The 288,358-nt window shown below is 35.6% G+C and overlaps 2 protein-coding genes across 2 annotated transcripts; both read left to right on the top strand.

Moving 5' to 3' along the window:
* Positions 1–13,846: 13,846 nt before the first annotated feature.
* LOC138711634 (A disintegrin and metalloproteinase with thrombospondin motifs 6-like) lies at positions 13,847–83,783 on the top strand. The gene is made up of 19 exons (XM_069842765.1): positions 13,847–14,034; positions 24,483–24,856; positions 27,311–27,458; positions 27,803–28,032; positions 31,549–31,638; positions 35,671–35,792; positions 37,860–38,006; positions 40,870–41,025; positions 43,389–43,530; positions 47,401–47,499; positions 48,039–48,248; positions 49,040–49,136; positions 60,846–60,970; positions 65,099–65,216; positions 68,235–68,361; positions 71,863–71,983; positions 76,133–76,273; positions 78,367–78,485; positions 81,985–83,783. Exons 1-19 carry the CDS (start codon positions 13,944–13,946, stop codon positions 83,384–83,386), a joined length of 4,059 nt encoding a protein of 1,352 aa, XP_069698866.1. The 5' UTR covers positions 13,847–13,943; the 3' UTR covers positions 83,387–83,783.
* A 4,554-nt stretch (positions 83,784–88,337) lies between these two features.
* LOC138712031 (A disintegrin and metalloproteinase with thrombospondin motifs 12-like) lies at positions 88,338–216,242 on the top strand. The gene is made up of 19 exons (XM_069843421.1): positions 88,338–88,593; positions 90,267–90,667; positions 91,919–92,057; positions 93,790–93,998; positions 100,353–100,442; positions 101,279–101,403; positions 110,336–110,482; positions 115,247–115,393; positions 118,645–118,789; positions 168,378–168,470; positions 170,448–170,657; positions 176,367–176,481; positions 181,924–182,048; positions 184,301–184,424; positions 197,032–197,152; positions 206,370–206,484; positions 207,272–207,403; positions 211,627–211,748; positions 215,329–216,242. The coding sequence occupies exons 1-19, from the start codon at positions 88,524–88,526 to the stop codon at positions 216,131–216,133; spliced, it is 3,435 nt and encodes a 1,144-aa protein (XP_069699522.1). The 5' UTR covers positions 88,338–88,523; the 3' UTR covers positions 216,134–216,242.
* Positions 216,243–288,358: the final 72,116 nt, after the last annotated feature.

The raw sequence follows: 288,358 nt of genomic DNA, 5'->3' as shown, positions 1-288,358 counted from the left end.
CTTATGTGGATGTCTGCCTACACTGGAGCATTACGTTAGCCCACAAACTAGGCGCATTCTCACACCGACCGACCGCGGTAAAGCACAAATATGTATCTCTGGTCCGTCCCAGGTATGTGGAGTAACTTCGCGCATATGGGGGCAGAGTCTATCTGTGTCGGAGTGTATTACGGGCAGCATCAGCTCGAGTCCACTAAGGGGTAAGATGCTCGTGGTAGAAGATAGAGTAGAGTTCACATAGAAATTATCCCCTCCTACAAGCGATTGCTCGCTTCTTTCAAGCAATACCTCCCCCAGAGCAGTCACTGGCCCTAGCCCTCTCACAAACCACTTGCGCAGATGATTTATTTCGTCTTTCTACTCCTCAGATTCCTGGAATGGGCCATAGGTAGTATGCAAACAACTCCAAACGCTCCTTGTGACAGCCTCCTTCGCGTATCTTCGGCCGGTTATCTAAGAAATTCTGACAAGTTATTGATGGAATGTCGACGAAATGATTAAACAATGCCTGTGCAGGGGAATTAGAAAACTTTGATAAACCCCCCCCCTCAATTGTGAACTTATCAGTTACAATAATTGTCATTTTGAAATTTTTAATAAAAATCTCAGGCTGACCGAATTTGATTCCGAGCCGCCTATGTGATCTGGACCCACCCCATAGTCCAACACATGTTATGGCACAAAACCACGCTGTGAGACAACATGCGAGTGCAAGAAAATCGTTCTTTAATACAAGAAAGATATGGCGCAGTTGTCTATAAGGGTTCCCAGACGTCCCGTAAAATACGGGATTGTCCAGTTTTTCGCTAATGCGTCCCGTTGTCTCGAGAAAAGTCTTCGGGACAGCTTTCCGTCCCGTATTTTAGAGTTCTAAACTGAGAAAAAAATGGAATAGTTACAATGGCTATTCTACATTACAAATTACAAACATCGCACTTCTTCACTGCATTGGAGATGGGCTATTATGAAACAATTATTGTGAGTTACTAATTTCTCAAGGCGAGTGATGGCAACACCAAACGTTTAGATGAAGTCTGGGTGGATCTTTTAAAAGTACTGAAGGAGAACTCTCAAATTTGAGGAGGATATGAGAATTCATTATGTGTATCCCTGGAACAAATGCATGTGTGGAAAGATTATTTTCTCGCATGAACGCTCTACTGACTGATGAGAAAAATAAATTGTCCGTAAAAACAGTAAAATCACTGCTTGCTGTAAAATCATTCTTCAATGAGGATTGTGTTGCTTTTCATACATGATTCTTCAAAATAAACAATTGCTAACAAATTAATTCTTCAGAGAAATATTGCAAGGCCAAGGCGGATTGATTTTTAAGAATACTGTCATGTGAGTAGAGTTTTTTGTAGCTATTTATGTAATAACTTAGTAAAAACAATTTAAAGGTAACTTAAAGAAATAAGCTTAAACTTAATGCAAATATGCTCCCTAATAATTTTATTTACTATTTGTTTACTTACCCTTAGTTAGTTAGTTAGTTAGTTAGTAAAGTGTTTGTGCAGTAAACTTTACCACACACACTCACTCTGAAAGATTGACATTTTGATGGGCGTGCATACTAAACTTACTCAGTGAAAACTGATGTGTCCCGTATTTTTTTCCAATATGTCTGGAAACTCTATCTACTCGTATAATACCGTACAACGTAGGACATGCAACAAACCCATCATCATCATCATCATCATCATCATCATCATCCATGAATTTGGACCATGACATTGATTGATCCATTCCGGTCTCAATTATCTAATAACCGTTTTAGATGTCCACCCGTAAGAGAACATAGATCATGAAACAAAGTCATCCCTTAATACAACACAACACATGGCGCAAAACCACCCATAAGACAACATAAGTCATGAAACAAAGTCATCCCTTAATACAGTGGTTCCCAACCTTTTTTGACTGACGATACACTTTACTGAACGCCCGCGATATCGCGACACACTTATTTGATTTTATTGTTATTAATTAATTAATAATAATGATAATAATAATAATAATAATAATAATAATAATAATGTGTAATTTTAAGTCAATTTTTGTACTATTCCTTTACTGTTTACATTTGTTTTAAAATCTTTTGTATTGCCCCTACTATTATATATTGCTCTTCAAGAATTTCGTTAGTTATAAGTCATTACTTGTGCTATCATTTCAATTATTATACTTGTTCCTGAATCACGTATGTAACTTGTAATCCGTAAATCATTGCTTGTAATATCCTTTTATTACTCTTAACTGTTTCATTATTCATGGATTAAGTATTAATTTGAAAGTAAAAGTCAAACTTCGTTATATTAATGTATTATTGATTATCTTTTTAGGTCGTGTATTTACTCTGAAACGGTTAGACATTCTTGTATATCTTTGAATTGATTATTCCTCAAACATCTCAATAATCTTAAACAGGATCCATTCTTTCATTAAGGTCCATTCTTCTACACAATTCATGTGAATTGTGATCTAGACCACAATTTTATTTATTGGTTATAAAATATTTATTTTGATGCCAACTATAACCTTAATATACCCCAGGGTGAAATAGGGTTTATTAAATTTGATAATAAATAATAATAATAATAATAATAATAATAATAATAATAATAATAATAATATTTTTTTCTGGAGAAAATGGGGGTAGAACTTTGCGTAGAATATTTTATAGCGGACGGGGAGATGATTACTGTTCACTGCATGGGAATTTTGTCGTTTTTAACCTTTTTTTTTTCGTCCAACTAAGACTTTCAAGAACTAAGCGGAATTAAAAAAATATATATTAAAAACATAGTTATACACACATATTTCGGTTCCATGATGAAAAATGCCGTTCCAGCGCGTTCCGCCAGAAAAGAGCACTGTTAAGTTCTATGTAGTTTCGGATATCCAGTGTTGTAGATAGGTTGATGCTAAAACGCAATCGAAAATTGTAAAAGAACAAGCAGGAACTTGAGTGACATTAGAAAAAAAAACAAAAATCCTAACCTATGTGGATGTTCGATAAAAAAATTTTATTATCGTTTTTGAAAACTCGCCTATTTAAATTAATGTGAAGTCTACGCTTGGTGAGTTTCAAAGACTTTCTCTATACGTGGCCTTATGGTTGAAAAACTGAACTGAGCATTGTTGCAGGTGTCCACTTTTCATTGGTAAAGAGCGTATTCCGAATCTCACCGGTGAGCAATCCGATGGCATCACAGTGTTCCGAATTCCACCGATGACGTCATTGATGCTCCACCGGTGTCGCATCGGTGCCATCAACTTGCAGAGGTGGTGGCAGTCTCCATTAGCCGCCATCAGTGAATCTGATTGGTTCTTGTATAGGGCAGGAATTAGCAGACGAATAACATCGTGCACTGTTGTGTCATGGCGGTGTGTTCTGCTTTAGTTCTGCTGTATTGTTTGTAATGAGAATAACGTAAAAACAATATGTTAATGGCTTATGAGCGAACATGTCAACGGACCCGTTATTACTACCGGTTCAAGAAATAAATTGTTTATGCTATCTTTTCTTTGAACGAGATGGGAGTACGAAAATTTCGCAAAATTTTGCTAGCGTAACACAGACAACAACTTGTACAGTCGCCATGACAGCCATCGATCCTTCCAGCAGTTTTGTTCCTTATTTCGCTGCAACGTGACGTCATTGATGTCACCGGACCGGTGAGATTCGGAATACGCTGAAAGTCTGTCTCAAAATAAAATTTATCATATCAAAGACTTCATTGCAAATAAAAATGCATTGTAAAGGGACTTTCTGGATAGCATAAAATTTACTCTTGAATTACAAAATTTCGCGACACATTCCATGGAGCTGCGCGACACACCGATTGGGAACCCGTGCCTTAATACAACACAACACATGGTGCAAAGCCACTGCTAAGGCCGGGTGCACACAGAATCAGACGCTGCGCGGCGCGACACAACTTTCTGTCTAATGATACTTGAGTCCCATTGATTTCCTATAATGTGTTGCACACAGATTCAAACGCGAAAAAACGGTCTCGAGCAGACACGAGGGATGACTATTTGAACTTGGTCGCGAACAGAAGGTCTGATGGATGGAGCGTATTGTGCATGCATGAATAGCTATGTCCATGAAATCGAAGTACAATTTTTTCAAGAGAATACCTAATCATTAGGAATAGTAGATATTTGCAATCACAATAAATGCGATATGTGCCCAAATGCTGTCAAAATAAGTAATTTTATATTTAAAAGCATGTTAAACGTATTAGTGTAGTTTTTTAATCCGCCATAAAATGACAGATGTTATACAAAATTCTCAACATTTTATCTGTTTATTTTGCTTCTTCTTCCAAAATAGTGAAAATGCACCTTGACGCCATTTTCTAGGCTAGGCATTTTTCCAAACTCACACAACCAGCAGATCAATTGTCGCGAGCAGACAGTGTTAGCTGTCGCGAGGCGTTATGAGACACTATAATGTAAAACGTCGCATCGCGAAGAGCCGCGTCGCGTCTGATACTGTGTGCACCCAGCCTTTAAACAACATAAGACATGAAACAAAGCCTTCCCTTAGTACAACACAAGTCTTGGCGGAAAGCCACCCATAATACAACATAGGACATGAAACAAAGTCATCCCTAAGTACAACATAAGTCTTGACGCAAATGCACTCCTAAGACAACATAGGACAGTCATGTCAACTGATGCCCATAGGAGCAAGCGCGCGCTTTAGAGCTCAAGAGAGCCTGAGCGCTTTACAGCGGAAAGGAAAGAGACAGACGAAAGAGGTAGTATAATATGCCGCTTGGTCGAGCTATATACAGGGATGGCCAGCACTGATTCAATAGATAAAGGGAAGAGAACTTATTAAAACTGTATCCATGTTAATTTTTAGATTTATGTGAGAAGTATAAGTGCATTATAAGAATGTAAGTTTTAATTTTAATGCTCATTTTTACAAGTTTGATTTTTTCCTTAAAAAAATATTTTCTCAACTTTTTTTTATAGAAAAGTGAAATTTTCAGATTAGGCCTATCTATTTAGTAGCCTTACATGTTGTTTTCGTAAATCTAATATACCGTAAATACGTATTAATGGAGATAGTGTATTGAAAATTTTGAAAATATTCGCATGGAAATTGTTCGTAAGGAAATGAATTAACAAAGCAACTACTGTTACATAATAAACAAAAGATACGTGCCCATGTGTTGTAAAAATGTCAGCTCTATGGCTTTAGCATATTTCGAGAAAATGATTTAATATTCTGATGATAGGAAGTTGCTCAGCAATATCACCTTAAAAGCATAATGCGATAGGAGGTTTGTTATGGAATATTAGTTACAGTTAAAACATATACAACACCTAGTAACTTTGCTTTGTACTGTAATATTGTTTTGATTAGTTTATTGATTACTTTTATAAGGCAAAAATACCACCAATATCAATTCCAACTTATCATGTCATACTCAAGCTCATTTTTTTTTTTGGGGGGGGGGATATCACTTTCTTTATGAAAGATGTGCTTTATCCATTTAGTACAGTATACTTGCATTGCTATGGAATTTATGTGAATATTCCTTCTTAACTCTTTATTATGTTATTAAAATTTAAAACACAACTGCAATATTAAGAAATTGGTGTTAGTACTTTTGTTTTACATACAGTATAAATAATATCAAACAGATAGAAGCCATATAAAAATAACGACATAAAATTTCACAGTCCGTCTGAAGTTTGTGCACCACTATATTCTTAATCCAACAGGCTGCTTATTCATATACACAACTCATCCTCTTTCCATACTTAGCACTTGATGCCCGCGCACGACGTCAAGGTTAGAAAAATGCGCTTGTTTTGACATCAATGACATAGGACATGAAACAAAGTCATCCCTTAATACAACACAAGTTTTGGCGCAAAGCCACCCCTCATTATGATATAGGATATACGTCAAGGCCATTCTTAAGGCAATACGGGACATAGAGTAAGACCATTCCTTAAGAAAACACAAATCCTAGAGCAGTATGTAATACACAACCAATCCATGTAGAAAATACCAAATATTTTTATCGTAAAATGAATCTGGATAACCTGGGTTTACAGCCGTAAGTTCTAGAAATTCAAGTAAATGGAATGAAATTTATTTTAATTAATCAATTCATTTTCCTCTCTGAATATAAAGTGACATTGTAAAGAGTGGGTGAAGAAAGAATGATGCTGAAAATGACCAGGAACAGGAAAAGGAATTGGCTGCATGACTGGCTGAGAAGAAACTGTTTTCTTGAGGATGCTGGAAGGAATGGTTAACGGGAGAAGAGTTCGCGATGAAGAAGATATCAGATGATAGACGACATTAAGATATATGGATTATACGGGGAAACAAAGAGGAAAGCATAAAATAGGAAAGAATGGAGAAAGCTGGGTTTGCAGTGAAAGATCTGCCCTTGGGCAGAACACTAAATGAAATAAGAATATTTAGAAGGGGTGCGTCGCGTTCCTAGTGATCCGGATTGGAGCCTACACGTGCAGGTGTGTACCTGTCACAAGTGTCATCGGGAGATATTGTCTGGGCGGCGCCCGGCACGAAGTCTGGCCCGGATGTGCGAATTGCTTTCTTGTCAGATTCCTTATCAGCAGCAGCACGAATTAGATTCCTGTATCTCCAATCTGCAGTGTGAAATTGCCTAGAGCGATCCGACGACAGGGACGTCAAAATTGACAGAACCTGTAAGACGAAATGTCAAACCTCCTTCCGGCACAACTCACTTTTATAATCATATCATCTTCATCATTATCCCAATGCCTCATATTTACAGGACTTATAGAGAGGCCTATAGTCAAAATTTCTCGGCGATTTCGAGTCCAGATTGACCACTACAACTACTGTATTCATAATCATCATCACTATCACTATCATAAGCGTATCGTGAATTAACATTTTCATAATTAGCCTCAATTTGATGATAACGATGATTATTATTATTATTATTTTCTTGGAGGAAGTTCATATAATACGTAAAGTTATCCCTCTTACGCACTATAGAGACCTACAGACTGGCTGCAAGTGAAGGATTCCACCTTTGGAGACAGTCGAAATTAGTAGCAGTAAGGATGTCAAGTCCTACTTGCTTGCTATCTTTATCCCCAAGAAATTCCCTTGGCAATAATTTCTGCTAGAGACTGAGTGTAACCAAAGACCGGAAGATTAGATCAATGGAGAAAATCCATGAATTCATGAGGATAGAACCCGTGACTTTCCGGTTTGCGCTGTAGTGCGCCCCCGGGTCTTCAGATGTATATACCTAATTCCAGGCTAGATGATATTATTAGCATACTATGAACGTTTCTGCACGTTTTCAGTATAACTCATTTGTGCGTTTCGGGTAATAATCACTTTGGGTCTAAATAAAACAAACATAAGAAGCGTAGCTGTGCTGGAAAGAGTGGGTGAAGAAAGAATATTGCTCAAGCTGATCAGGAAGAGGAAAAGAAACAAACTAAGAAGAAACTGCTTACTGAAAGATGCACTGGAAGGAATGGTGAACGGAAGAAAAGTTCGGGGCAGAAGAAGATATCAGATGAGTGACTAGAAGAAAATATACAATCTGCTGATTGAGAAGAAAAGCTTTATTAGCACGTTATGCTCTGGAGTACATTTTATTATTCTGAAGAAGAATAGTAGGAAGAGAAGAATGTGATCATGACAGTAGTGATGATATTATGATGGTGGTGATGGTGAAGATGTTGATAATTGTGTGATGGTGTTGGAGATAATGATAATGATGGTGATATTGGTAGTGATGGTGATGGTGTAATGACAATGATAAGTGTGGTGATGCGATAATAGTCGTGATGGTGGTGATGGTGATGATAATAATAGGTGGTTATGGTGATGATGGTGGTGATAATAGTAGTTATGATGGTGATGATGGTCATAATGGTGACGCTGACCGTGATGATGTAATGGTGATGATGATGTGATGGCGGTGACAATGCTGATGATGGTGGTAATGTAGTGATGGTAGTGATGATGTTGGTGATGTTGTGGGATTAAGCATCTGCGGATCTCTGGAGAAAGAACTAAGGAAGAGACTAGTGAAGTGCTTTGTGTGGAGTGTAGCACTTTATGGGGCAGAAACATGGACATTACGACGAAGTGAAGAGAAACGAATAGAAACATTTGAAATGTGGATATGGAGAAGGATATGAAATGGACAGACAGAGTAAGAAACGAAGCTGTGTTGGAAAGAGTTGATGAAGAAAAAATGATGCTGAAACTGATCAGGAAGAGGAAAAGGAATTGACTGGGTCACTGGTTGAGAAGAAACTGCCTACTAAGGATGCACTGGAAGGAGTGGTGAACGGGAGAAGAGTTCGAGGCGGAAGAATAATATATCAGATGACAACATTAAGATATATGGATCATATGAAGAGACAAAGAGGGAGGCAGAAAATAGGAAAGATTGAACAATGCTGGGTTTGCAGTGAAAGACCTGACCTTGGGCATAACCCTATGAATGAATGTTGGTGGTGATAGAGGTGGTGATGGTAATGGTGATGGTGGTGGCAATGATGGTAATGATTATGGTGATGATGATGATAGTGGCTATAATGGTGATAAAGGTGGTAACTAATGATAGTGATGCTGGTGACGACAATGACAATGGAAAATAAGAAGATGACATCAGTTTCATCTAGTTTCTCGATTTTGTTTCGTCATTTCCTGTGTTGTCTTTTAGTTACGAATATGGAGACCCCTAAGAAGGCGACACATTTGTTTCGCGTACTTCTGCTTCTCATTAGCCCAATAGACATGTAGACAAGTTGGTGCAGATAAGATATACATACACGCGAAATGAGATGTGTCTCGTTGTTCCACCGGCCTTCGAGTGCGAAGACAGTAGGAGGTCGACAGACAGGCGACTGGGACATTTCTGCTGCCACAGAAAAGTAAAAAAGAACTTCCCTTAATTTGTTTGCTTCAAACAAAGTATCCACTGTTGTCTGCAAACATATTACCATGTCTTATTTAACTTAATCGGAGCCAGTTTCCTTAAGTGGTTTATTTCCTGCTGATCATGGGTCTGTATCATTTCTTCAAGTAATTTCAATAATTTTATTATAATTCTACATTACAGAATTAACAGAGATATTTACACAAATCTTAATATTTTTAGTAAGTTTGTGGAATGAATGTGAAGTGATATGATATACAGGATTCCCACAAAACATCTTTCCGGTTTCGAACACGTGTAACTTAACGTGGAACTCAGATACTTAAAATTCATACTGATGATAGAAAACTAAACTCGTAAAGTTTCGTTTTAGTACATCACATGTGGTAAGACTGCTGCGTAACGTAATAACATTTGTTCATTGTTGAGAAGAAATGGCTCCTATGAAGGACAAAAAAAAACATATTCTCACAGAAAGAAAGTCGTAGCACTTTGTCCTCTGGTTTTAGGGCCTTCACCAACTGTAACCTATAATCTTCCGTACAATCGAATTCTGTATATTTGCACGTGCGGCTCGCGACAGGATCAACTTGGCTATCTGCGCATGCGCGGAATGCACGGACTTTGTTAATAAAAACCTAAACTAATGAAACCTAACCTGCGTATATGAAAGATGTGTAACCGGAGCACGAAGGGAACTTCTTGATTTGATCTGGAATGTACACGCGAAAAGAAATCCAGGTAAGGATCACGCTGGCATTGCACGAGAGGTCCGCGCATGAGCCACAGGCAAAATGTTCCTGTCGCGAGCACCTTCTGTATTTTTGCAGCGCCCAATTGGCTCTAATGGTAAATTTTAGCGGATTACGTGAGAAACTTTCACGGACACACTCAACTGTTTTCTCGCTTACTGGCAGTCATCAGTTTCATTTCCTCCTACAAATGCAGCTACTTGCCTTAAAATCTTAAAATTGGAGTAGCTAACACTTGCGAATTGTATGCCCACTGGGTGGTTCTGGACCAAACCTTGTTCGGAAATGTCGTTGGACACTAATAGCTGACTGGTAATATGAAAATCAAGTTTAGAGAGAAAGAGTTGATAAAATCATCAGCCCTCCAATGAGAGTGACCATAAGTATCCTGAAAATAGAACAGTTATGTTTTCTTTTTTTTAAATCGTTATTTAATTTAAAAAAAAAAAACTAAAATTTTAATACGGGATTCGCTTGATATCAAAATGTCATATTGACAAAATTATCTTTCTTTAAAATATAAAAGCTTTTCGTCCTCCATAGTAGCCATTTCGCTTTCTTTTTCTATCGGAATGAATTTTGAAGGTAGGCGCCCACTTACCGGAACGGGTTCGTACGGCGCGTTCGGATTTTTATTCTTTGCATTATTTTAAATGGAGCATCGCCCACTTGGCCGTATCGCCTCTGTCCGCATGACCGGAACCCGATCAGAATTCTTGCCAGAGAATTCTAAATGGATTTTCGTAAGGTCCAAGATCGAAATAAAGAATGTCATGGCAAATGTATCGATTGCAAGGCCTCCAATCGCGGTAATATTGAAGGTATAATGAAATGGACGACGCTAATCTTATTTTATTAAGTCCAACAGTATGAGGAGCTTTATAATTTATGAAATTAGAATTGTAGCAATGTAATATGAAGAAAGAACATGTGGGATGCGATTCGGATGGAAAATACTAAATTAACTAGGTACCGCTATTTCCTATAACTATGGTCCTGGAACACAACTACTGTCCACGATATAACCATTAAAATTTGTACTCTATAACGTAGTACCTCATATATCTAAATTTTTTCTCCACTGTAGTTTGAAGTCACGTCAATGCAGCTATCTATGAACGGTCTGTGTTACTTCTACAATGTTCTTTGAATAGTATCGTGAACCATAATTGTGTTCCAGGACCATAGTTATGGGAAATGACGGTATGTCCTTCATAGTTTATTTAAGTAACAAAACTATTCATTTTTTTCCAGGTTCAGTTCAGAACACAACGAAATAATGCACTCTAGCGTTAAATTACAATACTGTTTGATGATTCATTTGGAAAACTGGTTTCAAAACTGGCGCCTGACCTTAAATGCTGATAAAACACAAGCTATTTGTTTCACGAAGTGCACGATTAAAAGAATCCCTAAACTTACCATATGCGATAAAGAGCTGGAGTATCAACCGACTGTCAAATATCTTGGCGTAACTCTGGACCAGAGGTTGTCCAGGCATCAGCATCTCCATCTGATTAAAGGAAAAGCCATTGGACGCATAGTGCATATATTTCCGCTATTAAAATCAGGTGCCATAAGCATTAAACGGAAATTGCATCCCTATAAGGCTTTGGTACTGCCAATTATAACATATGCTGCACCTTCCTGGGGCTATATGAACAGCAATGCTTACAAACCACTACAGGTTGCACAAAACAAGGCTCTTAGACTGATTCATGGGTCTGACTGGTTTACTTGAACATCTCAAATACATGAAGATCTCAATATGCCATATATACAGGAAGTTCTTATCAAAATTATAAGGAAGTTTTACAGTCGACTTCAAAGAAGCCCGAATTATTTCATTAAAAGAATTGGAGACTATGATGTAGACCAGGTATGCTCAAAACTTTAAAAGCGCCGATTACACGGATGATGCTACACTGCATAACATACACAGTGTACGGACTGGGCTCCGCAACTACTTTGCAGCACCGCCCTTGTCATGGCTCTCATACTCTAACAAATACGAATAATAAACTGAATTTGAAAAAGGAAGGAGTATATACTGTAATATTCAGTTATTACCTAATTATTTTATTATGTTTAATATAGTTGTGATATTATTATATCATAGGTAGTATTATTTTCATATCCCACCATACATTGCGGTCTGTTCAACATGTGCATTCTTTTCTGCAAGTAATCGGAAATCTATTTCTAACGAATTTACTGCAATGCGCAGCTGGCTCAAAAGATGTTCATCTGTTGATAGGAATCTATGTTTCTTTTTAGCAACATCCATTCTCGAAGATAATTGTTCGCACACATATGTCGAGGCGAAGGTAGCTAACATAGTGGCAGCGAATAAGCTGATCTGGGGATATTTCCTTTTGTTCATTTTTTTAACACTTCTATTCTTGTCAAGTCATATTCTCTGCATTTCTGAATTCTACGTCACTTTGCAAATCAATTAACGCATCCTGGAACTGCACTCTCACGTACTGTACATATACTAAGGGATTGACAAAAAGGTTAATATCACTCTCCATACATCTAAAACCACGCATGTTCTGTGAATTCACATTTGAGCTGTTCCAGTACGGAGATATAATTAACTATGTTTTATTCAGGCACTAATTGTTTGACTTTCTTCAATGTTTGATCTTTCATGAAGTGCTTTCAATTCTTGAAACTGTAGTACACGTTGCACCCTTAAATAAATTATTTTATCATAACATATATTTCTTTAGGAATAAAATGAAACAATAATAGTAGTAGTAGTAATAATAATAATAATAATAATAATAATAATAATAATAATAATAATAATAACGTTGGTATATGAATACTTATTACAGAAAACAGCTTCCCTGTTACTTTGACATGTTCTGGGTGACAGAGCGTATAATGTCGTTTTATGTTGCTCAGTAGTATCCTGACAGTACCTTACAACATAGTAAACAGTTCACGTTTTCACCGAACGCACAACAAAATTAGTCTTTCTCCCACACTATACGGAATGATCGTTTTCTTACGGAAGCTTTTGACTGTGTCATTGTCCTGCAATGTTCGTACGTTTACTAAGTACTTGAACTGCCTTCCGTAGTCATCCGTCGAGCTTCTAACGAAGAACAGCACGCTCTACATTCGAAGGTTGTGATTACAGAACGTAATCGCGAGTCAGAGAATGAGCATACCTGATGTAGACGACTTCAGACTGTATAGAACGCCGAAAATGGCTATTTTCGATATTGGGTAATAATCTAACTGGTGGTCTTGTGATACAGTGTAAGAAAGCACAAACAAATTTCCAAACTTTTTCAAGGACATCAACGTCTTCGAATTTGTTCGAAGAAGAGATTCTATGAAGTAATAACACAAGGAACAAGAACATAATAGTGCAGTCAGGGACCCAAGTCCGATACTGCATCAGAATCAAAGAAGAATAAAAAAAAAAATTGCGGACAAGTAAGCGATGCTATGAAAAAAATCCGAACTCAACGAACGAATTTTTTCCGGTGATCGTCAAACGTAGGTTATATGTGTTCGAAACCGGAAAGGTCTTTGTGGGAACTGTGTATCTGGTGAATGAAACCTGCAAATAAAATACCGGGTTTGTTTCTTCAATGCTAGACTTTTTCTTCTGGTATTAACACAGTCTAGTATATACAGTCACGAAGCTCAATACGTAGGGAATATGCATCCATAGATAGTTGCTAACCACTAGTATCGCTACTATCGCCTCATCACAGACAATACGAAATAGTACCGGTACAGTCTATTGTTCCTAGTACCCTCAACAACTCAAGCGTCGTGACTATATATACTAGACTGTGGTATTAACTTATAGAACGTTATCAGACCTTTAGAATCGAAGATTGTTTTCATTGCATTATTACAGAAATGTAATAGTTGTAAAAAATAATATCAGAAAAACGTATTTAGTTTCGTTTCTGTCTATTTTTGATGTGTATTATGATAGTATTAATTATATTTGCTAAACAATTGACGTGCGCCTTTATTTGTAATAAAATGCTACAGATAGAGTCGAAAAGACGTATGTAATCGTTATCTTTGACGTTTGAAGCATTGTAATTATGCGACTTCTAGAAAGCAACCAATTCGTCACAGTTGTCATGCCAACTAATATTGTAGAATAACAAAACTTGAGTTTGCTGAAGTTGATGTTTCGTTTTAGCGTTTCGTGAATTATGTTTTAGTGAAATACTTATTTTAACGTTCATAATAATGCCTTTGAAGAAAAATGATGCAGAGTTCTGTCTTCTTTGCTTACTTAATTACCCTCTCATTTAGCTCACGACTGCAAGAACCAGAATGGAAAGGACCCATGCACGGTAAATTCATGATGCAATAATTTAGTACTAATTCAATACAATATAACATTTCAGTTTCAAATGATTTTTGTTAAGGTCTAATTGTACTTTGAGAAGAAATTTAGTATTTGTGTAAAGTGTATTTAGCTAATTTTTAAAATCTAGCTTGCGAAAATAACAATTTAGGTTTCGTTATAAAAATTTCTTACAAAACTAATAACTGTCTGCAACTTTAATTGCAAATAATTATGATGATTAAAAATTCAAATTTGTAATATATCATAAATTTATTGCGTTTATTAATATTGAAATTACAAATTTAAAATAAAAAGTATGCACCCTAATGAGCAAATCGTCATGCTTGGGGCACTTCCAGTTACCTAATATAGTATTAGAAGCTAACAGCCATTCTTTTGTAACGGATGTGACATGTACATGGTTTTGGAGGTTAATTTGAAAAATGTAAATAGATTTTTGGATGTTCTATACTCACTTCGTCATCTTGCTGTTTTTTTTTAGACTCATTTAAATTTTAATCGTTATTGCTCTGGAGATTTTCATTGTATCATAATTTTTTTTCACTGTAACGGATGTGACATAATTGTTACCCACCTCAACACATTTTATATTAGCTTAAAAATCTATTAATCATTTTCAATAATTGATTGATTGATTGAATGAATGAATGAATGAATGAATGAATGAATGAATGAATGAATGAATGAATGAATGAATGAATGAATGAATGAATGATTGTTAGCCATGATGTCCCATGTTGGGCACAGGCCTCCTGTGATGGGGTTAGAACCCCCTCGAAAGGGATGGCTCAAGTGTACTCACTTGGTGAGCCAATCCAAGCGAGCTTGTCGTGTATACTACTTTTGTGACATGGTTAATAACCCTGTTCAACTTTAACTAGTTTCAGCACTGTTCTTTGTTCATTTTTTTTCTTGCACTATACACATTATACTGACACTGGCACTTTGACAAACACTGATTGCTATTTACACTATTTACCTGACACTTTCTCAACACTGACTTTACTATTTACAAAACTTATCTTACATTTTCACTAATACTGACTTCGCTATTTACAATATCTTAACACTGATTACGTTATCTATTTACAATGACCTTCCCTAGTTCTTTCCACAAAACTCTGTTCTTTGCTGTCCTCGACCATTGTTTCCCCGCCTCTCTGGTAAACATGTCAGACCATCTGAGCCGTGGTCTTCCCTGTCCTCTCTAATAATTACATTTTTAAAATTCTGTACGGGTACTTAAGTATCTGTGTTGATAACTCTTAATGATTATTGATTTCAATTACAAATAACAGTTTTTCTATAACGGACGTGACATATATTTATAACGGATGTGACAATTAACACGTAAAACATGTTTTTACTTTATTTTACATAGAAAATTAATGCTTCACAAAAATTTGGTGACCAAATTAGGCTATGAGACATTTAGACATTTCATTACACATTATTATCTTATTTTCACACGAAGGCCAATAATTTTATTTTTTTTAGTATGAAGACGTGTCTATTATACAAAGAATGGCTGTTATATGATATAATTAAATTTGTTAAGTATAAATTCACCTCTGATTGAGATTCTGGCTGATATGTAGGCCTACATCTATGATCAGGCAGGACACATCATTTGACGATATGTGTCAGAGGAAGAACAATAATTGTTTTGTATACAGCTGAAGTATGATTAGTGTAATATGCAGCTAGTCGGCGATGTATGCAATAGAGGGGGAAATGAACTAGCCACCCTACCCCTTTTGTCCTGGCTTAGTTGCCTCGTAAGTGGTGCCCTATTGGTATTACTCGACCAAGGCCAGTGGAGCCCTGCAGTCCGGAGCCGTGGCGCTACTGCTCCTCCGTTCGTAATACCGCATCGTGATAGTTCACATTACGCCCGCGGCTCCACTCGCCTTGGTCGAGTAATATCACTTGTGAGGTTCAGACCTGTCTTCGGATAACTGACAAAACAACAAATACAAATCGAAAGAGAAAACACTAGTCGAAAAAAATAAAATAAAGTATCTGTACGAAAAGAGTTAAATAATAATGATGGACAGTTTCAATTTAAACAAATATAAGGCTTAACTATCTTACAGAAAAATATGTTTTTATTAAGGTTACTTAACTCCGGGTTTATTTTAATAATCTGGTTGTAAAATGTTGTTCTATAATATGAAGAATGAACTTGTGTAGATTTTGTATTGTATTTTGGTTCAAATGAAATAGATAACATGTTTTTCCTAGTATTATTTATACGTACAACGATTTTTTTATGAAAAAAAGAGTTAAATTGTCCTAGGTAAATTTTTTCATTATTATGAACACAAAATTCGGAGAAAATTAAATATGTTGGATGATCAGCCGTTTTTAGAAACACATTTTATTTTATTTATTTGTTCATTAATCTATTTATTTGTTTTTTGAGCAAATATAATGGAATAACATGTGATTTAGCAACTCCTCCTGAAACAATTTTTATGGAATATACTTGATTTGTGTACGTTTTGTGTTTACTGTGAGTTTTATTTGAAATAGAGTGTAATGGTTTTAATTGTGTCAGATGTTAGTGACAATGTATTATTCCGATGAATACATTGTGGACAGATCCGTGCAGAAATGGACATCGTGGAGGATAACTTACATATGCGCTATGTCCGAGTGACGGAATCACATTGTTTGTCTTGTAGAAACTGATAGCTATCGCCTACGAACGTCAAGCCCACGCGACACAATCCGTTACACTCTGCTTAGGAAGCGGAATAATCACAGATAATTATGCAGAAATTGTACTCGGCGATTAGAGTCTGATCACTCCCTTCCACAACTCGTGTTAAAGGCACGTTTACACTGTAGTTACGTGCACTACGTTAGACAGAGTTCAGTTTTCAAAGAACCAAACTTACATACAGTGTCGGATTTAGGCCTAGGCAACCTAGGCAGTTGCCTAGGGCGCCAATTTCCAGGGGGGGCATTCTCTCTCTTCCTTTTTTCTTTTCATTTCCATGTTACAGTGAAATATGTTTTTAAAACACTTGTTGGTAAATCTTTTATGAAGTTTGTTTTTGAACACCTCGTGGAAGTCGGATATTATTTTGTTATCGCATTGTCGCGGTTGCGGTGAGAGTAAAAGGGAAGTGTTCAGCTGCATAATTATATTGTAATGCCGGTATCACGTTATTATACTATGGAACTACTTCTATAAACAGGAATGCATTGTTGAAAATGAAATTAGATGTGAGTTTACTATTGATCTCTATGAATAAGTAACCACAACTTCCTCTCAGTTACATTTGCAGTATAATAATCGTCAACATTACTATGTAATCAATCACTTTCCAGCATGTGCACTACATAATTTGATATGAAAGGTTTATTCCGCAAAGAGATGAAGTTTATTTTTCAATTTACTTTACAGTATACTTCCTATCAAACTGAGAAATACTCGTAATAATTATACCACGAACAAAACCAATGCTTAAAAATAAACCACAGTCTTCCATTCACAAATCAATTTTGTTTCAACAATGAATACGTTTGAATGTTTCTTTGCATCGAGTCTGATGTGCTTCATCAGATCGAGTTCATCACATCATCAATGCTTTCTCTGTGAAGAAAGTGCGAAGAAATCTTTGTAATTCACAACTAAGATGCATGTATTTTAATTCCAGTAATTTGTTCTCTGAATTGCAACATTTAATTTAAAACTAATTTAAACTAAACATAAGCTGCATAATAGCTGTTTGTGGGAGTTGGTGGGGGGAGCAAGTTTTAGCACTGCCTAGGGGTGGCACTATACCTAAATCTGGCCTGCTTACATAAGAAATTTTAGATTTTGGATATTGACAAATTTCCAGCATTCATAATATCAAAATTGTTGCGTTTGACATAGGCACTACCTGTCTGGCCGTCTGTATATCGGTACTACATTTTATTCTGAACTGTTGGACTATTTTGTTCATATTCATCATCTAGAAGTGAGTTGCAAGTCGAAAAGAACACAATTTAATGTAACAACTTTTATTCCATAAACAACATTAGATACTTTTTAGTTATTATACAAAAATGCTTTATTCTTTATTGTTGGTTAGTATTCACGAATTAATATAGACAGAGCCTTAAATCTTATTCCCAATATAACTCTGAATCCTTCCATTACAATAGTTAGAAATAGTAAAATATTTAGTCCATATTTAGTGATTAATATTGATTAAGTTGTGAGACAGAATCATTGTCTTGGACATGGTTATTAGGAGTGTCATTGAACTCGTTAAAAAAATCTGTTCCCATATTGTTAATAAACTTGTTGAACACATTAAACTCTGCAATCAACTTATGACTTTAACTTAAAACAATAATTAATATTTACAATTAATATTTGAGGAGGAAAATTCGCTCCGGCGGCGGGGTTCGAAACCGGGTCCTTGGTTCTACGTACCAAGCGCTCTGACCACTGAGCTACGCCGCATTAAATCCACAGGACCGGACCGAACCTTCCTCCTTCAATGTTTCCCTTTGTGGCCTGACTCCAAGTTAGGCATATATATATATATATATATATATATATATATATATTAAAACAATAAAGTGATTTTTTATGTGTTTTCTATCATAATAATTAATTAGATTATTACTTATTTTCTTAATTTTGATTTTCAGTCGCAGATTTGTTGCCTATTCCATTTGCATAATTCATGAGAGAAAAGCTTGCTCTTGCATTTTGAGGCCCCCAGAATCATGAGGCCCTGAGCAGAGGCACCATAGGCTCCTACCTAAATCAAGCCCTGATTATGCTTCGTGTACGAGGAATCTGCAACATTTTATGTAGAGTATCTATAGTGTAAACGAGCCTTTGCTCAAGTGTAGGCGAGCTGAGATACGACGCGACAAGCTAGAATTTTAATATTCTGCTCGGCCAAAGCCAAGATTTTACAATATAAGTCACAGTGTACAAGTTATATTTCTTTTTATGAAGCAACATCGCATATGTTGACTTATTAGGCTATGTGATAGAGATTAGGGAAGGGAGCGTCCTCTGAAGATAGGTCCACTTTCATAATTAAATTCTGCGGTCCTGCCAGATTACTGTACCTACATAAATACCTCCAACTGTGAGATAAGGAAGCTGAAAGTGAACTTGGATAACAAACCTGAGACTTGTGTGTGGAATACAAAATAGCAGGAGACAAGCGTCATTTCTGCACAGGGTTTGCCATATATTTCCTACGAAATACTGCCAGAATGACAACAATGAATTATGACACTCATTGTGTTCTTATTTAATTTACAATATGCATTATTTATATGTTACGTATTTGTCACAGTGCTACGATATCAAGTTGTCAAAGTTGTATATCAAAATGATGTGTGTATGTCATGTTTCATTCGTCCTACAGATTTCTTGGCGTGGATCTGTCTGATATAATACGATAAATTTTGTTAACTTCTATTCATTATATTGTCGGAATATATCAGATGATAGACGACATTAAGATATTATATGGATCATATGCGGATACTAAAGGTAAGTGTTCACTACATCGTATCGCACTTCTCGCACGAATCGCACGCAACGGATATTTGGATATTTTAAGTGCAGTGCGTTCACTGTAACGGCTTCACCTCATCGCCTCATCGGATTCCCCTATCAGCTGTTTAAAACATGACGTCGTACGATATTGACATTACTGAAAGCAAAGGAGTTGAGGTTAGGTCTATTAATTACGTCTGTTAGGGAATAAGAATTTATAATATTGCTTCATGCGTCTTAATTGAAGAGGAAGAAACGAAAGAAATATTGGTTGCACAATATATTTGCAAGAAATGACTTGATTACTGTAATGGGAACGCCTCAAATTATATAATTCTTCGCAATTTTCTACACGCGAAATATGTTTTCAGTCTGCCATTTTGGCGCGACACTGAACATGGCAAAACATAATAGAAACAGTTGACCAATTAAAATTGATTTATTAAAGAAGGCCATGATCGCACGCATCGGAAAAGTTGCCCATCCGAGAAACGTGGACGGATTTGCCGAGAGGCGATGCGTCCGGTACGATGTAGTGAACGCGGTTACGTAACAATTACAGCAAAGATAGTCTTTTCCCGATTCGTCCGATGCGTGCGATACGATGTAGTGAACGCTTACCTTAAGAGGAAGGCAGAAAATAGGAAAGACTGGGGAATGCTGGATTTGCACTAAAAGACTGCCCTTGGGCAGAACACTATGAATGAATGAGACTAGCTTCTAAGAAGCGACTTTGAACAATATGTGACCAGGGGTCTACGTATTCAAGAATGTGGAAACTGATTATTGTTCACCATTCCATGTAAAGTGTAACCTTAGGACCCGCTCATACGTTACAGAAATTTCTCAAAACGGGCATTTATTTGAATCGATTTCTTGGGGACAGCAGCGTGTACACGGCTCGATTTTTTCTCATGCATAATGAAATTTAAATTATATACGGGAAAAAATGGAACTGTGTATATACTGCTATCCTTATCCCAAATGCCTGTTACGAGAAATGCCCGTACCATATGAACGGGCCGTTGACAGTAATGTACACACATAAATAAATTATAACATACCTATTATACAGTAAACATAAATATTTAAGTTGCAAAACATTGTTTACTTTCCTCGAAAAGGAAATAATTATTCAGAAGTCAATGAAAAGTACAGCAATTGCATTAATTGAAGACGATTCTCAGTTGGATTTAAGTAAAAATGAAATCTGCGAGTCGGTAATTTCATCTGTGTTATTTTAATTTACAGTATCTGGCCTCGTTAATATAATTACCAACAATTTTAAATGCTTAATTTTATATTTCATGCAATTTTATAAAGATACAACTATTATTATCTCCACTACATTTTCTGAACAAATTTTGAATAGTATTTACATTTTCAGATTACAAAATGACAGTTATACATGATGGGGAACCTTGTCACGTTGTTAAAAGAGTGAAAATCTTTATTTCAGAAAAACTTCCCTCTTTTGCCGTGACCCGCAAGTTCTCCGGATTTTAACCCAATCGAGAATTAGCGTCAATTGGTGAAAAAAGAAATGCCTAAATAGGTTTCTCCAATCAAAGTGACACACTGGTTCGGAATCCATGCTTTAGCGTACGATCTTAACGTACGTAGTTAAAACTCTATTCATAGGTAGGATTCAACTTTTCATTTATTTCATTCATTAACCACCACATATTTTCTTTGGGCAGACAAAATCTTGAATTTCTTATCCCCGTATATTTCAAAAGGATCCTCTCTTTTCACAATAACGCCAATTTGAAATTGGTTTCTGTTTAATAATGCAAGTACAACATTTCGTCTACTATTCCATCGAATCGCGCCGCCATTTTTGAACTTGATCCTAATAAATTCCATTTAATCACTCCATCGCGAGCGGTTAAGTTTTAACTTGGTAAACCAGCAAATAGGAAGTATAAAGAATGGACACCGAACAAATTTTCCTGGTCTGTTTTTCTGCGCGCATGCTCTCCGTTAGCGTATAATTCCACTTTCAAACGCTAGAGATCAGTGTAATCGAGCACTCGCGAAAGGTGGAACAGCAATATTCTGATTCGCTGGCAAGTCTGCTGAAAAGTGTTTCTGCTGTCGACTGCAGGTGCGATATCAGCTCCAACTCTAGGGAGAAAGGCAGAATATTACGGTGATACAGATAAAGCTGGTTTGAAGGTCACTGAAATAAGCACTACTATATCAAAGATACCGACGCGCAGTGCCCATACTTATGATACGCTGGATAAACTTCCAGTGTTGCCAGGTTGAAGTATCGCCAAATCCGGAGATTTACGATGTCTATAAATTTAATTGATAATGTTACTATTATTGGGCGTATTGTTCTTAAAATTATTATCAAATTATTATTATTATTATTATTATTATTATTATTATTATTATTATTATTATTATTATTATATTTCATTTTGTACTGCCAGTTAAAGCATCGGTTAAAAATTCAAGAACGTCGAATTTGATTTCAAGGATAAATTAATATTTGAAATCGTGAAATAAAAAAATTACGTTTCCAACAAGTTCCTCAATTTTAATGCCAGATTTGTAGAGATTAGGAATTTATGCGATGATAGAATTTTTAGGCATGGGACAGAAAAATATGCTCTCTTAAATGCATTTAGTTAATTTTTTCAGAGCCACACATAAAAAAGGTATTTGACGCATCTGAACCAAGTCAGAATGGGGTCGCCCTGAGTGGTGCAGTTGGTAAAGCGCTAGCCTTCTGTGCCCGAGGTTGCGGGTTCGATCCCGGCCCAGGTCGATGGCATTTAAGTGTGCTTAAATGCGACAGGCTCATGTTACTAGATTTAGTGGCATGTAAAAGAACTCCTGCGGAACAAAATTCCGGCACACCAGCGACGCTGATATAACCTCGGCAGTTGCGAGCGTCGTTAAATAAACCATACTTTATTTTTTTGAGAATTGGGTATCTTTTATGTCGTTCAGAAGCCCTTCCTTTGAAAATGGTAAAAGAACGTTTGTAACTAAGGCTTCACTTTTAGTTCGCGCACAACTTATTTTTTTCGCTACTGAAGAATCATTGAAAACTCAAGAATGAATCTACAATCTTGTGAATTGTAAGAGTGGTGATGTTTTACACCATGAAACGTTAAAGATAATTCAATTTCTTTAACTTTATCATGCTCAACGGAATATCTCGGGGGCATAAATTTCAGAACAGAATTATTCCTACTTTGTACTCAGTAATGTTCTCTGTGCCTATCTGATTCTAAATGCTTATTAACAACTTTAACGCCATCATACTTTACTGTAAATTAAACATTGCACACTTAACACCTGCAAGAAAGTTCATCCTCTCCTTATTCTAACTAGTCCTTGTACTCATCATTTGTCAACCATTCATCACGAAAAGGACTAAAGTATCTTTTTGCCGAATTCATATTGAACACAACACAATACTAAAAGAAAAAAACCCGTACAAATTCCTGCACTTCGCATAATAGACTGTACTGCACTATAAAGCTGTAAGAACTGACTTGTGAAGGATCAAGGAAGTGAATATTGAGTTCTAAATTTGAAATTATTCCATTGATCCACATTCAGGTTTCGTTAAAATACTGCTACAAAACTTTATTAACGGCAAAAATTAATTGAAAATAGTTGATTGAAGTCATATTTCTGAAATATATTGTCATCATATCAAAATTATCTGTTTTAATTTTCAATTTACGTGATCTTTCATTGTTGGTGGTTGTTGGCGTAGTTTGAGGTACTAGTGTCTGATTGGCGAAAAGAGAAGCGAGGTGAACCTTCAACACTACCACAGACGCTCACTTTTAAAGTTATATGCTTGGGTCATTGTTCGCCTGACACTGATGCTCACTTTAAAGTTATTTGATGGACAGTGAATTTTCACTAGAACATTGCTAATTGTTAACATTTCCCCGGGCAAAGGTTTCTTGTCGGTCGGAGATGGATTCATAAAATCGGGCACTCCGGGCGACGGCCCGGAGATCTGGTAACCTTATAAACTACCCGTTTAACTTTTGTCATGATTGATGCACATGATACTGAGGTTTACTAGGATGAAATGCGAACTTTACTGCGGTAAAATGTTAATCAAGAATGTTGTACTCGGCCATGAACTTATGGATAGAGTGAGCACACCGAACTGTAATATTCTTTTCCCTTGAAGAAGCATGTCTTACAACTGACATGGCAGTGCGTCATCTGGGACGCTGCAATAAGGTTTGTCATTTCGAGCGATAACCGGTAGTAAGAAGACTTCTGTAATAAAGAAAATCTTTCTTGTGAGAAACTTCAGAGTTTCATACTCTTCTCAATTTCAGATTGACTTGGGGCTGTTACTTCGCAATTTTCACTTCATTTATGCTATTTTTTTTATTATGGGATGTTTCAACGTCATGTAAAGCCTTGGTTTTTCTCAACCGATTCATGCGACGTGCGAGGCCCGCCTCGCACAAATCCGGACTACACGAGAGATAGTGAGCAGTTTCTGTAACTGCGAGATGCGAGGCCTGCGCACCTCGCAGTCATAGAAACCACTCACTATCTCTCGTATAGTCCGGATTTGTACGAGGCGGGCCTCGCACTTCGCACGTCGCATAGGTCAATTCAGAAAAACCAAGGCTTGAGAGAATCATGTCAGAATATGAAGTTGATGATGACGATGATGTGTTTAAGTGCAGGGAGGTAGACCCGCGATATCAATTTGATGATGACGATGATGTGTTTATGTGCAGGGAGGTACACCCGCGATATCAATTTGATGATGACGATGATGTGTTTATGTGCAGGGAGGTACAGCCGCGATATCAATTTGATGATGACGATGATGTGTTTATGTGCAGGGAGGTACACCCGCGATATCAATTTGATGATGACGATGATGTGTTTATGTGCAGGGAGGTACACCCGCGATATCAATGACTACGAGATTGTCGTCCCGAGAAGACTGGATCATTTGGGCGAGTTCGTGTCATACGCGCTGCCGCAGTTCTTCACGAAAGAATCTTCACGGGGCAAGAGGGATGTCCGCCGTGACACGGAGAGGGTGCACTATGGAGTGAATCTGGACGGCGAGGAACACGTCTTGGAGCTATGGCCCAACCACCAATTGCTATCACCAGGGCTCGTGATGGAGACACGTGGTGATGGGGCAGCTCGTGACCTCAACAAAGTGCAGATCCGTTCCGTACCCGACTCCCGCTGTCATTACGTGGGTTGGGTCCAGGGTTTGCCTGGTTCCAGAGTGGCCCTATCCCTTTGCGATGGCATGGTGAGTATCATTTGGCGTCTATTGTTCGGGGAAAAATTATATGGAGTAACAAAATTTAAAACAAATTTTCAACAAAGGAATTTTATATTTATTGTAGTATTTTTAGACCCCCAAATAGTATAGATAAGTATGATAAATGCCAAATTTTATAAAAACGTCACTTTGAATTAAAATTATAACAAATAGACAAAATTTTACAAATGATAAACGTAAAACTTATAAATTATAACTTACCGTATTTAGAGAATCCGAACCGAAACGATGTTTATTATTAATTATTGTCAGAAATAAGAGCATTTAACAAGTAAATGAGATTAGATAAAGTTTTTTGGTTACAATCTTTTACATTGAATGATTCATGGAGCCATTCTGGCACTGAATAGAGTTTATTTCGGAAATACTTTGAATTAAAAAAAAAGCTTGGAAGTTCATATTATTATTGCATGCAACGTCAATATATTATACTCGCCAAACTTAGACGACCCCAGCTCAGAGAAAAGGAATAAAAAGAGTCACGTTAACATTCTCTCGATGTTTATGTTATACAGTTTGCCACGTCCGATAACAGAAAACTACTAACTTCTCTGTTAAAAAAAATCATACTTATCTCAGCCCAGCGGCTCAGATAATTCAGAGTCATAATGTGACAACGCTGCATAACTAATAGGCATGCACCGTATAATTTTGTTATGTTTTGGGTAAGCCACGAGTCAGCAGAGTGGTGTGAGTGAGGTCGTCTAAGCTTGGCGACACCAGTACAGTATGTATTAGGGTGATGAAATTAGGGTACATAAACATAATTTGCTGTAAGATTCAGATATACCTGATGAACGGAATGAAATAAGCTATTAATAACAATCTTCCAATCATAATAATAATAATAATAATAATAATAATAATAATAATAATGGAAATATAAAAATTGGAAATTTATCTTTTGAAGAGGTGGAGAAGTTCAAATATCTTTGAGAACAGTAACAAATAAATATAAATGAAACTCGGGAGGAAATTAAACAAAGAATAAATATGGGAAATGCCTGTTATTATTCAGTTGAGAAGCTTTTATCATCCAGTCTGCTGTCAAAAAATGTGAAAGTTAGAATTTATAAAACAGTTATATTACCGGTTGTTCTTTATGGTTGTGAAACTTGGACTCTCACTTTGAGAGAGGAACATAGGTTAAGGGTGTTTGAGAATAAGGTGCTTAGGAAAATATTTGGGGCTAAGAGGGATGAAGTTACAGGAGAATGGAGAAAGTTACACAACACAGAGCTGCACGCATTATATTCTTCACCTGACATAATTAGGAACATTAAATCCAGACGTTTGAGATGGGCAGGGCATGTAGCACGTATGGGCGAATCCAGAAATGCATATAGAGTGTTAATTGGGAGGCCGGAGGGAAAAAGACCTTTAGGGAGGCCGAGACGTAGATGGGAAGATAATATTAAAATGGATTTGAGGGAGGTGGGATATGATGATAGAGAATGGATTAATCTTGCTCAGGATAGGGACCAATGGCGGGCTTATGTGAGGGCGGCAATGAACCTAAGGGTTCCTTAAAAGCCAGTAAGTAAGTAATAATAATAATAATAATAATAATAATAATAATAATAATAATAATAATAAAGAAGTGTAAGTAGTATTTGTAAACCTAGAAAAGGCTTTTGACAGAGTGTAGTTGGAATAATAAACTTATGTGGATCCTGAAGAAATATGGTGTGGAATGGAAAGAGAAGAGGCTATTTTGTTTCCCCAGCAATTCTTTGGCCTTGCTCTTCTCATTCAACGAGGTTTCCAAATGGGCTATGATTGAATGGTGGTCCATTCTTGCCTTTCGTTTGGCCGTGCTGAATGTGCTATGCTTTTGGAAATGGAATGCATCCATATGATCTAGTGTCATTGACTCCACTTGTTGAAGGCTGGTGACTTGGATTTTCAGCTGAAACCTATGGCACATTTAATTGTTGCAGTTATTGTTATTGGATGTTCCAGCGTTGTTGACCCAACTTGTTGAAGCCTAATCATTTGGAGTTTCTGCTGACACATCTGTCATGGCATTTCAAACTGTAGCTTCCTTCGCATATGCTTTGGTAAAAATAGAATTCACATGGTAAGCTGTAATTCGGCAACCTGGTGATCTACTTATCACACTCATATGAATAAAATTAATTTAGAGGTCCAAAAAAGATCTGTCGTGGGGTTGAGTCTTGTGGCTATTGTGTGGCGATAGATGTGATTTCTCCTGCGTGTGTGATACGTGAGTGTCGAGCAACAACAAAAGCACAACAGTGTACATTTCCTTGAAAACGTTATTAAATATCACTTTAGGCAACAAATGATTATTTTTAAGTTAAGAATACTTTCCTTTGTCGACAGAATCCTAACTGATATTCATTATATTGTCGTAAACAGCACAAAATAATCTTAAGACTGGTAATGAAATGTCTTTAGGCGGGGCACATTCGAACCAAACGAGATCACTACTACATAGAACCACTAGAAGACGAGAATCCCAAGGAAGATGGCCAACACCTGCACATCGTTTACCAAAGGTCCTTCAAGGACATGTCAGGGCACAAGTGCGGAACTGGAATAAAAAGTGAGTACTTCTTCAAGGAATATGATTGTAATCTACCATTAGCTTTCGCGTTTGGAATAATATTAATGCATCCTGTTAAATTGATAAATTGATACGTATACTTTTCTATGTTAGGAAATAATGTTGATGATAATGATAATAGTAATAAATTATTTACTATACACAAAGATATTTCACAATGCATTTAAACTTGAAACCTCTACAGTCTGCTGTAACAGACAACTTCAACTTTCATCATAAACAGACCGTCACAAAACCCAAAACCCAACGAACGTGAAGTTTTTATTCAGCGTTAAACTGTGGCTAGTCGAATTTTAATAAAAGGTATGTTCTTATGTCGACAGATGGCTGGAAGAAAGCGTGGAATGAACGCGTTCGATCAGAATATCGAATAAGCCGAGGCGTCGACAATGGCCTGCCAACAGGCGCTACTGTCCCAAACAAGTACTCATCCGCTGAGGGGAAGAACAACTTGAACAACTTCCTGGAGATCCTTCTGGTGGCGGACAAGAAGTTCCTGCAGGCCCGTAATGGCACTGACTTTGAGCAGTACCTCTTCACCGTTATGAACATGGTGATTATCATCTCTCTAGACGCCCGTACACTTCAGGGCCTTCCGGTCATCTGACATGAGGGAGGGATGTTAGAAAGAGAGAACGGGAAATAAAAGAACAAAGCCTATTACGAGACACTTTTCGAATCTCTCATAATTATTAACAAGTAATTAAATCGAGATACATTTCTTTCTCTTTTTTCATTTTTTGCTTCATATTTCAGCATTTCAGTATTTTCTTTATGACACAAAATCTGAGATTCTTGGTACACGAATGGAGTTTATATCGTTGTAATAATTTGCGTTTTTAAACATATAAGTTAATTTAAATTTTCTTGAAAGAGTCATAATATTTTAGCTTTGACTGAAATTTGCGAATGCTTTTGACAAAAAAAGAAAGTCGAACTGCGATTTGCTTCAATGGCCATCTTAGTAGCGAAATTTCTACTTACTTTTAACAATAAATGATTCGATTTTAAGGACGAGATCGTCTCAAAAATATAAATCACGTACGTAGAATAGAATTAAATCTCACTTGATTAAAAATATGACAAACAATAATTTTAACAGGGCTGCCCATGGTGGGGAGACAAACATTACTTGAGTGGTGGGAGGGGATAGCGTGACCGATTTTTAGATAATTTTTAGGGAGAACAAGACATACTTTTTTCCGCATGAAAGAATAATTCTGTTAAATCACATATTATTGAAATAGTCATTATGTTTTCAACAAGATTTAAGAAGTACCGCAGACTATTATTGAAGTGTTATTTCCTTTTTGTAGGGATATTGTGTTACAATTTCTTTCGCTTATTGTCTAAGGGCCAATTTCACCAAACTTATTTAACTTGTTGTTACTTGAAGTCTTTTTAATTGACAATTAAGGGACAATACATTTCAGCGATAAAAATTTGGCTTTAAGCTCTCATTAAGCCACATTTAATTTAATTGGTCAATATTTGGCCATTTAAATAAATTAATCCTACATTAACGACGATAATTTTCATCATGGCGAGGACAACGATGACTTGATATTTGAAAACGATTTCTTATCAAGATGGAAAAGGATACTTTCCGAAAGAGAAGATTATTTTAATACAATGGACGAAATAGATTTCCAAACGCTGTTTAGGCTAAGCACTGTATATTTCGAATAGTATAAAAAGTGATTTAGAATTTCTAACTGATAGTTAAGTATTTCATAATGTTATTTAAATGATACATTTACTAAGAAACCTTTAATCAATCTTCGATTGTCTAAAATACGGAAACTACAGTAATATTAATAATATAACCTCATGTATTACATTTGAAGGCATTGGAATTGCATAAATTCATGAAATCTTTCCATTTCTCTTGTTGCATATATTTCCTTACATCATCATCATCATCATCATCATCATCATCATCATCCGTCACGTATTAGGCCTATGTAGACCTATTTCGGCCCCATCTAGCAGTCTTCTAAAGGGTCTTCCTAACCGTCGATGTCCTCTGGGTTGATATTGCATAATCATTTTGGGGATTCTTGAATTGTCCATTCGTTTTACATGGTGTAGCCAATTTAGTTTGTATTTTTTCTTCTACTGACTCTACTTCTAATTGTTCCAATATTTCTTCATTCCTTTTTCGATCTAAAGAGTATATCCTGCTGTCCGTCTGAGAAATTTCATTTCCGTTGCTTTGATTCTGCTCATATCTCTTTTCCTTAATGCCCAAATCTCACTTCCGTATAAAAGTGAAGGTAATGCTAGAGTATTTCCTTACATATACTCTCATATTATCCCATTTTCTCTTCAGTATTGCTGAAGACATCGGGATGAGATTTTCTTACATTGAAATCTCTTTCTACTTATTTCCAACCTTCCTTCTTTTCTTCTGAAATCTACCCATCCGTATTTATGTTTTAATATGTTTTGGGGTTACCTCTGTTTATGATGACATTTTATTTTCGTAATGTAACAAATGAATTCACTATATAGATCACTACTTACATTAACAAGGCACATAGCCTTCGAAATGTTACTATGATTCCGAAGGCCTTGATGACTTAATTGAGAATTAAATTAATTGACTTTATTTTAAATGCGTATTAGTTTGGTGAAATGCAAACAAATTAAATACGATTTAACATTCGAAAGTATTTAAGTTAAGTACAATTAGTTAATTGTGGATTAGTAACATGTTGGTAAAATCGGCCCATAGTACTATATTTAAATTAAAGAATTTGGACATTAATTGAAATATTGGCCAGGGAGAAGGGCCCTGACAAATGTTACTGGGAGTACGAGTTTCATTTTATCTGCTGACTTTTAAAATATGACATCTGTTTTAGCAAAATAAATGCCACTGTATAAATAATTTTATGCTCGACCATGCCGAAATGTAGTAATTATACACCTGGTAGCAATACTTTAATGCATGTCATTAAAGTACACCTATTCATTAAAGTTCAGGTTTTCGATTATTCTCGGATATGCAATCGAAAGATAACGAGGGAAACGTCACGGAGGCTGGAAATCCAATACTGTCGCAGAAGGTTATGTTCTGTTACTATAATAATTAGCGTTAATTGTAAATAATATTCAAATAAATTCAATTTGTCATCTTGTTTTTCAATTCTAAATCAATTTCCAGGTTGTACCAAAATTAGTTCATGTTATTCTCTACATCAAGGTCAATGACATTATTGTTCCTCGGAAAAAATCAATACTTTCGCGTCTGCGCACATCTCACACGAGCTATACACAAGGTCACTTCCGATCTTGAGTCAGATACAAATAAAATGATACTTCTGAATAATTTAAAGTTAGAAATATGGTCGAGCATAAAAAGTCGTATGAAACTTGCCTATAATGGTAATTAAGACGCTCGTATGAAAATTATGAAACTCGCTTGCGTTCGTTTCATAAACAAACATACTTGCGTCTTAATTACTATCATTATAGGCTCGTTGCATAATGTACTATTTCGACTTGTCTATTAAATAGTAGTACTGTAATTAAATTGAAATCATCTAGTTTAAAATTTACACTTACTTGCGATTCGAATTTTTGAACAGCTGCATCTACGAGTAAGGCAGTGGAATTAATGTTGATTGAAAGGACATTCCTCTCTATCTTACCGAATTATAAATTAATTGACTGGACTTTCCTTTGTTATTTATCAATGTTATATAGGTAATTCGTTTTCTCGTGAAAACAAATGCTTGTGTGCGCCGTAGTATATAGCATTGTAAGAATTTTACGGTGGGGGAAAGCAAGCTCGCTGGCTATAAGTAAAAGCGTAAGGAGGGAAAGGAACTTCTCAGTCCACTTTCTTCTTCCCCTGACGCACAGAAAGGTTTCACGAGGTAACGAAAGGCCTATAATAACAGTTTCTGCTTATAGGTAAGAAGTCCAGGTATTTGTTAAACATCTTAACACGACTGGAGATGTGCCAAAGAGCCTGATCATTGAAAGCATAAAATGGTAATAATAGTTGTAATAACAGTGATAAAGACATTTATAAATCAGTAAAAGAAAATTATTTTTTCAGGCTTACGACATATTCCATGATGAAAGCGTAGGTCAGCCAATCGATTTAGTGCTGGTTCGTGTCATATACCTGGAGAAAGAAGAGCAAGAGGTAAAGTCATACTTAATTCAGATTTAAGACTGGTCTTGTGAAGCAGCTAGGTGTTATTAATTTAAAATTAGAGATGCAATAACTTTTACAACGTTTGGGGTTACGTACTCTGGGACAGACAAAAGTCCTTTTTTATGTAGGTCCCCTTATACATACAACTTGAGGCAGCAGTGATGAGATGAATGGGGAAGGCTACTGGTGGCTTTTCAGCCTCCGAGATATCGAAAAGATAAATCAAGCAGGTCCATAGCGATCACCAAGTATAGTTAATTACAGAATTCCAACGAAAGGACACAAGACGACTTACGACCGGCACCATGTCGATCCCACGGATGGTAGTGAGTCTCGCGGCAATGGGTCCATAGTCTAGCTAATGGGTATTTGTTTTATGTCAGCAGGTATCGCCCCATGAGCATTTGCGGTAGTATCGCTGCGCGATCGAGAGCTTTTACAGAGAAGCAGTCACATTCACAGTCACATTCACCGGGAATCATCGAAGTTCGTACACCTTATTCTCAAACTGTTTTTTCTGATTACATAATATATGATATATAATTTGATATGATGCTATAATATGGAATAAGGATATAAATAGGTTGGAATAAAAAGTGTCAGAGGACTGAAGTTTGTAGAAAACGTAGGAAACAATCCTCTGATGTTCACAACAAGTAGGCTTATCACTCCACTCAGAGCCAAGAATGAAACCCGAGTTAGCGGAATGTCAGGCCAGAAACCTAGTAATAAGCCGGAATGGCTGTGATAACGTTTATTCATGACATTATAAGAGAATACAGTAATCACGAAAATATTCTTGTTATTTAAGAGGAAATAAATCCGTGGTTAACAAAATATCACTTCCTAGAAACATTTAGTGTAATGTGACGAAATGCTATGAAAATGAAAACATCAGTAGTCGTTAATAGAAATTGTTGGAATTCGATATTCAAGGTTTAACTTGAACAGCTTACATGTAAAATTATACTACAGGTATTAATATCTAGAATTCTTCTAATACAGTTTTAACTAGTACATCTTTCAATAAATTTACTATCAGGATATAAATAGAGTAAGCTAATGTTATTTTTAACTAGCAATTTTCGTCATTTCGGCAATAAAGAGCTTTCGTAGCGTGGAAAGCTAATATATTGATTTCATATTGCCGGCATTTTCCACTATATAGTGGTTTACCGTCGTACCCACCGGGTACAGTTTTGCCGGGTGCGTTACTCCGTTGAACAGATGGCAGGTCTGTCGTGGAGAGATGATAAGATGATAGGAAGTGATCATGGTGAGTAATGAGGATTGGGATGGTGTCGGGGCGTGATCCTTGAAATTGGTAATATCCCAGAATTCTCTTCGCGCCTTGAAGGACTAAGGAAATCACGAAAAACCCAAGTAAGGATAAGGATCGAAACCCGAAACTTCCGTATGAGAGATGGGAATATAACCATCATCTTTCTCGGTTAATAATAATAATAATAATAATAATAATAATAATAATAATAATAATAATAATAATAATAATAATTCTCTTCAGAAGTAGGCCCTAGTTGATAATTTACTACGTATAAGTTAGTTTAAGACGTCATTACTTGTTTTCAATCTACTGATAATTTTATTCACTTACGGATTCGACAAAGAAATTTTTCAGTCGCAATTGGAAGAAATACTTCGCCAATGAACGGATATTTATTTCACTTTTTCTATGTTTATATAAGACTAAGATCACGAAATTCCGTATTCAACAATGTCTAGTGTTGGTTCAACATCCTCAATAGAGTGAGGACGATTGTGACAAAAAGTTCAATCGGTGAAAAGAAAACGGCCAAAACTGAACTTCCCAAACCAGATACGAATCACGCAAAAATTTAGCCAAACTATACCAGAACTTAAAATATTTTCTGCATTATCTGAACGTTATTAGTAGGGATCATATTTTAAGATGAATAAATATCTTAAGTTTGGTATAAAACATGGTTAATTTTGGTCTTATTTCGCATAAATAAACATAAGTTCGATGTTATTTGGCATTTAAAAATATGACTTTTTGTCTTTCATCGTGCAAACTGCATTACCGGTAACGAATATTCTTACAAAGACTAGAGATTTGCATCAAGGGAATCTTAAGGATCTTTGTATATTTTAACAATATTTGCCTACCGGAGCGTATATGTTGTGTAAAGAAATCACTGAAAAAGGCTCATATGTGTGAATAATACAGAGCGTTCGAAAAGTCACTGTGCAATTGACCTAGCCAGAGAAACTTTTTTTACCTATTTTTCAATAATAATTGCCGCAGTTTTGTCAAAAAGACGCCTTGGTTCTTTCACAAGAACATATTTCTCTTGTCCAATTTGTGTTTCGGGAAGGCGATAGATATACGGAATTAGTGCAGTAGAATTTTATTGTTTTTACAAATTTCCAGAAACATCAGTTCTGTACAATTTCACTGGCCAACTTAAAATGAAATCAAGTATGGTTCCAATGCATCTGCACACACAGCTGACAGATCTCTATAGTCTTTGCCTGATATTTCTGGAGAACGCAACATCTCTAAAATCTATGGCCTCGACGCTCCCCAGACCTGACACCACCAGCAATATGCGCAGTATATAGATATCGGCCACGTACACTTAACGAATTGCAAGCTGCATTAACAGCGATAGGTTGCATTTAATAATAAAAACTGGTCAAAGCGTTTGAAAATAAAATAAAATGAGTCCAGGCCTGTATTTATGCCCGTGGACTCACTTTCAACATCTATTTTCAGTTCATAGTGCAAGTGCACAACACTGACTTTAAAGATCCCGAATCAGTAAACACACCACAAAACACTCATGTTATTTCTACTTTATACTTAAAAATAAAGTCACTCGAAATAACTTACGGTTTGGACATTAGATTCAAAATTCTGTATTGAAATGACAATGAGTATTAAATTCAAAATTCTGTACATAAATATGAATGCAAAACACTTTATATTTTAATCTTTAATCACTTACAATTTTTAAGAAAATTTAGCTTCACCAAAGATTATTGTAATAATTCACACAGGTAAAACAAAATCGTAAATATAGCTAACTTCAGTCATGTCCATGCATGCCAACAGTACAGTGGGCAGGGAACTTAGTTCATCGAAGCTTACTGTATTAATTCAAGCATATATTTTTATTGTTTCCAAGAAATATATCTCTTGGACATTTTAATTTAAAGTACTGTAATTAAATAATTAGAAAAGTCCCTTGAAAGGCACTAATTTTGGATAACTTCGTGCTAAAAAGAATTCGCGTTATTCCCCTAGCTTAAACTTACGAAACCGTGAAGGGCTTGAAACATAATTTTTTTATCATCTCAAAAAAATTTTTCCAAAGTCCAAAAGACTTCAAATTTGTGGAAGTTGTAATTTTAACAATGCCAATGAAACTCAATTCTTCAGATTTATTATGCAATAAAAGTGTGTACTATACTCATGGTGACAATTTGGTATATGTTAAGCATACTCCAAGTATGAGTTTATCCGCTTCAAATGTTTAAGTTCGTCGCTGGACTTATAATCCTGTAGACCCGGGCTCGATCCCCAGTGTAACTCGATTTATAACTTGTGTTGGGCAAGCCCGTGGTCCAGCAAACACAGGGGTTTTCTCCGGGAGCTCCGGTTCCCCTATGAAATCCCAACAAATCTCCATCATCATCTCATTTCATCGCGGGTGTAGTGTAGACTAGCCTCCAATGGTGCATCCTGGACAACGACTCTGTAGGCAAATTGGTCTAAAGAACTAGGTTCATATGAGTGAATGACGGAAAGTCAAGTACCCGCCATTAGACAAAAAAAATAAATAAAAAAAATAAGTTAGTGTTCATCATACTAGGAAATATTGTTATAAACTCTTAAGTAGCAATAAGTTATCATTTTATGATTAGATATTTAAGACTAGTTAAAAGTATTTCACTATATACATAGGCCTAATTATGTATACATTCTTTGCTATAAACTACTGACGTTCTTACTAATTAATAATGACTCGATTTCAGATTGACCTTATAATTAACAAAGATGCTGACGCAACTTTAACGAACTTCTGTAAGTGGAGCACCAGGAAGAATCTTGCGCTAACACATCCTAACCATCACGACATTGCAGTTCTCGTTACAAAGTAAGTGTTTCCTTGGTAGTTAGTGAAAACTTTATTCTGGAATCTAAAGTTTGTAGTACAACCATAAGTTCATTTGTAAATAATTTTGATTACTTAGCGGAAACGTGGAAGTTGACAATAAAGCAGAAATCAATGCGATTAGTTTACATATTATTATTATTATTATTATTATTATTATTATTATTATTATTATTTACAGACGTCCAAATTCTTCAAAAGGCAGATATGGCTTTCTTATCTATCAGTTCATATAGTACACAGTTAAATAAAAATTTGCAACAAATATATTCTTAAATAAAATTTAAAAAATGGTCTTACAAATATCTTCTCTAAACGAATGCAGATTACTTTACAAGATTGTAGTAACATCTGTATTGAAATAATCCTCTGAAACATGAACTGCAAGCAAATGGGATGAGTGATTCGGGGAACATAAATGAGAGGTTTACGAATGTAGAATATTATAAGAGTTTGGTACAGTCTAGTATATACAGTAAAGAAGCTTGAGTTGCTGAGGTTGATAGGAACAATAGACTGTGCAGGTACTATTTCGCGTTGTCTGTAATGAGGCGATAGTAGCGATCCTAGTGGTTAGCAACTAACTGTGGATGCATATTTATTACATATTGAGCTTCGTGACTGTATATACTAGACTGTGGGTTTAGTGTTCAGATTTAAAATAAAAGAAATATTATCAGAACTATTGAATATATTGTATGCATGTTATAAGAATATATCTCCCCCTCCCCAGATTATGTTGTGAGCCTCTATCGATATAATGTTTCAATTTATTTCGCTTTTGTACTGTATATTATGTCCAGCGCCGTGGCGTCGTGGTCAAAGGCATCCTGCCTAGACTCGCGTTGCGGAATGCGCGTTGGTTTGAGTCCTCATGGGAGGAGGATATTTCTCATAAACGTTCGGCCAGTGCATGGGACCGGTGCCCACTCAGCATCGTGATGCACTTGGGGAGCTACGATAATCTTACTTTTTTATATTTAAAATTTGAGTTAAATATTTTTATTATATTCCTCATTGCTATTAGGAAAGAATCATAGGAGATTATGTGACGATTCTTTCCCAGTTTCTTTACTCGCAGTTTCTCTTAGGAAAGTGATTTGATAAGGCAATAGTATGAATGCATTTGAAAGTCGGCACGTTTTTCTTTCTCTACTGAACTTTCTTATGGCGAATATGTATTGGTTGAGTTGAGTTCAGTATTACTCACAATCAGACATTCAAGCGAAGCGGTCTGAGATTATGGTGAAGTGATTTTGTGATTTGTGACTTACACAATTAATATACTTAAAATTAAGTACGAAAAACCTAGATTTGTGTGCATGAGTAGGCCTGGTGGGAATCTGCTGACAATGAAATTAATCTTCTTCTTAAAAATAAAGCAAATAACTTTCATATAAAAATTTTTTTTGTATGAGAAGATATTAATGTTTCACCATTTCAACAATTTTTAGTAAATATATCAATCCCCTAATTGCCTATTGTGCAACTCAGACCAAGAAATGGATTAGGAACACCTCAAAGTCTGTACTTCAGTGGCTTACCATGACAATATCTTTGAAAAATATTGAAGTGCAAGAGGTCAAATGACTTTATTGTCAAACGCCTGGCATTAGAAAATAACAAGAACAACAATTTTTAGTGAGGGAAGGGAGATTAGGAATATTCATGATATAAAAACTTGCAGGTTCCCCTTGGTTGCTAGTACTTTATGAACGCTAATAAGTGCAAAAATAGTCTATTAAGTGCTTATATTTACCGCTTAATTGTGTTCTACTTATTAAAAGTTTTGCTAATAAAGATTACTATTCTTCTTAAGCTGAAATTATATTTTGAAATTAGACATTTTTATTGGAATCTAGTGAAAACAATATGAGGTATTTTAAGGGTATTTAGTCTAAACAGGTTGGCAATACTGGAAATGTGTACTTCAGTACAAAAAAAGTTGGTATCGTAGTATACGAGAAGTTTCTGTACAGTGAGTTGGAATGAAGCTTCAATATCTGCTTTGTTGAGACGATTTAGGTGGCATGCATATCCTGTACACAGGTATGATATCTGTCTGGACGGGAATGACTGCGGGACCGCTGGGTTGGCTAATCTGGCAGGAGGATGCATGGCCAATTTGTCGTGTGCCATCTGCGAAGATACAGGCTTGGAGGTTGGCACTGTCATCGCTCACGAAATTGGACACTTGTAAGTTCAGTAACTTTATAACTGTTATTATAACAAAAGAACGAGTCAGTTATGGTTATGATAGTTGTCGCTCAGGATGAGCGGTGAGCAGGTACAATGACAACCCCACGTCAACCAATCAGATCCGACATTGCCCATAAAGTAGATCTTGATTACAAATTGCTGTGAAGTAGTCCATTATTAACAGAGAGAGTAAATTAAAATGCATGTGATGTTTTTTTATGACTTTACCTTTCTTAAATTTTTGTATTTGATTCATGAAGTCCCAATTATTATTTTTGATCTTACCTTATAACCAGGCTTAGAATCCGGAACACTTTAGCAACCAATGTACACACAACTTGACTATAGAGTTCCTTGAACATAGTAGACAGACATACTGTGAATGTAAACAATGACGTCAATGTGCTTTGTTATATTCTACTATTAATAGTGCAATCTAGTGACGGTGGAAAATGAAGTAAGACACATGCCTCAAAAGTTTTCATGTACCTCGGCGATGTTGAAGGCGTTAGCGTTACAATGAAGAACCATGTAGTACTTGCAACTAGTTCGAAAAAACTGTTCACTATGAATTGAAAATTCACTGTGATGGCCTGAGTTCGTTTCATAGGGAGAGACGGAAGAATACTGTACCTCTGATTACGAACCGGATTGTACACTTATGCACAGATAAACAAAACTCAACGCGCCACCTCACTCCATCTATACTCCATTGCACTGTAACTTCACTTCATTCTTAAGTTGTGTCGGATACTAAGCCTCTTATAACATATATTATTACAAAATTGAACCCTCTCTATTCCTAGTTTATATCCGAGTGGTATTTTAAAACTTGTGCAGTATTATTTTCATGTTTAAAATTATTATATAACATTGCGTGGTTGTGATAGTTAAATAATGCAATACAAACAAATGTTGTGAGATAGCAGGAAAGAATTCCGAAAAACGGGAATTTTAGGTACGGGGCGGGATGGTGGGAGTTTTTTTTAAATAAAGGGTAAATTTAGAATGTTTAGTATTATAGCCTATGTGTTACTATTTATTAAAATTTTGATAGTTATGATGTCACTATATCCTAGTATCAATTTTCACTTCTAGATTTTTAAACTTATGTATAGGCCTACTTACTGATCATATTAATAATTTTTCTTCTTTGCCCGTTTATATAGAGCAATTGAGGAGCTAATTTCCAAAACGACACTTGTCCATTCCCATAACTTTGTCGGAAATAAAAAAAAAAACGTTTTAGGTCTAAAATTTCTTCCCAGCTAGACAAGAGACATTATGAAATAGAAGAGGTTGGGTGCATTAAGAATCAAATAGGAGCATCAGAGTCTTTGATTCCAAAGCTGGAACAAATAATTTGCCACAATTTTGCTATTGAAATGAGTCAGTTTGATTCCAATAGTCACTTTTAACACAATAGTTTAGTGCTTTAGAGTACATTCTGAAGCCAAATCATCACAGTTGTATTAGAGTTATATTTGAAAAATATGTGAACACAGGAAGCTCATTTCTGTTATTAGGTGGACAAGAGACGTTTTGAAAATGAGCTCCTCAATTCTGCATTACAATATTTAATCATCTATCAAGACTTTCTGTACCGGTACGTGTACAAGAATGGATATTATATTTACACTTATGTGCAAGTAGCCCTACATCTTACTGCCTTACTCATGTCTTCGTTGAAAGGTCATATTACATTTGAATTTTCATTGCAATTTAAACTAAGGAACTGTCTCTCTCTATGCCATTTCATAACTGAAAACATTAAAAAAACGAGGGATAGAGAAACAAATATTTTTCTGAATAATTTATAATTTATTGAACATTTAGTTATGTTCACTGTGAAAGACGGATATCAAAATTCAGTAGATTCTCGTTAAACCGAACTAATTGAGACCAAGATCTATTCGGATTACAAAATTTTCGGATTAACCGAAACTGCATTTCCTGTAATGCAATGCATGCTATTCACGAGCGCTGAGAGACAGTGGTGGGAGTACCCTGTTGCTATTTTTAGAACCACAACCAACAGTTCACTTCATTACAACATAAAATGACTGATTTTATGAGAATGAGAGATGTGTAAATTATGTACAGAAAACACTAATTGTTGTAAGTACCCTTGAATGTGGTATTTTCATAATTTTTGAAGTAAAAGAAATTGAGTGAATTTATGCAGTTTTTCTTTTCGATACTTTGTACTATTACAATAAATTTGTTTTTTTCTTTCTTAAAATAATTATGTTCGGATTAGCGTAGTTCGGATTAACGAGGCTCTACTGTACTACTTAAAGTGTTTTTAAAATATTTGTGCAGACTTCACACATTCATAACGAAAAGTGAGGAAATGGAAAAAGACGAATACTTTCTGTTAATGCCTATTTTTTTTTCACTGTAACATAAGAGAAAAATTAAATATGAATGTTTGTTATTTATTGCATTGTTTTACAAAGACTCACTGATTTGACAATTAAAAATAATCTAAGATCCTTATTCGATAGATATTTAAATATGGTGGAAGGGCGGAATTTTTTATGCCAGGACGAGACTTATTACACACTTCGGAGGGAATCTACGTTGAAAAAGTCTGACAACATTGATGATACGTAACTGTAAGTTAAATAAATCCACATTATAGGTATATCACGAATTAGTTGTAAGGGGAAAGAAACGGTTGGAAATTGGTAGAATAAGCCCCATCGTATAAATCGATAAATAAATAGTACGAACAAGACAAAGCCTATTAATTTCAGAAAAACAACTTTATAGTGCTTACATACCAATTATTTATCTTCATTTTGGCCTAAGACAAGTTGTTTAATGCTTTGTTCTTTAGAAGTGTATCTTTTTACAGATTGGGAGCTGACCACGATTCCGACGAAGAGCATCCACCCCCAGGAGAATGTTCTGGCGTAATTGGTCACAGTATTCACGTCATGGCGTCATGGTCACAGCTTTCTCCAGCCAATTGGTCCGTTTGCAGCAGAGCTTTTATCACCGAGTTTATAGAGTACGGTGTTATCTGGGTTGGCTTTGTAAACTGTATTTAATTTATAATTCCTTTGCGAATGCAGAATTTTATTTCCTAAGTGAGAGTTATTATTACTCGACCAAGGGGAGTGGAGCCGCTGGCGTAATGTGAACTAACGCAATGCGGTATTACGAACGCAGGAGCAGTAGCGCCACGGCTCCGGGCTGTAGGACTCCACTGACCTTGGTCGAGTAATAACACTGAGAATGGTACCTAGTAATAAGATGAAGTACCGGTTGTCTTTTCTGACCACACATGTTAGAAAGAAAAAAAAAAGTTAAGTACCATTTCACTTAATTTTATTTATAATGAAAAGAAAGAGAAGGGACACTTACAGTTTCTACCAAAAGTTTAAGGACATCCCTTCAAAAGTGATATTTCAGTCCTGACTTTATACTTATGTGAAACCCCCTGATCTTTATACAAAGAACAAATACCAGTGAAAAATGAAGTTTTTACTTTAAACGCAATCTCTCTATCTTTCAAACTGTGGATTATATAACAATTTTTCTGTTATGAAAGCTTATTGAAAAATTACATTTCTTATAGGAAAAAAATTAATTACTCCAAAATGAGTGTACTTAAATCAATTAATTTTGGATACAGTTAGACATATCTTAAATGTTTCTTGTTCAAGTATTACTTTTTATTTTAAAATTTGTGACAGCTCGTTCACGAACTGTAATCCAGATTTTTTATTTGTTTTATTTAGGAAAAGTTGTCAGTTTCTAAAATTCTCATGAGTTTGAAATTCACGGCAAATTGATCAGGAACTGCCACTGCCATTTACATCATAACGTTGGGAGTTGGTAAAAACTTGTCAATCAGCTTATTTCCTCCATTTTTAGTAAACAGTTGTGGAGTTATGTACAAGTGTGGAGGGGTTAGATTTATACCTTAAAAAACTGAAAATGGGTCGAAATTCAGTGAATATATACATGAAGTGACAGATTATTGTAATGTGGAAGAATAACTTGAGATAATATCCAACTCTATTCTAAAATTCATTGCTGTAAGTAAATTAATTATGGAGTAATTAATTTTTTCTACAAAATGTAATTCTTCAAATTAGTTTTCATAACAGATTGTTATATAATCCACAGTTTTAAAGATATAAAGATTGGATTTGCAGTAAACAAACCTCATTTTTCACAGGAATTTGTTTCTATATAAACATTTGGGGTTTTGAAATAAGTATAAGGACAAAAATAAAACATCTATTTTGAAAGAGTGTCCTTAAACTTTAGGTAGAAACTGTACCTTCCTATTTTTAATTTGTGCCTAGTGTCCAATCAGTTTACTCATGAAAAATAGTAAATTATATTAAATAACAGTAAATAATTGTATATATTTATGAATACTTAACCTATTCAGACATTGTGAAGTCGAAATAGTTGATCGATAATTATCGATTGCTGCAATAAAGAAATTGGATGTTATTCACTAATGGAAATTGAGAAAAGCAAAATACAGGTTTAACAATGGTAATTATATGTACTGTGTTTTCCTCTTATTATAACAGAAATACATTTTTCGTTATCTGCTGAAATCGTAATTTAATTTAATTGGACATGGAATTAGAACATGAAGATGTAGATGTTGAAGTAGGATTTCACATTTTATTTAGTACAATGAATTCATGTTCATCGATTTACGGGGAAACAGTTGGCGACACTGACTAAACAAAAGAACGATTATGCGATAAATTGATAGTGATAAATCTAACTGCAAAAATAATCGCGATGTATGACTGTGATTGGATTTAATTACACTTCATTGGTCGAAAATGGAATTGACGTCATATAAACGAAATAGTCAACATAATTTCATTATTTTTAAAATTCTCATTCTTCAAACCTCTATTCATGAAAAAAAACCGCACTTTTTGACAATTTTTTTTCTCTTCCAAAATCGCGACTTAGCCTACACGTCCTTCACAATCCCCTGAATTTGTATTCTCATTTATTATTCTGAATTATTCGAAAGAACGTTATTATTAATAATCTTAAGCGCTTTTAATCTTCATAACTGAATACCTAATGCTTACTGAATTTAATAATGATATTTTACTTAATTTAGTGTTATGAATTATTATATAGTCTATTTTATAAATAATTTCATGAGTTGAATTCTTATATATCTTATAAATAATTTCATGAGTTGAATTCTTATACATTTTACAAATAATTTCATATGTTGAAACATTTATATTTAATTTAAGAATTAAAATTATGCGATAGTTTTCTCAAAAGAAAGCAGATAACCTAAAAAATATAACTTAAACCAAAATTGAAAGTTCAATAAATACAGTCATTGAAAAAAAAAATCTTGTTCTATTTCAGAGACGGTTTAGGATCCTGCTTCTTAGATGAACCTCAAGAACATGATTTCAAAATGCCTCAAATGCCTCCTGGGGTGGTTTATGATAGAGAGTGGCAGTGTAATGATGTTTTCGGACCTACGAAGCCTTGCAATTTGGGACAGGTATGTATTGTTGTTTTTATCTTGCCATGAAATTTATGTTGGAGATGACGATTATGTGCTGATAAAAATGGTGATGATGACGATATAATATAACGATGGCGACGGTAAAATGGTGACGATGACGACATAATGTTGACCATGACGACGATAGATTGTGGTGATGGCAACGATAGAATGTAACGAAGACGGCGATAAAATGTTGACGAATACAACGATACAATGTTGGCGATGACGACGATAGATTGTGGTAATGACAAGGATACAATGTAACGAAGACGGCGATAAAATGTTGGCGAATACAACGATACAACGTTGACGATGATACGATATGGGCCAATGTTGACAATGACGAAGATACAATGATGATAATGGCGACGATAATACAATGGCGGTAATGATGATGACAACGATATGACATAACGATGGCCACGGTACAAAGTTGATGATGTTGACGATAATACGATGACGGTAATGATGATAGAATAATGTAGATCGCAACGAAACGATGTAACGAAGACGGCGATATAATGGTGACGATTAGAACGATATAATGGTAACAGTGGTGACGATAGAATGTGTGACGATGACGACGATATAATGTTGACAATTACGAAGATATAATGATGATAATGGCGACGATAATATGATGACGGTAATGATGACGCAATAATCATGATGAAACGATACGATGTAACGATGGCGACGGTACAATGTTGATGATGACGATGATATAATGTTGACAATGATGAAGATACAATGGTGATGATGGCGACGATAATACGACGACGGTAATGATGACGCAATAATGATGATGAAACGATACGATATAACGATGGCGACTGTACAACGTTGATGATGACGATGATATTATGTTGACAATGATGAAGATACAATGGTGATGATGGCGACGATAATACGATGACGGTAATGATGACAACAATACGATGCAACGAAGACGGCGATACAATGGTGACGAATAGAACGATACAGAGGTGACGAATAGAACGATACAATGGTAACAATGTTGACAATGACAACGATATAATGTTGACAATAACGAAGATGCAATGATGATAATGGCGACGATAATACGATGATGGTAAAGATGATGCAAAAATGATAACAAAAATGTGATGTAACGATGGCGACGGTACAATATTGGTGATGACGACGATACTATGTTGACGATGATGAATATGCCATGATAATGATGGCGACAATAATATGATGAAGGTAATGATGATACAATACTGATGATGGCAACAATACAATGTAACGATGGTGACGGTACAATACTGACGATGATGATGATGATGACAACGATACAATGTTAACGATGAAACGATACAGTGGTGACGATAATGACTATAAAATAATTGACGATGACAACGATGCGATGTAATGATGACGATGAGATAGGATGACAGACAATTATGACGATGAGATAATTACGATGATGATGATATAATTAGGATGACGATAATATAATTACGGCGGCGATAAGCTAGGACGATAGTGAGATAATTACGACGATATTGAGATAGTTACGTCTGCGATGAGATAATAACCACTGGTGAATTCGGGAGTGATGCGGGGGGAATCTTTTCTCCCCTCCCCGATTCCAGGATGTCTCTCAGGAGATTTTAGACTTTTGTAACTAAACATATAATTTACCGTACACAATATTATATTTCAATTTGATATTTAGGTGGTTTATGTAAAAAGGCACTTAACGACTTTAAGGGAAAACTTCACACAGGATTGTTCACGATCACCATGTTTTACATAATTTAACATTTATAATTTAATGCCTATATTATTAACATTTAGTAGTATTTAAAACAAATATAAGCTAATGAAAGCTCTATTTTTCTATGTTTCCAGTTATATAGACTGCCTCTGTTCTTGATATAGGTAAAATCTGAATTATTTTTTCTCTTGCTGCTGGTTCCACCTCCCTCCCCTGGCACAAAATCCACCTCGGAGGAGAAGGTCTACCTTCAACACTATAATTACGTGGGCAATGGGATAGTTACGGCCACGATGAGTTAGGATGGCAGTGAAATAATTACGACGACGATAAGAGATAATTATGACGGCGATGAGATTGGGCAGCGAGATTATTAGGACAATTATATAATTATGGCGACGTTGTGATAATGACGATAACAAGTTAGGCCAGTGATGTAATTATGACGATGTTATTTATAACTACGACGAAGCTGAGATACGACGATGATAAGATAGTTCTAAAGACTATGACGTGATAATGACGATAATTATGAGATTGTGCGAGAACGATTAGATAGGTGCTACAATGACGGTGTAGTTGCTACGATGATAAGAAAGTTACGATGATGGTGCAACGCTAATGATGATGGTGATGTGATAGCGATGACGAAGTTATGGTGATGACGACGTTGTATTGGTGATGATGACAACGATACGACTGTGATGATGTGATAGTGATGATATTGTAATGGTGATGATGACAATGATGCAATGTGAAAATGACGACGTAATGACGGTGCCTGCGATGGTGTGATGATAAAATGTGATTGTTATAAAGGCAACAATGAGTAGCGATTTAATGACAACAATTATTCGATGATGATGGTGATATTGATTATGCCAACAGTAGTAGTAGTAGTAGTAGTAGTAGTAGTAGTAGTAGTAGTAGTAATAGTAGTAGTAGGCGTAGTAGTAGTAGTATAGTAATAGGCCTAGTAGTAGTACTAGATCTAGTAGTAGTAGGCCTAGTAGTGGAAGTAGTAGTAGTAGTAGTAGTAGTAGTAGTAGTAGAAGTAGTAGTAGAGTAATAGGCCTAGTAGTAGTAGTACTAGGTCTAGTATTAGTAGGCCTAGTAGTGGAAGTAGTAGTAGTAGAGTAATAGGCCTAGAAGTAGCAGTACTACGTCTAGTAGTAGTAGGCCTAGTAGTGGTAGTAGTAGTAGAAGTAGTAGTAGAGTAATAGACCTAGTAGTATTAGTAGGCCTGGTAGTAGACCTATTAGTAGTAGGCCTAGTAGTAGTAGTAGTAGGCCTGGTAGTAGTAGACCTATTGGTAGTAGGCCTGGTAGTAGCAGTAGTAGTAGTAGAGTAATAGGCCTAGTAGTAGTAGTAGAGTAATAGGCCTAGGAGTAGTAGTAGTAGGCCTGGTAGTAGTAGACCTATTAGTAGTAGAAGTAATAGTGGTAGCAGTAGACTTAGTAGTAGTAGTAGACCTAATAGTAGTAGTAATAGTAGTAGGGCTAGTAGTAGTAATAGTAGAGTAGTAGTAGCAGCAGTAGACTTAGTAATAGTAGTAGTAGTAGCAGTAGTAGGTCTAGTAGTATTAATAGTAGTAGTAGTAGCAGCAGCAGTAGACCTAGTAGTAGTAGTAGTAGTAGACTAATAGTAGACCTAGTAGTAGAATAGCAGTAGACGTAATAGTAGTAGTAAGCCTAGTAGTAGTAGTAGTAGTAGTAGTAGTAGAGAAGTAGTAATGGTGATAGTAAATAATAATCACACAACACTTAGTAAATAATAAATAATAGCAATAATGGGGGACCCAAAACTACCGTAGCCTAGTGGCCCAAAATTTGTAAATCCCACCCTGATGCCATCAATGTGATAGTGATGATATTTGATGTGACTATGACAACATAATGGTGACAACTATTTGAAGGGGATGATGATAATGCAATAATCATAACAATGTATTAATGGTGACAATGACAATAATGATGATTTTAATGTCGTAAACTACTACTTACTTTAAAAAGGAGGTAAAGTCTATCCACAGAACTCAAAGAACTCGCTTGCGTGATCAACATCTGAAAGTTTAGCAACTAATTTCAATTTGTAATTTGATAACTTCTTTTCGCTTACAGAGCAAGGACTGCCTTCATCTGACCTGTGCAGCCATCGGCACGAAGGTTTGTAAGTCAGCGGGTCCTCCAGCGGATGGGACAAGTTGTGGGACTAACAAGGTACGGTATATGAGCCATTCAGAGCAGAAGTGGTGTAAGTCAAACATGAGTAATGAGGGTTAAAGTAAACATTCTGTAAAATACAGCGCAAAGTAGCAATTAATATTCAATTTATTTAAACTATTAGTAGTCAGTGGATAGCAAGAAAGACATATTAATTGCTAATTTGCGCTGTATTTTACAGAACTTTTACTTTAAACCTCATTACCCAATTTTGACTTATACCACTTCTGCTCTGAACGGCTCATATGTAGGTCTTCGACGAGAAATAGGAGGCTTAAAATATGTCGCCATTATAATACAATTTTCAGAGAGTCCTGTTCCACATCTCTCCTCCAGTATTTTAAAGAAGCTGGCGCATATGGCTTTAAATATGACAGATCTCTGACGCTCCCCCCTCACCAAAAGACTACAGAAAATAAAATTTCCAAGTATCATGTTCCACATGAAAAAATATTTATTACAGTCCATTTTTATAAGCCATAATTCATTCCTCTTCAATTTGAAATAAAATTATACCGACATGTTCCTTCTGGTAGTGGTGCTTCGAAGGGAAGTGTGTGGACGTGGGTGTGCGACCTGATGCCGTTAACGGGCAGTGGGGAGAATGGGGCTCATGGTCTGCGTGCTCTCGTACTTGTGGAGGTGGTGCTCAATACATGGAACGCAAATGCGACAAGCCCAGACCTGCCAACAAAGGAAGATATTGCGTCGGAAAGCGGCGAAAGTACAGACTGTGCAAAAAGGATGTAAGAATTTTACTTTTTATAGCCTTGCTACTCTCGAAATTAAACAGAATAGTACATTTAGAAATGTATGGGTAGACATTTCTTTGTCACAGGCATTCTTCAACAGTTATCTCTCAACAATTTCTTAGTTCAATAACTTTGAAGTTAATTAATTCTCTCTTTCCTCTAATATGCCTCAAACAGTAGCGCTTTATTTCTGGAAATCCAGCAGGCCAGGTTCGATATATAGCAGTAATTTATTGTGTATAGTTTGCATTTTGTGTGTCCTGTGCTTTGATAAGAAATAACCCTGTGCTATACACGCCAAGTAAACTGTACATTTATCTACATTTGAAATTCTGGTACTGGTCCGTAACTCGCAAGATTTTTTGCTGAGGTTCATCAAATACTCAGGAAAATCTTCTGCTGTGTTTCGACGTATGTGATTGTGCTTCCTTAGGGGAAAGTCAGTAATGTGGCTTTGTAAACAATCCATTTTTCGTTGCATGTGAACACACGGCTGACAAAACCTTAAAGTCGATAAATTATAAGTAATAGAAAACAAACTACTAGTCGCTGTCCTATTTGAACCAATTTGGAGCCAGTTTTCCAAAATTGCTTACATTTCACATTTTTCACAAATATGTGTCAATTACTTCATTACTGACGTCGAATCTTTTGGCAAGTTTGTGGCATGTTTGCTTTGCTTTAGTCCATCGTAATAGAATAGAACATTAAACTTATGGTTTTATGCACCATATGAAGTCATAAATTCATTGATTAATGTTTTAATATTGTTGTTTCTATTTCAGCCTTGTGACGAAGGCGCTTTGACTTTCCGGGAAATGCAGTGCAAAGAACACGACACTGAAGAACTGAAATGGGTTCCGTTCAATGACCATTTACCAGGTCGGTGACAAATTTAACATTTTCCGAGTTACACCTCTGTAAAGTTGCACACAATTAAGCCATAATTTAGATTGACAGTAACCTACTTAGTACACATGTAATAAAAATCAAGTCATCAATATAATTACCCACATCATCATCATTTGCACTATCACAACCACCACAATCATCAGCAACATATTTGAGACAATTGTTTCATAGATGGAGTTTTGAAAACTAGACTGTTTCAGATTTTTTAACATTGTTCAAGAGGGCGAAACAGTATTGTATATTTAATGGGTTGTCTTTCGGTAATACATATCCTTTCCTTTGAGGAGTCATTCAGTCTTTTTTTAATTTCCTGTACTAACTTTATAACATTTTTCTGTGTTTTAAATCTATCCACAGTTTGGGTATTATACAAACCATTTTCTGTATTCAATTAATTTCTCGTACCGGTACTGTTTTAGTGTTTGTTATTTTAATTCCTTAATTATATTACTAGTATTCGTAAGAAACTGCATAGCAACGATTGGAGCTGCTTTTACTGTAGCAGAAATAGTTAATCTTAGAGCCCGATTTTGAAATAAATAGAGTTATTCCAGAAGTATTTGTTGAAGTTATAAACACTTCTCCATAATATTGGATAATTGGCTTGACATAAATTGTATATACCGGTATTGTATTGAGAGTTTTTCCTGTGTATCCCCACTTTTTTTCTGCCAGTCTTTTTAGAAGTGAAAGTCTTCTTGTCCTCTTCTCTGTAATCTTCTATTGAACAAACTGACTTCTAATAGAAGTAGCCCCATAGGACTTAATATACACAAATAACATTTTTTGTTTTCAAATATACAGACCTAAAAATCCTAATAATGGGACATCAGGAGCAGGGTATTATATTCCAAAATATCAAGAAAGTTATTTCATACCATGTTCATCCTCCTCAGTCTTGACACTGAATTACTAGCTATTGATGATGCTCTTCAGTGTGTTACTCAAATTTCTCAAAAATCTATTTGCATACTTACCGACTCCAAGGGGGCTATATTTAATATAATTAAATATGTACCAAAACTATATGCACGGAATTATTCCAATTCAGAAACAACTAAGTAAACTAAAATAACTCCAAAAGCAAATAACATTTCAATGGATACCTAGTCATTGTGGTATACCTGAAAACGAGGAAGTCGATAATATTGCAAAACAGGCAACATATTTGCAACCAAGACCTCTTCAAGTGATATCTCTATCCAATGCTTTTGCTTCAGTAAAGTCTCATTTTACAAACCTATGGATCAACAATTGGCTCTCTTCTGACAAAGGAACAATTTTACAGTCTGTACAAAAGAAGCCAAATGACCTGGAAATGTAGAAAAACTTGCCCAGACATGTTCAAACATTTTTAACAAGAGCCAGAACAGGTCACATTGTCACTCAATTGTACCTACACCGATTTCACATTTCTGATAATCCTACTTATCTGTGTTGTAATAATCATGATGAAGATCTGGAACACATTCTTCTATACTGTCCATCCATAAACCACAAAAGAAGTAAATTAAAATCATCAGTACCAGATGCAGAAGACACAGCCCTGCAGTATATATTGACTACATCCCACCTCTGGCTACTAGCAACAGGTATCTATAATGAACACCGATCAAAATACCCCTCATTTCTCGTGAAAAACAACAACTGAATAGACTGCAGTGGACTATAGTGGACTTTATGTTGTCAGCAAACAGCTTGATACATTAAGATTGACTTGAAATATACAGACCTAACAAATATGTGGCTCTTCCATGTAGTTTATCACAAAAAATAGCTCCAAGATATTTTGCTGCATTAGTTCTAGATTCTAAATATATATATATATATATATATATATATATATATATATATATATATATATATATCCATCCTTCATAGTATTCTGTCCAACGGCATGTATTTCACGGCATATCCATCATTTTTCAATCTTTCCTCTTTTCTGCCCTTTTCTCAGTCTGCGCATGATCCATAGATCTTAATGTCGCCCATCATCTGAAATAGACTTCTGTCCCGAACCTTTCTTCAGTTCATCATTCCTTCCAGTGCAGCCTTAAGTACGCAGTTTCGTTTTAGCTAGTGACTCAGAAAATTTATTTTTCTCATCCTGATTAGTTTGAGCATTAGGCATATTCTTTCTTCGCCCACTCTCTCCAACACAGCCTCATCTCATATTCTTTCTGTCCATTTCGCACACTCCATTTTTCTCCATATCCAGATTTCAAGTGTTTCTAGTCGTTTCTATTCAGTTAGTCCTAATGTCCGTGTTTCTGCCCTATACAATGCCATACTCCACACAAAGCACTTCACTAGTTTCTTCCTTATTTCTCTTTCTAAAGGTCTGCAAAAGATGCTCCTTTTCTATAGGCTTCCATTGTCCTCCTTTTGACTTTCTGCCAGCAACTCATGTTACTACTTATAATATACCCAAAGCATTTGAAACTTTCTACTTGTTCCACTGCTTTATTTGGAATTCGCAAGTTTACCTCTTTATTTTTCTTCCGATAACCATGGTATTAGTATTGTTTGAGTTTATCATCATCCCGTACTGCTCACAGCTTCATCTAGTTCTAGTAGCATGTTCCTTAGTATCATCTCTTCTTCCGCTAACATCACCATATCTTCAGGAAATGTTAAGTTATGCACTTTATTGTTCTTCATCCTACCACCAACCCTCCCATGTCCTTCAAGTAGATGTTGAGCAGGGTAAGTGATAAAGGGTATCCTTGTCTTACTACTCTTCCTGTTTCACTTCCCTTTGACATTTGTTCTCCTATCCTGACTTTGACTCGCTATTTCATATAAAGGTTACATAATAGTCTACTCTCTTTCCAATCCACAGATATTTTCTGCAGAATCCCCATAAGTTTATATAATATAGGGCGCGGCAGTGGGATATGACGGTTTTTATAGCCCTGTTGTGTGACACTCAGGACGAATTAAAATAAAACATATACTGGAAGTAATCTAGTACAATGCAATTTATTAATGCCTAATATAAGCACATTTGTAGGTGTACGAAGTGCCTGTGACCGCAAGATATTAGGTTTGTTGCAGCGCGGTTCAGAATCAATTCCGAACTGCCTGCTCATGCGCAGTAGTAGATAGATAGATGGATTTATTGACTAATAATATACATACAAATTTTATATTATCATAATTTTGTCTAAAATCCAATGCACGGGTCTTCTGACCGTACGTGCTTTGTACCCGAAACAAGTCCTCCTTTGTAGGTTCCCCCCCAGCTATGATTACATCCAACTACTCTCTAAAAGAACTCACATATTAAAATGGAAATGGCAAACTAAAACACATTATATAATATATCCTCACCTAAAAGACCTAAAAGTGTACAGTTGGGTGGATACTATTATCCCTTCCTCGGTTCGCGTCGCAAACTTCGACAGCTGCAGCTCTAATCTTTCTCGCCTTCAAGAGGAACAATCCAGTCTTTTGTTCCCATTCTCTATTCCCCATGAGGTCAAGACATGCAAGCGAACTCCTACTCTGACTTAGCATTGAGGGTGGTAAATATTTTCTCCGTACATGTCCCAATTCGACACAAAGTAATAAAATATGCTTATAGGAATCCTTTTCTTTGCAAAGCGGACAAAGACGCTCCCCTTCTCCGTTGACAATTTTATTACCTTCCATGCCCCCAATCTTAGCCACGCTAAACCTGCTCTGCTGTCTTTGTTACAAGAATTTATGTAGTCACCCCCCCCAGTTAAGCATGAGATCTGATTGTAAGTGTAGTGAGGACTTTCCGGAACATTGGAGCTCAATCTCTTGCCTCTCGATATCAATTAAACGCATCTTAACATTACGCAATACATTCCTCCTGTTATTCTCTCCTTTCTCCCACACCCATCCCATCCCTATATGATGCAGCCCTCTCTGCAGTTTATAAACCCACCCCTTTTCCCAGCCCTCTCTTTGTTGAACTTTGTAGCAAATCGACCGTAGAAGCGACCGATCCCCAAATATAATTTTTAACCAGTATTTTATCACCCTGACTTTCATATGAATTACTTCGTTTTGAAGCCCAAACTCCTTTAGCACCCCGCAGTTAGCTGTGCTTCTGCCAATTCCAATTATTCGTTTCAGGAAGTCCTTTTGTACCTTATTAGCTCAATGTGCGTTCCAACATGACTAGAACTGATTCCGAGCCGATACTGAACTCCCAGTTCCCTGTTCCAAAGTGCTTTAAACTTATTCGGAACGAGTGAAATTGGTTGTTGATTAAGGCACGAACTGGGAACTCTAAAATGTTAACGCATGCGCAGTTGGTTTAATCTGAAGTTAACGGTTAAAATGCTTCTATACTACTTACTTACTTACAAATGGCTTTTAAGGAACCCGAAGGTTCATTGCCGCCCTCACATAAGCCCGCCATCGGTCCCTATCCTGTGCAAGATTAATCCAGTCTCTATCATCATATCCCACCTCCCTCAAATCCATTTTAATATTATCCTCCCATCTACGTCTCGGCCTCCCTGAGAAGAAACTCCGAAGGTCGTGAAAGAAGATTTTAAGTAACGTTCTAACAACGTAAAATACCGAACTAGGTCTGACACCGTACACAACTGGTGCATGTGTCAAAAGAAATTTGGTATTAGTTCGGAACGCGTTCTGAATTGCTTGCTGGAATAAACCTATTGTACAAAAGAAAAAAATATGGGGTTGTGTACAGTTTAAATTCACATAGTAGACTATGTGATTACTTATAGATGGACATAATTTTATTTTTACTTCAATTTTTATTGTACCTGAGTTTTTGAATGTACTTCACTCCCACCTTCTCTACTATTAAAACTTCTAATCGTTCTCCACACAGAACCAAGGCCGCGTATGAAGTCAAAGTCGCCTTACAGTAAACAGTACTGAGTTAGTGAGTATAGTACGTTCCAGATATATGTTCGTGTTTTTCAGTGACGAAAGAGCTTTCAATATTGAATCATATTTTCGCACAGGTACTGTCGTCCCTTTGCCTACGTCACATTCCGGTTCCCCCCACCCGCTTCTGCTCGGCACTTTGTAAAGGTCAGTGGCTGGGCTTTCTTAGCTCTTTTCTGAAAACATTAATTTCTGTTGGGAATTGGACGTCTACGTAATATTACACAACTTTTTAAAATAACGTAAATAAAAGAGCATTATTAAGTAATTAACTGTCACGTGATTTCCCCCCTTTCTACGACCCTGCGACAAAACCACTTTGGACGGACAGTAGATAGCATGTCTGAGTAATTTTATCTTTTCGGATCGGGCAGAAGTGAAGATTGAATTTACAGTACGTAAGGTACTCTTTTATAAAGTATGTAGAGAATTATTATAAACATAAGTTACTAGTACGAAGGACGAAACTCGTAATTGGAATTAAGTACAATAGTCTATAGTGCGATAATATGCATAAAAGAACTGAAGCCTGTATCGAAATGACGGCCATCATTTTCAAAAATGTGTTTAAATATCCATATTATGATTATTTGGAATTTAACTTCATTCTCTAAATTGTACGCTAATGTGCTGTAGACAGTATAATATACACTGCATAATGAATACCTCCGAATGGATAGCTCAGTTCGTGAATAAAGTCACTTATTGTTAGTACAGTACCAGGGGCGGACGCAGGATTTTTTTTTCGGGGTGGGATTTGAGAATAGTAAAAATGGAGTAATGAGAAATAAGTTTATATACTCACAATTTGTTTCCGAGTCACAAACATTTACAAGTTGGCCTGAGTAGCTTAGTCAGTATAGCCTTCTGTACTCGAAGTTGCGGATTCTACCCCAACCCAGCTCGATAGCATTTAAGTGTGTCTAAATGCGTCAGGCCCCATATCAGTCGATTTACTGGCATGTAAAAGAAGTCCTGAGGGAAAAAATTCTGGCACACCGGCGACGCTGATATAACCTCGGCAATTGCGAGCGTTGTTAAATAAACCATAATTTTTTAATTATAACATTTACAATGACTGCAATACAAAAACAATGACAGAATGACATTTACAGAAGAAGGCGACGAGGCTTCTTAGACATTTCATCCAGTACTTCATGAGTTTCTACTTCTACATTTTTATGTATATACATCAAGGCCAGTCCATTAATCTGTCTGCTCCCATCGTGCTCCTCAAGCAAGTCTTCAAATACCGCAATGTTGAGAACGACCGTTCTGGTATTGCTGTAGTTACAGGCAATGTGCAGAAAAGTTTCAGCGCCTTGCGAGTGCAGGGAAAAATAATTTCATTGCACCTGTTCAAAGATGATATAAAATCAGTAGGTATTAGGTGAAGAATTTTCTGATCAAGGAAATTTCTTCTCAGCATCCTCAATTCATTGAAGAAAGACTCTGGTGATGCATCAACAAATTTGGGCCACTGATTTACTATAGCCTCAACAGCAGTTTGTAAATCTTCATCTCATGCTCGCACTATGTTTTTAGGCAGCAAAGTTTGTATGGACTTTAAGATTCCCTTATGATTTAAAAACCTGTCCTTGAGCTGACTAATGAAATAGTCTAAGAAGAGAAGGAAAATTAAAAGCCTAAAATACTCTTCATGACTCTCTGTCTTGAAGTAAGAACGCTGTGTTTATATTCCTGCAGTTCTTGGAATTTAACATTTTAGCAAAGAGAATTTACGTGGAAAACTCTCTAATTCCTATGTACATTCACGAATTAAAATTAATATTATTTTTGTTTCTTGTTTCGTTTTTTCTCAAAATTTCGGGAGGGGATATATCCCCTTAATCCCCCCCTTGCATCCGCCCCTGAACAGTACTGTATTTTAAAATATTGGAGTGCAAGAGGTCAAATGACTTTATTGTCAAATACCTGGCATTAGAAAACAACAACAGTACTGTATTTTGATTAAACAAAAACCTAATGAAGTTATGAAACTCAAAATCGCGATATTTCCTAGTTTACGTAAATGGATGAACTACTTTTCTTCCTTCCTATACCTAGTAAAGTGATTTGTTTGTATTTTACGCCAACATCATCGAACTCCAGTCGTGGAAGAGGGTAGCAAACGGTGTTTCCGGTTCTCAACCGTTAGTCCAAAGGTATAGGCAGGTTAATATTAGAAATGTTAGTAAAAATAAAACGATGCCCCTGTATTTGTTTTAGTGTGTACATGTATAGTTACTGGCGGATAGATACGATATGTTTTGTTCACATTGGGACCCATAAGTATGAACGGAGTAGGCTATAGATCAGACGCTTGAAGAACACTATTTCAATAAATGACACGTGTGTTGGAAACTTTTCTTGAAGTTACACAACTCACTTTTGCGCATGTCCAGTTGAAGAAAACAAACCTTCGCCTCTATTTTATTGCACGGAAGGCAGATGAGTCAGTGCCAGAGTTTGTTGCTGTCTCTGTGTGAAACGATGTTTATATGAGATAAAAAATAACTTCCCATTCAAAGCAACTGGTCACATTTGTGTGAACTGCGCATCTGCATGACCTTCAAAGGTATGCGGGCCAATAAATTTATTGACTCCCTTACTGTGCGTTACATGTGTCTGGTGAAGCTGCATTTCATAGGACTGATAAATTCATAGCGATGTAAACATTTTTTCAAAATGGAAAACAACTGCGTAATTGTCGGAATGGTATTCGTGTTACGTATTGATATCAGTCCGATTTTACTTTGTGATTCTCCCTGTAAGTTATGTAAAATGAATCTTATAAAATTTAATCATTTTGTGCATAATTTCTTATACCGCAAATTAATTTATCTTCTTTACAATTATTTCCAAAGCTACTGTTATTTATATTTGTTGTTTAGTCAACTGTCCGAAGACAAGTCTGAACCCCAGATGTGACACCAACAAGGCACCACTTATAAGGCACCTAGGTCAGGAGGTAATGAGGTAGGGTGGCCAGTTCCTTTTTCCCCTCCATTCCATACATCGCCGATTAGCTACATATTACACTATTCAGACTTGAGATGCACACAATCAATTGTTCTTCTCCTGACATATATCGTCAAGTACTGGCAAGATTATTCTTAAGGTTTTTTTAGCGAACTGTGTGAAGTTGAGACTTTATATTTCGTTTTAATGACCTCGTTGGTACCTATATCAGAATTTTCTTGCTTGTTTTTCGAATATTCGGAAAATACCATGTGCGTCCAACAACTAGAGAAGACGTGAAACAAAGAATTAGAGAAGCCTGTGGGTCTCTCAGCTGTACCATTTTTTGTTGCTTTGTGAGTAAACAACAAAAGTTAGAAAAAAAAGTTTGAGTAAAAGTTGTTTCTTTTTAAAAGTAGTTTCCAATGGTACCTTCAATGACCCATGTTCTCACTTGAAATTTCGAAGTTGACCACAGGGACCCCTACTTCTGGTTTGTTACGGGAATGATACTACCATCAATAGATTCTTTACATAGGTATTGGTTATCAAAATTTTTATGAACAACCAGTATCACATAGTTTTCGAGAAAGAAGATTGATACTGGTGGTCTGAAAGAGAGAATGAATATGTCTTGATAAAACCCTAGTTCATGCTGTTGTTGTTGCTTTCTAACGCCAGGCATTTGATAATGAAGTCATTTGACCTCTTGCACTCCAATATTTTTCAAAGATATTATCATGACCAGCCACTGAAGCACAGATTTTGAGATGTTCCGAATCCATTTCTTGGTTTGAGTTGCACAATGGACAGTTAGGGGACTGATATATTCCAATTGTATGCAGGTGTTTGGCCAAACAATCATGGCCAAAACCCTAGTTCATATATGTAACAGATAACTCATTGCTATTTAATTCATTCATTTACTCTTTGTACTTTTTAATACATGTTTTTTACTATTAGATAGTACTTACTTCTTATGATGTTAATTTCTTTTAAAATACCAGTTTTATCTATTTTTAACCTTTTATATCTTTATTCTTTTATATTTTTGAATAGAACACACACTGGTCATTAAGCTCTTAACCTTTTCTAGTCTTATAAGAATTAAATATTAATATTCAGACATCGTACATTTTTTGTACTTTATTTTTAAACATAACTATCCACGAACCTTATATATATATATTTATTTATTTTCCTTTTGCAGTCGTGGTAATGTCACTGAAGATGGAGGGGCACTCTCCGAAACATGTCTGAATTTTACCAATCTTAATTATTATCATTTGTAAATGTTCATACAACTGTGTTTTATATATATATATATATATATATATATATATACATGAAGATCTCGCGGGAAAAACGATGAATGTCACAGTTTTCTTAAGGTTGATGTCATTATCTAATTCAATGGATCACTGCGAAATTTAATGTTGTTCTGAAGAAAAATGATAAAAGGGAGAATTATCATCACGAATACATTAATACTTTCCTTTATTTTCTATAGAAACAGCACTACATCTTGCAGTTATAGACTCAATTAGATCATTATGTAATCCTTAACAGAAATGTGACATTCATCGTTTTTCCCGCGAACTTTTCATATATATATATATATATATATATATATATATATATATATATATATATATTGTATGTTTATTATTTATTAACTCATCGCTATGTTAAAATCGGCAGCACTTTGAAGACAACAACCGCCAGGATCGCCACCCGTCTGCCGTAAACGAACACGAGATTGCAGTGCAGTCGCCAATGCAATTCAAATGAGAATTAGACGTCTACTTCCTCTTCTTCAGACACCATCAAGAACTCATCACCAGCAGTTCGGTTTTAAGAAACATCACTCCACAGCTCATTAGTTAAAAAGAATCACTATTCACATCAACGATCATTTTCACACAGATCAGTATACAATGGCAGTTTTCCTCGGCATCGCTCAAGCTTCTGATGCAGTCTGGCTCTCTGGTCTTCTCCATAAACTACAAGTATTCACCATAGACGACGGACTTATACATATAATTCACAGTTTTCTCTCAGATCGAACCTTTCAAGTTAAAATGGAAAATAAACTTTCAGCAGTTCAAAATATTCACTCAGGAGTTCCACAAGGTTCCATAATTGCACCACATCTCTATTCTGTCTGTGTTCACAACATGCCACGCTCTGCTAATTGTAAATTAGGATTATATGCAGACGATACTGTGTATTACACAAGTGACTTCAACATCAAAAATGCCCACATCAAGTTACAAACACAACTCAATGCTCCGTCTCTTCTCAGAAAACATTGACTACAAGAATGAAGTTAAATATCTAGGAGTGATTCTCGACAAACGTCTGCGCTACAGTGAACATATAGAATATGCAAGAAACAAAGCTCTGGCCAGATTTATTCACTTATACCCACTGATTAGATCTCCATATCTTAAATTTCCCCCTCAAAGTAAGGCTTTATACATCGCTCATAAGACCAGTGATGACATATGTTTGTGAAGTTTGGAATTCCGCTCATCAAAGAACCACCAGAAGACTACATGCAATTCAACGATCAGTCTCCTTAAAAGCCACTGGTGCTAGCTATACCACATCAAATGCACAACTCCAAGATATGTTACAGATTGACTCATTTTATGATTTCATCAAAAGAATTTCAAATAACTTTTCTCAGAAGTTGCTGTAACATCCTAACCCTCTCATTCGAGCTCTGGCTACCTCAAGCGAAATTTAATTAATTAAATGTCTTCAAGAAAAGGATAACTAAGTTGGAACCGAAAATCATTTTAATATCTCCTTATATTACTTTAAAGTAAAAGCCTTATTTATATACTAGCTGTACCCGTGCGCTCCGCTGCACTTGTTAGAAATAAATATAAAGTGATTACATAATTAAAATAGGACATCTGGTCCAGGGAACATTCGTGTTTGATAGAAGGATAAATCGTTTAATATGTTACTTAATTTAAATTGTATTTAAATAATTAAAATGTGATGATTTTGGTCCAGAGACCACTCATTTAGTATAATGATAATTCCTTCACCATGTTTCTTAATTGTTATTACATGCAAATAATTAAAATATCATTTGATTCAGAGAACATCCGTTTTTGGTGCAATTTGGTCCCATCAAAATTTTGCTTGGAATGAAACGTATTGGAAATAACTTTTAAAGAAACTTTTGTTATGTAACATTTTTCACAAAAATCAATAATAAGCGAGATATTTCGGTTTATTTAATTCAGGCCCCCTTATAACCCCCTTTTTAAATAAAGAATTTTGAATGCCATATAGCCTAAAATCTAAGTTACAACGAACTTAATTTATATTCCAATTTTCATCGAAATCCGTTCAGCCATTATCGCGTGAAAAGGTAACAAACATCCAGACAGACAGACAGACAGACATACAAACAAAAATTTCAAAAAAGCGATTTTCGGTTTCAGGGTGGTTAATTATATATGTTAGGACCAATTATTTTTGGAAAATCGAAAATTATCAGACAAATTTCGGCTACAGATTTATTATTAGTATAGATAAGGCTGAAATGTATGTAAAAATCAACATCATGACAATAAAAAGAAATGGGAATTATGACGTGATTCCTTATGTAACAACTAGATGGCAGCGTAGTAAATCTGGCAAAAGTTGTTAACGTCAAAGCCTTTAAGGCCAACCTATTTGTTACATATATGATCTAGGACAAAACATACCATTGAAATTATATTTTTGTTTATAACATGAGTGAAAGTTTTTACTTTATTTTGTTTTATTGAATCTGTTTAATTTTGTTGTTCTTTTTAGAACATGTGTGTGCTTTGGTATGCTCCAACAACGAGGGTGGATTCAGCATTCTGGAACCCAGAGTGAAAGATGGAACGTACTGCAGAAGAGGGTCCAGAGACAAGTGCATAGCTGGCAAGTGCAGGGTACGAGCATTCAGAAAATTATGCAGATATAAAATTATTCCTTACATGATTTGATCGCGATAGAACATTAACACGATTGTAATTAATTCAAATATCTGTGTGTAACGGTTAGATGTTCGATCTGAAACGAGCGGGCCCAGGTTCAAATCCTGGTTGGAGCAAGTTATCTGGTTGGGGATTTCCGAGTTTTTCTTCCCTCTATCTATTGAATTGGAATTGCTGCGTAACTTTCGGGGTTTGACTTCAGACTCATTTCGAGTTCATTAAGTTCACTTCATCTATCATATTTCGATAGTTTCAAGTAGACTTAATTTTTTGTTTGTTTCCCTAATTGGAATTTTCCAAACTTCAGCTCATATGCTAGGATGCTTTGGACTATAGTTTGATATATTTGTAACTTTCTATTTTTTAAGGTCTTAGTAGAATATTTTCCAATGCAATATTGGTCTTTATGTCTCTTTCACATGTTCCTCGACTTGTGATAATTGACACTAGAGATTGAGATTCGCATATTCCAATTTCTTACTGTTTCAATAAAGAAGTCATAACATAAAATAATAATAATAATAATAATAATAATAATAATAATAATAATAATTATATATATATTCAGGATTCTACAGCTACTTCAGTCTTCCTGTGCCAATCCTCCAAAGCCTTCTAGCTTGTGCGTCTTCAGTCCTCAATCCCCTCTTGTGCATGACTTCCATTACTTCGTTGTCCCAAGTTCTTTTTGGTCTACCTCCTCTTCTTCCTGGAGGTTTTCACTGGTAAATTTGTTTAGGCCATCTATCTTCACCCATTCTCATCAGATGACCAAACCACTTCAAACTCTTATTTTCTATTCTATTTAACACTGTCTCTTCAGCATCCATTCTATGCCTAATTTCTTAATTTTTAATGTTGTCCAAGTGGGAGACTCTAGCACTTCGTCTCAAATAATCCATTTCTACGGCCAAATTCTTTTTCTATAATATGCATTCGTTACCCATATTTTACTTCCGTAGTTTAATACAGATTCAACTAACATTTTGCCAATATATTTTTTGGTATCCTTCCAAAGATTTTTATCCCACCATATATTTAAACAGGTTATAATTTTTTTACTTTGTTCAATTCGGTTTTTATTTCCTCTTCGCCAATACCTTCTGCTTTAGTTATAACTGTAACCTAGGTATTTTGCCTGGTTAACTTGTTTAATTTCAATTTCATCATCTATAACAATATTATCACTACCTTTAGTATTAATGGACAAATATTCTGTCTTCTTATAATTTATAGAGAGACTCCAGAATTCATAACATTTAATAATAATAATAATAATAATAATAATAATAATAATAATAGGAACATTAATAATAATAATAGTAATAATAATAATAATAATCAGGGAAAGGATTTATATGTAAATACATATTTACTTATAAAGCTAATATAATTTATATTTTGCATTATCTTTATGTTTCACAATGTGTAGGGTTGAAAAATCCTACTTTTATTTTCCATATTTTTCCATATTTTAGAGTTTAGTACATATTTTCGTTAATTTCCATATATTTTCCATATTTCATATAAAACAGTCCATATTATATTAGGTTTAACAATAAAACAAAACAAAATTCCATTAACTTTTAAAAATACATTTCAACAATAGAGATTTAAACACATGTTCAGTAATCCCTTTAACATCAGAGTTATTTGAAAATTAGCAGTCCTATCAACAATGGGAAAGTAAGTTACAAAACTGTATTAATTTAATTTAAAATTTTTAACAGACTTCAGTTGTGCAGCTCAACAGTTAAATGCCAGTCAGAGTACACATAGGTTCAGTTTTGTAAATCATACTATAAAGACGGTAAATATGCCAAAAGTACGTCATTCAGTCAATTTAAAATCAAAACTAACAAGTTACATTTCAGAATTTAAAGAAGATGGTTTATCAACTGACAATAAAATATTATTTTGTAATTTGTGTCAGTGTGCAGTATCATCTACACAAAAGTTCCTGGTGCAACAACACATTACAACTAGTAAACATCAGGCCAACAAACAACTAAATTCCAAGCAGAGACAATTGTTTTTAACACAACCAACAACATCGAATGTAAGATCTGAGTTTAACATCGACCTGTGCCGTTCTCTCATCTCTGCTGATATTCCTCTCTACAAACTAAAGAATAAGGTCTTCAGGGAATTCCTTGAAAAATATACTCAACATACAATCCCGGATGAGTCAACACTTAGGAAGACGTATGCTCCATCCATCTACGATGAGACAATACAGAAGATAAGAGATGAAATTAAAGATAGTTCAATTTGGGTTTCCATTGATGAGACTCCCGACAAAGAAGGTAGACTTGTTGGTAATGTAGTTATCGGTTTGTTAAGTGAACAATATTCTGAACGAATTCTTTTACATTGTGATGTTCTAGAAAAGTGCAATAACAAAACTATAGTTAAACTGTTCAACGAAGCTATGGGTATCCTGTGGCCAAAGGGTATTATGTACGATAATGTGTTATTCTTTATTAGCGATGCTGCCCCTTATATGGTCAAAGCTGGACAAGCATTATCTGTTGTATATCCTAAATTGACTCATTTTACTTGTGTGGCGCATGCATTTCATCGTGTGGCAGAAGTGGTCAGAGACAATTTCCCTAAAGTAGATTTGTTGATTTCATCAGTGAAAAAAGTATTTCTCAAAGCTCCCAGTAGAGTTAACGTGTTGAAAGAAATGTACCCTGAAATTCCATTGCCACCAAAGCCAATTTTAACTAGATGGGGTACATGGCTAGAAGCAGTTGAATATTATGCCGAACATATAGACTCTATTAACAATGTTCTCCTTGCATTGGACTCTGAAGATGCAGTCTCAATTGATACTGCGAAAACAGTTACCTGTGACATAAGTGTGAAGAATGACTTAGCTCACATTCAGCATACATTTTCATGCATCATAAAAACGCTCAAAAGTCTCCAAAATAGGCACCTTTCACTATCTGAAAGTTTTGAAATTATAAATAGTACTGTGGAACAACTGAATCGTGGTAGAGGTAAAGTTGCAGATGCAGTAAGAGCTAAGGTGGACACTGTACTTTCAAAAACCCTGGATATGAAGAACTACAAAAGGTTGTTGCTGTGATGAGTGGTGAATCAACAGTGAAGATTAACTTGGACTTATCCCCAGCAGACATTGTGAAATTGAATTATGTACCAGTTACTTCTTGTGACGTCGAACGCTCTTTTAGTCAGTATAAATCTATCCTCAGAGACAATAGAAGAAGATTCACTTTTCAGCACTTGAAAGAAATGTTTGTAACCTATTGTTATGGTAACAGACAATAAAAATTGTGTTTTGTTGAAACTACATTGGAAGATAAGGTACGTCCATTATATTTTTTGTTTAGTTTGATTAAAATGTACCAATATTTAACGTACATAGTCATTTTTTTATAATTTTAAGTCCATATTTAATTCCATATTTTGGTAAAAATCCATATTTAATTCCATATTTTGGTAAAAATAACTACATATATATTTACATATTTCATATATTTTTAGTCCATATAAATCCGTTCCCTGATAATAATATACCTGGCTAATATTTCTCTAGTATTCTCCTACAATTTTCGGGCCCCATTTCACACAAAATGGGTCGTAGAAACAACTGTAATTGCAAAGATACAACAATACCGATAAAATGTTTATTTAATATACAGAAGAATAACTTACCCTATAAACATTAAGGGTACTATTCATAGACATTTCGCTAGCCCGCACTACGAGCGTGCTAAACTAGCCCCGGCTATCGACTGGTTACTTGTACGGGATTCATATCATATCATATCATATCGCTAACACTGGTTTATGAATACGAAAAACGTTAGTTCGCTGATCATCCACCGGAAGCCCGCGCTAAGAATGTCTATGAATACGGCCCTAAGATTTTTACTGTAGCTGGGTTATGAACAAGAACTCAGTAGAATAGGTGATAAAGGAACCTGTAAGTACTTTCAAAGCTTCGAAGAAATTAAATCTTGACACATATTATTACAAATAAAAATATCTCGCCCCCACTTATGCCGTTGAGTTTTCATTGTTTTCTCATGAAAATGATCTGTTTTCCAGAAAGTCGGATGTGACTACGTCTTAGATTCCGATGCAGTGGAGGATATCTGCGGAGTATGTAACGGTGATGCCTCTACGTGTGATGTTATCGATAAAACATACACAGAAAGCGGAGAAGGCACGTATTAAGACTATATTATTCGTTTAATAATTTTGTAACACGAATCTTTAGCCAGAAAATTTCAATGATTTAGCTTGTTATAAATTTGAAAGTATCTACATAGATTTCGCGTAACGGAAGTCGGCTTTAGACGTCAATATTTAACAATCTCCACCATTAAATATCCTTTAGCATAAGGTAGGCTTACAGTTTTTCGAACTTTTAACTTCATAATAGTATGAAAATGTTCAAATTATTTAATGATTGCAACTTGGGATTCTTGTCATATTTCGTGTAAAGACCTAACTGAGAAAGGTAGTTTCTTATCGCCTTGTGGTGACTTAAGATTCGATTTTATTGGAATGGAGTCAATAATATGTTGTTGTTTTCTAATGCCAGGCGTTTGACAATAAAGTCATTTGACCTCTTGCATTCCAATATTTTTCAAAGATACACTCAGGGACAAAAAAACCCGGACACTTTAATATTTGCTGGTATTTTGCAAAACATTATCTTCTCATACAATATTATGGTAGCCATCTGTTGTTATGGAGACGTGTATACATTGTTGAATGTTTTTTGTTTTATAAACAAGCCATTACAACCAAATATTCCAATTTTGCTTTCGGAGTCTCAGCTATAAAATTTTTTTCTCAACCATTTTGTGCTTCATTATCGTTATCATTCGTTATTTCTTTATTTTTACATTTTCTGAGTTTAAGTGAGGTTGTAACATTTGTCTTAAAACAAGATGCGACCTGAAGATGTGGCTTGAGGTGTAGCCCTTTACGATGATGGACGCAGTGTACGTTACATTGCAAATGTTATGAATATGGCTAGAAGCACAACCCATGATGCCATAAAACGGTATAGAGAGACCCTAGAATATACCAGAAGACCAGGTTCGGGTCGTCCAAGAGCTACAAATCCAAATGAAGACAGGTATATGGTGTTGAGAGTTCTTAGGGAACGCAACCTGCCAGCTACTAGTGTAGCCCAGCAATTTGTTGACATGCATGGACGCCCAATTTCGGCCAAAACAGTTAGAAGGAGGTTGAAAGCAAGTGGACTAATATCAAGTAGACCTGCAACTGGTCCCAGACTTCTCAGGATGCATCGAGTTGAACGACTGCGTTTTGCAAATGATAACAGGGATTGGAGAAATAGACAGTGGAGCTGTGTTCTGTTCACCGATGAGTCCCGTTTCAATATGTGCTCACCTGATGGACATGAAAGAGTTTGGAGAAGGAGGGGAGAACGATTTTCACAGTATTGCATTTCCGAAAATGTGCCATATGGAGGTGGTGGAGTGATGGTTTTGGGCAGGAGTGTGTATGGATGCTCGTACAGAGTTGGTTTTTGTTGAAAATGGAAGACTAACAGCTGATAGATATATAAATGAATGTTTGGCTGATCATGTTGTGCCATTTGGCCAATTTGTAGGCGATAATTTTGTTTTAATGCATGATAATGCCCATGCGGTCGGAGATTATCTCCAAGAAGTGGGAATCCATGATCTTCCATAGCCAGCAAGGAGTCCAGACATGAACCCAATTGAACACGTGTGGGACATGTTGGGACGGCGTGTTAAGAATAGACGACCGAGACCAGAATCGTTACAAGAGTTGAGGCGAGCACTTGGCGAAGAATGGGAACTTATTCCTCAAGAAGACATTGCTAACCAAATTGAGAGCATGCCAAGACGTATGGGTGCAGTTATTCAAGCCAGAAGGAGTAATACCCGTTACTAAAAAGAGTTTTAATGTTTAAGGCACCAGAAAATGAAAAAAACAGTTAGACCAAACGATGCCATAGTTATACGCCCGTTGTAATTTTTTGTAAATTTTCTCATCAGAGATTTTTTTTTCAAATGTTGTCGTATAAGGTGCTAAATGAAACATTATTTTATTCAAATGGGTTTTGTTTCATTTTGAAATAATTGGCAACAAAATACAAGCAAATATAGAAGTGTCCGGTTTTTTCGTCCCTGAGTGTATTATCATGACTAGCCACTGAAGCACTGATTTTGAGGTGTTCCGAATCCATTTCTGGAGTCAATAATATAAAATATTATAAACGTATTCATATAGGAAGACGTTTAACCGTGAATTTGTTTTTTCATTTAATTCCCACTTTTGTTGCAACTCTACCATGAGTATTTTCATTCAACTGCCACTCTTGTCGCAACCTTACCCCAAACTACACACCAGTGCAAATTGTTAACAATGTCTGTCTATTTCTGATACAGGTCTCTGTTTACATGGGTGTTTTTTATCATTTATATTTTATGAAAATATGGAAGGTACCTTGTGACACAAATGTCAGTTCCATATGATATGATATATATTTACGTCACAGCACTTCTTTACATGTAATAATGTACCTCACATTTCTCGTATCCGCTGCTACCATTATCACATTATTACATTAACACATTCTTTGCAGTATACGTCTCCTCAAATAACTCTAATTTACATTATATACCTTTTTATTACTCGGTCTAATCTCCTTTGCTATTCTCAATTGTTAACTGATCCTGATATCTCTAATATTATATACTAATTTTTTATAATATTGCATAAAATCAATAATACAGTTGTATGACCACGTTATATATAATCAGCTACACGAACACAAGCCATCTACAACACAAAATAAAAACAGGAACTCAATAATAGTAAAAACGGTCTACTGATATACCCAAAAATCCCACACACGCGATATGTCCACAGATATTAAAGTGCGTATAAAGAAACTTAACAAGAAAAATGACCACCAGGCAGGGCAGCGGCCTCAAATTAAATGCTACAAACTCGTGTTGCAAGAAGTTGATATGTTATAAACGATTGGTAAAATAATAGCCTACAAATCAGTGAATGTCATGAAAATGATAATACTTTTCATTATACGTTTTAAGCGTATTGCAAGTATTCAGTTTCTTTATTATGCTGAGAATTATGTTACTGCCTTGAAGAAATATACAGATGATGTAGGCATAACCTACCTCAGAATTATATTCGTGTGTTTTGATTTCAGACTATGTCAAGATTGTGACCATTCCTAAGGGCTGTAGACACATTACGGTGGAAGAAATGAAACCCAGCAGGAATGTACTTGCCCTAGCCGCAGCGGACGAGAAGACCTTCTATCTCAACGGCGATTAGTGAGCATAGACATAGATCTAAACATAGGAGCTGACTTTGGGACTTTGGAGGAGGCAAAGTTCTCAACTTATAAAGCCTGAGACGTGGAACCGTCAACAATACAATTAATAGATGATCCTTGTAATTCCAAATAATTTTAAAACAGATTCCTCATGTTAAAAAGTTAATTAGGCCAAAAAGGTTTACTTCAAATCCGTACAGAGGGTAAGCTGTCGAATTGAACATGTTAGTGACGCAACTCACAATGCCTCCTCGCTTTCTTTCCTGCATTTGAGATCGGTGAATCCCCACATCTGACGCAATGGTGACTCCACTTCTTTGTCTATGATCCACATTTTTTCAGTTCAGTTCAAATCTATCAACTATTACGATCGAACAGTAACGTAGTTACGAATTAGCCCTGATCACATATATAACAGATTGCTCATCCCTATGTTAAAATTGGTAGCACTTTGAAGAGAACAACCGCCAGGATCGCCACTCGTCCGCAGTAAACGAACACGAGATGGCAGTACAGTAGCTAATGCAATTCAAATGGGAGTTATGACTCATTATGTAACAACTAGATGGCAGTATAGTAAACCTGACAAAAGTTGTTACCGTCAAAACCTATAAGCTCAGAAATCTGTTATATATGTGATCTGGGGTATTAGCAAGCGAAAATAATATTATAGAATTAACAGTTCAATTAACAGTTTAGTAGTTGTAGCTGTAATTGTTCCTGTAACTCCTCTGGGAAGCATAGGGCCTTAATGAAAGCGCGCCATCAAATTCTATTCTCTGCCAATGCTTTGATTTCAGCCCAGCTTTAGCCTAGTTTAGCTTCATTTCTTACAGTATTTCCCGAAGTTATTTTTGCTCTCCCTCTATTTCTTGTTTCTTCTAGAAGTCTTGGGCCTCCTTTCAATTAGCAGTGTACTCACAGCATTTATGTCTAATATCTGTTAAGAAATTATTAATATCCAACATTTTTCATAAACAATTAAATTGTTACGAAATTTAAACGTAACACTATCAACATTCGTCGTAGCGAGTATGCACTTGTCAAGTGATCAGTAATTGTGATGTAACTATTGATAAGAGATCAAATCTTAATAAAGAAACTGCCTAAAATAAAACTGCATTGAAAAATGATACCTTGGCTTGCAGTAGTGGCAGTTAAACTAATAGCCCATCGTTGAAGAGTGAAAAAAACAGTGAAATAAGAAATGTCGTGCTTTCAACCATTTTGAATTAAGCAACTTCCATGGGTATTATATGAAAATCCAAACGATGTTTTTTATATTTGTTATTTAACGACGCTGAATCAACAACTACATTACATATTTAGCGTCGACAGATGATGTTATTTTCTGTAAAATATGTAAGGAAATATTTCAGAAGCAACAACTGAATTTTTCTAGGAACTCGTGTAGAGTCCTGTCCTTCCTCCCCACCATCCTTTAAAGCAGACATACCTATACCCAAATCAATCACATTGACTTTATAGCCTCTATATATATATATATATATATATATATAATTTATATATATAAGAATATTGTATTCATCTTCAAGATAACACAGATGAGGGGGACGACGATAGCGAGAATAATAATAATAATAATAATAATAATAATAATAATAATAATAATAATAATAATAATAATAATTCCGAAATCCATTACTGATATTTTTCGATAATTTATTCTTTTTAATTGTGTTTATCACAAGGAAATATATTTTACCAATTTACGTTTTTTCTTCGTCTTGATAACTGTTCCGATATCTGATAAACCTTCTTTGATACCAAGTGTGGAGTCAGGTCCATCTCTGTAACTTTCCGATTTTGTTCATTTGTTGTTTCGGTATACGGTATTCTTCCATTCTTAACATGTATTCGTATTATTTGATTTTTGTTCAACCTCTGCATAATATTATTAAATAGTCTTAAACTGTCTTTATTTTTGAAATTTTATATTGATCTCTGAGCGAATAACCAGCAAACTGACACATGAACCTAGTCTCTGCAGTAGGTAGGCCTAATCATTTTTGCGTTTTTCTCCTATAGTCAACATCTAGTGTATTCTATCTTCTAAACTATAACTTGCCATTATCTTACCATAAAATTACATTTGCATCACAGATCTTATTAATTGCTGTCAAAAATTTGTTTTACTATCCCACATCTTCACTGAAATGTAATTTCACATCAGTATCTGTGCGAAATCATTGAAATTGAAATAATTAGCTATTTAGCTATATGGTATTTACTTCTAAGTAATCTCGACTAAATCCAAATCTAAATCAATAATATTGTAGTCATAATCTCCATTTTAAATATCCTAAAAGTTGCGGTCTAAAGATGCCAATTGCATCCAACATTCGATTCTTTGTTTGCGGCTACATCTGTCAGAAGGTTCTAAGGTCTCAAAAAACACTAACTTAAACTACAGATATTTCTGCAGTTTCAATATATGAAGAGAAAATTGAGAATGTGGAGAGCACAATTTGTATCATTTCCGGGGTGACTTTAGCACAGGCTTCAATGATACGATTATTTAAATGTTCCACATTCTCAATTTTCTCTTCATATACCAAGCTCTCTATATAAGCCCAAAAGAAAAAAAAATCAAGGGGTGTTAAATCTGGAGACCTGGCCGGCCATTCTACTGGTCCACGTCGACCAATCTAATGTGGCTGAAACATTTCTGTGGCTTAACCCACCAGAATGAACAATGATATCAATTCTTTCCTCTTTCGATAATTTCATCACGAAAATCAAGAAATTTGTTATAGGAAAGCTTTAAATAATCACAACAATGCATTGAAACTGTCACAGGTTAACCAAACAGTAAAGCAGCAAAAGTTAATTACCAGAATTGTATAAAAATACCTTTTCCAAAGCGTGATACTGTACCACGTTAGAAAATATCTATAGATGCAGTAACTAATGCTTGTGTCATTATGACAGTTATCTTTAAATAACTTGAAAACGATTAGAGATATCTCAAAACTGATTGCACCATTGCTTTTTTTTTTCTTCAGAAAATTGCACATGATTTTGAGTACCTACATGGCCCCCTTTCCATTTAAAATTTCAAAGTTGCATCCAAAATGGCAGCTTTTGAGATAGCTGAGGGCTAGAATCGAGTGTGTCACTGGTAGAGCATTTGGTCTTACAAATACTGGTAAGACCTATAGTAATCGAAAATCAAGCATGTGGAAAACAATTATGTGGTTCCAGACTTTTGATTCACCCTGTAATAGCTTTCAAAATGTTTTTATATTTATGAAAACTGCAAGAAGTTAAAAAAAATTCTTCATACTGGTAATGCTGAGATCACTCGATTACTCTGGTCCTTTTCACATTCATATAACCATTTCCTTTTCAAGCGTTTTAAGCTCAAATAATTCTTCGTTCGTTGTTTCCGAATTTCCATTAAGTCGAAGTTCTTTAAATCAAGGATTATCATAGTTTAGTTCTTACTAATATCATCACTGAATCTTTTTCTTCTCAGCACTATCCAAGCAGACGGAGAGCAGAAGATTGCTGGTACTATCAGCATCTACACCAACGTGGAACCAGAGCAAGAATCCTTGGTTATAGTTGGACCTATTAAGGAACCACTCGTTCTTTTCGTAAGTTCATATGACTAATTATTATACTGCAGATACTACAGCTCCGTACAAGTGTGCAAACGGAGTGAAACAAATGCAAAATATGCATCACTTTATAACTTTCCGAATATGGATTAAAGTTTATACCTATAAAGAAAAAAAAACTTGACCTCTGAAAGTATTTTTGAATTCTCTGACAAGTTCTGGCATTGTATTTATAAAGTTTTGAGACATTTCAAAAATGTATTACTATCCTAAATCGCCAAATTTTCTAACAGTCGTTCCATGGGTATCTTGATTTTATTCTTATTGAGATTGGATAGGTACTTTTCGATAATTTTGTGTAGAGTTCATGGTCTTGTTCGAAGATATCTCCGTATGAAAATTGAGTGTCCAATATAAAACTCATGTATGTTAACTAGCTACTTGAACAATTTCCACAAAGTGATTTAGTTATACAGTAGGATGCAATAATTCCATTGCATACTGTAAAATTGTGAGCGTGTATTTATTGAATGAATCTTGTAAAAACCTGAAATATGTTGTTGTTGTTGTTTTCTAATGCCAGATGTTTGACAATAAAGTCATTTGACCTCTTGCACTCCAATATTTTTCAAAGATATTATCATGACCAGCCAATGAAGCACAGATTTTGAGGTGTTCCGAATTCATTTCTTGGTTTGAGTTCCACAATGGGCAGTTAGGGGACTGATATATTCCAATTCTATGCAGGTGTTTAGCCAAACAATCATGGCCTATCTAAATGCAGCTACAGACGATTTTCGTGATAAATCGGAAATTAACTGTGGATTTTGATGCAGAGAGTTCCATTTTTCCCTTGGGATTGTGTTATCAAATTTTGTTTGTTGAAGTCTAAGTATGTAGATTTAATAAATGTCTTCACAGAGTAATACGTAAATTTAGTAAGAGGTCTGTAAGTAGCAATGCTGCCCTTCTTTGCTAAAGCATCCCCATTCTCGTTTCCCAGGATTCCACAATGGGATGGTATCCATTGGAATACAATTCTTTTATTGAGTGATATTAATTGAGAGAGTATTTTAGTTATTTCTGCTGTTTGAGATGAAGGTGTGTGTTTAGAGACTATTGATAGAATAGCTGCTTTGGAGTCTGACAATATAACTGCATTCCTAGATTTATTGATGTGGCATAGAAGATTCCTGAAACATTCACTTATTGCAATGATTTCACCATGAAAACTTGTTGTTCCATATCCAAGAGATCTATAAAGTGAGAAGAGACAGCCCGTAACACCTGCACCGGCACCTTGTTCTCTGGAGATCAAGGATCCTTCGGTGTATAAATGAAGCTAGTTTTGTGGAGGGTAGCTAATATTAATTGTCTCTAAAGACAATTGTTTCAGTATTTCAGTGTTTACTTCTGATTTCAGTATTTGTTCTTTAAATTTAGATTATATTCTATATTTAATAGAGTGAAAACTGAACCCGCCTTTCAGTAAAAAGAATAGCAGTCTGCTAACAATAAATCTTGAAAGGCTCTTCGTAAAGAATTATATTTCCCGAGTGCTTTCAATTGGGTGGTAATAAAAATAAAACATATTTTAATATGATGTAAGGTCGGGAGTAATTGAATGTCTAATTATTTACATACTTACTATATACACCTACAATACGATAAGATGGGTTGAAAGTAATAAAAGTCCAAGAAATAAATTGCAAAAATATTTTGTTTTTGCAAGCATTTATTAATTTTATCTTTCTATACAATGATTTGGAATCTTCTAGAAAAGTTTCGCAATTTGCACCAATATAGTTTTTCATTTGTGCATTTTTCCTATGATTATTTATTTTCTAGCTTAAACCTTCTTCAAGAGGTAGCATTTCAAAGTACAAATTAAAAAAAAAAACAAATTCTGTTGACACAAAATTTGAATATTCACACCTTTCTACAATAAAACTGAATTTTGTTCTCATTATTTTTTTCTCTTTTGGTTCCTGTAATATACTCAAAACTTCTGTCACTTATGAATGTCTGGTTTCTTGTTCGTGTAGCTCAACATCTACGAGGGAGAAGTGATAAATCAAAGGTGCACACGAACATACGTACTTGCAAGGAATCTTAAGGCTTTAAGTCTTTTAATTACTTGACTTTGAGTCAATGATTCACTGAAAGAGCTAACAAGCAAACATTGTGATGGGGGCAGATAAAAAAGTTATTTTTTTCTTCCACTATGTTAATAATGTCGAAATAAGTTGTAATAAAAATTTTGGCCAATCTAGCGCAATTGCGAGGACCGTAAAAATAAGTTTTCTTGGGGCCCTTTACAGAAAAAAAAACACAATTTAATGGAAATATTTATTGGAACAGATACAGCAATTGTGAAGCTATTTTTCAACATTTTCCCCCACCCTAATTGAGACACTTGTCTTACCATGGGATCAACTTTTATATCCCTGAGTAGTAGAAGCCTGCTGACTGGGATCGGACAGCCGTCTGCACCTCTCTGTCGATCTCATAGTATGATAAACGTCTCAATTCCAGTAGGAATACGTTGAAAAATGGCCCAACAGTTGTTGTATGTGTTCCAATAAATGTTTCAAATAAAATTGTGTTTTCTTTCTATAAAAGGCCCCAGGGAAACTTATTTTTACGGCCCTCGCAATTGCGCTCGAGTGGCCAAAATTTGTACAAGCACTTGTTTTGACATTATTAACATAGTGGAAGAAAAAATTAACTTTTTTATCTGCCCCCATGAGAATGTTTGCTTGTAAGATAATGTCATCTATTAGGCTAACATCTTAGGAGCAGAGCACCACTATTAGGATACGTTTAACAGCAGCAGTATTATCAGTGGGAGTGAGTGATAAGCGTGTCATTAGTAACTAGTCTGGGCAATCGAACCCGGAGGTCAGTGAGTATGCCTTGTTAGAAGGACCTGAAGGCAAGTAATGGCCAAGATTCCATGCCCGTGAATTTAAGGTTTAAAATTTGGATAAGGTGTCGAAAAAAAAAAATTAATGAGAGTTGTACACATCTGTTAAGACTCCTGTGACATTCGTCTTAGCACCTTAGGAAAGTCACGGAAATTCACAGAGGGAAGAACTTCTATGAACGTCTCAGTTTCGAAGATAAACCAATTGACTGTAAGGGAACTCTACATAAAATTTGACACCATTGACTTTGTGGGCATTATTGGGAAGGGGAGACAAGCAAAGTAGTGTTCACCAGGGTTGAGAAGATGACACGTTCTAACTTAGAGGGAAGCTGTGGTGTCCTACTTAAAGAGATATGAGAGTGGACATGTGCTATCCTAGGTCTGAATATATGTGATTACGTTCCTTATAGCAACACCCGTCGTGTTGGATGCAGAAAAGTTATTAACCGAGTCCAGTAGGGTTGTCAACTTTTTTTTGAAGAAAATACGCCTACGGGAGACTAAGGAATCGACAAAATTTTACATATAAAATAAACAAATTATTGGGTTCAGCTAGTGAAAAGCAACTTTTTTCTATACTTCGGCAGCTAGGTCATAAGGTTCTTACTATAAGCTACGGCGCACGCATGCATTTGGTTTCACGAGATAACGAATGGCCTATAACGTTGTAAACCATGCTTTCTCAAACGTAACATACACAACGCATATCCAAATAGGCTATAGGTCTAGTTGTCATTTTATCATACTGTATCAGACGTGTATTAGGGCTAGGTTAAATACAGTATATACGAAGTAGCAATGGTAAGCTACTTTCTGAAAAACAGTCACATTTACCACATTAATTATTATTTACTTTATAACTACTGATTTTTTTCACTTTTTATGTTGAACATTGTATGTATATGTGCTTCTAAATACAAAATAAATGTATGTTAATAAGGCGTTTTTTTTTTAATTTATCATCTCGTGATCTCCTCAGCTCTTTACACGACCCCCACTTTGGGTACCACTATCTTAGCATATGGAAAAGGAATAATTATGTATTTTAGTACATATATTTCCGACCCCTAATCATAACTAACTACTTGCATTTTAAATTTTAATTTCTATGATCGCACGGGTCCTTTGTGGAAAGGTAATAAATTGTTTAAATAGTAAAATTAACAATATAAAATAATGATGATTATGACAATGGTGATGGTTTCAATCAAATACATAATCGTTAACCGTATTTTTATCTTTGTTTTCCTCTTTAGCTCCTGAACAACATGGACCCAAATCCTGGAATTCACTACAAGTATTCCTGTCCCAGCGCTACTTCTACGTACAAACCGAAGTTCAATTGGGAGCTCATAGACTGGAGTCGGTGCAGCGTTTTCTGTGGAGGAGGTACACAGGTAAGTGACACGTTACAAGTAAATATACAGAGCGTTCGCCAGGAAACCGGTTTTCGTTCAGAAAAAAAAAATACTGTCAGCTTTTCACTGTTATTGCAGAGGAAGCAGTGACTACATTTTCAGTGTATCTTTTGTGGAAGGGTATAATGCTAACTGAAGGGATGCCAATGTTATAGTATTACCATACAGCTGACTTCCATTCAGTGTAATTCAGTTTACTTCGTGGTAGGCCTAATGTCATACGTATTAGAACAGCGAATCTACTTTTATGATGCGTACCATTAGGAAGAAATAGTACAAAATATTCTACGGAAAAATCCCAGCGGCATTTAATAATCCCCTGATTCAACAATAAAAATTTTGTGAAATAAATTAGAGACCATCTCATTTTTAAATAAAAAGAGGATGCAAAAATCGCGTTCTAACCAAAAAAACTGAATATTGTTTAGCTATAAGCTAGAAAGTCTAATATGAAAACTTTAAGAAAATTATCTCAACAGGCAGGTGTATCTAAGACAACAACTTTGAAGGCGATGAAATTATTAAAGTAGGATAACAGTTGTTCTGAAATTGAATGAAAAGGACTATGTGCTAGGATTCAATTCCATATCTATAAACGAAACCCAGCCTGTATCTAGAAATAGGTATCAAATAATGTGCATAGATAAACGTTTGTAGATAGACTAGGAAGATCTTACTTTGACTGCAATTTTCTTCCTTAACTCGTTAGTCCACCCAAATCCTGAAATATTATTTATGTTTCCACTAATAATTACTTTGCAATAGATCTCTGTATAACGATATAAGAGTCTGACAGAATTGCACCTACATAAAAATACATTAATATCTGTAATTTCGTTTGTATTAAGTTTTTTGTGTCTTCTGTAAAATTTATGTTTTTACATAGCTAATTCTAAAGGCGCAATAATGAATCTTTATTTACCTACCCACCTAAATATAGACCAAATTATTAGCCTTCCTTGGTCGAAGGATTCTAGATTTTAACTTAATTTAACAGTCTTCCCTACGGCATATACTGCTTATTTTCCATCTACCATAAAGTCAAAGCAAGACGAATACTTGTCTCATCAGTGGAAGATTTTTTACAGGATGTGCTGATGTTGTAAAGGAGATCCAAGTGATTTTAGTAAGCAGTGCAGAAAGAACCAATAGGAAGGTTTCTAAAAAAAGTTAAAAAAAAAAACGTCAACGACATACCAATCATCCCAGCAAGCCATTACTTCCGGACTTCTTCTGTGTACCAAAGAAGTATTGTAACTGGGGGAACTATATCATCAGAGCTCCATTTACACCAACTTTGGCAAGAGGGGAACAACGGTGAATTCCGAAAGTGATACTGATTTTGAAGAAATTCAGACAGGATCCAAAGTGGCTTATAGTGATGTAAAGGAGGAAAATACCCGCTTATGGAACATGTATGTCAGAGTAAAAAACAGACAAAACATAAATATGTGGTATTCAGTCAAGGAGATATGGAGCATGACAACATCATTGAAATTTACTACATGATTTCAAAGACATTATTTTCAAAACAGAAACAAGAAATAAATTTGTGGTGAAGTCTTCAGAAGTGTTAGGGTTACTACAAGAACCTGAAGTTATTACCGTTAAGCCTTTTGTCCCATCTATAATGTCCCGTCCGTAACATATCAATTAAATATTAAATATTTCTTTTTGCTGTCTAAGAAAAAAATATGAATGTTAAAACTTCTTTAAGCATGAAAGAGAAACTGAAATTTAATAGGACTGAAAGGATAAAGAAAAATTCCTTCAGAGTTCACAGAAAAACCTCAAAACTAAATGCACCAATACTGCAACGTCAAAAAGAGATCACATCTGTAAAATTTTTTTAAGTGATATAGTAGACTTAATAACCATCAAATAGAATAACTTAATTTAATTTCACTTAGATACCATTGTATTATACACTTTTAAAGATTAAAATTTTATCTCTGAATGTCTCATCCGTAACAATGGAGTGGCTGTAAAGTAAAGACACTCCAAGACTTTACACTCTGTGTAATTTAAATTATGCACTCATAAACGCGACTAACCACATTAAAATGTTCTAGCTGTCCGATCCAAGTTGCATTGAAGAAAGGGGAGGATTGGTTGCCAAGAAGTTCTGCGAGAAGATCCCAAAGCCAGAAGTGAATACCAGAGTTTGCAACGTGCAACCCTGTAGGATTAGGTAAGTCTTATCTAATGTATACCAATTTATTTTTACTAAAAGGCGGGTACTGGACTATTCGTCTAGTAACTAATAATCTGCTGGTTAATATCTGGCGATCTTGCAGGCCAATCATAGGAAAGTACTACTGATAACATACCACCAGAACAACCAGAAACAAGCTCATTGCCCTGATTATGCAGGAAGTCCCACTTCTTTTGTAATAAACCAGTGTCAGAATTTTTAAGACTGTGTAGAATTGAAGGAAATGTGAGCAACTAAATTGACTCTTAGTTTTGAAAAATCATATTTATTTTTATTTACTTTGGTGGAGTTAAGCCCATCAGGTTTTCTCTTCCATACTACCAGAAATGCAATACAACTACAAGGAAAAAAAGAGGCGAAATAAATTAAAGAAGAATCAATTAAAATAGAATTATTTTAAATACCGTACAACGCTACAGTTCTGTGCAGAAATATACAGAACTATACCTTATCACATTCACAATATTTTATACAATGGTATACAGAACCGTGCAGTATATAAGGGAGAAAAAGCGGCAACATTGGTTTTCAAGCAGCACACACAAGATCTCTTGAATGCGCGAAACAATGCATTAAGATCGTCATAAGCAAAGTGATTATAAAATATCTATATGAACGAGACATTAATAATAAGCGAGACTTGTAATTGTACAAGAAATAACTGCTGATAAGAAATAAGTAGTAGTTATGTATTCTTTTCACTAATGGCGGATATTTGACTTCATCATTCACCAATAAGAAATCAGTTGTATAGACCAATTTATGAGTCCACACCTGTGGAGTAACGGTCAGCGCGTCTGGCTGCGAAACCAGGTGGCCCGGGTTTGAATCCCGGTCGGGGCAAGTTACCTGGTTGAGGTTTTTTCCGGGGTTTTCCCTCAACCCAATACGAGCAAATGCTGGGTAACTTTCGGTGCTGGACCCCGGACTCATTTCACCGGCATTATCACCTTCATATCATTCAGACTCTAAATAACCTAGATGTTGATACAGCGTCGTAAAATAACCTACTAAAATAAAAAATAAACCAATTAACGAAGAAAGTCGTTGCTCAGGATGCGTCATAGAAGGCTGTTCTACGCTACATCTGCGATGAAATGATGATGATGATGATGATGATGATGATGATGATTATGATGATAACGATGGAGATTTGTTGGGATGTCACAGGAGAACTTATGTATAGGACAGCGGTTCCCAACCTGTAATGCGCAGACTCCTTGTGATTCGAAAGTGATTGAAAAGAGGTCCGAGGAACTAAGGTGAATTTTCAAACGGTATTTCAACTGTGCTTAACTTGATCACGTTACCCGATTTTTCTCACAGTACTCGAATATATTTTGTTTATCTTAAAATTTCCTAAATTTTAACAGTAATGAGATCGCCTGGGATTTCTGTTGGCTTGCAAGTTTTTTCCTACTTAATGCGAGAGTTTTAGTTTTATAAATTCTCTAAATTCCAGTCCTCGTGATCCAAAACAGTGTTTATTATTCAGGATAAAACTGAGACAACGAAAAAGAAATTACTTGTGTTCCCAGTAAGTTATCAATCAAGTATTACATTCGTTTCCCACTCTCGTGACTTCACAACGACAAATGATCTCTTACCGGATATTGTTGAAAATATAAAATAAACTTGATCCATTAACATTAAAATTAAGGGAATATTTTCCTTCCTGCAATGGAAAAAGTAATTGAATGAAACCCCTTCCCGGCGAAAAAAAAAATTGTCTTTCAAAGAAGAAGCGAAGCTGTTAAAATTATCTAATTCTTTCTCAAAAGTCGTGTTTCCTACAACGACCCTGTTGCAATCTTGGTTGCTTGCACGACGCATGAATCCCGAGGTTTCCCGAATTGCAATAAAACACTTAATCCCATTTCCATCAACATATTTGTGTGAATGTAACCTTCCTGCTTTGATCTTCTTGAAGAATAAAATATAGACGCAAACTTAACATGGAATTATACTTGCGATTTACAAAATATGCCACTGAGTCAGATTTCGCAAAAGTGACAGCTGCAAAGCAATATCAACCATACCATTGAACTTAGGATGTTAAATCTAAAAAGCTGCTTTCATTTTTCGCAGAAAAGGCATGCTACAACGTAAAGTAACTTTGTATTTATGTATTTTCTGATTATGTTAAAAATTTTAACAAAGTTTTATATCGCTATCATAATTTTATTTATTCAGGATACTCAATTCACTACATTATACAAATGTTTAATGGGCATAACATACCATGGTACTGAATTGTACAAAACATATACGGACATCCGCTAAAATGAAGATAAGCTTGAAGGGGTCCATGACATTCAAAAGAGTTAGTTAGTGGGGTTTAAAAAGGGCGCGTCAGCTACTATGGCTATTTGCGCCTTTATCTAAAAGTCTTCATAAAACAACATTTAAAAGATATAGCGTATTTTTATAAAGAAGGAATCGCCCCGGCAAGATTTTAAACCGGTTCGATTAGCGGGCCAATGATATTTAGGGTTGCTTGTATACTTCTCCCTACTACCTGCAACCCCTAAATGTCATTGGCCTGCTAATACGGCCGGTTTAAAACTGTTCCCGGGACGATTTCTTTTTTATAAAAACATACTGTGGGAACCGCTGGTATAGAGCATTGATCAATCTTCTTAATGTATCCAGCTGTTTGCTGACAACATAACGTCCACTATAGTACACTGTAGTCTATTCAGTTGTTGGTTTTCACGAGAAATGAGGGGTATTTTGATCGGTGTTCATTATAGATGCCTGTTGCTAGTAGCCAGAGGTGGGGTGTAGTCAATATATACTGCAGGGCTGTGTCTTCTGCAACTGGTACTGATGATTTTAATTTACTTCTTTTGTGGTTTATGGATGGACAGTATAGAAAAATGTGTTTCAGATCTTCATCATGATTATTACACCACAGACAAGTAGGATTATCAGAAATGTGAACTCGGTGTAGGTACAATTGAGTGAAAATGTGACCTGTTCTGGCTCTTGTTAAAAATGTTTGAACATGTCTGGGCAAGTTTTTGTACATTTCCAGATCATTTGGTTTCTTTTGTACACACTGTAAAATTTTTCCTTTGTCAGAAGAGAGCCAATTGTTGATCCATAGGTTTGTAAAATGAGACTTTACTGGGTGCTCACTTTGTCGTGGTGAGGGGGCATAAACTTGTTGTTTAAGCTAACAAGTAAGAAAGAGGTACTCACATAAGCTGCATTATCACCAACGCAGTCCCACTATATTTTTAACTGTTTGTATTCATGGAGTCCCTCAGTGTAAAATTCTGCGGAGGTAAAATAGTTCCTCAATCGGATCTCCGGGTAGGGACTGCACTGAGAGATGCCAAGAATCGTACTAAAGTACTTATTTGGAACACCAAAAGTCACACCATCCAGTCAATCATAGAGCATTGATAAATTGCGATAAAAATAAATCAAGGAAGAGCAAAATAACTTTGAGATATGGTAAATGTTGCAGATGGCGAATCGGAGAATGGGGGAAATGTGACGGCTGTGTGGACAAGCCTGGGCAGAGGCACAGGGTGGTGGACTGTGTCAAACAATCACCCTTTGAAGACAGTGAGATTATAACCGAAGACAAAGAGTGTAAGAATCAGCGACCCGCCAACACGGAGGCCTGCACAAGCAACGAGCCTTGCGAAAAGTCTACCAAGCGCCACATTACCAGAGAAGCAAGTTCTTCGGCGTACTATAGCGAAGAAGACGAAGAATGTGAGGATGAAGACAGCAATAAGCTGAAAGAGGAGAATAACGCGACGGGGCAGCAGGAAGGAGCGGAAGAAGAGGAGGAGCAGGAGGGAGCGACAAAGGAGAAGGAAGGATTAGAAAAAGAGGAGGAGGAAGCGGGTGAGGATGAAGAGGATGGGGAGGAGGGAGCGATGCAGGAGAAAGAAGTAGTGAAAAAAGAGAAAAAGGGAGCGAGAGAAGAGGATGAGAAGAATGGAGCGATACAGCAGAAAAAAGGAGAGGGAGCGACAGAGGATAAGGAAGGATTAGAAAAAGAGGAGGAGGGAGCGAGTGAGGATGAAGATGATGAGGAGGAGGGAGCGGCACAGGAGAAAGAAGGGGAAGGAGCGACAGAGGAGAAGGAAGGATTAGAAAAAGAAGAGGAGGGAGCGAGAGAGGATGAAGAGTATGAGGAGGAGGGAGCGACACAGGAGAAAGAAAGGGTGAAAAAAGAGAAAACGCGAGCTAGAGAGGAGGAAGAAGAAGAGGATGAGAAAGAAGGAGTGGAAGAAGAGGAGAAGGAAGCGGGAGGCGAAAAGGAGGAGTTTAAGGAAGCGAAACACGGAAAGGAGAAGTTGAGAGAAGAGAAAGAGGAAGCCATAGAGGACATCGGGTGTGATGACAAAAAGGACGGTAAAGGGAAAACAAATAAAGATATTACAGTCATCAATAAATTCGATAAGTTGAGAGAAGAGAAAGAGGAAGCCATAGAGGACATCGAGTGTGATGACAAAAAGGACGGTAAAGGGAAAACAAATAAAGATATTAAAGTCATCAATAAATTCGATAAAACTAAAGGACTAACGACATTAAATTTAAATGAAAAAGACAAGAAGGATGTACAAACAGAATGCTACGAGGTGAAAACGAGGAAGGAAGGTTTAATAGTCGATAGGTTTAATCCCGACAAAATAAAAATTCTCGAATTTCCTATGATAGAAGATTCTGGAAATTTCAATATCTCGGACGAGGCTGCAGAAGCCGTTGGTGATAAAATTCCCAGTTCTGTAGACACTTCAAAAGTTAAGGTAATCACAGGGGAACAAGTTACAAAGCAATTGAAGAAAGACAAAAAGCTAAACGAAGCGAAAGATAAAAATGAAGATGAAAGTGGAAAAGTGGTTCATTGCTGAACATATGTCTTAAATAAGATTAGGTTTATTAATTTCATATCAGATGACAGTGAAAATCGTACGCATTCATACATGTTTTATGGAATAAATTTTATGTAAAATATGTGAAATGTATACCGTACTTAAATAGTTTTAAGATAATATGTTAAAGACCGGTTTGTCAAAATGAGTTAAAACTTAGTTTCATTTTATATTGGTTAATTTCAAGATAATATAAGGGCATTCAAGCTGTAACAGTGTGAATGGAACACATTTAATTTGTACAATACTAATGTAGAAACAATAATGATCTTTTATGATTATCTGATTCAAATGCAGATAACTTAAAATTATTCAGGTCAACTTTACAGGGAGCTATATCGCACCTGAAAAGTCGGATTTGTAGAATCTCCAAGTTATTACATAAATCCATATCGTTTTCCGCAACTAGTATTAAGTTTTTTATTTTAAAATAATACAAGATTAAGGTTTCCAAATACGGAACTATATTTTCCTGCGTCGTGTGAGTGTTTCGACTGGGAGCCAATCACGGGTATGACCACAACGTTTTTTTTGTTTACATTAGGATTTTTCTTATAGCGAAAACAGTATAGCTAGCTCGCTTACACCTACCATAAGGTTCCTACTATAAGCTACGGCGCACGCATACATTTGATTTCACGAGATAACGAATTGCTATGTTTTTGTCATTATTCGTGCTCAATGTTCGTTATTTCAGGTAGTATCCATGGATCTGAAGAACGTTATAACTGTTTTTTATAAGTTAAATGATTTCTATTTAGCGTAATATACAAACAAATTGCGCTCAGGTACATACCGTGAGCCTTTTATTGTTAAAGGTCCAAAGCTACTGTCGAGGAAGTGTGGATGGAGTATTGGAAGGTTTCGTATTGCGTAGTATGGGCAGATAACACATGCAGAAGGGACATCAAGATTAGAACATCAGTACGAGTATAATACATATGACTTTAATTCAGTGCAGTTCAGTTTAGTTAGTGACAATGCAGTACAGACTAGAGTACCGAACTTTATGTTACGTAATTACGAATAAATAGTACAAAAAATAATCTTTTTAAAAACCATAATTTAGTTAAAAAAAATGAGAGAAACTTACTAATTTTTCAATAAAAACAAGGCACATAAATCGCATTTTGACTCAAGAAAAACTCGATGACATAGGCTAAAGACTAGAACAGTTTCCCACGAACTCGTAAACAAAGTTTAACAATCAGGTATTTCCGCATTATTCTGGAAATTGTTTTTAAAACTAAAACATTATAAGGCTACAATTATTCATAAATTGAATGAAATGGACCATGCGCCTTGGGCTCAATTCTATCAATAGAGACTTCATTCAGCGTGTCTAGAAATTTTTTTCAAAAGTTGTGAAATGTGCATAAGCGAGGATGGTCGACAGTTCCAGCATTTATTATAAAGCCTGATCACATACAGTTGACGTGTTCAGAGCTAAAGTGGATCAAGTCCGTGAGACGTAGTTTTGAGATAGATAGATAATTTGTAGAAACAAAAGCCGCCCTAAGTAAGGGTTCGAAAGATCGGCCTACTAATTAATTCATAAAGAATAATAAGTAAACAAAACAATTTTGTGACATTTGGAAAGAAAAAGAAAAAAACGTTAAGATAAGAAAACGTAGGAAATCATTTACAATAAAAATTTTGTTGGGTACAAATGATTACTAATTATAGCTAAGGATGATTTTAACACGTGAGATCCTATGGCATCAATCGTTGCATCATCAATTTTATATTCTTTAAGTTGATTTAAAGTTTCACGTGGGATCGTGCCACGGGCACCGAACATGAGCCCAAAAACTGTCCAATGTGTAATGTGGTATTGTGCTCCAAGATGCTGACAACAAGGCTCATATATGACTTGTTTTTCACGACACACCTCTTGTGGCTGTTGCTCATGCATCTCAAAACGGATTGTGGGATCAAGAATGACACCCTTATCCCTCTGCCGATCAATTATGATGATATCAACCCGTCTACTAGAGCCATCAGAAGAGATGCAAGCAACCTCCTCATAAACCTCATAGGAAGCATTCTGACGGATTGAAGCTGCGATGAGAGAACGAATCGAATTATGTCTGTTGATTCGGAGCAATTCTCCATGATGGCAGAAACCCAAGACGTGAGGAAGCGTTTCTTGCTCGTCGCATCTTCTGCAACGGGTTGAGTCAAGAGTTCTACCAGGGAGAGTACGTACAGGTATTGTATTACAGTTCATCTTAATGGCTTGCGTCCACTGACTGCTCGAAAATCCCTTTTTGGTTGAGATCCACGAATTATCTTTCTTCCAGTGAGAATAGAAAACAACTCCCAAACCTTTACTTTTCAATTTGCTCCATTGATGAAAAGAATCTTCACGCAATGCTTTTCTTAGTTTTTGAGAAGAAATACGTTCAGAGCAATCGAAGGTAATTGGTAATTGTTTGATGCAATGTTCAATTTCGTTTGGAAGATTTCGAGTGGCTGCTACATGAGGGTTGTCAACGTGTAAAAGTCTTTGACAAATATTTAAGTGCTGAAGGTAAGCTTCCCACTGGGCTCTAAATACTCCTAAACCTCGCAATCTTCTTGGTACATACAACATAGCATCCGGGGTGTCAGTAGGAATGTTAATTATTTCCTTAACAGCGCTGCGAATTAACTTAAAGTTAACTTGCACTAGTGGATTATCTAACTTGACTAGCAATAATTTTATTGCTCCATTCTCAGATTCTAGATTTATAAAATATAAACAACTGTGATGTTAATTGATGCAACGCTTTGGTGAATTCATCCACTATGGCTCAGAACATCGTGAACAAATAATCTGAGCCAAAAGCGACTAGTGTCACTTACCGGCGAATGCTTGGGAATAATATCACTGCTCGGAAAAGATTCAACTCCAGATAATCAAAAAATGAATTAAACTCAATTTATAAAAATTTGTGACTTGATCCACTTTAGTTCTGAACGCCTCAATTATAACAGATTTGCCATTCCCAAACTAAAAACGGTAACCTGTGGTAGAAAACAATCACCAGGATCGCCACCGTCGATTGAGACCGACAGCTAGATTAAAGTACAGTTGCTCTATGTCAGCGTTCGTCAACTCAGTGCACTCTCGGGCTAGCGTCCCTTACCCTTTACCCTTTTCAGCGAGTACTGACGACCACTGCTCTATGCAATTCAAATTATTAGAAATAGTCAGGAGATCACCCTAATGATTTCGATACTGTATCCAAAAATTTAATGAATTTGAAAAAAAAAAAATATGCAATTCAAATGAGAATTATAAGTTATAACGTGACTTCTTATGCAGTAACTAGATGGTAGCATAGTGAAATTGATAAGAGATGTCGTGAAAGCCTATAAAGCTGAACAATCTGTCATACATGTGATCACGTTTATAAGGTAAGTCAATAAATTACATGTGTAGTATAATGTACAGCTATCAAAAGAAAAAATAGCCGTTCTCTAGAAACGAAGTTTCCTTCGGGTATCTCCGCTACAATTCGGAAACAGGCGATGTTACATGTTGTTGGATTACGTTGCTTGATAGGCTATATACAGTTATAATTAAAGTGTTCTACATGTTATTTTTATAGCGTAATGGTAGCGTTCCGGGCTGATATTCGTGAGGTCGTGCATTCAAACACAACTTTGTGCTTTTAATTTTTTTTTTTTTTTTTTTTTTTTTTTTTTTTTTTTTTTTTTTTTTTTTGCTTTTAAGATAGAAAATGTAATTGATTCTGTCTCTTTTATTACTGTTTTAGTAATTAACATCTGATTTATGAATGTATTATGCCAGGTGAAGAATACAATGCGTGCAGTTCTGCTTTGTGTAACTTTCTCCATACTCCTGTAACTTCATCCCTCTTAGCCACAAATATTTTCCTAAGAACCTTATTTTCAAACACCCTCAACCTCCGTTTCTCTCTCAAAGTAAATGTCCAAGTTTCACAACCATAAAGAACAGTCTGTTTAAAAAAAAGCTGAAAGTTAGAATTTATAAAACAGTTATATTACATAACTGTTTTGTAAATTCTAACTTTCAGCTTTATTGAGAGCAGACTGCAAGACAAAAGCTTCTTAACCGAACAATAACAGGTATTTCCCATATTTATTCTGCGTTTAATTTCCTCCCGAGTGCCATTTATAATTGTTTCTGTTGCTCCAAGATATTTGAACTTTTTCACCTTTTCAAAGGATAAATTTCCAATTTTTATATTTCCATTTCGTACAATGTTCTGGCCGTGAGACATACTCATTGTCTTTTCGGGATTTATTTTTAAATCTATCTATTTACTTACTTTAAGTAAAATTTCCCTAATAGTTTGTGGATTTTCTCCTAACATATTCACGTCATCCACATAGGCAAGCAGCTGATGTAACCCGTTCAATTCCAAACCCTGTCTGTTATCCTGGACTTTCCTAATGGCATATTCTAAAGCAAAGTTAAAAACTAAAGGCCAGGCCATACAAACTGATTAACTATATTTAATTAGTAATAATTGTTTTAAAGGTAAAAAAACATGTTTCAGTGGTAAAGCGCTCAGAGTTTAGGCGGGAGTGAATTTACTTACGATTCTTTCATAACTATTATTAATTGCTATTACAATTATTTTCAATAATTAAGAATAAAGCCATGTAAATTAAAATTGATATAGGAAAAAAAATTCTTAAACAGAGTAAAAATCGTAAATCTTATTTTACTTAATTAAATTGTATCTATAGAAGGCTTAATTTAATTTTATGCTTTCACTAGCCAAACGTAGCGGTACAACATTTAGAAAAAAGTGACTCCAGCGACCGTTAGTGAAAACACTCGTTTACTATTTTATGTAGGTGTATCTGCTTTTAAATCTGATATACGTAGGCTACATAGTTACTTGTTAGGCAATAATCATGGCCTTCTGTTCGGAAGTAACAATTAGCTGCACATGATTATCTGCTAATTTTGCATTTTTGAGTTTTAAATATTTCAAGACTTCATTCCGTATAATGCCATTAAATGGAATGTGTGTATATCATTATAATGTAGTCTACATTTTTACGGCGAATAATTATAATTCTCTAATTGTGAGATGGTAATGATGTTCAAGAGTTATACCTTAAATTAATATTAATGGAATGGAAAACTTTTGCGATAGTTGTTAATTTATTGTGTGCGTTAGGATCTAAACCACTATTACAAGGTAAGTAAAGATAATTTTACTCGTTAAGAAGTGATGTTATAATAATATAAATATAGTAGTTTTTCCACGACCTTTTTTAAAGTCTGCCATAAACCATTTCTTCGTCCCATTATAATTAAGCTACAGACGGTTCGCGAACACAGAGAGAGAGTGACACGAGTTTCGTAGATGTGCTTTTGCCGTTTTTATTAATGGAACATAGATATATTCTTCTAAACATCAACTAGCACCAGTTTGAAGTGTGTATCAAGCTTAACTATTCACCATACTTCAAGAAATTAGAGTAATGTTGACAAAAAGTAAACTCCTGCATACAGTCTGCATCTCAAGCAGCACTTCAGTGTATGAAAAATCATAAGAATCTTCATCTATCTTCGTTGGAAATAAAGTCTGATTTTGAAAATTACTTAAGGAGGAGGTAGACCATTGGTCTGCAAAAGTTTAGTGAATTCTTTTTATATCGCAGTTGCTATAAACGCTAAATGAACAAAAGTTTTCAAGCTTAATATACCTGCATTACACTTTATAAAACAATATTCAGAATATTAAAATAACTAACAATTACCTATAAAATAATATCAAATTTGCGTATTTTAATACAACCGTAAATTTTTATTTATTTTATTGGGTTATATGAAAATTAATGGACAATATTTTTAATCATACCAGTAGCTCATGCACAACTAGTTCTAGGCTAAATCTGCAAAAAGTTGGAAAGGGAATGTTGTGCAATTCTTAACATCGGTACTTTTGATATATGAGCCGTTCAGAGCAGAAGTGATGTAAGTGAAAATTGGGTAATGAGGTTTAAAGTAAAAATTCTGTAAAATACAGCGCAAAGTAGCAATTAATATGTCTTTCTTGCTATCCACTGACTACTGATAGTTCAAATAAATTGAATATTAGTTGCTACTTTACGCTGTATTTTACAGAATGTTTACTTTAATCCTCATTACCCATTTTTGACTTACACCACTTCTGCTCTGAACGGCTCATATCTTTGATGTTCGTGCAAAATGTGGTATGTTAAAATTACCAATTTTTCAGAAAAGAGAAAAACTGAATATTTTTATTGATTTCAGATAAATTACTTTGAAATTTAAAATATTATCATAAAAACACATCTTGTGATATTTCGCAATTATATATACGAAGAGTCCACTGTAAGAATGATGGATGTCATGTGGAATATATTTTGCAGGAGAAGCGATTGAAAGTTTGAAATGCTTAGCGCTCAAAGCTTAACTGTGATTTTCCGATCATTACTGGGCAATGACTATCAGTGTTAATGCCATGTAACTCTCTATGTACATTCTATATGTCTTAAGTTATGCATTGACAGTCTTGGTTCATTTTGGACAAGAAAGTGACATCCATCATTCTTGCAGTGGACTCTTCATATAATGCATGTCTACAGGGGAAAAATTGTTCGAATTTTTTGACATATGATATTTTGCACGAACACCAACGATATTTAAACTGGTGCTTCTGGTAAGCCAAAAGTGTGTAATTCGTACTTCCGAAAAACACGTCTGGCATCGGAGTGAAACAAATCGCGAACAGGCTTGGATTTCGTCAGATACTCCAATCAGTATTAATATATGTTTTGATTACCGGTATGTTACAAATACTAGAATCGGATGGTTATACAAATATGGTTCACTATATTTCAGGTCGTTATTCCCGTAATATTGAAGATTTCGAAGTGGTTGTTCCTGAGAGAGTGACGTCCAATGGACAATTCATTTCCCACTTGATTCCTTATCATTATAAACATTCGTATTATCAAGGGAAATCTGAAGAGGACATGGGTCCGGACGATACAATTCACTACTCTCTACCAATATCGGGGGAAGAACATCACTTGGAATTGTGGCCGAACAACAGACTGCTGTCTCCGGGTTTTGTAGTGGAGACCCGACCAGTTGATGGAGTAGCTCGCTCACGAAGGCACAAGAGGAACTCCGCCACCGACTATAAGTTCCATCGTCTCAGAGATGTGCAGTGCCTTTACAGGGGCAGAGTGCGTGGTCACAATGACTCCGTTATCGCCTTGTCCACTTGCTACGGACTGGTAAGCGTAGAATTATTGTTATTGTACCATACTTGAATGTTCAGGAGTCAGCAAAATTTCCAATGATTTTTGTAATTGATAGCGCCATGAAACATTAGCCCTAGTAATTCCATTCAGTTGCTGTCTTGGGAAAACATTAATATTGCAATTTTGTAGATATAATCGTTGGGCAACCGACATTGCAAAGCCGTAGTTGGAATACTGTTATGGATTGGAAAAAGTAAATTGCCTCCACAGTTAAAAAATGTACGTAAATTGCCCCCCTCTTTGCATGACTTTAAGGTACGTAAATTGCCTCCTTTTTACTTGAGTTGGCGAACGTGCCTCCGGTTTTTAAAACCACCACATGAACCAAAATTTTCCTTTTCATTTACAGACTTAGAACTAATATACTTGGGAATACATTAATGTTACAACTTTTTAGATATATAATCTCTGGGCAACCGACATTGCAAAGCCGTAGTTGGAATACAGTTGTGGACAGAAAAGGTAAATTGCCACCCCAGTTCAAAAAGGTACGTAAATTGCCCCCTGTTTGCATGAATTTAAGGTACGTAAATTGCCTCTTTTTCACTTGAGATGGCGAACGTGCTTCTAATTTTTAAAACCGCCACATGAACCAACATTTTCCTTTCCATTTACAGACTTAGAACTAATATACTTGCAGAAAGACTACAACGTAAGAAAATCAAAGTATATGAAAGTAACAAATTACTTTTTTCTTATAAAAGAGACGTAGTAGCCAAGAGATTTTGCTGGCATGATGGTTTTATTCATATTTTAACACATTACTGATATGCTTAAAAATGTGGTTAAGTTCAGTTATAAACAATTCGCCATAAAACTGACAATGAGAAGTATAAATATTAAACACTGGCTCCTTTAAACAGGGAGGAATTTAAGACAAACGGCCCTAAGTATCTAAAGTCTTGTAATCTGTTGTCAAAGAGCAAATATTTTACTTTGTAAATGTAACTATTTGCACAAAACAGCCTTATTCCTTCAGCCTGGCTTCTAAGAGACACAATTGTTGTTCTGTATTATTTCAGAACTTCAATGAAATAATAAAATATTTGGATGACTGGCGTTAAAAAGACTGTTGCGTTTTACAGATCTCAAAACAAGTGCATGGATTATTCTCCTATCTTAATTTTAAGGGTACTCTGATGGGAAATTTCAATTTTTTTTAACTAATCAAACTAGAAGTATCAAATTTAATTTTTCGAGTAATGAAAAATCTTTTGCCCACAGGCTGGTCTCATAAAAACACGGAAGGGTTATTGCATGATAGAACCAGCGGAGGGATACGATCCACTGTCGGGAGGAGAACAGCGTCATCTCGTATACAGAGCAAATAAGTATGAATGCAAAGAAAATTGTGGCACCAAAGGTACGTACGGATACTACTCTTATCACATTGCATGAATATTACTGTAATTGTTGAATCATTAACTAATGGTACTTACATTTCATGACAAACTCGTATAAAAATTAACTGATCATTTATATATTCCAGAAATTAAGTTAAAATCAGTATGTTGATTCGTTTCAACTCTCAAATGGTAATGAAATTCTTGGATGTTGTTTCTTTGTACCGCAATTAGAATTTTAGAACATTCCGGAACTACTGACAAATTTCTTTTCTCCTAAATAATATCGCTTTAACCATTAAACTTTCTTCTGCACTGTTGAACCTGATTACTTTGGATCAGTTGTTTCGAGTAACTGGTACCATTTCCAAGATTATATTGGCACTTAAAAACCCATTCTCTCGTAATACTTACTTACTTACAAATGACTTTTAAGGAACCCTCAAACAAGCCCGGCATCGGTCCCTATCCTGTGTAAGATTAATCCAGTCTCTATCGTCATATCTCACCTCCCTCAAATCCATTTTTATATTATCCTCCCATCTACGTCTCGACCTCCCCAAAGGTCTTTTTCCCTCCGGTCACCCAACTAACACTCTATATGCATTTCTGGATTCGCCCATACATGTTACATGCCCTGCCCATCTCAAACGTCTGGATTTAATGTTCCTAATTATGTCAGGTGAAGAATACAATGCGTGCAGTTCTGTGTTGTGTAACTTTCTCCATTCTCCTGTAACTTCATCCATCTTAGTCCCAAATATTTTCCTAACAACTTTATTCTCAAATACCCTTAATTTCTGTTCCTCTCTCAAAATGAGAGTCCAAGTTTCACAACCATATAGAGCAACCGGTAATATAACTGTTTTATAAATTCTAACTTTCGGATTTTTTTCGTAATTTCAAGTAAAAATGTTAATGTGAACGTGGATTTGACCTCTACTAATGATGGAGTTGTAGCACTTTAATACAATTGTAGTTAAGTATTAGTAATTAAATAATAATAATAATAATAATAATAATAATAATAATAATAATAATAATAATAATAAAATCACAAGTATATGCTCATTTCCACTTTATGAATTTTCACGACATATATGTATTTATCTTTATCTAGAATAGGAATTTACTTTAATATTTTTCCACTAAAGGAGTAATAGCAATCATTGCTTGATGAATGGCATATGTGTATTCGACAGAGTTTTATTTTCGTTGCTCAAAACGACGCTTATAGAATTTTAAAACAAGCTTCGCTTCTGAAATAAAATGCATCTGACTGTGTGTGTGTGTATGTGTGTGTGTGTTTTTATTTCTTGTGTGAATCTCGCATGATCTTGGAAGATTCGCGGTCAGTCAGCTAATTTTAGAGTTCGACCATGTTTGGTCTGGTTATGTGTGGTAAGATTATGTTGAAGCAGACGAGCAACAATCTTGTTCATGACGATAAATTTACAAAAAAAAAAAAATGGAAAATAACGGAGTAAATATTCGGAGTATAGGTCCCACATTTATCAGAACGTATTTTCTTAAAATAACCTCAGAATTAATTTAAGACATACCCATCACAAATAATTTGTGTATTAATCTGTGAACTTATTGCTCAATACTTGTTTACAAATAGATTCTTTTCTCACTGGCTGATTGAAAGATAATAAAATTGATTCTGAGACACCGTATTTCTAAAATGAAACTAATATACGGGGATCTGATGAATTTTTCAATAATTCTGTTTTCGTTTTTTACTTGCAGGAGAAGTGCCGCTCGCGTTGGCTAATCGAAAAATAAGAGAAATTAGACGTTACCTTTCCAAAAGATCCGACAACACGCATGAAAACATGACTAAAATCTCACACAATGAACCTCTCAATGTAGAGATTCTTCTTGTTCTTGACAAAACTCTCATCCACTACCATGAAAATAGAGATGTAGAGAATTACATCTTGACAGTGATGAACATGGTAAGTAATATTACAAAACTGTAATAATATAGCATATTACCCATATAATAATCTACTCACTAGAAACTAGAGAGGCAAAAATGAGAAATAATATAATTATATGCCAAGAGCCACAGTATAATTCACAGTTGAAACTAAACAAAATACAAGGATTTTTAATTATTACACTATTAGACACCTATTATTATTATTATTATTATTATTATTATTATTATTATATAAAATAACTATCATATACGAGTATTACTGGTATATTTAAGTTGAAGGACGAACTCTGTTACTCTTCTACCAAATCATACCGATATGAGCGAGTTGATTTGTTGTTTTATTATTCGTGTAACCTGTTTTGAAGTTTGAGATGTAGAAAATAACGTGTCACATACAGATAGAAAGCACCTTAACAATATTCGCATCTGTAAATAGCTTATTCGTTCTACGAACTGAAATTTCTGTTACTTGATACGATGATTTACACTTTATATTTCAATTCGTTTCTACATAATTATGTAGGTACAGTGGAATACATTAGTTTCTGTTCAGATAATACGGACGGTATTATGTTAAGATCAAAACGCTTATAACAAAAAATATCAGGAAGATTTTCAGACCGAGACAGAGTTCGACGAATGATAGGAATAACAAAATAATTTTGAAGCTTCAGCAAACTAAAGAACAAAACTCAACAAGCTTTAAAAGTATACTACAGTCGTGCAATTTCAACACACCTTTGTAGCAAACAAATGTTCAGTCTCACAAATAGAACTTACCCTTACGTTAGCAAGAGTAGGCTAAATTCAGAAGAGGTAAATTTGTTATAAGAAAAGTTGGATACACCTTTTTAATAAAATGTAACTAAATAAATACTACAGAAACAGTATAAGTCTACTACAACATTTCGGACGAAATTAATAAATGCAAGCATAATTCTGTATAATGCGAGAGCAATCCAAAAAGTAACTTCCTCTTGAGCCGTTTATAGAAAACAAAACACAATTTCATGGAAAGATTTACTGGAGCAGGTACAGCATTTTTTTTAGCTATTTATCAACATATTCCCCATAGGAATTGAGATATTTGTCTTCTGCAGAAGTTACGCTGGAAAGTGTTTCAACATCCACCCTACAACCCGGATCTCACTCCCAGCGATTATCACTTTTCTTACACTTCAAGAAATTCCTGTCCGGTCAGCATTTTCGCAGTGACAGAGAGGTGAAGACGGTTGTCACACACTGGTTTAGATCCCAGGGACAGACTTCTACGACACAAGGATACAAATTTGATCCCACGGTATGACAAACGTTTAAATTCCGGTGAGGAATATGTTGAAAAATAGTGTGAAACTGTGTTTTCTTTCTGTTAACGACTCGAGAGAAACTACTTTCTGGACGGCTCTCGTATATACAAAATTAGTTTATTACAAGTATATACTACACATTTTAAATAACTAATCGAGAGGGAAAAGAAGACAAAGAATACCTCTGGAACAAAATTAATTAGGACAACGAACTTCGTCTAACTTCGACAGGAATCTGGATGAAGAAAAGATAATAAAAATGGAGATGGAGGTGAAGATATAGATGAAGATGAAGATCTACCGGTACATGTAGATGATGATGAAGTTACGATCATGATGGTGATGATGATGGCAATAATAATTATATTACTATCCGAATCATCACATTTTCAGTTTGGGGGATGTTTGATATAAAAAACGGCTATGTGCTATTTTATATGGTTTGAGACAATAGTGTTTCAATAGAAGGAAAGTTGTTGTTGTTGTTTTCTAATGCCAGGCATTTGACAATAAAGTCATTTGACCTCTTGCACTCCAATATTTTTCGAAGAGGTGTTCCGAATCCATTTCTTGGTTGGGTTGCACAATGGACAGTTAGAGGACTGATATATTCCAATTCTATGCAGATGTTTGGCCAAACAGTCAGGGTCTGTTGCCAATCTAAATGCAGCTACAGGTAGTCGGATCCTGTCCGCACGGCGAAGCTCTGCGAAACGCTAGACACTACCAGGTACGATCAATTATAGCCACTGCCCTTAAAGATGCCGATTACAACACCTTTGAAGAAGTACATGATCTCTCTGTCACTGGCAGTACACGGCGCATAGATATAATAGCTTTCAAGGAATCTACAAGATCTGGATACATAATTGATCCCACTCTGCGTTTCAAAATGAATGAGAAACAGCCAGCAGAAGTGGATAATGAAAAAAAGAATATCTACAATCCTACTATTCCCTATTACCTCCAAAAGTACCAGCTAAAAGAGCTTGAAGTAATCGGACTTCTTGTTGGAGCAAGAGGTACCGCTACTCTCTTCATGAAAGATATGTTTAAGAGGCTTGGAATACCTACATCTATTATTCCGGTTGTAACCTTAGCTACATTGAAAGAATCAATTACTCTCCTGAAGCATCACCTATATTCGAAATGAATCTAAGTTCATTAGCATTCTTTACTTTTTTGTAACACTTACCTCTCTAAAACTAGGTATATTTCCACTAATCTTAAAATGTATTTTCAGCTATGTACTTGTAGGAGTTTCATTGTTAAAACAAAATCAATGGTTCAAGAACTTGTAAACATTTATATGGTTAAGTACCCTTTGTCCCTTGTGGCAGCTCACGAATGGTGAGAAAATTTCTAAATTATCATTATGCGTTGTAAATCGGGAATTAACTGTGGATTATGATGCAGAGAGTGCCATTTTTTCCCCTTGAGATTAAAAAACGAAAGTTAAAAGTAACAGAGTACATAGAAAATTAGATCATTTTTTTTAACTTTAATTGCATATTTTACTGTGAATTTTATTCTTTGAAGGTCTGCATTTATTCCAGTATTTTTTATATTAAACCAGTAGCTGCATTAATACAATAGCGCAATGGAAATCATTCATTAAAAAAATAGCAAAAATAATATAAAATAATTTAGTTCATTAGGGCAGCTGGGCCCTGAAATCAGTCAAAGAGCCTCACACTGTGAGAACAACATGCGAACCTAAGATGGAGTATCTTTCTAAAAAAAATATCGTTTTTATTAAGGTGTTCCCATAATGAAAGCAGAAATAATGGCTTTATGGCAAAATTGAGCAGAGTTAATGCGTTATGAAATAATTATACACTGTATATGGGCGAGGCATGGGACAATTTGAACCAGTTGCTGGCTTGTCGCACACCTGGCTCATATATCATTAAGGCTGATCCTCACACACCTCTCAACATTTAATATGAGTTGTGGCGTGGTATGCGTCTCCGCTTAGAGGAATTATGGATTCCAGGGTTGAGATCAAGTTGCGATACGGTACGTAGAATCATATTTAAATTACACAACGAGTGGCATGATTAAAATATGAAGACGCAAATATACCACAAGTATTGTCTTTCAATGGTGGGAAATACTTAGAGAAAAAAAAATGTTACCCAACAAACATCGGGATTAATGAGTCGTGCATGCGAACAAGATTACAAGAGGAAATACGATTAGGATAAGGGATGAAAATACATATAGACTGCGAAATTAAATTTTTGAGAAGAATAGTTTGCTGCATAAAGTAGAATGTGGCATAAAGACGTCATGGCATAACTCAACGTTCAAACAGTTCTGGGTCATACTTCTAATTTTCCATTGAATTCATGATTTTTTTTTTCAAAGAATGAGCCGTAGCACGATCTCCAAGTTGTGATCCAAAAAAGAAAGAGCTCTAGGCCACCTACTGAAAATATGGAATGAAAATTATTATTTAGATCATATCGTTCGAACATCTCACATTTAAAGAATGAACTAGAAAAATAGGAGTTAGAAAAATAAATTGAAACTGATATTATAGTCACGTTGCAGATCGGCTACATTTAAACGTGTGCATCTTTTGATTCGCTGCTGATGACGTTATGCACTTCTTAAGGCTCGATAAATACTTAATATAATCGCCAGCCATTTTGGCTCTTTGGTTGGCGTTCACAGAAAGCACACGAGGACGTTATTTGCCGCTCAATTATTTGCTCAATTACAGTACGTTTGAGTTATTATCATAGGAGTACGACATGATAATGTTTAACGGTGTGGCAAATAGATACCTCGTCTGGTAGCGGACGATACTACCTACCTAAATTTTACAGAGCCTTCACTTCCTAAGGCGTAAGCAAAGAGGAGGAGTCAGGCCGAAAATAACAGCGACGCGACTATAGGAATTCGGAGAAAATTATTTGCTTATTTTTCCTTCTAAAAACTGTCAACTCAAATTATGACAGGTTCTAAGATCGCTCTAGTTTTAATATAAAGAATACGCATGCTGTACTTCAAATTTTAACATGAAATGGGAAATGTTCGTAATCGTTAAATCAAGCACTAAAAATAATAGCATGGTACAGACTCAGAAACAACATTTGGGCCATCTGAATTTTGTTTCTGGGTCTATAGAAATCTTGAATTAGAGATTATAAAATATTTTATTATAATTATAAACTGCAAGACTTTGTTGTTGTTGTTTTCTAATGCCAGGCGTTTGACAATAAAGTCATTTGATCCCTTGCACTCTAATATTTTTCAAAGATATTATCATGGTCAGCCACCGAAGCACAGATTTTGATGTGTTCCGAATCCATTTCTTGGTTTGAGTTGCACAATGGGCAGTTAGGGGACTGATATATTAAACTGCAAGACTTTTAAAACCTGAATATGCGTTAAGTATTACGTGAATATCCGAAACGTCCTATGTTGCTTTCGAAGAAAGTGAACATCGGATCTGAATGAAGACGTACTGTAAGTTGTATTGCAGATACAAGCTCTTCCTCATATAGAGTAGTACAATAACATTTTATATTAGTACATATTTTATTTTGTACATAGGTATTTAATTATCATATACAGCTTTCTCGGAAATGTCATTAATGACTTTGTAATTGTGCTACAAGCAATTCTTATACAACAAACTAAAATGTTAATTTGATATAAATTGTAGGCCTACAACTTATATTGCATGTATATTTTGATTTCCCGATATCACTTGTAATGTTATTACATTAGTATTTATTTAATCTGAGTATTGAATTAGAATTGCTACAGTTTTTTATAAATACAAACTATCATAACTTATTCATAACATAAAATAATATATATTCAGTTCTTTTCTTCTGAAGAAAAAGGTGGTGGAACTCTCTGTAGTATATTTTATAATGGACGGGCAAATGATTACTATTCAGTGTACGACAATTTTGTCGTTTTTAATCTTCTTTTCGTAGAACTAAGACTTTCAAATGGCTAAGCGAAATTCAAAGAAAAATTACGTCACTAACGCAGTTATTCACACATTTTTCGGATCCATGATGAAAAATGCAACAAAAAGGTGCTGGAATGCGTTCCGTCAGAAAAAAAAACACTGTTTCAATCGTATATTTCACAGTAAATTCTTAGAAAAAACGTTTTGTCGCCAGAAAGGAGGCAGTGCGCATGATCAGATGACGAGTGACCTGGTTTACAAGAGGAGGATTAGTTGAGGTAATAAAATTAGTTTTGTTTCGTTGTATGTCTGACCATGCGCACTGCCTCCTTTCTGGGACTCATAAATTTTCTGTGCGACAAAATCTTTTCTAAGACTGTACATCAAGTAAAGAAATAATCTTCAACATCTTTTTCTATTTCTGAGTGGGAATGAGAAACTTTCAGGATGTCTACCTATAACGGAAGTAACCAAAACGTAACTAATTTAAGCAATTGCTAACGAAAGCAACAAATTTAAAATATTCGAATGATCATGGTTAACGAAATCACGCATTTTGTTCTCTTTCACTTATTTCATCTTGGCTAAAGTGGAACTGAAATAGCTTCAGAGAAATTTTATTGGAAGAAGCTGAGGAGTTGATTTCTATTAGAATGAAGATCAGAAACAAATCTCATGACAGATCGTAAGGTGACTGAATTGTGTTTGATGTTTTTCATCGTGATTATGAGTAATTATTACGTTTTGGTAACTGAAAAGTAATACACTTTTTCACATTTTCGGTGACATTTTGGTTTTGCATCTGTAGATAGTTTAAAACAAGATATGTGGCCCATTTTAACGTCTTTTTTCATAATTTATTATACTTCTTGTTATTTATTAAAACTTTGGAGGTGTTAATTATTGTAACGTAACAGCTTTACGTACTGTAAGAACTCGAGAAGATTTTAAATTTATGTAAAATTTATCAAATACGAGTATAATAAGTTTATTATCTTTCAAGGTAAATTTTTTATTCTATCAACAATAATTATTACTATGATCAAATACTAATATTTGGAGTTAAGAGAGAAGCTAGTGGAGCTCGGAGAATTGTCACTATAGGGACCATTAATCTCTTTCGCAGGCATATAATCTGTTCCATGATGCTTCTTTAGGGGCTCTCATAAACTTGGTAATTGTGAAGATAATACGGTTGGAGGTGGAAGAAGATGAGGTGAGTCAAACAATCGTATATATAAATTATTTATCACTTTCCTATGACCTCTTCAGTCCTGTTGTAGAATATACTATACATAATTTTCTTTTAATTTTTTATTGGCTCTCTTCCGACAAAGGAAAAATTTTACAGTCTGTACAAAAGAAACCAAATGACCTGGAAATGTACAAAAACTTGCCCAGACATGTTCAAACATTTTTAACAAGAGCCAGAACAGGTCACATTGTCACTCAATTGTACCTACACCGAGTTCACATTTCTGGTAATCCTACTTGTCTGTGGTGTAATAATCATGATGAAGATCTGGAACACATTCTTCTATACTGTCCATCCATAAACCACAAAAGATGTAAATTAAAGTCATCAGTACCAGTTGCAGAATACACAGCCCTGCAGTACATATTGACTACACCCCACCTCTGGCTACTAGCAACAGGCATCTATAATGAACACCGATAAAAATCCCCTCATTTCTCTTGAAAAACAACAACTGAATAGACTGCAGTGGACTATAGTGGACTTTATGTTGTCAACAAATAGCTGGATACATTAAGAAGATTGACTGTTTTTTTTATATTTTTTTTGCAGTGTCTTGGATACTTTTGAAATTTTTGAAAAATTATTTCAAGCCACTCTAAAGAAGTAGATGAAAAAAAAAAATGTATTCAATAACGACTCGACTCAAATCACAATAACGGAAATTTGAACCGTATTCTATGACATCGCAGAAAATAAACTCGCTACTAAGATGGGTGCAAACATTTAACTTTAGTTAAAGAATGAAGCTGTATTCCACGCTGCAAATAGGCATACTACTGATCCTCATGTTCCAGATGAATCTGTCAGTGACGAAAGATGCCGAGCGAACTCTTGATACCTTCTGTAGATGGCAGAAGCGAATGAACCCGGGAGACGATGATCACCCCAATCACCATGATGTGGCCGTTCTCATCACCAGGTAGGAGCGTACACTCATCCACCCATCACTCTGTTCGTCTATTTCTCCATATCTCAATGGACTCACCTCACATGTCTTCTTTACTAATTCCTTTTCCTTTTCTGTTCTCCATTCTACTATTCTGTTTCCTTCCTCCATTCTTATCTTCATTATTTCCTCTCCAGAATTTTCCCTTTCTTCTCTCTTCCTTTTATTTATAATTTTCTTCCAACTTATATTGTTGCTTCTTATATGTTTTTAATTCCACTTCTCTCCATTTCCTTTTTCTTTCTTCACATTTCTTTCTTTCCACCTTCCTATCTACTTGTCTTCCCTGACTTGCTTGCTATTACATTTGTTTCCCTTTTCTTCCTTTATCTCTTTATGTTCCTTCCATTATCTCTGATTTCCCTTATTTTTACAGTAGAGCGTCTCGTTTAGGCACAGTGAAAACGTAAACTAGACGCAGGTACCATGTGTGGTGTGGACGAGCCGTACGATAAACACGAGTGATGCACAAGGTTTTAGTTACAACATTTAAGGCGGAGCATTAACTGGAATTATATATTCCAAAAACACACAAAACAAAAGAACACATATCCCATAACGTCATCATATACATACTTTCACAAACAAGCAATTGTAACGTTGAAATAATTCAATATAACAAATTAAGTTTGATACTTATATGTTGTTTCAAGCAGCATCTTTTATGGACATGAATTTCATTCGCTGCATGGCTAACATAATATTACCATTTTCTGTGGCCGAACAAAATTACAGTACGTATATTGGTCTGAAGTAACAACACTATTTCCTAAACCTAATAATCACTTCTCAAACAAATTTAATCAGGTATAGTACCCTTCTCAAAGTTAAATTTATTCAGTGACAGTACCTGAATAAATTGAACTCTGAGAAGAGATAATTATGTTTAGGAAATAATGTTGTCACTTCAGACCAATATATTGTAGTTTCGTTAATTCGGCTACAGAAGACGATGATATTATGTTAGTCATACAGAAAATGAAATTCATGACCGTGAAAAATCTGCTTGAAACCAACGTCATATAAGTAGCAAAATTAAATTTGTTACATTGAATTATTTAAACGTTACAATTGCTTATTTGTTAAAATGTGTAAAGATAACGTTATGCAATTTGTGTTCTTTTGTTTTGTGTGTTTTTGGAAAATATAATTTCAATTAATGCTCCGCCATAAACGTTGCAACTAAAACTTTGTGTATCCCTCATGTTTATCGTACGGCTCGTCCTCCCCCACACGTTCCGTACGCCTTGTTTATGTTTTCACTGTGCCTAAACGAGACGCTCTACTGTATTTTTTCACTTGAACGTCCTTCCTAACATCTCTCTCTCTTTCTCTTGCTTTCCCTTATCTTTCTCTTTCGCTTGCTTTCCTTTACCCCGCTCTTCATTTTTCTTGTCTTTCCAGGACTTCTTTTTCTATTTTTCTTTCTTCCATTTCTCCAAATGTTCGTTTCTTTATCTGTATTTCTTTTACATCCTTTCTCTTATCTCTCCCTACTTCTCCTTTCTTTATTTTATCACATATATAGTTTCTTAATTTTGTAATTATTCTTATTTCTTTCTCACATCTATCTTTCTTTTTACTTTATTCCCCTTATCTCTCTTCATTCCCTTTCCTATTATATCTCTCTTACCATTTCCTTCCTTTCTCTCATTTTTCTTTCTTTCTCCGTTTGCCGCATATCTCTTTTTGCCTTCTATTGTATAATTTCGCTTTTCATTTTTTCCTTCATTTTTACTTTCCTTTTCTTTCAGTATTTATCTTTGCTTTCTTTCTCTTCCTATTTTTATCTCGCCTTTACCTTCCTTTTCCTTTCTCTTATGTCCCTCACCTCTCTTTTATTCCTTCATTTTCATTCTCTCTCTTTATTCTTGTATCTTTCCATTATCTCTTTTCTTTCCAGCTCTCATTTTTTCTACCTTATCCCTCTTCCCCCCTTACTTTCTTTTTCGTATCTCCATAAATTTGATTTTCTTCCTCTTTTTTCTTTTCGCTCTATCTTTTTTTTCTGATTCTTCAATCCCGCTTGCTTTTCCTTTCTTACTCATCCTTGTTTTGTTTCCTATTTCTCTCTTTTTTCCTCTTAGCTTTCTACTTATTTTTCTCTAATGCTTTTTATATTTGCTCTTTCCCTTTTTCTTCTTAACTTTATTTATCAACTTCGTTTCTCTTCCTCTTATTTCCTCTTTATTCCTGATGTCCATATTTTTAATCTCTCTTCTCTTCTTGTTTTTATTGGTCCTTTTTTCACATTCTTAAATGAGAACAAAGTAAATACTGTTGCATTATCTGAGGACTATTACAGAATGATGAACATTCTAAGGGAGACAAGCGTTACATCCCGAGTATTCTGACATAGCTACATGAGAGTTCAAGCATTAAGAGCAAAGTTTTCGCCTCCGAGGCCCATTTGCCATTCAGTCAGCACTGTTGCGGACCATGTCTATTTTTTAATACGATTTCACCTTTTTCTTTCCTCCTTTTGAATACTCTTTCTGTTATTTTTATTATTAATTCGGTTCATCAAATTTATCAATTTTACAATGCGTGCGTAATGTGTATATATATATATATATATATATGTATATATATAAAATATAATTATTATTAATGTATAAATACTGTTTTCATTATGGTATTGAGCTTAAACGAAAGTAGGTACTATGTGACTTTTTCTGGAAAATATATAATAAATGTGCATTATTGAAATGTATACATACTGTGTTTACTATAGTATCGAAGTTAAAAGTTGAGCCTCTTGAGACATCATTTGTCACCATTATCAGTTAGTTAAGAATGTTGAAGATATACGGACCACCAGGAGGAACCTCCCGGTTCATAGCTTGGAAGCCACTGCACTAGAATGGTTAAAAACTTTGTATGATACTAGAGTTCGTGGAGCTGTCGCCTGTCTTCTTCGGAACAAGGTTTGGGAAGTCTATGAAGAGGTCCACTGCGTTTCTGAAGATGACACTCACAGAAGAGCAGATATAATAACATTAAACACGCAACAACAAAAGGATATCATGATAAATCCAACTATACGCATGGAGAGAGATCTTAACCAATCTCATCAGGTTGATCATGAAATAGGACCATTTATGTATGTGTATGTGTGTATTTATTCACACTGAAATGGGTATATACCCGGTGGCAGTGGTAACTAATTACACTCAATAAAGACAATAATAAACACAATTAATAAAAAATACAATTAATAATAATAGTAACAATTAATACTAACAATAATTAATAATAATAATAGTAATAATAATAATAATAATAATAATAATAATAATAATAATAATAATAATAACAGGGAACATCCTAAATTAAATGAAGCACGATCGGTTAAAATAACATTTAAAGTAAATCTAATTTGTACCATAAACCTATGTTCGAACTAAAACCCACGAGTATGATATGTTCATATCTGCACAAGTACCTTTCAACACTACACTCATTTCGCTGTCAACTCACTCACTGCACTGGAACTACGACACATTTCACTGATTCTATCCTGATTTCACTAACACTTCAAAAACATTTCACTGTTCAAATACTTTGCACTGCCACTGTAAACTATAAAGCTTCACTGACAAGAACACGTTTCACTTACTCAACACACTTCACTGACACAACATAATTCTTCACTGATAGAACACTTCAATAACAAAATATCAATTACACTCTTTAAATACTGTGTATAATTATCGTCTATTAGTAAAGTCCTCAAACCTATTTTTAAATACTTTTTGGTTGTTGGTAAAGCCTTTAGTGAGTCTGCAGGTAAAGCATTCCAGTCCCTGATAGTACGATTGAGAAAAGAAAACTTTCCAGTGTCCGTCCTCTGTCTTCTTTCCCTCAATTTATAAGAGTGATCGTTCCTTGAAGAGTAATTTGGAGGCTGCAACCTATTTTTTATTTCTCTCCAGGCAGGCGCACCTCTGTATGTTTTGAACAGTGCGCATAATCGAATTCGCGTTCTCCTGTCCGTGAGTGTGTCCCATTTTAATGGTGAATTATTACGACAACACTTGAGAGCCCGTTTTTTAATCTTCTTCAGTGTCTTAATATGTTCTAGTCTGTAAGGATCCCAACATGCAGCACCATATTCCATTACTGGACGTACTAGTGATTTACATGCAATCTCTTTGGATTTATCAGAGCCTTTTCTTAGTACCCTCATCACAAAGTGTAACGCTCTCCATGCTTTTCCCGCTGTGTCTGTAACGTGTTTCCTCCAGCCAAGATCGCTGCTAAATGTTATTCCGAGGTATTTACATTTGTTAACTTCCGGAATGGTATGTATTCCCTACCTTAGTGCCAAGTATGACATCCCCCTCTTCAATTGTTCAGTAATAGGTTTACTTTTTGGTGCTTGGGATATTTTTACCAAAATTTACATGTAATTTTTAAAACAATTATCAATACCATCTTTCAAAATTAGAAAAAATTATCACCCAATTTCTTAAAGATTCCCTCTCTGCAGATTATACAATTTTATTTACACCATTCAGAATTTCTTGATTAAAGATAAGTCATATGTTAATTTTAACTAAAATATTTGATTTATAAATTTAATTTTAAGGTTATATTTTAAGAATTTGTATTTAATTGATATTAACAGTGCTTAATTATTATAATTTATTTTACAACAATATTGATCTTTAATTCATTATATTATGGCTGTTCATTTCCGAATCCTCGAGGTTATCCTTAATTAAGGCCGACGATTTATTTTTTTGCAAAGCAAAGTCAAAAGACATAGCAATAGCATTTATGGAGGTTATCAAATTCTACAATTTGGAATTTATCGTTAGAGAGTTTGCAATATTTCCGACAAGATTACCGTTCCAAGACTTCTTCGTCGTGCTGATGAGAACCGAATAGTTCGAAACCGGAGATTCGCAAACTGGATAAAAGAATATCGTCCCATTTTGTGTATCACAGGCCAAATCCTTTGGAAAATCCAAAGATTGCGAAGGATAATACCAAATGCAATCAAAGGATTAAACCTTTGGCAAAGATCTGTGAAAACACAAACTTGTATTTTAAGAGTGTAAACTCTATTTGTTGTTTTGCGTTTTCTTCGTTTCGGCTTCAATTCGCCTCTTCAGCTAGAAAAGTATGATGACAAAAATTCTGTCGATCACTACTCTAGGACAGAGTGGAGAAGGAAAAATCTCTAACAAGATATTCCAAATTGTAGAGATGTATTTTTCTTTAAATATCTCTCTCTTTTTCTTTCTCTCTCTCTCTCTTTCTCACCAAAAATATGTGAAAATGAATTGAAGAGGTATTCCCAGCGAATTGGGATTATAAAGAATGGACACTTCACGTCGGTACCTTTGAGGTAGCCGGACTGATTTCAATGACCTTCAAGCCAGCTAGAGCGTCAGATTCTGCTTTCTCCCTAGAGTTGGCGCTGACATCACACCAGCTAGCAGTCGACACAGCGGAAATATGTATAATACATAATTAATACATCTAGGTACATTATGTACTCAAATAAAATAAATTGGATCCATAGAATAATAAATCCGTCATTAACTGTAATGTCTAGACTCTAGAGTTCCTTTATAATGAGAGTTGAGACGTTGACCCTAACAATAATTAAAATATGTAATGATTTGATAGCAGTGAAAATGGAAAAACAAAACTCTTATGGAAAGTAAAACCTATATTATATTATATACAAATATTAAACGAATTTGATACATAATTTTATAATATATATATTATTTTATAATATAATTTATTATATCTGAAATATAAAAAATTATTATTAGGCCTACTACTAGTTTGTCATTGAGAAATAAGAAAAGCTGTTAACTTGAATTTATTTGAAGCAAAGCGTTACTGGATTATGCAATAAGGTAGGCGATGTTTGGATCCTGTGTCTCAACTCTATTCTCAATTATCATCTTAACGTATGCTCGATTACATTAACTCTAGCGCTTGAAAATGGAACTAAACGCTGGCGCACAGAGAAACAAAACACAGGAAAATTCGCTCAGTGTCCATTCTTTATAATCCTTATTCGCTGGTATTCCCCTGTAAAAACCGTGTACGAGGCCAAATTTAACCTAATCCCCTTCAACGACATTGAAATTATTATTTTGCCAGCAGGACTTGATAACAAATCCCTCATATTCTCGGTATTACCAGTCGGGCCTGCCCGTCCCAGTTTTCGCTAATTAATGCAAGTTTCAGTAATTCGCTGACTCGATTGCCAATCATCTGCGTGAAGCCTCCAGGTTCTTTCGCTATTTGTCAGCTGAACGCGTTACATAACGCAGACAACGCCCATAATTATCATTCGTGTAAAAATATAAGAGAAATGTCACATGGAAGCAAATCACTTCTATTTACGTAAGCAAAGTCACTTGTCTTGATTCGTTACGACGCAAACTGGAATCTGAAATTAATGTCGATGGGAACTAACTGCTGCGACTTATTTTAATAGGGCTCAGGGAATTAATTGCTGTGGAGAAACGACGATTAAATCCGAGATTCTCTTCTACGACCTTGCTTTGTAAATCTCTATACCAACAAATCATTGTGACATGATTTGTACCCTATAGGCCTAGGTCTGATGTCGCTTGGTTAAGTCGTAGAAAGCAACTTTGAACGAGATTTATTTCAAACCAAGTATTTGTGGGTAACAATCCTTACTATTATTACGTTCATAAATATAATTTAAATATTTTCCTTTTCCTTATAGAAACGTAACCCCTGAACCCGGTATTTAAAAGTTCCGGTGCTAAGCGCTGTAAAGCGATATTTAAATCCCATAGTAGAAATAAATTTACAAAACATCACTATTTTATTTATATTTTTGAAATGGTTAAACATAATACAGCCATATGGTAGTAAAAACCACTCTCTCTGCAATATATTAGAAAAAATCGCATGAAAATATCTGCAATAGATTACGAACTGTGACCGGTTTTGTTCAATCGTGTATGATGCGTACACGTATACATAGAACCGCTAGAGAACTAGTCAAGAGCAAATCGGCCTAAGGGATTAATTAATGCTCTCTTACGCAGTTTTCTTCCTTTCATCTTCCTCTTTTTCTGTTCCCTTCTTAGTATTCCTTTTATCTCCTTTTTTCACCTCTTCCAACGACTCCACGTCCACAAACAGAAAGTATTAATCTATTAAGGGCACCAGCTAGTAATTTCATTGCACTCTGTGGCTAAAAGAAAATCATTTTTAAAAAGTAATATCTCTGAAACTACTAATCAAATGACGTTCTAAATGTTATATCTTATTATTAAAGATAGGAATTTATACCACAATATGATGATATTAGATTAGTTTTGCTTACAAAAAATTACATTATGGTTTATTTAACGACGTTCGCAACTGTAGAGGTTATATCAGCGTCCCCGGTGTGACGGATTTTTGTCCCGCAGGTGTTCTTTTACATGCCAGTAAATCTACTGACATGAACCTGTTGCATTTAAACACACTTAAATGCCATCGACCTGGGCTGGGATAGATTCCGCAACCTCGAGCACAGAAGGCCAGCGCTATACTGACTACGCTACCGAGGCCGATAGTTGTGCTTACATTGTCATTACGTCGTGAATGAGGTGAAGCCTGAGGTATGGCCTGGTTACAACTGAAATGTTTTTTGTATCGAAGCAATTGAATGGGGATATGTTTCTCGTGCTCCGGCAATTGGTTTGTTTATATTGCACTGCGATTCGTTGATTGGTTAACCACATAAAGCTACAATCTCACCCTGCTTATACCACGCCAGAGTTCCCTAACACGCATCTGCATTGCTAGCTACGCTCATTGTCTCTTTCAACAACGAACACTCTATGCATACCTAACCTTGTGGTCTCTGTGGGTAAATTCCTATCATTAGTTATTATCCACATCTTATTCGACATAGCCGTGACGTCTTGTTACTTTTTTTTTCAGATTAAACATAAAAATAATATACGTAATTTATATATCAATTTTTGGCTAATTTTTTATTCAATACTTTTCCAATTCACTAGTTTTACAAGATACTGTAATTAGTCTTCGCCGGCTGTATAAAGCTCCTTAAAATGTATAAGCATGTAAAAATTCATTACTCTATCTTTAATAGTCTCTGAGATACATTTTATGTTGAAATATTTTTTCATAATTTAAAAATATGGTAATCATAAACTAACATCCCTAGAGGATTCATTCGCATATTTTTATATTAAAAAACGTTGAGTATAATAGAAGAAAAAGTTTCAGGGACCTATTTCCAATAGAAGTGAAAATATTCAATTTGAGAAAAGATACAAATTGCAATAAAGGCCGCAAACTCACTCCGCAACACTGAACACGTGTGAACGATTTTGCTGCCAACTTAAAACTTCCCGCTAGGAGACCGAGAGTCTCTCCTCGCTGCGGAGTGAGTTTGCGGACACGTATTACAGCCAGTGCCACCAATTCTGGCGTGTGAAATAAGTAACGAGAACATGAGAGCAAGTATCTTATCTTTGCAACAAAATGTGGACGAGAAAGCTGACAACTGTGACTGGCAAATTGCTGACGTCACATCTGTTTAGGAGGTGGTACAACTCTCAGCCGAAGTGGCAACAGATGCCACTGTCTGGATAGTGTACTCAAGGACACACCCCAGAAACGCGAGGTGCGAGTGTCTTGCCTTTGACAAAGTTGGCAGATTGCTGACGTGACGTGCTGGGTGGTACCGTTCTCAGCTGCACTGGCAACAAGTGCTCACTGACTGGATTTTTACTCAAGGACACGCGCCAAAAACGGTGGCACTGGCTATATTACCAGTGCTCTTAAATAAACAACGGCCGATGTTCGTAATAAGCACCATTTTTATCACAGACTACGAAGATCGAGACATATGTAAGTATGTTCTGTTGTTGTGTTGCAGGACGGACATATGTGCAGATGAGGACAGATGTGGAATACTGGGCATCTCGAAACTAGCAGGCACGTGCGACCCGGACATAAGCTGCTGTGTTTGCGAAGACTCGGGGCTAAAACTGGGCTATGGAATAGCCCACGAGCTGGCACATTCGTAAGTACACTGAAATCTTCCAGCACACACGTAGTACATTCTATAGTACACAATAGTTTCAATAACTAGTATTTAAAAAATTACCCGCAATATCACAACAGTTTAAATTCTCAAGGAACAGGACCTAAACGAACTTTATTTTCATATCTGTAATTATTTAAATAGTTAGAGATGATGAGAGGTCTTGGGAATTAAGATTAAAATTCCAGTTTGAATTTTTGAAACAACCAGTAGTAGTGAACGTGAAAAAGTCATGCAATTAATATTCGTTCATTCATAGTGTTCTGCCCAAGGGCACGTCTTTCATTGCAAACCCAGCATTTTTCCAATCTTTCCTATGTCATGCCTTTCTCTTTGTCTCCGTAGTGTCGTCTCTCATCTGATACCTTCTCTGCCCCGAACTCTTCTCCCGTTCACCATTTCTTCCAGTGCATCCTTCAGTAGGCAGTTTTCGAATATACTGATGCAAAATGAATTAAATTCATCATCCTTTGACACAAAAAATACACGTTCTAGGGTCAATTAAAGCTTATGAATTGTGTAACAAATGTAAGAGTAAAATTTGAAAGCACTTCATTGAGAGTTTTTAGCAATAATTATTAAACATTTATTTATTTATTTATCTGGCGGAATTAAGGTCATCAAGCCTTCTCTACCATCAGAATACAAACGGTCATATACGAAAAACAAATGCAGAGAAATAGAAATATAATTACAGATACAAATACAAAAAGCACGAATGCAAAAATGTAAAAAAAAAGACGGAATATGCTGTGTGTGTGTATGTATGTATGTATGTATGTATGTATGTATGTATGTATGTATGTATGTATGTATGTATGTATATATATATATATATATGTATGTTGTTGTTTTCTAATGCCAGGCGTTTGACAATAAAGTCATTTGACCTCATGCACTCCATGCAAGATATTGTCATGGTCAGAGCCACTAAATCACAGATTTTGAGATGTTCCGAATTTATTTCTCGGTTTGAGTTGCACAATGGGCAGTTAGGAGACAAAACGAAACAGTAACTATTTCGAAATATTTGCAATAGGTTACAATACTCAGTTTACTGCATTGCACGCAACGCAGTAAGATAATGCTTAATAAGTTTATTTTTTTAATACAGTTAAATTTATACAGTCTCTGACGTCACTGGGTAAGGTATTCCACAAGCGCGATACGGAGATTGTGTATGGCGATGTATGCGATGTCTTATGTGTTGGTATGGCTAGTATGCGGCTATTTTGCATGCATATGTAGAGATTATGATCGATGATAGGTAACTGAGGCGGGAGGCAAGGTAGGTAGGTGTAGAGGTGTGAAAGACTTGGATAAGGAGAACAACGGAATGACAATTTCTGCGTTCATTAAGCAGGAGCCAGTTTAGAGTTTGGAAGGATGAGGTAATATCACTTTAATATCTAACTTACTTTTTAAATTAAAAAATGCCATTTGTACAAAAATGAAACTATAAAACATTCTTCACCTAGAATTACTTTATATGTACCATGCTAATTTCAAGTGAATATTTGCAACACGCCAGAGTTATTGCATTTAAAAAATTGAAAAATTGTACAACAATGGAGTTGAGATATTAAAATCAGACCTGTGTCCAGGAAATACTGAACACAGCTACTTTGCCATAGAAGATTGTGATCAGTATGTAGAAGAAGGATGTCTTGAATCTCATGGAGTATTTTGAAATACCAGCATTAGCTAAATAATTTTACGATATTAGTGGAGATTCATATTAAGGGGTGTGGGTAGTGATACCTGAGCGAATAAAGAATTTCAGTACAAAAGTTTAGTTCAATATTTCTAGGCTTTTAGTATTCAGAGTGTAATAAAAATTTCCATGATTATACAATCAATCATTCTGAATTCAGTGGTGTAAGAGACAACTAATTTGTTTCATATGCAAGAGCAAAAGAAAGGCCCTAACTGATAACCTGTTTTCCCAATTTTCTAAATGTACCTCAATCTTCAGGTACACATTACTTGCTACAAACTTCACTCATATGCCTTGTATTTTTAAGTTATCAAGTAATGTATATTGTAAATTCTAAAGCAAAATTTAGTTAAACATTTCACCCTTAGTGAAATAGAAAAAAAAATTAACTTCGATTAATATTTTTGCAATTTTTTTCAATAAATATATATTTTTCCCACGTGTTTTGAGTGTGATATTCTTAAACCCGTAGGTCTACTACGTAGAACACAGGCTGCAGAAAACAGAAATTTTTATTTCATGTAAAATGATTCAGTAGTTTCAGAGAAAAATGCACTTAAGTTTAAAAAATATCAACGTACGAAAACTTCATTTAAAAAAAGAAGAATCTATGAATTACATGCGCCTCCAAATTAAAAGGGCTAATCTCCAGAGATACATCCCACAATATATATTGCTTTGAAAATGAAGTTTGTACTTTTTTAAATTAGGTATCTCCAGCAATATGTTCAGATGGATATCAGAATTCCTTAGTCAAAGATTCATTGCCACTAAATTCAATAATTCACTTTCTAGTTACAGACAAACATATCGAGGTCTACCTCAGGGCGCTGTCCTCAGCACAACTTTATTCAATATTTATATAAATGACTTACCCTCCTATTAGAAGAATCAAACATGAAAACAGCACTATTTGCAGATGATACAGTTTTGTGGACCTCCGGATCTTACAGACATAGAGACAAAATTCAAAATTCTGCTCTTAAAGCTCTAAATCAACTACATGAATGGAATGCATCAAATTTGACGACACTCAATTTAAGCAAAAGTAACTACCACATATTTTCACGCGGTAAAAAAGAAAGAGAATTCAATATCCAATACAATGGCCAACACCTTCCTAGGACTTATGAATCTAAATATCTTGGAGTTATTTTCGATAGTAAGTTAACATGGAGCAACCATTTGAAATACATTTCTGAAAAAAGCTCGTAAAAGATTCTCCCTTCTAAAAAGACTAGCAGGAAAGAAATGGGAATGCTCTAGGAATATTTTGAACACTACATACAAAATGTTTATACAGCCAGTGCTGACATACTGCGGAGAAATTTTAATTACTTCACCTTTCATAAACGACATAGAATATGTTCAAAACCAAGCTCTCAGACTCATTACTGGTGGAATCAAAACAACTCCAATAGATTCTATGAGGTTCCTCACTAATATTAACAGTATCAAAATGACAATAGAAGAAAAAGCACTGATTCATTATGAAAAACTTATCAGATTACCAGGAAACAATTGGCATTCATACAGTCCTCCCTGTAGATTGAAAACTCAAAAAAGTTTCATATCCATTGTTCAAGAATTAAAACAGAAAATCAATATCCCGAATTTAAAAGAAAACTTACAAATTAAACCAAACCCTTTAACTCTATTAAATATAGAATATAATCTAAATTTAACAGAAGAAATACTGATATCAGAAGTAAACACTGAAATACTGAAACAATTGTCTTTAGAGACAATTAATATTAGGTACCCTCCACAAAACTGGCTTCATTTATAGACCGACGGATCCTTGATCTCCAGAGAACAAGGTGCCGGTGCAGGTGTTACGTGCTGTCTCGTCTCACTTTATAGATCACTTGGATATGGAACAACAAGTTTTGATGGTGAAATCATTGCAATAAGTGAATGTCTCAGGAATCTTCTATGCCACATCAATAAATTTAAGAATGCAGTTATATTGTCAGACTCCAAAGCAGCTATTCTATCAATAGTCTCTAAACACACACCTTCATATCAAACAACAGAAATAACTAAAATGCTCTCTCAATTAATATCACTCAATAAAAGAATTGTATTCCAATGGATACCATCCCATTGTGGAATCCTGGGAAACGAGAATGCGGATGCTTTAGCAAAGAAGGGCAGCACTGTTACTTACAGACCTGTTACTAAATCTACGTATTACTCTGTAAAGAGATTTATTAAATCTACATACTTAGACTTCAACAAACAAAATTTGATAACACAATCCCAAGGGAAAAAATGGAACTCTCTACATCATAATCCACAGTTGATTCCCGATTTACCACGAAAATCGTCTGTAGCTGCATTCAGATTGGCAACAGGCCATGATTGTTTGGCTAAACAGCTGCATAGAATTGGAATATATCAGTCCCCTAACTGCCCATTGTGCAACTCAAACCAAGAAATGGATTCGTAACACCTCAAAATCTGTGCTTCATTGGTTGGTCATGATAATATCTTTGAAAAATATTGGAGTGCAAGAGGTCAAATGACTTTATTGTCAAACGCCTGGCATTAGAAAACAACAACAACAACTTGGATTCGGAACACCTCAAAATCTGTGCTTCATTGGCTGGTCATGATAATATCTTTGAAAAATATTGGAGTGCAAGAGGTCAAATGACTTTATTGTTAAACACCTGGCATTAGAAAACAACAACAACTTTTTTAAAAACACAAAATAAAAAATAGGTTTCTTTAAATTTAATATCTGATTGTAAACTGTGTTTTGAGAAAATCCATAATAATTTTCCTTATTTCACACTCTTAATGTTTTGATTGGTTCTCACTGTTACGACTTTTGGAAAAAAAACGCTCCTCAATTGTTTCTGTCATTGCATTTTCTTGTAGAAATTGTTTTTTGAATGCTTGGTGGTTGTCTGAATTTTTTTGTTAATATCGTAGTTACTTTATTTACCTTATTTATACAGATAATTGTCATTGATTAGAATACTTGAGCATAATGAAATGTCTATTTTTTCTTAATTCAGCCTGGGAATAGATCACGACGATGAGAATGTGTCTGGTTGCAATGGAACACTACCTGATGGCATGCATACTGTCATGTATCCAACTATAACCATGAAGATCAAGGAGTGGTCCAATTGCAGCCGCGACTATCTTCAGACTTTCATCAAGTAGGTATCACCTTTGAATGTGTGTGTTTATGCTTTCTTTTATAGTAAGCCTATCTAGTCTTGCACGAGTTTCCTACTGAGAGTTTCAGTCCGTTGATTTTGTAAGGTGTTGACGAGATTGGATACTATGGAATGAGTGTTGAAATTACCAGTGAATTAGGGGCGTAAAAATAGTACTCCTTAATTATCCGGCAATTTTGTAATAGAGGCTGGAGAGACTTGTTTAATTTAGCTTGGTTTTTCGATAGTCCTTGCACTTAGGCTTGTATTGTCCAATTGCGCGTCCTATATATGTATTATGCTCTGATTGTCCAAGTCTGCCATTTGTGAATCCGATGCTGTTAGATGGACCACTCTGCCTCCTGAAGAGTCCGAGCCCATCGCAAACGAATAGCCTGCCCCAGCCTTTTTTTACTAACACTTATGATAGATCAAATGAAGGAAAAGTGGAGAATGATGTAGGAATTATAGAGGGAAACAGAAGAAACTCGATAAAACCCTCTGCAACGTCTGCTTTTTTTCACCACAAATTTCACCAGCCGAGGGTCCAACCTGAGACACATGGATGAAAGACCAACACGTTGGCATTGAGCTCTAGACGCAACTAGCCTACGACTTACTGCTGATGCCAATTAAGCGGGATACCTGAGACTCTAGTATATACGAGATTAAATAACGCTCATGAGGTCACGAATTATGAATAAAATCTGGAAAAGAGAAAAGACTATTAAAAATACGAGCGCGCCCTTCCTGATAAGACAATTTGAGGCTGTGAGAAGAATGTATGTGACCTCGAAGGGAGTTGCCCATTTGTCTCAGTCGTTTTTCGCCGATTCATTGAATGCACTTAAAGAAATTTTGAAGGGAAAGTCGAAAATGGACGTAACCTGATTGATATCACGTAAGGAAGGATATGCCGTAAAGCACAATCTAAAAACACGACTGAACAACAACAGTAGGGTAGGATCGTCTCTCCTAGATGTTAGTAGCAGGAGTAGAAAGAATAGTGAGATGCGAACACTATTTTATAAATAATTTTAACTTGACTTTTATACAATTTTATTGAAATATATTTTTTTATGAAATTCTGCCTATAACGAGAGTTGTTTAATTCATGCTTTTCTTTCAGAATATTCCATGCAAGAGCAAATGCCATTGTTAAAATTGGAAACTATTAATAAAGTTAAAGGGGGAACGAAAATTAGCTTTTGGGTGAAAATTTGGATTTATTTTTCTATTTATCCAATATATTATTTGGTTTTCCCTCTATAAAATAGAATATCACAAGTGACTAAACTCTTATTGTATCCATTCGAATTTTTAAAGTGTCTGAGAAGGAGTAGCCTATACTAATTTTAATTTTAACGCTCATTCTTCATAATTTTACGTATATTGGGTGGGAATCATATATATTTTTTCAATTTATTCTTCGATTTTTCCTCTTTCAAATGAAATATCACATGATTATACTTGCTTACTTACTCATGGCTTTTAGAGAACCCGGAAGTTCATTGCCGCGCTCACATAAGCCCGTCATCGGTCCCTATCCTGTGCAAGATTAATCTAGTCTCTACCATCATATCCCACTTCCCTCAAATCTATTTTAATATTATCTTTCCATTTACGTCTCGGCCTCCCCAAAGTTCTTTTTCCCTCCGGCCTCCTAACTAACACTCTATATGCATTTTTGGATTTGTCCATACGTGCCCATCTCAAACGTCTGGATTTAATATTCCTAATTATGTCAGGTAAAGAATATAATGCGTGCAGTTGTGTAACTTCCTCCATTATCCTGTAACTTTATCCCTCTTAGCCTCATATATTATCTGATCAAAACTGTGTTCCAATTCCTCACAGAAGCTATCCTTTATATCAGCGGTTATCAGCACAGTGCACACTCGGGCTAGCGTCTATTACCCGTGGATAAGAGAGGCACTAGCGTGCATCCGTGGCTGCTGGCGGGTATGCTTTTTGTCTCTCCCTTCTGCACAACGGTGCATATTGCGATACACTCCTTATCCGTTATCTATTTCAACGAGTTCTGATGACCATTGTTTTATATGGTCGTCTTTCTCTTCTGTACAAGTGTGAGCATTTATAACTACGATATCGCACAATCTACTCTTAAGTACTAAACACGATAACCTGTCACTCATAAATTCTACCTTTTTTACTGCTGATTTTATTCTCTTATGAATAAATTATTCCTAATTGGTATTATTGTTTCCTTCCTCATAATACAACAAGTAATCTCCTATTTGTGATATGCCATTCCCATCTAATCTACCCTCCTGTACTCCCACAAAGTCTATTCTTTATTTAGCTAGTTTTTTGCCACTAATGTTACCCCTCCTGCTCTGTATAGACTTCCAATGACATTCCAAGTACCAAATTTTATAACCTTATTTCTTTGCTGTGGTCGTGCCAGAGAATCAGTCTCATTCCGAGGGTAATGTTGGGGTTTCGTAACAAGCTGATGAGTTGTTAGCCCTTCACCCAACCCCCAAGCTGGAGGACCACCCCTTATCGGCTGTCCGCGACTGCTTATTCAATAATATATTTCGCAGCTACTTTCTCGTATCAGGAGGTCGTCTCCTCCGCAACCTGAGGATGCGCCATGCCGTGATGATAGGGACCCGCAATACGTGGATCACATGATTATACTAAAATTATACCCATGTTAACTTTTCGTTTTTCTGAAGGGAACAGTAGTAACCTAGATGTATAAGAAAATTTTATTTAACACTTATTTTCCGTAAGTTTAGTTTTCCATACAAGACGAATCTTTTCTCAGCCCCTATTTAATCTCGAAAGTTGTAATTATCAAGATATTTTAAACGTAGTGAAACAATATTTTTTTAAATCTGTTAAATTTTTTAGATGTTACAGGGGGTAGGGTAATGTACTGAAAATCGTTGAAAAAAATATACGAATGGGGAAAAATTATTTCTCAGTAAGAAAATAAGTTAGTGACAAAAATATTGTTTTAGCATGAAGTCAAATTATGTGTCCATGAACTGTAAAATAAATCAGCTGTCCAGCTTCAATAGTTTTTTTTTTAAAGTTCCTTATGCAAGACATAATTTAACATTATCAAGTTAGACAATTCCGCGTCCTCTTAATGTGATAAAATTTTCACTATTCCATATTTTGATAGAAGCTGACAAAGTGGGATATAGTCCCTCCCTTTTATGCCAGACTTTTAGCAATCACAGATAGATGGAGACTATAAAGTGAGTTTTTTTGTGTAGTTCCGGTTTCGCATCCTGTCTGATGGACTTGCCGTCGGATCACGATTTCAACATGGTGGACATCCTGCCAGGAGTCATGTACGATGCAGATTTCCAGTGTCAGACCATGTTGTCTTCCACTTCAGCGGAGTGCGCTATGGGACTTGTGAGTAGCCTACAAATGTATTGATACAATAAACAAAACCGAGTTATATTATTTTAGCGATCAATGCGAAAAATTAATTTGAAGAATGTGGCAAGAAGTAGGCCTATTTGTAAGTTTTGATGAATTACAAGGTAATTTTTAACACATACTATCTTCGCAAATCGAAATCATGTCGAATTAATTATCATCATTTACGTGATAAGCGCGAACACTGAGTAATTCTATATTTGTATCACAAACCTGGGCTGGAATTTATTACAAGTTTCATGTTTTGACAATATTCAATTTTTACGAATTATCTTACCTAATTTTATATTTCTTTAACTTTATAAAATTATTTCATCGACTGAATAACAACCACTGAGTCAGAAAGGATGACATCATTCGTAATTTTTATGTGTAAGAAAATAAATTGCAAAAACTATTATTATCACCGCATTATTAGTCATACAAGACATAGGCTATAGGCTCTTGCTGTTGGAAAAAATGTGTTTAAATACCTACCCACGTCACTTGCGAGATTCGCGTTCAGTATATTATGGATAGCTGGCAGGACTATGACCCATTTTCAAGTTTCACACCACTTCGGCGGGCCACGCTGTGCATGATGTGTATCTGTGGAGAGTTATGTCGTGTACTAGGGTGAGTGATGTGTAAGTGTTGGTGTAAATGTAGTGTAGTAGTAGTAGTAGTAGTAGTAGTAGTAGTAGTAGTAGTAGTAGTAGTAGTATTTATTTATTTAACCTGGTAGAGATAAGGCCGTCAGGCCTTCTCTGCCCCTCTACCAGGAGATTCCAAGTACAATATGAACAATAAAATTACAATTAGTATTAAATTTATAATTACAATTACAAATAACATTACAATTAGTACACAAAAAATTTGTTACCTGTTTACAAGGTTTCATAAAAATCTGCTAAGTAGATGAGAAGTTAATTTTGTGTAAATGCACCTCTAGAAAGTGGTAATTCGTCTTATGGAACCGTAAATATAGTTTGTACACAAAAAAAATATATGCTACCTATAACTTCCGTACAATGTTTCATAAAAATCTGTTAGATAGGAGAGAAGTTATTAATTTTGTCTAAAATCAGGCTCTATAAAGGGGTAGTTCCTCTTACTCAAACGTATTACAGTTTATACATAAAATATGTAGTACCTATAATATATGTATAAAGTTTCATAAGAATCCGTTGAAATCCAGAGAAGTTATTTTGTCCATCTAGATGTGCGTTTTTGCACGATATGCGCTGGCACAAAACTTTGTTAATGCTGCTACTGACAGTTGTGATAGTAATGATGATTCCAGTGCTAGCGCTGCAGGTACTGATGATTATGAAAATCCAGTTGAGTAGCCTAACTTGTACATTGAATTCTGTAAAAACTTTATAAACAAAGATTAAAGGTTGTAGATTGGCGAAGAAAAATATCCTTTGCTAACGATAATGGAGGTAACTTGCAAATATAATTACATCAGTGTTCTCTAACCCTACAAGAAATGTTGGAAGCATATACAAATAAAACAAATTAAGAGACAGTAAATATCCTTGAACTCTAAATTTGAAGTCAATGATAGATTAATAAAAGAAATTACGAGTATTAAAAATTCTGGAAGAAAATTAATTGCTTGCATATTACAGAGATGTAATGAAGGTCAAATCAGTTAAATGAAACTACATGGGAAAACAAGTACTTGCATATAGCATCGAAAGTTAGAAAGTACTAAACAATTAGATTCATTCTAACTTACACACTAGAACCAAGATCTGAAGAACAAAAATGCAACATTTTAGAAACTGCATAATATTATGTATCATGAACAAAAATACTGTATTAGGTGTGATGAGACAAGACCGTATAAGAAACCAATAAATATGATAATGAAGTGATGTACCAACTACAAATGAATAGAGAGGGAATAAATAAAGAGAATACACATTATTGCAAGAAGTAAAATAACGTAATTGAATAATGAATGATATTATAAAAAGGTTATGTAAGTCACAAAAAATGAAGTGAAAGGATTATGCTTAATGTATGAATTGCTTGGATTAAACTGCAAAAGCTGGAGAATTAATCAAATCTACACCCAGTTGGGCCAATCATACGGGACAATTGAGGCAGCAACCGGAAAAAGGGTCCATAAGCAAAAGTCATGTTTCGAGAAAACAAATATTGCAAGATTCATTTTATGTAATTGCGATTTTAATGCACTTTTATTAAAATAACAATTTGCATACTGTTACAATAATATTTGTCTATTAGTTTTTGTTAAATAATGCATTCCGACTTCAATAGTGTTATAAATAAATAAATAAATAAATAAATAAATATATATATATATATATATAATATTTTATTAGGGCATTTTATAGGAATTTTTTTCAGATACGTTTATTTTATCAAAATACTTTCAATATGATTATAACTTAGCAGAAATTAAACATCAGCATTGAAGAGCACACATTACAGAAGGTTATAAGTTCATAATCATTTTAGTAAAATTATATTTCTTACATATATCTCACAGTTACGTCATAACTTGTACCGAATACGTAAAAATAAACAATATCTGTTGGGTGCAGAATACATATTACAGGTTATTTAGTATTAATCTAGAATGGATTCACACTTACTTCAAAGTTTATCTTCAGAGTGCAGTTTACACTTTAGTGTACATCCTGGATGGACTCACACTCATTTTGAGGATCATCTTCACTGATGTTTGCTGAGTTCCACAAATAAGCAAGGGTGCATGGGTTCATTCAATTAGCTATCCTGCACTCTGTTTATAAGATATTGAAACGGAACTACGTAAGCAAGTAGATTTTAAAACGGAGAATCGAATTAATCATTCTCATGGAAAAGAGCCTATAGACCTATGGGCCCACCTCAATTGAAGACGTAGCTGCAATGCTGCAATAAGGGCCCATAGCCCCATAGGTTCTTTTTCCGGAGAACGCATAAATCGATTATCCGTAGTTTCTTTGTTATACCCACAAAGTTTCATTGAGAAGTGTTGAACAGTAATGCTGATAAACCTGCTTATTTTATTATATACTATAGGCCCTGTACTGTTTTCAAAAATTACAACTCTATGTACGGTATCTCAGAACAGCATTTAGGAGTATGGGCTCTTATTGTAGCTACGTCCTCAATTATGCTCTCTTCTTAGCCGTTCCTCCGTGACTCGAACACCATTGAAGCCATCCAAGACGTTGGACGATGCTAGAAATTGGAGTGTTCCTTATGGTGACCATGTTGGGCCAAAAACTTTCCAGCACAGAAACTATTAATTTGCGAAAACAGATTGTCACACAGAATGTCTTCTGTTTCACCGATTTCTAACTTGCATACCCGCGACAGTCAGAATTGCCAATTAAATCTTCTGTTTCGAGGAACAATTTTATTCGCTGTTAAAATTCATATAATTACTATTCGCATATTTCTACGCCAGTGATTAATTCACCCCACATACGTGCCCGATCATACGTAGTGCATTTAGATCGTACGCGGAGCACGTCGATTATACCGGAGAATGAGGAAAGGAAGGGTTGAACATTCTCATAACCAGGCTTCGGATCAGGGACACTTTAGCAACCATTGTACGCACAACTTGACTATAGAGTTCCTTGAACATAGTAGACAGACATACTGTGAATGTAAACAATTAGTCAATGTGCTGCGTTATATTCTACTGTTAGTCTAATAATATAATCCAGTGACGGTGAAAATGAAGTACCGGTAGGACATATACCTCAAAGTTTTCATGTCCCTTGGCAACGTTGAAGGCGTTAGCGTTACAATGAACAGCCATGTAGCTACATGCTTGCAACTTAGTTCGAAAAAACTATTCACTATGAATTGAAAAAAACACTGTAACGGCGTGAGTTCGTTTCGTAGAGAGAGACAGCATAATACTGTACCTCTGATCACGAACCGGATTGTACACTAACCCACAGGTAAACGAAACTCAACGCGCCACCTTACTCCATCTGTACTCCGTTGCACTGTAATTTCACTTCATTCTTAAGTTGTCTCGAATCCTAAGCCAGATCATAAAATACTATCACAATAGAGGCGACCAAGAAGTCGTAAAGTAAGTTCCAATCCGACTGGGCTCTTCATTTCTTATGCACAGAATATGGAGGCGATGTTATGCGCCTAATATGCAGAAAACATTTTGTTACTAAGAAAAGTAGTATCAAACGACAGTAAGAAATATTTAATGTCGATAAACATAGAGAAGTTGAATTGTTAGAATACTACCTACTTTCAGAAGGAAAAGAAGTGAAGTCTAAAGGAACTGCACAGCGAATAACCTATAAACCCCTTTTTTCTATCAGCTTAGTTTACTGCGCTGAATATTACGACCGGCCAAGTTATTTAAACACAACATTGGATAAATAATAAATAAATAAAGAATTAAAGAAACAAATAAATGAATATACACCGTGTCCCGCTTAGAGGGATCGAGAAATAAATGCTCACCACTTAAAACTAGATAAAGATATCGTTGAGATATACATCTGACAAGATAGAGAAACTTTCCAAGGTTATGAAACAAAGTCTGAAAAGAGTTGCATGCGTAACTTTCGTTTGTTTATTGGTGAAACAAGCCTGGCGCCATTTTGTAGGAAAACACGCCATGGTCAACATGTGGACACTACAACAGAAAGTTCAGTGTGTGCTATGGCTAGCAGAAGAAAAATCTGTTACGCAAGTACAACGCCGTGCTCGTCGTACATGGATAGGTGGATCGGAAGACGAGGACCCATTGCCTGGACAATCAGGCCCCCGTTCTGACTCCCTTGGACTTTTTTCTGAGGCTTTGTGAAGGATGCTGTGTACGAAAGGGGCAGAGCTAACACTTTAGAGGAACTAAGACAACGCATCACAAATGCAGCTGCGCTAGTGACTCCACAAATGCTACAGAACACTTGGCAGGAGGTTGAATACCGTCGTTTAGATGTCTGCAGGGCAACTCAAGGCGCACACATCGAGTTAAATTCAGCATTCTCCGAAACTTGGAGTTTTTTTACATCAAGTTACGTGAAAAGTTATGTTAATGAACCATTATTTCTGCAGTGCCTGGGAAAATCGACATAGGTCAGTTTCCACAAACCTTTTTTGATAATTTATTGACAACTTACGGAACTTACTCGCTTGGAAAAAGAGACATAAGTATTTCTCCCATTAAAATAATTCATACAGAAAAAAATCAAATCGACATAAACCAGTGTAAGTTGGCAATAAATTATTTGACTTATGCCACTTTTCCCAAGCACTGCTGATTTACGCTTGAAATTATCACTTATTTCTCGATCCCTCTAAACGGGACACAGTGCATATAACAATAATAATCATCATTACAAAAGTGTCTGAGCTATTACGTGAATACGTATAATTCCTTGCCTTATTACGTGCAGCCATCAATACAAACTACGACTATTTATGTGAAGTTATAGTTAAGATTCCCTGAACTGAAGGGCCTGGTTTGGTGTCACAAGAACAACAGGCTCTTGCAAAGAAGACAGCTTTAAAAGAGCTGTTAATTGTGTCGTCTGTAGTAGTGAACATTGCCGTGTTTATTAATTACAAGGCGTAGACGATTCAATTACCAGGATTGTATTTGCATATGACAAACTGTCGTGAGCACACACACGCATTCATAAACTAAAGCAATACTCGTAGATAAAGTTCTACATGCCATTTTAATAAGAATGGAACCGGCTCGCTTTGAATCAGAGATCACAGCTTCTCTATTGACACGTTATGCGACATTTGTAATTCGACTTGTTAACATCATAAGTCACTTTCAGGGCGTGAGCCAGGTGTTAGGGCGGAGTACAGACTGGTCCTGTTACGATTTCTGCACAGGTGTATCTGACGTGCAGATGGAGACTGATATTTTATTTTGAAGTACCTGCTCTTATTTCTTCTTTATGAGATAAAGCAAAGTTTGTAAGTAATATAACGATTCTATATCAAAATAAAACATGTAACTCATCATAAGCTACAAGTACAATGCATGTGTCTCAGTAACAAACTTCAATCAGTTGGTTTAACAAGAAAACCGTCCCAGGTCGTGTAGCTTGAATTTAATGAAAATGCATATTTAAGCTAATTTTTCGTCCGTTAAGGAACGTGGCGATAATTGTTCGTTTCACGTTTTCCTCGTTTACGCAATATAATCCTGAAAATCGATGTTACTTATGCCGTTTCTTGCGCGCACTCGGATCCTCATAGTTTCGGGACACCGTATCACAGCTCCTGCATTAAAACTCTAGTCTATTTTCTTTTTCTCTTAACTCACATTAATAGAGCACTCTTGCTGAAATACAAATTCAATTTGAATTTAAAATACGTATTAACTTTGTGACTCACCTTAAATGTGATAGTGGGATTCGAAATGAAGTGGTCGGAACAATGAGTCATTGAACAGTACAAACATTTTTCATAGGCTCGCTTTTCACACTCTTGTGTAACACACTCACTGTCTCCAACATGCAACATTGTTGCAATAACGTTGTCAAACTTTCTCACATATTCCTCTGTCACATATCTACACCTCTGCCACTCGTATTTTAGCAGGTGAATGAAAGTGTTCACACACAATAAAATGCAATATCATTATGAAGCCCCTATCGAGCAATGTGTCTAGGATGTTTTCACAGATAATTCTATGTATGATATACTCTTCTAGCCTTCGAATTGAAATTTTATATTGCCTAAAAATATACACATCCAAGGGTTGTAAAAATCTTGTAGTTTTTGGAGGGATAATTTGTGTTTTAATTGTCTTACCAACTAGAAGTATTGTTTACTCCTTCAAAAGTAAATATAGTGTCATCTATGTGACCACTCCAGGAATCCAGAAGCAGTAGTGTGTCTTTCTTAACATCCGGGAGAAATACATCTCTTAACCATCTTCTCACTTGATTTTATTGTCAGTTTATCGTAACTACTTACATCGACCACGACATTAAGGCTGGTATTCATAGTCGACACTTTATATCACCACTTTGCAAAGTGACACTTTTGACGAAAGTGGCTATTTCATATTAGTGACATTCATAGACGATTGAAGAAGTGCACTTTACAAAGTTTCACTTTACGCCAGCAAAGTGTAGAGTTACAATTTGGTTGGTAACAGAAGTCCCACAATGCCTTTGAAAACAAGTGAACAAACAATAACAAATTAATGTGTAACCCACAGATTATAACCCTTGTGATTTGAGTTGGGACCTAATTAATAAAAAATATATATTTAAAGTTGTTTTATTTCAGTTTCTAGTTTTCGCTGCCGATAGTTTAGATTATTTTAGTCAGCTCAGATATATAATATTTTATTAAATAGATTGCGATACTGCTGGTGAAATTAGGTTAGGTTTTGTACAGTACATAGCTGATACATTGATTTATATAGTTAGATTAGGTTGTGTACATATCTTTTTCATTGATTTATATCGTAAAGTTAGGTTTTGTATGTATCAGTTCCACTGATTTATATAGTTAGGTTAGATTTTGTACATATTTTCTATTGGTTTATGTAGTTAGGTTAAGTTGGACTGAGTAGGTTATGTTTTGTGTATATATTTCATTTATATCGTTAGAGTAGTTTTTAAACGTACCTGCTTCATTGATATACCTAATTATTCCCTTTATTTTCATTTTTGCCTTTATCGTGAATAGTGAATAGAAGTCAAAAGAATGAAATAAACACATTAGGCCTATTGCTGCTATTATTATTATTATTATTATTATTATTATTATTATTATTATTATTATTATTATCATCATTGTTATTATTATTACTATCATTATTATTATTATTACTATCATTGTTATTATTATTATTATTATTATTATTATTATTATTATTATTGTTATTATTTTCTCTCTCTCTTGTTTCCATTATTGGCTGCTCTTCAGGAATATTTTTAATGCAAATTCTTCTACAATGCAAAACAAATTAGGCCTAATGGTATGAGATCTCTTTTTATGGTGAGTTTATACTAGTTAGGTTAGATTTTGTACCTACATATATGCTATTGGTTTATGTAGTTAGGTTAAGTTGGACTGAGTAGGTTAAGTTTTGTGTATCCTATTTCATTTATATCGTTAGGTTAGTTTTAGTTCATTGATATATCGTTTTATTCCCTTTATTTTCATTTTTTTTTCGTGAATAGGGAATAGAAGTCAAAAGAATGAAATAAACACATTACTACTCCTGCTGCTATTATTATTATTATTATTATTATTATTATTATTATTATTATTATTATTATTATTTTCTCTCTCACTCTTGTTTCCATTATTGGCTGCTCTTCAGGAATATTTTTAATGCAAATTCTTCTAATGCAAAACAAATTAGGCCTAATGATATGAGATCTCTTTTTATGGTGAGGTTATAACTGCACATGAACTAGAGACAGTATCTCAGCAAAAGCCGCCATATCATAAGTTATGTATTGCTTACCGGCATGAAAATATATATTATCGAAATAATGATTATATGAACATCGAGATGAATCTCATCTCAAAATACAGGTAGTCAACAAAAATGAAAATCGTTTTAAACCCAATATAATTACGAATCTGCTTACAAAGCAGGCACGTGAGATCTCGCAATGCTAATTTAAGATGGTTACGCCTACATTAGATTGAACTTAGTTTCATATTATTTAAGTTAAAAAATTCGTTTCAGTAATAAAAAATAGGTCATATAGGAATATCTACCTACATATCACTTCATCGAATTGAGGTTATAAATATACGAATGTTACTACAGAAATACCTGAACTATAATATTATAGATATTAATGTACGGTACATATCTATAGCATAGAATTTTAATGCAGTCAATAACTGTATTATTGGAGGCACTGGCAAACCTCCATTATTCGTTTTTGTCAACTGGTCATCGAAAAGATGAGCAATCTCAATAACAGTTTGCTTTATCAAGTCGGAACCGTTTTTTTTAATTCTATATCATTATAAAATTCCACGGGATTGTCTTTAGGCCTATCTCTAATGTAGCGCTTTCGTACATTGTCCACTAATTGTGCCATCTCTTCCGCATGTTCTAATAAATAATTTGACAACTTCCAAGACGTCCGCCATTTTTCTACAAAGTGACACTTTCGGCTCAAAGTGTGGTCGGAAGTACACTTTCATCCAAAGTGATCCTTTGCACCAAAGTGTCGACTGTGCAACGGAAAAGTGATACTTTGCGTCTTTCAAAGGACACTTTAATCGAAAGTGTCGATTATGAATACCAGCCTAAATGACTTATCTATACGTTGTTTTACTATAGGTCCAAATATCTTTGAAGCATATTGGAGTGCAAGAGGCCAAATGACTTTATTGTCAAACGCCTGGCAATAGACAACAACAACAACAACAACAACATTTTTAGGTCCAAATTTCCCTTTCGGTTCTAGAAAGCATAGTAGGCCTATGTACAATCGTGTTCCTAGACTTCCAACTGAATACCTATAGATTTTGACGGTGTACGAATGAGTGAAAGATGCCATGGATTGCTACTACTACTACTACTTTATTAATGTCAGTTAAGAGAAAACAAATTGACTAGAGCATTAATGCGAAAGCTGTGATATGGTGTCGCGAAGTTATGAGGATTCGAGTGCGCTCAAGAAGCGATATAAGTAGCAACGAGGAAAAGCGAAACGAATGGTTATCGCTACATTTCTTAACGAACAAAAATTAGCTTAAATATACATTTTTATTACATTCAAGCTATACGATTTGGGACGGTTCCTTTGTGTAAGGCAGACAAGAAATTTTACTTGGATCTTGAGATTCCACTGATCTTATATATATTCTCTGAGTAACAAACCAATCATTGAAATAGGTAATGTGAAAAAGGATGTAAATCTAATTTTTCTTCATTCTGAATTTCTCAGGAGTAATGTTTTCATGAACATTGATTTGATAAACAGTCAGAGTCTATAAGAAAATACATGATATCGACTGTGCTAAGGTTTGAGTGATAATGGGCATATGGTAACATCAAGTTGTCTCTCTGCAGATAAAGCCAACTCTCTGTTTACATACATGTGTAAATGATCTCAACGAGATCAAGTGGAATTTGTGGTGCACATAGATAACCTTTGGGACTGATTTTATAGAGTTATTTCAATTTCCCAAATCATAATCATTTATCAAAGCCACCACTACCATACTAACCATCATCATTATTAAGATTTTATGTTAGTGAACTTGCCTCCAATGTTTCACCATCGCCAAGAACAAATCCGAAGTTGGCTATCTGATTTTCATTTTCTATGAGTTTCTGCTTGATAGAGATGCCTGGGTCAAGTGACGGGAATTATACTGGCAAGAAAAGACTGATCACTGTGGAAGACGGCATTATTTAACTGTGACCTTCATACAGCATGGTATGCATAAACACAATTGACTAAGAATGACTGATTCACACTTAAAGAATTCTATAACACTTTGAGCTCTCACCCTGCGTGAACTTCGCCATCTTTCACACAGCCACTCGTATTCTCACTAATTGACCCGTAATTACTGTAGAAATTCAATCAAATTGACGTTTGTTAACCACAGATCATTAATATATTGCATAATTATACACTAAACATTAACTAGAACCAACCATTTTGACCAAACGTCTTTGCATTGTTTGCACGAACTGAAATTTTGCAATAGTGGTTGAAATCTAATAAAAACAGTTGGAAGAAAATTTATCTACGTGAGAGAAAGCTTAATGTTTGGAGGGATGTTTTAGGCATTGAGAACGTGGTACAATTTTTAGGAGAACAGGAACAGAATGCTTTCATATCCAAATCTCAGAACAAATTAAAATGTCCTTCAACATTTTAATAATTAAATTTTAATCCATCGGCGTAGTTCAGGCGGTAGTGTTATTTCCTACTGACCCACACCTGCGTTGGGATGAGATGATGATGGATATTTGTTAGAATGTTACAGTGATACCGGAGCTGTGTTACCTGAACTATGAGATTGTTACACAAGTTACATGAACAATTTCAAGGGAAAAATTGTTCCGGGGCCGGGTATCGATCCCGGGACCTCTGGTTGAACGTACCAGTGCTCTTACCAACTGAGCTACCCGTGCTGAGCATAATATATACGTCACTGTGTACGTTAACAGAAACCACAATTCCAAGTCACACAGAGCTTGTGTGCACTCGATGTGGGTCTCTGGCATTTCGTCAGCCCACGCGAGTTGTGTGGATATAAAGGAAAAAGTTGAGACGGTGTCGGGTGGAGTTCCCGGGTAGCTCAGTTGGTAAGAGCGCTGGTACGTTCAACCAGAGGTCCCGGGATTGATGCCCGGCCCCGGAACAATTTTTCCCTTGAAAATATTCAAATCTGCTTTACAGGAAGCTTTACCTGAAAGACTGGATTTGCACAAGTTACATATTTATTTATTTATGTATTCTGGTGTAGTTAAGGCCATCAGGCCTTCTCTTCTCCACAACACCAGGAATACAAATACAATAATAAAAATAAACAGAAAAAAAATACACTATATACAAAGTAAAGGTACACAAGAAATAGAGAGGAAAAAACACTATAAACAAACTAAAGCCACACAAAAATATACACAGATTGCAGTCATACAAACTTTAAATGATTAATTAATTGTATCCTAACTAATTAACTAACATAAACAAGAAACTTGCAATTTTAATCTAGATTAAAAAAGAAATAGAGAAAAAAACACAAATCAATACTTCTAGCAATACCTAAAAACATTAACTAAGAAAAAATTTTCCAATTTAATTTTCAATTGTGATAAAATCCGGCAGTCCCTGACGTCATTAGGTAACGAATTCCAGAGGCGAGGTATTTCTACAGTAGTGGAAGATGAGTATAAAGACGTTCTATGATGAGGGATAGAAAGAAGTGCTTGATGTCGATTTCGAAGAGTTGTAAGAAATTGAAAGCGCGATAACAGATAATTCGGAGTAGAAGTATGCATGATTCTAAACAGAAGAGACAGTGAATGTATTTGTATTCGTTCCTTCAGACGCACCCATGAAAGTAACTGGAGGGAAGGTGTTATATGGTCAAATTTACGAGTATTGCAGATGAGTCGTATGCACACATTATGAATACGTTGTAGTCTCTCAGCTAAGAGTGAACTTACATTAGTTAGCAAGGAATCGCAATAATCAAAATGGGGCATTACAAGTGTCTGAATAAGATTCTTTTTTAGAATAAGTGGTAGAAATTCTTTCATATGGAACAAGGAGTGTAGTTGAGAAAATATTATTTTGCAAATGTGTGTTACTTGAGTGTTCCAATTTAGATCGCTCTCCATAAAAATGAGAAGATTTTTAACTGTTTCACTGTATTTAACAATAATCCCATTCAATATTATATGTGGTATAGTACTACTATCAAGAGTGCTTCGTAGACGATTATGTCCATTACGATTGCTTGCGATATCTCTGGATTTAACCTTAATCCAAATTTGTGTGCTCACAGTGAAATCGAATTCAAGTCTTCGTTTATTTTGTTTACTGCGTCACTAGTCTCGTCAGGGTGGAAATGCAAATAAATTTGCAAGTCGTCAGCATACATATGGTATCTGCAGTGTTTTATCATATTAGTCACGTCATTAATATAGATCATGAAGAGTAAAGGTCCGAGAACTGATCCTTGTTGAATTCCAGATTTCACGACATACCATTTTGAAGAATAATCGCATGCAATGACACATTGTTGACGTTCGCGAAGATAGGATTCAGACCAAGTAACAGAACTTTCAGAAAGATTCAGAAGTCTTCATTTACATAATAGAAGGTCCGTGTCAACTGTATCAAATGCCTTACTGAAGTCAAGTGATGTCAGTAATGTTAATTTACGTTCATCCTTGGCTTCACGTATATCCTCATTCATTTTAGTAGTGCTGTAGTCGTACTATGTCCATTTCTGAACCCGGATTGGTATTCGTCCAGTAAGGCATGTTCGGTTAGATAGTTCATTAATTGTTTGTGAATAATACGTTCCAGAGCTTTTGATAGAGCAGGTAGGATACTATTTTTTATAATTGGACGGAAATCATTTGCACATAATGGGGTTTTAATTTTGGGGATCGGACGGATAAAGGCTTTCTTCCAGAGGTTCGGGTAGGTAGAAGTTATGAGTGAGGCACTGAATATATGTGTTAATGTCGGCAGTATTATGTCCAATATTTTCTTCAATAATATTACACTAATATTATCCACACCTTCAGCTTTAGAAGTAATACGTTTTATTGCCGCTCTTATTTCAGTTTCTGTGACATAAGTGAAGAAAAATATTTCTCTATTCGGAATTGGAGTCATTTGTAATTCGTTAACTGTCTGCTGTTTGTCGACCGTATCCAAGGTTATTGACTGTACAGTTGCAAAATGGTCATTTAGTTCATCAAGAGAAACTGGCACATCTGAGTCCTGGGATTTCCTAAACCAATTGCCCGTAAGTTTCTCCACAGTTTGGAAGGGTCAGCTCCCACCTTCAAGATGTTATGAAAATGTCTCAGTTTTGCGTTTCTAATGGCTTGAGTAGTTCTGTTACGTAAGAGTTTATAATAATTATATGAGATTTCTGTCTTGTCATGTTTAAACATTTTGTATGCAGTGTTTCTGTCCATAATCATACTATGTATGTCAGCAGTTATCCATGGTGCTGGTGTACTTTTTACGCGTTTAGATTTGATAGGAGCATGCTTGTCATATAAATTTATAATGTACTGATTTAGTTTAACAACTTTCTCGTCAACAGTATGTAAGGTCCATATTGAGTCCCAGGGAATCTTCATTGCGTCTTCAAGTAGTTGGGTTTCATCAACACGTTTCAAGTCACGTTACGTTATGAGTTTAGGCGTGGGCTTGGGACACTTCAAAGAATATACTAGATAAATAATATCATGGTGCGAAATTCCCGAAGCCGCACATTGTCCATGTTTTTGTACTTTGTCTGCATTCTTCGTAATAATTAAGTCTAATAAGGTGGGTTCAAGAGGAAGGACTGCTAGATCAAGACCCCGGAACATGGTCAATAGATGTCCAGTGTAGTTCGAATCAGAGGCTAACAAATTTGTGTTAAGATCACGCATTATTAAGACGTGTTCATAATCTGTGATGAATTCCAATATCGAAGATACACCGGGGACTGAACCGGGTCCACAGGATTGTGGCAGACTCGCTGGGCTGCTGATCCGGAGCTGCGTTCGGGCTTGGGTTGGATCCCCCTTTGGTCTTTTGTTTCTTCCGAGGTTTTCCCCAGCCGTGGGACTGAAGCCGGATGTTCTATGGCGAGTCTATGGCGAGTCCTTGGCATCAACCCCTTTGATTTGATTACCTGGTTGGGTTTCTCCGAGGTTTTCCCCCACCAAAAGGCAAATGCCGGGTAATATTTTGGCGAATCCTCGGACCTCATCTCATCTCATCTCACTACATCTCGCAAAAAAAAAAGCACAAAATTGTAAAAATTGTAGAAAATTACTAAATTGTAAAACTATAAAAATTTGTAAAAATTGTAATATTGTAAAATGTTGACTTGTTCCACAACTTAAAGCTTCATTGGTCATGTAAGATCTATGGAATAAAATAAATGAATGAATGAAATGAATAAGTCCAACCCTTTACCCATCGTGGAGGCTTGTGTCCAATAGTTGAAAGTGATATATTTTATTACTGAAATGTGTAACCAAGAAGAAAAGGCATTATCTATACTGATAATAAAACTGTAACCTAATTTTTTTTTTGCTATTTTCGCTTTTACAAAAATTAATTGATATTAGCATATATAATGAACTGTCCTGAGACCGGAAATCGCAATTTTGAAAATTTTGTTTGTATGTCTATATGTTTGTTACCTTTTCACGCAATAATGGCTGAACAGATTTCTACGAAAATTGGTATAAAAATGTTAGTTCCAGACATTTTAGGTACATGGCATTGAAAATACTTCCTTTGAAAGGAGGATTATAAGGGCCGAAGTAAATAAATCGAAATATCTCGCTTATTATTGATTTTTTTAGAATAATATTACAAAACAAACGTTGCTTTAAAAATGTTTTCGACCAGTTTTACTCTGATCAAAATTTTGATAAGACTAATATTTAAACGAAATATATGAGTTTTAAAATAACAATGCGCTTTAAATCCGTGCGCCCTCAATTAGGCTAATATAATTAAATTAAAACAAATGACTCTGCTATTATTTAAGATGACCTTGTAAAACAAGCGGAAGATATTCACATAACACTTTTTTTAATAATCAAAAAAGCGTTAAATCATTTATTAAGGATGTTCGAACAAGTAAAACTCATATTTAGGGGATATACAAGGACAGATACATAATATGTTGTAGAACATAATATAACAAATCATAAAGCTACAGTCTGTAAAAAGCACATAACATGATAAGAATAATTAAAGAAAGAAAATAAATACCAACAGTAAGCTATCACTGAAATTCTAGGGAGAAATAAGAAAAAGATGAAACCATAAAATAAATAAACCAACCGAGATTTAAAATAAATAATTTTGCCAAAACTTTTTTTCTTAAATATTTCTTAAAACAGCGGAAATTACGTAAAACTTAATATTCTAATGGAAGTTGATTATAAGTAGTTATTTAAAATGCTTAATCTCTTTCGTACTGTAAGTTATTGAGCCATTATGAGAGAAAAATAAAATTTGTCTCTAACAAGTATAGCGAAGCGCATGGGTACGATTAGTGGGACCAACGGATCTGTGCCCCCGTAAGATATGCGAACTGAACCCCAATTCCTTCTCAGCCTCGGTAATTCATTTCCCTCCCTGCATTCCTATCTCTCTCCCTTTCTCTCCCCCATTACTCACAATTTTGAACCTTCTTCAGTTTATTTGCACTTGCAGTCCAGTGTTGTCAACTCAACATCAATACTGTAGCACGGAGTGGTGAAAAAAATATTATTAAGCAAGTAATAGCATTTTTCGATGAAGAGAAACAAATAGGTCAATATCTGTTTCCTCTAAATCAGGCAACGAAAATAACAGCTGCGATCACAGATGAGGCTTATTTTATTTCAATTAATTACGTATTAAAATTACTTACTTAACTAATACTGATATAATACAACATTTTTATGTAATTTATAAAGGCGGGTCACAGCGCCTAATAAAGAAAATCAGGCGAGAGGGAGTCTGTGCAGGAGATGAAAAGCTAGAATCACCAGGAAGGAACAGACCAAGGAATCTTTAATTTCTGTAGATGATATGGACCGATGTATTTTAAGAAGAAAGATACAAGAATTTTATACCATGCAGAAAGAAGTTCCGACTTTGAAGAAATTATTGAAGGTTGCGAGGAAAGCAATAAATATCCAAGGTGGGAAAGAAACATTACGGATTAACAGAAGAGGAAGTAGCTAAATTTGTTATGAACTTGGGTGAAGACAGCAGCAGTAATAGTAGTGACTCAGATTGAGATATGTCTGGGATATGCCCTCTGTAATTTCATGCATAATACAAGTCTTGGTCATTTGTAAATATGTAAATTATTTTCATAAGAATAAATTAGAACTCCTGCACATTATCAGCATATTACGTTATATAGTATGTAAATAAGATCGTAATATGTATTAACTTCGCCATAGCCGGTCCTTAGCCCGGATAAGAAAGAAAGAGGATACATGACTATGTGTTCATTCATTCCTACAATTTTATAATTTTATTAGGCCTTCAAGATCACGTTCCAAACCTAACAAAATAATATAATAAGGTGAAGAAAAACTATTTATGACGAAAACATTTCTTTTTAGAAACGAAATAGATTCCCTTCACGTAAATTCCATTTAACCAACAAATAGCCACTGTAATCATATAATTATCTCCAATTAATGAAGTCAATCAGCCTCATTAGATCTACTTAAATTAAATTATGAATAATTAATAATTAACCTCATATTATTAATAAGCAATATTCAAGAGACTTAACACCTTTTGGCGGAAGTTTGGAAACACCCCTATTCGGCAAGGTTCGTGGTCTGCAGTTTGACGTGATAGGAGGAAAGCTGGTGGAATGGAGTGAGTAGAGGCGTTAACTTTTCCGAGAACGACGACAGCGCTGAAGGGACACAGATTCGATGGTCCGACTATACCTATTGCCAATACAACAATCGGAAGATGATTTTTTTTTTATTTTCATGAAGTGCTCCTAATAATATAGCCACCCACTGTATATATGACATGCTTCATTAAAGATTAAATATTACTGGGAATAAATTTTGATGAGAAGGGGAAATTGTTACACATACCGGTATTGAAGAAAATTCCATAGATTTAATTTGGAAATATTGTTCGAATATTTACTAGTTCTTTTTTCCCACTTCCCCTCCAAGAAATCTCAGTTCCTACAATATTGTGACAGCACATCCATGAATGAGACAAACAGCCAACATATTTTGACCCTACATCAACCACGACACTCCTTAGAAGGAGATGAGATTCATTTCACTTCTACTACCTATTCTCGAATCTTAAATTACTTTGAAATGCAAATGAAACGTATTTTACAATAATAATAATAATAATAATAATAATAATAATAATAATAATAATCGCAGTACATTTATTACGGGAAGAAGACGATGTCCAAAGTTATCGTTGAATATTTTTAATCGATCTTGATTTAATTTTAGAATTATAAGGTGAATTCTCTTGACAATAGACGTTCAATTCAGGCCATGAATGAACAAAGGAAAAAACCTTAAAGAGAGGCCATTATTTATGAATACAATTTTAGACTATGGGTCATTTTTAAATTTTCTTTAGATTAGTACTGCGATAACTTTAACTTTGATGACGTATGAGAATTGCTATGAGTTGAATTAAGGAATTATGCGATGGAAATTAAACATAATTTTATTTATACAACTGCAGAGTTTATAACACTCTGTATAAAATGTGTTACAAGCAACGTATAAGAAGATTATACATTCTGAATTTTATCTATACTAATGACCTGATTTATTTAAACGATAAAAGGATACAATATTATATTATTTCAAAAAGATTTTGTATCGAAAAGGATAAATTCATTTTCAAACTGTGCTTTCTTGAAAAACTAATACGTCCTTATTAATCGTCAAGGAATTATATTTAATTGCATGCATATTTTAATAGAGAAAAGAAAAGTTAGTATTAAAGGTTACGTTGTATTTTTGTGAAAATTCAGCGTCATTTCATTTTCGTAATGATTTAAAATCGAAATAAATACATTTTGTCCACCATGAGAGCAATAGCAGAAGCTGTGATCCTGCCATCTAGTGTCAAGATTTATAATCTTGTGATTAACCGCTTCGTCGTACTCTGCCATCTACAGCCAAGAGTCTAACTAAAACGGAGTTCACGATTCTGTGCAATACTTTGATAATATATTATTGGAATATGTTCTAACACGTTGACATAGGCCTATTTACACGTAATTTATTATACTTTCGTAACAAAATAGTACATCCAAATGTAATATATAATCGCTTATTAACAACATTGTGATGATATGAATGATTTCTAACTCACATTTAAAGCACGCAGAAAGAACTGTTTCGATAGCCATAACGAAAACGTATTTACAACGTAGGCCTACTTAACGAAAGTTGAACTAAGGCTCGTACATACAGCAGACTGAATTCGTTAAGGGGTTATGCACACGTTTCGCTTGTATAAATTTCGTAAAGTAAAAAATTAAAATTCTAAATATCCTGACTTAATTTTGAGCTGAAATTTAGTATAGTCATTTGACAACACTTATAGATTAATAAATACTTTCAGAATCCAAAAAAAACTTTTATTGTTAATGGTAAATGTATTTTTAAATTGGGAGGGGTGTGCAATTTGTGCAAGGAAAATTTGTTTCGCTGACATCTTGTACGATTTTAAATATATATTTTTTAAATGTTTTTTCTTCTCTGTTTTATTCATAATGAGAATGTTGATAAATCCTGCCCTTATCAGGTGAATATATAAATAACATTTTTGTTCGTTTTTTTGCCATGTATTGTTAAATTTAATTACTTTTACATAAAGAATTATTGATGAAAATAGAACTTGAAAAGAGTGTTTAAGGCAGGGTTTGTTCTTCAATATGATACACCTCTTGCATGTAGCATTTCATGATATTATCTCAAAGAATGTGTAAGTTATAAGAAAAACATAAGTTACGGGAAATGAGCGAAGATATTTATTGTTGATATCCCATTTTTACCTTTAGCAATTCTAAAGGAGATCTACACAGTATTTCTTTACTAAAATCTCCACTGTATTTATTTGTAACATAAAATATCATGCGTAAGAAATTGTAATAGAACATAATACAAGCTTTACCTCGCTTCTCAATAAAAAAAATATTTCTCTTTCGACTCATCACTAAAGGGAAATGATCTAGGGATTATATTGTTTTCACTTACAACGAGCCGCCACTTACTGCAGACGCGAGCGAACTTGCTTGTTGCAAGAATCATATACACACGCTACATCTAGTACAGAGTCCGTTCTATCTGCACTGAGGTTGTGTTGACACTTTGAGAGCACGAGTTCCCACTCATGGTAATGGTGATTGTGAAGTCATTATGGTAGTAATAATGGTTTTATTTTTCCTGGCAGAGTTAAAGCCATCTGGCCTTCTCTTCCACTCAACCAGAATCAAAGCACATACAGAAAAATACATATCTGTATTCAAGTATTAACTTAAAATAAATAAATAAATAAATAAATAATAATAATAATAATAAATAAAATAAAAAAGAGAGACTAAATACATATGAATATAACCACAAACAGGAAAATACATTTTAGTATACAAGTATTAACTTAAAAGAAAAGAATTAATACATATGAATATAATCACACAACTAAAGGAATAGTACAATTGGTATAATCAGCATGGGTTACACTGAGACAATGATAATTACCTAGATATTAGTATTGATGGAAAAAAACAAATTAATGACTGTTTAAAATAATAATAATAATAATAATAATAATAATAATAATAATAATAATAATAATATTAATAATAAATAAAAATTATATCTAAAAAAACTAATTCTGTGCATTTAAAATATTTCTAAACAACCTAATTTTAAACGACTGAGAACTAAGACTACCCCTGATTTCCAGCGGCAGCGAATTCCGTGAGGGTGCCATGACTATTGCGAAAGAACTTCAGTACAGAGATGTCTGATGACGTGGTATTGATTACAACAGATTGTGCTATGAACGTGTATTACGATCATGATGTGAAGCTAGGAGAGTAAACCGAGAGGCAAGGTAGTTGGGTGTGGAATCATGTACAGGGTCATCATTTTATTTTTACTAACATTTTTAATATTAACCTCTCTATACCTTTAGAGAACCGGAAACACCGCTTGCTCCCCCCTCCAAGACTGGAGTTCGATGATACTGGCGTAAAACACAAATCACTCTACTGGGTATAGGATGGAAGAAAAGTAGTTCATCCATTTACGTAAACTAGGAAATATCGCGATTTTGAGTTTGATAATTTCCATTAGGTTTTCCTTCAATCAAAGTACAGTACTGTATTAAGAATAAGTGTTTTTACTCACGACGTGAGTTATCCATGCGAACGTATTCATTATGCAGTGTATACTGTCTACAGCACATTAGCGTACAATATAGAGAAAGAAGTTAAATTGAAAAATAATCATAATATGAATATTTAAACACAATTTTGAAAATGGTGGCCGTTCATTTCGATACAGGCTTCCTTTCTTTTGTGCATATTATCGCACTATAGACTATTGCATCTAATTCCAATTGCCAGTTTCGTCCTTCGTACTAGTAAATCATGTTGAAATAATTCTGTACCTACTCTACGTACTGTGAATTCAATCTTCACTTCTGCCCGACCCGAAAATATAAAATTACTCAGACATGCTATCTACTGTCCATCCAAGTGGTTATGCCGCAGGATTGTAGATAGGGAGGAAATCACGTGACAGTTAATTACTTAACGAGGCCCTTTCATTTAAGTTAAATTAAACAGCTGTATAATATTACGTAAACGTCCAATTCCTAAGAGAAATTAATGTTTTCAGAAAAGAGCTAAGACAGCCCAGCTTTTACAGAGGGGCGAGCAGAAGCAGGTGGGGGAAATCGGGATGCGACGTAGGGAAACGGACAGTACCTGTGCGAAAATATGATTCAATATTGAAAGCTCTTTCGTCACTGGAAAACGCGCACATATTTCTGGAACGTACTATACTCAGTAACTCAGTACTGCTTATTATCTGCGGTCTTGGTTCTGTGTGGAGTTGGAACTTCCTTAGTAGAAAGGGTGGGAGTGAAGTACATTCAAAAACTCAGGTACAATAAAACTTGAAGTAAAAATAAAATTATGTCCCTGTACTAAAAGTCTATTTTGCAAGCGCAATCAGGAGAGTCGTAGAAAATATGGTAGTGATAGTGATGTTATTTTGATGGTGATAATGTAGTTATGATGATAATGCAGTTATAATAAGGATTATAATTTTAGTGCTGGTAGTAGGTATGATGATAATTATATTAGTTACGTTACTGGTGTAATGTGATTATACGTCATTTTGCAGCTCTTTAAAATTATGCGGAGACGATTACATACAGTATGGTGATAATGTAGGAATAGAAATGAAAACAGTGGCGAAACAGCAGTATCGGTACTTGAGAACTATTCGAAGGTCGTCTGACTGGGGATTGAACCCCGTGCTCTCTAATGAGAAAACGTTAACTAGCTGAGCCATACTGATTCTTACAGACGACATGACGATTACATTACTGTGAAGACAGAGTCCATTGTTAAAGCTCGTGATAATTAATTAGTTGTAAGTTTATTGGCATAGGCTACATAATGGTGTTCATTTTTTTACAAGTGATTCTCACACTTTTTGATTGCTTATTTTGAAATATTGCTTACCGCAAATGTAGTTTACAGTTAATTTTATGCCTCGCTTATATACAACACGAGCAAAGAACAAAGAGAAACAATTTCTAATAACTGTTGTTTTCCGAGAGAAAATTAAAGCAATGTGTGAAATATTGTATCACACAGCATGGAAAAATATTGTTCCCGCTGTTGTGTGCCTTGTTATAACACACGGGTTGCGGGTATATTCCCAAAGAAAAACAAACTAATTCCGGGTGAAATTATTGCAAAGGTTGCAACAGAGCAAGGTTATAAAAGGGGGACAAAACATATTATGCAATAATTTATTGTTGTCGAAAGTGAAAATGATTTACAAATAATAAATACTGTATGAATTTGAAACTACTGGAAAGGTATGCAGCGGGACTCTGTCCATCGAGAAAACTATTCAACAAAAGCACATGCGAACTATAAATTGAATGGAAAACTATTCTGCAAGTGTACTGATTTAATTAGCTATAAATAGAACGAGTTAATAATAAATCTGAATCGTCATATGGCTTTAGCACTATGGGGTTAAAGTTCAATTTAGTTAATTAATTGCAGAGATATTCAGAAATTATGAGGCGATGTAATGAACTAATGACAATGACGGAAACTGTAAGTGAAGCCCAGACACTATAAAAAAACCGAACCACACCAGAATCAGTAATACTGAAATTTTATACGTACGGTATATAATTTGTTTCATTTAATAATTAGTTGTAAGTTAATCGTTTGATGTATAAATAGTACATACAGTAGTTACATGCAATGGAAAGTAGATGATAATAAAGATGCGGCTGTTGTAATATTGTGCTCATTTGGATCATAAAATCGGATTTATTTGGTCCAACGTACGCTTACTAAGATGTGTACTACAACTGCACCAACATAAACAAAACATATAGCAATCAGGTTGCTAATAGAGTTGAACAACGATCGAGAAATCAAACTAACAGACCCCGAAATGCCGAAAACCTGCACGACAATATTGCCTACGACGTCGTTGACTGCTTGTGAGTGAATCAAGTGATCAAGACTTCGGGAATGGTCAACTCTCGAACGTCAAGCAGCCTTGAATCGTCACAGTTGTTTATACCAGTTGTTTTATCTGTTATATAATTAATAAACAATAAAGTAGCGTATTTGAAACATCATCTCTACCTTTCAGTGTATAATAATCCGTTCCCCAATTATTATTATTTATTTACTAGGCGTTTATTAAAAGGTTAGGATTTTTTTTCATGTGTTTGAGATCAAGTGTACAATCTCAAGTAAAAAAAAAATATTAACGCTTTATTTAACGTGATGTTTTATGTTTCTTAGAAATGCAAATTTATTTGAGAATTTTTTTTCTATTTATATAACCATAGGTAGGCCAAATACACTATCTACCAATAAGTAATTGAGCACTGTTTTGCCCATTTAGAACCTCGTGATACCACCTCTTGTTACTATAACAGCAGCCACTCTGTCAGGTATGCTCTCCACTAGTTTGTGTAGGATATATCACTGGAATGCGTAGCCATTCCTCTGCAACAATGGCACTCAGTTGGACAATGGAAGTTGGCCGCATCTCCCGAGACCTCAATCGCCGGTCCAATTCGGCCCAAATGTGCTCAATGGGATTGAGATCAGGACTCTGTGCACGCCAGTTCAATCGGTGAACATTATTGTCTGCATACCACTGCATAGTAGCCGCCGAAACATGGAGCCAACTTCTATTGTCCAACTGAATGTCATGTTGCAAGATGAATGGCGATGCATTCCAGTGGATATCCTACACAAACGAGTGGAGAGCATGCCTGACAGGATGACTGCTGTTATAGCAACAAGGGGTGGTATCATGAGGTTCTAAAGGGGCAAAAACAGTGCCCAATTACTTTTTGGTAGATAGGTAGATAGTGTATCTTATAATAGAACCAGAACATTTTGATAACTATGATAGGCCTACTGTTTTGTTTTGTCTTTTTGTATTAATTAAACATCTTTAATGTTATTTATTTCAATGATGTAAGTTATTCAAAGTTACGAAATCTTTTCACGCCGACCAAATGCTATTGCGAGAATGATGAGCAAGACTCGAAGAGCACGACAGTTACGAGACGAGACTCGAAAAACAAGTGCAACGAACATAGCGAGCGAGAGCGGCAGTTAGTTTTGTTCATCTCTACTGGGTGTTCATTTCAAAGTGTGTCATGACGTCACTGTTGATGAGTCAGCGATTTGACGCGAGTTTCATATTTTGTGCCAGAGAAGTTGCCTATTAATCAAGGCATTCAATCGGAACTTGAGAACGTGTACGGTATAACTTGAACGTCGTAGCAACAGATGGCGGTCTGTACGGTCTGTGTGCTACCATAACCTCTTTCGAACTGGTTTTGCGCGGGCAAGTCATACGCAGGGTATTTGTTTTCGGTTGCGTATACGGAAACATTCCACAACACAAATCAAATGCTCCGTGTCCATGTTGACCGTCGAAATTAATGTCAACAAATATGTAAGTAATCGTTTTAACTCTCTCCACATATCCCGACAGTAAGAAAAAAACTCACCTCAATACATGTTTCGAAACAGTTCACATTCCTGCCACTACCGGCGTTATCGTACGTATCAGTAAGTACTCTTCTGAATGACGCCGTACTTGCTAGGCAACTTCTCTGGCACATAAGTAATACACCTCTGCGGAAATATAGGAAGATTGAATTCTCTAGGCTCATCGACTAGCCACATAACGGCATACAGCGAGCCATGACACACGTTGAACTGAACACCCAGTAGTTGCTAAGTATTACGTATACCATCCGCGAAACTTTTCTTGATCCTTCTTTAACGGGACGTGGGGACCTGGAGGGAACTATAGTACTCCCGCCTTGTTGATGATTGTGCTGCCAACCAAAGAGAACTCAACACTGAACTAAACAAACGTAAACAGATTGTAACCTGTTCCGAACCGTTATTTCTCTGTCACACTGTGAACAATTCTCTGATTGAGGTTCTAACTGATATGTAGACCTATATTCTATTATAAAGCAGCACATTTCACTTCACGATAATTGTCGGAGGAAGAACAATTGTTTGTATGCATCAGAAGTTTGATTAATGTAGTATGTAGCTAGTCGTCGACGTACGCAATGGAGGAGGAAAGGAACTGGCCACCTTACCCCATTATCTCCGGGCCTAGTTGTCTCATAAGTGATATCTTCTTGGTATCACTTGTGAGGTTCAGACCTGTCTTCGGACATCTGACTAAACTCAGCTACTGTGATTAAAAAAGTGTCCATGTTTAAAAACAAAATTAATTCAATTTTCTAACGTATATCACAGTATTACTTTACTGTGTCTATTAAACAACAATCAGTTACCACAATATTCAAGGCTTTGCAATTATACCATCAGATGTCATGGCGTATGCGTATGCGATTCAATTGTAGTTTAGTGGCTGCCACTCCTTGTCAACGAAGATAACCGAACCTTACCGATTGAGTACTATGGAGCCGAAGGATCAAGAAAAGTTTCGCGCCTGGTATATTCATTACCAGGCTTCGGTCCTGGGCACAGAAACGCATGAAGTTCAGAACGCACGGACATAGTGTTGTGATGATCGAGTGGAGTTGCACATGGAGCGCGCCGTTACTTCGTGTCTCAGCATGTAAACAGTCCGTCACAGTACGGCACAAAACATATTTCACCCTCTACAGATGCAGTATATACAGTACATTCCTAGTGTAGAGAATAAATGTCTACCATTAAAGTATTAACGTGAGTTGTAACCAAAGACGTTGTAGTTATATATCTAGACACACAATTGGCGCTGATGTCGTGTACAAATTTGAAACCTCTCGCGCAAGTACGCGCGACGCCATGTCTTGGGAGTAGAAGCACTTTATCAAGCATCAACACATTGAGATTCGCGTGTTCATTTGTATTGTTTACTTTCAATAGTGTGTTGATTTGTGTTGTCTACTTTTAATAGTGCATTAAAGTTAAAGTTAACAGCAAGTTTAGTTTTTAGCCATTGATGGAATGCATTAATAGTCATTTCTAATAATAAAATTAGTGTATTTTAAAAATGCGTAATATCTTCGAAGTGTGAATGTGTTCCTACAACTTAGAGATGTATGTTCCTAACGTGTAGATGTTATTAATTGAATTTAATTGGGTGACTAGTGCCATTCTTATGGTGAATTCGTGTGCAACGTTTAATTGTACGTATACGGACAAGGAAGGATCTGGAAGCACTTTATCAACACATGGAGATTAACGTGTGCATTTGTGTTTACTTTTAACAGTGTGTTAATTTGTGTTATTTTTTTATAGTGCATTAAAATTAAAGTTAATAGGAAGTTCAGTTTTTTTTAGTCAGTGATGGAGTACATTAATAGTCGTTTCTAACAATTAGTGTATTTTAAAAATGCGTAATATCTTCGAAGTGTGAATGTGTTCCTACAAGTTAGAGATATACGTTGCTAACGTGTAGGTTTGTTATTGTTTAATAAATTCTACGCCTAAGTAGTAAATTTGAGTGTGCCGTTCACTATGGTGAATTCGTGTGCAGCGTTTAATTGTACATACACGTACAAGAAAGGATCTAGAATTTCTCTGCACAAGTAAGTACAGTAATATAATTACCGTACAATTTATTTCTTGCTTGCTTAGCCTAGTTGGACATGTACCGAGATAATAGCTACAGACGAAGACGAATATCTAACACAAAAAAGCGTTGTTCTGAATATTAGGTTTTCAAAATACCGCTAATAAACTTGTTTAAACTTATAATTTAATGCTACTAATTACTAATTCAAAATTTGTTTGACAGAGTAATTAATGCCTGTAAAGTATATTTTATAGTCCTACTACTGCTATGATAATAAGCTAATGAATGGTACTTACGCCAATATTTTCAAAATAAAACAATAGGCTTACATATTTTTTTACAGGTATGGAAGCAGAGATATTAATATTTTTAGACTTGTTAAATTGATCATAATGACCATATATACATAAAGATCAGATGTCACCATACACCTAAAAGTTCTAACATGAATTTATATAAATTTGTAAGAAATTTAAGGAAGTCCATCTTATTAATTAAAAATCAATAGGTAAGCTCTTATTCTGTAAACTAGGCCTAAAATTCATATAGACTATAAGTGTTCAAGTACCTATATTTGACGGAGTAATTCCTGCATGTAAAGTTTATTTTATATTACTAAGATAATAAGCTAATGAATGGTATTTATATCTTAAAACTAGAACATTAGTGTACATGTTTTTATTTTACAGATGTATTATACTATACAATATGAAAGCAGATCAAATTGTTCGTTTCTCCTCTACATCAAAGGAAACATATATGTACATAGTAGGATATATTGTTTTATGTAATGTACAATACATAGCTGGCAGTGTTTTACGAATAACAGGTAATAGACTACTAATACATAACTTTATTTTCACCTGAACTGGCTTACAATAGGCTATGCATTTGTATTTTTTATTCGCTTTAAAATGATGTCAAATAACTACAACGTCTTTGATAATTATCAAATTGTTTCCGTCATCTTTCTTTTCACGTCATACTAACGGTAACTTGAATTATGTCCACAACGTAGTCGCTTTAAATCTCAACAGGATTTTGTTTCATTTAGTTACTCCGATTGGTTTATAAAATATAAAAAAACATATTATTTTAAACCTTAAACATTGCATATGCGGATGTCTGCTCGCCGGCGCTCTCCCCAAACTTGGCGGCGGGCGCAAGCTTCAATTTGTCCCGACTCTAAAATTCTGCGCAGCCTGGGCTGTAGGGGCTCGGTTGTAACCTTCAATTAGGTGTCCCTACGCCGAAACCTGTTACGCGTACCACAGCCAAGCAGCAATAGGCCTACACACAACGGTAATGCACATTATGGACCCGCCTGTGTTGTTGCAGTCGGGTGACTGCACATGGGTCATGACGTCATTTATACTCCGTGTACTCTAAACCTCATACTGGTTACTCTGTGTCCCTAGGTCGAAGCCTGTTCATTACATCTCCAAACTCAATCATTTTAAGTCAGTTTATCGCAGCACAACTAGCAAAAAAAAAAAAAAAAATCATTTAGTGACAATAGTGATCATTTAGCTATTTTAGGTGTGTTAACCCTTGACAATCAATGTATGAAAATATAGTAATCAATGGTGCTTAACTCAAAATGAAAATTGACACTATGGGAAAAAGTTAATGTACTATCTAGAAAATATATTAATTTATTTGATCATATTAAACTAAATCCTACATATTGCGCCATATTCTAATCGTGTTGAATTGAAATATTATAAAATCAAATTTATTTAGTCCAACATACACTTTCAATGATATGTACCACAACAACTTCAACATAAACAAAACACATAGCGATCAGGTTGCTCAGTACTACATCTACATTCAATATACCGACTACGTTATGAAACATCAGTATCTATAACTACTATTTTCAGAAGTAACAGTGTTCGTGGTGTAATGGATAGCGTAAGAATCCAGTATGCGTTATGCTATATGTCTATCTTCTATTCTCAAAGAAGGGTACGGCGAGGCGATGACAAGGGCAATAGGGGGAACTAACAGGGAACATCTCTAGATTACTTGGGTTTCTCACCTCTTTGTAAGGAATCTTGGAGGTGACAGAGCAGCTATTAGAGCTCTGAACTCATAGATTATTTATCTCACTCCAGGGTGCATCTTACTACTGAAGGTACGCGTGAATTTTTAAAGAGGAAAAAGACCCGAAAGAGGATGTGACCTAGAATTCTTCAAATAAATATCGCGTTAACTCATGCCCATGTATTACACTTGTTTCAGTGTGTAAATCTTAATGTAAAATTTGTTTATTATTTTTACTTTCTTATTTTCTTAATACGTGTAATAAAAATATAAAGTGTGTGATATTGAAAACAATTTATTTCCAGATTCTGACTAAAATTTACGTTTTAATCTTCCCTGATATCGAAAAAAAAGACTTTGAACATTCAATCTCTCCGTATATCTGTGTAGAGCGATTTGCTAAATTACTAGACAAATATTGCTCATGTTCAGTAACCACGAGTCAATTTATGTGGGATCGATGCTTGTGAAATATACTAGCTATTTAAAGTTTAATGTTTCTTTATTTGAAATAGGAAGACACAAACAAATAAAGCTGATTGTGATATTTATATTAATAACAATATCAATCGATTCTTATTAAAAAGCCAAATAATTGAGTTAGCATGAGTTATTGCTCCAGCAGTAATCTTAGCATTATTTATTTATTACTGTACCCACAATCAGCATATTCCGAACAACAATGACGTCACGCTGCAGCGAAATAGGAACACAACTACTGGAAGGTTCGATGGCTATCATGGCGGCTGTACAAGTTGTTGTCTGTGCTACATTAGAAAGATTTTGAGAAATTTCCGTACTGTCATCTCGTTCAAAGAAAAGAAAGCATAAACAATTTATTTCTTGAACCAGTAGTAATGACTGGTCCGTTGACATGTTCGCTCATAAGCCATTACCATATTGTTTTTACATTGTGCTCATTACAAACAATACAGAAGAACCAAAGCAGAACACACCGCCATGACACAACAGTGCACGATGTTATTCGTCTGGTAATTCCCGCCCTATACAAGAACCAATCGGATTCACTGATGGATACTGCCACCACCTCTGCAAGCTGATGGAACCGGTGCGACACCGATGGAGCATCAATGACGTCATCGTTGAAATTCGGAACATCGTGATGCCATCAGATTGCTCAGCGCTGAGATTCGGAATACGCTCTGTGCCGATCTATCACGAGAAACCTCAGATGAATGTGTATGTGATTTTCAATACTGCATACACCTGTCTGTAATAGACCGAATTACAGATAAGTGAACTTCGTATGATACAAAAATTAATGTTCTCTTGAGCGATATTGTTTTCTACTTGTCGTTGCGGATTCAATTAAAGTTTGAATATCTTCTGGCCAAATGACTGCACAAGTAAACCGGAAGTTACAAATTGTAGGAAGGCGGCAGGACAATGCGAGGAAGAGAGAGTGAGAAATGAAAAACAGAAGATAGTAAAGTGAGAACCATTTTTACAAAAGATTGGTCGATAGTTATAAATCCTCTCTGCTTCTAAAAATATTACCTGTCATTAGCTGTAAATCTGCTTTGCTTTTATATTCAAGCTTAAAAAGATACAGAGTTAAAATTGAATTACGGAAATGTGACTACACCACAGTCTAGTATACACAGTCACGAAGCTTGAGTTGTGAGGGTGCTAGGAACAATAAACTGTGCAGGTATTATTTCGCATTGTCTGTAATGAGACGATATTAGCGATCCTAGTGGTTAGAAACTATCTATGGATGCATATTTACTACGTATTGAGCTTCGTGACTGTATATACTAGACTGTGACTACACTGTCATTGCAGATTGATATACCGGTATTTCAAGAGCTGTTTAACAATTGAAAGCAGATTTTGTAAATAGATAAACAGTACCACAGAAAACGATAATATAGGATTAGCTATTACATGAATTTATAAAAAAAAATATTGAAATAAATCTACTTAAACCAAGTATTTATGAATTTGTAGGAATGAATTAGCGCACAGGTAGTTCTGATGATTTTGAAGTGAATTTGTAAGGAGTTTTTTTTTGTGAAGATGAAGTTGAATGTTTAGGATTTTATATCGGTATATTTTCTAACAACAGAATTGTTAAAAAATGTAGTAAGGTATGTTTGAAATGAGATGTGCGTCACAATGGAGGTGAATATGTTGTGATTTCTAGTGTAAACAGTCGCCTTCGGTAGCGTAGTTGGTATAGCGCTGGCCTTCTATGCTTGCGGGTTCGAGCCCGGCCCAGATCGATGACATTTAAGCGTATTTAAATGCGACATGTCAGTAGATTTACTGGCATGTAAAAGAACTCCTGCGGGACAAAATTCCGGCACACCGGCGACGCTGATATAACCTCTGCAGTTGCGAGCGTCGTTAAATAAACCATAATTTGATTTTTCTAGTGCAAAAAGGAAACGTAGGAATATAAAACAAACGATACGATGTTACGTGAAGTACACATAACTTGTACTGATGGAATAAGCACTAAAAATAGTGAAACAGAATAAATAATAATGAAATAAACACACATTTTCGTAATGTGCCTTTGTTTGTGTATCCGACATTGCAGTAAAACTTAGAATAATATAGAGAATCTTTGAAAATCTCTTTTAATTTATGCTATATTTTCATCGGTTAACCTAAAGCTGCAATCATTCTTGCAATTTTCGTTATTTTAGATGTTCATATGACACAAAAATTGTGGCACTGAGCGACACGAAAGCTCGGAAATAACTGGAGTACAACGCACGTTTTAATCTTTATTTATAGGGTACGGTGGATTTGATGCAATTACCTTTAGAAGTAATTGTGGGTGAAATGCTACCTGTTTTTCATAGCGCAGATGTGACCAGTCATTAAAGTCGGGGCATAAAGTATTCTTTTTTGTGGAACCAGCCGAGCTCGTCAAATGTTTAGTGACGTCAATTTAAATAGTGCCACAGAAGCGATGTCGTTAACAGGTAGTAATAGCAGCGGTGCAGTATGCAATTTGTATTGCATCGCATTTGCTTCTCTGCGCCTAGAATTTAGTAAAAGTAGAGTGGGAATGGGTAATGATTGCCCTCACTATTGTGGCTTTCATCACACGCCATATAATCTTGTCTACGATATTTCATTACCAGTATTTTGTAATTGAAAGTTCTTACAACCGTAATTATGCGTCAAGTTGTAACAATCAATTTCGGAAAGCTATACGTTGTAACACATAGTTGATATTTGTACTGAGTAGAATTTCGAGATGCTTAAAACTTAATTCCTGAGACGAAAATAGTCACATGTTTACCACAAACAATAAAGATTTCTTTCTCTTTTTTTTTTTTTGTCAATTCCCTATTTTCGAAAGTTTTCCCTTCCTTTCTATTTTAATTCCTTCTTTACTTCTTATTAATTAGGTTACTTTATTTATTATTGTATTGTGTATTCTAATTGTACTTTGTATATAATTGTATTGTGTTATCTAATTTTATTATGCATTGTAATTTTATTGTGTATTGTTTATATTGTGTATACCACTGCCACCGGGTGCTTGCCCACTTGCACTGTAAATAAATACATACATTCTTTTAAGTTCTTCATTCGATTTCACGTAGGCCTATATTACGGCCCCACTAGCAGGTAAACAATCGGAAAAGCGTAAATTGCGGCCGCAACGAGTATATTGCGGCCCTCTATCGATCAATTCAGGAGTTGTTTCGGGAAGGAAAAGCCGTAGTACTAGATTTAAGTTGGCAATTTTAACGTCGTCACATCTATTGATCAACTTAGGATTTGTTTCGGGAGGAAAATGCCGTAGTACTAGATGTAAGTTGGCAATTTTGACGTCGTCACATCTATCCATCAACTTACGCCTATATTACACTATCAAATTTGTGTGTCACTGAAATTTGATAAAATATATATGATAAAATCTTTTACAGTGTAATATAGCATATATGATGATATCTAGCTGTGACATAGCTCTGTGATAAAAGTTATGGTCATCATCATACCTTTGATAAAATATGTGACTGTGAAGAAAGAAAATGGCGGACATTAAGTAGGCCTACACATGGTCCGTGAAAACCACAAAACTTTTAATATCACATTATGAGTCACATGAAATGTTTTATCATCCATTATTACATACTTAGTATATATAGAATTTCACATCTTCACACTGAAGTTCTCTCAGTAGAGTGTGATATATTCCTTTTGTAACTTTTCTCCCTACTCCAATCTCTAACCTAAATTGTCGGCTTAGAGTGTAAACCTGCTAACAAAAAATAAATTTTACAGGGGAAACAAAGAACTGAGTATATATTAACGCTGAAACTTCACCACCTGTACGTTGGATCTGGTCCTAAAGTTTCAGAGTTAATTTATACTCAGTTTTTTGTTTCCCCTATAAAATTTTCATTTTGTTGGTTAGCAGGTTTACACGCTAAGCCGACGAAATATATTTTTTCTTTAATTTCTTCTTTAGTATTAATGCAATAACCATTACTGCATATTTTACAGTTACAAGAAGTATATAACTATTGTAGATCCATTATTAGAACTGTGATGAAAAATATGATAAAAGTTTTGACATAGTGTAATATAGTCAAAATCTTACATTTGATCATATATATTTGAAAAAAAAAAATTATCATTTACTGTGACACTGAAAATTGATAGTGTAATATAGGCCTTAGGAATTGTTTCGAGAGGGAAAATCCGTAGTACTAGATTTAAGTTGGCAATTTTAACGTCGTCACATAATATATAATATCTTCTGATAGAAATCTTTAAAAAAGTTTAATGCGACACATATTTTTCCGGAGCTCGCCATCGAAGAACAGAAGAAAATTAAACGAGAAGCAAGAATTTTTAAGTATCATGCTTATTCAGTACTAGACAAAAAAACTGAACTAGGCTTGAATTCGTTGAATCAGTAAGCTATAAGTTTCTACTCGTTCAAAAGTGATCAGGTTTGTTTTAATTGAAGGAAAATATTATTTGCTGATTTACTGATATGAAAATCTTAAATTTAACTTACTGACGATAATTTCTAATTTCACTTATTGACGAGAAGAATACACATGGTACATTTTAACCATACCTACGCATACGTAGACAGTCTTAAGTCCAAAAATGAGAGGGAAAATGTTGCCAGGGCCAAGATACACACATATTACATGGGCCGCAATGTACGCATTACAATTCAGGTGGTGGCCCGTAATGTACAATAGTGGCAAAAAAACCGGACTGATCCTTGTGCTGATTTCAGAGTCTTGTTCACAGTGACAGCACGATAGACTGTCTATCGTGCTGTCACTATGAACAAGACTCTGAAATCAGCACAAGGATCAGTCCGGTTTTTTTGCCACTATTGTACATTACGGGCCACCACCTGAATTGTAATACGTAACTAAGACTTTCGTGGTTCGAATCCTGCCTGGAAAGGAAACTTGTTTTTGTTCGTTATTCAAATTTATTCCCAATACTTTTCGATTGCAGCGATATTTTCTTATTTAATTAACTTATTATTCCCCGAACATGAATTTTACCAGCTTATTCTAATGGCTTTCGAAATGGACTACGTCAGCAGTCGCTACAATAATTTCAATAGATTACTCGCTATCTTTTGAATACGGACGTGGCATGCGCAGTGCTCATTTTGGGGACTTTGATTATTCCGATTGATTTTTTGCCACTACTGTACGAGCTATTCCATCTCAATTCGACCGAAATATAGAGAAAATTGACCTTACAATTTCTAAATACAATGAAACCTTTTTTTGTACGTAGAGAACTGTGATACAATGCTTTGTTGCAAAGTTTGAGGCATCAGAACTTCATAGTGTTTAAATTTAAAATATTTAAATTTATGGTATTTTCATAAAATTTGCAACTTTAAACTGTTGTAGCTCCGAAACCCTTTCACCTAATGATCAAAATCGTGGTTTATTTTGATGCTGAGAAATTAAAGTTTATATTGACATATAAACAGATTTTCTTACTTTTTATGGAAATGGAGAAATTTAGATTTTTCCTCATTAAGACGCCTTTGGCTAGGAAAAAATATTTTTAAAATATATAGTTAGATTACGCATTGAAAGTACAAATAAACACATATTTTTTACTGATGGTATGTTGATAAGAAAGTATTGAAAATATCAAATAAAGAAAATAAATAGTACGGGCGTGAACTAACCAGCTGACTGTGAGATGGGAGATAGCCGAAGACAAGCAAGGCCAGGAGACAAACATGTGATGTGTCGTCTAGCAGTCATGGCTGTGCTAGCTTTATCACAGGTTTTCATAAACATAGGAGTAAAATGACGCCCAACGCTCGCTTATCTTCAGCTCTCGGCCAGTGCGTGCGGTACTGCGCCGTTCAAGTCTAGGTGTGTGAAAATAATCTATTTAATACTCTCGAAACTTATTGCCGTACCACTAAGCAAACAATGCCGAATCCCTCTTAATAATGCAAGGTTTTTTGTTAATATTTTTTTACATTTTTACAAATGGCCAAAAAGCCTAAAAGCAAGTAAAATCAGATTACATGTCTCTCTGTGTACAATAAAAATAAGAATTACTTCTTAACATAACCTACCAAATGTCAACTTCAAAATAAGCTCTCGTTCAATGTTCTGCAGTAAATGGTTCCAGAGTTCTGAGCGCTGAATGAGGCTTGTTTTTATAAAATACGCTAAATCTGTCGCTCAATAATACGAAAACCGTTTGACTTTCGATAGTACATTTTTGAAAATGCACTCCCTTCAGCACCTTGTATAAGTAGGGAAAAAATTAGAGTATAAAAGAAATGCGAGGTTTTTTACTGATCGATTTCATATAGAATAGCCCGTACGTACCACTCTCCAGGTGGTGGGCCGCAATTTACAGAAACAGCTTCATTTGCCCTTCTTATTCTATAATAATGGTTTTAATTTCTTACTATTTATTCTTTTAATATCTTCCTCTCTTTCTCCACTTCATGGTTCTTTGGTTTTTATTTCTTAGTTACTATCTCTTGTTTCCTATTCTCATCCTTCTCTTCAACTATTTTTATTTCAGTTATGTCTTGTTTGTTTATGCTTTCCATCTTCTATTTCGTTTCATTCATTACATCGCTCTTCTTTTCCTTCTTTCCGGTTTATATTTTCTATCTCTTCTTCTCCCTATTTTCCCCCTCTTATATTTATTTTACTTATTCTATTAATTTGTATCCTTTCTTCTTCGCTTCTTTTGTAATTAGTTCAGTTCATCCAGTTCTGTTTTTCTTCACTATTTTGATCTTAATTCCTTTAAATTTTCTTTCACTGTTTTATCCCATTATTCTTTCTATTCTTTCCTGTTTCAATAATTCTTTTCTCCATGCTGACTCATTTCTTCGTTCCTAAAAATAATTAATTTACCATTTTCTCATTTTTAATTAATCTTAATATTTTGTTTTATTGAACTTTAATTTATTTCCATCTTCTTCCGTCAGTTCTTTTCTCTTCCTTCCTGTTTTTTTTTTCGTTTTCATTTATGTTTCCGTTCCTCATTATTTCTTTACTTTCTTATCCTTCCCTTTTCTTCCTATATTCGATTTATCTTCTTTTATTCGTTCCGTTTTCTTTTCTTCATTTACGTCTCTCCTTTATTTCTTTTCACTTATCCCAGTCTTCATCTTGCTTTGTTTATTAAAACCACTACTGATATTATTATTATTATTATTATTATTATTATTATTATTATTACATTCTGCAATTCCATTCTTCCTTCATCTTACTTCTTGTTTTTAGTTTATTTCCCTCATGTCTATTTCCCTATGACTGAGCCTTTAGTGTAACAGGAATGTATTCATTTATCTGAAAGACATCAACCTGGTTTCCTATCAGTTATATGCGAGATGTTTCAGCGTAATGACGGAATGAGGATATACGAAAAAGCTATTTTGTTCTGTTCCATAAATGTTTATAGTCTAATTGGCAACATTATCGGACAAATGCTGCATTTTCTCTGCACTCCTTCAGCTATTCCCTATTGTGTGCGATATGACTACCTATTGTTCTCATGCTCATTCTTGAAGTAAACAGTTACAGCGCTGTGCGGTGTCATTGGCCCATTTCACTTCGGTTTGCATTTTGCTTAGAGGATTGAGTGCAATGGCCGTACGGATTCATAATCGTAGCTAGATTCTCTTCTCACTTACAAAACTCAGCTCATGCAGCATCTCATTTCATATTACTTAAAATAGGAACAACCGATTATTAATATATTTTGAGGATATATTTATATAGCACATATGGGACTAACTCATCTCTGATTGAGGTTCTGGCTGATATATACCCTCATGCTTGGAAATGGCCGGAAAATATAAACAGATCACATGCGATCCAAGCCTACTGTTTGAGATAGAACACACCACGGTTATGCTGATAAATAAACACGACAGACCCAGTGGCTGTCAGTAAGAAAGGAGTTAGTTTTTGCGTGTTACCTCTTCTGTAAGATCACAAAATTTAAACCATACGAATAACAAATTAATCAAATTTCAGTTTCATATACAAATAAACTGTATTTATATGATAACTGTTAATGATATACCTACATGTTGTTATAAGTGTGTTAAGAAAACAAGGAAAACTGAACGAATGCATCCTTATAGCCACAGATCAGAAATGAATGAACAGAACAGAGATTTTACTCCTAGCACTTCAATTTAACTTGATACGAAACAATAATTTAACTTTCCAATTCCCCCGCAGTGCACATATATTAACTAATTTAATAATTAATCATTTCACCATTGCAGCCTGTTACAGCCATTGAGCGACTTGGCACTAAAGTAATTAAATATTCGAAAAATTCAGGATGACGTTGAAGTTCTCCCCAAACGTGGCATCTTGTTAAGGAGTCGTAATATTTGGCTACAGTAGTTGTTTTCTGTGGTCTTTCAGCCCATATTCGCCTTGTTCTTGCCACGCGTTAATCGAAATACGGCTTCAACCTTGCAGAGTACGCACAGATATATTTGTTCAGGACGCATATAAGCCTCTAATCAATGAGAGATTTGGGGCCATTTTTACAATTAATATACTTATTCTTGCTGAAGAGTTAATTCTAAATACGTATCCGCCATTGCACTGATTACTCCAAGTCTCTCAATTTGCTTAATTTGTTTTTATATGGCTTTAATTAAATGTATTGTCTTACAGAAGAGGTAATACCCAAGGACTAACTCCTTCTCTACTGTCCACCACTGTGTTTGTTGTGTTAACTTGTAAGCATAAAAACGTGTTCTGTCACAGATAAGCTTGGAGCGCAAGTAGTCTGTTTACATTTTCCAGCCATTTCTGAGCGTGAGGGTACATTTCACTTGATATGTCAAAGGAATATCAATAAAATTGTTTGTATACATCTCAAGTCTGATTGGGATTGTCCATCGTTAGTGGTGGGAAAATTTTCGTAATTTTGGACAAAATAATTGTTCAAATGAAGCTTTGAATATAAAATAATACTGTAGTAATCATTATGCTGTATTGTACACAGTATTCATGTTGTTACACACTTATAGTGTTATACAGTATATAATTAATTAAATATGAGTTAGTATACTATATATCTTTTAATCGCATCACATATTAAAATTTAAATAAAAAAATTCACGGAATTTAAGACAGCTTAATTACTTTCAACCCCATTTTCTCAAAAGTAACTTAAGTATACTTACACCCCTTTGCTTCTGAGCCCTTCAATTCAGGAGACGTAATGGATCAAAGGTCTAAGCCAGTAGTGTCAGAGTTGTAAGCTCCAAAAGCAGTTGTGGAGCTAGAGTCAGAGCTTTAACTTGCTTATGTTGTGGAAGCACCGGAGCATGGAGCAGGCATAGTGGAGCGCTCCGCTCCGTTTAGGCTGTGTCTGACAACGCTGGTCTAAGCAGTGAACTAAGTCATTGGTGGCGGTTGCGCACTTTACAAGTGAATATATTATGAATGGTCGAAATTTAATGACATAATTTTTTACTTTCGTGTCAATGTTATAGCCTATTAATGTTTAAGTTTCCATTATGATTGAAACCTTACGTTGCAGTAATGTGAATTTCTACTGACGAATCACTCTTCTGTCCAACAGTGACACAGCGTAGCATAGCCGGGCGGCTCTCTGGCAGTGGAGGCACCATATAAACGAATTCCATATTGAGTTGTAACTAGCCTAATTCATTTATTGTAAGATACCTTAAACTATAGACAAAGTAGAGCATAAATAAAGACAGTACAGTAACACCAGAATTATTTATTTACATCTTAAAGTTTCATACAGTTTGGAATATAATTTAACCATCATCGTGCTGAAGAGAAGATGGACATTTTCCGAGCTCTACCAGGAACACGGACTGCCTACACCTTCTGTACGCAAAATCACGGCCACTTGTACTGTTCCGGAATTTCTTGTCACTAAACACGCGCCTGCTCTTGCTCCTCCTCCTGCTCCCGCTCCTGGTGCAAAACTCCGCACCTTCCGTTCTGTGACTTCGGTTAATCCCTGTTATTAGTTCAGAACTGCACTGTACTGTGACCAGTCCGTGAATTGTGCTGAGGCTTGTTTGATGTAGATGTTTCCTCCGTTCATTCCACAGGTGCTTCTTCTTATTCTGTGTTACCAATAACATATCGCAGAAATATATTTTTTTCAATATTCCGAGCTGAGGCTGGCTACGTGGTTAAACACACCTCCGGTGCCGGTACTATGAATGCTCCTGCTGCAGATTTGTATTTCGATGAGACTTGTTCATTCCACAGGTGCTTCTTCTTATTCTGTGTTACCAATAACATATCGCAGAAATATATTTTTTTTCAATGTCCCGAGCTGAGGCTGGCTACGTGGTTAAACACACCTCCGGTGCCGGTACTATGAATGCTCCTGCTGCTATGTACGTGACTTCTGTTATTCTTCTTTGATGAGAACAGACACTCAGGCGATCACCACTATGTCTACGAGATATGCGTAAGATTTGTATTTCGATGAGACTTGTAAATCGTAAAAGAGATACCTTTCCTCCGTCCATTCCACCCTGCTTCTGTGGTCCCACTCCATACCTGCTTCCTCTTCTGTGGTCTAAATTTCAAGCCTGCGTCTTCTTTTTTCTGTGGTCCCAATAATAACAGCCTCGTGCTTACTCGCCAACTTCTCGTAGAAACATTTCTTTATAGTGAACAATGTGCCTCCGAAACTGAATACTTAAATCCTTTTGGCGAACTGACGAGTAAGCACGGACTTCAATGATTTAAAAACGCTCACAATATTTAGATTACCCTGATGTATACTCCAAAATTTTGTAGATATACTTCCATCGCTTGATGCCTGGCAACATCTACAATAGAAATGACGTCAACATAGTTGAGTCGCTGCCAGGTAATTACAGAGAAATACTTCTTGCTCCTTCCCCAGAATATAAAATTTGAATATAAATTTTATTAAGCATTCAAATATTAAGTATTCTGACTATAAAAATGTTTTAATCAGGCGACCTGCGACCTGCCATCTGAGAAATAAAAGACATTTCCAAATCATGAAACTATTCGTGTTTCAGGACAGTTTTTCGGTCTTCATGTGTGTCAGATAAGGTTGGCGAGTAAAAAGAGATGCAAGGAAGAATTCGTTCCTAACTTGACTCTGCTGAGGAAGCATCTCAGATGAAATTCTTTTATCAACCAGCAGTTACTTCCATGTTTTATACAGGCCATGCGTTCACGTACAAGTCGCATAATCTACCAGATTACCTCTTTTGTTCTCATTGATAATAGTGCCGCCAGACGATCTTTCTTTGCTCTTTCATGTCGTATTTTTCTGTGGGACAACATTTGAAATTTGGTTTTGAGGTCTTAATGTCTAGCATTCCACTGACATGTTAGAACTAAGAATTATAGTTATAGTATGTTGTCTCCTAATGATGTAAATCTAATTTGTTAAATTATTTATGTTTTGTTGTCCAGAAGTATGTGTTTCGCTGTTCGATTTGTAATAACACTGGTCAACGAAATTAAACATATTTTTTTGTTAAAAGGTAAAGAATGGGTGATTCTTGTAGCATTTTTCGTGCTGGTTCCAATTTGTTTTTTTTTTCAGAAATTTTCTATCGCTAAGGGTTTTGAGTAATTATATGAAATGTAATTAAAACTTTTCTAGTATTGATATGTTGTAACATTTCACCTAAAATCATATTAATTTACCTAAAATGTGTGTGAAATAGATTTTGGGCAATATTTCGATAGATTTTAGACTACATTTCGCTTGGAAAACATCTCTTTTGAGTGTCCAGCAGTAGTCTGACACATTGGGCTCCATTTTTACTGGTAGTGCCTTTCCATTTCAGAAAAGTTCTGATGAAAACGCTCCCCATGTTCGTCGCTCACTATACGAAGGTTTTGAGGGGGAAAAAAATAGATGAGAATGCAAGAAGTTATTTTGAGAGAGATTACACCTCATCACGTTCTAGTTCTGAATCAGCTCGCTGACATGTTCTCTCTAATCTTCTGATCTGTGGTTCCTAGAAACTAACAGTCTGTTGAATGATCCTATATCATTGAAACTGGAAAAGCCATAAGACGGGATCCTTTTAGCCAACCAGTTAATAGAATCACATGGAGCACAACAGATTTCAGAGGCCCAGTTCATGTTTTCGTGTATTTTGCAATCAAAAGAACATTCGTAAGCTCTTTTATCTAGTGAAGTAAAATTCAAATTTAACTAATCACAAACGTAACAAAAATGGTTTATGTGATATTTATACAGTATTTCGAGGTATGTTTCACTTTATAAGATACTTTTACCACACTTAAAATTAGAACAAAAAAAAACACAGGTTATAAAACTTGTTTCATAAATGTCAATTTCAACTCAACTAAGAATTAATAGTAATTCTCACAATCTAATGAGGAATAAAATTTATTTTATGAATTCTGACTTCACAGGCAACAATGATCTAAAGTTATAAGTCAATTGTTAGAGAAATAAAATGAAATATTTGAAATATTTTCTTTTCATTAGCACGTTAAGGACTGTATATAGCAATATAAATAAATAATGTTTCTCAAAATCACAAAAAATACTGAGTGGTAGAAAAATTCTTACTTCATTTTTGGAATCATTAGATTAAATTACATAAGCAGAAATTGTACATTTAACAAAATCACCGTTGACCAGTGTAATTTTTCAGTACTTAATTCAAAATGTTCATGTGGGCTCGCTTAATTTTACATGTATTAATTTTTATTACTTCACTGTAAGCAAGAATAGGCCTATGCAATATTATAAAGCATAAGTATAGTCAGTTATTTCAAAATTATCTAAGCGGGTTATCATAAAAATATTTAAAATAAAAACGCAATAATTTATCAAAAATTCTGTCTTATTGAATATCGCCAATATTTGAATCCAGAATACTTTGTCAAGCAGAATATCGACTGTTATATTCTTATTGCATCCACCATTCCTGCGCTTGGTCTAGCATACATTCAACTCGAGACGGCTTCTGTTTACATTGCTCTCCAATTTGGAATTCTCGCTTTCTGAATGTGTGGCTCCAGCGCATGTATTGCTTTTTGAAGCCTTCACAGCTTTGAGGTCCATGGATCAATTACTATGTGTAACTATCTCGCTGGTTTCTGGCCTTTCATGTGACATCAGACTTGTAATAACGGACTATTTCAGTCTGCAGAATATTAATACAGTTATCCATTCGTACGGCTTAAAGGGTGTCAAACGCTCATTTATATAGTAGAGTTGCTATTCACATAAAATGCAAGATAAATCGAATTAATGTCGGTTACGGAAAGGTCATTAAATTGAATGTAAATTAGTATGATATAAGCACAATGTATCAAATGGAAGTTGAACGATGTTAAAGAGAGATACGTAATTACACAGAGATGAGATTTTAAACATGAATACGGCTTTTAGTTATCATCAATCTACAGAATAGAACATTAATATTTACAATTTAAGAGGTTTAGGACTAAGTAAGTTATAGAACTGTATAATACTGGATGGTGCAGAAGTCAGTTTACACTTAGGTAAATAATAGAGATGAACAACGACCGAGAAAGCGAGACTAACAGCGCCCGCAAAGCCGAAAACCCGCACGACAATGTTGTATTAATTCGCGTCCTTGAAGTAAAGACAGGTTGTGAGTGTTCCGATACTGGAGATTGATCACTCCCGAAGTCAAGCAGTCTTGAATCGCCACCTGACTGAACTTTTATCTACTTTGGCAACTGTTATATATGTATAAAGAATCCTAATTGAAACATCTCTACCTTTCAGTGTACAGAATAATAATACGTTCCCCAGTCTTTATTTAATTACTAGGCCCTTATTAAAAGGCTAGGAATTTTCTTTTCATATGTTTAAGATCAAGTGTGCAATCCCAAGTAAAAAGATATTAATGTTATGATTTATGTTTCTTAGAAATGCAAATTTATTTGAGAATTGTTTTTTTTTTATTTATATAACCATAGGTAATATAATATAATAGAACCAGAACATTTTGATAACTAAGATACTGTTGTTTCATTTAAACATTTATAATGTTATTTATTTCAATGATTTATGTTATTCAAAGTTACGAAATCTTTCCACGCCGACCAAATGTTATTCCGAGAATGACGAAGAATATATAAGAATATATAAGAATTCAACTTAGTATTTTGTGATTTATAATTTATAATGTTATTATTTCAATTCAAAATGTTACACAGAAATTTATAAACCAGAAATTACTCTAACTGAAATAGATAAATAGGTCTAATGTATGAGAAATAAGAAGAAATGGAAAAGTGTACGGATGTGATGATGATGATGATGATGATAATAATAATAATAATAATAATAATAATCTTATTTATATACAGATTTCTAATGTCTACACATCTTTCTGTGCCTAAGTCTTATTCTTGTTCTCCACTCTTCTCTATCCATCCAATTCATGTCGTTCAGTCCGCACTCTCTCAGCCCTCTTCTGAACTCTTGCAACCATGAATTTTGAGGTCTCCCTTTCCTTCTTCTCCCAGGCAAACACCATTCCATCACCATTTTAGGTGACCTTTCTTCTGGCATTCTTCTCACATACCCATACCAGGTCAACTGCTTATTTTACACATAATCCAAAACAGAATTTTGAATATTCATTTCACCTCGTATAACTACATTTCTTATTTTTTCTAATTTCGAATGTCTCGCTGATCTTAAAAAAATTCATTTAAATTCTCATGAGCTTTGATGCTAAATTTTTATTAAATTTCCATGTCTCAGCACCATATGTAACAGTATTTTTGACTATTGAATTATATATTTGGAATTTATTTTCCCTTGTTCATTATAATAATAATAATAATAATAATAATAATAATAATAATAATAATAATAATCATCATCATAATAATAATAATCATAACAATAATACTTACTTAGAAATGGCTTTTAAGGAACCCGGAGGTTCATTACCGCCCTCACATGAGCCCGATATCGGTCCCTATCCTCAGCAAGATTAATCAAGTCTCTATCATCATATCCCACCTCCCTCAAATTCATTTTAATATTATCTTCCCATCTACGTCTCGGTCTCCCCAAAGGTCTCTCTCTTCCTTTGACCTCCCAACTAACACTCTATATGCATTTCTGTATTTGCCCATACCTGCTACATGCCATGCCCATCTCAAACGTCTGGATTTAATGTTCCCAATTATGTCAGGTGAAGAATATAATGTGTGCAGTTCTGCGTTGTGTAACTTCCTCCATTCTCTTGTAACTTCATCCCTCTTAGCCCCAAATATTTTTCTAAGCACCTTATTCTCAAACACCCTTACCCTCTGTTTCTCTCTCATAGTGAGAGCCCAAGTTTCACAACCATACACAGCAAATGGTAATATAACTGTTTTATAAATTCTAACTTTCACCTTTTTTGAAAGCAGACTGGATGACAAAAGTTCAATCGAATAATAACAAGCATTTTCCATATTAATTATTTTGCGTTTAATTTTCTTCCGAGTGTCATTTATATTGGTTACAGTTGCTCTGAGATATTTGAATTTTTCCACCTCTTCAAAGGATAAATTTTCAATTTTATATTTCCATTTCGTACAATATTCTGGTAACGAGACATAATCATACACTCTGTCTTTTCGGGATGTACTTCCAAACCTATCTCTTTACTTCCTTGAAGTAAAATTCCGTGTTTTCCCTAATAGTTGTGGATTTTTTCCTAACATATTCACGTCATCCGCATAGACAAGCAGGTGGTGTAACCCGTTGAATTCCAAACCCTCTCTGTTATCCTGTACTTCCCTAATGGCATATTATAGAGCGAAGTTAAAGAGAAAAGCTGATAGTGCATCTCCTTTCTTTGCCCGCAGTGAATTGGAAAAGCATCCGATAGAAACTGACCTATACGGACTATGCTGTACGTTTCACTAATTATCTCTATTCGCCTCAACTGGATCCTATAAGAATTTCAATTTTGCCTATTTCCTTCTTTCTACTACCATGAAACAATCTTCAACAAATCACGGTTTTTTTTCTTTGTTTCATAATAACCTATGCTCTTTCAGCTACAAATTTTATATTATCTCGGATATTTTCCCACACGCTATTAACATATAACTTTTTCTCAACTCCGCCGGAACTTGCTAAAGTGGCGAACCTATTTGAAATTTCGACCTGATAATGTTGCTTAGTTTCCTCGTCCTTCAATTTGGAATACTGAATCTTCTAACATTAACTTGCTGCTCTATTCGCTTGGCTACTGATAGTCTTTCTCTTAGTTCTCAACTAATAATAATAATAATAATAATAATAATAATAATAATAATAATAATAATAATATAATACCAAGCACGGTGATTTAGTGATCATCTATTTCGTCATATATTCGCAGCTACAGTATTCGCTTCTAAGTGTTGGCTTTTTCCACGAATGCAGAGATAATACCAATTAAGTCTACAAAGGCCCACGACTCAACCTGTCTATTTCCTAATCATAAATACCCTTTCACCATGACTTCTCCTATTACATCCGACCACATTTCGTGATATTCATGCCACCTATCCGCGAAGTATCGCCATCGCGAAAGTGCCCACCGTGGATATGGTGGTGAACCACGGTATTTTAGGTAAAAGTGAAAAAATGCATTAGGGTAAACATCAGTAATTTCGTGGCAGTGGTTATTTCGTGATACTTTTTCTTTGCTCTTTTGTGAACTAACCAATGGTGATACGAGATCCAAATTTACGCCAAGGGATTGCATATGTTGTCCAGTTTCCAGAAACATACAGCTAAGTTTTGTGTGACTATTGTAGTTGCTTCAGTGAGCTTTTATGTTTGGAGAGAGGAAGTTTACGTCGACTTCTCAGGCGTACACATTTTGTGGATGTTTGTAATTATATTACAGGCTTATTACTAAAGGTAAGCATATGATATTTGGTACAAAGATTTATTGTATCTTCATGAAATTTTAGGAAATGTTTTTGGAATTTTAGATACATCTGTAGTCGCCATATAGGCTTAGCTTTACTGATAGAAATCTTAGCTGTTGGAGGCGAAATTTTGTTGAGCATTAAGTGTTACATTTTATACTATTTTAAAAATTGTATTACAATAGGAATTTTAGAAATCTGAAGACAAGATGTGATAACAAAAAAGAAAAGGGGGCGCAATGGGTTCAGTGTAGCTTCTGTGTGAATTGTTATCATGATAAGTGTCAATGATAAGTGCTAGATGACTTACTTGCAAAAATTGTGACAGAAGATGGAACATGGCTCCACCATTTTGGACCGGAGACAGAGGCAGACAATGGAGTGGCATCATGCAAATTCACCAAAGAAATATAAATTCTAAAATACACCTTCGGCAGGAAACGTTATGGCTACTGTGTTTTTCGATTCAGAAGGACTCTTGCTTGTGGACATCATGCCACACGGAACCACCATTAATTCTGACGGGTACGTTGCAAATTGCAAATCTCAAGAAACTTCTAGTTCGATTGAATCGTGTTCGACGACATCGGGAAAAGCAGGATGTTCTGCTATTGCACGACAACGCACAGCCATATGTCGGTCACAAGACCACAGACCAGACCAGAAAATTCGGATAGACAACACTGAAACAACCGCCTTACAGTCCTGAACTGGCACCGTGCGATTACCATCTCTTTGGTAAACTGAAGGATCCCTTCGCGGAACGAGGTTAGAAGATGACTCCCTTGTGCACGCTGCTAAAGAGTGGCTCAAACCTGTTGGTCCAGACTTTTACCGTGCTGGTCTACAGGCCCTCGTTCCTAGGTTACGTAAGGCAGTTGAAAGGGACGGGGATTATGTGGAAAAGTGAAATTTTGTTCCTTAAGGATGCATCTACATTCTATGAAAATAGCAAAGCTGTAGGATAAAAATATAATTTTTAAACAAACGTTATGCATTACTTTTGGAGTTACCCTAGTAATATAGGCTATAGTAAAGTCCATAATAAAAGTGTTCACCCTTTCAGGGCAAAGAAGATCCCTTTTCAATTTCAATTTTTACTTTGATTTCATTCTTATTATGTGTTGATATGTATTTCTATGTTTTCTTGCTATGAATATTAGACGGAATTACTATGTTTGAAGTCTTGTAACAATAAATGAGAATTTAATTTGACTTTAATGAATTTTTCCACAATTCTTCTACCTCTCACGAAATTATCAATGCAATATCACGAAATTAGCAAGGTTATCAAGAAATAACCAACCTTTCAGCTTAAGTTGTAAAAGTGGTTTTTGGCACATATTCAAGAACGTATCCAATCTTTTATGTCTCCAGATTTGTACAGCAAGTTATCGTCTTTTAGATGAAAAAATCGGAATAAGGATATATTTACACATTTGCATTTAAAATTAGTTTTCATGAAATTATCACGAAATTACCAATGTTTACCCTATAATATTATACATAAAATACTGTATATATTTCAACTCAAAATGGAATGAAGGAATACTTACATGGTTCTAAGTTTTACAAGCCTTCGATGTAGTCATCAACGTTGCGTACAACGTGATCCCAGCGATGAGAAAGCCGTTGGATCACGTTGGCACTGCCTTATCTGTTGATGGTGCGAATAGAGCGGTCGGTTGCCTGTAATACGTCTTCAACTGTTCGGAAGCGAATCCTTCATCTTAGGGATTAGATGGCGGGTGATAGAGCACTTCCCAGCCATAGAGACTGAACAATTCGGACACAACTCCTGCTGTATGCACCCTAGCATTGTCATGCAGAAAGATGAGTGGGTTATCCATAAAGTGTCGCAGCTTTCTTCTCAGAGCTGCTCGCAGATTGTTTCGCAAAAACGAACAGTAGTGCTCTGCATTAACGTTCTGCCTTGGGGGAAGCGTATGCTTTAAGATCACACCATCCTAATCACAGGCAAGAATCAGCATAGCCTTCACATTGGTGGAGGTCTGCCGAACTGTTGTTTCTCGTGGTGACCCGTGATGACGTCACTCGTCCGATTGGCGTTTCAGCTGAGGTCATAAGATATGGCCCAGGTCTTTTCAATTGTAATGATACGCCGTAAGACCTCTCCTTCGCGCTCATAGAGTACGAGAGTATGAGAAGCGTCATATCGCTGCCATTTCTGCATGCCCGTTAAATCATGTGGAACACATTCTGAGGTAATTTTCCGCATTTTCAGGCGGTCTGTCAGGATGTGAAGCACATTCGAAGGCGCCAATCCTGTATCTTGCGATAATTCACGAATCGTTAAGTTCCGATCCGTCTCCACCATCGCGGAAAAGGTCTGTACATGTCCGTCACTTACTGGTGGGTGACCAGATCGAGGCATGTGCAACACACTTTCGCGTCCTTGTCTGAAGGCTTTAACGCACCTTGCTACCGTTCGGTAAGGTAACGCAGCCGCTCCGCAAGCGTCTTGCAGTCCTTGGTGACACTCGTGCCTTGCGACCTCTAGCACATTGAATTTTTAACCAGCTTCTCTGTTACTCCTCCGAAAACTTTGCGACTGTATTCAGCGACCGCTTGCTCAGAACTCTTAATCTTATTGTTGTCCTGTGAACGGACATGGAGGGAGGGGGAGGGCGAGTTCATTAGGGAGGGGAGGCATGTAAGCAATCTGTGGTATAAACGATATTTCCTAGCTCCTTTGCACGACATCGCTGAAACATAGTTGCCACTACTAAAATATCAACCCGTGTAGAATTCAAGATATTAGAACATACTGTAAAATATTCTGTAGGAAGAAGTAAAGAAACCTTTATCCGTTAATTTTACTACAGAAAAAAGTGTTAAAAATTGTTTAAAAAAGCAGAAAGATTACCCAACTGAATTGTTGTTTAAACATTTAAAAGTTTTCAACATTAAACAAATGTGTTATTTTATCTTATTAAAATATTTTCATAGAATTTTTAATAACTTTGAAAGGTATATACATAAATATAGAACTAAAATAAGAATTCTCTGCGTTTGTCTGAACCAACATGTAAAACCAATGCAGCTTTTTATCATAGCATGAGTCAAGGTCCCAGATTATTAAACAAATTTTATTCCAATAATATTTCAACCACAAATCCTCTCCAAATTAACAAAAAAAAAAAATAAATAAAAAGAATTGTATTGGATTTATAGTTTGTGTTTAAACATATTAAACACTATTAATCTGTATTCACTCTGAATTTTAATTTTATTTTTGTTTGTTTTGGAATCCCCTCCTGAGCACGAGTCTTACTCATTCAGGATTGGGCTAGTTTATCTTTCATTAATAAAAATAAAAATAAATAAGTAAATAAAAAAAGTATGAGAAAGGAAAGAAGAAAATATAAAAGAAAAAAAATCGGAATTAAGAAATTAAGAAACAAATGAAAAGAGAAAGGCAGGAAGCATATGAATTCCATGGTTATTGAAATGTGTACACCCACTACTTTATGTATTCACATGATGTAGTGGGATTTCGGCTTAATAATATTCCTAATTATATTCTCTTTACGTTTGGTTTCAGACATGTGACAGCCTGAACTGCGAGATTCCTGGCTACGGCTGTGTAAAAACACACATCCCTCCGGCACCCGGAACTGCATGCGGAGAAAATAGGGTGAGATTTTAATCATTATCATTTACATTTCTATACAAAAATTGGATGAAGACATATCATTACTTGAAAATTATCTTAGGTAATCCATATGATTGCGCCGTAACATCGCGGTTTAGGCGTAAGGTTGAAAAGTCGGAAGGTTGCATGTTCGATTCCTGATGGGTCATGGATTTTCTCCATTGATCTAATTCTTCCGTCCGCACTATGACCCTGGTGTTTACTCAGCCTTTGACATATATTAGTACCAGGGGTATTTTCTTGGGGATAAATATGGCTAACACCCCTACTGCCATTTATGCCGATTGTCACTAAACTTTCCGCCAACCTTTGGGCCGATTTTGCCTGTAATAGATTTACTTTAAGGATCGCAGTATTCATAAACGAGACTACGGACATGACTTCACAAAGTCGACTTTCGTAGCAAAGTGTAACTTTGTTGAAAATCTTATTACACTGATCAAAAATGTTCTGCCTATTACAGAATTTTTTATTTCTGAATCAGATTTGCCACAAATTTCTATGCATTTCTATTACATGTCAATTGCTTAAAGAAAAAAACAAAACAAAATTGTAAACTTATTACACACATAACGAAAAAAAACTGTCTTAAATTGCAAAAAAAAAAAAAAATCCAAATCTTTTTCATTTGACAAAACAAAACAAAAACACATCTTCAGTCAATTCAATAATGTGGGTGTGGCTTCCATGAACTCGTAGACATTCCTGGACACGACGTGCCATGCTGGAAACCAGGATATCAAATTCCTTCTTAGGAAGATTGTCCTATTCCTATACGGCAGCTGGTATCAGATCCCTGTTGATCTCCAATAATTTCATGCATGTTGAAACATAACGAGGCTATCTAATATGGTCTGTTTGTCAAATCTGTATCTTGATTTCAAATCATTATCCCTATAAAATCCTCTGATTGGGTTTCTGGCTATGTACGTCTATTATCAGGCAATAAATCTCACTTGACGATATGTGTCAGAGAAAGAACAATTGTTTGTATACATTTGAAGTCTGACTAGTGTAATATGTAGCTAGTCGGCGATGTATGCAATGGATGGGGAAAGGAAATGGCCATCCTATCTCATTGTTTCCTGGCCTAGTTGCTTCATGAGTGGTGCCTTGTTGGTATCACTTGTGAGGTTCAGACCTGTCTTTGGACAGTTGACATCCTTGTAAAATTGAACACAGTTTCGCTCATTTCCAATAATACGTCGAGGAACATTGTAGCATTAATAATTTCCTGGATGCCTTCAATATTCTTGGTAAATTTAACAATCTCCCAAATATCAGTAATTTTCCTTACGTCCCCAAACGAAAGTCAAAGCCTAGTTTTTCGGCAACTTCGAAATAAAGTCACGATTGACTTACAAATTCAAAGTTCCACGATTCGGACCCATAGATCTGTAATAAAATCGCAAACGAAATATCTCACAGTATAAGCACAGTCTAGTATATACAGTCACGAAGCTTGAGTTGTTGACAGTACTAGGAACAATAGACTGTGCCGGTGCTATTTCGCATTGTCTGTGATGAGGCGATGGTAGCGATTCTAGTGGTTAGCAACTATCTATGGATGCATATTCCCTACGTATTGAGCTTCGTGACTGTGTATACTAGACTGTGGTATAAGTATATCTATACTTCGATCAAGCGCATGCATTAGTTAAGAGCTTTGGCAGAGCTCAATGAACAATTTCGTCAGTGGAAGATAAGGTTGAATGCCTTTTGTTGTTAATATGTGAAACGTTTGCTATTACTGTTTAGTGTCGTTTCAAAATGGAATCTCCATTACGCATAGCATACGATTTTGAGAACAGAGACCGAGGACTACAGGAAGTCTGTTTCTAATTTGGAAGTCTTTGGATATCTTGTATTTATCATTTATCATTTTTGGGACTTTGATTGGTTTCTGAAGATTCCTTCAAAGATTAACGTTGGAGATTTGAGAGCTAGCATTTGTTTCAGTGGTGCTACAACAGGAAGTGTCTGAATGTGGGCGAGCGTCCTGGGGCCGAGGACGGTGGTTGGGGCCAGTGGTCGGAATGGAGCCTGTGTTCCCGGACTTGCGGCTCCGGGATCGCTTCCTCAGAACGTCACTGCAATAATCCTATGCCTCGCAGCGGGGGCAAGAATTGCGTCGGCAATCGCAAGAGACATCGCATCTGCAGCTCAGAGGTGTGTATAATACTTAATGGAAAAGCCTCAAATTTCGAAGTTTGAGAAGTAGAATAGTTGAATCGGTCATTTCAGAAAGGACATGCATCACAAAAATAACTTTTCAAAACATCAAAAAACTGTTTCCAAGGTTAACTATGCAACACTGATGTTTGTCAATAATAATCTCAATAAACATACTCGACGGGAATAGTTTTGTAGTGTAATTTTAATTTTGGTATCTTAGTTTTTGAAAAAAGAAATATAAATTTTGGTTGGATTCATGATCTTTTTACAATGAATCCTATTACTAGGCAAAGAAAGTAAGAAAATGAAAAAGAGAGAATTAGTAAAAAGCTATTATCGTAAATTTTAGGAATTTTTGTGTACAATACTTGCTCATCGTTTTGGAGCTATAATTATTGTCGTACGAGACAATTATTATCGTAAAACCTGGTAATCTTGCTCGGAACTAATACGATTGTTCAGATTTTAAAAGATATGAAAAATTAAAACGAACAGAATTAAAGGCGGAAACATCATTTGTGTTTCATCATTGGTACATTCCTTCACTGCATATAGGGCACGAATCACTGACCCACGACTTTTCTGCAATGACTAGAAATTTACAAGCCTTAAAACATTGAATAGAAATTCGTTACTGAATCATTCCTTCTGCAGAATTATAGATCTGTCTTTAAACTAGACGTTTCAATGAAAATATATTTTCGCGTAGAAAGTTGTCTCATGTCCTTCCTATAAAGACCGATTCAGTTATTTGATATGCATACCTATCGAGGGCGAAAAAATTATGGGAGTCATATAGAAAATCTTGATTTCAGAATTACTCAAATAGGTAGGTATGTTTTGTGTTTCGAGATTTGCGATACGAAATAATCGATAATTTTAATCATGATATATAAGTAACAGATTATAATATAAAATTATCGGTAATCTAAGTATGTATTTAACCCATCATTTCGGTGCCGGAACATAGGTAACCTTGATGGAGGTTTCAATACCTATAAGGGGTTAATTAACACTTGTTTGCCGACAGGGGTAGAGGGACAAGTGGCACGCCCATCGCCTCAAATGCTACCTACTATGCAACTACGACGCGAGAGAGGAGGAATTTGATGCATAGGCTATAATTTAGGCTTGAAGTTCTTTAACATGCCGGAAAACTCCTACACTAGACACGGCTTAAAGTCCCTATCAGAGAATAGCTGCGTATTTTTGCGACCTCAAAAATCCACGGCAGCAGTCGGGTTCGAATCCAGAATCCTTAGGTCCAGAGAAGAGTGCTTTACCCTTAGACCACTGGGGGCGATATCGGTAATCTGTAGTAGCTGATAATAATCGATTGTTAATAATAAGTTACAGAATGTAGAACTGCATGCATTGTATTCTTTACCCGACATAATTAGGAACATTAAATCCAGACGTTTAAGATGGGCACGGCACGTAGCACGTATGGATGAATCCAGAAATACATATAGAGTGTTACTTGGGAGGCCGGAGGGAAAGAGATCTTTGGAGAGGCCAAGACGTAGATTTTTTATTTTAGTTGCTTATTTAACGACGCTGTATCAACTACTAGGTTATTTAGCGTCGATGAGATTGGTGATAGCGAGATGTTATTTGGCGAGATGAGGCCGAGGATTCGCCATAGATTACTTGGCATTCACCTTACGGTTGGGGAAAATCTAACACGTAGATGGGAGGATAATATTAAGATGGATTTGAGGGAAATGGGATATGATGGTAGACACTGGATTAATCTTGCTCAGGATAGAGACCGATGGTGGGCATATGTGAAGGCGGCAATGAACTTCCGGCTTCTCTAAAAGTCACAAGTAGGCCTAAGTCAATAATGGATAGTAATGGATAGTAATGGACATGTACTCATGCAATCTGAAAATATTATTTCAAAATTTATTATTATTATTATTATTATTATTATTATTATTATTATTATTATATTTGGAAACATAACTGGCTGTCTACGGCCATAACCTAGGTGGGTTTGAACCTGGTCTTCAAATTCTGCAGTTTCGTAGGCTATGGATTTTACCAAATATCTCATTTCCACTAGATACAGCATGTAGGTGTGTGTGTGTTTGTGTGAAATTTGTAAGGATGTTTTTCTCTGCTTACGGCTACAACCCTCGACTACCTGAAGATTCGCATCGGTTCTATATTTGGAAAGAACTGGGTTAATTATTTCTGACACAAACAAATTCACAGTTTCTGAACATTTCGGCCGTGGATTCGAAACCCTTCAATAACATGAACGTTTGCATGTTGTCACTATGTCTTTCGTTCCGTCCGATTAAGGGCGGTCATCGTACCACCTTCGTGTTACTGAACTTCCACTGCGCCTCTGATGGTGTCAGGTCAAAAAAGACGCAAGAATGGGTTATGTAAATTTGAGTAGGGGCATGGAGAACCCTTAATACAAAAGAGAGAAGTATGCAATTGTACTAGCTCGGAGTTGTGTGTACGGACGGATAGCTTCATTCTCCGACATGACATAATGTATTCACCTCACAAGGTATAATTTTCCAGAGGCTATTGATACCCACAATGATCACCTGTTCAGCCTTAATGTGGGTAGGCTACAATATGCAAAAGGACTCGCACTGGCTCTGACAGGGTGACTCATTCACTCACTCTCTCACTCAACAATTCACTCACGTCTTTGTCTTTTTCTACATAATGGTTTCTCTTTTCTCCTTTTCATTCATCTGCCCGCCCGGTCATCTATACTAACCTATTCAAAAGGAACATTTTGCATGCTTGTTTCTGTCTGGTATTCTGAAGACAGGCGTTTTTACCATACCTTTCTCCTTTCTCTGACAAACACATTCACCTATTTATTCACCCGGCTGCTCTTTCATAATTTCACTTATAGAGCTACCTACCAACTCACTCACTCACTCACTCACTAAAAACTACATACTAACTCATTCACTTGAAAAAATGACCACCGACCCATATAGAACTACCTACCAACTCACATATAAAACTACGCATCAACTCGCTCATAAAACTACCACCAACTCACTCATAAAACTATCCATCAACTCACATATAAAACTACGCATCAACTCGCTCATAAAATTACCACCAACTCACTCATAAAACTACGCATCAACTCACAAAAGCTACGCACCAACTCAAAACTACGCAATAATTCACTGATAAAATTACCTACCAATTGACCAAATCTAAAACTAGCCATTAGTCTAACTCATATTAACTACTCTTGAAGACACTCACTCGCTTACTAACTCATATAAAACTACCTAGTAATTCACTCATTCATAAAACTACCCTTCAACTCACATAAAGCTACGCACCAATTCACATAAAACTACGCACTAATTCACTGATAAAATTACCTACCAATTGACCAAGTCTAAAACTAACCATTACTCTAACTCATATTAACTACTCTCGAAGTCACTCACTCGCTTACTCACTCATATAAAACTACCCAGTAATTCACTCATTCATAAAACTACCCTTCAACTCACATAAAGCTACGCACCATCTCACATAAAACTACGCACTAACCCACTGATAAAATTACCTACCAATTGACCAAGTCTAAATCTAACCATTGGTGTAACACATATTAACTACTCTCGAAGTCACTCACTCATATAAAACTACCCAGTAATTCACTCATTTATAAAACTACCCTTCAACTCACATAAAACTACGCACTAACTCTCTGATAAAATGACCTACCAATTGACCAAGTCTAAATGTAACCATTAGTCTAACTCATATTAACTACTCTCGAAGTCACTCACTCGCTTACTCACTCATAAAACTACTCAGTAATTCACTCATTCATAAAACTATCCTTCAACTTATAAACTACCCATAGACTGATTCACTCATAAAACTACTCCTTAACGCGATCACTCACTCACTCACTCACTCACTCGCTCACTCACTCACGAAATGACATAGCAACTCAGTTACTCAAAAAGCTATCGACGAATAGACTACCAATTGACTGACTCATATACCTACCAACCAGTTTTCCGAAGTTCGAATGAAGTGACTAGGCAAAGTTTGGCCGAGACTGTGCGTTAAGTTCATGAGTGACAATAAACTTATATATTTTCATTTTTACACTATCATTATAGAAAATAGACGATCACACATGCATGTTTGTCTAACCATATACAACACATGTGCAATAAGTCTATGTAGTTCTTGGAAACCAAGTATGCGAAAAAATCATGGTAAATACTGATGTCACTTTTTCTACTGAATTTATCTTTCAACATGTCGTCACACTGGAGCTTCAATAATTCCATTTGATACACAATCGGAATGTCCTTTGCTACTTAGGCTAATACTTTTTGTACGTAGGTTTTGCTGGTGCAGAATACAATAAATTAATACTAGCTCATTAGTTAATACCAGGAACAGATGTCATCGCAATGTGTCTACACAGAGTACCCCGTACTGTACCGCTACCTGCTAAACTTGTACTTAGATGACGTCACTTAGATGATAATTATTCTCGTACTCACATATGTCACAAGTAGGCTGACATGTATAGGATTGCTGTAGATTCTAAAACAAGAATTTGTTGACTTTTTGGTGTTATAGTGGATGTTATAGCTAAAATGGCTGCTTTTGAGTCAGAAAGAATTACTGCTTGCTTTAAATTTAAAACTAATCATTTGTGGTAGATTAGAAGTTAAGTATCAAAATTCTAGAGTGCGTTTTAATTTAAATTTACGTCATTTATAATAGGTTGAAATCTAAGCATCAACACTACAAAATAAAATAAATTCAAATATAGGTCATTTTTTTAAAAGGTTGGAAATCTCAATATCGAGCCTCTAAAGTGCGTTATAAATTGAATTCTCGGTTATTTATAATACCTAGGTCATAAATATAAGTTAATATAGAACCTCTAGAGCAGAGCTGGGAATCGGGAGCGGAACCAGACTCTAAACGGGCACGCTTAATATTCATCCGTTACTAAATCAACGCTGCGCGGTGTTCGGCGGGGATGAAGATAAATCATATGGCTCCCCGTGAGAGAGTACACTCCGCTCTTGCTGCCCAGCCCTGCTCTAGAGGGTGAAATAGATTTAAATTTGCGAGGGATTTGAAATCTAAAAATCAAATATTTAAGTGCGTAATAAATATTTGTAAATTTAAATCTTAATCATTTATAATAGGTGAAAAATTTAACATCGATTTCTAGAAGTAGTTAGAAATCTAGGTGCCGATCCTGTAAAATAGGTTAGAAATCTTAAATTTTATTCTTTACATTAGCATAGAAACATAATTCTCCAATCTCTAGAGTAAGTTGTACATTTGAGGCCGATCCCCTAGAACTGCTTAAAATCGAAATCTGGATTTTCTGGAACAGATTAAAAATATGCTTTCGTTCTTCTGAAATTAGCAAGAAATCTACACTTCGATCCTCTGGAATAGAAAAGGAAAAATCTAAATCTGTGACGTCTGCAATATGTCTGCGGATGGACTTGCAAGTAATCGAATTTTGAGCCCTTGACCTTATAGCGAGATGTTGGGTTCGGTGCTGGGCGTGTAGCACGCATGCAAGAGTCGCGAATATCCGGCACAGTAGATAAAAGCGGGGGTGCAGATCATAGCGGAAGGGCTTGCGTGCTAGTGCAGCATTAGGGTTGCATGACTTATTCAACGTCTTAATTGGACACTGTTCCGCAGCCTTGCAGCGCGTTCGAGCCTTCGTTCCGAGATGTCCAGTGCTCGGAGTTCGACAACTGGGTGTTCCCCGAAGACGGCAAAGTGCACAAGTGGAAGGGCCACTTCGTCCGCGAGGGTAAGTTGCAAACCTGTAGTCCGTTTTCCTTCAAGTTTTAACATTCCGCTTTGGAGCCAGAGGAAAAATTTCCCTGTATAACCGGGTAACTTGCTATTCTTATTCTTTATCATGGAGATATAGATAGATAGATATTTTTTATAGATAGATATTTGTCATCAACATTTATATTAGTTATGGTGTACCACAACTTATGTATACGGGTTTCACCATAACTTTCTATTACATATAACTACAATTAGTATGCAATCCCGACAGCCTGTTAAACTAATAACTCATCTACTCTCGCTATTAACTTAACTCCAAACAGTCAATTTCTTCTTAGGTAATTGATTAACTAGCGGATTTACTCGTATTATTTATGTAAGTCTGTGCGGCTTACAGCTGTTTCGGTGCTTCATCACACCATCCTCAGAGCCCACTAGATCTCGGCGTCATCTCGAACTTCTCTGCCTGTTGTGTGGGTGCGTTTGATTGTTGAAAAGTGGAGTCAAATAGTGTGTGTGCACTGAAATTGATCTGTGTGCCGAGAATTTGATCGGGATGTGTTTTAGTGTTTTTATATATTTCGTATTGTTCTAGTGTGTTGAGTTTTTAGTTCTTGGGTTGTATGTGTAGGATTTCTATGTCCGCATTTATGTTATTGTATGTATGGTTAGCATTGGTTATGTGATTGGTAACATAAATGCGGACATGGAAATCCTACACATACAATCCAAGAACCAAAAACTCAACACGCTAGAACAATACGAAATATACAAATACACTAAAACACACCCCGATCAAATTCTCAACACACAGATCAATTTCAGTATACACACACACTATTTGACTCCACTTTTCAACAATCAAACGCACCCACACAACAGGCAGAGAAGTTCGAGATGACGCCGAGATCTAGTAGGCGCTAAGGATGGTGTGATGAAGCACCGAAATAGCTGTAAGCCGCACAGACTTACATAATTAACACGAGTAAGTCCGCTAGTTAATCAATTACTTATATTTAAGTGTTAAAAGTAGTGTACGTAAGATTCAAAATGAATTTCTTCTTATTGATCTTAAATGTTCACCATCTGTTCGTTCCAAACTTACGTTCCTTTCAGGGCTCTAATCTTGCTAACTAAATTTATATACAATTCCGTCTTTCTACATTACATCCAACTCGTAACACTTCACCCGGTTATACTCATTGGGATATTTTTTATACCTAATACACGTCATTATAATCTTATTAAATCTTGACATGAGTATCTAGTTTACTTTAGTTTGATCATTTGTTTCTTGACCACAATCAACACTCAGAAAAAACTATAGAAAATTGTAAATACTGTCACTAAGTTCATCTTTCATATACTTCACTACATCACTTTCTAAGATGTACTTCTTTACAATAAACTTCAATCGGTAACTATATTTATTAACTAGCCACTTTTTAATTTCCCAATATCTTTTTTTTCAATTTTATAACTTCCAAACTGATCTCTATATCTATTATCCCCTAAACACATTTTCATCACACTAAAACACGATTTACGACATTAAATCACCAAACTTCCTGTTGTAATTCCATTCAGACCTTTTATTTATTTCTTACCGCTCATGCACCAACTTCTAAGATTGTAACATTTTGGCCCTTAAATGTACCCGTCAATCATGGAGATATAACAAGGTCTGAAGCACATCATCATCATCATCATCATCATCATTATCATCAACTGTAAACATCAGTTGAGTTCTCCAGAGCAATGGAAGGTCAAATCTAGCAAAGACGCTAAGATGACAGGATTAATTTACTTCAAATTAAATGAAATTAAATTATTTATCCGAAAGAAAAGAATAAGAATAATTCATTCGACACTTCAGCTGACTGCAATTCAGAACATTCGAGCAGAATATACAAAGAAGTTCCTTCTTCCTTCCCATATCATCTGGTGGCACAATAAAAGGGACCTAACCAACTTAGGCCGCTTGTCTGAGACAAAGTGAACTAAACTTCAAGATTTCACGTGCTTCTCCAACAGATGTCGCGATATGACCATGACTGTCGAAGCGACAATAAATAAATATAGATAAAAAGTTCCTGATTCAACAGATCTTCTCTTAATCTATAATACCAGTGTAGGCTATTACAGACGAGTTTAATTCTCTGACAAGGAATGAAACATGCAGGCATTAGTGTTTGATGAAGAAAATTGTTATTCACTCACCGATATGAAAGTTGACACTTCCAATTGTGGGTACTATTCCATGCAGAAAAATGGATGTAGTCTTCACCTGAAACAAAATAATAATATATCTAAGTTGACTGCGAGAAATATTATTGCTCAGCCAGAAATTAAAATTCAAGACAATGTCTTTCAAGTAACGTTCGATATAATAATAATAATAATAATAATAATAATAATAATAATAATAATAATAATAATAAAAATAATAATGATAATACTAATAATACTAGTAATAATAATAATAATAATAATAATAATAATAATAATAATAATAATAATAATAATCGTAAGGTCTTCAGTGTTCTTCAAAATGCCTAATTGATTCTGTAGTCCGTTATGCCACATTTTGACCGAGAATAATTGTATTATATACAATAAAACGTTACCAGCAAATATTTCCGACTTTCGTGGATTCTGACTAGTGTAAAGATACGTTTTCCTCGGTGCGACTATTGCGATAATCGTTCAACGATTATCGTTGAACGATGAAACGTTGAAAGACAATCGTTGGTTATAAAATATACCATTTTCCTCGGAGCGTCTACGATTTGTTGATTTTCACTAGTCGATCACTCCAGTGAGTTAGAGGTTGGGGGTTGGAGAAGGTAGGAAGCAAGAGAAATGCATAGCTATCATTGCGAGCCACAATGTGCTCGTGAGTCTCATTTTCGCCACGGCTGTTCTAGAGGAAGATTGTGTTTAACAGAATGAGTATTTCGTCGTCTTCCATCTCCTCAATCAAAGGCATTTAAGTAATCTTTTACGTCCACTCATTAGACGTAAAAGATTACTTAAATGCCTTTGATTGAGGAGATGGAAGACGACGAAATACTTCTCCATACGTATGGGATGAAAAGAGCCAAAAAAGAAAAACCGTCTGCTTGAGCTCAATAATGAAGAGAGACTGTATCAAAAATTTAAATAACCTAATTAATAACTTTAATTTTCCAACTTTATTGACAAACTCAGCTCATATATTGTCCTTGACCCTTTGATCCTTGTAGGACGCATGTGACAGCTGCCACAGTGAGGGATAATTCGCCACTTCCTCGAGAAGAATTTCATCATCCGCGTCAGAAAACGAAGGAGCCATGATACACGTCTTTCTCACAATAAACGTTAGCGACTGACGATTATATTCAACCTTTTCCTGAACGACTGTTCAAGACGTACGATCGTCGTCAACGACTCTAGCGGCAGTCGCTCTTAGGAAAACAGCTCCATATGAAATACAAAGAAATAGTGCTCAACGATTATCGTTGCACGATCATCATTGAACGATCATCGTGATAGTCGCACCGAGGAAAACGTAGCTTTAGACAATTACTTTCTTGATTCACCACAAAATTTTGCACAACTAGTACATTAAGACGAATCGTACAGTAGCAACGAACGACTGGACATTGTAATCCGTGATTCAAATATGAAATCGTACCAATTTAGTGATGTGGTTGTACCGTGTGAACAGAACCCCCTGAATAAACTTGCAATCAAAGTTACTAAAAATATAATGTAAGGTTACAGATTAATAATGTAAGTCTGTTTAATTTACGTGGTCCCGGCAGAGAGCCGAGCTGAGCGCTCTGTATTTGACAGGAAAAGGTTAAAATTTGGTAATTTTTGGTTAAAGATAACATTTTCGTTTTTTGTAGGAAATGATTCTATGATGCCTACTTTATTATATTTTGATTAAGTTTTAGAACTCTACGGTGGTTGTGTCATTAATTACGCCATCGTCAAAAAGGCTAAGCTCATTAAGTTTAAAATGCATCCTAATTTTTAAAATAATTTTCTACTTTTTTCCATTTCTTTGCATTCACATTGCTAAGTATTCCACAAATTGTATGCGAGGACGCTGACATTTTTACTGTATATTCTTTAAAGTATACCCAGAAAGTTATGTTGGAATTATAGGGAGGAAATAGCTTCTTAATAAAAAAATAAAGCGTACAAGGTTTGGAATTGAACGGGTTACATCAACTTCTTGTCTATGTGGATGACGTGAATACGTTAGGAGTAAATTTACAAACGATTAGGGGGGGGGGAAACGGAAATTTTGCTTGAAGCAAGTAAAGCGATAGGTTTGTAAGTAAATCCCGAAAGGACAAAGTATATGATTATGTCTCGTTACCAGAATATTGTACGAAATGGAAACATAAAAATTGGAGATTAATCCTTCGAAGAGGTGGAAAAATTCAAATATCTTGGAGCTACAGTAACAAACATAAATGACATTCGGGAGGAAATTAAACGTAGGATAAACATGGGAAATGCCTGTTATTATTCAGTTAAGAAGCTTTTGTCATCTACTCTGCTATCAAAAAATCTGAAAGTTAGAATTTATAAAACAGTTATAGGCCTATTACCGGTTGTTCTGTATGGTTGTAAAACTTGGACTCTCAGTTTGACAGAGGAACAGAGATTAACGGTGTTTGAGAATAAGGTTCTTAGAAAAATATTTGGGGCTAAGAGGGATGAAGTTACAGAAGAATGCAGAAAGTTATACAACGCAGAACTGCACGCATTGTATTCTTCACCTGACATAATTAGGAACATTAAATCCAGAAGTTTGAGATGAGCAGGGCATGTAGCACGTATGGGCGAATCCAGAAATGCATACAGAGTGTTAGTTGGAAGACTGGAGGGAAGAAGATCTTTGGGAGGCCGAGACGTAGATGGGAGGATAATATTAAAATATATTTGAGGGAGGTGGGATACGATGATAGAGACCGATGGCGGGCTTATGTGAGGGTGACAATGAACCTACGGGTTCCTTAAAAGCCATTTGTAAGTAAGTAAGTGTGTGCACGCACTCTGGTGAATGTTTTAAACTTTAACTATGAAGAGGTTTAATTTTTTCCCCTATTTTCACAAGGTAAAACTAAAAAATATGAGAACGTAGAACTTTCTAAAGATATCAAAGGTATTGTAAAAAAAAGTCAGACATAATACTTAAAATATTTGGAAGAGATGAAAAATTTTGAAAATATGCTATTTTTTAAGTTTAAATAACTCTTAAACTACTTATCACATAAACATGAAACTTAAACACGTCAATACTGATGTCAGTAGGAATATGTATGAAAGGAATCAAGTCTGTAGCTAAAAAATATGTTCAATAGAAATTTCACCCCTTGCTTCCCTGAAGATAATATACATTTTTATGCTGCCAATGGATATGAAGTATAAGGATCGTCATGTTTGGTGTCCACAGGTAATCCTTGTAAGCTGGTATGCAAGAGTGACAATGGCGTGGTAGCAGTGCTCAAGAAGTCCGTCACGGATGGTACAGTTTGCTTCCGCGGTATCAGAGACATCTGCATTGGAGGAGTCTGTAGAGTAAGTATGATGAGAATGAAGCAGGGGAGAATGCTAGTCACGAAAGTTAGGCTTGCTCTTTTATTCATAGGGGAAGATGGGAGGATGTAATAATTCATAATTAATAAAAATAATCAGACCCATATTAATGTTTAAGAATTAATAATACATGCATTCCGCCCATACAATTACATTGCACTCGCAAATCACAGCACATACTGGTCTGTGTAATGTTAAATAGTCGTTGGCGTAGCTCTCGGACCAGAGCTTCAAACAACGCATAACAGAAGCATGTGCGCCTAGGAAGGCACTTGCGCGCGCATCATATTCTCGCTATTTCTACGTCTTTCCTGTAGCTCCGAGAAACGAGCAACGTTACGATACTTGCGGTGTGCAACCTGGGGATGGTATTACGCCTATACAATATTCCAAAAATCAAAATGAATTTTAATGTACGTAATCCCATTTTGAGAAATACACATTCTACGAAAATATTGGCATAGCATGCCCTGAGATATCGCCCCTGAGAAAAGAGACGCGGATTGGACTTGAATAAAGTATTGACTTTGTATTCCTAAAATTTCATATGATAAATGCCTGACAGTAATTTTAAGTGGACCATTCATAGACTTTACAAGCCCTTACGAATAAAACGTGTTCCGACATCGAAGGGCTGCTGTTCATTCTTGTTAACAAGATCGAAAGAATGAGTATCGGTCGTCACAGCGAAAATTCATATCTACGACTGGCGGAATCATACCGTATGACGTCATATGTCTTGGCATCCAACTCGCTGCTACCCAAGATCACCAACACTGGAGAAAGATCGTTAAATGTAATAGATATTTAAATTATGACAGTGAAGCAATTTCTATTATGGAAGATTGTTCCAATTAATGAAATGTGCTTTTAATGGAAGAACACATTGCACAGGAATATCCTGGAGCAGCGTTTCTCAAACTATGGTCCGCGGACCACCTGTGGTCCTCGAGGTCTGCCCTTGAGGTCCTTCAAAAAAGACAGAAAAAAAAATGAAATTAAAACGAATTGCGTATCTCACTATAGTTTAAAATCTCAGAGTTTGGAAATGACACATCGCAATCGAATTTCACTTTTTCTCCCAGTACTGATAATTTATGAAATTTATTACCCTATTCGTCTATTGACTTCCCACTCTACTCTCAGCAACAAAAGAGGGATTTAAAGCACTATACACGTGGTGTTTCTCGACATCTTTTCCCTGCACATCTGGCGCCGCGCCTGTAAGCCAGCCAGGGACCACCCGAATTCATAACAGAGGACCAAAGTAACGAATCTTAATTCAATATTAAAATATAAGTATACTGGTATTAAAATATGCTACGAAAATGATAAATTTGCTTCCTAAGGGAATAAGAGTAAGGTGATCCGCGGAACTGTTCTGACTTTAAAAAGTGTTCCCCACTTCAAAAAAGTTTGAGAAACGCTGTCCTGGAGTAATAGTGGAATGCGAGTATGGAGAACTGGGAATACACTGCCTACCATCATGTTTTGTTTGTTTAGTCGGTTATATAACCACGCTGTATTAACTAATAGTGTCAATGAAATTGATGACAGTGAGATGATAGTTGGCTAGATGAGGTCGAGAATTCGTCATGGAATTACCTGACATTTGTCTTACATTTGGAGAAAACCTCGGAAAAACCCAATCATGTAATTAATCCAAGCGGAAATCGAACTCACGGCCGAGTTAAGCTCAGGATCAGAAGCAAAACGTGCTACCAACTGAGCTACGCCTGTGACACAGTTTTTTTTACCACGACTTCTACCTAGACTCGCTGGGGTTCGAATCCGGGTTACCAGCATGGAAAACAAAGGATTTAGCCATTTGACTAACGTTGTACCACTAAATTTAATACAAGGTAGGAGAATGAAATAATAAGTATAAAATTAACACCTTTGAGACATTCTTTTATTTAGAAGGCAACTTGACGTATTAAAAGAGTCTGTATAAGATTACTCAACCGAATTCCCGTGTTTTAATTTAATTGGTCTAAACCACAACCTTGATGTTTATGATGGTGGTGGTATTTGATTGGAGAATAATTAACGTCATGGTTTTGCCTTCATTCCTTTCTAATGTGATCCCCATTTCAACTGAACGGGAATTAATTAACAGCGAGAAGGCGTTTTATTAGAGTAGGATGTCACTCTACTGTACGAGTATATGTCAAGGTCACAGCTAGTATTTGCGCGTCATGTACAGAAGTCCGGCTCACAAATTGGATTTACAGGAAATACCATGTGATCTGGACTTCGAGTCAGAAGCCGTTGAAGATAGATGTGGAGTTTGTCATGGGGATGGTGGAAGCTGCAACATTACGGACGGCACTATGTTCTTTCAGGAGGATAAAACAGGTGAGTTGCCTAACGGCGATATAAACTTATTTTTGGCTAAATTTTCTTGTGAACGTAGAAACTTATTCTTATTATAGTGAAACATTTTCCACTGCACTTAATTTATATATAAGCCTACATGTTTCATTCAAGAATAATCTCAAATATTTCTACATCATAATTAGAGCCCGGATGTTTAGACATTAATAACAGTGGAAATAGGCAGACAAAAAATACAATAAAACGTAAAAAGGGCACACAAATCTTAGAAAAAAATGCATCATAAATTGAAGAGTCCACTGCAAGAATGATGGATGTCATTTGGAATATATTTCGCAGAAGAAGCAATTGAAAGTTTGAAATGCTTAGCTCTCAAAGCTTAACTGTGATTTTCCGATCATTACTGGACAATGACTATCAGTGTTAATGCCATATAACAGTATGCACATTCTATATGTCTTAAGCTATGCATTGACAATCTTGGTTCATTTTCGACAAGAAAGTGACATCCATCATTCTTGGAGTGGACTCTTCAATTTTAAAAAGGCATAATATGTTTTAAAAATAAATTTAAACTCTATTAACATAATTCACATATTTACTTCGTAGGTGACACATGTTGACTTATAAAATACTTTTTTTCGTGATTAACTGTCTTTTCACAAACCTTACACAACAGAACTGTTCCATCGGTTGAAAACACATGGACATCATATTCACTAACGTAAGCATGAAGTTTACTTTGCAATGGTTTACTGAATTTAGGCATTCTAGCTAACCGATCTTATACCTTCTGTCACTCGACAATAACTGACTGTACGTAAGATTTGAAAATATGAAAGCAAACAATTGAAAATGCTACGTGACAACGTCTATGCCAACGAACTTAATATTTAAAATTATAAAACTGATTGTTGGTATCGTGAAGACTTGACAATATTATATTTGTAACTGTGGATTGTCGATCATTATTCATATTACACCGATAGTATTAAAGCACGATTGGTCAATGTAGAGTATCCACCGCCCACTGAGCGAATATTTGTTAAACGAGCGTTGAGCGACTTCCGCCGATTTTGGAATAGACACCGACGAAGTTAGGTTAGGTTAGTTTAGGTTTTTATTATCCCGTCAAGATTTTTAGGATTAGTGTAAAACTGGCCTACGTCTCCTATAGTGGGCGGGACATAAGTAACATTCACCGCACGATTATTAGCAGATTAAGCACCGAAATAAATTACTTTTATTTACTATTGCTACTATAGTTAGTCATTGTTTCGAATATTTAAATTTTATACACATTACATTACAATTAATTAGAAAATTGCGAATAAACTATAAATATTGCTTTAAAATGACAAAAAAAGGCATTATTAAGAAGGCAAAATAGCCAAAAAAAAAAATAATCACATTTATATCTATGCAACTAATGATTTACTTCCATCCAGTAAAAAAGTCATTTTGCCAAACATCCAGGTTCTAATCATAATATTATAACTTTTCAGTACATTTATTATAGTGTAAACTCATACTTAAGGGAATATTATAGAGTTGTTGACGCAGATCCGTATTCATTCCAATATAATTTCAAAGCAATCTAAAATTCTATGCGTACCATTTGCCATTCGTAGCTTTACATTCCAATATAACGTCATATATCCATGAAATTGCATAAGCACAACGTAACTGTATTAATAATAATATGACCTTGAAATACCCTGAACAAACTATGACTATAGCATTTCACACAAGCACAAACTCACTCACTTCTCCAGCCATTTAACCACTCATGAAAATAAAATGAATCCATCTGTTTTGAAAGGGCATCGGTCACTAATTTGCATCATATGAAAAATTAAGAAAATTGACTAAAAAATGAATCATTAACATATTACAAACTCTTCTCAAAATATCACATAGATTACACCAGTTAAGTACATTAAGAAATAGAAAAAAAAAACAATTTTTTAAACCTCTTAATATGTTGTTTAGTCAACTGTCCGAAGACAGATCTGAACCTCACAAGTGATACCAAGAAGACACCACTTATGAGGCAACTAGGCCAGGAGATAATGGGGTAGGATGGCCAGTTTCTTTCCCCCTCCTTTGCATACATCGCCGACTAGCTACATATTACACTAGTCAGACTTCAGATGCATACAAGCATTGTTCTTCCTCAGACATATATCGTCAAGTGAGATGTACTGCCTGATAATAGATGTACAGTAGTGGCAAAAAAAAAAAACCGAACCGACCCTTGTAGCTGATTTCAGAGCCTTGTTCACAGTGACAGCACGATAGACTAATAACTAAGACTTTCGTGGTTCGAATCCTGCCTGCGAAGGAAACTTTTTTTTGTTCCTTATTCAAATTTATTCCCAATACTCTTCGATTGCAGCGATATTTTACTACTTAATTAACTTATTATTCCCAGAACATGAATTTTACCAGCTTATTTTCTATGCCTTTCGAAATGGGCCACGTCACCTGTCGAAACTACAACAATTTCAATAGATTACTCGCTATCTTGTGAATGCGGGCGTGGCATGCGCAGTGGCTCATTTCGGGGACTTCGATTATTCCGTCGGTCCGGTTTTTTGCCACTACTGTACATATCAGCAAGAACCTCAATCAGAGGATTCTCTTAAGGGGAGTCTGTACTGCCTATCCCAGCAATGTAAATTTCATCTAATTTACGTGCACTTTTCTCAGGACTTACATAAGATACACATTTGAAATTTTTAGGGGTTATTCTTCAAGTATTATTGTATGTAACAGGCTAAAATTACGGTCTTTATCTTTTATTACTCTGCTTTACATTGCTGGGATTGCAGTACAGACTCCCCTTAATATAGTTTTTGTTTTCCTAAAATATTTTACGTCCATTGACTGATGTCATTAAAAAAATATCAAGTCATACATTGACCTAAAACCCTATCTATATTCTTGTCCTATATACAATCTTACTTATATTAGTCATTTGATATCAGATGTAACTAATTTTCTCAGCATTATCTCCAATTTCCCTAAAATAGCAACCATAAAATTACTCCAATGTAACTATAGGCTAATTGTCTGAACTTAATTAAAAGTTTATCAGAGTAGGCCTAAGATATTTACACGCATAAGTTTACCTATGTTACTCAAGTTTTTTTAACTTACTCTCAAATTCCCTCATAAATAAATATAGTCTATATACATAGCCTATGTACATAAGCTCTACATTACTGTATTTATACCATTCAAAGATATACTATATTATAACGAAATAATTAAAACAATATGTAACTTTATAAAAATTTGTGCCAATACATTAAATAATGACGTTAGAAATATAATTTTTAAATAATATATTTTTGTAAGTGAAATTATAAATTTAAAAATTGTGTTGTTTCTATGTGAATTTAAATGTAGTTTTTAAAACTTCTTTGTTCCTTGTCTATCTTTGCTAAATGTTTAAGGATTGCTCCTTGAGTACGAGTTTTACTCTTTCGGGGATGCGCTCGAATATGCATTCTTGTTTATATTTGTATAATAGGCATTTTATAGCAATAAATATAATATACACTCAGGGACAAAAAAAACCGGACACTTCTATATTTGCTTGTATTTTGTTACCAATTATTTCAAAATGAAACCAAACCCATTTAAACAAAATAATGTTTCATTTAGCACCTTATACGACAACATTTGAAAAAAAAATCTCTGCTGAGAAAATTTACAAAAAATTACAAAGAGCGTATAACTATGGCATCGTTTGGTCTGTTTTTTTATTTTATGGTGCCTTAAACAGTAAAAACTCTTTTTAGTCACGGGTATTACCCCCTCTGGCTTGAATAACTGCATCCATACGTCTTGGCATGCTCTCAATTTGGTTAGCAATGTCTTCTTGAGGAATAAGTTCCCATTCTTCGCCAAGTGCTCGCCTCAACTCTTGTAACGATTCTGGTCTCGGTCGTCTATTCTTAACACGCCGTCCCAGCATGCCCCACACGTGTTCAATTGGGTTCATGTCTGGACTCCTTGCTGGCCATGGAAGAACATGGACTCCCACTTCTTGGAGATAATCTCCGACCGCATGGGCAATATGCGGCCGTGCATTATCATGCATTAAAACAAAATTATCGCCTACAAATTGGCCAAATGGCACAACATGATCAGCCAAACATTCATTTATATATCTATCAGCTGTTAGTCTTCCATTTTCAACAAAAACCAACTCTGTACGGGCATCCGTACACACTCCTGCCCAAACCATCACTCCACCTCCATACGGCATATTTTCGGAAATGCAACACTGTGAAAATCGTTCTCCCCTCCTTCTCCAAACTCTTTCACGTCCATCAGGCGAGCACAGATTGAAACGGGACTCATCGGTGAACAGAACACAGCTACACTGTCCATTTCTCCAATCCCTGTGATCATTTGCAAAACGCAGTCGTTCAACTCGATGAATCCTGAGAAGTCTGGGACCAGTTGCAGGTCTACTTGATATCAGTCCACTTGCTTTCAACCTCCTTCTAACTGTTTTGGCCGAAATTGGGCGTCCATGCATGTTAACAAATTGCTGGGCTACACTAGTAGCTGGCAGGTTGCGCTCCCTAAGAACTCTCAACACCATATATCTATCTTCATTTGGATTTGTAGCTCTTGGACGACCCGAACCTGGTCTTCTGGTATATTCTAGGGTCTCTCTATACCGTTTTATGGCATCATGGGTTGTGCTTCTAGCCATATTCATAACATTTGCAATGTAACGTACACTGCGTCCATCATCGTAAAGGGCTACAGCTCGAGCCACATCTTCAGGTCGCATCTTGTTTTAAGACAAATGTTACAACCCCACTTAAACTCAGAAAATGTAAAAATAAAAAAATAACGAATGATAACGATAATGAAGCACAAAATGGTTGAGACAAAATTGTTATAGCTGAGACTCCGAAAGCAAAATTGGAATATTCGGTTGTAATGGCTTGTTTATAAAACAAAAAACAATCAACAATGTGTACACGTCTCCATAACAACAGATGGCTACCATAATAGTGTATGAGAAGATAATGTTTTGCAAAATACCAGCAAATATTAAAGTGTCCGGTTTATTTTGTCCCTGAGTGTATTATTAAATGTAATATAATATATTATCTTAATTTATAATTATCATATTCCTTTCCACTTTTAGCCCTCGTAGCCTGCTACAGTCTTCCGCCACTTTTTGAAGCTCTTCTTAGCGATTATTTTTCTATGAGTGCATAGTAGAGAACTTTTTAGGTGTCTCGGTCCTGTTCATTCCGTTGCTAATTCTTTATGTAGGCCTAGTGATTATTCTTGTCTGGGTATATTTTTTAGTTCCTCTGCAATAATTGAATTCCTCTTCCGATAGAATAATGTGTGGCCCACTTTATTTCTTTGTAGAAATTACATCTCAACTGAGATGATTCGTTGTGCATCTCATTTTCTAGTTGACCATGCTTCAATATAGTAATTGACATACCATATTATATACAGTAAAAAGGATAAATTTTAAAATGATGAAAAATAGTCACATCAATTTCTCTATACCCAACTCTATTTAAAAATTATATCAGCTGATTCAGTAATTATTCGGAATAGCTACACCAAATAAAGGCATAATTTATTTTCCTTCATTGTCTTGTGTGAGACGTATGTAGTGATAAACACATGGTCTTAATTTGCAGCCACAAATGCTTTAAACAAAAACTCATTTGATATCTGCAATGTCTCGCTGTAACCCTTGGAACCTCGGTTTTTGCGTGTCGCTTTGAGTACTTCAGGGCGAGCTTAATCGATAGCCACTCGCTCAAGGCAAGGGCTCGGATCCATTGTCCAGCGAGGATAGTGACGCCCCTTTACTCACCACTCGTTTTACTCAGGCTTTTAACATCTCCGGCAACTCTGTCCAGATGTTGCTGAGCAGTGCTGCTGATCTTGCTTGCGACATTCCTTTCTTCATACAGCTATTAAAGAAGTGCATTTTTCGACTTTACCTCTTCAAAATTCTCTCAAATTTCTTTAAACGGAACGACGAAAAATTGAGGCAGACAAGTGGCCATTTGGCTTGGAGATCACATAAGTACTTTTTTGCAGGAGAAAATTCCTTTGCAAGGATCCGCAATCGCATATCTTATAATTATTGTTTCTCTTCCTTTTTTCCAATTTTATTGATTGATTGATTAATTCATTCATTCTTCACCTTGACCCTGTCACTTTTAAAATCGAATATATTTATATCAATCTTAGAGGAACAAAGTTACACACAGTATGTATTTTTTTATAAAAATGCCAAACTTTTGCTGCGAACATCAATTTCTTTTGTCTACTCTTCCTAATAAAAAGTTACATGAGCTACAAATACCTGAAATCTGAACGACATGCATCGAGTCGAGTGACATGCGCCACTCTAGCTTTCACTCCAATATTAAAGCACCTTAAATATGGGTCACATAGTTTCGCAACAATATTCTTTCAGTCGATTCTGCTCGCTAATATAATACAAAACAAGTTGCGACAAAAGACAGTAACAAAGCGTTTCTGTGCCCTATCTCTAGCCACAAAGCAGAGCAGTATTGTGTTCACCATTTTTATAAAGCTTTCATGAAAAAATGGAAGATACATTATTGGAAGAATTATTGTGGCACCGAACAAGACAAAGATTATGATCGTAGTTGTTTGCTTTGTCTGCAATCTTATCTTTGGACAAAGGCTTTGGTATTTCTCTACAAATGGTATTCAGTCTTGTCTTTTGTTAGTTTTATGTCTTACAGTTTCCTGCCAATCTTTCACGGTCTTCGAACATAAATGAAAAGAGCAGAAATATGACATCTCAAGCATTCACAGTAATTATACAAGATTTTATTAATGAATCAGATACACTCATCAAGATATCTGTAAAAAATAATATTTAAGTTCTTTCATCGTCCTCTATGCTGTGTCTAACTGATGCTAACAACATACAATATTACACTCCCAAAGAAGAAAAAACCTTTTAAGCGGGTTCGTAATACTCTATCTCTGTAATATTAAATGATATCCAATTTCCTCATATCCCGCCAAACAAAGATTCACGTAATTTATACCACACGAACCTTACTATTTCCAATTTTAACAAAAAGATTTTCTCTCAGGAGCAATATTTAAGGTAATATAAACTGTATTATTCTCTTAAAGAATTTGAATTAGACCTATCCATTCATTCATTCATTCATTCATTCATTCATTCATTCATTCATTCATTCATTCATTCATTCATTCATTCATTCATTCATTCATTCACAATTTTCTGCCAAAGGGCAGGTATTTCACTTCAAACCAAAGCATTGTCCAATATTTCATATTTTCTGCGTTTCTCTTAGTGCCCGCATCGATTTAAATAGGTATTATCTTAATAATGCCTATCATCTGATATCTTCCTCTGTCCCGAAGTTTTTCCCGATCACCATTCCTTCCAGTGCATCCTTCAGTAGTCAGAGTTTCTTCTCAGCTAGCGGCTCAGCCAATTCCTTTTTCTCTTCCTGATCAGTTTCAGCATTATTCTTTCTTCATCCGCTCTTTCTAGCATAGCATACATATATACATACTTACATGCATACATACATACATACATACATAATGTGATTATTTTCTTTCTTTCATTCAACAAGCACTGTAATTGTTTTAAAGAAGTCATAAAGTTTTGACAGTTCTTGTTCAGCAATTTTTTCAAGTTTTTTTTGTTTAATTTCAGTATGTAGGCTATATTATCTGGCTCTGGTGACTTTTTGTTTATGACATTATTTATTGCAATATTCAGTTTCATTACACTGAAATGTTATGTGAAAATAGTATGATTGATACAAGTGTTGTTTCAGTTCATTTTTTGTTAGCAGTTTTTCACTTTTGTTCTTAGCTTTTGTTAATGTATGAGCATTAGAATAATGTTTATTGAATAATTCTGCTATATTTTCATCCCGTGTAAAGGTGTTTTTATTGTGAACAAAATATGTTTTAGCATTATTCTTATTAACTTTTACATTATGTACACATTTGTGCTTTTTTCCATCCTTCCTGTAATCTGTGTTCTGTAAAACCTTAGTAAAATTGTTTTTCTGTGTATGTTCCGCAACATTTCTAACTGCATCTCTTTCCTATTTCAATTTTTCTAAACCTTTATTCAAAAAAAAAGTTTTGAAATTCTTAACTTTATCGCGGAGAATGAACTTTTTAGCTGTTTTAAGAATGAAGTTACAAAATCGTCTATTCATATGGTCAACTTGTTCTGGGTCTTCAGAAGATTCGCTGAATTTATTTTCTAACTCACGTACGTATCCTTTCCAGTTACCTTTTTTGAATATTCCAACACAGTCTGGAGTCAGATGAGTTAATACTTGGGTTATTTAATTGTATGGTGGTAATAACAGATTTAAATTTGTTAAACCCGTTGAAAGATTTTATGTAAGCAATAAATCTCTGATGTGTTTCCAGATTCTGTTCTCTTATCTCGATAATTTTTTTTTTGGTAAATAAATGATCTGTTTGGAATGTCCTAGGCTTGACTCCATTATTTCTGTTATGAACACACATGAATATTTTCCAACATTCTACTTATTATTTTGGAGTACACTATATATTTTATAAGCTACATTTAGTAGTCTTATTCCTCTGTATAACTAATAGTAAGCCTAATTTTTTCTTCCTCCTAAAATTATTTATTAATACTTCAAACCATTGCTGAGGAAGTCTTCCTTTCACATTTAAATAATCCTGAATATAAACTATCGGAACCTGGACCTTTTTTTGTAGATTACCAGACTCCTTTTTATGGTTAATCGATTTTTACTGCAATTATTATATCCGGTTCTTTTGTAATTTCTTTTTATGTGAGTAGGTTAGTGTTTATTTCTGGTGTTTTTTCTACATCATTATTTTCCAAATAGTTGACTTCACTTCAAAGACAGTTACATTTATTTACCTTTCTATTATGAGCTCGTTATTTTACTGTCACCGCTCTTTTACTATAAAAACCATTATTTTAGCTTTCATTAATGAGATATGCAGAATGAAATACTTTGCTACATTGCAATAAATTACTTTTTGTAGTTTGTCTCCTGGTCTAATAATTATGAACTGACTTTCCGCAAAAAAGAATATATCTGTAAGACCTATTGAAATAGTTATTTTGTAGAAGAGTTTGTGTGTACAACATACTGTTCTTCTATGTACATATTAAGGGTTTATTTCTATTACATAAATATATAAAAGGCAATTAAAACGTAAAAACTTTGTGTAACTTCAAGATTAATTTCACCCGTAACTCTACTTCTTTTATTTTCCTTTACCTTTACACTGTTTTATCTATGAACACTTTGAATTACTGTGTAAACTGTTTAATAAAATCACTGTATTTTAAAATATAATAGTAGATTATAATTTATTATACATATTTTCATCGTATACCGCCTTTTAGCGGTTTCCAATACAATTTCACAACTAATGGCAAATCGTATAAATATCTAATCACCAAGAACGAAGAAGAACGAAATTCAGAACAATGGAATTCTTGTCTTCATTATTATAATAATCATTTGCTTTCCTCATCGTTTTCCTGCTTATTTCATCATAATCACCATATTTGTATGCATTACAAGAATTAGGCTTCTTAACCTGTTTCGGTTTCACACTAAGTCCGTGTCCATTTTTTCTTCGATCTCTCCGGATCTCTTTTTCTCTTCAGTCTGTAGCCTAGGATTCTTCTAGCGATAAGGTTTTAATCTATCCTTTCTAAACGTTCAGTTTACTATGCTCTGTAGTGATCAATCATTTTCTATAACTTGAATTCGTTGTACATCTTCACATACACTAGTCTAGATTTGTGCAATGTTTAATTGATATTAGAAATTTAATTTCAGTAGTTATAACTTTTTATCTTACCACATGCCATCGTTAAAGTCTTCGATGCATAGGACAGAACTGATACCTCTGTACTGCATGAAGCTTGATTTGAATTTATTTCCTTGCTGTTTTTCTTAGTTTTCAATTTCTTTTGTCACATATATTTTGAAACATTGAAGTTTATTTCTACTTCTACTTGTCTATTTATATTTATCTCAAATCCTAAATATTTAAAACTTGTGACCTATTCTATGACATATCTTTGTTTTTATATAATTAAATAGGATGATTCAGGATCTCTGCAACAAACCCTAAGAATTATGTGTCTCGTAGTGAGGATAATTTTTGTCGACCAACCAATGTTCTCTAACGCGACGTTTAGTAACTACACGATCGCTCAGGCAGAACTCAGGACTCTATTAGAAAATAAGTTTCATGTTTAATGTAGAATTCCATATACAGCTTACAGGAGGTCTTAAAAATGTCCACCCTGAACTTCATTGCATTCATGAAACTGTAGTAACATTAACAGTCGAACTCTCTCTAACATTTGAGGTCTCTGGTGAATTTGGTCAAAGGCAATGTATATACACACAATCAGGTTCTCTATGGCATCAAATGGGATGGCGTAGACAACAATCTTCACAAGTACGCAAAGACAAAATCAAGAGGCGTTAAATTAGGCGATCGCGCTGGCCACTTGACAGGTCTCCGTCTCACTATCTACTGCTCTCCGTAGGTGTTGAGATGTGCTCGTAAAGCACGACTGAAGTGCGGCGAGACTGCATCATGCTGGTACACGTCCATTCGCAACGTTGCAGTTACACTTACCATGAGCAGTGGAAGTTCTCGTATATTCTGAAGTAGCTCACAGTTATCTGCTCCGTTCAAACGTTGTGGAAAGAGGATACATCCCAGCAGATGATCACCAGCAATTCTAGTCCAGATACGTACAGAAAGCCACTGTTGGTGAAATCGAATGAACAGTGCATGTGAGTTTTCATCATCCTAGATGTGTCTGTTCTTGTTTTTGAAGTACACATCTCGCATTAAATAGGATTCCTCGCTAAACAAGAAAAACAGGATTAGCATGCTTCATTATAGAAACATTGAATGAACTGAATATGAGATACAAATTCTTCCGGCCCTAGTCGGTACATCTTCTGGAGATGGTATGCGTGTAAATGTTGTTCCTGTAACACTCGTCACTATGAGGACTGACTTGTACTCACAGCATGGGCAACGACTCGCGTGCTAGTTGATGGATCGTTGGAGAATTATCTCAAGGACTTCTTCAAACTAGATGTTCTTATGTTACGCCTTCTCCCACCAATGTGTTTAGAACGAAGACATCTCACTTCTCGAAGGATTTGATGAAGTCGAGCAGCTTTGAGTGGTATGGATGTTGTCTGCGAGGAAACTGATGTTGGTAGATTCAGAGAGCTTCTCTTCTGTATCCTCTAGCTTCCCAGAAACACATTATCATGTCAGTGAGCTCAGGAAAATCAAAGATGTAGATCCTTACTATGCTAGTACGTAAATGTACTGTACTCATGATGACAAGCGAGTGACCAAATAACTGCATTACGTACACAGACGTAGGGTCGGAGAAAGGAAAATAGGACGTGATCCGGTTGAACATTGTAAACAGAAAACAGATTCGAAATTGCCTGTGCCTCTCAAATTAATGTACCTACGTAGCAATGACAGCGTGAGGGCAACTGTAGCGCAATACGCACAATGCACGATGTGCTTTGATCAGGAATGCTTAAATTCTGAAAGAAACATCAGAAGATACAATTTGTTCGACATAAAATCTTCCTCCCTGCAAGAACTATCTTCCCTCAAAGTTTGTTGCAGAGGTCCTAAATTACTCTCTATTTCTCTTGATAAGTAATTCTCTTTTTTTACTGGAATCTTAAAATTAAACTTTTCACTTTTATCAATACACAGAATTATTTTTAAGCTCACTTTCATTTTCATTTATTAAAACCTGCTTATCAGCAAACAGTATAATCTCAATAATAAAATTAAAAGTGATGTAATTTTCTTCGATTTTAATTCTTGACATCAATATACAGTTTGTTTCAAAAAGGACGTTAGAACTGTACAATCTTATGGAAATTTATCCACATATCTTACATGATCGATTTAGATGTCATTTTGAAGGACAATAAGTGAAGTTTGACTCATTTAGTGTCGTAGTACGGAATTCGCCATAGTCAATATTGTGTACAAAGATATGCTCGAAGATATCCTCCGCAGATTGACGAAGATGATCAAGCTTCGAGGTTCGTGAGCTACTTGATCGGCGTTTCCAAGGTCACAGGATTGATCGTGCAGGGTCAACTGCATGGCCACCTCCCTCACCAGATCACAACCCCCTCGATTTTTTCCTGTGGGGGTTCGGCAAAGATCGAGTGTTTGTTCCTGCTTTACCTTCCCATCTTACTGATCTGAGAAATCGAATTAATGCCACAGTTGCAGAAGTGACTCCTGATCAACTGGTTCGTGTATGGCAAGAAATTGACTTTAGGTTGAATATCTGCCATATCACAAATGGTAGTCACATCGAAACAAAATAACTGTTTGGTAGAAACTTTATGTATTATCCTTTAAACTGACACCTTAACTATTTCTCTAAGATATGTGAGTAAATTTCTATAGGCTTCTAAAGTTGGGAAGTCCTTTTTGAAAAATCCTATATCACGACAAAGTTACTGATTGTTACTTCTTACCACAGCACCGAAGAAGATGCTTGATGTTTTAGTGGGAGCACGAAACATCTACGTGGAAGAGGCGGAACCAACTGACTCTCTGATAGTGGTCACGAAGCAGAATTCTACAGAGGAGCTGATAGGAGGGTGAGTGAATGGAGATATGGTTTATGTAACACACATAAAACAAAGAATGTAATGCCATTTCTGCTTGATCATCTTCATCGCTATTATCATTATCATCGTCGTAAATGTCACCAACGATAATATCGTCATCGCTAACATAATTTTTGTTATCATCATCATCACCAATATTATCATCGCCTACATCGCCCTCTTCTTTGCCAATATCTTCGTCGTCATTATCGTAGTCGTAAATGCCTTTGTCACCATTAATATCATCACCATCGTCCTCTTTGCTAAGTCATCATCATAATTATCCTCGTCTACATCATCTTTGTCATTGTCAACATTGTCACCATCGTGGTCATAAATGCCCCCGTCACCGTTAATATCGTCATCATCGTCGTTGCTAACGTCATCGTTGTCATCATTATCACAGTCTACATCAGCAGTCATCAGCACAGGCTTTCGAGCTAGTGTCTCTTACCCGCAAGTCTCTTACAACACCAGCGTGCATCCGTGACTGTTGGCGGGTATGCATCCTCCCGCACAACGGTGCATATTGCAATGCACTGCTTAACTGTAACCCATTTAAGCGAGTGCTGACGACCACTGGTCTATATAGTCTTCGTCATTGTCAACATTGTCGTCATTATTGTGATTGTAGACGTCCTCGTCACCGGTAATATTGTCGTCATCGTCTTTGCTAACATCATCCTTGTCACCATAATCATCATCATTATCATCATCTACATCGTCTTCGTCATTGCCAATATCTTCGTCGTCATTATCATAGTTGTAAATGTCCTTGTCACCGTTAATATCGTCATCATCGTCATTGCTATTGTCAACATCTTTGTCATTATCATTATGATCGTGTATATGGTCTTCGTCATTCCCAAAATCTTTGTCGTCATTATCATCGTGGTAAATGTTCTCGTCACCGTTATCATCGTTAACATCGTCGTTGCTATCGTCAACATCTGTAATGATGGTGATTATAATAATGACTGTATGGGACCACTGATCAGCATCGTATAAAGCAGTCTTGCGTTGGAGAGTAATAATTGGGAGCGAGAGCTATTTTATGCCCGCTGCGCGCGCGCAGAGCTCTTTTACCTGTAAACATTGCTAAAGGATGTACAGATCTTAGAACACAGCGCATCATGACGGAACGGAAGCGCTTAAAGCTTTCAAGGAAGAGTGGAAGATACAATATTTATGCTTCGAACATGGTGATGAAGTCCAGTGTTTCTTGTGTAAAAAAATATCATTTGAAAAAAAAAGGAACATAAAACGGCATTATGAGGCGCAACATAAAAAAATATAGGCATTATTCAGGAGAAAAGAGAAATAAATTCATTTCGGAATTGACATCGAAGGTAAATTAATTTACATTTGGGTCAGTAGATAGTATCTAGATTCCTTTTATTTCTTTATTTTAAATGTATTGTTGATGTTTTATTTGTTGCTTATTTCTGGATATTTACTTTTATTAGACTACGTGTTTCTTTAATTTAGAAATAATATTTGATCTTTGATTTCACTTTAACTTATACTATTACTAAACTCAAAATGCTAATTCACCTTTATTCCAATAACTATTTTCAAGATTTTGAGCAAATATGAACTAAACATTTTGAAAACTTTGATGCAAGGAGGTTTTTTAGTAACGTCAATATAAAATATACTTAAAAATATCATTGAAAACTATTAGATCTAATTGCACCAAATTTTGTACAGATGATATTATTATATTATATTATTATATTCTACTAAGCCAAGACATCAAGGAAGCTTTCAATAGACAAGAGGACACCTTAGCAGTATTAATTGATTTTCAGTTAGCATATGACTCAGTCTGGAGAAATAAATTAATTGAGAAGTTGCAATCAATAGGTGTGAAAAGTAACATGCTGAAATGGATAGCCCAGTTTATGTCACAAAGATTTTGCGCTACAAAATATAATACATACATTTCCAAATATAAACAAACACACCGAGGACTTCCACAAGGTGCTGTTCTGAGTACAACGCTCTTTAATATTTATATAAACGACCTTCCATCAATAATACAAACTTCAGAAACCAAAATTGCATTATTTGCTGACGACGTAGCCATTTGGACTCCAGGCTCTCCAAAAAAACCTAAATTAATTAAAGACAGAATAGAAACAGCCCTAAAGAAAGTACTAGAATGGAGCTCCAAAAACCTCATGACTATCAATGTAGAAAAAACAACTTATGAATTATTTGCACTAAAATATAAACCAGTGAATATTAACATAAATTATAATGATAAACCACTCAAAGCAGTTGATGATGCCAAATACTTGGGCATCACTTTCGACAGAAAACTTAGTTGGAAAAAACATATAACAAACATCTCAGAAAAGGTTGAAAAGGAACTGCAAATCCTGAAAAGGTTAGCTGGTGCTAAATGGGGCTGCTCAAGGAGAGTCCTTAATACAACATACAAAATGTATATTAAACCAAACCTCTTGTACTGTTCTGAAGCTTTAATAACAGCAGCAAATGCTAACATCAATAAACTTGAACAAATACAAAATCAGGCTCTCCGCCTAATCACTGGAGCAGTTAAATCCACATCTGTTGATGCCATGCGTGCCTTAACACGGATCCCGTCAATAACAACAAAAATAGAAGAACAAGCACTACTCCAACATGCGAAAGTGTTACGACTGCCAAACTCTAAATGGACGGAAAAGAACCTCCCTTCTTCAATCCTTAAAACTCATAGTAGTTTCCTAGAAAAGGTAACACAGATTAAATCCAAACTGAGCATTCCTAACACAAGAGGAAATTTACTTGTAAGAGAAAATCCATTGGAATTTTTGCAACCTACCTTCAGTTTGGAATTAACAGAGGAAATAAGTAAATCAGACACACCAAAAGAAATACAAAAACTTCTAGCACTGGAAACGATCAATACTAGATACCCTAGAGAAGAATGGCTACACATATATACTGATGGATCAACCACAGAAAACCTTACTGGAGCTGGAGTTACATGTACACATTTTTCCTTTTATCATTCTGTTGGCAGAGACACAACAAATTATAATGGTGAAATAGAGGCTATACACATTGCTCTCCGACAATTATTAAATCTTCCCTTAAATAAATATAACAAGACAGTAATTCTTTCAGATTCTAAAGCTGCAATTCAGGGAATATATTCAAATGCTACAAAGAAGTCAACAAAAGTAAGAGAATGCTACAAAATGTTAACACAACTCCAAAAAGTTAATAAGATTGTCCGTCTCCAATGGATTCCAGCACACTGTGGAGTCATGGGGAATGAAACCGCAGACACACTTGCCAAGAAAGGCACAACAATAAAACAAAAATCTAAATTTAATTTCTCATATTCCTCAATAAAACGCTTGATCACTACAAAATTTTCTCATTCATACCTACAAGAAATAGAATCAAATGCTAAAGACAAAAAATGGATTACACTACTTTCCAACCCAGATATAATCCCCCAGAGACCAAGGAAAACAGCAGTTGCAGCCTTCAGACTATTGACAAATCATGACTGTCTAGCAAGTCATCTCTACAGAATAAGTATCTCAGCTTCACCCATATGTGTCCTGTGTAACGATCCAGCAGAAATAAATGAAGACACTTGAAGACCTGTGAAGCATTAAGATCAGAAGAAACTACAGTTCAAAAGTATTGGTAAGCACGACTGCTAATGGCTTCATTGCTAAATGCAAGGCACTAGGCAACAACAACAACAACAACATATTATTATTATTATTATTATTATTATTATTATTATTATTATTATTATTATAGATCTGTTTATATGGTTTAAATTTCACAAATTTTGGCCGAAATTGTGTAAGTTTTAAAAGTCATACATATCCTCTTAAATGATTGACGCCAAAAATTACGATGGCTATCAATACCTTAATTTAATCAATTTGTTTTTTTTTTTTTCGTGTTACGTGCTTCTCACAAATCACTCTAAGAAAACTCATTACATAATCACGACTGGAGAGTAAGGATTACATTTTCACAATCACACAATCAATATACTCTATTTCAACTAATATTGGCATTATTATTTTTTCAACAAATACTCAAAAGTACTTAGAGATCACACACGTCGAGCAGGTAGACCCTATTAGTTTTTCCTAACCAATGAAGTGAAGTATTTAACAATAAAATAGTTTACATACAATTAACTTTTCCTATTTCTCTTTTTGTTCCTAAAAAACTCTTCCCTTTGAGATTCGTTTATATATGTACATGTATATTAAATAACTGAGTAATTAGCCCTATTACATAGCCAGAAATTTAGTAATGCAAGTTATTATAATAATTGCTGCCTTTATTCGCTGCATGTGCATGTACATACCTGTTGTCTACGTTACAGTGGATGCGCTATGCGCCCGTGATCAAGGTGGAACTCTTCTACCATGATTTGGAGCTAATATCGTCTCATCTCTGGTATAAGGTCACGACTCAGATAACACGAGTCAAGTACAAGGCTAGGGATGACATATTCAATCCCTTGGCAAGGAAAAGGTCTCGGGTTACAAGCTATGTTGCCAGTTGTACCACAACGGACTACATGTTATATGTCATAGGGTTCGTCCACAATAAAACCTGATTTCCTTTTGCGTGAAGACACTACTGAAGATGGAAGTTACCGCCCTCAGTGGTCTAGTAATTACGATGCTTGCTACTGAATCAGACATTCGCAAGTTCAAAACAAGCCAACGCTATAATCCTCAGTTGTCAAGTCGATGATACTACTATACATAACATAATTGTATACCTACCCGATTGAAAGGTCTGCAGGAAAATAAAATACCTACCAGAGTTATCGCGTCCCCATGTCTCCTACTTTGAGAACAATGCTTCTGAGAGCCAAAATCTCGATTGAGACTGAAAATGTCCGCTAAAAGGCATCCCGAATGATTGCAGAAAACAAAGCAGGAGACAATTCGAAAAATTAAGGGCGAGCAACGTAATAAAATGAACTGCAGTACTTCGAGGTTAGCTAACAAAAGATAATACTAACAACGACGACAATAGTAATAATAATAATAATAATAATAATAATAATAATAATAATAATAATGCCACTGGCGCAGCTCAACGGTCAAAAGCTGGTTTCCTGCGTTCGAATCCCGCTTGAACTAATTACCTAGTCGACTATTTTCTCGAGGTTGTACGAATACTCAGGCGAATGCTAGGTAATTCATGAGGTCTCATATCGCCGAAATATAATCTCGCTATCACAAATTTAACGACTTTAAATAACCTTCCAACTGGTACAGCGTCAACAACAACAACAACAACAACAACAACAACAATAATAATAATAATAATAATAATAATAATAATAATAATAATGATAATAATGATGATGATGATGATTATTATTATTATTATTATTATTATTATTATCCATTATTTCTTCTCGAACGATTTCTAAGGCTGAATTTACCGAGAATTGACACCAGTCTTCAGGTATGATACATTAAAGCGAAATAAGGAAAGCAATACATGCAATAAATATAATATATGTATTGCTTTCCTGTACCTGAAGTAGCTACACATTATGTACTTCAGAGTCCATTTTATAAACAAAGAAATTTCACGTTTTTTTTTGTTTTTTTTTTTAACACTGGTAAAGTTACAAATCTATTCCTTTTATTTTTGGTATTGTGGAACCATAGTATATCTTGAAAGGTATAAGACACATACAGAAGTAAGCAGAGTTAAGTGTGACTTATCGCTGTACGTCCCTAATTATTAGACATCGGATTTTTAGGCACTAAAAATTGCAGTTTTAGGCGCCTAAAATAAGCTCAAAATTTGTAAAATTAGGCTCTATTTTAATGAAAATAGGCATTTTAGGCACATCAAGGTATCATACTTATTTCTTTCACTGAAATTTTTAGTTATACACTAAAATACGCACAAAAAAGTATGTTTAAACATTAAAAAAGAATACTATATTATATTTATAAACAGAGCTGCACAAATTTAATATATTGAAACTAATGAAATAATGATTATTGATATGAAGATTACTCATTTTAACTTATTGAAATTCGGTTCCATGCTCAGACTTTATTATAATTATCTGCACAGTACACCACCAGAATTTTTTCTAAATTCTCCACAGTTAACCTTTGCCTTTTGTCACTGAGAATCATTTTGAAAGCAGAAAAACTTCTTTCAACCGAAACTGATGTGAGAGGCGCAAATTTTAAATTAGGTACAATAGAAACGTCAATACTTACTGGAACATTTACACTTTCCCCCGATATCACTCTTGATACTTTTTCCAACAAAGAAAATCCTACATTCTTATTTAATACGTTGTCCCACTTATTTTTAACTTTTTTTCCCAGTTTCGCCCAAAGCAGAATGTATGTTCACTTGAGCTTCCTTTACTATTGCTATTTGGCTACAAAGAGATTGTTTTTCACGTTCTAATTGTTCAATGCTTGCAGGTATGAAAGAAAAGTTTGATGTTATGTAGGCAATATCGTTTTTCACTCGTGAGTCATTCAGATAATCTTTCACTGCTTTCACACACGCTGCACTATCAGTTTCAGGTAATTTATCAATAACTGTGACCACTTCTTTAAAATACTTAGAATAATACACCAGTGACTGAATCCAGGTTCCCCATCGTGTAACAACCGGCTGAGGTGGGAGTGGGATATCTGGAAAGTTCTCTCTGAATATTGAAATCCTGGATGGGGCTTTACAAAAACATTTTTTTGTGTTAGAAATAAACGAATTGACAAGAGGAAATTCATTCCGGATTGTTTCAGAAGCCCTGTGAAGGCCATGTGCTAGACAGGTTACATGCGTGTTTTAAGAAGTGGAGCTGCAGCAACCATGTATGAGGCAGCATCAGTACAAAACAACAGAACTTTAGAATCGTCTATATTACCTGAGTATAAAGACTGTAGACCTTTATTTACAAAATAAGCAATGGCTTGGCTATTCACTTTCGAAAGTTCCTTAACACATACGAGGTGTGGAATCGAAGGTCCGTCAGGACTAAGTTTTCCTTCTACCATATTTGCTATATACCTATTCATAGGATCTGAGGTTTCATCCACAGAGACCCATATGTAAGAATCACCTATACCCTCCCGAATGGAAGCTAAAGTTTCATTGTATATTCTAAGTAATTTTTTCTTAGGGTCGACTCAGATGGGATATTTTGTTTGCAGTATTTTTGTAAAAACTGTCTTAAAACCGGATTTTCAATTGCATTCCAGGGAATGTTAGCAGCAACAAACGCTCTGGTTAAATCAGCATAGAAATTGCTGCTGAGATTGGATGAAGTAGGCTGTGTTAGTAAAGTTTGTTGCAGTTGATTTTTCTGCTGAGCTTTAGCCTTATGAGCCGCTCCTTGCACATGCTGCTTTAGGTGGCACTTCTTTTCTTGGGAAATCTAAAAATGTAAAGTAAACTGAATTAAAATAAAATCCTAATTGTTGTATTGCCGTATTTCTATCACAAAGTTAGTGGGTTCGAACAATCAAAATTTTAATGACCTGCAAATACTTTAACTATCGGAATTTAAAAGGTTAAAGTGTAGTGGTCTTAAAAAGAATTATACCTCAGGATAGCTCAGTCAATGTATAAATATTATAGGCCTACTCATTAAAATTAATAGAATTTATATATTTCAACTATTGTTACATACCTGTTTGCTACAAATCTTGCAGAATATTATTTTTCCATCATAAGTGAATTCTGAATATTCTGTTAGCCATTGCCGGATCAATGTAGATTTTGCACTTAATATTTTTCGGCATTATCGCGTTAAACTTCACAGGAAAACGTCCTACCGCTCAAAACTTCTCAAAACAAATAAGGTGAGGGAAAGAGCAACTGTTAACGAGCATTCAAATGAACCGTTGTTATTGAGATTCAATTGGACAAAAATACAAAGTTCCACTTATTGTTGCATTTCCTGGTAGTGTTAACACTAGGAGGGCCATTCTTTTAAATATTTCGTAACGGTTTACCCTACTAATTCGCAGTTTTACGACTTTTCATAAATATTTCAAAAACACTCTTTCTCCAAAAATTGTGATTTTATGACACTCTGAAGGGCAGTACAGCTAATCGGTTTCAGACCGAAAACAGTCATTTTTATAGTATAGTATATCTCTGAATCGGTAGCAGCACATGTTGTGATTGTTGCCTGCTTCAAAACTAAGGTTGGTTCTTTGTCGGCATTTATGCCTCCAAACATGTTAAATTCGGTGAAATCTATTGCGAGTGTCGTGAGATTCAAAATATTTTGCTTCCTTTATCAATGGTTTCATGGCCGGTGTGAAGCAAACTTTCCACTTTTTAAATGCCTTAAATTTCGCAGTGAATGCATGTATAAATTATAAAGAGTAAGAGTAAAATGCGAAACTTTGCAGTGAGTTAGGCATTTTTACGCGAATATTAACAAATTAGGCTCTAATAACCGTTTTAGGGCATTTAGGGCACTATAAAACTCTTTGAATACCTTTCAATTTCCATGAAACACAAATATTAATAATTATTTTTACTTTTCTCCTAAAGAAACAAAATAGGCATTTGCCCTAGAATCCGATGTCTGCTAATTATATAGCCTTTTTTTTAATTCATTAAATCTAAAATCAGTCGTCCCAGGACTTAACAGAGTATACCCTAAGTACTTCAGTAGTGGTGTAACCTGAACATCGAAAAATTTGGACCGCACGTAGAGTACATTACCTCTGAGGTACGGATATGATCTTACTTTATACTGGCACTTTATTGAATTATAAAGAGAAACAATCGTGTCTCTCAGTTTCGTAAATAATGATTTAACTGTGATGTTATTTTCTAACAAAAGGTTAACAAAACTTCGGGGAATTTTTTATACTGTTGGTCACACTAACATGAAATGAACACAAGTTACTGTTTTTAGTTCAGTAATGTGCGCAAAGGTAAGAAAGAACACGTATGGTTATACGTTTGTGTTTGTAACACTGAATATATAAAACTTGCTGCTTAGTGGTATACTGAAATTTTGTTCGTCCTGTATTTGTCTCTTTGTCTGAAAGAGAGAGTCCATGAATTGTATGCTACTGATCGTGTATGGTGCCTCTGTAATGTGAGGATCTCAGAGTAGTGTGTATTACTTGTGTTTTTATGGAGATTAAAACCATCATGACGGCCGGCGGAGCAACTGATTATTGTGTTTCAGGGACAAGTTGGGCATGTACACGTTCGCAGGCACAAAGGCATGGCTCGGCATGATCAAAGACAGGCAGGAGGCGCTTCTCATCGTCGGTCCAGTGACGGAACCCCTGGTCATATGGGTGAGTTACGAGGGAAATGAATAAGACATATGGCACAGGATGTTCCATTTTCCTCTTCCACGTTAGCGGTAACGTGAAGACCATAATTACTATCATCCCTTCCTATTTTATTACCAGAATCATCCATCCTAACAGTCATTCTTCTGGTTCAGTATCTCGTTTATTTATTCTCTTTGTCCTGCGTTTATATGATATTTTCGTTGAAATTTCTTATATCATTTTTGTCTTCGATGTTAACTGTTCATACTATCATTTATATATATTTTTTTTGGAGTGTGATTTATTGGTTACCAAAGTAAGCGTCTTTAATGATAACAGAATCTGAATTTTGAAAAATATCGTCGTCGTTAATAGTACATTATGCAACGAGCCTATAATGGTAGTAATTAAAACGCGAGTATGTTTATGAAACGAGCGCAAGCGAAAGTCTTAGTTACCAGTCTGTCGTGCTCTGGAGTGAACAAGGCTCTGAAATCAGCTACAAGGGTCGGTCCGGTTTTTTTTGCCACTACTGTGCATAGAGACTTCAACAAATGGATCCACAGACTATTTGGACTGACGAATTGAAAATTTTCGGCAGCTGATGTTCAAGGAAGATGAAACAGACTGATTTAAATGTTAGCAAAATAATATCTACTGAATTTCCCGAAATGATTGACAGAAACTGTTTAATTTAGCCTGCTTCATGCAAGCGGGTCTTACCCTCCGGGGATGTCATGAATTAATTTTTAATTTTATTCTTTACATAGCATAAAATTAATAAAAAATCTTTCACGATTAATTTCAGGTAAAACCTCTGGAAAATGTCACTTTGCAGTACTCCATGGGCATATCAACTGATGAAAAGAGAACACTGACCTTCTATTGGGATTTTCTGGGTTGGAGCAAGTGTTCTGCACATTGTGGACCAGGGACGCAGGTAGGTTCAAAGCATATATTAATATCTGCTCCGCTATAACAGAAGTTATGTTATACTGTTTGCAGATGATCAGATATTATTATCCACTAACGAAGATGACTTACAGAAAATGCTGCACTGCTTAAATAAGATTTTTAAAGAACATGGAATGAAAATATCAGCCACGAAAACTAAAACAATGCCTGAAACAGTCAAAAATAATATCGGACAACATAATCACTGAGCACACGGTTCAAATATTTAGGATGTAATATTATCTCGTACCAGAGAGAAATGGATATAACAGTAAAAAATAAATAAATTCAGCTACATTACGGGAATATTAATACACACACTTAAAAATAAAGCCCGTAAAGATTTAATAATGAAACTTTATAAATCCGTGGCAGTACCGACTTCAATATATGGCTCAGAAACCTGAACATTAGCAAAAAGTAATAATTCTAGAATACAGACGGCATAAATGAAATTTTTAAGAGCAATAGCTGGCTACACTAAGTTAGACAAAAAACAAAACTCTAAGATTAGACAAGAACTGAGATATCAGGAAATAAACAATACAATTAACGAGTACAGGACAAAATGAAGACATCATATGGATGGGATTGCAGATAGTAGATTTCCTAAGTAAGCTCTACCTGTACCAACCCAAAGGAAGACAAAAGCAGGGAAGCTCAATGAAGAGCTGGCCAGATTAATATGGAGACCAAACGAATTGAAAATCTAAATAATGAGGAAACAGAAGTTATGTTGTGAAATCAGATATTTTCCTTATTAGATCTACTATTATCATTAATACTGTTTCGGAAATATCGAATATAATTAAAACTTTCGAAACGAAAGAATCGATTTCTGAAACTCACGTAGTGTGGTTTTTTTAACTCTCACCACCCCCTTGAGACAGCCAATAAGAACGAATTCGTCATTTATCTTTCCTACACTACAAGGCAAGTGAAGATGCCGTTGTCACATAGATCCTTATCTCAGTATTGGAAATATTTTCGCGTTTATCAGTAATGAACACAAAATCTCTGGCTGGATGTCCCCTTGTATTCTCTCTGCCTCTGGTTGAGGGAAGGGGGATGATACTAGCTGCAACTCCGCGCTGTGGCCCTGTACCTTCCACGTGCTTCACTAGAAACGCCAAAGTCGATTCTTTCATTCTGGTAGTAATAGTAGTGAAGTAGTAGGTATGAAAGAACATATCGCTTTAAGAATACATGGAATATGGTTATGGATAGGTGGTCAAGTTTAGATGACATCTTTACTTTATATCAATCTGCGTGAATTTGATGGATGTCCATCAATAGACGTCACTTGCTAACTAATGTACTGTACTTGCTGGCTGACAGGTGTGACTAGCTGGCCTTTCATGGAAAGGATGACAATGACAATAACGATACCGTAACATGACTTGATCTCATCTCACATCATTATAACACTGCGGCATGACGTTCAACAAAAGTAGAAAAGTAATGAACACTAGAGTAATAATTAGGCTTGTAGTGTTGGGGACCGATTACACAAGTTGACTGCAGCATGGTATATAGGACGAGCACGTGAACTAATACAAGGACATTGACTTGATTCAGAGATCAATTACGCGAATAACAAGATGCATATAAACAAATCCGGACAGCTCTAAAAGTAAATATTACGCTACATAGCATTACAAAGATATATTTTTGCGTATCTTTCGTTACGTGCAGAAGAATTATCATAGAATTATTCGCGGGTTTGTGTTTCCTCCTTTCATTTCGTATACTTTAGTCTAGATTTGTGCAATCTTTAATTGATATTAGGAATTTCATTTTAGTAGCTACAAATTTTTATCTCACTACGTGTCATCGTTCAAGTCTTCGATCCATAGGACAGAACTGACACTAATTCCCATTGTAAAGAGTATTTAATGAAATAAATTTTTATTTAATATTGGTAAGAATTAAACGTCTGGTCTTTTAATAAAATGAAATGTTTGCATTTTTAGTGGACTATTACACATTTACTACGTCATACTACTTTTGACCAATAAAACGGTACGAAAGGACGTCTTTCAACCAATCATGGCTGCTTATCGCACAATTTTATCGCATCCCTAGCATTTGTTTCTTTTTATCACTACCCTAGCATTTGTTTCTTTGTTTGCCAACATTTCAAACTGCATTGGTCTGGACGTCAAAAAAACAGAACATTACAAACCACTCCAGTCGATGCACAGCAGTTTCAAATAAGACTCGCATTGGCATTCAAGAACAAGAATTCATAAAGATCACTGGTCATAGATATGTATCTTCCCTGAAACACTTTTTACAAATAAATGAAGAGCACCATTCGGAAATCCTGAATAAGTTGAGAAATACACCATGTACATCAACGAGTTCCACTTCTTTCACGCACACGTCCAATATATCATCAACTGAACAACCAATCACTAAAACATTCAAATTTGAAAATTGTACATTCAATAATTGTCCCTTTTAAAATTCTTTATGTTTATTTTTTTTTATTTCATCATCGTTAATTAAAACTTTTCTTGTTTATTTCATCATTCCTAATTAAAACTTTTCTAACATTTATATTATTTAGGTTATGTTATAGCTTCTGCTATACGATATTATGGGTAGTCACGTATCAGAGATTGTTTAATATACTAAGATTTATTGAAAATCATCTGTCAAGTGACGTTGATTACTGGGATCCGGATAATTGAAGCGGAATGCAACTGTTTTAATAAAAATGAAACTGAATCAACAAAGCCTTCTTGACTAGTAACCGTCCACAGAGTTCAATGAAGATTCCATAGTTGGCACAACTGATACAAAGAAAACAGCTAATCATAACACACTACTGCCATCTAGCGTAATGTTGAGATGGTACAATAATACATTTGAATACAGTTGTATTTTCGTAAGTCAATTAACATTTTATTTTATTGGAGTACTTCGTTACTTCTAATCTTTATGCTCGACCATGCCGAAATGTAGTAATTATACACCTGGTAGCAGTCCTTTAATGCATGTCATTAAAGTACATCTATTCATTAAAGTTCAGGTTTTCGATTATTCTCGGATATGCAATCGAAAGACAACGAGGGAAACGTCACGGAGGCTGGAAATCCAAAACTGTCGCAGAAGGTTGTGTTCTGTTACTATAATAATTAGCGTTAATTGTAAATAATATTCAAATAAATTCAGTTTGTCATCTCGTTTTTCAATTCTAAGTCAATTTCCAGGTTATATCAAAATTAGTTCATGTTATTCTCTAGATTACATCAAGGTCAATGACATTATTGTTCCTCGGAAAAAATCAATACTTTCGCGTCTGCGCACATCTCACAATTTGCGAGCTATGCACAAGGTCACTTCCGATCTTCAGTCATATACGAATAAAATGAATACTTCTGAATAATTTCAAGTTAGAAATATGGTCGAGCATAAAAAGTCGTATGAAACTTGCCTATAATGGTAATTAAGATGCTCGTATGAAAATTATGAAACTCGCTTGCGCTCGTTTCATAAACAAGCATACTCGCGTCTTAATTACTATAATTATAGGCTCTTTGCATAATGTACCATTATATACTTTCTTCTAATAGTGTAATAGTCAATTAAATCCCACTCGAGTTTTGATTTTCTGTAGATAAATCAAAACCTCTAGTGAGATTACTGTTGATAAAAAGTGTTATTGTGTTACTGCTGAAGAAAAATATTGAGTCTAGAAACAATTCAAATCAATTAGTCATTTGAAATGCTAAATTTCCACTATAGTGGTGACATCGTCGGAATACAAAGATGGGATTAACCCTCAAAATCTAGGCCTACATTAAAATCACTGTGTACCTTCATATTCAACCCCATTTTACAGCCGTCTTTGACCTAAAATGATTTAAGCCCTCGAGGAAAGATATGAACAAACGATGTATAAGCTCCTTTAGAGGGACTCGAGGTTTAAAATTATTTTCAGGTCTGGTTGGTCATAGAATTGGTTAATTCTTCACGCAGCAGCTTCTTGTTTATTAAAGACCTGTAAATATTTGAGCGCGAGTCGGATATTTAATTCGTTGTGAATTTATGAAGCCGCCTCTCTGGGATAATCCCGCTCGCTGTGCCGAGGGCCGCGTAATGGCGTCACAGCACAAATAAGTACCGAAAGGATTAGAAATGATTAATTTTAATCTGACGTGAGTTTCTCACGGAGCCTAATGAAGTGTTTTTATCGCTTAGGTCTCGAAGGCGCGGTGTGTGGAGAAGGAGGCAGGCCTCGTGGAGGATCGCTACTGCAACGCCAGTGGAGAGAGACCCCCCGTCAAGTCCCGTCCGTGTGAGATCGCACCATGTGTGACCAGGTGGCTAATGTGAAATTACAATCATTTCTTTCACCCATCCAAACGTAGGTGGAATTGAGTAGGAAAGTCCATTAGGATCAATTTAATGCCGATTAGTAATTATAGAGTGCCTTAACCTTTTGGGTTAAGTGGTTTTACTGTAAAACTAGCTGTTTAAATCTTTCTTTGGACTATTGAATATAATATATATGTATATATATATATATATATATATATATATATATATATATATATATTTGTAGACTTATTATTAATGCAAAAGAAAGAGAAACAGATAAATATAACATTAACATTAGCAATAGGACTTTAACTATATGTGTATGTATTTATTCACACTGCAAATGGGTATATACCTTATTTATTCACACTGCAAATGGGTATATACCCGGTGGAAGTGGTAACTAATTACACTCAATAATGACAATTAATAATGAATACACATAATGAAAAACAATAATTAATAATCATGATAAATAATAATAATAATAATAACAATAATAATAATAATGAGCATTCTAAATTAAATAATGCATGATCACTTAAAATAATATTTAAAGTAAATCTAATTTGTATCTTAACCCTAAGTTCGAACTAAGACCCACGAGTGTGACAGGTTTATACCTGCACAAGTACATTTCGGCACCGGTATGGCATAGTTGCGCCCCGCGGTCAATTGGGAGACCTAGGCATGGCATAATTGCGCCCCGAAAAAATCAGGTAGCAGAAGGGACATGGCATAGTACACACGAAAGTGACTATCATAATATAAAAATATTACAGTGATAGCTGCATTGAAATCAGGTAGGTCTATCATATGATCAATTTTTCTATTTAAAATAACACTTTTTTATCGATAACACAAAATAAATCAACTGCATTTTTTGTTTTGTTTGTACATCGATATCTTAACCCTACGGTACAGGGTTTCGAAAACTGAAACTTAGAATTATTAACTCTTTACCCTTTTCACTAAACTTAACATTCATTTTAAATTAACCTCACTATACGCCACAGACGGTGTGAAAATCACTAATAAAATGTCAAGACTGCTAAGGCCCCATATTCCAACGGCTCACTCATTTGAATATATCAGTTAATAAAGTACTGCCAACTTCATGGTATTCATTTTAACCGTACCGATAATGAATATTAAATCGAATAAGAAATCAATAAGGTTGATTGATTACGAGGCTCGAGTTCCCGTAATGTCTTTTTCTCTATATCTACCTATTTCATCGGGGCGCAACTATGCCATGCCCCTTTTCTCTACCTGATGGAAACGGGGCGCAATTATGCCCACAAAACAGGGACCCTTTTTTATCTGCTGCATCTTATCTGACCGTGGGGCGCAACTATGCCCTGCCCTTCGGCACTACACTTATTTCGCTGTCAACTCACTCACTGCACTGATTCTATCCTGATTTCACTAACACTTCAAAATCATTTCACTGTTCAAATACTTTGCACAGCCACTTCACTGATACAAACACACTTCACTTACACAATAGACTTCAGTGACACAACACACTTCGTCACTAATAGAACACTTCAAATAACAAGATATCAATTACATCCTTTAAATAGTGTGTATAATATACTACCGTCTATTAGTAAAGTTCTTAAGCCTATTTTTAAATACATTTTTGGTTATTGGTAAAGTCTTTAGTAAGTCTGCAGATAAAGCATTCCAGTCTCTGATAGTACGATTGAGAAAAGAAAACTTTCCAGTGTCCGTCCTCTGTCTTCTTTTCCTCAACTGTTATAATTACTCCAGTGTTTAAAAAACCTCAACTTCGAGATTTTGACAAAGATACATGTTTTCAACATCCTTGTAGTCGCCAAAGTTATTTTCGATATGCTATCTACTAACCTGCGTACTTAACTACCTGTTTTATTTGTTTTTCTATCCAGCTATCCATTTTTCCATTTTTACCTTAATATTTCACAGTTATTTTCACAAACTATTGCTTTAAATGTGTATATACTTAATACAATTTTTAAACTAATGGCAGGCACTTGACTTCAACGTTCACCCAAGCGTCCCTATTTACTGGCTACGCGTCGGAGCTTGTAGCGCTTTCAGCTCTCACGAAAATATCAGACCTGTCTTTCACTGCAAATCCAGCTTTCTCCAATCTATCCTTTTTTCTGCCTTCTTCTTTGTCTCCTCATTTATGATTCATATATCTTAATGTCGTCTATCATTTGATATATTCTTATCCTATTCACCATTCATTCCAGTGCATCCTTCAGTAGGCAGTTTATTCTCAGCAAGTGTACCAACCAATTGCTTTTCCTCTCCTTAATCATTTATAGGTTTATATATATATTTTTTTCTAAAATGTTTATATAATGTAGCATATCTTTTGAATGGTTCAAAATAAATAAATAATTTTAGTATGTAACATTCTCTATAGGTAGGGGATCACTTTGGCGAAAGAAGTTTTACTCTATGTCAATTTCTAATGGAGTTAATCGGTCCGAAATTTTATTAATTTTTTCCCCTAAAATGTTTTCTTTGGGGCCCATAAATTCGATTTTCATGTCTGAATTATATAAATTGCTTAGTTTACTCCCAAGAATGCCACCAAAGTTTGAAAGATATTAAGGAAAAAAATGTGGATTTTTATCCTAAGAGATGATGTATTACCTTAAATCTTATATTCGCTCTTTGACTTTTCCAAACATCACATGCTCGAGGAAGTATCTAAATCAGTCACTCATGATGAGTGCACCTCCGCACATATGTGGACATTAGTCCTACGTGCATAGACATCTATGACGTAGTGCAGAGGGCGGCCACCAGAGGGAACCGAAGAGGTGGAATTTAAACTGACGATTCGATCCGACACCGGGATGGGACTCCGGTGTGGTTTAGTGGATGAAGCATCAGCAATTAGAGCTCAAAACCGGGGTTCAAATCCCGGTGCCGGAGAGAATTTTTCTCCGTCTCACTACTCTTTCATCGTAACAGTCTTACTAATAAACAGTGCATAGTTTTTATACGAGACTTATGCAGAGCTGAGACAGAAAACGTTACTAATAAACCATCATAAGTGATGGATGTATAAACAGTCTGTAACTATACAACAGAAATTGCTTATTTAAGCGTTGTATACAGAGAAAAAATGACCGCCCCTCTAACAGCTATTCGTATCGACTGTCATTTTAAGATGATAGTTGCCTTGTAACCACAGAAGAACAAACCAAAGAGCACAGAAGAATAGAATAATATTGCTGTAGCGTGTACTCTTTGACCAAATTATAGTGTGGTAATCGTTCAGAGCCAGTTGTACTATCGATATTTAACACGGCACACTAGAGCCCTCTGCCGGATGCAATAGAGAAGCTCAGATATTCTATTACCTTTCGTAATGAAGTAATGACGAAACTATGACGTAGCTGTGTAACAGTTACATTGTTATACACGACGTATATAGTGATTATTAGTAAGGAATTTACACACGAGTTATAAACGAGCTACTCATTGTATAAGACAATTAAACGTCTGTATATAGAGTTTTTATTAGTAAGACTGTAAATGTAATAGTATTCGTTTAATCTTTTTGTGTGTTTTCAGATGGAGTACCTCAACATGGCAGAAATGCTATCACACAAATACCACTGCCTGCAAACGAATACGGGTGGTAAACTGCGTGAAACCCATAGGGGAGGGGGAAGGTGAAACCGATATCGTACCTGACAACATCTGTGTCCCACCAAAGCCACAGGCATCGCAACCATGTGACTGCGGACACGCAGTTAAAAATGGAGTTGCCGAGAAGTCCCAATATGCAAGAGGAGACGAGATGATGGACCGAAATTCCATCCAAATAACTGGCAAACTAACAAAAAATCACAAAAGAACTCATTCTAAGGATACTTCTATATCTGAGATTGAATACGTACCGTCAAAATCAATCACATCGAACCTCAATAATTTCTCGGATTCAGATGAGGATGAAGTGGCTAATAAGTCAGAGGATATCAACTTCCAGACTGGTGAGTTGAAGCATTTGCAAACAAGTAAAGTTCGAATTAAGAAATCTAAAAGAGGTTGTGTGAAAGACTATGAAGGCAAAAAGAAGACAGAACATGATAGGCCTACTGCGAGTGATTCTTTAATGAATGACTCCCAGAAACTACACCGAGGAAGAACTATAATTGATAAAGAAGGGAAGGAAGAAACAAAGATCACAATAATATTGGACAAGAACGCGGGAGACAGCACGTTGAATGTTAAGTTGCCCGCTGAACTCCCTGGATCCACGAACAGCGAAACTTCTCTTACTCTAGATGGAAATGACACTCTACACTTCGTACAGAAATTACAAGCAACAAACACCACAAGAAATTTGTTAGAAATTCATCCAAGACGAGATTGATATAAAGATTTAAAATTAACATGTAAGAATTTGTTATAAATCTGACATATCGATAATGTTAAAATGTTTTTATTTATTGTGTAGACATTAAAATTGAATAATAAGTGCATATTTGTAATTTAAGTACAACATTTTATTCTTTGTCGACTTCGATGTGCACAACAGCTAATACAAAGTTTAGGTTCTTCCGAAAATCAAGGTAGTCTGTTCAAATTTCAATTGGGGTATCAATGTATCTCAGTAGTCAAAAGGATTTCTATGAAATCGTCGATGAAGGTCTGGAAAAGAGAAACAATGAAGGAACTATAAGAAAGTAAGTAAGAGATTAAGATATAAAATATCTTTAAATTTCTCATGTAAGAGAAGAATTCTCAACACATAATATCAGGAACTTGAAACCAAGTGTTTCCTTGTGGCAAAGAACTGAATTCCGTATGTTGCAAGTTATAGTGTTACATAATTTTCTCTACTATCTCGACCGGTATTTTAAATTTTGTGTATGCATTTTTAAATGTGTTGTTCTAAAATTTCTTAATATTGCCTATGTTTAATGTATTGTGATAAAATTTCTCAATTTCTTCTTTTTACTGTGGTCTGCATTGTGTGTGATTTTTAGATTCGATATAATTTTGCCATTCAGCAGAACGAAAGTTATTCGCGAAATTTTTTTGAATTTCGCGAAAAAAATACCGGTACGCTTACAATTACTTATTTAATACATACATCAAAGGAGAAATTTTTCTCCCTTAATAAATTAGCGCCAAAATCCATTCACGAAATTCCAGGATCCCTAATCATAACTTCCCATTATAGGCAGTATGTGAAAGGGACTAGCCATTTACTCGAGTGCTTCATCTCAATTTTTTAAGTTTTATTAACAAAATTGTGTTGTTTTGCTAGTTTTTCTCCCCGGTTTCGCTTCATCGAATACTTCTCGGACCCATTCCACTACGAGGAGCGTCCAGAAAGTAAGTTTCCTGTGGCTGTTTGGAGAAAGAAAACACAAATTCATGGAAAATTTTATTGAAAAAAAAAAATACAGCAATTGCCGAGATATTATTCAACATATTTCCCCAGGAATTTAGACATTTGTAATACCGTGGGATCAACTTTTGCAGCCCTGTGTCGTAGAAGTCTGCGGCCTGCGATCGAAACCAGCATGTGACAGCCGTCTATACCTCACTGTCAATGTGAAAATTCTGACCTGACGGCAATTTCTTGAGGTATAAGAAACGATGGTAATCGCTCGGCGCACAACAGATCTTCGCGAGGTCTCTTAAGCACCAGCGTGCATTCGTGGCTGTTGAGGCTGGTTCACAATAAACCGGGAACGGAAACGACAACGAGAACGAGAACGGATATAATGTTAAAATAAATATATTTAAATGTGAGCATTCACAATGAACTATTATGAACGCCCACATTAAAATACAATTATTTTAACATTATTTTCATTCTCGTTCTCGTTGTCGTTTCCGTTTCCAGTTTATTGTGAACCAGCCTTTAGCGGGTATGCTTCCTCCTGTACGAGAGTGCATGTCGCCATGCACTGCTTATCAGTAACCCATTTCAGCGAGTGCCGACGACCACTGTTACAGCACATTCTAACACGCCTAAAACAAATACGGAAAACGAGGAAATGGAGCAGCCACCATAAGCTTAAGTACTGAAACACTAGGGTAGCCGTAAATCGTTTCATTATAGTCTGTATCTTCCTATACCTGAATTCCAATTTGTGGTGATGTATATATCATCCCCTTCTCCTAAGGTCAGCCTTGACACGCGCCCCATACAATGTTTCTATAGTATCGTTGCAGTTAACTTATCCTATCGGATAATAACACCTATTTTATCATATTATAATCATTACGTAAGTCCACCTCTTAGGTAAATATAAGTCAAATGTATACACATATAAGACATAAAACACATCCGTTCACCAAAGAAGAAGAAAAATCAGCATTTCCCAGTCGGATATCGAGCTCGGAACTTCTGAACTTATAGCCATACTCATTAGAAACTGAGTAGCAGGTGAAGAATTATTATGATACTACACTGAGAAAAGAAAACAATCAAACTGTCCCCTTCAGTGTTTCAAACTTCGAACTTTCAAAGTTCCTCCTCGTAAAACCGCAAGAAAATCTGTCCGCTCGAATCATCAGGTACAGCAGTATTTCAAAAGACTAAACTAGAACAATAACATGGGAGTAAGAATAGAAAAAGAAAGAAAAGAGTGAAGTAAAACGTTGCAGATTTGTACGTTCCGAACTGTACAAGGTTCCTTTGTACGAATACGCCTTCCATTACTGTGATTGTGGAAGCCACCCTGGTTTACTAGCATCATTCTGCAACCTCCCTTTTCACTGATTTCTTTCTGCGAGTGAAACAAAAGGGAAAATCTTTAATTTGTCTAGATGCGTAATACACCCTGTTGGAGCAAGATCCATATTATCAAGGTTTGTTTCCTATTGAAAATCTTAGCCTAGTTTCCGATATCTTGAGATATCAAAACCGGTGATTCTTTTGATATGTAATGATGCCAGTACATAAAAATTACGACAAAATAAAAGCTTAGGGATACAAGAATAACTTTTATTGATTCTGTATCGAGAATATAACCAGGTTCTCCAGATTTTAAATCGAACTGCACCACTCGATCAACTGTAGAATCACAAGGCATAATTACAACAGCATGTTCTGAAATCAGGCATTATTTAAAATGTAAACTTTACTGTGACACCATAGAGTTGGTTTTGGTTATGCAGTCTTTCTACCTTCTTTTTGCATACAATTGTATCTTATAATTTACTAGTCCTATTTAGTTCATATTTAGTTAGTCGTTTTATCTGGGACTGATGCACATTGCATAATAATACTTTTGATAATTAATATGTATTTTTTAAATAAAAAAACACAATAGAAATGCAGCCCAAATCATGTCCGAAAAATTTTTTATAACGTACCGACGACTTAAAATGTGCAGTTTCTATAAAATTAATAAAACCATATCCCAAGTGAAATTAATTATACAGAGAAAGCGGACCACCGCCATATTTGAAAAAAAAAACACCTTCAAGCAAATACAACATGAATAGCAGTACAATTCAAAGAATTGCTATGTTGCTATGAAATAAAGAGACACTTCTACGGTTTTCCTTTTCATTTATCTATGAGTGTTGTATGCATTCAGTCATTCATAGTGTTCTGTCCAAGGGCAGGTCTTTCACTGCAAACCCAGCATTCTCCAGTCTTTCCTATTTTCTGCTCTCCTCTTTGTCTTCTTACATGATTCATATATCTTAATGTCGTCTATCCTCTGATATCTTCTTCTGTCCCGAACTCATCTCCCGTTCACCATTCCTTCCAATGCATTCTTGAGAAGGCAGTTTCTTCTCAACCAGTGATCTAGCCAATTCCTTTTCCTCTTTCTGATTAATTTCAGCATCATTCTTTCTTCACCCACTCTTTCCAACACAGCTTCGTTTCTTATTCTGTCTGTATTTCACACGCTCCATCCTACTCCATATCCAACTTTCAAACGCTTCTAGTCGCTGTACAATGTTATTCAAAAGTCACGGAAGATTTTAAAGTTCTTTGATTTTGTTAAGCAGTAAGTTTGTATAAAACTAATAATACAGTTTTGTTCATGAAATAATGGGGTTTATTCCGATATATGAAGGGTTCAGCACTATAGTGGGCCAAGCGCCATTTACTAACCGTAGAAAACAAGGGTTAAAATAGAGTTATTAGCATAATTCAATGGAAACATATAGCAAGTAATATAAAGTATACAAATTAAAACTAAATGATATGTCAATCTTCATTAAACTATAGTATTCACTTAACTTTAACCCTTGCTTTCTCCGTTTTTAATAAATGGCGCTTGGCCCTCTATGGCTCTGAACCCTTCATATACCAATTTCTTAGAATATGTTACACTGGTGATTAGCTAATCTGCTGTCGCCTCACAAATTAGTACAACAGAACCGGTCTCTTAGAATTGTTCTTACAAGCTTCCACAATGACGAAAAATTGCAGAGTCCATATCTCAGTCCGTTTAAAGTTCTGAATCTTCTCAGTGCGCTCAAACGATTTCCAATACATTCACAGTAAAAATGAATAAGGGCAATTCACATTATTTTCGGAGTCGGTAAATTGCCTCACAAGGTGTACGTAAATTGCCTCCTGCTTACATGAACTACGGCACGTAAATTGCCTCCTCTTTACCAGAGAGAGTGAACATGTTTCCCGTTTGCAAATACGTCACTGTAATCGACATTTTCTATCCCATTTGCAGACTTAGGACTGTCAGTAATATTTATGCTTTCGTGCATAATTCGCTCAAATTACTATTGTGCTTAAAATGTACTTCAATGTGATTGTAATATTGGTGTGATTCAGTTAGAAAATCTTCATCATAAAACGTAAATGTGTGTAAAACATTAAATACAGATTTCTTTAAACAGGTGGAAATATAAAACAAAGAGCCCTTACAAGCTCAAGTCGCGTAATCTATTCTTGTCGAAGTGGAACTATTTAATTTTGTAAAAGTAATACTTTGTGTAAATCAGATGAAACAGATTTATTTCTTTTACACGGACTCCACTCTGTACTTGTTTAAGAACTTGAATGGAGTGATGAATATTTTGATGGCTGGCGTTGAAAAGACTCATTGTTTAGGTGAGGGGTTTGGACTTTTTCCATTGCTGGTTGTCGCAATCAAAAAATTAAGACACAACATTTCGAAGGGTGGTTCTCCCTCCGTCTTCAGGTGGAAGGAAGAAGAGAAAGGAAAAAAACCTACTGTTGGGATCGTTACGTACAGCTATTCTGTATGACTGATCTATTGATTCCTCAAAAAAAAAAAATCGAAAGAGAATTGGGAGGACAAATTTAAAATGTACGCAAAACGTTTCCTTGCAAGGGGTTGGGGGCTGTACAAAACTAAATATGTGAGCTCCAAGCCTGTTGGCCACTAGTCTCATTCCGGGTTACGCTGCTCCACTGAAGGAGCTCTAGAAAATTTTGAAGGGGAAGCCGAAATTGGACGTAACCTCTTAGGTACCACATACGCGAGGGGGACTGAGATTTGATCAAGTGATCACGGAACGGGGCGAGGAGGAGTGGCTGGTGTTTGCCGTTAGGATGGCAAGACGCTGTCATCTGTTGTTCGATGACAAGGCATGTGAAGGCCGTCGGAAGAAGCGCCGTGAAATCTAAATCTGCAATTTGAGAGTTCCCTGTCCTTTCAAATTGCGACTAATTGAGTGACCTCGTACATTTAATAGACAATTTATAGGTTCTGAACTAGGGCATACGTCGTTTACAAGAAAAGGGGAATATATATGGGGCCATTTCTTATAGGGCTCATCCCGACATTTGTCTTACGCCTTAGGAAAACCACGGAATACCTTAGGCAGGATGAGTTATCTCATATAAGAGACTAGCCAATTTGGCTATTATGATTGTTGTCATGAGCCTTGTTGAATCGTCTCAATTTAGAGACCAGCCATTTGGCTTTATGGTGGCTCAATTACGAGATGTAATTATTAATTCCTCGAAAAAATCGAAAGAGATTTGGGAGGACAAATTTAAAAGGTACGCAAAACGCGTCCTTGCAAGGGTCAAGGGGCTGTACAAAACTAAATATGTGAGCTCCAAGCCTGTTGGCCACTAGTCTCACTCCGGGTTACGCTGCTCCACTGAAGGAGCTCTAGAAAATTTTGAAGGAGAAGCCAAAATTGGACGTAACCTCTTAGGTACCACATACGCGAGAGGGGACGGAGATTTGATCAAGTGATCACGGAACGGGGCGAGGAGGAGATGGCTGGTGTTTGTCGTTAGGATGGTCCTGGCTTCGGTGGAGATTCTAATTAAGAAAAACCCGAAGTCATTAGCAGTATGTTGGCACTAAACCAAACGGAATAAAAAAGATGGGCGTGAAGTGGCTAAAAAATTGATGAAAGACACACAAAAGGAGGGGGCGGGGAACTAAAAAAAATGTGAACAAGTGTTATGATACCTCGATAGAAAATAAAAGAAGGTAAAAAAGGAAAAAAACTATTACAAGGACATGATAAAAAACTACTACTGGCACCTAGCGGTAGCAGACATTACTACTAACTACTAAGCTGCAACACTAGGTTGCGTTGTCTAAAGGTGGAGATGACCCCAGACGGTCTACGTGGTGTTGGTGACAGCATTCTTCCCCTTGTATTGAATATTTCTGATGTCTTGTTCAACTATGGGTAACCTAATATCCGGAAGAATTAGACTAGGTTGACTAATGACATTGTCCGAAAAACTCATATGTGCGGCTTCCTTATATTTCCTCTGTGTCAGAGGACGCTCAGTTTGTAGGATTGAAGTATTTTCCCACTTTATTTTGTGTCCGGATTCAAAGCTGTGTTGTACTATTCTTGATTTATCTATTAAGCATTGTTTGAAGTTGCACTTGTGCTCCTTAATTCTTGTGGACTCTTGTGCTTTATCTCGAATGAAGTCATTTCGGTCGACGAACCGTGAGAGGTGTACTCAGTGGCGGATTTGAAAATATGACGTCCTAGGCAAATGGGTGGCAATTTACATATAATATCTCTAGTAAACATTAGCTCACTCAAAAAAGCTTGAATTGATGTTTATTTAATTTAGCAAAAGTCACACAACTGAAAAATAAATTTCTACGAAATAAACCCCAGCTATTTATTAACAAAATTATATGATTGTTATTGTCATTATTATTATTATTGTCATTATTATTATTATTATTATTATTATTATTATTATTATTATTATTATAAACTTACTTCTTAACCAGGTTAGAGGACTGTCAAACCTTTTGAATAAGCCTGTACATTATAGCTACATTGCACTCGTATTTTGAAATCTACTTGCTAGCAAACATTATCTTCATGCGGTCATGGCTGGTATGTTCATAACGAGGATTACACAGACATTGTATTACTGAATAGTTAAACTCACCAAAATGCAGCTAATGCAAGAAGGCTAAATACAAAGCGGTTTCCTAATCTGTAAAAGAATTTAGACGTGCTTCTGAGAATCGATGGAGTATTTGATGTGCAGTACGAGAGAATTTCGTTTGCCAGTATCTTGAATTCCTCTAAAACCAACTCAAACTGCAAAACTTCATGCAGGATATCCCATTTCAACTAAAGGGTCGTTCAAAAAGCGCGCCGGTTTTGAATCGCTTGGTATTTTTTATTTTATTTTATTTTATTTTTGTTTGTCGGTTGTTGACATTGTTTTATGCTCGACCATGCCGAAATGTAGTAATTATACACCTGGTAGCAGCCCTTTAATGGACCTCATTGAAATACTCCTATTTAGTAAAGTTCAGGTGTTCCACAAATCATAAAATACCATTGTAGCAATATGAAAGCGCAAGTATCGATTATTCTGCGCTATGCAATCGAAAGACAACTAGCGCGAGGTTAGATAATATTAAACTCAGTCGAAAAAAACAACACACAAATTAATATCAATTCACCGTCATCTTCCAGCCTTTCACAAAGCACATTCCCGGAAATTTATTTCGCCAATTGCCGGAAAAAATCAATATGGTCGAGCATAAAAAGTCGTATGAAACTTGACTATAATGGTAATTAAGACGCTCGTATGAAAATTATAAACATACTCGCGTCTTAATTACTACCATTATAGGCTCGTTGCATAATGTACTATTATTTTATTTTGATATCCATAAACATTCCGATTGTTGCTTCAGTTTGAATTTCTCATATTTCGTCTTTGTGTGTCTATCGATTGAGCAGTTTACTTTTTCGCAACGTGTCGTTCGTAACAGTGTGATTATGAAAATTTAATTTCTATTTTAATTTTGACTTACTTTAGATGTAAAATTTACTTTCAAGCAAGGGCATCAACTTATGGAAGATTGTTAATAACCAATATACTCTACCAATGAAAATTACTTTAAAGATTTATTATAACGTAATATTATCCCTATTCTACATGTGAGACGCCCTAGGACTCTTTCCAAGACTGTCATATCTAATAACAGAAGTGACAGAAGAATTGTAGAAAATACCAGACCAGACCGAGTACGAAGTCAAGATAACAGAAGTATTTGCAAAATAAAACCAATAAACGGTTGAAAGCGACAATAATGGGATGAACATGTGAATAGAATGGACTGCAAAAAAATACAAACATCATGTGATGAATCTCCAACTAGTACAGAGATGTGGATTGATCAAAGAAGAGATGGAGAGGTTCCCTTTAGTTCGAAGATTAAGGCTCTTGGCCGAAATTAAGGGAAGAACAAAAATATATTGAGACTCAACAAACAACACCTGAAGGGCTATAGTTTGAGAAATGTTGTTATAAAATACAGTATGTTAATTTGTATATGTAACAGATCTTTACTTTTTAATGAATGAAAACTATGAGATTACTTGTCTTACAGATGAATGCCCAGGAAAACAATAAACAAGGAACTGAAATTAATTGTATTACAATTTCTATACAAAGTAAACAATAAATATGAAATATTGCTAATAAATTTTTAAACTTTAATTTTACAGGAAACAGTTTTATACAAAAGCTGTTAGAGATAAATCATACAGTATAATACAATGTTAAAATTGACATATACCGTCTATACTTATCTAGTATTATATGATTAATTATAACATAAACGTTTTCGGCACTAATGTGCCATTTTCAAATGTATGAAAATTTGCCTAATTGCATGTTCAAATAGGTGCACATGAACTGTGTGAATGAAACATATAATGTGTACCCTGGTGATTTCATGTCACATATAAAACAATCTGTTTGTGGATAATTAATGATTAAAAATTAAAAACACACACTTATTACTAACATTTAAAATTTGTTTTTCTGCTGCAGTTATCCATCAATTTGTGGAACACTGGGGTTGTCTTGACGTATTGTGTGGTCAAATGCAGTTATTCATTTACTTGAAATGTTGTAACCTTACACTAAGATATTCACTATTAAAATATTAAAATTCTTTATGTTGATTCGTTATTATTGCACCAAGGTTTCTTGTTGTTTGTTCACTTTCACATATCGGAGCACTTTACCATAATCGAATGTGGTGCGTAATATAAGTTACGTTGGTACCCGGTTATTGTTTTGCTGTGGTTGGATTATTACATATTTATGGTTGTCGCCGTCCGATTATCAGTCAAGCCTTTACACTGCGAACATAAAATTTGTTGTTATGTATATGAATATGCTGATGGATAAATGCATTGAATTAAACTAGTGACTTACGTACAATGGCTGGACATGTTGCGTGCTCGACGTTGGCCAGGCTATGAATGAGAATTGTTCGAAAAATCGAAAATCGAAAAATCGAAGGAGAATTGGGAGGAAAATTTAAAAGGTACGCAAAACGCGTCCTTGCAATGGGTTGGGGGCTGTACAAAACTAAATATGTGAGCTCCAAGCCTGTTGGACACTAGTCTCACTCCGGGTTACGCTGCTCCCCTGAGGGAGCTCTAGAAAATTTTGAAGGGGAAGCCGAAATTGGACGTAACCTCTTAGGTACCACATACGCGGGGGGGCTGACATTGATCAATTGATCACGGAACGGGGCGAGGAGGAGTTGGCTGGTGTTTGCCGTTAGAATGGCAAGACGCCGTCATCTGTTGTTCGATGACAAAGCACGTGAAGGCCGTCGGAAGAAGCGCCGTGAAATCTAATCTGCAATTTGAGAGTTCCCTGTCCTTTCAATTTGCGACTTATTGAGTGACCTCGTATATTTAATAGACTATTTATATTATCTGAACTAGGGCATACATCGTTTATAATAAGGGTGAAATATATATGGGGAAGGGCATATAGGTCCGTGGCCCATTTCTTATAGGGCTCATCCCGACATTTGTCTCACGCCTGAGGAAAACCACGGAATACCTTAGGCGAGATGAGTTGTCTCATGTATAAGAGACTAGCCAATTTGGCTATTATGTAGGAGGTGATTGTTGTCCTGAGCCTTGTTGAATCGTCTCAATTTTGAGACAAGCCATTTGGCTATATGATGGCTCAATTACGAAGAGGGGGAGAGATGTACTTATTTAATTAATTTAAAGGAATTAGGGAGATTAATGGGGATATGAGTGCAGGTCCGTGGCCCATTTCTTTTAGGGCTCATCCCGACATTTGTCTTAGCGCCTTAGGAAAACCACGGAAAAACCTAGGCAGGATGAGTTGTCTCAATATCAGAGACTAGCCAGTTGGCTCTTAGGTTGAATGACTCTATGAATCGATGGATATATATACTAGCCAATTGGCTTTATGATAGTTCCATCGATCAACAAAAGTAGATATTGTTAGGGAGGGATTTTGTTTAGCCCAGTTAAGACAAGGTCATTTTACAGCGGTTGCACTATCCAAGGAGTCTCATGGAGTTGAGTCGTGGCTACCAAAACCTGGGAGTAACACCAGCCTCCCTGTCCTCCTGTCTCAATAGTATAGCTAATGGACCTGTCTGGTGTCTACTCCGTAACCTAGGATCATACTGGCCGAGGCCAGATATGAGCGGGTTGGGGTTAGCACGAGCTTCCGCATACAGGTTCCTAGCCAGTCGAGCAATGAACTCGTCTATGGTTGGCAACTCTAGTTCATCATGGACCTTTCTTCTCGAGGCGACTCGGGGGAGATGGGTAATGAGTCGAATCACCTGGTTTTGGACAACTTGGAGTTTACGGAGATGGGACACTGCCGCAAACCCCCATGCGGGTGCGGCATAGGTAATGACAGAGCGAATGAGGGCCTTATACATGGTAAGTCCTACCCTCAGGTTGTCAGGAGTTAAGGCCGCCAGAATGGGATAGTGTCTAACTATCAGCCCGTTGGCCTTACGAAGAAGGGATTGGATGTGATCTCGGAAGTTGAGATGAGAGTCCATAATGATCCCTAAATATTTAATTTGGTTCATCCACGGCATTTCTCGTCCGAAAAGTGTGGGTGGTGGTGGTATGTCTTCGAGCCTCGCTCTTAGTGAAAAGAGTATGGCCTGACATCTCTCTACATTGACCTTGATTCTCCAGTCGTGGAATCACGGCTGGAGGTGATCTAAGATCGACTGCAATCTACGGGACGCTAATCTATAGGTTTTGCCCATCGCCAAGAGGGCAGTGTCGTCTGCATAGATATACAGATGACTACTTCTGCCGTGGATATAGCGAAACGGGAGGTCATTAATGAATATATTGAAAAGTATGGGCCCGATAATGGAATCCTGTGGGACTCCTGCGTGAATTTCACGGGGGGTGGAGAAACTAGTGCCTACACGGGTTTTGAATGTACGGCCTCGAAGGTAGTTAGAAATGAGGCGTATCATTCCATCTGGGACTCCCATGCCCAGTAACTTAACGAGGAGTCCCTCATGCCAAACCTTGTCGAATGCTCGCTCGATGTCCAGGTAAGCTGCAGCTACTACACGCTTCGTGCTCACAGCCCAGGTAATGTCCTCCGTCATGCGGAGTGCCTGGAGTGTAGTGGAACGACCAGAGTGGAAACCGAACTGCTCGTTCCTGATTTGGGGCAACACTACTTCAGTGAGGCGTCTATGTATGACCCGCTGCGCCAGTTAGAATTGTTCGATGCTCACAGTGGTTCTTATCCTAATGAACATCTGGCGGAACCGGAAGTAATGTGGGGAGGGGGGATGTGATGTCATAAGCTGAGATGATGTAGTCTGATTTTTTGAAACTAATTTAAATAAATTGAATAATGGGTTCTTGGGGTTAACTATTTGCTCGTTTAAAAGTTGGTTCCCTTTATTAAAACTCATTGCGATGTAATATTACTCTGCCGTGTCAATTATGGGACTGTTAGTGACTTTAATGATTTTTAGTGCATCTTTTATGTTACATAATTCATGACATGAAATCACCAGGGTACACATTATATGTTTCATTCACACAGTTCACGTGCACCTATTTGAACATGTAATTAGGCAAATTTTCATACATTTGAAAATGGCACATTAGTGCCGAAAACGTTTATGTTATAATTAATCATATAATACTAGATAAGTATAGACGGTATATTTCAATTTTAACATTGTATTACAACCTGCTTATCGGATAAATCATACAACATGAAATTACATACAGTATAATACCAATGTTCGAAACAAGTTAGTTATTCAGGCATACAGGATGTGATAGTAAACTTTACTTGTTTTTAAATAGCACCCTATATTAAAAATTAAATATTCCGAATCTCTATTAAAATTTGCGCGCGAAAGTGTAGAAATTTTACCCATTCACACGTTTCATGTCTTTTAACTATTTATTGAACCTGTTTCAAGGACTTCAAACTTGAGACTAATAAGTATGTAAAATGGTGCTGAGTAGGCCGTAACATTATCACTAACCAAACTTTACGACAAATGCTCAAAATGAGAATCATTGACAGCCAAACAATGTCTCAGTCTATCACGAAAACAGTCCATTGTCTTTCTCACAGTTACATGACTGATCTGTTTTGCATTGTATTGTATTATTGTTTCGCGAAAGTCTGCGAAACGCTAGAACCACCAAGTACGATCAATTATAGCCACTGCCCTTAAAGATGCCGATTAGCCTACAACACCTTTCAAGAAGTACATGGTCTCTCCGTCACTGGCAGTACACGGCGCATAGATATAATAGCTTTCAAGGAATCAACAAGATCTGGATTCATAATTGATCCCACTGTGCGTTTCGAAACGAATGAGGAACAGCCAGCAGAAGTGGATAAGGAAAAAGGAATATCTACAATCCTACCATTCCATATTACCTCCAAAAGTACCAGCTAGAAGAGCTTGAAGTAATCGGACTTCTGGTTGGTGCAAAGGTACCGCTACTCTCTTCATGAAAGATGTATTTAAGAGGCTTGGAATACCTACATCTGTTATTCCGATTGTAACTTTAGCTGCATTGAAAGGATCAATTGCTCTCCTGAAGCATCGCCTATATTCGAAATGAAACCAAGTTCATTAGCATTCTTTACCTTTTTTGTAACACTTGCCTCTCTAAAACCTAGGTATATTTCCACCAATCACAAAATGTACTTGCAGCTATGTACTTGTAGGAGTTTCATTGTCAAAACAAAATTAATGGTTCACTGAACTTGTAAACATTTATTTGGTTAAGTACTCTTTGTCCCTTGTGGCAGCTCACGAATAGTGAGAAGATTTCTAAATTTCTATCTGTAATGTGCAATTTAATGAAGATTAGAAATATGTATACAGAGTGTTTAAAAATACGGGGCATAATTTCAGGTATGTATTTCCCACCTGTAGACAATCAAAATAGTTCATTACAACATGTGTCCGGAAATGCTTCATTTCCGAGTTATGGCCTTCACAACATTGAAATTCACCGGAACACCATACCTCATGTTTTAGAAGACACTCCACTGATCAATCGTCAACACATTCACTTCTTGCATGATGGCGCTCCTGCACACTTCAGTCGTACGGCTCGCCGGTACTTGGATCGAAGGTTTCCTGATCGATGGATAGGTAGAGGTGGCCCAATTTCTTGGCCTCCACGCTCACCTGATCTGAACCCTCTCGATTTCTACTTGTGGGGCCATTTAAAATCATCGGTTTATTCATCTCCGGTGCCTGATTTGGAATCCCTTCGGAATCGAATTGTGGCATGTTCTGAGTACATACGCAATACTCCTGGAGTTTGGGATCGTGTTCGCAGGTCAATGAGACATCGATATGAGGTCTGTATTCAAGCAGGAGGTGGACATTTTGAACATCTTCTGTAATGACAACGACCTGCGGAAAGAAAAACGTTCCGGTGAATTTGAATGTTGTGAAGGCCATAACTCGGAAATGAAGCATTTCCGGACACATGTTGTAATGAACTATTTTGATTGTCTACATGTGGGAAATACATACCTGAAATTATGCCCCGTATTTTTTAAACACCCTGTATTTTAATATAGGATGCCAATTAAAAAAAAAAGAAAGTTTACTGTCACACTCTGTATGCCTGAGTAATTAACTTTATTCGGACACTTGTATCACAGCTTTTGCATAAAACTTTTTTTTTGTAAAATTAAAATTAAAGAAGTTATTAGCAATATTCAATACGAATTGTTTACTCTGTATAAATCATACATTAGCGTAAAAGTAAAAGAAGGTCTTTTATAAACTCAATCATAAGTAAATATAACACAATGGTTAAAAGTGACAGAGATTGTAGACAGATCTAAGGAAAAGGATTTGTAGTTTACATTTAATTCAGTAAAAATAGAAAGGAAATGAAATGTATAGAACCGTTTTTGGTTTGGACTTCATTATTAAATTTATCTATAGTGTTAGAAGCAGAACTGCTTGCCGCACACAGTATCGAAGTCAAAGAGAAACTGAAATCTCGTGTATAACCCGTGTTACCATGGATACAAACAAACAAGAGAGAAAACAAATGCGAAACTCAACTTGCGGCCCCTCATTTGTTTCTTAAACTTGAGAACTTGAGAGATGCGAGAGCGTAGAGAAAAGAGAGAATAAGAGAGCAGTGGAAATAAAAAAAACTCTGTTCTGACTGAAAGGGACAAAGCATTCGGGCGGGCGTGAAATCGAGATTTTACGACGATTGAAATTTCTCCCTTTTCCTTTTAACCTCCATGAGATTATCGTGCAAGCATGAAAATCCTGTTCCTTGATGTGACGTCTGTCGCGTATAATTAAATCGCTTTTGCTTGGAAGAATAAGAAATTACTGGGACCTACACAAAACGCGTGAACCCATACGAGTCCTCAAAGGAGCTCCCGATTCCAAAGTCTTGGCTGGGTAGGATTTTCGTTTTAAGCGTCTTGGCAAGACCAAGTTTAGGTTAAAATAATACTTTCTGTAGAATGCGATATCGTCAAAGGGAGCCCATATTATCATGCTCAAAACGTTCCTATGCCAAAGAATTCTGTATTCCTTCACCTTTCTTTCAGACGGTTTCTGAAGAAAGAAGCGCTTCGTGCAATGAAATTCCGCAGTTTTATAATATAATATATTTTATCTATTTATGTTCACATTTTCTCGGGTTTAATTGTCCCCATGAAACAATATCAGCGACAATTAACAAACAAATATAGAAATTTACTTTCAATTTCAATTTAAATATAAAAAGAAATTTTAATAAAAGCAAGGTGAGAATCTTAAAATAAACTATTCATTAAAAATCGGATTTTACTTCTTTTCAAACCAAAGATTATTAAATTTTTTAAATGAACATTAAGACGAAGATTGTAAATATATATAGGTGAATACAACTTAGAATACTTGCATATTACATAGAATATAATACAATATATTAGCTAATAATGTAATATAATATGTTCAAAGTGGAAGTGAAATAACAGTGCAGTTGAAAGGGATGATAGGGTATAATATTACGATTTGTGATTAAATGTACGGTCAATTACAAAATTGATTTAGAAGTTCCGGCAGCCTGGCAACATCGCCGCTAACACACTGATCTTTCTTCTCGTAATAGAGATGTAAGAGGTGAACGAACTCAGGTCTCCCACTCTTCTTTCTGGCTACAATGTTGCAAGCTGGTCGCATCGATCAGCGACTTCAAATTAGTGGTTTTTAAATTAAATTTACACAAAACCGGCCATGCTATTGAAATACGCCACAGGGATAAATAATTCTTTATTAGATTTTCTATCGATATGGACAAAAATACCGATCCTAACTGGAATAGTTACCGAAAAAGAGGGTGTTAAACATTTGGAAAAAAAAACATTTTCTGAGAAAACTATGCCTTTCTACCATTACTGTATTACACTTTTTGTTACATACAACATGAGCTATTCGTTCCGAAAATGTGCAGGGTTATTCCATTCTATATATTACTTATATGAGTAACAGTATAAATAAACGAATGCAGGAAACAATGTGTGAAAGAGTGAAGGTATGCGCATGTATGTATGTATGTATGTATGTATGTATGTATGTATGTATGTATGTATGTATGTATGTATGTATGTATGTATGTATGTATGTATGTATGTATGTATGTATGTATGCATGCATGCATGCAAACAAAATATGTATACAATGTGTAGGTATGCGTACAGGATTTAAGCTGGAAAATAAATTGTCGCAAAAATGCACAACTGAAATATATTTCTGGAACTTGCGAAATGCTTGTGCAATATTATAAATAATTGTGCAGGAAGACAGAACCGTATTACTAGCAGTTGTACAGGGGCATCATTTTATTTTTACTAACATTTCTGATATTAACCTGGCTATACCTTTGAATCAACGGTTACTATCCCCTTCCACGACTGGAGTTCGATGGCGTAATATACAAACAAATCACTTTACTAGGTATAGGAGGGAAGAAAAGTAATTCATCCATTTACGTAAACTATGAAATATCACGCTTTTGAGTTCGATAATTTTCATTAGGTTTTTGTTTAATCAGAATACAGTACACTATTAACAACGAATGTTTTTACTCACGAACTGAGCTGTCCACACGGACGTATTCATTATGCAGTGTATATTATAGTGTCTATAGCACATTAGCGCACACTATAGAGAATTAAGTTAAAATGAAAAATAATCATAATATGGATATTTAAACACATTTTTCAAAATGGTGGCGGTTTATTTCGATACAGGCTTCAGTTCTAATGTATGTAATTCCAATTACCAGTTTCGTCCTTCGTACTAGTAACTCATGTTGAAATAATTCTGTACCTACTCTGTAAAAGAGTACCTTACGTACTGTAAATTCAATCTTCACTTCTGCTCGATCCGAAAAGATAAAATTACTCAGACATGCTATCTGCTGTCCGTCCAAGTGGTTATGTCGTAGGATCGTAGAAAGGAGGGAAATCACGTGACAATTAATTACTTAACGAGGCCCTTTTATTTAAGTTATTTTAAACAGTTGTATGGGTATAATATTACGTAGATGTCCAATTCCTAACAGAAATTAATGTTCTCAGAAAAGAGCTAAGACATCCCAGCCACTAGCCTTTACAGAGAGGCGAATAGAAGCTGGTGGGGAAAACCGGAATGCGACGTAGGCAAATGGACGACAGTACCTGTGCGAAAATGATGCAATATTGAAAGATCTTTCGTCATTGGAAAACGCGAACATATTTTTGAAACGTACTGTGACGGTAAGGCTACTATGACTGTGTATGCGGTCTTGTATCTGTGTGGAAGACGGTTCAACTTCATTAGTAGAAGGGGTGGGAGTGAAGTACATTCAAAAACTCAGGGACAATAAAAATAGAAGTAAAAATAAAATGATGTCCCTGTAGTAGTTGTGTTAATGGTAGTACTTGCAGTCGTACTGATATACTCAATCCAGTATGTGTACGAAGCAGAAATAAACAGCAGACTATAATCATACAGGACTATCACCTTGGCAAGCAAGTGTCTGCTGGTGCGATAAACCAATGAGAAGACAGGTTACATTGACATATGGCTTGTCAGTTGTTTACTTCTGTTCCGTATACATTCTGGACTGAGTGCAGTAGTTGCAGTAGTACTGATAGTTATAGCAACAGTGGTAGTGGTATACTTGCGTCGGCAAGAGAAAATTCTGATAGCTCATTTGAAAGATGTGGGCGAGGGTTCCAGAACTTGACGTTCATTTAATACCCAGGCGGTGTCAAAGTGGAAGCTTTCTTTTGAAGAAATAAGATAAGAGTTTCTTTAATGACAACGCTTTCTCAGTTGCCTCTCCAATCATAAGAAGCGGTAAAATATATGTATCAATAATGAGTTAGCAATTGTAATTGATGTCCACCGCTGTGGAGTAACGGTTAGCATGCCTGATCGTCAAACGATTGGATCCGGATTCAAATCCTGCCTGGGACAGGTTACCTGATTGAGGTTTTTCCGAAGTTTTCCCTCAACCCAAGAAGAGCAAATGCTGGGTAACTTCCGGCGCTGAACTCCGGACTCATTTCGCTGGCATTGTCACCTCCCTATAATTTAGACGCTATATAATCTTAGCAATTGAAAAAGCATAGTAAAATAACAAACTAAAAGAAAATGTAATTGACATTCTTACATCTGCTTCACGTGAACTAAAAACCAATATTGTTGTATCAGGAGTTGATTAATGACGACAAAATATATTAACAATTTTATTTTCAATTTTAACTGAAAGTAATATCGTAGTTTAAAATTTATTAACTGTGGATAGTGGTGGTAGAAATGAATGTATTGATGTCGGTATAAAATAACTGTAATCAGAAATAATCTTTGACAAGAAAATGTGACAACATCGCTTGACATTGTAAGTATTGATATGTGCAAAAAGATATATCGAAAACAGAGCCTTCCGCCTGGGTATTAACTGGACGTTCGGACTTTATTAACTTTTGTTTACGTTGCCATGAAATGCCACAGCGTTGTCTATTTCCACGTGATTAGGTGGTTCTGAGTTTACTGTTGTCTTTGTCTATTGAATATTTTAATTATTGTATTGTAGAGTAGCTAATGTAACTGCACCTTAGAGTTTATAGTGATTTACTCGTATATCTGTATAAGTTATATAGTGAGATAGTAGAGAGTGTTCCATGCTGTAAGGGCCCAGGACTACATAGCCTAATAGATTTAAGTTTTAACAGTAACATAGCGTAATTTTATTGGTGTGTAGTACGGAGGTGTAAAAAATAGCCTCGTGTAGCTCAGAGAACAAACTTGACGTACAACTCTTAGAAGTGAGGCTTGTAAACTTGTGTATGATTTTTAACAGTAGTTCAATTCCCAAAACCGCTGTAACACTCTCCAGTACCTTGGAAAAACATATTTTTCAAAACAAAGAAAACAGTTTATTCCTACTAATCCCAAAGATGTCTTGTTTAGTAATCGTGTGAAACAATATTGGTAGTGTGGAGCATTGAAGAGCTTATATTTTCTCACGTGTTTTGTAACGAAATCCTGTGGTCTGCTCACCAAGTTTCTTATCTGGTGTCCTACCGAGGAAACTGGGGATACCGCCCCATCAGACTAAAGCGCTAACACACGCGAAACAAAACACGAAAGCCTCGTATTTTCTATCTCTTATTACAGACCCAGAAGATTCCGTAGTGCTCACACATGTCTGTGCGGTTGAGAATCTTAAAAACCGAACTCTGACACTTCGTCGGCCAACACAACACTTCAACATTTCCCCCGCCTAAAAAAACTTCGTTATTTTAACTTAGTCCAAGCATTTTAAGGTCACGTCTTACAATCAATTTAAATTAACTTATAATTGTCTGTGAAATATTGAGTTTTCTTTTAAAAAAGAAAGCATATATTAGATAAGAACTTATTACACTTCATTAATAAACTATAAACTGGTTGAATAGTTCCACTACGTCTGTTTATTTTTCCTGCAAAAATAATCTGTACATGAAAAATGTGTCGGTGATACTCGTATGTTGGCGGAGGTATAACCACGACGGGAGAAAACTGGCGGACCTAAGGGAAATCATATATACAAGGAATTTCCCAGCCATTCTAAGAGTGCAATATAAAGAAGTGAATATGAGAGTTTTCAGTGTGGAAGAGATACTTGCGGCTTCCGTATGTGTCCACGAGCAGCAACTTACAAGGAGAAACCAAGAGCCGAGTGAAACTTTGGAAAATAATGAAAGAAAGAGGCATACCAACACAATTAATAAGAGCTATTCAAAGTATGTATATGGATACCATAATAAAAATTAAAACAATTTTCGGAATCAATAAGAATTCAAAGGAAATAACAAGAGATGTAAGACAAGGATATCCCATGTCACCTGCATTGTTTAATTTAATATCGACGAAGTTGTGAGAAAATGGGAACCACAACTGAATGTTAATTTTATCGGAAAAAACACCTCTAAATTTTATGCTTTTTGCTGATGATTTATTGATCCTTTCAGATAATGAGCACAATATACAAAAAACAGTATTCAGCATGTTGTATAAAATAGGTTTCGTTTACAATTTGAAGGTACCTACAAAGAAAACAAAAATTTTCGGATTCATAGCATCTGAACCAAAACGAACCAAAATTTCAATCAATGATATCAATTTAGAACAGGTTTCAAATTTTAATTACCTGGTGTGTAATATTACATATGACCTACCAAGCGATCAAGAAACTAAACTCTCCAGATTTCTATAGCTCCTGGGAACAATGAAACGAACTCTAATGAAAAGAGAACGGAAGGAAACAATACTGAAATTTTGTAAGACAATAGCAATACCATTGTTAACATATGGAGTCGAAAATTGGATACTGACCAAACATCAACGTAGAAGAATAGACGTGGCGGAGATGAGATTATGAAGACCTCTTGCTGATTACAGATTGAAAGATCAGAAGAGAAATCGTAAAATTCGTGAAGAGTTACAAATGCAAAGTCTTCTTGACTTCATAGACTCTTCTAAACAGCAGTGTTGCCAACATCTGATGAAAATGGACATAAATCGCACTCCTGTACAGATGTTTCTATATCAACCAGTTGGTAGAAGGGATCTTGGCACACCCAGAAAGAAACAGAGAGAACAGTTCTTATTTCCTGGAAATGGAACACGCCTAACGGCCTAAACTATGATGTATTTGATGATGATGATGATGATGATGATGATGATGAAGGAGAACATGAATAACATCTTGCAGGATTTCAGGGCTGGTTTTGGTAATGTTGAAGTGGATCGATCTGCGATAAAATCACCAAGGAAAAGTGCCGCTGTCAACAATGCTCGATCACATGAATAGTCTTGGAAATGAAATCTTTTCGTCCTGTGACTGTTAATGAATTAATATATAGGCATGTGACTGCATGATATCACTCATAGTTTTTCCGTTATGTGGCCTTACTCTTGAAACCACACTGAAGCCACAAGTTTCTCCTCCACACTGAAAACTCTCGTATTCGCCTCGTCATCTTGTACTTTTTGAATGATAGGAATTTCTATATGGTTTCTCACGGGTCCTCCAGATGTCATGTGACTGTCAACGACACCAAGGGTCGACCTGGTTGGCGAGTTGGTATAGCGCTGGCCTTCTACGCCCAAGGTTGCGGGTTCGATCCCGGGTCAGGTCGATGGCATTTAAGTGTGCTTAAATGTGACAGGCTCATGTCAGTAGATTTACTGGCATGTAAAAGAACTCCTGCGGGACAAAATTCCGGTACATCCGGCGACGCTGATATAACCTCTGCAGTTGCGAGCGTCGTTAAATAAAACATAACATTTAACATTTAACGACACCAAGGTCGCTAGATGTCGCTGTCGAACAGCTCTTAGTCAGGTCCTCCCATTACATCCCACAAATGTCCGCCATGTTTGCGCCATCTGTTGCTGTTGTCAAGAAGAACGTTTTCCGAAAGTTATCGAAATATCTGTTTTGAAAACTTATTTTATGAAATATATAATTTTAAACACAAATTTCTAACAGAACCCAACCATAGCGCAATGTAAACAAACCTAAGAGTTGGCGAAAATATGGCAGCGTGCGAAGATCTGACTTATCGACGGACCTTGAACGACTCACTTTTCATGCACAGATTTATTTTCGAGCAAACATATACAGGTGTAGTGAGATTTTTCGCGCACTTTGTGTTGCAACTATTACTATATCTACAAACTATTCGTCGTTATGCCGTCAGTTGCGTGTCAATTGTGCTGCTCGGCTAATCAGGTTAAATCACACGCCGGACCGCGCATTCCTCTCTAACCAAGAAGTCCGGAAGCTTTTCTTGTGTTGGTGCTGGTGGCCGTCGTATCTCTGAGGTTTATCTGAGTTGGCTAGTTCCCTGCTCTGAATTTCGGGATTCAGTTGCTTTGTAGATATCCGACTATCCTAGGAAACACCATCAATGCCGTCTAGCAACTTTTGTAAAAATCCACAAGAAACAACCACCCACTTGGATCGATGCCGGTAAAACAAAAGTAATTCATGTCTTTTTAAGCGGAAACGATAATGAAATGGGAAAGAGGAAAGTGTTGGTACAGTGACAAGAGAAAATATGGAAATTCCAAGGCAAACCGTTGCAACCTTGACTTTGACTACTGCAAATGCAAATTCTATTTCGCTAGGATTTCAATTCAGATCTGCTAACGTCGAAAGACAGGCATCTGCCAACTGGACCATCAAGGATAAGTTGAAGCTTATTCGAAGTACACTAGTTACTTATTTGTAGCATAAATATGTAACTACTGTACTTCGAATAAGCTAATTTCTCTCTTTTAAACAGAATTATTCTATAAAATAGCTATAATCTTGAACAAAATTGTGTTATGTTTTTTTTTTTTAATTTTAAATCGATATGCATTGCAGATTATAAGTTGGTACAGTTTACAGTAGTAAAATTTTTGGAAATATTCAACATTTTTTCCTCCATTACTGTATCTTGTACAATAATGAAAATTGGTATGTGTAAGTCGCTATCCTTCTGCTATATGAAAATATATATATATATATTTTTACGATTTAAAAAAATTATTTACATTCATTTTTTTTCAAAATTAAAAATGATGGCAATTTACTGTGCAGTGATGAACGGTTTCCCTCATAACTCATAAACTTGTTGACTTTTTCATACTCTCTCTCTTTTATTTCATTGATGAAATTCATGTTTACAGTATCATGCTCTTTCAACTACAATCCTTAATAAATAATATTTCTTTTTATCAGACAAGCAATCAAAGGTAGAGAAATGATTGCTCATCATATTGCAGATATGACATGGAAAAATATACACAGAATGTTGGATAGTTTTTGAATTATGTGGGAAACGCTTCATCACTGCACAGTAAACTGAATTTTGAAAAAAAAAAAAGTAAATATTTTTTTTTTAAATCGTAAAAATACTTTTTTCATATAGCATAAGAACAGTGTCTTACACATACTAATTTTCATTACTATACAAGATACAGTAATGGAGGGAAAACATGTTGAATATTTCCAAAATTTTACTGCTGTAAGCTGTACCTAACCCCATAAGGGCGCGCTCTGGTATGAACACTCATGTTCTTTCATTGTTTACGAGAACAGGTGATAGCGCAATCCCTCACCTCGTTGTTGAACGTAACTACATCTCCACACGCCAGAGACACCGCGCCTGCGTGATAAACAATAATTTCAACTATTTCCTGTAACAGAATTTTAAGTGTGAAGACAAATGTACTCTTATCGCTGTAAGAAATAGCCCAGAGATATTCCACTCATTATCTGTAGAAAATGGACTGTGTACGTCTTTCCAAATGCTTAAATGCTTGACGTGAACTTTATCACTCACAAATTATTAACACATTATAAAAAAAGTCTTTAACGGAGGAAGGAACTTTATGTGATTTATACTTTCAAAATTATTGATAGTCGCTTTATTTCTCACTGGAAGATATTTATGCTGACTATTACACTCTTACTACGTCATACTACTTTTGACCAATAAAACGGTACGAAAGGACGTATTTCAACCAATTATGGCTGCTTATCGCACAATTTTATCGCGTCCCTAGCATTTGTTTAATTTTATCGCGTCCCTAGCATTTGTTTCTTTGTTTGCCAACATTTGAAACTGCGCTGGTCTGGACGTCAATATATATATATATATATATATATATATATATATATATATAATTGCAAACCACTCCAGTCGATGCACAGCAGTTTCAAATATGACTCGCATTGGCATTCAAGAACAAGAATTAATAAAAATCACTTATCATACCTATGCACCTTCTGAAATCCGATTTACAAATAAATGAAGAGCACCATTCGGAAATCCTGAATAAGTTGAATACACCACTTAGGCCTAAATCAACGAGTTCCACTTCTATTACGCACACGTCCAATATAACATCAATTGAACCACCAACCACATTCAAATTTGAAAATTGTACATTCAATAATTATTCCTTTTAAAATTATTCATTCGGAAATCCTGAATAAGTTAAATACACCATGTAGGCCTAAATCAACGAGTTCACTTCTATTACGCACACGTACAATACAACATCAATTGAACCACCAACCACATTCAAATTTGAAAATTGTATATTCAATAATTATTCCTTTTAAAATTATTCATGTTTATTTTTCATGTCTTCGTCGTTAATTAAAACTTTTCTAACACTTGTGTATATTAGTTAGGTTATGTTATAGCTTCTGCTATATGATATTATGGATAGTCACGTATCCGAGATTGTTTAATATTAAGATATATTGAAAATCATCTGTCAAGTGACGTTGATTACTGGGATTCGGATAATTGAAGTGGAATGTTGCATTTTAATAAACATGAAACAATCAATAAAGCCTTCTTGACTAGTAACATTGCAGAACAAGTGTTCAGATCTCAGAAAGTATGTGCTGTAGGACACATGTTTATTACATTTTTTTTCTTGTTTTGATGCATACTAGCACCTCCTAATATATTGGATACTTTTTTTAACACACTATACTTCATCCTGCTTAACAATTATGCGTTATAATTGTGAAATAAGATTTTTGCTACTTAGTAAACATTTGAAAAGTTTAGTCAAAGGAAAAGGCCTTCTTTTACCTCTAAATGCAGTTGAGTAATTGTCTGTTTTACATTATGAACGTAGCTGAAGAACAATATATGCACTGGACTTACTTGAGTGAAACAAAACTACTTCAGAAAACCATGGCAATTGGTAGATTCAGCGACTGGAATTTATAATTTTTGCATTAAACATCCAGATTACTCAACTTCAGAAGAAATGTATCTTGTTCGCCAAATAAACAACTCATTTGTTTCTGGACAAGTCAGTACTCGTATATTATACTATAAACACAGAATTGTAAAGTTATCTTCTGTTTTAATTCGTTGCTGCGAGCAATTTTAGTTCTGTTAATTAAAATAATCTCACAGTCATCTCTGTTTTTACTACCTTGATATTCTCTTCTGTTTCCTGCCTTCTAATCCATTCTGCTTGTCATAACCCTTATCTCTACTGCTTCACACAACCTTCTTATCAACTTATCCTTCAAAATAAGATGAATGAACTGAGAGGAGATGAAATGCCAACCGCCATTCCTACACAGTCTTCACCTCAATATAAGCTTCCGCCGACCTTCACGGAAAGGGGCACTCAGCCAAATACACGTCTTCATTTATTTTACGCTTGCTACAGAAACGCCAGATATGTAAATCACTAATAAGTTGTTCAAAATAGTTACAGCAAAACACAGGCAATGGTATGGAACTAACTGTAAGTTATTTCAATATCCCGAACAAGATGTTCATTTACATTCCAGAGCGGCGCTTATAGAATGGAAATGAATAAGTTTTACAGACTGTGAAAGACAGCCGAGACAAAAACGAACCAATTTTCATTACATGCATGTTACCTGAAACGTCATCTTCCTAACAAAAGTTATGCACTACTTCTTATTGTTAGTTATTCCTTAGCTCAGACAATTTCCAAAATATTGTATTCTGTAAGTAAATTAAGAACTTTTTGACTTTCGGATTCCATACAAATTTTCATTATGTTCAAGCATTTAACAACATGCATAAGTGCTACTTCTTGACTGTAGAATTTAGTATAGATATATGAGAACATTTAGTCCACCACACTATACATTCTTCTCCATCCTTCTAATCCGTATGCGATACTTCTGGAGAGAATATTACCTTTCCTCAAAGAGCTATATAATCTACGTATCGACATATCCTATTCATTCAACAGAGAAACCAGTGTTGCCAACTCTAATTTGCGAAAAGCCACTATACGCTTATAAAAACTCACCAAATATGTCATAAAACCCACCAGATATTCGTTCCTATAATTTTTTTTCACTTCATTGTTAAATAATGTGCAGATAAGATATAATACGTCCCGCGCCGTAGCGTCGTGGTCTAAGGCATCCTGCCTGGGACTCGCGTTAGGGAATGCGCGCTGGTTCGAATCCTCGTGGGGGAAGAAATTTTCTCATGAAATTTCGGCCAGTGTATGGGACCGGTGCCCACCCAGCATCGTGATGTACTTGGGGAGCTACGATAGGTAGCGAATTCTGGTTACGCAAACTAACTATAACGGCTGGGGGGGCTCATCATGCTAACCACACGATACCTCCATTCTGGTTCGATGATCGTCCACCTCTGCTTCGGCATGTAGCCGTGAGGCCAGCAGCCGGCTGGTCGGTCTTGGCCCCTCGTGGGCCATAGCGCCATGGATTATTATTAAGATATAATGCCAGGACGATCCGTTTGGGTATGGGTAAAATAAAAACACCGTAAAACATTTACTACTGAGCTTTATTTGTTGAAACTTTGTGCATACAACACTGAAAGATGGGAGATTCCTCAGAGCTCAACATGACCTCATTGCGCACCTTGCACAACTCATAACGGTGATGCAATTCAGTCCATTGTAACATAAGAGGGTGATTTGTTGAAAAAATTGAGTAATATTTACTCTCAGATCATCAATGTTCCTGGGTTTCTGTGAATAGACAACACGAAGAAGTCACGAGGTGTTAGATCTGGGGAATTTGGGGACCAAGCCAAGAGATAGCTGCTTCTCGTATTGGGTTTCGCCTACGACCTCCTGCATGTTTTTTAATGTTCAATACCACAACATTATGGAATCGTATTTACGTACATTACGCACACCATACTCACGTCGAATTCCCTTTGAACTCTTTTTACACTCTCACATTTAGCATAGGTACCAAAGAACACATTGTGCCCGCTGTTGATTTGTAGTAGCCATTTTAATCATCTAGGATTTTCATTTGTCCTTTCAGATTATACATTGATTGTCATATATGGAAACTCCCATCTTTTAATCATAATATAATCAGCAAGAAATTTTTTCTACTATCATAATAGCTTTATAATAATAAATTAATTTTATCCCTACTCAAACGGATCAGGCTGTAATATAAATAATAATTATTAAACACTCAATACCGAAGGTATAACATTAGTCATTCCACATCTTTTTCTCCAGTTTCAGATAAAGGTGTAGAATATGATGTTGAAGCGCATGCAGTTGGTGCTTTGTAGGGTTTCGTTGTCCTAATTTTTAACAAGACTGTGTTGAGGGAATTAAAAATTATAACAACATACACCACTCCGTCTTAGGGCAGCCCTAATTTCAAAATTGACTGAAAATTCCATCCTATTTCTAATATTAGTTTAATGATAATACTTTGAATCCATTTCTGAATTTCACCAAGCAAGGCATAACATTGATGGCGCGAACTCTGTTATTCTTGCAACGGATTTGTATTTGATACCGCTTTGTACTGGAAAACTTTATTCCAAAAATCAGTAATTATTTTGTTTCATTAACTTCATCACGCTCCACTTTACTTAAACGTTTTCAGTAACATTTTGGGCTGCACTGAATTACAAAAACTTTGATTTGTGGTAGAAAATAACGGAAATTTAGTCTAGCAACATTTTTCAGTACTTCCATACATTCATAAAGTCTTTTCAGCAGTTGCTTTATTGGAAAAAAACAAAAGAAACGCGCAGTCATGAAATTAATTTCTCACTTTATTAAGTCTGTATTCTGTTTTCAGTTCCAGCCATTGGGTTGTTATGCATTGTCATTGTATTGGTTGCACAATTGTTGATACAGACTGTACGATGGCATGCGGTTACCATAGGAATTAGTCACGAGTCGGTACAGATAATAGTTACACGGGAATATGATTATGGCATGTTAAAATATCGTTAAAAAAACAACCCCGCTGACTGGAAGGGAGGTATCACGCGAAATATAACCTATAACTCACAATTAAGTGAACCTGGTCAGAGGATCTGAAGCAACTGGTTGAAGCTTGCAATTGAATTGCAGCATGGGCCATCGTAATGAAGAAGACTGATTTGAACGTGACTGGAGAACTGAAGCTTCTCACTCACTAGCAAACTTCGGTTCACTCAACAGTAGGTCTTGAAACACTAGGAATCGTTTACTCTTAATGACTTTTTAGTGATTACATATTTTCCTTTTCTGAAGTTAACCAGAGTCTTCTTAATTCTAACTTCACGGTCCCAAGACATTAATTAATTAATTAATTAATTAATTAATTAATCAATTAATTCATTCATTTATTTTATTTCATAGATCTTACATGAGCAATGAAGCTTTAAGATGTGGAACAAGTCAAAATTTTGCAATATTAAAATTACAATTTTTACCAAATTTTATAGTTATACAATTTAGTAAATTTTCTACAATTTTCACAATTTTGTGCAATTTTTTGCAATATTTTACAATATTTTTTACAATATTTTGGTGAGATGTAGTGAGATGAGGTGAGGTCCGAGGATTCGCCAAAATATTACCCGGCATTTGCCTTTTGGTTGGGGAAAACCTCGGAAAAACCCAACCAGGTAATCAAATCAAAGGGGGGTAATCTAATCAAAGGAGTTGATGCCAAGGACTCGCCATAGACCATCCGGCTTCAGTCCCACGGCTGTGGAAAACCTCGGAAGAAACCAAAGACCAAAGGGGGATCCAACCCAAGCCCGAACGCAGCTCCGGGTCAGCAGCCCAGCGAGTCTGCTGATTGAGCTACATCAATGGCTCTACTAAAGGTATACAATACATAGCCAATCAGATTATTAAATTTACAATCGCAAACGATCATTCATCAGTTAAGCTATATTTATAATACAAAACAAGTGAGTTAATTAAATTTAAGACATAAACATACGTTTTCACGCTTCCACGGTGAATGTGATAAGAAATAGTCTTTTCAGTATTCCACCGTGTTTAGAAACTTGATATTTCCAACGTTTCTGATCTACAGGCTGGGCACAAAGTTCCGTTACTTCCTGTAAATACCTCAAATATACACACAATTTATGTAATTCCGGTCATAATGCAGACATATGTCCACTTTACACTAACTTTGTGTCCTAAGTGTCCAAAGGATCAGTATGTCCTCCATCATTAACTGCTTACTTACTTACAAATTGCGTTTAAGGAACCCGCAGGTTAATTGCCGCTCTCACATAACCCCGCCATCGGTCCCTATCATGTGCAAGATTAATCCAGTCTCTATCATCATATCCCACCTCCCTCAAATCCATTTTAATATTATCCTCCCATGTACGTCTCGGCCTCTCCAAAAGTCTTTTTACCTCCGGTCTCCCAACTAACACTCTATATGCATTTCTGGATTCGCCCATATGTGCTACATGCTCTGCCCATCTAAAACGTCTGGATTTAATGTTTCAGTTGAAGAATACAATGCATGAATTTCTGTGTTGTGTAACTTTCTCCATTATCCTGTAACTTCATCCCTTTCAGCCCCAAATATTTTCCTAAGAACCTTATTATCAAAGATCCTTAATCTCTGTTCCTCTCTCAAAGTGAGAGTCCAAGTTTCACAACTATGCAGAACAACCGGTAATGTCACTGTTTTGTAAATTCTGACTTTCAGATTTTTTTGACATCAGACTAGATGACAAAAGCTTCTCAACCGAATAATAACATGCATTTCCCATATTTACTCTGCGTTTGATTTCCTCTCGAATGTCATTTATATTTGTTACTGTTGCTCCAAGATATTTGAATTTTTCCACCTCTTCGAAGGATAAATTTCAAATTTTTATATTTCCATTTCGTAGAATATTCTGGTTACGACACATAATCATATACTTCTTCTTTTCGGGGTTTACTTCCAAGCCTATCGCCTTACTTGCTAGAAGTAAAATTTTCGTGTTTTCCCTAATCGTTTGTGGATTTTCTGCTAACATATTCACGTCATCCGTATAAACAAGAAGCTGAAGTAAGCCGTTCAATTCCAAACCATGTCTGTTATTCTGAACTTTTCTAATGACATATTCTGGAGCGAAGTTAAAAAATTAAAGGTGATAGTGCATCTCCTTGCTTCAGCCCGCAATGCAGTCTTCGGAAAATTTGTACTCATGCTGACTTCACTGAACGCAAGCCCAAATACATAGGATGTAATAACAATCGAGGAGTATAAATGTTATGTTTTATTTAACGACGCTCGCAACTGCAGAGGTTACATAAGCGTCGCCGGATGTGCCGGAATTTTGTCCCGCAGGAGTTCTTTTACATGCCAGTAAATCTACTGACATGAGCCTGTCGCATTTAAGCACACTTAAATGCTCTCGACCTGGCCCGGGATCGAACCATCAACCTTGGGCCAGCGCTATAGTTTACCAACTCGCCAACCAGGTCGACTTGAGGAGTATAGAACACTCCGTTCGAGTCCCAGTGGCGGAACCTCAACACAAGAATCTGACGTAGACTGCACAATATTGATTTATAGATGGAAAAATTATATTTTATTTCACCTTAATTTTTACTGTGCTACAACAACCTAGGAAAATACGTCACAAATTGCCACTCTTTATTTTTCGTCTGTTAGTCGCGATCTTTGTTTAGATATTACAAGTTTTCGTTCAGAAAACAATTGTTCGGAAATAAAAGCTATTGAATACAGAACCAAACTAGCAGCTTTGTAGCGTAGCGGCAGGCGACCTTTGATACGACTGCGCATATATTCTATGCAGAGCATTTTAAATAAATCTAAGCCAATCTGGTGTGTTTATACAATGGCAACGTTTTATATCCTCACTTATTTCCAAATCTCCTAATGACACGTTACTCCACCTAGTAGGCGTTTTTAAAGTTATATTTCGAGTCCCGTATGTTAGTACAGATACAAATTGCTTTATGTTCAGATTCATTTTTTCTATATATTTTCATCATGCTTGGAATAACTCCTCTCCTGTTGTATTTCCTTTAAGTGCAATGACATCGAGCAAATATTCTTATACAGAGAGATCCTTCGTGAACGTTATGAATTCTACTATATCAATATCTGTGTTTCCACCTAAAGCGAGAGAATAGACCACTGCTTATGAATCTTTGATTTTATTTCTATTTCAGCTAGTGTTTCAATATCCCTTATCCTCCTTTGTATTGTTCATGTGGATAATTTCATACTGTTAAAAACATCAGATTATTCGGAACAAATAATGTTAGCAACTTTATTCAGATTTGCGTTAATGAACTGTCTTTCATTATAGCACTTCAATGATTTTGCGATTTCCAAACTAATAACATAACTTGCATGGAGTTCCCTTTGACTCATAGCTTCTTTCACCATATTTTAGTACCAGAACTATTATTTGAAGTTAGTTTTTTATGTTTCAATCACTTCATTCCATCCAGCCCTACGAAAAGACAATTATATTTATACTTATATTCTACTGCATACATTTCCATTACATTGGATATGTTCATGCTCACCTATTAGTTAGTGATAATCTCATTACGTGTCATAATGTCGCTAGATATTTGATTTATAAGTGCCTATTAGAATTTTAGAACACAAGAGGCATCTACATTGTGTCGTGTCCGTAGCCCTCGGGTTTCGAACAGACTGAAGATGTAGGTTCGTTGCAGGAACTAAGTCCTCAATGCTGACGTAACAGAACAGCTTTATAACCAGATGCCGATAAGCAAGCACGTTTTACAATGTGTTAAGAGTTTATATAGAAAATCGAAAAACTGATAAAAGAGAGGACGATGACCAAGCTCATTTAGCCTCTTGACCGTCGTCTTCCTTGACCTTGGGGGTCAGCCTTTATGAGATATCTTGTATTTGGTTTGTTACTCCTTATAGTTTTATAAATGGACCGAATCTGTTAAATGAAGCAAAGATTTTAAATATAACGTAACAATTTAACTGAAGCAAGACGGACTCAGAAAACAAAATAATTGGAACATAAATTTTGGAGGTCCAGATTTCAGTCTGACAAAATTCTTATATATTTTGACGAAATGATGAGTTCAATTACACAGATGTGTAAAATTGTTACTTATCATTACATTGTCACCATGTGCACAACAAATACTATTCCTCCCATTCTTCCTTAAACACACGTTTCCAAACAGACGTTGAAGGTTTTGGGAAAGAAGCAATCTAAATCTTATCAATTAACCTGCCACTGATAGATGCCTGTTTTCTGAATTGTAGGGGTGTTGGACGGAAGGGAGGGGGTGAAACAAAGACAGTTTACAGCGCTGCTCCTGCGACGTCACTATTGCTAGTGATCACGATGACATTTTTGCCGATCCCTGTTATATAGGGATACAGTTACCCATTTTTTTTGCGTACATTATTACCACAAAAACTATCTATGAACTCGATCGAAATTGCTCAATTACGAAATGATAGACTTGCTATCTGGTAACATACTCTAAGCTTCGTTCTGAAGGGTAATAGATATATAATTTCAAATTTTCTTTATAATGAAAGCACTTTTAAGGAAGCCTTTGAAACTCTCGTAAAAATGTGAACTTCGTATCAACTTCAACGCACAGCCAAACGCAAGGAAGCAAAGAAAGAGGGTAGAACGTACAAAAAATAATTAAGACCCTGTAAAGAATGTAACAAAGTTTTTACCTAAATTTGCATAATGTTTTAACTGCATGATTATGGATGAAAATAATAGATTTTAGAAGCGACACTGTTCGCAGAGATAGCGGACATTATGAGTCATTTATTCATGTATACACACAGCTGTATAAGATTTGTTATGTACATATATCACGCTAAAATGAGATCGCTATCACAAAGTATGTCTAGCTGGTGGGGGTTGAGTCGTACGTGGTGCTTGCCTCTACGTCTCTCTCTCTCTCTCTCTGCTCTCCAGTCCACTTGAAAATTGTCCCCATTTTTCAACAGAATATGCCAGTGCTAAAGGTTTGCTCATGTACACTGGAGAGGAGCCAGTGTCGTTATTAAGGAAATAAGACATCCGCACCCAAGCTGTCTAATAAATGGCTTACTTGTGCGCGGGCATGGCAATACTTCCTCTCTGTTATTTTGTTGTCGATATAGGACGTGCGACACTGAAGCTCTCTGTTGTTTGGAGTTCCAATAACACTTTATCTGTTGTTGAAGTTTCTAAACAGGGGAATGCGTAGCTTCAGTATTAAAGAGTTCGCAACGTTAATCTTTTGAGTGAGACGGAAATTAATTAGATCCCAGATATTTTTAGTTACTGTTGAAGACTCTAATCTTGGAACCTGACAGGAATGCGACGCGACCCTACAGTTCGCGATAGTGACCCCTATTAGTAATACTAGCCTGCTACCAGCTGTCTAAAAATTGTGTTCTGTTCCTACCTCATATCGGAAACTGTTGAGCAAGTCATGTCAGCACCACATTCAGGTGCAGTATCACTGTTTTCACTACTCCTACTGCTACTACCGTCATCAGTATTACTAATGTTATCACTATCACTACCACTGTCTTAAGCTCCCTTAAATTTAAAATTATTAGGCTTGTAATGTTGGGGACCGACAGGGTGCGTTACGGTTGTTTCAAGTTGACTATCCGTTCACCAGTCAGTACTCTAGCATGCATAAACAGTGTACCTGCTGAATACTCCGTTCGCCAGTCACTATCGTAGCATGCGTAAACAGTGTACCTGCTGAATACTCCGTTCGCCAGTCACTATCGTAGCATGCGTAAACAGTGTACCTGCTGAATAATAATGCCGAAGATTGAAGGTTCTCAGGCGCATATTTTTGCAGCGGAATTTGGTGAGTGTTTTTAAGTGAGTGACAGGAACATTACATGTAAATTATGTAATACAAGCATACGAGGTGACAAGCGATATTACATATATACAGAGCCATTGTAGCACAAGATAATAAAGGAGGAAACTGAAACCCAGGAATAATTCTATGATCATTCTTCTGCACATAACGAAAGGTACGTAAAAATATATCTTTGTAATGCTATGTAGCGTATATTTACTTTTAGACCTGTCCAGATTTGTTTATGTGCACATTGTAATTCTTGTAATCGATCGCAGAACCAAGTCAATGTCATCGTACTAGCTCACGTCCCCGGCTATGCACCATACTGCAATCAACTTGTATAATCGGTCCCCAACATTACAAACCTAATAATTTTATTAATCATATATGATTGGAGTCCATGTTCTTCACAGTACCCTATTATTTTTCTACATTTTCAATGTGTCTACAGAATTCTTCTCAGCTCGTGTGGACACTTACACTCACATTTTGCCAACATTTTCGAAATATCATATTGCTATTCACCCCAGTGTCCCTTGCTCCGGAATTCATTTATTTACATAAGATACTAGTACCTCGATCTCCAGTCTACGATGGGTGAAATTATTTTCTGAACGTCTTGTAATATTGAATACGTGGAATGATGATACACAAGCCTCAGTACGTTATCTGTTGTTTTTGCTTCCCCTCTTCACTCCACTACTTTACCCGGCAAGTTCCAAGATTGGAGTCTTCAACAATAGTTATTTAACGACGCTGTATCAACTACTAGGTAATTTAGCGTCGATGGGATTGGTGATAGCGAGATGCTATGCGACATAGATTGATTTCCTGCAATTCGCCTTACGGTTGGGGAAAACCTCGGAAAAAATCCAACCAGGTAATCAATCCAAGCACGAATCGAACCCACACCCGAGCGAGATCCCGGTTATTTTGTCCTTCAAATCAAGAAATGGAGAAAGAACTCAAGGAGAGTAAAGAAGTGAAGAACGCGTAACGCGATTAAGGGCCAGAGCAGTGTCATTTTCCCAGGACGCGTTTGCCGTATATGCGCCAGTTATATATTGCAATGACTGTAGATGCGCAAGGCATGATAGAATTAATAACTTCACTATACGCCAAGGATTACACATTTTAAAAATGACACCAGACAACGCACGGTCGGAAAAAGCTGGATGAATAACCTAAAGTTTCTTGCAAATCAAACGCATCATGAAGTTTAATTACATATGTTATGCCCCAGGGCTTAAGAACGCCCTGTAGTATGATTTCCTGTGGAGTGTTAAATTTGTAACATGAAAAGTGTCAACGGAATACATGGTCTTTAAACGAAAACGCAATGCAATCCCGGCTTGTGAAGTAAATAGATGCTTAGCCAGAGTTACAAAGTTATGTCGCGCGTGGGGTAAATAACTGCCTACGATAAAAGTATTCTTACTCCACGAATCACTGCTGGACTAATCGCATTGGTCCAGTGGAACAAAGCATGCATTTTAATTGGTTAAATTATATCACACATTGTTCGAACTCAATTCTTACGTGTAGTTTCATTAAAGCGACTTATCACTGTACAGCATTGAATCGCATTAATTGTAACAGATGTTTGATTAAGACGACATCTTTAAGCACGTATAATTAAAAGGGGTTTAAAGCCCATCTCACCTGGCGGATAACGTGGGTGGTACCCCGGCCCCGATAAGAGAACATAAAAAGACAGTGATGGTGAGAAGATTGGCGGTAGACAGTGATACAGTCAGTGGTAGTCAGAGTCTAAGGAAGAAATAAGTCGAAGGCAGGATTGTAATGGCGTCACTCCGACAAGAGAGATACCATTTAAGTAACTCGTTGTGTATATATTTTGTGTATATTTAATAAATCAAGTATACTTTCATTCACAACTAATTCAGTCTAGAACCTAAGTTCAGTAACCATGTAGTTTTCTTATAATATCATGAGAGCCCCAGATCTTTCAGTAAAATCGTTTCTTTTCCATTATAAATATAATGGTGGTGTCAAAAATCCTGATAAGTGTGAGCAGGAATCGAAAGCAGTAGTCATCCGTTCAGCAAGTCATCCGACATAAGTTGATGGCCGCACAACACATGGAAAGAATGATGATGGTGATTACAATAATAATAATAATAATAATAATGATAATAATAAAAATAATTATTATTTATTTATTTATATATTTACTTATATTTAATGTGCTGTACAACAGCCAGAGGCCAATTAAAGTTCAGCACAAACAATATAACAAACACATCAGCAATATTTACAATAAAAGTACAAAGAAATAATTAAATTAATGGCAATTAATTAAAATGATAATTACAAATGAAATAATGGAATCATAAATGAAGACTGGAATCATATAAAATAGTATTACAAAGATATACAAGATTATAATACAACCACAATAATGACATTGAATGGACGGAATAAAATGGATGACTAAACTAATAATAATAATAATAATAATAATAATAATAATAATAATAACAACAATAAACTGTGAAATAATACCAACCATAAGGCCAAACGTTTCGGAGTTAAACAGATGAGTGTTAACGGAGATAAAGTTCAGAAAACGGTAAAGAAATCTCTTTTTTGCCACGGTTTTCAATACAATCCCAACCATATTTCCGTCAAATGGGCACCAGGAGATTTAGCTCAAGGTAAAGTAAATGTAGAGTATCGTTACCTTTCTTTCAGTCGCCGCGCGGCATTAAAGAACCAAACCTTAAGTCGACACAGTTTGCTATCGCAGAGGACTTTGCACCTCGACGGTAAACAGTACATCCGTCTGTCCCAATAATGAGTGATGGCACTCGATTTATAGGCATGACTTCTGTCGTCTCTGGAAATCTCTGAACATTTTTCCTTAGTGTTATTCTAAAGAATTCAGATGTGAATTTTTCGTATCAGTGCGTCTGACACATCCACCTTGAAAGTGAGGCAGGAGATAATTTACATATAAATCGAGAAGGAAAAAAAGATGAGAACGACCCCAAGGAGAAATTGGATTTGTATATATAGAAAGACACAAGCGGACAAATCCACCATTTTTTCTGCAAAGTACAGATGGCAGCACATTTGCATGTAGAGAGTTGTCTCAGCCATAAATGACTTCACGCTTGTTGGGGAATCCCAGGCTAATCAAAGCGGATAAATCTGCCTCTTAACATTTGTGACGTGCTTCATACAGCCCCTATCCTCCGGGTTATGTAATCTGTTGGACTGGTGCCCCACTCCGCGCCTGTTGTACCAAATCTAGACACTCAATTTGAGGAAAAGCCTCAGGGTGCTATTAACCTGAACGAACGGAATAAAATCACTCAGTTTAATTACTTTTTATACACCTCGTTCGGAGAAATACTTTTCACAAATTAAATAAACAAGTGTTATACGAAATGGTATAAACTTCATGATATGTTTCCCTCACTAACTTAAAAAAAAAAACACTGCTATAAACAAAGTTGTGGTAAATGAATTGATTTTTTTATGGAATTCATCTACTTCGCACTGGAGATAATATGTCCAGCTATTACAATTTCTCTTATTAAACAAATAGATCGGCATGAATACCGCTTGGAAAATGCTGTTTATAGAAGGCTGTAGATTGAGTAATTCATATTCTACACTAAACAGTAATGTCACTATTTATTCATCATCTGAAATATGTGAATATTGTTTAACTGAATTTATCGTCTTGCCGAGTTATACATTCATACATACATACAGTAGTGGCAAAAAAACCGGACCGACGGAATAATCAAAGCCCCCGAAATGAGCCACTGCGCATGCCACGCCCGCATTCACAAGATAGCGAGTAATCTATTGAAATTGTTGTAGTTTCGACTGCTGACGTAGCCCATTTCGAAAGCCATTAGAAAATAATCTGGTAAAATTCATGTTCTGGGAATAATAAGTTAATTAAGTAGTAAAATATCGCTGCAATCGAAAAGTATTGGGAATAAATTCGAATAAGGAACAAAAAAAAATGTTTCCTTCGCAGGCAGGATTCGAACCACGAAAGTCTTAATTACCAGTCTATCGTGCTATCACTGTGAACAAGGGTCTGAAATCAGCTACAAAGGTCGGTCCGGTTTTTTTTGCCACTACTGTACATACATACATACATACATACATACATACATACATACTTACCAGAGTGCTGCATTGGAGTTAAATCGCTCGCTTGAACTCGGCCGAGTGTCGCACCCTCGAGTGAGATACAATCGGTCGTGATACGCTCGTAATAAATAGAAGCACATGTCTTATCTTGTATGTAAGGCGACAGATAAGATACATATATGTTCTGCTCACACGGTAAAAATAAGGCTTTATTTTCTGCGTTTATGACAAATGTTTAATGGAACAGTCAATGGAACGCACCAAAACAGGAACATGAAGTTATAAATAAAATAGTATGAAAAACTTCGATATACAGTTATTATTGCTAATTAGTAATTATTCGATATTTTATTTACCACATATATAATATGACAGGTCCATACATAGTGTTCCGCCTACATACTGCGACAATGTAGAAACGTTTTGCAAAATATTATTGATATTGCAGTAGATTAATAACAATATTAGTACAGAGATAACGTCACAGAAAATATAATAAAACGAAATAATGATGCTGCACAACTGTTACAGACGCAAAGATTGATTCACTAATTATTAGAGATTATTATTATTATTATTATTATTATTATTATTATTATTATTATTATTACTAGAAAACTTGATATAGTTCTTGCAGTATCGTGATTGTGTTCTCCGTTTATAATAATTACATTTACCTCCAATAACATCTATCAGATGTGGCAAAAACAAAATCACACCTGTGTGTGGGGGGGGGGGGAAACGTTTACCTACAATATTTTATATTACATTTTAAAGCAAGTTTTGTATTTGTACTATGGAGAGGTTAGTTAAACACTGCAAAGTTTTGAAATGATAGACATCTATGATGTTACTACACAGTTCATCACTGTAACAAGAACGAATATCTAACGCTCGGGTTATACCGTTCGAGGATTTATCGCTCGTGACAATTTTACCCATCATGCATGTGCGCTACCTATCGGGTTATGCTATGAACTACTTGGCGCTCGAGCGAAAACGTCCGATGCAGACCTCTGATACATGCATAGGCCTAATACACACATAAAGATAAAAATAAGCCTATTTATGTCCCTGTAGGGCAGGCATCTCAGAAATGAGACGCTGAATGTGCAGTGCATGTGCGCGGATAGCCTGTCTGTGCAGATTGCGTCATTCACGCGTTGCTCTTATCAGGTCTTAGCTGGAGGGGTGTACAAGAATCTATTCTGCGCTTCTAGTATTGTATTAAATTGAACATTATAAAAACACTTAGCAGGAACGGACATGTTCCAAAATACTACTGTTCCATCAGATACTAGTCAACCGAGCGGTTCCAAGATACACTGTGCACCTTGTAGTTACACACAAGTTATAGGCCTATTGTTATTTCGGAACTGTTATTTGGAACCTAGTATTTTCAAGAAACTGGAACAGTTGGAACCGTTACGAGAAAATAACTTTTCCCATCTCTAACACGAACAAGCAGAGTCGGGTTAAGTGGTTATGGAATGAGCTGAGATCCTTATTGGCTCATAGTCCACATGTTCGCGTTACCTGACATTGTTTACTATGCTCTGATTGGTCTGTTTCTGCACAGTAGAACTACTCTTAAACTGTATTGTTTTTGTTTGCTTCCCCTCATTATGAAAAGTAAATGTAACACCTAAATTCTATGTTTAGAGTCCGAAACCGCCGGTCTAACTCGTCATTAACAATGAATAGCTTATGTAGTTGGAGTAACAGAGCAGGGAGGACTTGAAATCGCACCGAATATTTTATCACGTCCTGATTTCCCCCTGTAGAACTCGTACAAATGAAAACATCCTGTACATCGTTGTTGACTGGATATGTATGCGGTCTACGTGCGCCTGTTATCTCAACTAATACTTTTCTCAGATTTTTAGTGCGGGTATTTGTGTGTAGTGCTCTCCGCCGCCACCACAATTTTTAAGCGCTCTCGTAACTCATGGTTATCTCTGGTAGCCAGGCAACAGCAAGCAGGCGCGCCAAAGTCACGGGGAACTACTACAAAGGGGAATCCTCTTGCCCCCTCCACCTTCCCTCTCTCTCTCTCTTCAGAGTAATGGAAGCTAATTGTTCAAACGTTTATCTTAATTTTAAATGCACTCTCTGTCCGTCTCCCTTTTTTCTTTCCTTAAATTTTCAAAGATTTTTTTTTTCCATTCCTTAATTTCTTTCTCATTTTTATACGTCAGTTCCTTCCCTTGTGCTATCTATAAATTCCCGTCTTTATACATTTTCCTTCGTATTTTATGACAAACTTAGAAACGGAGTAATTATTAACTACTAAAATCCCCGCTTGTATTAGATACACAAAGGCTGTGCGTAAAAATATATAGAAGTTCTCCTACTGGATAAGACAACATACATTACCATTTTTGTGCACGCAGTATAATCGATCGTATCGAACATAAAAGCCTATAGATTGGACAAAGATCCAAAGTAGAAATTAGATAACGAAATTATTTATTTCGCTTCTTCAATCAGTTTATCTTAAGGGGAGAGGACAATATTTTTTTGGCGAAAAATGAGTAAATTAAAAAAAAAAAAAAAAAAAATTCTTTAGAATACTCTGTGATATGTGTGGAATGCATTGCATAACATTTTGTGGGTATTTGTGTCTTTAGCGGATGTTGAGACGACATCTTTAAACTTCCTGCGCTAAGGATTTTTAAATCACTCGTCCCCTTTTATTGTTGTTTCCGGTAAATTAAATTTAAAAAAAAAAATTGTTTTCTTTAAAATACTCTTTGATATGTGTGGAATACAATGCATAACATTTTGTGGGTAGATATTTGTGCCCCTATCGGATGCTGAGACGCCATTTTTAAACTTCCTGCGCTATGGATTCTTAAATCACACGCCCCCTTTATCATTGTTTCCGGTAACTTAATTTTTTTTGCTACATTGCGAGACAAAAATGGATATAATTTGTGAACTATTAAGGGGAGGTTGTAAGCCCTATCCTCGCCATGTTAAATTTAGCAACTTCAGGTACACTTATCTCAGAAACTATTCAATCTACATCTATGAAAAATTGCACACCTGTAGTTGTGATCTTCCTTAACCTACCGACTTTTTCTTAATTTATTAGTTCAGCTAAAAACCAAAAAATGTTAATTTTGATCCAAATCAGCTTACAACCTCCCCTTAAAGATACATGCATGAAATTTAGAACACACATTTTTTAGATTATAGGAAACTTTTCTCTGTAACAGAATTTTGTTAATTGATTTCATTTTTAAAATATGTCCGTTTCTTTGCGAAAAAGGAAATAAAAAAAGTGTTATTAAATTTAATTGTTTATTTTACAAACGTAGGGACTACTATCAAAATTCTGTTACAGCCAGTTTGTAGAGCATGCTTTTGCAAATACATTGCAAAAAACTGTTTGAACCTATCTTTAAAAATAGTTCAGATATATCGGTTTTAGTAAAATCCTGCATTGTGTATATTTTTTTTTCAAATCTGGGTCCCCAAATTTTTTTTCAAAATATTTATATTTGGTTGAGTTGCTATAGTTATGAACTATCTACATACAAAAAGTTAATATTTTACATCAAATAGGAAAAAAGTTTTAAAAAATACCATCCTCTCCCCTTAATGAGGATTTGACCATTTGCGCTTTCATATCTTTACAATTTACAGCAGGAATAACTGTGGCACAATTTAAAACACACTTGAATATAAAAGCACTAAAATTCCACAGCGACAAATTCCACGGATCATCAAATTTGCGCCTTAATCATTGGGTACAGACCAGTATAGACTAATATACACTCATGCAAACAGAGATCCAGTTATAGTTTGAGAGTGACTGTAGCGCAGATCAATGCTATGAGTTACTGGAACTTGAGTTGCCTGCTACCGTATCAGCTGGATCAAACTACCGGGAAGCGGAAGCGTGCGACCGTTTAGTACAGTGGTTCCCAAACTTTTCGAAGGCTCGACCACTTTCGAGCGAGACTTCTGTTTGCGATCTCCCCTACCGTAACGGTACTTAATCCCATTAACCACATTCGATAAGTACAAATTCCTGTAGAATCGAAAACAACGATTATTTTAATTTCATTCGGATCCTTGATAATATGAACTCTTTCTCTGAAAACAATTTCAAGAACGATGTTCTAAAGATATGACATTTCTTCTTGAATCACTCTGTATATGATTACTTGTGTGTATGCATACATACGTATGAAAGCGCGCACACACGCACGCACGCACACACACGCGTACAGACCGATTATTTAGACCTTACAGCTCGGCGACGCAAAAGAGGGGAAGTAATAGGAGTAGTGGGGAGAGCTCCGGAACAGAGATAAGAGCAAGCGGTCAGTAAAGAAATGCAGTGCAGTACGATTATTTAGTCCTGACAGTCGCCGGCAATGTGCGCCTGGGTCAGGCGAGTCCATTTACTTACGCCAAGGGGTGTTTGGGTTAGTCAGTCGCTTGCCTTCAGACGATCGGATGTCATGCGTGCGGTAGAGAGATATGTTTCCAGTACAGTTAAGCTGTACTGCATTCCTTTACTGACTGCTCGCCCTTATCTCTACTCCGGAGCTCTCCCCACTACTACTATTACTTACCCTCTTTCGCGTCGTCGAGCAGTCAGAACTAAATAATCGGTCTGTACGACTTAACTATACTTGAAACACAACGCGCTAACGCACGGCGTTACATCCGATCGCTCTGAATACAAGCGATTGACTCAATACCCCTTGGCGACTGTCAGGACTAAATAATCATACTGTACACGTACACGAATCTGTAATTATCTATGATTTTAATTCCGGTCTTAGTGGAACAAATAGTGCCGACTGAGGACTTCGTGACTTGTAGTCGAGGAAGTATCACGCTGTAACTTAGGCAACCTAGTAGAACTACCCCTTATCGTTTTAATTTGTTATTTTACGACGCTTTATCAACTGCTAAGTTTAACGTCTGAGTGAAATGAAGATAATAATGCTAGCGAGATGACTCCAGGGTCCAGTACCGAAAGTTACCCAACATTTGCTTTTAATGGGTTGAGGGAAAATCCGGAAACAGTCTCAACCAGATGACTTGTCCCAAAGGTCCACCGTTGTGATTTGAGGGGTTAGCGAGTCTAACTCCGAACCCAGCGGGCCCGGGTTCTATTTCCGATCGGGACGAGTTGCCTGGGTAAGGTTTTTTCGGGGTTTTCCCCTCACTCCTATGGATGAATATCAGGTAACTTTATCAGGCGCTTGGAACCCCACTCATCTTCGCCACTTCCTTTCCTCCCCTATCATCCTTACAGTCATCGTCCCGTTACTTTTCTGGTTTTCAAATCGCTCTACAGGCGGCCCTCCGAAGCTGCTGGCTCTCTCGACCGGCCTCCATGGATTGTATTGAAGTGATGATGGATAGTTTCTGCAACGGAACCCAGGGCAGACCTTCTCGGGGGAGGACTTCCTCCTCGGATCGTTAAGGGAGCCTTGGGGAGGCTTGCCGAAGCAGAAGAGATAATATATATGGACTTTGTTGGATGTAGGGACCGGTCGTTAAGTGGGGTCAAGTGGTTAGGTCGGTGCGCGTAGAGGATCGGTGGGCACGCAACTCATCCCGTATAGGGGGGGTGTAAAATAGACCTCAGGTCGTAGTGCGTGGGATGTTCCCTTCTCCCTCCTAACAAGAAAAAAAACTTGTCCCAACAGATTTGAATCCAGGCACGCTCGTTTCACAGTCAGACGTGCTAACCGTTACTCCATAGCGTAACACGAAAATGCGATCGAAATTTGTCTTGAGATACGTACACAAAGACCGGCCCACGTGTAAAGCATACTTCAAAATATTATATTACAACTTGCAGTAATATTATCTATTCCGTAGACTCCAATTTTGATAGCAACTCTCTTGTAATGTGAAGAGTGGAGTCTGTACTCAGCACGCTTTCTGTCGCACGATTAAATTCTTAACTCATTGAGTTATAAACTCCTGCCTCTCGGCACAAAGTACATACGTACACGAATTAAATGGAACCGCGTTACTGTCGACGTCATCAACTTTCTCTGCTTCTTCTTCTTCTTCTTCTTCTTCTTCTTCTTCTTCTTCTTCTTCCTTCCATTAGACGGGTCTCAGTAACGCCCTCTATGTAGTAAATGCGTGTCACTTCGAACATCTAAAATAGAACACACCTGCCAACTTCCAAGAGAGATTTAATTACAATTAACTTAAAAGCATCAACTTTCTCCATCTCCAAGTCCCAGAGTTGCGCATATTACTTAACCTTTCCTAGCTACATCCTCTGAATTATAATTACTAGTATTTGTAGAAGACGTTTGTGTTGACAATTTATGCCCTATTTTATTATCTAGACAAAATCAACGTGTTTCTTGAAATATCGCATAGGTTCACTCTTATTATAATACATATGTTTAAACCTAGTAATTCTCTGCGTCGAAACTAACACATAACAAATCACCTACATCAATATTAATTGTTACAAACCGATGTTTATATTAGTAAAGATTTATATAAAGGACATGTACCCATACATTGTGCAATTTAATTGATCCCTTTTGTCTTTTCGCTAGAAAATTAAGGAAGACACTATAATTTGAGTTATATCTTCTTATTTATTTTCTAAAAGCTATACATTTCTAATTAAGGTATATACGAGGTATAAGATATTTATGAGGGTAATTAGAAATAATCCTCTGATTGAGGTTCTAGCTGCTATATACCTCTATTATCAGACAGTACATCTCACTTGACGATATGACGTGTCAGAGGAAAAATCAATTGTTTGTATGCATTTGAAGTCCGATTAGTGTAATATGTAGCTATTCGGCGATGTATGCAATGGAGGGGGAAAGGAACTGACTATCCTACCCAATGATCTTCTGGCCTAGTTGCCTCATAAGTTGTGCCATGTTGGTATCACTTGTGAGGTTCAAACCTGTTTTCGGACAACAACAACATAATTGAATCGGTCATTGCAGAAAGGGGATAAGTAATAAAATCTTACTTTTGAGATAATCAATAAAAACTGTTTTCTTCTTCCAATACTGGAGTAATCATTATAAATATTTTTTCTTACTTTGTTTATGAATAGTGAAGTATAATACATCATGTTAGACATCTGACATCTCAAACACTTTTGTTTAAAGTTGTTTAATCGAACCATGACTTATCCCCTTTCTGCAAGGAATTGTTAAATATAAAAGAAAAAAATATATAAATTACAATTTCGGGCTTATGTAATATTTGAAAACTAACTAAATGTTAATAATTACAATGATAACGATGTTTTGTGTATAATTACTACGTTACTGTCACCATTTACATATATATATATATATATATATATTCATTTCAATCATTATTCCTACTACAGAAATGTACCAATATGTAATTTTATATCACAGTTTTAAACTAAAACTTAAAAACTGCATATAGGAGAGCACAATAAAAATACACTAAAGTACTACACAAAATCATTTGTTTCAATTTTTACAGAGTGTACTGTTAGACGTTGGAAGCCACGTCGTCTGTAGATTCCTTGTCATAAGGTGGCCAGTTCTCTTCGTAAAAGGAAGTGTGTTCCAATGGAATGTATTGCCTCACTGTCGATACGTCTCCAAGTTTTTTTTCGTATTAATGGGAATTTTCCCATTGTATGCTTTTGTGTAGGCATTACTATGCGTCCAGAACCTGGTTTTTTCATACAGAATCTGTGTTTCCTCATTTCACTACCAATGAACAAACTGGCAGTCACACATCCTCAATCATCTTTAGAGTAAACAAATTCACTGAATTGTGCTGAAGAAAACATATTCTTATCTTTCCCTTTCTTCCTCAGTGTATCTAATGAGCAGGTGGTTTTCTTGTAATACTCTGGCCACCAGTATTTAAAATTCAAAATATCATCAGTAGTAACTGATTCTACAGAAAACCTGTTGTTTGTGTTTGCCTGGTGGATCAAGGTATTGTATTGGTCTGGCACATACTGTATACCCTGTCTGTCTTCCTTAGTTTGCGCTTCACTACACCAAAGTTGCGGTCACAGGGAAGAAATGAATGGCCTCGTTGTGGAAAATGATGAATGATTTTGTTAAATCTCCCCATTTGGGTCAGTGCAAGCAACAATCGAATTAAGATATGATTTTTATTTTGCCCTCCACAGTTATCAGAGAAAAGATACAATTCCTTGACTGAAGAAGAGACATTATTTTCAATGTAGATCAGAAGGAACACACTTCATTTGAAGATTTGTGGCCTATACCTTCATGATAGGAATAGAAGTGCGCCGTATGGTCTTTGAAATTGTGAATGTTGAAAATTATTGATGACCCAGAGTTGCGTCTAAACAAACAATGAGTAGTTTTTTACCCACATTGTTCTCCTGTCGTACGGGCTGCTACAGACTTCCCAATGGAATTGACGTTCCAATGCCTTCAGTTTATTTTTCTTATTTACATTTCTGCGGTAGTTAATTTCATTGCGTTTACGTTTACCACTAATAACACAGTTTTCTTCCCCTGGGTCACTTACTACTTCTAGCTTATCTGTCATTTTCCTTATCAGCTGATGGGCGCGTAACTTATTAGATCCGCAGCACTCAGTTGCGTCACGTCGTCGGTCAGTGCAGAAAGAAGGTAAGTCGCTGACTTGTCCCCTTTCTGCAATGACTCCGCTGCTTATGGTACTCTGCTTTGCGTTGAGAATGAGCAAATTTGTCCCATTTCTGTATGGAAATGTGTGTCTAGGTCTGGAGAAAGCAATGGCACTCTTAACTCATTTTCGCGTTTTTCATGACTTATCCCCTTTCTGCAATGACCGATTCAATTATAAATAGAATCTACAAGAATTTTCACAATGAAAAATAAGTTAGATTCCAAACAGATTTATATTTACAATTTTTTTTATATTGTCAAGTATTGTCAAAATTAAGAAAAGTATGTCAGATTTGAAAATTGTGCTTGTATGTTCGTATGTTTGTATATCTGTAGGCCTATGTGAGTATGTATATATGTGTGCATATATGTATGTAATCTATGTATGTATTGTATTGTGTGTATATAAAATTCTGGGCTTATCCTTAAGAGACAGAATCACCAACGAAGAACTGCTTCAAAGCTCATCAATTACAGATATCGCACATCTAGCTTTTAAAAGTAAGTGGAGCTGGGGAGGTCATGTCACAAGAATGGAGGACGACCGATGGACCTACAAGTCTACTATGTGGGACCCCAGAGCAGGCAGGCGGCTTCGAGGCTGACCTAGGAGAAGATGGACAGACATCTTCAAAGACCGGGCGAAACGAGTATTTTGTAACGGCAACTATTTCGTACTAGCGTTATTTTGGAACGTAGTATTCCAAGGTGCTGTTACATTTTGGAACAGTTCCAAGCAAGGAACTGTTTCAAAATAATCGTTACGTTATTTTTCCCCACCTCTAGTTCGTGTCGTCAGAATAACATACCTGCTGTGCCTAACCTGAAAGCAATGTTTTCGATCGGAAACCGCCAGTCCTAATAATGAATAGTTTTATAGCATGTAGCTACAAAATATATCTCCGGCACCAAAAGGATTTTCAAGTACCCAAAATGAACGTTTCATGTCACCATCATTATCATAATCATCATCCTCATCATCTGTATATTTATTATTTAGAAAGTCACCCTTTCAGCTTTCCCAATAACGGGACTGCCTCATTCGACAAAGCATAACTAACACACAGAGTGAAAACAAAACTGAAATCAGACTGGAAAGACCACAAAAGAGAAATGTAGGGAACGAACAAAAAATAAAATTAAGAACAGTAAAGATAATAGTATACATATAATAGACCTAAACATAGTAAAGAAACAGATTAGACATTCAAACAAATGTTCTTCCTTTTTAGAAAACAAAGTACAGATGGTGTTTTAAAATGGCAAGTGATCCTCTGATAGCAATAAGGAAAACATCACGAATGAAGTCGTTGTTCAGCTGAAACTTCTTCGGAATATGTATTACATGTCTTTCTCGTGTTAAATTTTACTGTACCTGGTTAAAATGTTCGACCTGCTATTGACCTTCTTCAGAAGATTATGTATAATTAAACTTCTTGCAGAAACTAACAAAGAGGCGAGGTATTGTGCCCCTATCGCCAACCATTAGCTCAACTACTTCAAGCCGCGAAACCAGGTAGCCCGGGTTCGAGTCCCGGTCGGAGCAAGTTACCTGGCTGAGGTTTTTTCCGGGGTTTTTCCCTCAACCCAATATGAGCAAATGCTGGGTAACTTTCGGTGCTGGACTCATTTCACCGACATTATCTCATCCAGACGCTAAATAACCTAAGATGTTGATAAAGCTTCGTAAAATAATCTCCTAAAAAAACTACTTCAGTGGAGGTGAGGTGATATTTATCCAAATAGAAGGAACTGTGGGCTCATAAATATGCATTTTTCTGCGTGGACTTCAGCGGGCTGTCGTTAAGTTAAACCATTTTATATTTTGTTGCAAATTAATTGCACTGTTTCTTGGACATTTCATAGTGCCTCTTTGCCTTTTATGCACAGCAGAGATGGGCATTCGTGTGTATTTGCACCTCGCCTTCAGCGTTTTCACTGGAACGTTGTTCTGAAGATTGCCTAACCTCTAGGCGCTCTTGAATTTTTTACCTCGCAAAGTCAGTGATCGACAAACATCGATGGCAACGCTTAAAAGCGAAATAAAATATGCAATCAATCAGTGGTCTATATAAAGAGAGCTTTGTGAGTCAGTTACAGTATGACTAGCGCGAGTGATATTAAACGACGCTCAAGGTCTCAATTGATTCCTGTGTGGGAAAGTGAATATTTATTATCAGAGGTAGAAAAAGAGCACAGTGTTCAGTTTGTGGAAAATCTCATAACACTGTTAGAAAATTCCAGTTAGAGTGTCATTATAAACCATATATTATTCAGTAAGAAGATGTCGTAGGATGGGATCGTAAAGTCCTTCTGAATGATTTTCGTAATGATAAACTTTTGTGACATTTCAGTTTGAATACAGTAATAGTAACAACTCGCTCAACTTTAAACCATCTTTACGAGTTATTGTACCATATCCCTGAGAATCGGTTTATCTTTTATGAAATATATAGAGTAAAGGTTGGTAATGTTGCCATATGAGTAATATTATGATAGTTCTTTTTGACAATTTATTACAATTTTACTGAGCGAGAGGAAGATCTTTTTTTTTGCGCCAACGTATTAAAGGAATGTTCGTGGACAAGTGCACAAAACCGGTCCTTCTCTCGTTAAGTAAAATTGTAATAAATTGTCAAAAGGACTATCACAATATTACTTGTATCACAATATTACCAAACTTTATCCTATACACCTTTACTGTCTTGCATAATCCATGCACAAGATGCAGGAATTTGCCCATCACAGTACACATATTATATTATTATTCAGTAAAATTGTAATAAATTTTCAAAAGGACTATCACAATATTACTTGTATCATAATATTACCAACCTTTACCCTATACCACTTTTCAGTCTTGCACAGTCAATGCACAGGATGCAGAAATTTGCCCATCACAGTAGGCTATACATATTATACATTATTTTGTAACTCTGTGACTTTTCATCCTTTTGGAGATGAGGTTTCTCGTTTTAATGAAATAAAATTAAAGGTATACTCTTTAAGCGCTACGAAAACTCATAGGAAGTATGAAGGTAGAGCTTTGTATTTTTCCATGACTTCGGAAATAGAATGAGGTGGTGAGGTCAATACTATACTCCGATGCAATTTTATTCCCTGTGAAAGACCCGATATGGTAAGTACTGAATTTAACAGGAAACGTTCCGCAAGGCTGGTAACGAGAAAATCACACCAATATCCTGGTTGTGATGGTGTTGGTAAAGACAGCGAAGACTGTTTTATTGATGGTAATATGAATTAAAAATAATAACAAAACAAAAATACATTTCGATGGCTCGGAACCAGACTGTTCCAAGTCCATTTTACTATTTTCTTTTTAATGAGAGCTATTTTAAGTTCCTGACATTCTAAGCTTCGTGAAACAATTTGGAATAGCTTCATAGCAACCTTATGGGGAGGAATGTTTACAGTTTTGTTCCATTCATATATGCAGACAAGAACTGGAACACAATGAAACACAGATTTATTTCTTATAAAAAGTTGGACTTAGAACAGTCTGGTTCTCAGCTATCGATTTCTAAGTTAGTAACAACGTTAAATACATCAATAACAAAACAATGAAAATTTGTGTGAATTTGAATGTTGAGTGCTGCAAATTCTGTGTACCTGGGTTCTTGATACAAAAATGAAGATTGGAACATAGGACGTTCTCCTTATTCCGTGCTATTTTAAGCTATAATCTTGCCCCATAATGATCAACGACTTCAAATTTGTGAATACCTGGTAATTGTTCACATTCGCATACTGTTTTATACAAGTGAAACATTATTTTGATGATATGAATAGGTAAATTATAATTGAAGAGTCAACTGCAAGAATGATGGATGTCATTTGCAATACATTTTGCAGGAGAAGCAATTGAAAGTTTGAAATGCTCAGCGCTCAAAGCTTAACTGTGATTTTCCGATCATTACTGGACAATGACTATCAGTGTTAATGCCATACAACTCTATATGTACATTCTATATGTCTTAAGCTATGCATTGACAGTCTTGGTTAATTTTCGACAAGAAAGTGACATCCATCATTCTTGCAGTGGACTCTTCCATTATTAAGAAGCTGAGGGAAATTTCGCTATAATAATCTTAATTTTCATCACCAACAATTCCATCATTTTCATCGTCGTCATTTTCGATTTCGTGACCAAAATCACGAATGTTATGTTATGTTTTTATTTAACGACGCTCGCAACTGCCAAGGTTATATCAGCGTCGCCGGTGTGCCGGAATTTTGTCCCGCAGGAGTTCTTTTACATGTCAGTAAATCTGTCGGATTTAAGCACATTTAAATAACATCGATCTGGTCCGGGATCGAACCCACAACCTTGAGAACAGAAAGCCAGCGCTATACCGACTGTGCCAACCAGGCCAACCGAACGTTTTGGCAGTTGGTTCGGTTTCGTGAACAAAATAAATATTGCCTGTCAATCCTAACAGAAATTTTTTCTAATCTCCTTTGCTGACGGAACGGAAAGCCAAAAAATATAATATGGAGACAATTTGTCATTTCCTATTCTTCTAACCTGTTATGTACCCAAATATTCTTTGGAAATTCGTTTATGAAGTCTTTACATTTCTCTGTAATAATGTGTTGCGACAGTATCTTTAAGGCTGGTTTTTAACCAGGATTAAGCTAGAAAATTTTGATCTGAAGATATTGGCGATCAAAGGATACTGGTAGCCATGACAATTAAACAAATTAATGTTTTTCGATATAAAGCGTTTAATACAGCCTTATTTTGTTTTGGTATGTTCCAAAACGACATTTTAATATTTTGTAAAAAAAAAAAAGTTTTCGAGGCTTGTTGTGAGACTTGAAAGCCTTGAACTCTATGCTTCACAACTGCAACGGCTTCCAAACGTTACTGAGTGAGGCCGACAGAAAAGTATGCAACCCGCACTAATGATGTATACGGTATTGCTATCTTTGTCTTTCACATAGTTCCTACAGCGCTTATAGCGTTAGATGCGAATAATATGAAATTTTAAAGTTATTAACTTTATTTAAAGGCTTGAAAACCTCTAATCTGATTCATAATATGAGTTTTCGGTTTATATCAAATGAATTTTTAAAGTCACTGACTCTCTTTTAACCTTCTACAGTCAAAATTATCTTGTTACACATTGTATTCTGCATATAAAAATATAATGCTACTCCTTTACAGGTTAATAGCTTCATTACTCTTCTCATATTTCAGAGAAAGTTCCTTATAAATCTCTATAATTTTCAATTTTTTTGGAACCTTAATAAATAACTGCCACATTGAGGAGAAATTTGTGATATTTCTATTAATTTTAGTATCCACTGGTATATTTTTTTGACTTGCTAATATATTTTATGTTAAAATGAAATTGATACCACTCATGCCCTTAATATTTTTCTTTTCAAACGTGTAACAAAAATGTACTCAGAACACAATGTTTATGTTTTTCGCTGGGTTATTTAATGACTTTGTATCAACTACTGGGTTATATAGTATCGATGGAACTGGTGATAGGGAGATGGTATTCGGCGAGATGACACTGAGGATTCGTCATAGATTACCTGACATTCGTTTTACGGTTGAGGAAAACCTCTTAAAAAACTCAACCAAGTAATCTGTCCAAGCGGGAATCGAACCCACGACTGAGCACAACTAAAGATCAAGAGGCAAACGCGGTACCGCCTGAAATATGTCGGTGACTTTGTTGATGTTTATTTGATTATGTATAATATAAACTTATGTTTACTGAAGATTTACCTTAGAATGTCTAATAAACAAACTTTGATATGGTAATGCTATGCAGTAGGACTAATAAATATTTACCTTTATCAAAGTAAGGTTGTACATATTTTGCTCTGCAACTAGAGGGTCATTTTACACATAACGTCACAACAGTGTTCCCATATATTAAATTCGATATTATAGGCCTAAATAGTGTGTACGCATATAGATGTTAAGTATCAGAATGGACTAATCAATAAGTTTTCGTTACATGTACAGCTGTCAAAAAAAAAAAAAAAAGTGGCCGCACTCGTGAACAGCGAATATTTTCAAAGTCCATTTCGGGTCGCGGCGATGTTACACGATGCATGTGCTTGTACAAGCAGTTCCGGATCTATGGAAGTGTTCCATATCTGCTCCTCGCAGACCAGCGGTAGAGTGCTTGTTTAATGATTCAAAGGTTGTGGGTTCGCGCCTTCTTCAAGTTTTCATTTTATTTTTTAATCGTTCTTTAGCGATGTAAATGATATTCAAATTATCATTTATATCCAGTTATCGTTCTTGATGGATATCACGTTATTTATATTTTGTTATCGTTCTTTAGGGATATGAATAAAATTCAAGTCATCATTTGTATTCTGTTATCGTTTTATAACGATATGAATAATAATAATAATAATAATAATAATAATAATAATAATAATAATAATAATAATAATAATTATTATTAGTGTATCTCCAGTGGGGGTTAGCCCTATTTTACATATGTATGTTAGGGCTATAGTTTTATACACAAAACACATAGGCATAAAGAGAAATGGAAAAGAAAATTAAATTAGCTTACGCGATGTAAACAAAACATAAACAATCCGTAAATTAGGCATTGCGATTGCAAAACAAATATCAGTTATCAATTTGAAACATACAAAAACATTAACAACACACATACGTAACACTTCTATAACACAAATATGCAGCTTTCCATACCATACATCATAAATTAATACACAATAGTCACACAAACACAATCAAACTATAATTACGACATTGCGACGACATCAAGCATCCCATAACTGACTCACATACATAACAAATCAACCACCCGTTGCAACACATACACTTCAACATAGTAACCACACTTTTAAAAGTTACAAATTTGGCTCCAAGAAGAATAAATAGGACACTGTTACTAATTACTATTCTTCTACAATTTCTTAAATACATCTGTAATAAATCTGTGAAATTCCGATATGAATAATATTCACGTTTTTTATATTGTTATCGTTCTTTAGCGATATAAATAATGTTCAAGTTATCATTTACCCTATATTCTGTTTTCCTTCATTAGCATTATAAAATAATATTCAAGTTATTTATATTGTTATTGTTCTTTCGCAATATAAATAATCTGTATTTTATGCAGGTAATTATTATAACACAAATAAACATCTTTCTTTGTAAAATAGGTTACTTTATTTAGATAATTAAACACGTATTATATATCTTATATTAATTAAACAAACCGATATTTATCATTTATATTGTGTTATCGTTCTTTAGTGATACTGTATAAATAATATTCAAGTTATTTATATTGTAATCGTTCTTTAGCGATATAAATAACATAAATTTAATATTAGGTTTGGAAAAATCCAGTTGCATAATACTGCTATTAGTTTTTCTTTTTGTATTATTACATTATACTATCTTGAACCACAATAAAATGAAAAGGAGTAACGAGGAATTGAACCTGAGACGTTGACATCTAAATTCCGACGTTCGTCCGCTGAGCTACGAGGGCAAAAGTGTGGAAAAATTGGCCCAATCACACTCTAAGATTTTCTGATGATTCGTAGAAGCTAGTCCAGGATGCGGGGGGCAAAGGCTAATTGAGATTTCCCGATCTCTGATAGGGTCAAACATCCTGATAGAATTAATATTTAACCCTTGCCGTGACTTTCGGTGAAGTCCGGAGGGCCCAATTAGTCAAATCCACTCTCCTCATCTCCACGCTTGAGCCCCCTGGAATTTAATAAGATGCGAAAGAGATAGTGGTGTGCGGAAAGCAACGGGATGTTACCGCATTTAGGCCTATCCTTCCCAAGAAAAACTGCAAACATGAACAAAGGAAGCTTTAAATAGAAGAAGAAGTATCTTCTACGAACCTCTGGAAAAAAAACTAAGGAAGAGACTAGTGAAGTGCTTTGTGTGGAGTGTGGCATTGTATGGGGAAGGAACATGGACATTACGACGAAATGAAGAGAAACGAATTGAAGCATTTGAAATGTGGATGTGGCGAAGAACGGTGCGTGTGAAGTGGACAGATAGAATAAGAAATAAAATTGTGTTTGAAAAAGTGAGTGAAGAAAGAATGATGCTGAAACTGATTAGAAAGATAAAAAGTAACTGGTTGGGTCTCTGGTTGAAAAGAATAATAGACGACATTAGGATATGTGGATCATATGCGGAGACTAAGAGGAAGGCAGAAAATAGGAAAGATTGGAGATTGCTGGGTTTGTAATGAAAGACCTGCCCATGGACAGAACACTTATGTATGTATGTTCAGAATGCCTGGAATATCTTGTCTAAAAACAGTCGCTATTTGCATAGACTAGTCAATTCCATGCCCACTCGACTGCAAGATGATCGAGATAAGAGGAAGATAGACTAAATATTGAATTATGGCTTTTTGTTTTTTGAACGCTTAATTGCTTGAATGTTTTAAGGCCGACGCCAGTAAATTTGGTTTGTTTATGCCACGAAAGATATTTTTATTGAGAATAAAATCTTTTTTCTTTCCATTTGCAGCCACAATATCATAATGATAAAGTCATGGCATAATATATTAATGAACCTGATGTTAATTACTAAAATAATCGTAAAAGAAAAAGGAGCCATTATGTATAGTTTGTCTCTCTCAAAAACAGAACAAAAAAGAACATAAAAAGCACGTGGTTGTAGTCGACCGCAGGACCTCATGAATAAGAGGCCTGAACGCTACCATTATGCTATCGATAACACACAGAATACTTCAATTATAACTGTAGATATCAGGCAACGTGGTCCAACAACATGTAACATCGCCTGTCTCCGAATTGTAGCGAAGATACCCGAAGGGAACTTTGTTCCAGGAGAGCGGCCACTTTTTCTTTTGACAGCTGTACACTTAAATATGAAATTATACGAGTAGTTTAATTCCTTTATCTTGCAGGTTGTTGCAGCCAAATGCTATGCACGAAGTCACTATCTTAAATTTTAAGCAGATATTAGCTTCATATAGGAGAAAAAATAAATCGGAGAATGTAAATTTAAGTTCGCACTACTACAGAAGCTACATGGAACGACATGCTGCAGACAAAGACAGCGATACTTCAGTATCTTCTTCCTTGTCTGCTTTAGCACCTGCCGTATGTAAGACCACTAGAGTCCGTTCCAGATGTGAAGCCTAGAGTTCAATGCTTGAAAGTAATTATGAAAATACTGCCCGATGGGTTGCTGACCGAAGAGGTAAAAATGATTTACAAAAGCTAAACCGGATAATAACAGGTATTTCTTATATTTATTCTGCACTTAATTTCTTCCAGAGTGTCACTTATATTTGAATCGTTTATTTCTAAAACTCCACAAGTGACAAAAACAAAACTTTTAGGAAACCAATAAAAACTGTTTAGTTTCATTAATTTCATTTTAATTGTCAAAATGTATTTAACAAGTGATATTAGGTGCTAAATATGATATATAATACGAATATTTATTTTCAGTCAATGACTTTACTATCAATATATGTAAGGTGCGAGTCCTTACATTACATGATTTAATATTGTATGAACGTTTTCGTCGGTTTCATACCAACATCATCAGATACAACATTCTATATAGCAATATCATCACTAACAAGTACATATGTCTCTACAACCAAAATACAATATATATTAATAAGCATACAATATGATAAAACATGTTAAAAACCAACATAATTAGGACATAAATATGTCTTTCTTGTGTGACTACACCCTACTGTCATTGTAGATACATATGTACCTGTTAGTGATGATATTGCTATATAGAATGTTGTATCTGATGATGTTGGTATGAAACCAACGAAAACGTTCATACAATATTAAATCATGTAATGTAAGGACTCGCACCTTACATATATTGATAATAAAGTCATTGACTGAAAATAAATATTCGTATTATATATTATAGACTTTTCTGAAAATTAATCAAAATGAATTGCAAAATGCTAAATATGAGTTTTATTCACAATTAGTTGTGTTTTATAATATAGGCCCTATATAAAGTTCCCCCAAGAAAATTAAATTAATTAGGATGTTACAGGGGTTTTCCAACAAACAAACTGAAACTAAGTAAAGCATAGACTTTTTTTTAAATTTTAGTTGGTTATTAAACGATGCTGTATCGAGTACTAGGTTATATAGCGTCGATGAGATTGGTGATAGCGTGATGATATTTGGCGAGAAGAGGCCGAGGATTCGCCATAGATTACCTTGCATGCACATTACGGTGAAAACCTTGGAAAAAGCCCAACCGGGTAATCAGCTCAAGCGGGGATCGAACCCGCGCCCGAACGCAACTTCAGACCGGCAGGTAAGCGCCTTAACCGACTGAGCCACGACGGTGGCTTATTGCCTTTTTCCAAGTATCAGAGTGAATGAAAGTAAGTATGAACAAACTTTATAATCTATGTGAAAACTGCAGTATAAAATTACAAAAAAAAATTTTTCTGCTGGAACAGACATTTCTTATCAGGACTACACAATTCTTTAATTAGTTAAAATACTAGCACTATATCATGTTCTTACAGCTCTAAAACAATCACACCAATTAATTAGGCCTACTTGCAATCTGGGCTATTTTGAACTTCAGGTTTAATACTCTCTTTGATTTTCTTTTTAAATTTGTCTTCCTTATAATGTTTCTTTTGTACATTTCATCATTTCTAACACCCCTTTTTCTTTTCTTATGGACTTGATTATCCTCATTAGCAATATTTTCATCACTTGAACTAACCATCTTGTAACAAAATACTCAAAACAGATAATAATAGTAAGGGCAACACTTAATCAGGAATAGACAGAACAAAACACTGATCCTGCTGGGACTGGAATTAGCTGTTGTGTGTGACAGTACTGCTGTTAGCTACTGCGGCAGACAAGTTTATTTGAAAAAAAAAACACCATATGTGATGCTAGTTATGGGGTTTTTACAATAAATGCATATTTCTTGTCAAATTTTTACATGTTACAGTCATGCTAGGTATAAGGTTTCTATATAAAAAGATGCGCATTCATGTTGGCAATAAAAATCCACAAAAACGCATTTTGTAAAAAATGTCGGTTGTGGTGTTTTTACATTAAACGATTCATTTGTTTGTTGAGATTGCATCTAACAATGTACACGTAACTTCAAATGGTGTTGTGGTAAAATTCCTCTAATGTGCACTTATTCCTTCTTATTCAAATAAGGAAACAAAATTCTGAAAATATAGTTCTAGAATCTTCGGTACAACTTGTAGCCCATAACTCAATATGGAGGACATCTCCTATACCAGCATAAGAAGAAGAAAAAAAGAAATCCGTGGAAATCGAATGCCAGTACGAAGTTAGTGCAGTTTCTACGGCATCTGTTGACTTCTGGTTATATTGTAGAAGTGGGGCACTTCGACTTGCACCATTATCAATTTTATGCACGAAGGAAGAACCTTCAACATTTTGTACAACAAATTCTATGTAGAACGATTCGCCACTTTGTATATGCAATACAACTTGCGGTAGTGTTGTGCTGCTAGCCGATACATTGTGCGGCAGGCGGTGATTTAGTACGCGAATAAAATCCCTGGCTCAGAAAACGTTGCTTTTCGCGTCTTAACATTGTGAAATAGAACAAGAAAAACGAATTCATTACAATTACAAATTGTTTATTGCAACTTTAAACTGTACAATTGTAATAATTTAACTTATGTGTGTCTGAAATTATTTAACACATGACGAACACGTAACGTATAGTTTTAGATTTTATTTTGTACATTAAAACTAGAATTATATCAAGAACCTAAAACAAATAAATAAAAAGAAAACGAGAACTCTTGAAAGAATAGAAGTGTTCGTCTCCGGATTAGTCAGAATATACAAACAGATCATAAATAGAACACCGAACCGCAAAGCGAACAGAAAATAATACAATAGTTATGAATATAGATATAAGACTGTACAAAGAAACAGCTCGGGTACATGCAGGAACTACCTCGTTATACTATAAGCAGAGTCTAGTATATACAGTCATGAAGCTCAATAAGTAGTAAATATGCATCCATAGATAGTACCTAACCACTAGGATCGCTAATATCGCCTCATTACAGACAATGCGAAATAGTACCGGCACAGTCTATTGTTCCTAGCACCTTCACAACTCAAGCTTCGTGACTATATCATATACTAGACCAGTCATGTCAATTGATGCCCATAGGAGCAAGCGCGCGCTTTAGAGCTCAGGAGAGCCTGAGCGCTTTACAGCGGAAGGGAAAGAGACAGACGAAAGAAGTGGTATATGCTTGGTCGAGCTGTATTCAGGGATGGCCAGCACTGATTAAATAGATAAAGAGAAGATAACTTATTAAAACTGTATCAATGGTAATTTTTAGATTTTCTTGAGAAGTTTAAGTGCATTATAAGAATGAAAGTTTTTTTAATGCTCATTTTTCATAAGTTTGATTTTTTTTATTCAAAAGAAATATTTTCTCAACTTTTTAATAGAACAGTAAAATTTTCAGATATAGGCCTACTTATTTAGTAGCCTTATAGAATGTTTTTGTAAATCTAATAAATCGTAAATACGTAATATTACTGAAGATATTGTATTGAAAATTTTGAAAATATTCGCATGGAAATTGTTTGTAAGGAAATTAATTAACAAAGCAACTACTGTTACATCATAAGCAAAAGATACGTGCCTATGTGTTGTAAAAATGTCAACTCTATAGCTTTAGCATATTTTGAAAAAATAATTTAATATTCTGATAATAGGAAGTTGCTCACCAATATCACCTTAAAAGCATAATGCGATGTTTTTTGTTATGGAACATTAGTTACATTTAAAACATATACAGTACCTAGGTAACTTTGCTTTGTATTGTAATATTGTTTTGATTAGTTTATTGATTACTTTTATAAGGCTAAAGTTACCATCAATATCAATTCCAACTTATCATGTCATACTCAGTCTCTTTTTTGGGGATATCACTTTCTTTATGAATGATGTGTTTCATCCATTTAGTACAGTATATTTGTACTACTATGGAATTTATGTGAGTATTCCTTCTTAACTCTTTATTATGTTATTAACATTTAAAACACAACTGCAATATTAAGACATTGATATTAGTACTTTCGTTTTACAGACAATATAGATAATATCAGACAGAAAGAAGTCATATAAAAATAACGACATAAAATTTCACGTTCCGTTTGAAGTTTGTGCACCACTGTTTTCTTTATCCAACAGGCTGCTTATTCATATACACAACCCTTCCTCTTTCCATACTTAGCGCTTGATGCCCGCGCACGACGTCAAGGTCAGACATCACTGTACTAGACTGTGCTATAACTGCAAAAAGGTTCATAACTACAAATTTTACAGGCATATTGTATTATTCCGATAAGCTGATGTAAATGGAATTATTTATTGTATGTTTTACCGTTTGAATATATGATCTTATGCTAAGTGAATTACTGTTCACTAAATAGCTTGATTTATATGACGAATCCAAATACAGGTTAACATTTTCGGCAAGTTATTTTGTCATCTTCAGATCAATTAAATATGAATAGACCTATAACAATAAATATGAACACATTACAGGATAAAAATGCAAACAATAATAAACATTTCAACTTTCATGGTATAAGAAATATTCTTGGCTAACGGGGTGCTCTGAGACAAATACGTTATATTGTTATTCCTGTGTTCTGTTTGGGAGTTATATTACAGACTTTATGATAATTATCCTACTTATGAGAGTTAAGCTACAATGCTTCAACATTTCCATTTTACTAGTTTGCAAATTAGACGAAATTGTCAATCTTTAAACTTTCTTTATAAAATTATTAACAATAATTTGGATTGTGTTGATTTATTTTATTATATAACATTATATGCACCTAAGTTTAATACGAAATTTCGAAATTTATTTTCCATACCAAGGGCAAATCCTGAATCCCACAAAAATTCCCCAGTTTTCCAAATGTTACAGTTATACAATAAATTACATCCTTATCCGAATATTGATATTTTCAATATGAATTTCTCTAGATACAGAATTATTTGTTATCATATTTTATAGAATATTTTTGTTAGTTAATTTGAAGCTACTTTCACACCTTATTTCAATTTCTCTTTTTTTCTTCTTTCTCTTATTTCTATTTCGTTTCAATTTTTAATAAGTGTATGTTTCCTTTTCCTTGTTTATGTTTTATAAATTAGTTTGTCAGTCTTGAACATTGTAATTGGGCTTTGCCTGTTATGTTCAATAACAAATAGATAGATAGATAGATAGATAGATAGATAGATAGATAGATAGATAGATAGATAGATAGATAGATAGATAGATAGATAGATAGATAGATAGACAGATAGACAGACAGGCAGGCAGGCAGGCAGGCAGGCAGGCAGGCAGGCAGGCAGGCAGGCAGGCAGGCAGGCAGGCAGGCAGGCAGGCAGGCAGGCAGGCAGGCAGGCAGGCAGGCAGGCAGGCAGACAGACAGACAGACAGACAGACAGACAGACAGACAGACAGACAGACAGACAGACAGACAGACAGACAGACAGACAGACAGACAGACAGATAGATAGATAGATAGATAGATAGATAGATAGATAGATAGATAGATAGATAGATAGATAGACACAGACAGACAGGTAGGTAGGTAAGTAAATCAATAAATAAATAATAAATAAATAAATAAATAAATGAATGGATGAATAAATAAATATACATATATATATATATATATATATATATACATATATAAATGAAGTATTTCACAAAAAATTGACAGAAAAACCGAAAAATATCTGCTCTATAAAGATATATGAGACACGCAAATGTTTTCTGCCTACCTAGTATTTACACCTAGCTTCGCCACTGATATGTAGACAAATGAACTTCGAAAGGTTAAAAAAAATAAAAATCTACTCTACTGCACCTTATCGGAACTTGGATGCAGGTCATGCACGGTGATGTACGGATGACAAGTTCTTGGAAGCTGATAATTACTTCAGGTTAATTAATAGGACGTGTGGTCTGACAATGACGTCAAGTGCCAAGTCGTTGGCTTCCAGTTTCACTCTGATGGACAATCTGGAATTTTTAATTAACTTGAAGTAAATCGAATCCGCCCACAAAATGCCGCCGGATGCACGCGACTCAAGTTAAAAGTCACTTCGTGAGCACTTGAAAGGACGCTGGATCTCGACCGAAAACAATTGAAATCTAACTGCACACAGTTCACACGTGCATAGTGGAGTTCAGTTTGAAGATGTAGAAATAAGTTTTTTACCTACAGGTTCAACTGCCCCTCACTCGAAGGAAACTTTGTAGCGAAAGAACATGTTTCAAACACCGATATTCTCCAAACACAGGTAGATTATGAAAAAATTGTGTATCCGGAACCATGATTTGAACCCAGACCTACACCGGGACAATCCAGAGTGTTTACCGTGGCGCTATCACAGCACTTCAGGAGGTTAGGTACAGCTTACAGCAGTAACATTTTGGAAATATTCAACATTTTTTTCCTCCATTACTGTATATTGTACAATAATGAAAATTAGTATGTATAAAACACTGGTCTTCTCCTATATGAAAAAAAAAAAAATAATAAAATTTTATACTTTTTTTTCAAATTCAGTTCACTTTGTAGTAAGGAAGCGTTTCCCACATAATTAAAAAACTATCCAATATTCTGTAATTAATTTTTTTATGTATTGATGCATGTCATATTTACAATATGATACCAGATCACTTCTCTACCTTTAATAGATTGTCTGATAAAAAATAAATTAATTAAAAACTGGTGAAATATCAGTATTTTCTCCTAACACAAAATAAAACAAATGTTATTTATTAAGAAATGTTGTTGCAAGAGCATGATATTGTAAACATGAGTTTCAGCAATAAAATGAAAGAGACAGAATATGAAAAAGTTAACAAGTTTATGAGTTATGAGAGAAACGCTTTATCGCTGCACAGTAAACTGTCACCATTTTAAATTTTGAAAAAAAAAAAAAATATATATATATATATATATATATATATATAAATATATTTTTTTAAATGATAGATACAGTAATGGAGTAAAAAATATTGAATATTTCCAAAAATTTTACTGCTGTAAGCTGTACCTAGTCCCTTAACACAGGTCAGCATCGTAGTCTTATCGGAATGCGATGTGAGCACCTGCATTTCGCATCGTCTGTAAAATGCAGGTTTACCTAGTTATCAATCCGCAGGATGAGAAGATTCAACATGTACGTATATATAATCGAAAGATACTTACTTACTTACAAATGGCTTTTAAGGAACCCGTAGGTTCATTGCCGCCCTCACATAAGCCCGCCAGCGGTCCCTATCCTGAGCAAGATTAATCCAGTCTCTATCATCATACCCCACCTCCCTGAAATCCATTTCAATATTATCCTCCCATCTACGTCTCGGCCTCCCTAAAGGTCTTTTTCCCTCCGGTCTCCCAATTAACACTCTATATGCATTTCTGGATTCGCCCATACGTGCTGCATGCCCTGCCCATTTCAAACGTCTGGATTTAATGTTCCTAATTATGTCAGGTGAAGAATACAATGCGTGCAGTTCTGTGTTGTGTAACTTTCTCCATTCTCCTGTAACTTCATCCCGCTTAGCCCCAAATATTTTCCTAAGCACCTTATTTTCAAACACCCTTAACCTATGTTCCTCTCTCAGAGTGAGAGTCCAAGTTTCACAACCATACAGAAGAACCGGTAATATAACTGTTTTATAAATTCTAACTTTCAGATTTTTGGATAGCAGACTGGATGATAAGAGCTTCTCAGCCGAATAATAACACGCATTCCCCATATTTATTCTGCGTTTAATTTCTTCCCGAGTGTCATTTATATTTGTTACTGTTGCTCCAAGATATTTGAATTTTTCCAACTCTTCGAAGGATAAATCTCCAATTTTTATATTTCCATTTCGTACAATATTCTGGTCACGAGACATAATCATATACTTTGTCTTTTCGGGATTTACTTCCAAACCGATCGCTTTACTTGCTTCAAGTAAAATTTCCGTGTTTTCCCTAATCGTTTGTGTATTTTCTCCTAACATATTCACGTCATCCGCATAGACAAGAAGCTGATTTAACCCGTTCAATTCCAAACCCTATCTGTTATCCTGAACTTTCCTAATGGCAGATTCTAAAGCGAAGTTAAAAAGTAAAGGTGATAGTGCATCTCCCTGCTTTAGCCCGCAGTGAATTGGAAAAGCATCAGATAGAAACTGACCTATACGGACTCTGCTGTATGTTTCACTGAGACACATTTTAATTAATCGAACTAGTTTCTTGGGAATACCAAATTCAATAAGAATATCATATAATACTTCCCTCTTAACCGAGTCATATGGCTTTTTGAAATCTATGAATAACTGATGTACCGTACCCTTATACTCCCATTTTTCTCCATTATCTGTCGAATACAAAAAATCTGATCAATAGTCGATCTATTACGCCGAAAACCGCACTGATGATCCCCAATAATTTCATCTACGTACGGAGTTAATCTTCTCAAAAGAACATTGGACAAAATTTTGCACGACGTCAACAAAAGTGATATTCCTCGAAAGTTACCACAGTTGGTTTTGTCCCTCTTTTTAAAAATAGGTACAATTATGGACTCCTTCCATTGTTCTGGTACAATTTCCTTTCCCCAAATGGCAAGTACAAGTTTATAAATTTCGCTATATAATGCACTTCCACCCTCTTATATTAATTCTGCTGGTATTTGATCGATACCTGGAGACTTGTACTTTTTCAGATTTTCTATCGCAATTTCGACTTCTGAAAGCGTGGGTTCGGGTATAAATGGCTCAGCAGTTTGTATTTCAATTTCGTCCCGATCATTGCTATTTGGCCTATGTACATTTAGTAGTTGCGCAAAATAGTTTTTCCATCTGTTTAGGATTGATGGAGAGTCTGCAAGCAAGTCACCATTCTCATCCTTGATCACGTTTACCCTTGGCTGATATCCGTTCTTAAATTCCTTTATACCCTTATATAAATCTCGAATGTTTTTATTCTTACTATTTGTTTCTACCTCATTCAGTTTTTCCTTCAAGTAACCTCTCTTTTTATTCCTGAGTGTACGTCTTGCTTCCCGTCTTTCATTGAAATAATTATCTCTCTTCTCCTCAACTGGATCCTGTAAGAATTTAAATTTTGCCTGTTTCCTTCTTTCTACTACCATGCAACAATCTTCATCAAACCACGGTTTCTTTTTCTTAGTTTCATAATAACCTATGCTCTGCTCAGCTGCAATTTTGATACTATCTCTGATATTTTCCCACACGCTATTAACATCTAATTCTTTCTCAACTTCGTCGGAACTTTCTAAAGTGGCAAACCAATTGGAAATTTCGACCTGGTAATTTTGTTTGGCTTTCTCGTCCTTTAATTTCAAAATATTGAATTTAGTAATATTAATTTGTTGCTCTACTTCCTTGGCTACTGATAATCTTTCTCCTAATTCTCCAATCACCAAATAATGGTCATAATTACAGTCTGCACCCCTGACAGTTCGAATATCTACTATACTAGTATGTCTCCGTTTATCTAAGATAAACGAAAGATACAGAAAAGTGAAATGTTACAGAAAACAAATTTTACAGGAGACAATAAAAAGTTTCTAATTCCTGCAGATCATGTTCTGTATACATGTAACAATTAACTAACCTGTACCAGTCTACACATTATGACACAAGTAACTTAATTTTTATGTTTATACAGAACATGATTTGCAGGAATTAGAAAATTTTTATTGTCTCCTGTAAAATTTGTTTTTTATAACATGTCACATTTTTGCATCTTCCGATTCACACACATATATATATACCCTATATAAATATATAATATAGCCTATCACTATAATAGAGTGTTAACATACTAAGCATTTGGCACATTCGCCAGTTTGAACAGAAAGAAACCTTCCTCTCATTGGTAACCTTTAATCACTTTAAATGTATTGCCGGTACTTGTTCTGTTCGCTTTGTAAGTAGTTCTCTTATTGTAGCATAAAATACTTAAATCTCCAGTAATATAATACCTATATAATATTATTCTACGTTTAATTTGTACTTCAGTAAGTAATACTTTCTTTGTTCTTAAATCCTACAGTAAACTATTCAGTCTTTATTAATCAGGTACTGTTTTAATACTTTGATTTTATTGTAAGTGTAGTTGTTATCCCTTGGTAGAGTGGAAGGGAAAGCCTGTTGACCTTATCTCTAGCAGATTAAATAAATAAATAAATAAATAAATAAATAAATAAATAAATAAATAAATAAATAAATAAATAAATAAATAAATAAGTAAATAAATAAATAAATAAATAAGTAAATAAATAAATAAATAAATAAATAAATAAATAAATAAATAAATAAATAAATAAATAAATAAATAAGGTAATGTTTTAGCACTTTGATTTTATTGTAAGTGTAGTTGTTATCCCTTGGTAGAGTGGAAGAGAAAGCCTGATGACCTTATCTCTACCAGATTAAATAAATACATAAATAAATAAATAAAAATAAATAAGTAAAGAGAGAAAGAAAGGATAGGAAGTAATAAATAAATAAATAATGAAAGAAAGAAAAGAAAGAAAAAATAAATAAAGAAAGAAAGAAAGAAAGAAAGAAAATCAGAAAGGAAGAAAGAAAAAAGACAGAAAAGAAAGAAGAAAAAAAAGAAACAAATGAATAAATAGAAACTAAGCAAATAGAGAAAGAAAAAAAAAGAGAAATTTAATAATAAATAAATCCCGTAATGAAATAAGTATGTGACTAATATGAGCAAATAAGTAAATGAATGAATGAACGAACGAACAAATGAATACCTAGCCATTGTACAAACTGTCACCGATGTTACTGCTTGATTGCGCTTGAATTGAACGGCCGACACTGTCTGCTGGCATGCGGAGCAGGTTTCCAGCGCACGCACAGCTAGTGCCCCGGGTACACAGTGGGCAAAATGCACACCGTGAGCACGTCTGATCTAGACTGTCCGTGCGCGGTCAAGTAGCACATTCTGCAAGAGGTGGCTCTGCTTTTACAAAACACGGCTGATCTACACCAGGAAGCCGATAAGCATCCCCGGCATGCAACGGTTCGATACGTGAACTACTGGTAGAGCCTAGAAGAAGGATACTCTGAATTTAAACCCGGGAAGAGGACTCTCGTCAATCGTAGTGAAGGCTACGTTCTAAGGGAAGGAAACGCCAAAAGAAAAACCATGGTCCACCAGATTTGGAGGTAGCTCGGTAGACACTCATACAAAGTAAATCTAAGATGAGTTAACTGTCACGCACTAATATAAAACTCTAAAGGCAAGCGAAACAACGGAAGACATCGTCGTCGATGACAGGATGAGCTCTGAGACGGAATGGGCCTAAGAAGAAGAAGAAGAAGAAGATGATGTTATTTCGGAATCTTTTTTTCCTTCTTTTGCAATATTAACGCCCAAATGTTTAATGTTATTGTAAGTTTTAATCAAAGTGTAGTATATATTATGTTGATCTATAGAAGTAAACATTGGACAATGAACAAAAAATAGGGTTAGGTTGCATTACATAAAGCAGCAAGTGTCTGCGACATGAATAGCCTACGTATAAAATGCTTGAGCTTCGCATTACTTTTAGACACGTGGATCGTATCGTCAGCTTGCTCTTGTACTTCACGACGTCTTTTAATGTCCACATCAGGCACAACAGACGCAGAAGCACTGCACTCGCTCGCCCAGTGCACGTCTTGTCCGTTCTAGGTTTTAAGACGTGCCCTATAATCTCTACAACGTTGAGCATTGCTTTTAGGCACAAAATCGATTCGTCGCTATGTCGTCTATGATTCCGACGCTCATTCATCAATTTCGTAATTTTTTTGAGCGATGGTCTTCGATATTTTGAAGTTCTGTCGCCAAATTTAATTTTACACGCGCACCATTCGCTTATTTTAAATATAACTGCACTACAGTCTATTAGGCCTTAACAAAATCTTTATTCCCTTTCAAATGACACCTCGATCATCGAAATATGTCCACTCAGTCTGAAGGTACAGCCGATAATAAAACAAAACTGCGCCATTTTGATTCCCCTGATGACTTCATAAATGGATGTGATTGTTATGTTATCCTGTGCATAATTATGTTCTCTACACAATGCTATATGTCACTTGGCTCTAGGTTTTATAGTTTCTGAGATATAAGCGTTGACCACGGCGTTTCAAAAAGTGTCACGTGTTGTTTTCATCCTGCTATCCATACTTCTAACCGAAAGAATAGACGTATTCATGTGCAAAAAAAAAAAAATACTGAGAATAAGTTCCGATATTCAGTAGCGGGTTATACTTAGTTAGACAGAAAATATAATGTACAAATAAGAAAAGAAATGGATATATTTAATCTTACAGACAATATTCAAAATTCAGCAAAAAGGAAAATGAAATGTTGGTCCCCAATTAACATGGCGGAAAGATTCGATCGCTTAATGAGGAAACAGATTTAAGTCCAGATTCCATGAAGCAAATAAAAACAGATGTTAATACAGCCTTTGGCATCTTCTAATAGTTTTTGACAAATCTTACCAATTATTATACTACTAATAATACAAATGGCTTTTAGAGAACCCGGAGCTTTATTGCAACCCTCACATAAGCTCGCCATCGGTTCCTATCCTGAGCAAGATTAATCCAGTCCATACCATCATATCCCAACTGTCCCAAATCCATTCTAATATTATCCTCCCATCTACGTCTCGGCCTCCCCAAAGGTCTTTTTCCCTCCGGCCTCCCAACTAATACTCTATATGCATTTCTGGATTCGCCCATACGCACTATATGCCCTGCCCATCTCAAACGTCTGGATTTAATGTTCCTAAATTATCTCAGGAAGAATACAATGCATGCAGTTCTGCGTTATGTAACTTCCTTCATTCTCCTGTAACTTTATCTCTCTTAGCCCCAGATATTTTCCCAAGCATCTTATTCTCAAACCCCTTTAGCCTCTGTCCTTAGTGAGAGTCCAAGTTACACAACCATACAGGAAAACCGGTAATGCAAGTATTTTGTAAATTCTAACGTTCATTTTTGCATACTGTCAGTTTCTCAACCGAATAATCACAGGCATTTCCCATATTTATTCTGCGGTTTAATTTCCTCCCGAGTGTAATTTATATTTGTTACTGTTGCTCCAATATATTTGAATTTTTCCACCTTTTCAAACGATATATTTCCAATTTTTATATTTGCATTTCGTACTATGTTCTGTCAACAATTATTATAAAATTATATAAATTTATTACCTTTTACTTGGAACCCCGTCTTTCGTATTCCTCCATTAAATTCTTGCCATACATTCTATGTCTTCGTAGCCTTCAGAAAATATTGTTTCATTACTTATACTCGAAATGTAAATTAAACAATTGTAAAAATAGGAGAAGTAAATAATAATAAAATAATCCGTGGCGCTACAGCCCATAAAGGGCCAAGACCGACCAGCCGGCTGCTGGCCTCACGGCCACATGCCGAAGCAGAGGTGGACGATCATCCAACCAGAATGGAGGTATCGTGTGGTTAGCACGATGATCCCCCTAGCCGTTATAGCTGGCTTTTTGCAATCGGATTTCGCTACCTATCGTAGCTCCCCAAGTGCATCACGATGCTGGGTGGGCACCAGTACCATACACTGGCCGAAATTTCATGAGAAAATTTCTTCCCCCATGAGGACTCGAACCAGCGCTCATTCCGTAACGCGAGTCTCAGGCAGGATGTCTTTGACCACGACGCCACGGCACGGGACTAGAAGAAATAAATACCATAGATTAAAATAAATATAATTGAGTAAACAAAATAAAAAACTTGGAGACTACTCATCTCAATTGAATCTTTACTCTACTTTTATATGTTTTGAAGACAAAAATTGAGAAAAAATGTATTACAAGATAGAAAAATTGGCTATTAATGTGTCTCTTTCGATACGAACTCATTTTTCCCCAGTTCAAGTGCTAGCTTCTTTTGGATGCCGCGGCGCGTTAGCCTTACAAGTGGACCTTCAAAAGTCTGCACGATATAGAAATTTCCATTCGGATTTTGTACACGGAAAAATCTTGTGAAGTAACGGCTCCTAACAAAATATTAGCTTGTGACCAAGCCTGCATTGCAAGGCCGTCAACGGAGGCTGAAAATATTGAAGATCACTTGAGTAGTCCTTTCAGTGGTGCTTATGACGATCGAGTAAGGGACGCATTCGCCTTGATTGAGTCAAACGTAAACATGGTTGATAAACGGAAAAGGTAGGCCTGGGCTGAATGAAAGTTGAAAGAAATTATTTTCTCCACTAGCTAGTCTAAGTTTGTATTTCTGACAGTAGGATATTTCCTGTTGTAGCGAGTGTTAAGATTTGATTATGCTGAATCGATTTAATGATTTTTTGAATCCATTAAATAATGTTCTTCTTGACACGAAATACTTTTGTGAGAAAAAATTTCAAAAGACTACAGTTCATTGAGTTCAAAACCGTCTATAATAGATGAAAGGTTAAAATGAATAAAAATTTATACATTTACTCTAAATGACGGTAATAATTTTTTAAAAGTATAAACATAATTATGATGTTAATTACTAATAATTTAAATAACATAGGCTGTAAGAATTTTATTGTATGCTACGATTTTTCACAAGATAATTGAATTTACAAAAAATAAAATAAAATAAAAGAGATTTTATTTTAATTATGTTGTATAACCATAGTTAAAGTAGGCCTAATGTCAGGCTAAACAGGGTGTTTCCGAGGTGGTGTTACAAACTTTCAGGGATGATGGCGAAGGGCACATGTATCAATTTGAGATAAAGAACCATGGTCCGGAAATGACTGAGTCGAAAGTTATAAGCAAAAATAGTTATGTGGAAATGGAATTGTAATTTGGTACCACGTGCCCTCCTTCCCTTAACCTTTAGAACAGTCGTGGAAAGATGGTATGGGCCGGATGTCTCCTACGTGGGTACTTAGCCCGATACAATCTGTGAGCTTGTCTACTGTACCCATTGGCTCATCCGTATTCGAAAATCAGATCTGCTTATTCCGCTCTTATATACTCCTCCATTTCACTAGGACTGATCGACTGGACAGTGCAACTTATAGCCTACACATACACTGCTGTCTACAGACGTGCATATCAGGACCGACCATGTCCGTTACACATTACGCTATCTGCATTGCTTTAGTGTAGTTTCCTATCCCCACCCCTCAGACAGCGCACTGAATGGAATACTGTAAGTAGACAACGTAAACAACGTCAGATGGATACAGTATGTGTAAGATGTACAGACAAATACATATAAATAAGGTATACAGAGGAATAAAATTATTTCATTTCTACACAACTATTTTTGCTTGTAAATTTCGACTCGGTCATTTCCGGCCCAGGGTTCCTTATCTCAAATTGATACATGTGCCCTTCGCCATCATCCCTGAATGTGTGTAACACTACCCCGGAAACATCCTGTATATTAGTTTTTTTTCAAATAAAAAGCATGTATAGGCCTATATATTCTGTATTTCCAGATCAAATCTTTTTTTGGTGTTTATTTAACTCTAAATTTGTGATACCGCTTTTTAATGTAATATTAGAATGACTTCATCTGTTCAGTTGATGAAGCACACATGTTTATTTTCTGCATGCACGCTTTGTCTTCTTCTCTTATGTGAGAAGGGCCAGATAAAGACTTAAAAGGGGCCTTGTAGGTTTGGTCACAAGCTAAATTTTTGTTATAAGCATTTCCTTTACATGAATTTTGCGTGTGCAAATTTTGAAAGACGATTTCAACTCGACACTGATGACGGATCCATTGTTAATGGCAGGAATGAGGAATTTTATTGTCTCTCTCTGTTTTAATTCCAACTAAGTCACGGATTCGAGTCTTGATGACAGAATTGACGCTGGTGATGAATGGCCAAGACTCTGAGACTGAAGGAGATATTACAATTTTAGGATTTGTACTTAAGAATGAGATAATTCATTTCGCGTTTTCAAATAGTTTAATCCATTGTCAGTGTTTTTTACCTTGTTCTCAGTGAATTCTGCAGTAAAGTGATCGGGTACTTACATAAAGTACTTATTTCATCAGTTCCAGATACTCCTTGCAAAGATGGGAGTATAAGATTATTTTTTTCCCAATCTTTATTTTTTGTCATTTAAACTCATAAGGAATTTCTGCAGTTACAAGTTCAATCATTCATAATTTTCTGTCCTAGGGCAGGTTCTTCACTGCAAAGCCAGCATTCTCCAACCTTCCTTATTCTCTACCTTCTTCTTAGTCTCCGTTTGCGATCCATATATCTTAGTGATATTAACAAAAAAAAATTGATATCTTCTTCTGCCTGGTACTTTTTCCCGTTTACCATTCCTTTCAGTGCATCCTTCAGTATGCAGTTCCTTCTTGGCCAGTTTCATTTTCTCTTCATGATCAGCTTCAGCATCAATCTTTCTTCATTCACTCTTTCTAACACAGATTCATTTTTTATTTTGTCTGTCCATTTCACGCGCTCCATTCTTTTCCATATTCACATTTCAAATGTCTGTGATTTGCCCCATATAATGCCTTACTCCACATAAAGAACTTCACTACTCTCTTAGTTTTTTTTCCTAAGTTCTACATAAGATGCTCCTTTTTCTATTAAAAGCTTCCTTTTCCATTGCTATCCGCCTTTTGACTTCTTGGCAGCAGCTTATGATACTGCTATTTTATAGTAAACCTCAAATATCTGAAGCTGTTGACTTGTTCTACTGCCTCATTACGAATTCGCACGTTTACTTTCTTTAATTTTCTTCCGGTAACTATGGTGTTCATTTTGTTT

The sequence above is a fragment of the Periplaneta americana genome, chromosome 13 (assembly GCF_040183065.1).
Source record: "Periplaneta americana isolate PAMFEO1 chromosome 13, P.americana_PAMFEO1_priV1, whole genome shotgun sequence".
Classification (NCBI taxonomy): domain Eukaryota; kingdom Metazoa; phylum Arthropoda; class Insecta; order Blattodea; family Blattidae; genus Periplaneta; species Periplaneta americana.
The sequence above is the reverse complement of the archived record's forward strand: the minus strand, read 5'-3'. Positions and strand labels throughout refer to the sequence as shown.

Coding starts and splice junctions, on each gene's coding strand:
- LOC138711634 (XM_069842765.1), top strand. CDS start 13,944: ATGATGCAGAGTTCTGTCTTCTTTGCTTACTTAATTACCCTCTCATTT. Junction 60,971..65,098: donor GCATAGCTGGCAAGTGCAGG/GTACGAGCATTC, acceptor TCTGTTTTCCAG/AAAGTCGGATGTGACTACGT. Junction 78,486..81,984: donor GTGCAACCCTGTAGGATTAG/GTAAGTCTTATC, acceptor TAAATGTTGCAG/ATGGCGAATCGGAGAATGGG.
- LOC138712031 (XM_069843421.1), top strand. CDS start 88,524: ATGGAATGGAAAACTTTTGCGATAGTTGTTAATTTATTGTGTGCGTTA. Junction 88,594..90,266: donor ATCTAAACCACTATTACAAG/GTAAGTAAAGAT, acceptor ACTATATTTCAG/GTCGTTATTCCCGTAATATT. Junction 207,404..211,626: donor ATTGTGGACCAGGGACGCAG/GTAGGTTCAAAG, acceptor TTTATCGCTTAG/GTCTCGAAGGCGCGGTGTGT.